The sequence below is a fragment of the Amblyraja radiata genome, chromosome 13 (genome assembly GCF_010909765.2).
Source record: "Amblyraja radiata isolate CabotCenter1 chromosome 13, sAmbRad1.1.pri, whole genome shotgun sequence".
NCBI lineage: Eukaryota > Metazoa > Chordata > Chondrichthyes > Rajiformes > Rajidae > Amblyraja > Amblyraja radiata.
In genome coordinates, this window is record NC_045968.1 from 29356163 (window position 1) to 29644520 (window position 288358).

Below are 288358 nucleotides of genomic sequence, written 5' to 3' on the forward strand. Positions count from 1 at the left end.
GACCCATCTCTTCACCTCTGCCTATCCTTAGCCCCACGTCCCCCTCCCTTTTCATCTGTGCATTAATTGCCTCATATTGTGTTTTGAATTGTATTCTGTCTTTACTTTGTGTACTAGTCATGTCTCTACTATTTATTTCATTCCCCTTACATGTTTTTCCTCTACCTGCTAAATAAAATTTATTATTATTATTAAGACGGAACAAGAAAATCTCATGAAAGTGAAAATCTTGATTGAAAGTGTGTGTGTGAATGCGAAAGGTTAATAAGTTAGAACATAATGTTTTTTCTGAGCGACGCTTTGATTATTTGTATTGTCAATGTAGGCAGTCCCCAGATAATCAACAGGTTCTTTTTTTCAATAACATCCATAAGTTATCTTTTGTCTTTAAGTTGGTAAATGCACATCATTCATTTCTTATGGTTATCACATCTCTACAATAGTGCAATAATGGCATTAAAGACATATAAAACTGATAAGAAAGGACAATAACCAAAATTGTAAGAGAGAGGAAACTAGTAATGTTTTTAGCAATGAACAAACAAGTATGTCAGACTCTTGAATTTAATAATATTATGGGAGCTCACTCATATGTACGAGTGTCCATAAGTCAGGCATTGGTAACCCGGGAATGACTGGTCTCTGCCCTGATTTACTGAACCAAAAGCTTTGCAACCAGAGAGTCATAGTGTCATACAGCGTGGAAACAGGCCCTTCCGCCCAACTTACCCATACCAACCAACATGTCCCATCTACACTAGTCCCACTGGCCTGCGTTTGGCCCATATTCCTCTAAACATGTCCAATGTATGTACCTGCCTAACTGTGTCTTAAACTTAAATGTTCCAATAGCCCATGCTTCAACTACCTCCTCTGGCAGCTCGTTCCATACACCCACCACCCTTTGTGTGAAAAAGTTATCCCTCAGATTCCTATTAAATCTTTCCCCCCTTCACCTTAAACCAATGTCCTCTGGTTCTTGATTCCCCCACTCTGGGGAAGAGATTCTGTGCATGATCTACCTGATCTATTCCCCTCATTATTTTATACATCTCTATACGATCACCCCTCATCCTCTTACACTCCAAGAAATCGATTCCAAGCCTGCTCAACTGCTCCCGATAGCTCATACCCTCGAGTCCCGGCAACATCCTCGTAAATCTTCTCTGTACCCTCTCCAACTTGACAACATTTTTCCTATAACATGGTGCCCACAACTGAACACAATACTCTAATTGCGGCCTCACCTACGTCTTATATATCTGCAATATGACCTCCCAACTTCATTACTCAATATTCTGAATATTCTGACTGATGAAGGCCAATATGCCATCTTTGATATTGGACGTTATACACGATTTAATTAACCATATTTCCTCACTGCACCAAAGAAGTCCATTTCGGTCCATCATGACTATCCTGGTTCAAAGCGCAATGATATTCCTCTTGAATTTCCCTTGCATATCCCTGTATTCTCCCTATATTCCCATCAATTTTTGCGCTCCCTTTAAATTAATTCCTGCCACCTACAATCTACATTGTAATCCTCTATTTTAAGGACTCAGTATAACGCACCACCACTCCTGTGTTAAGAATTAAATTCCACTCTTGATTTTCCACGATGTAAGTAATAAGCACAGAAGGAGGCCATTCACGAACCATGATGCCTGTATTGGCTTTGTTGTAAATTATCAATTTAGTCTCGTTCCCCCATTCTTTCTTTTTAGACCTACATTTATTCACTAAGAATGAATCCAATTCTCTTTTGAAAGTTATAGGATTTGTATCCACCACCCTGGCAGGCAACTCATTCTCGGTCATAGCCACTAATTGTATCTCTCCCACCTTCTCTTTTTTTTCTGCCAAGCATCTCAATCTGGTTCCCTCTGCTAATGGAAATTAAAACATTTCCCTCATTGACTTCATCAAAACAATACAATTTTAAAAGCTGCCATCAAAGTTTCTGTTCTAAAGAAAATAATTCCAGTTTCTCATCTCGCATTCCTGGTAACATTCTAGTATAGCTCCTCTGCACCTCTTCTGAACGGGTGATGCACAGAAAATGATACAACACTCAAGCTTAGGCAGAATATGTTTCGGAGCCTCGTTGAATTTTGCACACAATGCCTCTATTTATAAGGCCAAGGATTCAAGATGTTTTTTTCATAACTTTATTTAATCTCCTGCCATCTTAAGCCTGCACTTATCTCAGTTCCTTTATCTCCTTTGACGTTATATCATATAGTTTGCAGTTTATACTATATACTGTTTCACTTATTAACATTTTTATTAAATACTTTTGTGCTCAGAGAAAAATATTTCCCAGATGAGAATGCGGCAAGAGTTACACTCTTCTCCATCTTAAAATTATCAGAATTAAAACCATCAAACTGTGGGTGCTATGGCTATAATTGATGTAAAAGTATAATGTTGAAAATGGTTACATCTATAGATTAAATTGTCAAGTGTAATTTTGAAGTATGACATTTGCATGCACTTTAGATGTAATGGGGAGATTTAAATATGACATTTTTCAGAAGTTCACGTTATAGGAGTAGAATTAGGCCATTTGGCCTATCGAGTCCACTCCGCCATTCAATCATGGCTGATCTCTGCCTCCTCCTCCCATTTTCCTGCCTTCTCCCTATAACCCATGACACCCTTTCTAATCAAGAATGTATCCATCTCTACCTTAAAAATAACCACTGACTGGGCCTCCACACCCCTCTGTGGCAATGAGTTCCTCAGATTAACTACCCTCTGACTAAAGAAGTCCCTCCTCACCTTTTTAAAAGAGCGCCCTTTAATTCTGAGGGTATGACCTCTGGTCCTAGACTCTCCCACCAGTGGAAACATCCTTTCCACATTCACTCAATCTATGCCTTTCATTATTCTGCAAGTATCAATGAAGTCCCCCCTCAACCTTCTAATCTCCAGCGAGTAGAGGACCAGTGCAGTCATACGCTCATCATATGCTATCTCACTCATTCCTGGGATTATTCTTGTAAACCTCCAGTGGACCATCTCCAGAGCCAGCACATCCTTCCACAGATATGGGGCCCACATTTGCTCACAGTAGTCCAAATCCGGCTGACCAGCGCCTTACAGAGCCTCAGCATTACATCTCTGTTTTTGTATTCCAGTCTTCTTGATATAAATGCTAGCATTAACTGCCTTCCTTACTACCTTACTTTTAAGATTTCAGATAGAGAAATCATGGCAAGGTAGCTTGTTGTTGTAAAGAAAACAAGAAATGGACTCCATCACATGACATTTTAAAACTTAAATAAAGAATGAGTACTTTTACAATGAAAATCTCACCCGAGCCTAACAATTTATGCAAAGCTTTAAATTAAAGAATTGAATTAGAATGGGATATTGAGTGAACTGGTGGGTTTTTTTAAGATACAAAGGCCATCTGATCCAACTGAGATGTTTACAGTTGTGGAGGTGGTTAATAGGCTGGAGAGAGATTAATTCTTCACTCTTATAGGAGATCTCATAATAGGAGGAATTTTACATTTAAATAGAAATGAGTATAAAAATAAATGCAACAAAAAAACTTATTTAGACAAGGAGAAAAAAGCACACAGTCCCTGCCGGCCCTTGGATACAAAGTGAATCATTGTATTAAAACTAGAGACAGAAGCTCAACTGGAACAAAGGTTCATAACAAGGTTTGAAAAAAAGATAGGCTGACAAACTGGATTGTTCCGTGTCAATTTTTGGTACTATGGAAGCCAATTTGGCTGGAGTTTCAACCATGAATCGCAATTGCACAATTGTGGTAAGCCTCACAATATTTGTTAAATCCACACTGGTTAGAGCTATGCAAAGCAGACAGTTGCAATTGTTTATGCTCCTATAATGCTAATCTGATGCTTGTTCTGCCAACTTGAGTCCCAACATATTGTGTTAGCTGCATTCTAGGAAGCTGGTCCAAACAGCATAAAGAACCTCCACCATACGTTCAATTTAAAGATTTCTGTATTACTTAAATTGTAGTGACAAAAATAGAACATAGAGCAAACAGTACAACACAGGCCTTTCGGCCCACAATGTGCCGAACATGAGGCGAAGATAAACTAATCGCATCTGCATGTACATGACCCTTGCCCATCCATTCCCTGCATATCCATGATCCTATCTAAAAGCCTCTTAAAGCCACCATAGTATCCGCCTCCTCCCTAGCAGCTTGTTCCAGCATCCACCTCACTCTGTGAAAAAAGCTTGCCCTGTGAATCTCCTTTAAACTTTGTCGCCCCACAAGCATTCCAACAACTTTATTTACCACTCTATCTAATTGTGTTGCCACTTTCAGGGAGTTGTGGACCTGGACCCCAAACTCCATCTGTACATCTATGCAGTTAAGGATTTTGCCATTAACTGTACACTTTCCCCTTGCATTCAACCTCCCAAGGAGCAATGTGTCGGAACTTGATCTCACAGTCTCCATCACAGGAAATAGACTATTGACTGACGTCTATTACAAACCCACTGACTCCCACAACTATTTTGACTACACATCTTCCCACCCTGCTTCCTGCAAAGACTCTAACCCCTACTCCCAATTCCTCCATCTACGCACATCTGCGCCCAAGATGAAGTGTTCCACACTAGAACATCCGAGATGTCCTAATTCTGTAGTGAACGGGAGTTCCCCTCTCCCATCATAGATGAGGTCCTCACTCGTGTCTCCTCGGTACCCCGCAGCTCTGCCCTGGCCCCCCCCCCCTCCCTCTAGTCGCACCAGAGACAGAGTCCCCCTAGTCCTTACCTTCCATCTCATCAGCCGTCGCATACAACACGTACTGTAATCCTCCGAAATTTCCGCCACCTCCAACGGGATCCCACCACCAGCCACATTTTCCCATCTCCACCCCTTTCCGCCTTCCGCAGAGACCGTTCCATCCACAACTCCCTGGTTAACTCATCCCTTCCCACCCCCTCCCAGGTACCTTCCCCTGCAACTGCTGAAGATGCAACACCTGTCGCTATACCTCCTCCCTTGACTCTGTCCAGGGACCCAAACAGTCTTTTCAGGTTAGGCAGAGGTCACCCATTCCTTCTCTCCAGAGTTGCTGCCTGTCCGGCTGAGTTACTCCAGCTTTTTGTGTCTATCTCCCAAGGAGCAACACTTGCTTCGATTAAACTGCCATTCATCCAACCATTTCTGTAGCTGATCAATAGCCCACTGTGTAATTTGATAGCCTTCCTCACTGTCCACAACTCCAACAATGATGGAAACATTGAATGGAATAGGTGACAGTGATGAATGATCCATCATCAGGATCTACAATAAATCCTTCAATTACTTAGAGAGTTGCGGGGTGATGGGTAGGCAGTGCAATCTTTTTAGAGAATTTACTTTGTTTTTGGAAATCAGAGATGACACATTTTGTCCAAAAAATAGGTACGTTGATCAATATTCCACTGTGAGTCTAGCATGATCACAAGCAAAGCGAAACAGTCTGAAGGCAAGTCCTCCCTAGAAGAGGATATTAAAGAAATTGGTAGAAAAGGGATCTAGAAGTAGACCTATTCCCACCACGTATTTGGGGTTCAATAAGCGAGTTCGGTATTCCGAAAAATGCAAGGAATCATGGGATTTGTCAAAGGTCGAACGCTATTAATAAAAATCGAACGAAGCGCTGTAGATTCAGTGAGTTAGTTTGGGTCTGATTTTTTGTCTTTTTTTAGTGGGAGACTGGGGGGGGGTTGGGAGACCGGGGGGGTTGGGAGACCGGGAGGGGGAGAGACCGGGCAGGGAGGGGAAGCCGGGCAGGGAGGGGAAGCTGGGCGGGCGGGGGGGGGGGGTGGGGGAGACCGGGCGGGGAGGTTGGGGAGACCGGGCGGGGAGGTTGGGGAGACCAGGCGGGGGGGAAGACCGGGCGGGAGGGAGACCGAACAGGGGGGTGGGGGAAAGACCCGGGTGGGGGGAGGGAAGACCGGGGTGGGGGATGGAAGACCAGGGTGGGGGTGGGGGGGGTGGAAGACCGGGGTGGGGAGACCCAGAGGGGTGGGGGGGGGGGGGGGGGTGGGTGAGACTGAACCGGCTCTCATCTGCAGAACCGCACCTCGTCTGCAGCCAGGATTGAAGCCGCGTCCCCGGCGCTGCAAACGCTGCTGAACCGCCACTGGACCGTCCCCCCTCTCAAGTGTCCCATCCCCACCCAGGGGGCAGCCGGAGAATTGAATTCTCCAATTTTTCGTAACTTATCCTCCTTCCACCTTACCCCCTTCCCACCTTACCCCTCTCTTCCCCCTCCACATCTGACTTCACAATTCGCAACTCTTCAATCCTTTTGACCCACACTTCTGTTTTTTTCGTTGAATAATGAGTAATTGAGTAATGAGGAAGGATTAGTTAGTAATCTTGTTGTGCGTGGCCCCTTGGGAAAGAGTGACCATAATAAGGTTGAGTTCTTCATTAGGATGGAGAGTGACATTGTTAATTCAGAAACAAGGGTCCTGAACTTAAAGAAAGGTGACTTTGAGGGTATGAGACGTGAATTGGCCAAGATAGACTGGCAAATTATTCTTAAAGGGTTGACGGTGGATATGCAATGGAAGGCATTTACAAACTGCGTGGATGAACTACAATAAGTGTTCATCCCAGTTTGGCAAAAGAATAAATCAGGGAAGGTAGTGCATCCGTGGATAACAAGGGAAATCAGGGATAGTATCAAAACAAAAGATGAAGCGTACAAATTAGCCAGAACAAGCAGCCTACCAGAGGACTGGGAGAAATTCAGAGTCCAGCAGAGGAGGACAAAAGGCTTAATTAGGAAAGGGAAAATAGATTATGAAAGAAAACTGGCAGGGAACATAAAAACTGACTGCAAAAGTTTTTATAGATATGTGAAGAGGAAAAGATTAGTTAAAACAAATGTAGGTCCCTTGCAGTCAGAAACAGGTGAATTGATCATGGGGAACAAGGACATGGCAGACCAATTGAATGACTACTTTGGTTCTGTCTTCACTAAGGAAGACATAAACAATCTGCCGGAAATAGCAAGGGACGATGGAGGAACTGAGATGGAGGAACTGAGTGAAATCCAGGTTAGCCGGGAAGTGGTGTTAGGTAAATTGAATGGATTAAAGGCCGATAAATCCCCAGGGCCAGATAAGTTGCATCCCAGAGTACTTAAGGAAGTAGCCGCAGAAATAGTGGAAGCGGGGTGGCTCAGTCTGGAAGCTTCGGCTGGGTTGGAGGAGGTGTGGCAAGGGACATGGAAGTAGAGGACAAAGAGTTCTGCCCTGCAGTATTGTGGCCATCTGTCCCAATATGGTTACTGAACATCCCAAAAGTTGATCTGGAGATATGGGAGGCAAAAAGGAGGGAAATAAATTCGGACCTAAAAACAGAATACCATAACCATATATATAATAGATACAGGGAACACCTCTTAATCTTCACAGATGGATCAAAGGACCCAGTAGCTGAAACAACAGGGGCAGCTGTGGTAGTGCAAGGGATGAATGTTGAGATTTGCAAAAGAACAAATAACTATTTGGCAGTGTATACAGTGGAACTGTACGCTATTTTGATGGCAGTTCGGTGGATAGAACAGGTGCAACCATGCAAAGTATTAATATGTAGCGACTCATTGTCTGCAATCCAGAGTATTAGGTCTGGTGCATCCCATAGGCGGCCTGACCTAGTGTATGAAATTCTACTACTATTAAGCCAAGTAACAAGGAAGGGCAGTGACGTGACTTTGTTGTGGGTCCCAGCACACATTGGTGTGCTAGGAAATGAAAAAGTGGATAAATTAGCAAAAGAGGCCGTTCAAAAAGAGAACATAGAGGTAAACTTACAATTATCCAAATCTGAAGGAAAACACATTGTGTGGAAGAAAATAAATCAGGAATGGCAACAATACTGGGAACAGGAGACAAAGGGGAGACACCTCTATTCGCTACAAAATAGAGTGGGCATTACAGCAAGAAGAGGGGGGAACAGGAGAGAACAGGTAGTATTAGCAAGATTGAGGATAGGACACACTCACCTGAACAGCACATTAAAAATGTTGGGAAAACACCCTACTGGGCTGTGTGAGGAATGCCATCAGCCGGAAACAGTTCAGCATGCTCTAGTTGCATGTAGAAGATATGAAACAGAAAGAAGAGTTTTGATCAGTGAAATGAAGAAAATTGGAATGACAGATATATCAGAAAAGAACATTCTAGAGTATGGAGGGGAAGGAAAAGGAGTAAAGGTGTTGTTTAATTTCTTGAGGGCCTCTGGCCTTATAAAAAGGATATAATGTAAAGACATGAGGACTGTGGAGTGAAGCCAGAAGGTGGCAGCAATGCAACATTGTGGATGCCGGCTGCCGTAAAACTCCAAAGAAGAAGAAGAAGAAGAAGAATAGTGGAAGCATTAGTGACAATTTTTCAAAACTCTTTAGATTCTGGAGTAGTTCCTGAGGACTGGAGGGTAGCTAATGTAACCCCACTTTTTACAGACCAGTTAGTCTAACATCGGTGGTGGGGAAAATTCTGGAGTCAGTTATTAAAGATGGGATAGCAGCACATTTGGAATGGTGAATTCATTGCACAAAGTCAGCATGGATTTATGAAAGATAAATCATGTCTGATGAATCTTATAGAATTTTTCGAGGATGTAACTAGTAGAGTGGATAAGGGAGAACCAGTGGATGTGTTATATCTGGACTTTCAGAAGACTTTCGACAAGGTCCCACATAAGAGATTAGTATACAAACTTAAAGCACATGGTATTGGGGGTTCAGTATTGATGTGGATAGAGAACTGGCTGGCAGACAGGAAGCAAAGAGTGGGAGTAAACGGGTCCTTTTCAGAATGGCAGGCAGTGACTAGTGGGGTACCGCAAGGCTCAGTGCTGGGACCCCAGCTATTTACAATATATATTAATGATCTGGATGAGGGAATTGAATGCAACATCTCCAAGTTTGCGGATGACACGAAGCTGGGGGGCAGTGTTAGCTGTGAGGAGGATGCTAGGAGGCTGCAAGGTGACTTGGATAGGTTGGGTGAGTGGGCAAATGCATGGCAGATGCAGTATAATGTGGATAAATGTGAGGTTATCCACTTTGGTGGCAAAAACAGGAAAGTAGACTATTATCTGAATGGTGGCCGATTAGGAAAAGGGGAGATGCAACGAGACCTGGGTGTCATGGTACACCAGTCATTGAAAGTAGGAATGCAGGTGCAGCAGGCAGTGAAGAAAGCAAATGGTATGTTAGCATTCATAGCAAAAGGATTTGAGTGTAAGAGCAGGGAGGTTCTACTGCAGTTGTACAGGGTCTTGGTGAGACCACACCTGGAGTATTGCGTACAGTTTTGGTCTCCTAATCTGAGGAAAGACATTCTTGCCATAGAGGGAGTACAGAGAAGGTTCTTCATATGAAGAAAGACTGGATAGACTCGGCTTGTACACGCTGGAATTCAGAAGATTGAGGGGGAATCTTATAGAAACTTACAAAATTCTTAAGGGGTTGGACAGGCTAGATGCAGGAAGATTATTCCCGATGTTGGGGAAGTCCAGAACTAGGGGTCACAGTTCAAGGATAAGAGGGAAGTCTTTTTGGACCGAGATGAGAAAATCATTTTTTACAGAGAGTGGTGAATCTGTGGAATTCTCTGCCACAGAAGGTAGTTGAGGCCAGTTCATTGGCTATATTTAAGAGGGAGTTAGATGTGGCCCTTGTGCCTAAAGGGATCAGGGGGTATGGAGAGAAGGCAGGGATGGGATACTGAGTTGGATGATCAGCCATGATCATATCGAATGGCGGTGCAGGCTCGAAGGGCCGAATGGCCTACTCCTGCACCTATTTTCTATGTTTCTATGTTTCTTCTCTGTCCAACCATCAGTCTGAAGAAGAGACCCAACCCTAATTATCAACCATCCATGTCCTCCAGGGATGCTGCCTGACTCGCTGAATTACTCCAACACTTTGTGTCTTTTTTTGTAAACCATCATCAACATTTCATGGCATGTTACCTTAATGACTCCCAATCTGCATATCTTGCAGAAAAGTGAACAATTAAAATAAGAATTTCTTTCCATCAAGTTGTGAATTATTTTAGCTCATAAAAGTAAATTTGAACTTTTCTCAGGTTTCTCCATTATTGTTTCTGCTTTGTCTCTTTCTTAAACAAATCTTTTTCCCTTTACTTCATTCTCTGGAGAAAACTTGAGATTGTATTTAATTATTTCAAATCACCCTCCTTCTCAATATTTCCTATTTATTCTCAAATTGTTAAAATATCATTGGTAAAGAAACAAAGTTAGTTTTTTCTTTACCAAAATGCCATGTGTCTTAATTATACCATTGTCTCACACTTCCAAAGACTTTATACAGGTACATAAAACTGAATAATGCATGTGCAAGTACCAGTTCAGCAATATCATTGTACGCAGTTCTGGTCACCCCATTAGAGGAAGAATGTGGAGGTTTTGGAGTGGGTGCGGAAAAGTTTACGAGAATGCTGCCTGGATTAGAAAGTATTACCTATAAGGAGAGGTTGGTCAAACTTGGATTGTTTTATTTGGAACGCTGGAGGTTGAGAAACTTAGTAGAAATACAGAAAGGTACGATAGGCATAGATAGGATAGACAATCAGAACTTTTTTCCAGGGTGTAAATGTCAAGGACGAGAGACCTGTAAGGTGAGAGAGGAAACATTTACAGAGATTTGCAGGACAGGTTTTTTTTACAGAGAGTGGTGGGTGCCTGGTACAATCAGCCGGGGTGATAGTGGAGGCATGTATGATTGTGGCATTTAAGATGTTTTTAGATATGCATATGGATAGACAGGAAATGGAAGGATATACAGTGGCTTGCAAAAGTTTTCATACCCCTTGAACTTTTCCACATTTTGTCATGTTACAACCACAAACGTAAATGTGTTTTATTGGGATTTTATGTGATAGACCAACACAAAGTGGTGCATAATTGTGAAGTGGAAGGAAAATGATACATGGTTTTCAAATTTTTTTACAATAAAAAACTGAAAAGTGTGGCGTGCAAAAGTATTCAGCCCCCCTGAGTCAATACTTTGTAGAACCACCTTTTGCAGCAATTACAGCTGCAAGTCTTTTGGGGTATGTCTCTACCAGCTTTGCACATCTAGAGACTGAAATGTTTGCCCATTCTTCTTTGCAAAATAGCTCAAACTCAGTCAGATTGGATGGAGAGCGTCTGTGAACAGCAATTTTCAAGTCTTGCCAGAGATTCTCAATTGGATTTAGGTCTGGACTTTGACTGGGCCATTCTAACACATGAATATGCTTTGATCTAAACCATTCCATTGTAGCTCTGGCTGTATGTTTAGGGTCGTTGTCCTGCTGGAAGGTGAACCTCCGCCCCAGTCTCAAGTCTTTTGCAGACTCTAACAGGTTTTCTTCCAAGATTGCCCTGTATTTGGCTCCATCCATCTTCCCATCAACTCTGACCAGCTTCCCTGTCCCTGCTGAAGAAAAGCATCCCCACAGCATGATGCTGCCACCACCATGTTTCACAGTGGGGATGGTGTGATCAGGGTGATGTGCAGTGTTAGTTTTCCGCCACACATAGCGTTTTGCATTTAGGCCAAAAACTTCAATTTTGGTCTCATCTGACCAGAGCACCTTCCTCCACATGTTTGCTGTGTCCCCCACATGGCTTGTGGCAAACTGCAAACGGGACTTCTTATGGATTTTTTTCAACAATGGCTTTCTTCTTGCCGCTCTGCCATAAAGGCCCGATTTGTGGAGTGCACGACTAATAGTTGTCCTGTGGACAGATTCTCCCACCTGAGCTGTGGATCTCTGCAGCTCCTCCAGTTACCATGGGCCTCTTGGCTGCTTCTCTGATCAATGCTCTCCTTGCCCGGCCTGTCAGTTTAGGTGGACAGCCATGTCTTGGTAGGTTTGCAGTTGACCCATACTTTTTCCATTTTCGGATGATGGATTGAACAGTGCTCCGTGAGATGTTCAAAGCTTGGGATATTTTTTAATAACCTAACCCTGCTTTAAACTTCTCCACAACTTTATCCCTGACCTGTGTGGTGTGTTCCTTGGGCTTCATGATGCTGTTTGTTCACTAATGTTCTCTAACAAACCTCTGAGGCCTTCACAGAACAGCTGTATTTATACTGAGATTAGATTACACACAAGTGGACTCTATTTACTAATTAGGTGAGGTGACTTCTGAAGGCAATTGGTTGCACTGGATTTTATTTAGGGGTATCAGAGTAAAGGGGGCTGAATACCTTTGCACGCCACACTTTTCAGTTTTTTATTTGTAAAAAAATGTGAAAACCATGTATCATTTTCCTTCCACTTCACAATTATGCGCCACTTTGTGTTGGTCTATCACATAAAATCCCAATAAAATACATTTACGTTTGTGGTTGTAACGTGACAAAATGTGGAAAAGTTCAAGGGGTATGAATACTTTTGCAAGCCACTGTAGATTATGTGTAGGTAGAAGGACATTGTCGGCCAAAGCACATGTCCTATGCTGTTTTACGTTCTGACGGTTTGACAGTCACAGTCACAGAGGCCTACGTCAGAAGATCCTTCAGGGGGGTGAACCCTCAGAAAGCGCCTGGACCTAATGGTATACCCGGTCGAGTTCAGACCAACTGGAGGAAGTTTTTGCAGACATTTTCAACCTCTCACTCCTGAGGTCTGAGGTTCCATCTGCTTTAAGAGGGCATCAATAACACCGGTGCCCAACAAGAGTAAGGTGACGTGCCTCAATGACTATCGACCAGTGGCACTATTGCCTGTGGTGATGAAGTGCTTTAAGAGGTTGGTTATTGTGCACATCAACTCCTACCTCGACAAGAACCTCGACCCACTACAGTTCGCATACCGCCACAACAGGTCAACGGAGGATGAAATGTCACTGGCTCTCCACTCCGCATTGGACCACTTGGACAATAAAAACACTTACGTCAGGCTGTTGTTTATAGACTACAGCTCGGCGTTTAATACCATCATCTCTTCCAAGCTGGTTACCAAGCTCACGGAACTGGGTCTCTGCGCATCCCTCTGCAATTGGATCCTCGACTTCCTCATCACAGACCAGTCTGTTCGAATTGGGGGAAACACTTCATCCTCAGTAACAAATAGTACGGGAGCACATCAAAGCTGCGTGCTCAGCCCCCTGCTTTACTCACTCTATACCCATGATTGTGTAGCCGAACATAGTGCGAACACCATCATCAAGTTCGCCGACAACACCACTGTTGTTGGGCGAATCACAGATGGGGATGGGGATGAGTCAGAAGTGAGATCGACCGACACCACAAATGGTGCCAGCACAACAACCTGGCTCTCAACATCAGTAAGACCAAGGAACTGATTATGGACTTTGGTAGGGGGAGGATGAGGACCCACAATCCTGTTCACATCAATGGGACGAAGGTGGAGAGGATCAAAACCTTCAAATTCCTGGGCGTGCATATTTCCGAAGATCTTTCCTGGACCCAGTGTTAATCCTGGTCAAATTGGAGAGACTAGGACCGTAAAATTGAGTAAAAGCTTCTGGGCTGTTAGGCCATTTGGTCAGTTTAAAAGTGCTTTCTGTAGAAATGGGACAAGTTGCAGAATGGTGCCAGTTTGTCTAGAGCCTAGATCAGAGCTGCAGGAAGAGAATGGGAACATCTGCAGACCCTGACAATTAGGTGCAAAATGCATAGAATGGATAGGATGAATGCAAACCAGCCATACACATTGTAAATAATGTTGCAAAGCTTTACTTTGCTGAATGTTGATTGGATTAGGTATTGAGCCTTGTCTGGTTTTCTTGCATATCAGGGTAAATGTTGCGATGTTCATTTTCTCTGAGAAATTCTGTTTGAATACAATGTATTAGCCACTGTATTATTGGGTTAGGGAAATGTCTGTCATTTATGGGGTTAATCAATATCTGTCATTGGATTGTAAAGAGACCACCCCCATGTGGTTCGACCCCTCAAGGTCCAGGGACCTATAAAAGTCCACTGTCACGAGGTCCTGTTGCGATCTTCTAGGAGAACTCTTGGGACTGTGTGACCTTCTGGAGTGTCTCTGTTTGCCTCTGTTGAGGCCAAGAGGGCTTGATCAGGCAAATACAAGGATCGCAGTGGTTAGGTACAGTAGTTGAATGTAATTGTGTTTTGTCAAAATAAAGTTTAGATGCGCAAGTGCTTGACTCAGTCATTTTTGACTGAAACTAGACTGGGGGGAAGCTAAGAACGAGCGATTTACATTGGGGGCTTGTCCGTGATCTCAACAGACCCCCAAACACAAGTTTGCGATCAAGGGTGATTTATTGGATGCTTGTAGTTTATATTGGGGTTTGTTTTGGGTTACTTGTAATCGGGGGAATATTTTATTTTCTGATTATAGTTTTATTAGCCTGGTTCGGATTTGTCTGTCTGTGCGAACTTAAAGTGGATTGAGTGGGAGAGATTACTGCTTGGAAGAGACTGTGATTGAGAGTTGGAGTATTGGATTGAGAAACCGGAGATCCTTTGTTTGAAAGTTTAGAGTTGAATGAAGTGATTGTGATCTAACTGATAAGAAAGTTGGGAGAGCGATTGAATACGAGCGAGTGGTTTGAATAATTGAAAACGAGCGATTGAGTGAGTGATTGAGTAACAGTTGGAAGGGACCAATTGTGCGAGTAGGTGTGAGTCTAAGAGACGATTAGCCATTGTGTGGGAGAGACTCCATTGACCTTGGTGTCCGAAAGGAAGGAGTGAGTTTGAATAGGTGTTAGTGTCTGGAATTTTATTTTATTATTGCGCAAAAAAATGGGGAATGTCTCAGAGAAGGACCGATCAAATAGACCAGGAAGCCCGATAAGGATAATTTGCGAAAAGCTTCCACACGAAGCAGACAGATTAAGAGGATTATCTGGAGAATTAAATGCAGTTTTGAGAAGCGAACTTTGGCCGCTGGGTGGACTAAAATCTGTAATAAGAATAAACTACAGTTTGTCAAACGATATGAAAACAGTGAAGAAGGGAATGAGCTAATTGGAATATGGAGAATGTCCTTCACTAGGAGGAAAATAAATAAAGAGAAAAAATAAAGATTATAAAACCCCGGATGCCTGGATGTGAGTCAGTCACTCTGGAAGATCGCGAGGGAGAGGCCACGACTGTGGGTCTACTGTGAGTCTACTGAACTGTGAGTCTACTGAACTGTGAGCCTACCCTTTATGTGCTTATGTGGTTTATGTGGTTTATGTGGTTATGTGATTATGTGCTCTATGTGGTTATGTGCTTTATGTGGTTAACCCTTTATCTGCTTGCAATAAATGATTTGTTAGCCAGCAATGTGCTCGCAATGAATGATGATTTGTTAACCCTTACTGTGCTTAAAATAAATAAAGAGACCTATAAAGGTCCACTGTCACGAGGTCTTGTGCCGATCTTCTAGGAGAACGCTTGGGACTGCGTGACCTTCTGGAGTGTCTTTGTTTGAGCGAGGCCAAGAGGGCTTGATCAGGCAGATACAAGGATCGAACCCGCGGTGGTTAGGAACAGTAGTGGGAACTGTAATTGTATTTTGTCAAAATAAAGTTTAGATGTGCAAGTGCTTGGCTCAGTGATTTTTGACTGAAATAGACTGGGGGGGGGGGGAGCTTAGAATTAGCAATTTACACCAGCACACCAATGCAATTATAAAGAAGGCACATCAGCGACTCTACTTCCTGAGAAGATTACGGAGATTCGGCATGTCGAAGAGGATTCTCCTAAACTTCTACATGTGCACGGTCGAGAGCATTCTGATTGGTTGCATCGTGGCCTGGTTCAGCAACTTGAACGTCCAGGAGCGAAAAAGACTACAAAAAGTTGTGACCACTGCCCAGTCCATCACCGGCTTTGACCTCCCCACAGTCGAAGGGATCTATCATAGTCGCTACCTCAAAAAGGCAGCCAAAATCATCAAAGACCCACACCATTCTTGCCACACACTCATTGTCATCAGGAAGAAGGTACAGGAGCCTGAAAACTGTAACATCCAGGTTCAGGAACAGCTTCTTTCCTACAGCCATCAGGCTATTAAACACAACAACAAATAAGCTCTAAGCTCTGAACTGCAAAAGACTATATTATTATTGCACTAAATTTTTTTTTTCTCTTGCCCCGTTATGTACTTCACTGTTTTCATATCGTTTGACAAACATTTATTTCTATGTAGAATATTCACATATTCTATTGTGCTGCAGCAAGTAAAAATGTCATTGTCCCATCTGGGACATATGACAATAAAATACTCTTGTCTTGTCTCTTGCTTAGCCAAAAGCAAACTGTCTAATATACTTTCATTTTAATTTACCTTTTCTCTAATGTAGCCAGTTCTGTTGGATTCCAACAGTTCCCGATTGCTAGATTCTTATAGGGTGCTGTATATTACTGGAATTTCAGAATCTTTTGCATTCTGGATTCTTTCTTGGAGCCTGACTGTTCCACATAAGAACTGCTGGATTCTCAATTGGTCTGGCCTCTTGACCTTGTCCCTATTTGGTTCTCATATATCCATGCTCCATTGGGTTCATTTGTTAACTTAATTATCCCTGAATGATTGTCATACACAGATTTTCCTGCGTCCCATACCACACACGTTTTGGATTCCTGCTGGTTAGTCATGCATATTCTTAATTCTATATTTTTAATCCCTAAAGAGTCGTCATGTATCCATTTTTTTTATGGTGCCCTCACTTTCCCTTTCTTATGGAACCCTTAATACTGCTGCTGGTTCACTGATCCCAAAGCACCGATCTGATGCTTTCTCTCTGTGCCTCCTCCTGACTGCCTTCTCATAGGTACACAAAATTGCTGGGGAAACTCAGCGGGTGCAGCAGCACCTTCTCATACACTGTTCTCACGTGGATTTGCTTCTCTTGCTTTTTTAAATTTCTCTAAGCAAGGATCCTATCTGAAGTGAGTTTCGTTTTTTTTTGGTGACTGCCTTATCCCAGCTGGGCGTCAACCTTGCCAAGTAGTTATCCCAGTCATATCCTGTGGTTGATTACATCTTCTCTTCTGGGGTCCAAATCTGCTCCTTTTTCCAGCCTGGTTACTAGACAGGGTTTCCTAATTGGTTCTAAAACACCATATACGTTTTTTCCTCTTCAAAATTCAACAGGTTACGTTATCCTTGCTGTGTTTTTTCTCTCCATGGAGTTTGGACATCCCGTGGTATTCCTTGGTTCTGGAATCCTTCTTGGTTGATCATCACTGTCGGTGTTGTAATTCCTACAGGGTTGGGATACGCTGCTGGTGTTCCTGAGCAGACTTGGGTTAAAGGTGTCAAATTTCCTTCAGAGAAACTATTTACGACGTTTAAATAACGTCGTGTCGTTCGCAGCTGTGAAGATGACGCTACATCATTGCCGGTTGACGGAGGGGGCTCCAAGGACTGGGGAGAGGGGGGGGCGGTGTGACGCCAGCCGAGGCGGCCTACTCAGGCCGGAATCTCCGCGCCCTTGCGGTGCACGCTGGGAGACGTAGTCCTATTTCACCATCGCCGGTCAGCGCGGAGCGGCGGCAAACGGGCCGGGGAACTCCGACTCCCGGCGTGCTCTGCGACACGCGGGCGCCTGCGCAGTCGGCGGGCAGTAGGAGGGCTGGAGACCCAAACAGTAAAGAGCTGACGGTTTTTTTCGCGGAGGCTCGAGGCGGCCTTCGGAGGGGGTGATGGTCCCTCGGGCCTGTCGGTAGAGGTTGTACTGCAGTCCCCGACTTCAGACACCAGCCGGGCTGCGCTTCATGGAAATGGCTCACATTCGGGACTTCAGTTTACAGGTAGGAACAGGCAGTTGCTGGCGTTTTATTGGCTGTGTTCGGTCCACACGGGGCGGGGGAGGATATCCCCCTCCCTTCTCTCTCCCTCCCTTCTCTCTCTCTCCCCTCTCCCCCTCCCCTCTCTCTCTCCTCCTCTCTCTCATCGTCTCTCCCCCCCCCCTCTCTCTCTCTCCCTCACCCTCTCTCTCTCTCTCCCACCCCCTCTCTCTCTCTCCCCCCTCCCCTCTCTCTCGCCACCCCCCCCTTCCCCTCCCCTTCCCCTCCCTTTTGTTCCCTGTCTCACAAATAGACTAAGTCTTCTATTTTGGTCAAGTTCAAGTCAAGCCTTCGACCTGTCCACCTCTCCGAGCTGGCTGCCCACGTGTGAGCCGACCTGATTGACTCTCACCAAGGTCTGGGACCCTGGTGAGTGCGAGTTGGCAGTGCCCAAGTGGCCCTCTTCAAGCCTCAGTGTAAACGTCCCAGCAGCTTGTTGAATAACTTTTTTAATGTACTGATTTAAACGTTATACGTGTGCTATTGTGTATTCGCATTGAAAAATAACAGAGTTTTCTTATTATTAGTACCCTGACTTGATAAACCAATTCCAGTACTTTATAATTGAAATATCCACCCTAACGATTCATTTTATGATGCGATTTACATACATTGTCACTGTCCCAATTTACCTGCACCCCTATCTCACCTGACCTGCCCCTGACTTCTGTTTCATGATTGCAACTAACCCTCTATTAAATCATTCCAATGCAAATGTTCATTGGGTAGGTGTGCAGGCAATTGATTTATAGAAAATGGTCAGTATCTGGTGCTAATTTTCTCATGCCTGTGAACAGGATATGATGGTAGCTTCTCCCACATTGTTTTGAATATGATATTTTCTTGCATATCTAAATTTATTCAATATTTGATAAGGAGTAATTATGTGATACAGCTTATTACAATCAGTTAGCTTCAAACACTGTTTCTGTTGATCCCATAAATCAGCTGGTAAGAAGTAGTGATTACAGAAATCCTGTTCAGGGCCTACAGCATAAAATGGAAATCAAGTAGAAGTGACATTTAATCAGATTGGTTGAAGATGTATCCTAAGGATATATTTCACTGGTATTTGAAAGCATATTCAAAATACACCAGAAATGCCAAATATACCACTATGAAAGGCAGCAGCATTTAACAAAATAATTATTTAAATTATCATTGCATGTGATCTCCAGAAGGGACTTCCAGAAGGAAGTGTCTATGTGCCTGGAAGTCAGTAAGAGTGTAAGTGAATTACCATGATCAATCTTTAATCAGACTGTTGAGTGTGGAAATATAAGACCTCTCAGATCCCATAAGTGTTGGTTTTCTATCATAACCAACATTATTGAATATTTTAGTCCTCATTGATGATGGTGAGGATGGTTGTGATTAAATAAGACATTCCAATAAATGAAGCCTTTAATGTAACTAAAATCCTGAAGTTTAAAACTAGGTTTTGTTGAAGGATTCCTGGCCCGAAACTTCACCTGTTGGTCACAAGCTGGTTACCAAACTTGCAGAACTGGGTCTCTGCACATCGATCTGCAATTGGATTCTCGACTTCCTCATTCACACACCACAGATTGTTCGTATTGGTGGAAATGTGTCAGCCTCGATAACAATCAGCACGGGAGCACCTCAAGGCTGCGTGTTCAGCCCCCTGCTATACTCACTCTTTTCTCATGACTGCGTAGCCGGTCATAGTGCAAACTCCATCATCAAGTTCGCTGGCGACACCACTGTTGTGAGACGTATCACTGATGGGGACGAGTCAGAGTATAGAAGTGAGATCGACTGACTGACCAAATGGTGCCAGCACAATAACCTGGCCCTCAACACCAGCAAAACCAAGGAACAGATTGTGGACTTTGGAAGGGGTAGGGTGGGGACCCACAGTCCCGTTTATATCAACGGGTCGATGGTGGAAAGGGTCAAGAGCTTCAAATTCCTGGGCGTGCATATCTCTGAAGATCTTTCCTGGTCCGAGAACACTGATGCAATTATAAAAAAAGCACATCAGCGCCTCTACTTCCTGAGAAGATTACGGAGAGTCGGTATGTCAAGGAGGACTCTCTCTAACTTCTACAGGTGCACAGTAGAGAGCATGCTGTAGAGTTGCATCGTGGCTTGGTTCGGCAACTTGAGTGCCCTGGAGCGGGAAAGACTACAAAAAGTAGTAAACCCTGCCCAGTCCATCATTGGCTCTGACCTACCTTCCATCGAGGGGATCTATCGCAGTCACTGCCTCAAAAAGGCTGGCAGCATCATCAAGGACCCACACCATCCTGGCCACACACTTATCTCCCCGCTACCTTCAGACAGAAGGTACAGGAGCCTGAAGACTTCAACCACCAGGTTTAGGAATAGCTACTTCCTCACAGCCATCAGGCTATTAAACTCGGCTCGGACAAAACTCTGAACATTAATAACCCATTATCTGTTTATTTGCACTTTATCAGTTTATTATCAGAAAGCGAATGGTATGTTAAAGAAAGCGAATGGTATGTTAGCATTCATAGCAACATGATTTGAGTATAGGAGCAGGGAGGTTCTACTGCAGTTGTAAAGGGTCTTGGTGAGACCACACCTGGAGTATTGCGTACAGTTTTGGTCTCCTAATCTGAGGAAAGACATTGTTGCCATAGAGGGAGTACAGAGAAGGTTCACCAGACTGATTCCTGGGATGTCAGGACTTTCATATGAAGAAAGACTGGATAGACTTGGCTTGTACTCGCTAGAATTCAGAAGATTGAGGGGGGATCTTATAGAAACTTACAAAATTCTTAAGGGGTTGGACAGGCTAGATACAGGAAGATTGTTCCCGATGTTGGGGAAGTCCAGAACAAGGGGTCACAGTTTAAGGATAAGGGTGAAATCTTTTAGGACCGAGATGAGAAAAACATTTTTCACTCAGAGAGTGGTGAATCTCTGGAATTCTCTGCCACAGAGGGTAGTTGAGGCCAGTTCATTGGCTATATTTAAGAGGTAGTTAGATGTGGCCCTTGTGGCTAAAGGTATCAGGGGGTATGGAGAGAAGGCAGGTACAGGATACTGAGTTGGATGATCAGCCATGATCATATTGAATGGCGGTGCAGGCTCGAAGGGCCGAATGGCCTAGTCCTGCACCTATTTTCTATTTGTCTATGTTTCTATTTATTCATGTGTGTATATATTTATAATGGTATATGGACACACTGATCTGATTCATGCCTACTATGTTCTGATGTGCTGAAGCAAAGCAAGAATTTCATTGTCCTATCTGGGACACATGACAATAAACTCTCTTGAACTTGAACTCTTAAAACTTCATTTCCTCCACAAATACTGCCTGACCCATTGAGCTCCTCCAACACTTTGTATTGTACACTAGGTTTTGATAAACAACACACACTAGTAATGTGTGCAGTGTGGCTTTTTTAGATCCTATAAACCAACATGGCATAGAAAATGGGCACCTTGGCTTGTGCACAGTAACCATCAATATACCATTCAGAAACAAGACTTTAGGTGCTGGAATCTTAAGCAAAAAACTAATGCTGGACGAACTCAGCTGTTGGGCAGCATCTGTGGAGGGAAATTGACAGGTGGCATTTCAGATCAGGACCCTTCTTCAGACCTGAAGAAAAAAACATTCACACTCATTCTCCCCATACATTTGTTAACTGACAAAAATGGTTATAGTCTGAAGAAGGGTCTCGACCCGAAACATCACCTATTCCTTCGCTCCATAGATACTGCCTCACCCACTGAGTTTCTCCAGCATTTTTATCTACCTTTGATTTTTCCAGCATCTGCAGTTCCTTCCTAAACAAAAATGATTATAGTAGTTACTGAATAAATATATCAGGCACATCTGTGTTAACCATATCTGATTTGGCCCATGCATCTGTCACTGGATTCACAGCTTTCTCTGGAACAGGCAACAGAGGGTGAGGATCAACAATAACACATCCTCCCCTCTGTTCCTCAGTACAGGCACACCCCAAGGTTGTGTTCTCTCACCCTGGCTATTCTCCCTTTACACAAACCAGCTCACATCCCACCACAGCTCTGTCAACCTGTACAAGTACGCGGACGACTCCACCATCATAGGATTCATCACCAACAACCAAGAAACTGAATACCGTGCACAGGTCAACCAAGCAGTGACCTGGTGCACAGACCATGATCTCTTACTCAACTCATCAAAAACAAAAGAACTCGTCATCGACCCAAGACGCCAGCCATCCCCCAAAACTCCTGTGCTCATTAAAGGTGAATCCATCTCCATCACTGACACATTCAAACTCATTGGAACCCACATCAGCAACAACCTCAAATGGAGGACAAACACAGACCACATCTATGGAAAAGCCCAGCAAAGACTTTTCCATCTCCGACAGCTCAGGAAGTTCAGAGTAAGGTCTCATCTCATGCTCCGCTTCTATACAGCCATCATCGAAAGCATCCTCACTTCATCCATCACAGTCTGGTTCGGCAGTCTCGACTCACTCTCCCGGAAGAAATTACAGCGCATCATCAACAGAGCATCCAAAATTATTGGCTTACCCCTACCATCCCTTGAATCACTTTACCACAAACGGACACTACACAGAGCCCGCAAGATCATCTCTGATCCCACTCACCCTGCACACTATGCCTTTCAGCTACTGCCCTCTGGGAGGCGTTACAGGACAATTGCCTCCAAAACAAACCGCTTCAAAAACAGTTTAATTCCCACTGCAATTAACATTTTAAACTCTGTACGATGAGGAATAAGAATAAGCATGGCCCTTATGTATTATGTAATGTGTCTGTCTGTATGTATATCTATGTTATATGTTTAATGTTTGATGAAATGTTGGAACCTGTACCGAGCTGTACTGATAACAAATTCCACCAGCCTGGCTGTGTGGTCATTAAAAATACAATACAATACAATACAATTTGGGTGGAGCCTGCAGCTGCCCAAGTGGGTGAATGTGGAAGGAAAAAGTAGAAGTTGAGTCAACAGACATGGTGAAAAAATTGCAGGTGTTGGAAATCTGAAAGTAAATCTAAAGGTTGGAAATAACAGATCAAGTACAGGTGCACAACCTTTTATCCGAAAGCCCTGGGACCAGACACTTCTCGGATTTCGGAATTTTTCGGATTTCCGAATGGAAGATTTTTAGCGTAGATTAGGTAGGTAGCGCGGGCGGCTTGAAAAGTCTGGAGCGGCTGCCTCCTCCCCGGAGACCGGGGAATCATTGTAAATCATTGCTTAAATGTTAGTCAGTTAGTTTGGAGGGATTTTGTGTGGTGGGGGGGTGAAGGGGGAAACGTTAATTCTTAGTCCCCTACCTGGTCGGAGAGGCGGGGAGCGGGCAATGCCTTACCGGGTCGCCGTGCAGTAAGCTCCGGAGTGCTGTGGCCGCCGACTCCCAACATCGCGGAGCTGGGGGCTGCGGGCGTCCGGCCGCGGGCGGCGCCGGTTGGAGCTCCGACCCCGGCAACTCTACCCCTGGCTGCGCGGCGCTCCAAATCCAGCGCCGCCCGCGGCCGGACGCCCGCAGCCCCAGCTCCGCGATGTTGGGAGTCGGCGGCATCGCAGCGCTGGGATACCAGTGGGGATTGGGCAATGCCTTACCGGGTCTCCGTGCGGTAAGCTCCGGAGCGCTGTGGCCGCCGACACACAACATCGCGGAGCTGGGGCTGCGGGCGTCCGGCCGCGGGCTGCGCTGGATTTGGAGCGCCGCGCAGCCAGGGGTAGAGTTGCCGGGGTCGGAGCTACAACCGGCGCCGCCCGCGGCCGGACGCCCGCAGCCTCAGCTCCGCGATGTTGGGAGTCGGCGGCCACAGCGCTCCGGAGCTTACTGCACGGCGACCCGGTAAGGCATTGCCCGCTCCCCGCCTCTCCGACCAGGTAGGGGACTAAGAATTAAAGTTTCCCCCTTCACCCCCCCCCCCCCCCCTTCACATAAAAGCCCTCCAAACTAACTGACTAACATTTAAGCAATGATTTACAGATGTTTAAGTGTCTCCCCGGTCTCCGGGGAGGAGGCAGCCGCTACAGTAGTACAGACCTGGGTTGACCGTGGGTCGTTTCGGGTCAAGTTTGGCGCCAAACGCGAGCTTTGGTGTGCAGATGACATCCTGGAAAAAATGTCCGGTTTTCGGAGCTTTTCGGTTTCCGGAACTCCGGATAAAAGGTTGTGCACCTGTAGTGTACATGGAGAGAAAAACATGACACTGTTAACATTTTAAGGTGTAAACTTTGTTTCTCTCTCCATGGATACAAGTCAGTTTCCAGAATTTTCTGTTTTTATTTTGGCAAACACTGCCTGATTGTACGGATGCATGGACAATGACTGCCTTTTACAGATGATTAATCTTAGATAATGTTTATTCAAGGTATGATGGATGTTTAATTAGGAACAATCTATCAGAGAAAAAATCTCTATTAAAATTGTTGCTTTCTTTGGAACAATGTTTTCCAGTTGAAGTTGTTGATTAACCATAGGTGTGGCCAAGACAACATCAATTTGTGGGATGAGGTCCCACAATCCTGTTTATATCAATGGGACGATGGTGGAGAGGGTCAAAAATTTCAAATTCCTAGGCGTGCATATTTCCAAAGATCTTTCCTGGACCCAGCACCACGATGCAATTATAAAGAAGGCAGATCAGCGCCTCTACTTCCTGAGAAGATTACGGAGATTCGGTATGTCAAAGAGAATTCTCTTGAACTTCTACAGGTGCACAGTAGAGAGCATACTGACTGGTTGCATTGTGGCCTGGTTCGGCAACTTGAACGTCCAGGAGCGGAAAAGACTGCAAAAAGTTGTGACCACTGCCCAACCCATCACCAGCTCTGACCTCACCACCATCGAAGGGATCTATTGAAGTTGCTGCCTCAAAGGCAGCCAAAATAGTAAGATTAAACGAGAACTTACCAGTTTGAAGTTTGATCTTGATTTTATGAGGAGTTACGATGAGCGATTACGTGAAGAAGGGCCGTCCGTCTGCGTGCGCGTCAATCTTCAAAGCAGCGGTGTTAAATCACAGATAAAAAGAAGACCTGAGAATAGTAAGATTGAAGAAACTAGAACTTCCATGTGACCTTGATAGTATGAGGGTGGGAGCGGTGGGCACGTAATCGCTCATCGTAACTCCTCATAAAATCAAGATCAAACTTCAAACTGGTAAGTTCTCGTTTAATCTTACTATTTTACTTCGGAGTCACGTGAGCGACTACGTGAAGATTTCAAAGCTCTGTGATTTTACGCCGGTTAAGAATCCAGGCGTCACACACTGAATGGATTGACCATGGATGCGTGTAATCATTAAAGCATTCAGACATTACGTAGTTAAGTAAGGACACTGATGCTTTAAATGAAAGAAAGGTTTTTAAAAACTAGTTTCCCCTCCCAATCTTGGGGGTAAACTATGGGACAGAACTTAAAATGGTACTTGCAAACACCCCCAATAGGTTTGTTATAAAACCGGTGGACCGTTATTTCATTCGTCCATCCTGCAGCCACTAGGATGTTGTCAAGAGGCACGTCCATTGCTCTTGCTGCCGACGTAGATGCAGCCCTGGTGGAGTGAGAATTAACCATATGAACGTTCACTCTGTTACCGTCATTATCCCCTTTGACCATCTGGAGATGGTTTGTGTTGACACCTTCTGGTCTGTTCTGAACCTCTGTGGTTCTCCGTAACTCTCAGATAGTGGTGTTAGTATGTTACCACACACACAACCGTAGGTCCTCTGGATATGCCAAGAACTGGATCTCCATCCCTGGCATTCCTGGCCTGCTATGTTTATATCAGGTTCCTGATTACGAATGTTATGTTGTTCATATTGGTGGTCATGTGGTCCAACCGTAGCTTTTGCAGTGTCTGGACTCTTTGTCAGCATACCACCTTCAGGGTTAGTTATAGGCGGTCCCCACTGTCAAAGTAGGGTTAGTACCACGCTCACATCCCATGTCCGTGTACCTTGGTCTTAGAGGTATTAGATTGTAAATTCTCTTCAAGAATTTTGTTGTAAAGGGGTGCGTTCCTATCGACCTGTGCCCTGCTTGCAGCATCAGATAGGAGGAAAGTGCGCCTCTGGCACTATTGATTGCACTATAACTTTGTTTATAGTTATAGTACAGAGTTGATAGGAAACTCCAAGACATCTGTTATCCGAACTGTGTTGTATTTGTTCGGACAGTCCTATGCCTTGAAATGGCCTCCTCAGAATCTGCAGACCAACAAGTTAATACGTTCGTGTAGTGGATGATTACTCCCTGTAACTGGGTTCACTAGGAGGTCCCTGCTCTTGGGTACAGCCATAACTGTCTGGACTATAGTTCCCAACATTTTTGGGGACCAGGCTTGAGTAGGCCAATCTGGCACTACCAATATGCCTGTGGCTTAGTCTTGCTTGATTTTGGTCAAGCATTGGTTTGTGACACAATTTTGCATAAACAATCCTCCCCAATTGAGGGAGAAAGCATCCACTGCCTTTGTTCCTGGATCCTGCTTGCAGGACACATATCTGGGTAACTGATGGTTTAGTCTAGATGCAAATAGATCAAATCTGGTATGCCAAATCGTGTAGTTATTTTGTTAAATACTGCCTGATTCAACATCCATTCTGTGTTGTTATTAAACATCCGTGATCCAGCATCTGTCAACGTGTTATATCTACCTCGTAGATTTCCCAAATATTCCTCTTGATACACCAGTGCCAAATGAGGTTCGACAATCTATCGTAAGGTACAGATTTTACACCACCCTTGTTAGTGGATATGTGCCACCGCAGTGGTGTTATCAATCTGAATTTGAACAAGCACCGGTTGCATATTGCTACAGAACCCCTTGAGTCCAAATTGTGCCCCCAACAATTCTGGGTAATTGATTCCATGTGTTGGGGAATTACAGACTTCTGCTCATTCCATCTGCCCCCACAGCTCTAGACTGTGTTAGTGGCTCCCCATCCTTAGCCGCTAGCATAGGTCTGAAGAACCCTTGATGGCTTTCAAGCAAATTTACTTTGAGCTTTCTCTCGTTCGTTATCCACCGTAGTTATTCAACAAAGGCCTCTGCTGGCAATCCATAGTTTTGGCAATTTTGCCTGCATGGAATCTGAGTGTTCGTTCCTTTGCTCGCTGTAATTCTGGTAATGCAAAGGCCCGTACGTACTGCTGGAAATGCGGCTACTATTTGCCAATTACACTAGCTGTTTACTTGATAGATGGCTAGTATTTGACTATCAGGTCATAGCAGGCTTGATTAATATAGTCGTTTGCCCCTAGGCAAAGTCACCAACATATTTACTGTTTTTGATAGTAAATTCTAGGTAATCAATTACCCCTGTAGGTGTCAATTTTGATTTAACTGGATGGATGAGGTAACCAATTCTATCAAACAGGGTTTTGGTTTGCTTTGACTGATGCTTCTGCCAATTCTTGGTGCCTCCAAAATGAAATTGTCCAAATATGCCATTACTATGTGGTTCTGAGACCTTTGTAGACCCAGAATTGGTTTCCGTAGTTTTGTCAATAGTCTAGGAGCTGATGTCAACCCATTTGGCAGATCCATACCATCCAGTTAAACTTCAAATATCTCCTGTTCTTAGTGAATAGACACCGAATAGTATGCATCTTTGAGGTCGATGCATGCCATGTGACCATTTTATAGGAAGCTCCTATAAAACAGTAGTTAGACCGTAACAAAATTACTGTTTCTAAAAGTCTATACTGCACAAATGAGTTAAACCTGGATGAAGTGACATCCTCCATCTGTCACATGTCCTGAATGGCAATCCTGCCCAAAATTACTGGGCCTGCCTCGAAGACAATTCCAGTCCGAGTTCCAAGTCTGATTGGAACCTGTGTATGTTGTGCAGTAAAATTATCACGTTATTATCTGGGTTTTATTTTGTTTGTTTTTTTAAACCAGTTCTGAAATTTCATGTTATTGTTATTTTGAACAAGAACACAAGAGTAAATTACCAACATGTAACTGCTCCACAATCCCTTGTTTCAGTAAACCCAGACCCACCTACCTCCATGGCTACCGGTGGTCTTGTGGTAAGCCCAAAGGCCCCTGATGCGGATTCCTTTTCTCTCCTTGATTGGGAGTAGGACTGGTAAGGAGTGTGGATTCCATGTTTCTCCCGACCTCTGCTTGGGTCTGGTCTGAAAACCTCATCATACTGAGCCTGCCTTGTAGGACAATTCTGGCCATTATTTTGAGTCTGCCTTGAAAGACGACTCTGATCGTATTTCCGTGCCCAGCTTTCAAGCTACCACCAGATTCAGTGAACCGCTTACCCCCTATGGAGGTGTGGGGTGTGTTGTCGCCTATGCGGATATTCTGCCAACTGCTGGCTCTTGAGGCCATATGCATGCTTCAGTATGTGTTCATACTTTAAATTCGAGATCAGTTACCTACTGATCATTCACACTCCCCTCCACTGAGAGTGAGGTTCGTAGGCAGCCCTGAAAACAGGTGCTGCCGCAGGCCCCTGAGGATACCTGTGCTGACATGGCCCTTGCAGTGGACCTAAATGAGATTCTAGCTTTGGTCAGACTGAAATGGACCATGAATGCTCCTCTCCTCAGAGCAGGAGACATTTGTGCAGCCCTGAAAACAGGTGCTGCTGCCTGCGGGTTCTCCATAATACCCGGGCTGTCAAGAGCTAGATTCCATCCAGGGAAGCACCCAGTGGAACCTGGATGATTGCAGAAGCACTTATTTTCTGTTTGTTTGTATGGAAGCTTATTATTCCTTTTATGTAAAGCATTTTGGTGTTGACTTAGTGCAATATAAGTAAAACTTACTTACTTACTTCCTTTCTTCTGCTTGTCCCTGGGAAGGTTCCCCCCCCCCCCCCCTCTTCTTTGTACTCTGATTCAGAGTGGTTTCTTCCACATGTAGTTCCCCCTCCAATGGGGAAGACATTGGGCTGCCCCATGTGCGAGGCTCCCGGCACTGGCACTGCTGAAGGCCGTGCTGATACTGCTCCCTCCTTTGGAGCAGATCATTGTTGGAGCAACTTCTCCATATGTTGCTCCATGTGGGAGAAGTCGTCCTCAGACGCTCTCCGTTGAGGGAGGGTATCCCTCTTCCCCGGACTCATCTGAGTCAACGGGTTCGTTTAGACTTGCGGGTGGTATTACGTCCCGCAGGTCAACCACGGAGCTCCTGCTCCCGCGCAAAGTCTCCTGCCGATTTTGCTGTCGGCGCTAATGTCGGGAAGCGAGGCTCCCGGCACCGGCACTGCTGTAGGCCGTGCTGATACTGCTCCCTCCCTTGGAGCAGATCATTGTTGGAGCAACTTCTCCATAAGTTGCTCCATATGGGAGAAGTCGTCCTCAGACGCTCTCCGTTGAGGGAGGGTATCGCTCTTCCCCGGACTCATCTGAGTCAACGGGTTCGTTTAGACTTGCGGGTGGCATTACGCCCCGCAGGACAACCATGGAGCTCCTGCTCCCGCGCAAAGTCTCCTACCGATTCTGCTGTCGGCGCTAATGTCGGGAACAAGACCGTCGCCCGCTATTTGGAAAGCTGCGGTCTTCGGCAGCCGACATCCCCGCGGGCCGTCTCCTCGACATCTGGGCTCTGAAAAAAACTTCAAACCCGAAAGAACGCAGGTAAGTGATTCAACTTTCCTTACCTGCTCATCCCGACGGCCTGGGAGGACTCAGTGCCTGCCAGTCCGTCGTGCGTGTTGCGTTCAGACGTAATGACGCGCACGCAGACGGACGGCCCTTCTTCACGTAGTCACTCACGTGACTCCGAAGTAAAATCATCAAAGACCCACACCATCCTGGCCACACACTCATTTCACCATTGCCTTCGGGAAGAAGGTACAGGAGCCTGAAAACTAACGTCCAGCTTCAGGAACAGCTTCTTCCCGACAGCCATCAGGCTGTTAAACATGACAGCAAATAAGCTCTGATGTACAACAGACAATTATTATTATTGCACTATATTTGTTTATTTATTGAGTATGTACATGTGCATATATACACACTGAGCTTTTCTTTTCTCCCGTTATGTACTTGTTTACATATTCTGTTGTGCTGCAGCAAGCAAGAATTTCATTGTCCTATCTAGGACGTATGACAATAAAACGCTCTTGACTCTTCAATGTTGGGGTGGTCAGTACCTGTGATGGACTGGGACGATTTTTTACAATCACCTTCATTACTGGGTATTCAAGTTGCCGAACCAAGCCGTGATGCAATTAGACAATATGCTTTCTATCGTACACCTGTAGAATTGTATTTGTTGACATCTCTACTCTCAATCTACTAAGGAAGTAGAGGCATTGAAAGGCTTTCTTTATGACTACATCAATGTGCTGGGTCGTCAGATCAGTTGATGAAGACAGGTTTGCGGCTCTTTGGCCTTCTTCTTCTGATGCCAATAATCAGCTCCTTGGTTTTACTAACGTTGAGAGCAAGGTTGTTGTTCAGGCACCATTCAATAAGGTGATCGATCTCCTCCCTGTACACTGACTCATTATTGCCCATTTTTTAATTAAACAATGGTGGTGTCATCAGCGAATTTAAAGATGGGGTTCAAACTGTGTGCGGCTACACAGACATGGGTGCAGTTGAGTAGAGCAGTGTTATGAGCACTCAGCCTTGAGGTTATGTTTGCCAATTGTTGCCAATTCGAACCGATTGTGGTCTGTCGATGAGGATGTTAATGATCCATTTGCAAATGGATGACTATAGACAATAGGTGCAGGAGTAGACCATTCGGCCCTTCGAGCCAGCACCGCCATTCAATGTGATCATGGCTGATCATCCACAATCCCGTTCCTGCCTTCTCTCCATATCCCTTAACTCCGCTATTCGTAAGAGCTCTATCTAACTCCCTCTTAAAAGCATCCAGAGATCCAGCCTCCACCGCCCTCGAGGCACACTAGAGGCAGAGAATTCCACACACTCACAACTCTCTGTGTGAAAAGGTTTTTCCTCATCTCCGTTGTAAATGGCTTACCACTTATTCTTAAACTATGGCCCCTGGTTCTGGACTACCCCCAACATTGGGAACATGTTTCCCGCCTCTAGTGTGTCCAAACCTCTAGTGTGTCCATCTTATATGTTTCAATAAGATCCTAAATTCTAGAGTATACAAGCCCACTCCAATCCATCAACATATAATAGTCCCGCCATCCTGGGAATTAAACTCGTGAACCTACGCTGCACTCCCTCAATAGCAAGAATGTCCTTCCTCAATACTGCACACAATACTCCAGGTATGGTCTCACTGGGGCCCTGTACAACCTTGGGAGGACCTCTTTGCTCCTGTACTCAACTCCTCTTGTTATGAAAGCCAACATGCCATTTGCTTTCTTCACTGCATGCTTACTTTCCCAGAACCGAGCCTTGCGGTACCACACTAGTCACTGCCTGCCATTCTGAAAGGACCTGTTAATTCTTACCATTTGTTTCCTGTCTTCCAACCAATTTTCTATCCATGTCAGCACCCTACCCCCAATACCATGTAATCTAATTTTGCCCACTAATCTCGGTGCACCATGCACGGTGACCCCATTCCCTGAGTTGGTGACAAGTTTGGAGGCGATGACGGTGTTAATGTCAAACTGTAGTTGATGAAAAATGACCTGATATATGTGTGGCCATATCTTAATATACAGTGCCCTCCACAATGTTTGGAACAAAGACCCATCATTTATTTATTTGCCTCTGTAATCCACAATTTGAGATTTGTAATAGAAAAAAATCACATGTGGTTAAAGTGCACATTGTCAGATTTTAATAAAGGCCATTTCTATACATTTTGGTTTCACCATGTAGAAATTACAGCTGTGTTTATACATGGTCCCCCCATTTCAGGCCACCATAATGTTTGGGCCACATGGCTTCACGGGTGTTTGTAATTGTTCAGGTGTGTTTAGTTGCCTCCTTAATGCAAGTATAAGAGAGCTCTCAGCACCTAGTCTTTCCTCCAGTCTTTCCATCGCCTTTGGAAACTGTTATTGTTGTTTATCAAAGTTGTGCCAATGAAAGTCAAAGAAGCCATTATGAGACAGAAACAAGCCCAAAGCTTAGGCTTACCAAAATCAACTGTTTGGAACATCATTAAGAAGAAAGAGAGCACTGGTCAGCTTACTAATCGCAAAGGGACTGGCAGGCCAAAGAAGACCTCCACAGCTGATGACAGAAGTATTCTCTCTATAATAAAGAAAAATCCCCAAACACCTGTCCGACAGATCAGAAACACTCTTCAGGAGTCATGTGTGGATTTGTCAATCACCACTGTCAGCAGAAGACTTCATGAACAGAAATACAGAGGTTACACTGCAAGATCCAAACCACTGGTTAGCCACAAAAATAGGATGGCCCGGTTGCAATTTGCCAAGAAGTACTTAAAAGAGCAACAGTTTTCCACAGTTCTGGAAAAAAGGTCTTGTGGACAGATGAGACAATGATTAACTTATATCAGAGTAATGGCAAGAGCAAAGTATGGAGAAGAGAAGGAACTGCCCAAGATCCAAAGCATACCACCTCATGTGTGAAACACGGTGGTGGGGGTGTTATGGTCTGGGCAAGTATGGCTACTGAAGGAACTGGCTCACTTATCTTCATTGATGATACAACTGCTGATGGTAGCAGCATAATGAATTCTGAAGTGTATAGACACATCCTATCTGCTCAAGTTCAAACAAATGCCTCAAAACTCATTGGCCGGTAGTTCATTCAACATGATCCCAAACACACTGCGAAAGCAACAAAGGAGCTTTTCAAAGCTTACAAAATGGTCAATTCTTGAGTGGCCAAGTCAATCACCCAATCTGAACCCAATTGAGCATGCCTTTTATATATTGAAGAGGAAACTGAAGGGGACTAGCCCCCAAAAAGCATGCTATAAAGATGGCTGCAATACAGGCCTTGCAGAGCATCATCAGAGAAAACACCCATCAACTGGTGATGTCCATGAACCACAGACTTCAAGCAGTCATTGCATGCAAAGGATATGCAACAAAATACTAAACATGACTACTTTCATTTACATTACGTTGTTGTGTCCCAAACATTTTGGTGCCCTGAAATGGTGCGACTCTGTATTAACACAGTTGTAATTTCTACATGGTGAAACCAAAATGTGTAAAAATGGCCTTTATTAAAATCTGACAATGTGCACCTTAACCACATGTGATTTATTTTTTCTATTACAAAACTCAAATTGTGGAGTACCGAGGCAAATAAATAAATGATAGGTCTTTGTCCCAAATATTATGGAGGGCACTCCAGTCCAAGTACCCAGAGGCGTTCATTGTTGTGTCTGGAGATTACAACCATGTCTGTCTCTCTAAGACTTTGCCCACTTTTAAACAGTTTATTGACTGTACAACCAGAGGCGATAAAACGCTGGATCTTTTGTATGCAAATGTGAAAAATGCATACAAATGTACTGCACTGCCCCCTCTTGGTCGATCAGACCACGACATGCTACATCTCTCTCCCTCCTACACCCCAGCTGCCAAGAGGCTGCCTGTCACCACCAGAACATCAAGAGAATGGTATCCTGAGGCAGATGAAGCCCTGAGGTACTGTTTTGAGACAACAGATTGGGATGTGTTCTGTGAGGAGTATGGGGAAGACATTGACGGACTAACAGAATGCATTACCCATTACATCAATTTCTGTTATGATGACATCATGCCATCCAGGGTAATTCGTTGCTACCCTAATAACAAACCTTGGATTACCAGCAGCCTGAAGGCCTTACTAAATGAGAAGAAAAAGGCTTTCAGGGAGGGCGACAGGAATAAAATCAAAGAACTTCAAAAGGAACTGAAGGTGAGGATTAAGGAGGGGAAAGAAGCCTATAGGTTCAAATTAGAACGACAGCTGCAGCAAGATGGTGTGAAGCAGGTATGGGCTGGAATGCGAAAGATCACGGGCATGAAGCAGAAAGGTGGTACACTGCCTGATGGTGAACAGAGTCTGGCTGATGATCTGAACAGATTTGACTGCCCCACACCACCCCAGCCTCCCCCACCTGGTCTGCTGACCATTGCTGCTTCCTCTCCACCTCCCCTCCCTCTCTCCATCATCTCCATCACTCCTGAGATGTCACCTGTACGGAGTCCCCTCTTTCCACCTCCCACTCCACCGGCAGCCCCACCTATGACTCTTCATACTGCTCAGGTCAAGATGATGCTGGACAGACTGAAGCCAGGGAAAGCAGTGGGGCCTGATGACACCAGCCCAAGGCTACTGAAGACCTGCTCTTCAGAGCTGTGTGGTATTCTAACACACCTGTTCAACCTGAGCTTGCGTCTACAGAAGGTTCCAAGGCTGTGGAAAACATCTTGCCTGGTACCTGTCCCAAAGAAGACCCATCCCACTCTCCACAATGACTACAGACCAGTAGCGCTCACTTCACATATTATGAAGACATTTGAGAGACTTGTCCTTTCCTACATCAGGACTAGTGTGTCAAATCAAATGGATCCTTTACAGTTTGCATATCAGCCTAACATCAGTGTCGATGATGCCCTCATTTACATGCTGCAGAGGGTGTACACACATTTGGACACTACTGATGCATCTGTAAGGATTACATTTTTTGACTTCTCAAGCGCCTTCAACACAATTCAGCCCCGACTGCTAGGGGAGAAGATGGAGAAGATGAAAGTGGATCCATCACTGGTACTGTGGTGTTTGGATTATCTTTCCCTCAGACCACAGTACGTGCGCCTACAGAACAGTGTCTCGGGCACCATCTTGAGCAGCACAGGGGCTCCACAAGGAACTGTGCTGGCTCCGTTCCTGTTTACCATCTACACAGCGGATCTCCAATATAACACCAACAGCTGCTTTTTGCAGAAGTTTTCGGATGATACAGCTGTTGTCGGCCTCATTAAAGGGGGCAATGAGGAGGAGTATAGAGACATAATAAGTAACTTTGTGGAGTGGAGTGCACACAATAACCTCCATCTTAACACCACAAAAACCAAGGAGATAGTTGTGGACTTCAGGAGGGGGAGGAGGAGGACTCAAGCAACACCAATCACCATTAAGGGCACTGAGGTGGAGGTGGTCGCTAACCACAGGTACCTTGGGGTGCAGCTTGACAGTGAGCTGGACTGGAAGTGTCATATGGAGGCGGTGTACAGGAAGGGACAAAGCCGACTGTATTTTTTAAGGAGGCTGAGGTCATTTAACATCTGCCAACCCCTACTGTGCAGTGTCTACCATTCAATGGTGGCCAGTGCTCTGTTTTTTGCTGTGGCCTGTTGGGGAGATGGCGCCCGCATAGCGGACAAAAACAGACTGGACAAGCTGATCAGGAAGGCCGGCTCAGTGGTCGGGGCTGAGCAACGAACGGTCCAGCAGGTGGCAGAGGCCAGAACTCTGAACAAACTGGGTTCAATAATGACCAACCCCACTCACCCACTCCATGCCCTGAAGGTGATCAAGAGCAGCATCTTCAGTCAGAGACTGATTGCACCAATGTGCAAAACTGAGAGACATAGGAAGTCCTGTTTACCAGCTGCTATAAGGTTATATAATGCGCATAAATAACTGCACTATTTTTCATTAATTGTATTTTAACTTGTATTTTAACTTGTATTTTAACTTGTTAAGTATGGAAGCTATTTGAGGAAATGTGTGGTGTTATGTCTGTCTTGAAGCTGTCGTGGCACTGTAATTTCCTGTAAAGGATTATTAAAGGTATAATCAATAATCAATCAATATATGATCTTTGGCCTGAAGTAGATTTGGACTCCATGGGAAATATGCCTATTGGAATATGTAAAAATGTTACCATAACCGTGCCATTTTTTTTTGCGAAGATGTGATTATACACAAACACACAAAAATAAATCAACATACAAGATCAGACTTAATAGTTACTAGACCACGTGGGACCCGTTGGGTCCCATCCCCCCAACGCACGGTTGCGGGGGGCGGCCTGCGGCACCACACACACACACTAACCACTTGATATTATATTACTATATTATTCATTCGTTCCTTTTACCCCATCCCCTGCCCGATCCACTCACGCATAGCCCACAACTCTCAGGCGCGGCTAGAGAGGGAGGGGGTTAGAGGGGGCAGAGAGCAGAGACAGGACAGAGGCAGCGGGTAGAGGCAGAGAGCGGCAGCAACCTCCCCACCATGCGCCGACATGAGGACCCCGAGCGAGTGGGTGAGCATCGACCAAAGGACCGCGAGTTGGGCTGCCGCAGTCTTCAGCTATGATCATTGGTGTTCAGTCCAGGGCCCGACTTCATCTCCAGCTGCGTCTTTTGAATAACGGGGGGGCGAGGTTTGGGGGGGATGACGTCACTCGCAGTGCGAGGAAGAAGGCACACAGACCCATTGTGATGTCATCAGCGAAAGACAAGTCATTTTTAAATTCAAAGTTTTGTCAAATATTTGAACATTTTCATTAATAACTCGAGAAATAAAGCATGACATTTTCAGATAAGGCGATTTTGGACTCCACTGGAAAAATGTCGACCGGAATATGTAAAAATGTTACCGTTACCGCATCGTTTTTTCGAGAAGATGTGATTATACACACACACACACACACACACGTATAGAGATATGATGATTGATAGATAGATAGATAGATAGATAGATAGATAGATAGATAGATAGATCCATCCATCCATCCATCCATCCATCCATCCATCCATCCATCCAAGCCTGACCTACATCCATTTCTACTCATTTCTCAAACTGCGATCAAATTATCACTGAATTCCAGGGGATGTCACTGATTTGTTATATCCTCGGAGTTTCCATGCAATGTATCCTTCTGAAAGTCTGGGTCAGAAAGACTGAAGAAGGGTCTCGATCTGAAATGTCACCTATTCCTTTTCTCTAGAGATGCTGTCAGACCCACTGTGTTACGCCAGCTTTTTGTGTTGTTTTTTTGTCCAGTTCTTTGATTTTAAACCAGCATTTGCAGTTCCTTCCTGCACACTTCCATCGACATCCCTTTTAATCCCGCTGACCCTTCTGCAATCAACAAAATAATACAGGACTAGAAAGCCATAGATTCAAATTGTTCGTATATTTTGTGCATAACTGTAGCCCTACACAGGTTTTTCAAGGATTCAAGGTCAGTTTATTGTCACAGGTACCAAATAAGGTACAGTGAAATTCGAATTCCACTATACACATCCAGCCTAACAGAGTATCTGCCTGTTATTCCTACTCTGTCTTCTACCAATCGTCCGTTTCTTTTATGCGGTCAATAAGTTGTCCTCGATTGCGTAAGCTTCAACTTTAGTTAATGGTTTCTTTATTAATAGATTGAATAATTTTTGGACTGTTAACTGGCACTGGCAACCATTGTGCCAGTGCCCAAACAATCAGCTTCAGGGAGTCTCAACGACTTCCGCCCAGTGGCACTCACCCCTGTCATCGCAAAGTGCTTTGAGTGGCTGATCTTGGCTCACCTCAAAGCCAGCCTCCCCCCCACACTGGACCCCCATCAGTTTGCCTACCGGACCAACAGGTCTACAGAGGACACCATATCGGCGGCCCTACACTCAGCCCTGACCCACCTGGACAGCAATAACACCTACATCAGGTTGCTGTTCATTGATTTCAGCTCCGCCTTTAACACTGTCATCCCCGCTAGCTTGATCACCAAACTCAGCGGACTTGGCATCTCCACCTCCCTCTGCAACTGGACACTGGATTTCCTCACCAACAGACCACAGTCTGTTAGGGTCAACAACCTCACCTCCTCCACTATAACACTCTCCTCTACTCCCTCTTCACCCATGACTGCATCCCTAAGTATGGCTCCAACGCCATCATTAAATTTGTCGACGACACCACGGTGGTAGGGCTGATCAGTGACAACGACGAGTCAGCCTACAGGGAGAAGGTCCAGCACCTGGCAGCCTGGTGTGCCAACAATAACCTCGTCCTCAACTCCAAGAAGACGAAGGAAATTATTGTTGACTTCAGGAAGAACAGAGGGGGCAGACATACCCCCATCCATATAAACGGGACTGAGGTGGAGCGCGTCTCCAACTACAAATTCCTCGGGGTACACATCTCGGAGGATCTGTCCTGGTCCCTCAATACCACCAAACTGATCAAAAAGGCGCAGCAGCGCCTTTACTTCCTGAGGAGGCTCAAGAAAGCTCATCTGTCCCCCCAGATCCTGACCAACTTTTACCGCTGTACCATCGAAAGCATCCTGACCACCTGCTTCACGGTATGGTACAGCAGTTGCACCGCAGCAGATAAGAAGGCACTACAACGGGTGGTGAAAACCGCTCAGCACATCATCGGTGCCCTGCTCCCTGCCATGGATGCCCTCCACCGAAAACGGTGTCTGAGACGGGTCAGGAAGATCATCAAGGACCCCTCTCACCCTAACCATGGACTGTTTGCCCTCCTCCCATCAGGGAGGCGGTACAGGAGCCTCAGGTCTCGAACTAGCAGGATGAGGAACAGCTTTTTCAACAACACACTTACATTGCTGAACTCGGAGTCCCGTCGCTAGATATCTTTGGTCTCTCCATCCACATTGTTAACCAGTACTCTTCTTACTCTAATGTATGCTTGTTCTGTATTTTTTTTTAATTCCTATCTTGCACTATGACTGTGACCAAGCGCTAAACTGCATTTCATTGTACCTATACTTGTATCTGTGCAATGGCAATAAAGTTGAATTGAATTGAATTATATAAGATTTCCCTGCCATTAAGTTAATAACCGAGCTATAAAGAGCTCTGTGCAAATCCATGTTGTCTCTTTGATGAGCTGAAAAATTTCAAGCTATTCAGTCACTTTATCCTTAATTATAGACTAGTAATTTTATTACAACTGAAGTTGGGATAATTAATCTATAATTCCCTGGTTTCTCCCTCACTGTTCTTAAATAGTCAATTGACAAATAGAACTAGAAAAACCTTGTAAGTGCAAATTCAATTGGATGGTCTGACATGATTGTGCCATTGTCACAGGGAAACCTGGTTGGTTTTATAATCTAACGAGATGCTTTTTGAATTGAGAGCATATTGCAAATGGTGTAACTATAAATATTCCCACATTTTTTAAATGCCTTTGGAATGGAACCCGTTTAGGTCTTGGCATTTGACATTCTTCGATTTAATTGTTAGCTAATTAGTTTAGGTTAATTTTGAAATATTAGGCATGTTATTCCTCCAAAGTATTTATTCAACATGCCTGTTGTTTCTTTTCTTTTTTTGGCCACAAAAATATATTTAAAAAATGCATGTAGATGGGGTAGGTGCTCCATTTCAGTCCACAAGGATGAACCCCGTGCTTTCAGGTGGCTGTCATTTTAATTCTGCACGCCATTCCACTCTAATCTCTCTTTTTGATTTCTCAAGCCCCTGTCCCACTTACGTGTCCTTGGCACGTTAATTACGCAACCTCGTCGTCGCGTTGAGGTGCACATGTAGGTCGCGCGGGATGGTGGCATGGAGAAGCGTGGAGTTGTGCGCGGTATCGCGCGGCGCTCCGGGATTTTGTAGGGAAACAATATCTTCGCGCGCCTCCGGCGTGACGTAGCGCGTACAAGCGCAGGCATATTGCAGTCCCACGATACCCGTGCGCCTCAACACGATGACGAGGTCGCGTAATTAGCGTGCCAAGGACACTTTAAGTGGGACGGGCTTTACACTATTGCAATGAAGCAAAATCTCAAGGAATAGCACCACCTCTTGGCATGTTATATATTTTGGGGCTTAATATTGACTTTGGCAATTTCAGATAATCAGCACTCAACTCTTGGCTGTATTTCAATCATATGGTGTTTATCAACTCCCTCACCACTTGCATCGATTACTTACACCTCTTCCAGTCATTCTGCTGGCATCTCCACCATTTTGTAATTCAGTCTCTCTGTATGTAACAATAGCAAGGTCATGGGTGATGTCTTTAGACGTCTCGGCCCGAAACGTCACCCATTCCTTCTCTCCAGAGATGCTGCCTATCCCACTGAGTTACTCCGACTTTTTGTGTCTTATTTTTGGTTTAAACTAGCATCTGCAGTTCCTTCCTACACAATAACAAGGCCGTTCATAGTTCTGGTCATCAGGCTATGGGAAATAAACCATTGCACGGGAAAAGGTATGGAACATATTTGCAAGTTGTTAGCTAAAATATTAGATAAGATTAATTTGAGTTTTTTTGGAACAGAGAAGGCTGAGAGGAAATTTGTGTACATAAAGTAAGGGGGACCCAGATAACTAAGTAGAAGTTGCATGGTTCCACTTCAAATAGCAAAGGGGTGGAAAAATAGGAGGGTGTAAATTTAACTTAATTGGAAGATAGATTAGAGAGAATCTGAGGGGGGGGGGGTCACCAGGAAAGTGGTAGTGGGACTGGAAGGGCAGAAATCCTTACTAATCCATACTAAAATGGTAATGGAAAAAACATGATCTGCGTAACTGCAGACTTGTGCTGTGAAGTGGGATTATGTTGGCTAGCTTTTATGATTGACACAGCCACAATGAATGAGTACCCTCGCTGTAAATTTTCTACAATTCTCTTGTATTCCGCAGATCTAGCTTTTTGTTCTCTCTACCTCTCCCTGACATTTCTTAGCCTTGAAAATAATTTTACTTCTAAATTTTCCTAATTCTGATGAAATATTAATACTATTTCTCTCTCCTTGGATGCTGCCTGACCTGCAGAGTATTTCCCTCTTTCTATGTTTACTTCCAGTAAATGATTTTGACGGAGATTTCTCTCCCTGCTCTTATACCTCTTGCTGTCTGCTTAGTCACTAATTATAGCCAAGATGCAGAGATATGTGTAGGTTTTTGCATTTTCTTATGCTTTTTGTTTAAATTTTATGTTACCCCTTTCTGCTCTTTAGTTATGCATGAATATTATTTTGGTTGTTAGTGTTTTGTTTTCCTTTGGAAAGTAAAAACTGAGGACATCAATTTCCTTCCATTGATCTTCTGTTGTTTTATGCATTAGCTCCTTTGTTCCATTACATTGAATCCCCCCTAAATCTGTCTTCATATTGGCTGCCTTGATTTCAGACAGCATGTTGAATTTGATCATGTTGTAGTCATTATTAGATAAGCACTAATGTAGTGTTGTTAATTACATATGGAGTCATAACTAAATCCGTTGTGGACTTCCACTCCCCCAGTTTGTTGATAGAATATATTGTTGCAGAAACATTTTTACATATTCAAGAAATTGCCTGCATTTCAGGCATCAATTAGTCTGCTGATTTTAATCTGTGAAAATATAAAACAATTCATTAAAACAATTCTGCCTGTACCATGTCCTTGTCTAATATGTATATTCTGCCACCTCATTGTCATGTTATTTTCTACCCATAAGATTGCATTACATGCTTATCTCCTGTCATTCAAGTTACTTCATTCTCCATTGCTGAGGTTCCTTTGCTTTCTATCACTTTCTCAATCTTCTCTACAGAAGTTATTTATTTAGTTTCCTATGTAGATCAAGTTTCCCTGTTTCAGCAGAAGAATTGAGTCATCACAACCAAGTTAAATTTACACTTGGATATTACAGATGTTTCTCTTACTCCATATATTTACTTTTGCTAATTATGCACATAAAAAGTTTGTGCTGTTGGTTTAAATTGCATATTTAATATCTCAAACCTTATCCGATGAACTGTATATTTTCACCTGCTAAAGAAAAAGTGATTTGAATATTTATAATGGATTCCAGTAAGCCAACATATTTTGTTAAATGTTTTTGTTCAGTGGTACAATCTTGTGAAATGTCATTATTATGCAACAGCAACATATAGTTTTGGTCATAGACCCTGTGAGTCTACTGCAAAACGCTATGCTGCAAATCTTAAATTGCAGGAATCATCAAGGCAAAGATGATGGAAAGAGATTTGGGTTTTTAAGGAGATGGTTGGTGTTTATTGCTGCCAAGGAATTACATCAGCAAAAATAATGCCCTGTGTCTTTGGAATAATCTGTTTTTATCAGTCAAACAAAATAAACTCAAGGCCTAAAAATGTTTTGCTTAAAAAGAACACTCAATCTTGGGTATGTTCTTTTATATGATGCATTTTACACCTAGAAAGTGTGTGGCATTAGAATTACCTACCTCAGCTGTTTTACAAATTAACTACTTTTCTAAGTAGATTATGTTCTTCAAAGGAAGTCTGATGTGATTCAGAAGGTTCATGAGAAATTATTCACAAAGTAGGTTCAGATGCAGTAAATTGCTTCTGGCTTCCAATGTCATGGAAACCTTCAGCTTTATCAACATTCCTTTAACCCAGTATAAGAACGAACGATGTTACAGGGATTGGTCCAAGTCAGCATGGATTTACAATGGGGTAATCATGCTTGACTAATCTTCTGGAATTTTTTGAGGATGTAACTAGGAAAATGGACAAGGGATGTAGTGTACCTGGACTTTCAGAAAGCATTTGATAAGGTCCCACATAGGAGATTAGTGGGCAAAAGTAGGGCACATGGTATTGGGGGTAGAGTGCTGACATGGATAGAAAATTAGTTGGCAGACAGGAAACAAAGAGTAGGGATTAACGTGTCTCTTTCAGAATGGCAGGCAGTGACTAGTGGGGTAGCGCAAGGATCGGTGCAGGGACTGCAGCTATTTACAATATACATCAATGATTTAGATGATGGGATTCAAAGTAACATTAGAAAATTTGCAGATGACACAAAGCTGGGTGGTAGTGTGAACTGTGAGTAGGATGCTATGAGAATGCAGGGTGACTTGGACAGGTTGGGTGAGTGGGCAGATGCATGGCAGATGCAGTTTAATGTGGATAAATGTGAGGTTATCCACTTTGGTAGCAAAAACAGGAAGGCAGATTATTATCTAAACGGTGTCAAGTTGGGGAAAAGGGGAAGTACAACGGGATCTGGGGGTGCTTGTTCATCAGTCAATGAAAGTAAGCAAGCAGGTACAGCAGGCAGTGAAGAAAGCAAATGGCATGTTGGCCTTCATAACAAGAGGAGTTGAGTATAGGAGCAAAGAGGTCCTACTGTCCTTCTAGGGCCCTAGTAAGACCACACCTGGAGTATTGTGTGCAGTTTTGGTCCCCAGGTTTGAGGAAGGACATTCTTGCTGTTGAGGTGCAGCATAGGTTCACAAGGTCAATTCCCGGGATGGCGGGACTATCATAGGCTGAGAGAATGGAGCAGCTGGGCTTGTATACTCTGGAATTTAGAACATATAAGATTATTAAGGGTTTGGACATGCTAGGGGCAGGAAACATGTTCCCGGTGGTGGGGGAGTCCAGAACCAGGGGCCACAGTTTAAGAATAAGGGGCAAGCCATTTAGAACAGAGATGAGGAAACACTTTTTCACACAGAGAGCTGTTAGTGTGTGGTATTCTCTGCCTTGGAGGGCGGTGGAGGCCGGTTCTCTGGATACTTTCAAGAGAGAGCTAGATAGGGCTCTTAAAGATAGCAGAATCGGGATATAGGGAGAAGGCAGGAACAGGGTACTGGTTGTGGATGATCAGCCATGATCACATTGAATGGCGGTGTTGGCTCGAAGGGCTGAATGACCTACTCCTGCACCTATTGTCTATGTTTTTATTGTAGTCAACGGAATAATGATGACTTCTAAAGTAACCAACTGACCAGGTTTGCCAATGTAGGTAATGTCAAAGAAAACGTTACAATGATTCGTCATCTCAAACGGGATGATCAAAGTAAATTTAGAAAATTCTTGTAGTAGTTATAAGATATACTAGACCAAGTGCAGACCCATTGGGTCTGCTCCCCCAACGCAAGATTCCACCACTCACCTGTTCCCCCAACGCAATATTGCACCACTCGCGCATAGCCCCCAACTGCGCAGGTGCGGCTCATTTCCCCTCATCCTCAGCACTCCCTCTTCAATCCCTAGAGAGGGAGGGGGGGTAGAGAGGGAGGGGGGGGTAGAGAGGGAGTGGGAGGGGAGTTGAGAGGGAGGGGGTTGAGAGGGAGGGGGTTGAGAGGGAGGGGGAGGGGGTTGAGAGGGAGGGGGGGGGATAGAGAGGGAGAGGGGCAGAGAGGAAAGGGGTAGAGAGAGAGGGGGGCATCGCCCTCCTCCACCCCCATCTCCCTTCCTCACCCCCTCCCCACCCATCTCCCTCTACCACCCCACCCCCCTCTCCATTTCCCTCATTCTCCCCTCACTCCCATTCCCTGCCCCAGGACCTACCCAGGTCGTAGAGCAGCACCAGGGCCTGGAACTCAGCCTGGTTCTCATACTCGGCCCGGTCCTGGCTGTAGACTCCAGCCGTCAGCTCTGCCGCCGCCTGGGCTCCAGTGCAGTCCCCTACTTCATCTCCAGGCTCGTCCCTGACCTCGCACCCAGGCTCGTCCTTGGTTCCAGTGGCGAATTCTTTCTCGGCCCCGGTCACGGCCCCATCCCAAGCCCCGGACTCGGCCCTCACTCCAGTTCCAACACCAGCACCACCCTCCCCACCAGGTGTCGGGCGCCGGCAGCCACCGCCATGCCTCGTTCACTGCGAGCGCTGGTGTACCCCTCCCTCCTGGAGTGTTCCGTCCTGCCTTGCGAGTGCATTGTGACGTCACTCGGTTTTTTTTTCCCGAAATGGGAGAGTTTTCGGGCTGTTTTTAAAACTTTAAACAATTAATAACTTTGGAAATATAGGTGGGAATGTGACGGGAAAATGTTTATTGCCTCGACGGGGAAAATGTGAGTAGGATGTGTGAAAATGGGAAGGCTGTGGCCTAACGTTTGCAAGAAGATAGGAATTAACACACACACAAGCACACGCACACAGAAGACTTTTAGTTATATAGAGATTATCCTGTTTGCGTATGAATAAAATTTCTACTGGTTCTAAGTACACTTTGGATGCAGTACACTGTTCATTTGATTAGATAATTGCCTTCATAGACTATACAAATTAGAGTCCTCTGAATTTCAAAGTTATTGCTTGTTTTTGTTGATAATGTTGCTCTGGTTCCTTCATTCATTGTTCCTTTGCTAATTCCTGTGAGATTGGTGTGATTCTTTTGCAAGCCTTGGAGTCTTAATATTATTATGGAGTAAAACTGTTAGCTGAGGATTGGTTTATTTTCTTTAATACATTAATGGATTCAGAGGGGCAGTAACCACAGCCACAGAGCAAATTAAATATAGATTTAACAAAATCTTGTAATTTTGCTGCAGCTCAGAATTGTCCCTGGTGCATTAAGTACACTATTTCCCACATGGAATGGGCAATATTGTGCATTGTTTATTTTGTTGGTGATGCCATTGCCTGTATGAAGTCAGTAACTCCCCACTTACTGCACAATAATTGCTGTTCCAACCCTGGTCTCTGGCGCTGTAAGGCAGCAACTCTACTGCTGTGCCACTGTGCTGCCCTAACCATGTAATTTGTTTTTCCCTCCAGCTCTGCCTTCTAGGTCATGGCAAATTGCCCAGTTTTTTTCTAATATTGCCTCTGGTTCTGTTTGTAAACACCTAAATATGTCCTGTGGTCAATACCTCCTAAGGAAACCAAGTGCTTATTTCAAAGGATTATATGGATTACAGGAGGGGAAAGTCTGGTAAACAAAGAACTTGAAAATTGAGACTATGCATTGCATCAGGCATTGCAATTGGTGGATGAGCAGGAGATGCAGAAGATGCAAGTTGGGACATGGGCACCAGAGTTTAAGATAACCTCAAAGTTACTGAGGCAGCTGGCAAAGTGTGTAAGAAATGTCAAACAACAAAGATATGATGAGAGTTTGAGCAAAAACAAGAGATAAGACGGTGGCAGTGTTGGGTGAAGGAGGTAGAAATGCCAGAGAGGCCATCCGTAATGTGATCCGAAACTGGTCTGACAGTAGGACTGGTAACTTTAATGAAGAGACAAGACTGCGCATGTTGGGGGGGGGGGGGGAAACCATACTGGAGTTTCCGGTCAAGACCCTGCATCAACACCCATACAGGGCTCGACCCAAAACATCGACCATGCCTCTGCATCCACGTTTGCTGCCTGACCCACTGAGTTTGTCCGATGGTCTTTTTTTTGCTGCTAATTTTCCATTTTCATATTTGATCAGCTGCCAAGTAAGAGAATAAAGTTTGCGATTAGGGCATGCTTTTGAGGCTGTAAGCAAAGAATGATTTTGGTCTTCCCAAGATTTGATTTCTCAGTCCATCAAAGGGGAGCTTCTGAGTTGGATACCTAATAAAACTGGATGAAATAACTGATTTGCCAAGCTGGAGCATTTTGGTAGACACAAGATGTAATGGTGTGGGAGAGGGGTCATTACAATAATCATCAAATGGACTGAAAGGAAATGGGTGCAGTCTCACTCAGCTGAGCAGTGATGGAAGAGATAATGTGGTCAATCGTGTCAAAGACCACAGATAATTCAGCTCTGACAATGAGGCGAGAGTAACTTTGGATGCCATTAATAACTTTGAGAGTTATTTTCGTAGTGAGTGGAGAGGCTTCTTCAAGTCCCATCAAGGCCTGCCACTTCCATGCCTACCAGTATGGTAAACAACTATTTTGCCGATTCCTTGTCATAAAGCACAAATACACCCAGCTCTTGTCAGCCTTAACAACACATTTTTCTGAATTGTCTTGTAATGCAACGTTAATCTCCCAATACCTTCTCCACTACAAACTATCGCCCTGGACCAATTGTCCCTCTTTTACCAGCGGTTGAAATTGGGAGTAATTACCGTTTGTATGGCTTACTACCACACTAAGTACTTTATATTCGCATTTCAAAATCAACAAAACATTGTTTTTATTCAATATTGAATATTTCTTAACATTTAATATTTTAGGTATTTCAACATTGGAAAATATATAGCTTTGGACAGTTGAGCATCTCAAAAAATTTGGGTTCAAATATTGCATTCCAATAAAATTCAAAAGAATGGAGCAATCCACAATCTTATACAAAATCATCTTAAAATTGACTGGATATAGGGTAGTATTTCACTCACCACAAGAAGAATCCACAGAGTTATGTAGATATCTTTGAACACTGGTTCAGTTAGTCCTTAAAATTCTTTTAAATGTAATTATGTTGTTCCTTAATGTCATAGATATGAGATCTATGACATTACAATCATTGCTAACATTGCTGTCATTGTTCGTTGTTACAGTTTGTAAAACAAATAGAATTTTAAGCCTCGACTTAAATTGCTGAATTAACTTCAAAAAATAGCTGAATTGTGAACAAGGCAGATAAAATTATGGAAGGATTACAATTAAAAGCAAAAATTTACAAAAGCTGTGGGGGCTCTGGTGAGAAGAGTTCAAATTGCAAAAACACTTTCACTAAAGAAACATTTTATACCTACCAATACTGATATTGACTTATGGCTGTTGTTGACAACCGGTTACTGTCAGCCATTATTCTGCATCAAGAATCGGAGAAAAGGCCAGGCAGCACTCAGGACCGATAAACTGAAGGATCACTGCCTATCACATGCATGATGGGGGGGGGTGCAGCCCCAATGTCCAATCCCAAGCCCCTCGGCTCACCAAGTCCACGATGACCATCAATCACCTCTATAGTTCCTTGGTTATAATAGATTAATTATTAATCTCAAAAATATCTTGCCTGCTATACAGTGGTTCTTCATATGGTTTACAATGCAAATGCAATATTATCCTGTGGATCATTTACTTTTCGAAGTTAGTAAACTTGCTTTGTTATTTTTAATGAATTGCTTTATTTCACTCTGGATCACTACTCTACCCCATTTATACAATTATTGTCCAAGAAATAAATGCTGCTCTTTCCCTTACCAAAACACATTATCTTATGTCTGGTCAAATTAATTTAACACTTACAAACTAATTCAGCAAGTTTATTGCGGACATTTAACGTTGTCTATGGAACTGTTCCACTATGATGCTGAGAACTATATTTTGCACTCTGTATCTTTCCCTTGTATTGTACTTATGTATAGTATTATCTGATTGGGTAGCATGCAAAACAAAGCTTTTCACTGTACATCGGTACACTTGACAATAATGAACCTAAACCTAGGAATGAACGGAGTAGGACACGTCTATGATTATGTTGGCTGCTTTTCTGAGGCAGTGTGAACAGTAGATGAAGTCAGTCTGTGTGATGGACTGGGCTAGAGCTGAATTTGGCCGCATAGCCGTGAGTGCATAGTGGGGGACTGAGAACATCAGCAGGGAGACACAAAATGCTAGAGTAGAACAGGCAGCATCTCTGGAGAGAAGGAATAGGTGACGTTTCGGGTCGAGACCCTTCTTCAGGGTCTCTAGGTGAGGACCTCAGAATGGATTAGTGAGAGGTTTAAAATGTCTGCAGCTGGTCTGCACAAGTCATGAATACACGGTCATGTGGACTAGTTTATTTCTGCAGATTCACTTTCACGAAGGCTAATCCTGCATCTGTCACCGTAACCATCGGCACAGATGCACCCTAGACTGATGGAGCATTGAGCTCATCAGGAAAGTACTCGTTGTTGCCATCGATACTACCAGACTAGCTTGTTAATGCATGCAAGCTTTTCCACAATCTAGGAATGTGTGTCATTGCTTTGGGACTCTAATTCGGTTCAGAATTCCTTCTTGGCATCCTTAATGGCTCTGCAATGGTCATAGATAGATTTATTGTAGCATTCGGGATCATTTGAATGGACTGATAAAGCAGGAGCAGGTACAGGAATCTAAATGTACAGGTTTTTTTTATGGGATGGGGAAGTGTCAGGTTAATATTAAGGGTCATATGTTCCACATGCATCATTACCATAAATATTGTGTTTTGGTTCAGGTAATAAGGTTTTGGGGATGCTAGGTAATGTCACTACTGGCCCCAATTTGTGCATGCCCTCCATTGTTACACTATCTATCATATACTTATTTAAAGTCTGATCTTATACGTGTGTATATGTGGCTGTCTTTACATCTTCGCAAAAACACGACGCAGTAATGATTACATTTTTACATATTCCGAAGGACATATTTTCCCTCGAGGCCGGGATCACCTTATCTGAACATTTTATGCTTTATTTCTCGACATTCTTAGCTCAATACTGATTAAAAGTCCAAAAAAGTCAAAAAACTTTGAAATTAAAACGACCAGCTTCAACTGATGACATCACAATGGCTCGACTAGCAGTGATCAGCCTCACTGAAGATTTCATCCTATATTTGACACGTCATTTGCGATTAAAGCTTTAAAATGCCAACTTTCACAAGATGTTTACATATTCTGATTCACATTTTCCCCCCTAGAGGCCGAGCTCACCCTCACTGAACATTTTATGCTTTATTTCTCGACTTATTACTGATTAAAAGTAAGTAAGAAGTTTAAAATCATCAAATGATTTTGAAAACGACCAGCTTTCACTGATTACATCACAATGGCTCAGCTAGCAGTGATCATCTTCACTGAAGATTTCATCCTATATTTGACATGTTATTTGCAATTAAAGCTTTAAAAATATAAGTGTTAAGGGCCTGTCCCACGAGCATGCGACCTGCATGCGGCAAGCGCGACCTAAAGGGCCAGTCCCACCAGCATGCGCCTGCATGCGGCAAGCATGACCTAACGTGGTCGCTTGAGCCGTACGGCCTTGCAGGGCCGGTCCCACTTCGATCGCCGGAGCCGTATGGAGTTGTGCGGAGCTGGTCCCGATCGGGCTCCGAAAAACTGACTGTTTAAAAATTCCGCGTGGCAACGGCCTGCCAGCCCGCAGCCACCTCGACGCCGTGTCACTCACTCGACCTCTGCGCGGCTCCCGCTTCTGGTTAGGTCGCGCTTGCCGCATGCAGGAGCATGCTGGTGGGACTGGCCCTTTAGGTCGCGCTTGCCGCATGCAAGTCGCATGCTCATGGGACAGGCCCTTTAGTCAGGACTTGTGCAGACCAGCTGCAGACATCTTTAACCTCTCACCAATCCATTCTGAGGTCCTCACCTAAATAACACTTATACCAAAAATGGATAAGAACCTTGAGGATCCAGGTTCATATAGAGCAATTGCTCTTTAAACACTGATCAGAAGATATTAACGAAAACTTTAGCCCATAGATTAAGTTTAGTGATTCATAAATTAATACATCCCGATCAAACAGGTTTTATCCCAAAACGTTATTCATTTTATAATCTGAGACCATTTATTATTATTTAATATTATATATTCAAATAGAATAGCTAATGTAGATTTAGCAGTTATTTCGTTAGATGCTGAAAAAGCAATTGATCAGGTGGAATGTCCCATCTATTTTCGGTGATGGAAAAATTTCAATTGGGTGAGAAGTTTTGTACATGGGTTAAACTCCTATATACTAACCCAACAGCTAGAATATTGACAAATCAAATGTTATCACCCAAATTTAATTTATCTAGAGGTTGTAGACAAGGATGCCCATTATCTCCGTTGTTATTCGCCCTGGCTATTGAACCACTTGCAGAAAGTGTTAGAGCCCATCCAGAAATCTATGGGTATAATACTAAAGATACAGTTAATACAATTTATTTATACACAGATGATGTATTATTATACATTACAAACCCAGAAACTAGCATTCCAAACATGCTAAATCTTATAACTTAATTTGGCTCATTTTCGGGATATAGAATTAATTGGAACAAAAGTGAAATTATGCCAATAACGGTACTTAACCTACATACATTGCAACAATCTCCTTTTAAAATAGTCTACGAAAAATTTAAATATCTAGGAATTTATGTGACTAAGAAATATACTTCTTTATTTAAATATATTTCCCCCCTTTAGAATATTCAGTGTTGGAAAACACTTCCCGTCTCAATGCTCAGTAGAATGCCATAAAAATGATTTTCCTACCACAATTACTGTACCTTTTTCAATCAATTCCGATATATCTCCCAGTTTTTTTTTTTTAAGTTGATTCTATTGTTACAAGGTTTATTTGGGATTATAAGAACCATAGAATAAGTAAAAAACATTTATGTAAATCCAAGATGAATGGAGGATTAGTTTTACCAAATTTTTATTTTTTATTTTTGGGCAGTTAATATTAAAAATATAAACTTCTGGTTGGAAGATATGGATCAATAACCAGATTGGTTAAAGATGGAAAAGGAAGATTGGTTACCTTTTGAAATGGCTCGATTTTGTTAGTTCCCACAAAACTGAATTAAAAAAACCTATAGTGAAAATCCGATAATATATAGTGGTTTACGAACTTGGAAACAATTAAAAATGACTTTAAAATTGGATAATTTATCACTCCTTCTCCCCATTGTAAATAATCCTTCATTTAAATCTTCTGTGTTGGATAAAGGTTTTGCACAATGGAAAAATTATGGAATTAAAAAGGTGGGACACCTTTACAGAAAAGGTATTTTTCTTTCATTTCAGGAGTTACAACAGAATTATGGACTACATTCAAATATTTTTTTTAGATATTTACAACTTAGAGGTTATGTTAAATCACATACACAAGATTATAGAACTAGAGAGCCAGAGATCCTTGATGAATGTTTGAATAAACATCCTAACACAGGTAAATTAATATCTCACATTTATAATATTCTTTTAGATAGTGAGGTCCCGTCAACAGAACTATATAGACAAGCATGGGAAAATGAACTAGCTCAACCTATAATGAAAGATATATGGGATGAAAGTTTACAACGTATACATTAATGCTCGTTAAATGCCAGACACTCTTTAATACAATTTAAAGTACTGTAATACAATTTAATAGACTGCACTATTCTAAAACAAAATTAAAAATAATTTTTCCAAATATTTCTCCTATCTGTGACAAATGTCAATATTTAGAAGCTAATTTAACTCATACTTTTGTAAACTGTATAAAAATTAAAAAATTCTGGACGGATATTTTTCAAATTATTTCTGAAGTTGTTAATATCCAATTGGATCCTGATCCAAAACTAATAATATTAGGAATATCAGAATAAAGCCTAAAACTTACAACAAAGTTTCTTTGGTTCTATTTCCTTGATTATAGTATAATAATTGGGGAAAAAATAATATTAAAATTTTGGGAAACCCCAACAACCCCCACAATTAAAATGTGGATTATGGAGATGTCTGAGACCTTACACTTGGAAAAAAATTAGACTTGCCTTAATTGACAAACCAGAATTGTTTGCTAAAATATGGTCTCCATTTATTGGTTTTCTGAAAGGGTAAATTGGTCCAGCATGGAAGCTTGACTGGAAAAAAAAGAAACTTGAATCCAGGATTGGATGAATAATTACACTTTATAATCTACGGACCCATCTCCAAAATTGTGTTATTGGTAATTTCTTTTATTTAATTTTTTTCTCCCTCCTTTCTTTCTATAGCTCTATCTTTCAAAAAATCTATAAAAAAACAAGTAAATAGAAGCTGTGTTAATATGTAATTGATAAACAAATTGTGTTTTGGTTATGATATGTATATGCTTCTAATAAAAAAAATATGTTTTTTAAAAATGCCAACTTTCACAAGGTTTTTGCATATTCTGATTCACATTTCCCCCCTCTAGGCAGAGATCACTTTCATTGAACATTTTATGCTTTATTTCTCGACTTATTACTGATTAAAGTTTTTTAAAATTCAAAATACATTGAATTTCAAAATCACCAGCTTCAAGTGATGACATCACAATGGCTCAGCTAGCAGGGGAAGGGCGGATTGCTATTGCAACACGTAGGGCAAATGAAACTGGAATTACCGTACAGTAAAGGTCCAAATGAAACTGGAATCTTCATCGTTTTACCACCAATCTTAACACCAAAATGTGATATTAAAAATGCTGCACATTTAGTCATGAATATTTAATCCATAAATAAACTTCATATGGACCCTCATACATATACGTTTTGATAATGATCTAGGGAAATATCTTCATAAATACCAGAAGAAAAATGCAGTAACATAAAGATAATACCGTACAGTAAAGATTCCGTAACGGTCGTTGTGCTTGGTGTCCAATGTCACAACGACCGTTATCGGGGTAAGTTAAATCACGGAGGCTCCAAACCTCTAATGCTTTTCAAAAACCCAACGAGGTATCCTATGGTTGTAGCAATTTTTGGGCGGGTTAATTCTTTTTTCTTATTTTCCAATTTAATATATCAAAAACATCATGGTGTCAAAAACGCAACGACCGTTTACGATATTTTCCGACTTTTTAAAAGCAATTTAAAAAAAATTTGGACATAAATTGGTCATCAAAGTTTTCCTTTCGTACGGGCCAAGTTGCTAACTTCATTCCTTCGTGTCAACTTCGCGAAGCTCCACAACAACCGTTATGGAGACATTTTACTTAGTAAAAAAATCTGCCCAAATCAAACGTTCTTTACGAATCATCGGCCATCGATATAGCTCAAATCCATAAGGTAATGTACCGTTTAGATCATATTGGTGAAAATGTTTGGTTTTCACTAATAATGTAATGTTCGTTTTCTGGGACACCAAACCTTTTGTCCACTGCAATGTACGTTTGTGTGTATGATGTGTAACGCGCGTTGCGGTGTCCACTCAGATGGATGCAGTATTCTACTACATGATCAGGTGATTGAAGTGGAAATGGTGTTTGCAATTTTATTGTTCCATGTGGTATAAACATAGAAAGGAATATGAAATACGTGTAGATGTGGAAGTTCAACCATGTTCACATTGAGTAGCAGAGTAGATTTACTATGCCTCCTGCAGTAATTTTTTTTCAAGTTATACCTCATAAGCAATGGTTACCAAAATTGAAAATTAGTGAAATTGGATAGTTTTATGATTTGGGTAAGAAAGTAAGGGAAAGATTATCGATAAACAACATATTTTCTTCCAGGGAGTTACAAATCGCTTCTCCAAGAATTCGTGCTTTTGCTAAGAATAAATATCATGGTATCTGGGGTTGATTATGTTACGGTTTAACTACTTTCTTGAACTCTGGAACAGGCTCAAGTGATTGAATGTCCTCAGTTTTTCTGCTTCATAGGACTTAAAAGATTATATTGCACATGTAAGAGTCATGTCCAGCATATTTGTTTTCAGTGAAATACTAAAGCTTTATCTTTTAAAATCTACCTTGCATCTTGCATAATATTGTAAATGGTTTGGTATTTAGGGCACAAACAATTATGGAAATGGAAGCCAATGTTGTGTCATACCATTACAATACTTTACGTCTTTAGATTAAAAACAGAATAACATTGTGATTTTCTCATAGAATGCACGCATGGACCCAGAGGAGCTCTTTACAAAGCAGGAACGGATTGGGAAAGGCTCTTTTGGTGAAGTATACAAAGGAATAGAGAACCACAGTAAAGAAGTTGTGGCAATCAAAATCATTGATCTGGAGGAGGCAGAGGACGAGATAGAAGACATCCAACAGGAGATTACAGTGCTCAGCCAATGTGATAGTCCATATGTCACCAAGTACTATGGCTCTTACCTAAAGGCAAGTAAAGGAATTGTTAAATCAGACATCGGCACCATGCCATTTAAACCAGCATATCTGTATTCATAGTTTTCAAAGTAGAGTTTGCTTGTTAATTTCCATTATTTAATATATTAAAAAGTAAATTTCAAATTCTCCACTCTTCTTCTTGACAAATATAGCGATGGGGTTCATTAACATTGAGAATCGTCTGGTGAGAAGGCTTGAACTTGCTGAGCTCTGGACATGTAGTTGAGGGTTAGTTGCTTAGTAAAGAGTAGTGGAAGAATTATCTTCAAAGCATAGTAGACTATTACTTCCGCCCTTGGAAGGGGCCCTGTTTTGACTTCCCCCAGAAAATGGCACCTCTGACAGTGCAGTCCTCCGCCAGTACTGAAACATCACCCTGCACTTCCTACTCCAATTTTTGATGCAGATTTCTAACATTTATCTGTGAATGTTCTAAATATTCATAGATATCCAATTTGTATGATTAACAACATGAAACTTTTCTCCTCAATTTATTTTATTGTGTGGAATATCCAGCCAAATAAAAAAATTAAATGCCTTGGATGGACTGAAAATTCAAGGCAAAATCCAGGCACAAGAGAAGGGGTATCAGTTACGATGCAAAAACACAAGTTTAGTTGATATTAATTCTTTACCCTCTTCATTATATCTGATGTCTTGCCATTAACCCATACTTATCAGACTGACGCACAAAAATACAGATGCACGGTGTTTCAGTTACATCTTTGGAAACATTTATTTCCTCAAAAATTGTGTGTATGACTGAATTGAATAATAATAACTTAACCACACAAGTTAATCAAGTGAAGGAAATCTTTCTCTAATTTCTTCTCTAATTTCAGGTAGTCCTTACTATCTCCTCCCCTTCTCAGCTCTCCCTCAGCCCACTGGCTCCACCTCTTCCTCTCTTCCTTACCCCCTATTCTTAAACTGTGGCCCCTGGTTCTGGACTCCCCCAACATCGGGAACATGTTTCCTACCTCTAGTGTGTCCGAACCCTTAATAATCTTATATGTTTCAATAAGATCCCCTATCATCCTTATAAATTCCAGAGTATACAAGCCCAGCCGCTCCATTCTCTCAGCATATGACAGTCCCGCCATCCCAGGAATTAACCTTGTGAACCTACACTGCACTCCTTCAATAGCAAGGATGTCCTTCCTCAAATTTGGAGACCAAAACTGCACGCACTACTCCAGGTGTGGTCTCACTATGCCCTGTACAATTGCAGAAGGACCTCTTAGCTCCTATACTCAACTCCTCTTATTAAGAAGGCCAACATGCCATTCTTCACTGCCTGCTGTACCTACATGCTTACTTTCATTGACGGATGAACAAGGACCCCCAGTACCAACCTGATTTACCCAGTCTACCTGCAGGTTGAAATCCCCCATAACAACTGTAATATTACCTTTGGAAAGGTACTGGTGAAATACTACTGCTTATAAAAGGGTACAAGAGGATAGACCACATAAATGAAGATACAACAGTAGCATCAGTGGTGGGAAAGTCATCAGGGAAAAAAAGATAAAAGCTGTACAGATTAATCAAGGGTTGTTGGCATGAATGGTATATACAGTGGTTCTGCCAGATTTAGCGTAGCCAGCTCTTTGGATATATCATAGATTTAGACAACTGTATGGGGTCTAATTTAATTCCTTTGGAGATAATACATTTATGCAATTTGTGTAGAGGGTCGAAATCAATTAACTCATCAGATTAGCATAAAAGTAACAAATGGAATTCAGTCCCGAGAGATGTAAGCATTTAACATGTCCAACATTAGAAGAAATTATAAAATAAACAGTAGAATATTGAATAACACAAGTTTTGGAAGGAGTGTATGCATTGCATACGAAAGTGGTGTCGGAAAGAAATGGGATGAAAAAGAACAAGAGGTGACAAAATGAGTGAGATGGAGTAATGTGAAAAAATATTCATAAATCATCCAGAGAAGGATGGGGATGATATATTTTTTAAAAGGCATGAAGAAATTGAAAGGAAAAGTGGTATTGGTCTGTTCAGTAGAAAATAGTAAGGCAGAAAACAAATAATGACAAGGTTCATAAGTGAGATTCTGCATAGAAACATGATTTTTGCTGCGATTTCAAAGGACAACGTTGCTGAATATTTTGTTGCTAGTGTAAGAGAATCTTTCCTGGAGAAACTGGCTGCTTTATTTATAAAACCTTCATAATTTTACTGTTCTTTGCTGAATTTGCTATTTGCTGTTTGAACAGGAATGGGTTAAGAGTTAAAGTTAGGCAATTGATTATTAAAACAGTTGTTAATGTTAGATGTTTTTCGTTTGATCTCCAGGGCACAAAATTATGGATAATCATGGAATATCTTGGTGGAGGCTCTGCATTAGACTTGGTAAGTACATCTTTTAAATATGTTTCCATTGTACTTTGTCTTAGTATGTCTTAACTTGGTAGCTATTTTGAAATTATGCTACAGGACTACTAAAGCTTCACTGTAGACATGCGTTTGTTCAAAGACGGCTTGTTAACCACTTTAATAAGTTACCTTCTCTACCTGAATGATGTATATTTTAATATTTTCTGTTTTTGTTGCAATATTATATACACTATCCAGGCTCAGTGTTCCCAATGATGCTAAATATTAATTTCACATTTTGCTCGGGCCTGGTTAGATAAATAGTGTGCTCTGTTGCTATGGATTTGAACTTTTGGATGGAATTTGCTGGACGGATTAAAACAGATTTAAGGAAGAAAATAAGACTGCAGATGCTGGAACCAGAAGCAAAATACAAATAGCTAGATGAACTCAGTAACTTGAGCAGCATTGGAGAAGGTGACGGGATGATCAATGCTTCGTGTCTTGCATCAGGACGAAGAGTATAGAAGGAAGGTTGCCAGTATATGGAAGTATGAGGGAGGGGTGAGACCGAAGCTGGTAGGTGATGGGTGGAATTAGATAAGGGAGGGATGAAGGGCAGATGGAGCTTGGTGGTGGAGGGGATAGGTACATTGCAGTAATGTAGAATAAATCCAGTAAATAAGTATGAGGGTGATGAGGGAAACATGTGGGGAGAGTAATGGATCTTGGTAATGACGAAGAGACAGAAGGGAAAAAGGTGTGAATGAACATGGGCAGTGAGTTACCTGAAATTGTAAAATTAATTGTTCATACCCTTTGGGATATAAGCTACCCACGCAGAATTTGAAATGGTTGTTCCAGTTTGCATCTGGCTTCACTATGACAGTGGAGAATGCTGAGTATATCACACTGTTGTTGGAATGGAAAAGGGAATTGAAGTAACGAGCAGGTTGGAGATTAAGGTTGTGATTGCACAAAGGTGTTCTGTGAAATGGACACCTAGTCAACGCTTGGTGTCTCCATTTGTAGCGGAGCTCACTACCATAGCCATTGACATACAGCACAGAAACGGGCCCTTTGGTCCAACCCATCTATGCCAAACAAGATGTCCCATTGGCGCTAATCCCTTTTGCCTGCATTGGGTATGTAGACTTCTATACCTTTCCTATCCATATACATGTCCGTGCCTTTTAAATGTTGTTATTGTACCTCCCTCAGCTACCTCCTCTGGCAGTCCATTCCATATACCCATCACCCTCTAAGTGGAAAAAAGTTACCTCTCTGGTTCCTATTAAAAGCATTCCTCACTCACCTTAAACTTATAGAAACATAGAAATTAGGTGCAGGAGTAGGCCATTCGGCCCTTCGAGCCTGCACCGCCATTCAATATGATCATGCTGATCATCCAACTCAGTATCCCGTACCTGCCTTCTCTCCATACCCTCTGATCCCCTTAGCCACAAGGGCCACATCTAACTCCCTCTTAAATATAGCCAATGGACTGGCCTCGACTACCCTCTGTGGCAGAGAGTTCCAGAGATTCACCACTCTCTGTGTGAAAAAAGTTCTTCTCATCTCGGTTTTAAAGGATTTCCCCCTTATCCTTAAGCTGTGACCCCTTGTCCTGGACTTCCCCAACATCGGGAGCAATCTTCCTGCATCTAGCCTGTCCAACCCCTTAAGAATTTTGTAAGTTTCTATAAGATCCCCTCTCAATCTCCTAAATTCTAGAGAGTATAAACCAAGTCTATCCAGTCTTTCTTCATAAGACAGTCCTGACATCCCAGGAATCAGTCTGGTGAACCTTCTCTGCACTCCCTCTATGGCAATAATGTCCTTCCTCAGATTTGGAGACCAAAACTGTACGCAATACTCCAGGTGTGGTCTCACCAAGACCCTGTACAACTGCAGTAGAACCTCCCTGCTCCTATACTCAAATCCTTTTGCTATGAAAGCTAACATACCATTCGCTTTCTTCACTGCCTGCTGCACCTGCATGCCTACTTTCAATGACTGGTGTACCATGACACCCAGGTCTCGCTGCATCTCCCCTTTTCCTAGTCGGCCACTATTTAGATAATAGTCTGCTTTCCTGTTTTTGCCACCAAAATGGATAACCTCACATTTATATGTCTGGTTCTTGATTCCCTGGCCCTGGGTAAAAAAAATGTGCATTCACCCAATCAATTCCCCTCATGATTTTATACACCTCTATTAGATCACCCTTCAGCCTCCTGTGTTCCAAGGAATATAGCCCTTGCTTACCCAATCTCCCCCTACAGCTCAGGCCCTCAGGCACTGTCAACATCCTTGTAAATCTTCTCTGCACCTCTTCCAGCTTAATGCCATCCTTCCTATAGCAGGGTGAGCAAAACTGACCATACTACTCCAAATACGGCCTAACCACCATCTTGTACAACTATAACATAACATCCCACCTTGTACCCTGACTGTTGAAGACTAATGTACCAAAGGCTATACCACTATCTGCATGTGATGCCATTTTCAGCCTTCCACTACCATCCTCTGTTTCCTTCCATGAAATCAATTCTGTATCCAATCACCTAGCTCTCCCTGGATGCCATACGATCTATCCTTTCGGATCAACCTACCTTGTGGGTCATTATCAAATGCCTTACTGAACTCCATATAGACAACGTCTACGACATTGCCCTTGTCAAACTTCTTGATTATATCTTTTTTTTTAAACTCATCAAATTCGCGAGACACAATCTCCCACGTACAAAACTATGTTGACTATCTCTAATCAGCCTGTTTATCCAAATACATATATATCTTATCCCTCAGAATCCTCTCCAGTAACTTAACTACCTTACTTACATGTTAGACTCGCTTGTCTATCGTTCCCAGGCTTTCCTTGTGACTCTTAAATAGAGGCACAACATTAGCCACCGTCCAGTCATCCGGTACCTCGCCCATGTCTAACGATGATTTGTATAGACATCTCTAGCTTCCCGCAATGTCTTCTGATACATCTGATCTGACCCGGGAGATTTATCTACCTTCGTACTCCTTAGGACATCTAACCTCGAAATGTGGGGAATGGAGGAGATGCGTGTGAGAGCTCTCAACCGTGGAAGAGGAGAAGCCATGTTACTTGAAGAAGAATGTTTCTAATGTGCAGAGTCTCATCTTAAGATCCGATGTAACAGGGATGGAGAAACGAAGGAAAAGGGAGATGGAGTACGTGGAGGTAGCTGTGGCAGCTGATAGTATAAAGTAGATAGTTTTTCTCCCAAGGAGCCTGAGATACAGAAAAGTTTCAGTGGTAATTCAGGTGAATTTGAGGGTTCGAGTGAAACTTGGTGGCAAAGATGATAAAATTGACAAGTTCCGCATGAGTGCAGGAGGTTTTACCTATGTAGTTATTGATGTAGGGTTGAAAGAGTTAGAAATGGGTGTCAGTGCAGATCTAGGATTGGTACACATGGCCAACAAAAATGCGTTTGTAGCTGATTTGTAGAAAGTGGGAAAAATCAAATGAGTTGTTGAGGGTCAGTATAATTCCTGCCATGTGGATGAGAGTATTGATGAAGAACTGTTGGATCTATGTTCCAGTTATCTATAGAGATAGAGGTGTATATAGACTGGACATCCATAATTACATTGCGGTGGTTGATATCAGAGAATTGGAAGTTGTCAAAATGGTGGAGAGCATTAAAGGTGTCCCAGGTATAGGTGGGAAGTGCAGGAAAAGTAGATGGTAAAGATATGAGATGCAGGCAGAACAATGAATTTAACAGGGCAGTCCTATTTGTGGATCTGTGGTAAGAGGTAGAAGCAAGCAGAGTAAGTTTGGGGCTCCTCGGAGGGGAAATCTGATGTGACGAGAATTAAGGTATATCATAAACTATCCAGAGAAAAGATAGTGATGATATATAAAATTAAAGAAAACATGGCCTGCTACAGTACTAAACAAAATCTCATCACTTTTGCTGCCAGTTTCCACCCTGCTTTCATGGTGTATCTCTGACTCTCTCAATGCCACCTACTCAATCTTGCGGGATTGGTTAGCAGCTAATGTCCAATAAAAGCCCTTCAGTTCTGAGAGAGGCTTTTTGACCTGAAATATTATCTCTGTTTCTCTTTCCACAGATGCTGCTTGACCAGTTGAATATTTGGATCTTTTTCTGTTTTAATCTATTACAACCCTGCAGACTCCCATACAGTGCATTCAGAAAGTATTCAGACCACTTCACTTTTTCCACATTTTGTTACGTTACAGCCTTATTCTAAAATGGATGAAATTTTTTTTTTTTATCATCAATCTACACACAATGCCCCATAATAAAAATAATAAAAAACAGGTGTTTAGAAATTTTTGCAAAGTAATTAAAAAGAAATAACTCCCCATTCAGCATTCCAACTGGACAGTTCTCCCTGATTTGCTGGTTTATTCTTTAACGCATTGAACATCCACGTCAATTCACACAACACTTTTTCATGCAATCGTAAGTAATGCAACACCTGCTCTTTAACTTCCCAACATCCAGGGCCCAAAACACTGCTTCCAGGTGAGCGGAATTCACTTGCAGATCCTAAATTAGTGTATTGCTCACAGTATGCGCTTTATCTACATTGGTAAAAACAAAACATAGATTAGGAGATGTTTTGCAGTTCACTTACAATCAATTCACAGGGGTGATCATGGATTTCAGATTATCATTCACTTTAATTTTCATTCCATTCTACCTCTCACCTCTCTTTGGACTTTTAAACCCTCCTTGTAAAGCCCAGCATAAGCTCAAGGAACTAGATCTGGAATATTGGGCTTCTTTGTGGTATTTGACCAGTGGGTGCTTCCACTGGCAATACTACCTACATGTTCTTGCAGGGCGGTTACTGGCTGTAACCAGGATAACTGAGCTAATTCTTAACCCCTGTAACTATTGCCAGTTGAGATTTATGATTACAGGTTGTCAATTGAACCAGTGGTCTTTCCACAGTGTAGTTCAATTATTCATCACGTGTGCTTCATCACCCATCAGTATGATTAATGCATTGTGTGATCTTTGCAGCTAAAGGCAGGCCCTCTGGAGGAGACGTACATTGCCACAATTCTGCGGGAAATCCTGAAAGGTTTAGACTATCTGCACTCGGAACGGAAAATTCATAGAGATATTAAAGGTAAGAAGACATTCTAGAGGGTTTGTCCAATGAGGCGATATGGGTGAAACTCAAAAATAAGAAAGTTGCAATCGTTCTAATGAGATTGTACTATAGGCCTTCCAATAACCAAGGTGAGGCAGAGTAACAGATGTATAGATAGATTACAGAATTATGCAAAAGCAAGAAAGTTGCCATAGTGGATGTCTTTAACTTCCCTGATAATTACTTAGACTTGCTCAGTGCAAAAGACATAGATGGGGCAAAATTTGTTAGGTGTATCTAAGAGCGTTTTATAAAATAGCATATGGATGATCTAACTTGAGGAAGGACCATACTATAGTACTGGTAAACAAGACTGGTCAGGTTCTTGGAGTTTCAGTGGCAGAGCATTTTGGGGACAGTGATCACAACTCCATAAGTTTTAAGATTGTTTTGAATAGGGTTGTGATGGAAGGGTATTATTCTGCTGCAGTTCCACGGGGTTTTGTGTTGGGACCTTAGTGGTTTGTAATAATATATATAAGCAACTTATAAAGAAAGAAAGATGGTGGCTTAGTAAGTTTGCAGACAACACTAAAATTGATGGAGTTGTGAGCAATGGGGAAGGTTGTCTAAGTATTCAACAGGATATAGATCAGCAACAGAAATGGTGGAGAAATGGCAGTTTAATCCAAGCTAGTGTGCAGTGTTGTACATTGGGAGGTGGAAAAAAAGGGGAAAGTATACAGTTAATGGCAAGAACGTTAATAGCTTTGATGTAGAGAGGGATCGCGGTACAAAACCAAAGTTCCTGAAAGTGGCAACACATATAGAGAAGTAAAGAAGGTATATGTTATGCTTGCCTTTATCAGTCGGGGCATTGAGTATAAAAGTCAGGAAGTCATATTGCAGTTTATAGGACTTTTCAAATAATTATGTGCTTTGTTTTGATTTCCATTTTCTGACTTAAAAGCTGGTGAGGAGGAAAAACAAGAAGCAGTACCAGGATCCTTCTAAAAGCAGGAAATTTGCACTACCAGGAACAGAATCTGATGAAGAGGTTGCATGTTCAAATTTGTGCCTGAACACACACATCTCAAAAGCCTGTTGGTGATGGGATCTTGGTGTATTGCACCCGAGTACTCTATGAGTGCTGCACATTAATGTTAGGCCACACCAGCCACTTAACTGCAATGAGAGCAGGGTAAAGGATAGTGCATTTGCAAAATGAAGTTGGGAATAATTGGAGAACTATACTGTTGGGGAATGCCACAAAGAAAAAGGCGTCTATTTGCTGGGATTGGCCACTTCACTCTACTCCTCCTTTTCTACTTCCAAATCGTCTCTCGTAGAGGGCTAACAGTTCTACACTTGTGTCAGCTCAGATTTTGGTGCTCGAGTACCTAAAGATGAATTAATCCCCACGGCTGCCTTATTCTGGAAATGTAATGAACCATGACTGATCACAGAAGCAGGATTACAGTGGTTTCAGTAGAATTGTTAGCTTTACTGTCTTGTTTTGTCACCTTTCCACAGCTGCTAACGTGTTACTGTCCGAACAAGGTGACGTTAAGCTCGCAGACTTTGGTGTTGCAGGTCAACTAACCGATACACAAATAAAGAGGAACACTTTTGTGGGCACGCCCTTCTGGATGGCACCAGAAGTCATCAAGCAGTCTGCATATGACTTCAAAGTGAGTGAGCAAATGCTTGAGTTTTATCTTTGGATTTAGGTTCTATCACTCCTCTGGATTTGTTCCTATTGCTGTCAACCAAACACCTTTGGCATGTGTGGATCAGGAAAAAAAATGTTGGTTAAGACCAACTACCATTCCAAGAACAACATTCAAATAGTAGTGTGCATCTTTTCATTGCTCAAATGGTCTGGGTGATTGACTTCTCATAATTAAAATGTGATGGGAAGGAAAGGGTAAAGGATTACAGTAGGCACATCCCATTCCAAGATTTAAATTGTGACTAATTGCTTAGGACCCAACTTCCTGGAGTGATTTTACTTGATTAGTTCTGTCATGTAGAAATGAGAAATGTGCATTTAAGGCAGTACCTTGTTAAAGTAACTTCATCATTTCATTTCCTGTTTATATATATTTTTTAAATTTATATCCATAAGTATATTTTCTCAATATACATTGCATTAGAAATCCTTTGCCAGCTATTGCTGCTCCTGCCCTGAGAACAGTTTGTTACATACTTACACAGAATACAATGAATTCAAATCTAAACTGTTTTCTTTTGAGCTGTGATGTCCCTTTACAGTATTTATCTAGTGTCATTACAACAGTGACCAGGTACCAAACCAGAAATATTAATTGCCTTACTATCATTTGTGACTCATTGACCGGAATTGTACAGTATTGCAATAAAGATATCCACAAACAAGATAATTACTTGAGTTTTTTTCATTACACCAGAGCGTAAGAATAAAGAGCGGGAGTAAACCATAGGACCAGTAGGATTAGATTAAGGTACAGTGTCCTCCATAATGTTTGGGACAAAGACCCATCATTTATTTATTTGCCTCTGTACTCCACAATTTGAAATTTGTAATAGAAAAAATTACATGTGGTCAAAGTGCACATTGTCAGATTTTAATAAAGGCCATTTTCACCATGTAGACATTACAGCAGTGTTTATACATAGTCCTCCCATTTCAGGGCACCGTAATGTTTGGGACACAGCAATGTCATGTAAATGAAAGTAGTCATGTTTAGTATTTTGTTGCATATCCTTTGCATTCAATGACTGCTTGAAGTCTGTGATTCGTGGACATCGCCAGTTGCTGGGTGTCTTCACTGATGATGCTCTGCCAGGCCTGTATTACAGCCATCTTTAGCTTATGCTTGTTTTGGGGGCTAGTCCCCTTCAGGTTCTCTTCAGCATATAAAAGGTATGCTCAATTGGGTTCAGATCGGGTGATTGACTTGGTCACTCAAGAATTTACAATTTTTTAGCTTTGAAGAACTCCTTTGTTGTTTTAGCAGTATGTTTGGAATCATTGTCTTGCAGTAGAATGAACCGCCGGCCAATGAGTTTTGAGGCATTTGTTTGAACTTGAACAGATAGGATGTACACTTCAGAATTAATTATACTACTACCATCAGCAGTTGTATCATCAATGAAAATAAGCTCATCAGTACCTTCAGCAGCTTCAGTCAGTACCTTCAGCAGGTCTTCCTTGGCCTGCCAGTCCCATTTGCGATTACTAAGCTCATCAGTCTTTCTTCTTAATGGTGTTCCAAACAGTTGATTTTGGTAAGACCTAAGGTTTGGCTGATGTCTCAAACAGTTTTATACTTGTTTCTCAGTCTCATAATGGCTTCTTTGACTTTCATTGGCACAACTTTGGTCCTCATGTTGATAAACAGCAATAAAGGTTTCCAAAGGTAATGGAAAGACTGGAGGAAAGACTAGGTGGTGAGAGCTCTCTTATAGCTGCATTAAGGAGGCAATTAAACACACCTGAGCAATTACAAACACCTGGGAAGCCATGCGTCCCATACATTATAGTGCCCTGAAATGGGGAGACTGTGTATAAACACAGCTGTAATTTCTACATGGTGAAACCAAAATGTTTAAAAATACCCTTTAATAAAATCTGACAATGTGCACTTTAACCACGTGTGTTTTTAAAAAAAAATTTAAATTACAAATCTCAAATTGTGGAGTACAGAGGCAAATAAATAAATGATGGGTCTTTGTCCCAAACAGTATGGAGGGCACTGTATATATGATCTTTGGCCTGAACTGCCATTAGCAACACTTCGATAACACTTTTCATTTAGTATAAAGTTCAAAGGCATTTAAAAAAATTATTTATCCTCCAAATATATACTATCCTTTGTATAGCTCAAAAATTATATTTCAGTTTCCTTCTAGCTGATTATAATTTTGGTTTACTCTTCCAATGCTCCCATTTTTTGAAGTTGTGCCATGCTCAGTGGCACTGATTCATATTTACATTTCTGCTATTTAAGTTACTTTCCCAATCACATCTTTTTACTTAAAGTAAACTTTCCCTTTGAGTATTGCTTTGTGCCCAGCTAAACATAAAATAAGGCAGAAAATGTTAGAAATGCAGGTCAGTCAGCATACGGAGAGAGAAATAGTTGTGATCTTGTTTTCTGCTGTATTCCATAGGTCTATCATGATGTACAGTGGTCTTGGGTGCGGATTGGACTTTGGATAATGGATCAGAGATGCTTAAAAATGATTCAAAAGTATTTAATTTTAAGTTATTTATTATCCTAAATTAACTTAAACCTGGGAAAGAGATTAATAAAACATTACAATTTACTAGGTTATCTGCACCAATCTTTTCAGTCAAAATCCATGAGTCCCGCAACACTTGAGAAATGCTTTCATCTCTGATGAAAAACAGAGGGGTCAGATGTGCATCTAACTCCTTGGCTCAGGATATTTGTGCTCCACTGTAGAATGGGAGATCAGATGTGCTGCTATCTGATTTCCAGCTCATTCCTAACTTGTGCTTTGCAATGTGCAGGCACAAAAGTTAGAAAATGCAGCTGCCCAGCAAATCTCATCAGGAAAAGCAGTAGTAGCTATTTAGCCCCTCCACCCCCCGTGTTGTTCAGCCATTCAGTAAAATCATGGCTTAATCTTTTCTGCACTAACCTGATAAATCTTGATTCCCTTAATAACTAAGCAATTTATTATAGACACAAAAAGCTGGAGTAAGTCAGCGGGACAGGCAGCATCTCTGGAGAGAAGGAATGAGTGACGTTTTGGGTCGAGACCCTTCTTCAGAAGTTATATATGCATTTAATCTCTCTAGAAAATCTCAACTGCTTTCACAGTCCTTGTAGTGTTGTGAATTCCAACGATTCATCGTTCTATGTGAAGATGTTTTTCCTTTCTGTCCTGAATATATCGCCATTTACTTTAAGGCAATGACTTCTCTTTTTTGACACTCCTGCAGAGAAAATGTCACATCTGAAAGCTCGAGAGGATTTTTGCTTATTTCATTGTGAAACTACAAGCTAGCAAACACGTAATTTACCCAATGTTGCAGAATTGCTCTGATGAAAGTCATTGTCCTAAAACATTAACCCTGTCTCTGCCTCCAGATATGCTGCCTGACTTGCTGAGTATTTTCAGCATCTTTTGTTTTTATTCCATCCTCGCTGCGTTTAATGTTTGTGATTTATTATTTATTGCTCCCGATTTTGCTGGTTCAGCAGTTAATCCCTGGAAAAATATATTGAAAGGTTATTTAAGCATCAATAAATGATCATCATAGTGAGCTGCAATGAAATATTATGGCGTAAATAATAGGGGGCAAAACTCAAGTAAATCTCATCTTTCAGCCATTGTTCATGGTTTTTAAACCAGCGATATAACATCTTTGTGGACTGAAGCAAAATCTGTTCATTTTATTCTTAAATTTCATTTATTTATAGTTCATGCCTACCAAGTTTAAAAAATGCATGTACTATTTACATTTATTTTTCATTCTCCTTGTTCTGCTTTTCTCCCATTTGTGCATGTGGCTCAATTTTGAATGGATAATTTTCTCTCTTCTTCAACCACTGTGTATCTGGCTTCCATTCTTGTACATTTTCTTGTTTCTGTTTATTCAGAGTTTGATAAATGAGTCATTGCACAAGTTACTCCATTTCGTCTTTCTTCCTATTTGGTTGAAGGCCTAATTAACAAATTATTAAGCAACAAGCACCAAGATAGTTTGAGCCACAAAGATTGTGGGAGCTTGCAAAATTGATGAAAAATATATAACAAACCTTTGCAGCTCAAATATACAGATTAAACATGAACATTCTTGTAAATGATTGAAAACACAAGGTAAGACTGGAACAAAATGAGCTCCCAATTTGTGAACTTTCTGGCAGAGTTTAGGGTAATTAAATGGCAATATAGGAAAGGAAAGAAGTGTTCTTTATAATGAACAGATTCAGCAATTAACTAAATCCCGTCATGGTGCTGCACAGACAGGACAGCAGATGAATTAAGAATGCTTGTGCGGTTTGGCACCTGGCAAACCTACACCCATTCTGGAGTGTAGTGGCCAGAGGTGTGTGCAAGGCAGTTAATATTGAAATTTGTGGTTTGGGAATCTCTGTTTGAATGGCTTCCAAAGTTCTGTGTCAGTCTGATGTATCCCTGTCTTTGTAGGTATAAACGTTTCCAAATGAAGTCTGATGTAGGAAACTAGTCTTTTTCAAATAGTTTCTCAGTCTCTGACATAAATTTTCAGGCAGACATCTGGTCCCTTGGAATTACTGCGATTGAACTAGCGAAGGGGGAGCCGCCTAATTCGGAGCTGCATCCTATGCGAGTTCTATTCCTCATTCCGAAGAACAACCCCCCAACTCTGGAAGGAAATTACAGCAAGCCCTTCAAAGAATTTGTCGAGGCGTGCCTCAATAAGGATCCCAAATTTGTAAGTAGGACTCGTTGGTTTTGGAGGGAAAATTGTGAATGGTTTAGAAATTATGTAACTTGCAGTGATGTGTATCCAGTGACCATGTTTGTGAAAAAATAAAGAATTTGTACTTATAAAGCATTTATGATGTTTTCAAAGTATCTCAAGTTCTTTATATTCCACAAATTACTTTGAAATGTCATCCATATTGTAAAGAAATGTAGCAACCAGCTTGTACAATGCAAAATCCAGTCTGGAGAAGTGTGATCAATGCCAATAACATGTTTTGGCAGAATGCTTTGAAGGGTGAATGTTGCTGGGATATAGGATAAATCAGTTTCAAATTCTGCTGCAAAATCTTTTGCATATCTGAACAGAAAGAAGAGAAAAAGGCAAACTTGGGTTTACACCTCACCTGAGGATAGCTCATAAATGTGTGGCCCAAATACTATATTAAATAAGGGCTGAAATCATATGTGGCTGAATGAGGCTTTAACTCACCACCTTTTTACTTTGAGACGTCTCCAATATAGCCAAGACGTCTTGAAAATGTCTTTAAAATTTAAAAATGTCTTAATGTTTTTTTAATACTTTAAAATATGTCACGCTATTGTTACTGAGAGGAATGATGAAAGAAAAGTCTAAATGTTTAAGAAGGAACTGCAGATGCTGGAAAATCTACCTAAAGAAAAGTCTAAGATAGGCAGTAGTGTGGAGGTTGTAAGCGTGCAGTCCAGTGCATGAATGTTGAGAAACTCGTTTGTTAAACGAATAAATAATTTTAAAGTTGATGTGGATTGCAATAGAAAATACCAGGGCAGGGCAATAGTTTGAAGATAATTATATATTTGAAAGGAGAATTTACTTGGTCTTAAGTTATTTTTCTCTTTTTAGTTTGAGTCATAAAGTACTGGCTATTTTCCAGTTCCTTGCCAAGAAATGATCGTGGCTCAACTATGACCATTCTGGTTTCTTCATGTGCCAATGCAACGTGTTGCTGGATGGCAATAAGGAACTGAAATTTATTTCTGTACCCCACCCTCCCCCTACCCATCATCATGTGAATGCTGTAATGCATCAGCTGTTTTGGCTGGATCTGGTGGTCTGCATATCTTTGTAGTGCATCAAGTATTATCTTCATATGTTTGACATCTGAGGTTCACTTGGAAATTGTGAAAGCTGTGATACAGGGAGAGAATATTGGAACTTCTTCAGCTTTCTATTTGGGTCCCTTATTTATTTATTTATTTATTTATTTATTCCGAACAAGTAAAGACATTAAAGACATTAATAGTAACAAAATCGAAATTATCAAACACTTGGACATTACAATCAATATTTACAAAGCAATGAAAAGAACAAAAGCAAAGTTCCAATGTCCAACTCTGTGTCTGTACAAGCTCGAAAAGGAGTGAGAAGAAGAATAACTTATTAAATCTCACCCCTTTTCCCCAACACTTCTACCATATTTAAAAATCAATTAATTCATAATAATAATACTACCCTAGGCAATTTCCCATAATACCTACAGACATATATATACATACAACTATTATGCACATACAAACTTCATATCTGAAGTACCCAAACATAAGTAAACAATAGTAAAGCAATAGATAAACATTAACCACCACTTGTCAACCATCCCCTCCATCCCTGTACCCCTTGAAAATTATTTTTTTATATATCATTTTAAAATGATTCATGTTTGTGCATTGCTTTAATTCCCCGTTCAATTTATTCCACACTCCTACTCCACAAACCGAAATACAAAAGGTTTTTCTAGTCGTACGGACTCTTTGTTTCTTAAAGTTAAATATTCCTCTTAAATTGTAACCCCCCACACGCTCGTTAAATAATTTTTGAATGTTTCCAGGTAAATTTTTATTTTTGGCCCTAAACATTATCTGAGCTGTTTTGAATGTAACCAAATCTTCTAATTTTAATAATTTTGCCTCTAAAAATAATGGATTCGTATGACCCAGATACTTAGCATTATGGATAATACGAATTGCTCTTTTTTGCATCATGGTTAATGAGTGTTTCGAATTTTTATAGTTATTACCCCAGACTTCTGCACAATAATTTAAGTAGGGTAAAATTAATGAACAATAAAGAATACGGAGTGATTTGTAATCCAGAGCTTGCTTGGCTTTGTATAATACAGAGATACTTTTTGACAATTTTAATTTTACATGTTTAATATGTGATTTCCAGCTTATTTTATCGTCAATTATAACCCCAATAAATTTATTTTCATGCACTCTTTCAACTTCCACCCCATTTATCTTTATACTTACTAGTGTATTTATTCTACAATTACCAAATAACATTATTTTAGTTTTACTCAGATTTAATGAAATTTTATTCCTATCAAACCATATTTTCAATTTACCCATTTCTTTTATTATTTTATCCAATAGCTGTTTTAAATTTTCCCCAGAACAAAAAATATTTGTATCATCTGCAAACAAAACCAGCCTCAAAACCCTACCCTTAGACTATATTATCTAGTTTCTTATTGTGAACCACCTACTTCCACTGATGAATGTTACAAGTTAGTCTGCTCGAATATTTTTGCGTGTTCTAATTTGTGTAGTTGGACAATAGTGATCCATAAAATGAAACAATAAAGTAATAAATCTAGGGGGGAAATTTTAGAGAAATAAAAGAAAATGTTGACATAAGGAAAACTGTAAAATGCATCAACGGCAAAGGAAAAATGTACAAGAAGCTGCATGAAGAGAATGTTGCAAAAGCCTTTAAGCTTTCAGAATGTAATTCGAGGAACTGTGTGATAAAGAGAAATGAGAGCCCATAAAACTGAATGCAGGCAAGACTATAACAGATAATAAGGAGATGGGAACAGTTAAATATGTTACATGTATTTTTAAATAGAGGAAGAGACTGCAATAACACACTAGCAGAACAAACCTTAAAATGTCAAGTTGAGGAATTAAATAGTGGCTGTAAATTTTAATGTAATGGAAATGCAAAACCAAAAGGATAAACAGTCCTTGAGGATGTGATGGATTATTGGGTATTTACATGAATTTGTCACCAGTCAGGAGGCTGACAACTTGACAATGTATTGATAATCAGATATAAATAGATTAATTGATTTGTCTGGACCTATTTTGAGAAAGAGTCAATGGATTTTGAACATTTTCCAAAATGCATTTCAAAAAATGCCATCAAATGATAGTTAGTAAAGATGAGAATTTATGGCATGGGTGGTGAGATTGGAAGGTTGGTTAGAAATACGTGTCTAATCTCAAGAGTCGTGAGTGTTTTATTGTTGTATGTCATAAAACAGAACAATGAAATTCTTACTTGCAGACACCATAATAAACAGTTAAAAAAAAAATATATATATAAACAAACAATATATTGCAATTACAAATTCAAGCCCTCAAGTCCCTAGTACAATCAAGGTAGTTCATAGTTTAGTTGGCGTTTGTAGTGTTCAATAATAGCCTGATGGTTGTTCAAGAAGGAACTGCAGATGCTGGAAAATCGAAGGTATACAAAAATGCTGGAGAAACTCAGCGGGTGCAGCAGCATCTATGGAGCGAAGGAGATGGGTAACGTTTCGGGCCAAAACCCTTCTTCAGTCTGATGGTTGTTGGGAAGAAGCTGCTCCTGAATATGGACAAACAATTTTCAGACTTCTGTACCTTCTTCCTGATGGCAGGAGTGAAATGAGAGAATGGCCAGGGTGGCATGGGTCCCTGATGATGCTGGCTGCCTTTTTAAGACCGTGCCTCCTATAGATCCCTTCGATGGTGGGAAGGTTAGTACTGGTGATGGACTGGGCAGTGTTCACCACTTTTTACAATCTTCTTCATTCCTGGGTGTTCGAGTTGCTGAACCAGGCCATGATGCAACTGGTCAATATGCTTTCTACTGTACACCTGTAGAAGTTCAAGAATATTCGTCAACATACCAAATCACCTCAATCTTATCAGGAAGTACAGGCATGATGCATTAATGATTCTTTATGATTGCATTAATGTTCTGGGTCCAGGACAGATCTTCAGAGATTTGCATGCCAGGAATTTGGCACAAAAGACATGCCTTGTAATTCTTTACCAGGGCTTCAGTGTTTTACCATATATAGAGTTGATATTGTTGGTTTATTATCAACCAAAGAGCTCTATGATCCTTGTTATCAACACATGTATAAAGATACAGTGAAAAGCTTTTGTAACTACTGCGTAGCAATTTGTGAGGATACATAATATATGCCACTGGTAGAAGGAATATCAAAATGTCAACACAATGTATTGTGTATCAATTTACAGATGATTATAAATTTGGAGTTGCAATAAAATAAGTTGTGTATATCCCTGTGCAAATTAATTAAATCAGGCAAACATTTGGATATAATAAGTCAATATACACATCACAGGGCTACCTTTTATTCATTATCATCTCACATTATGTCCTTGGTACATTATACGACCAAAAATGCTCTTTGTGAATGTCTTTGACGTGATTTGGCATGGATTTAACTAAACTCTGACAGTTTCCAAGGGTTTTTTTCATCCCAATACCCTAGCTGAATTATGGCCTCAATGAGCTTGTCTCGTGGTACAGTCCTTTCCTTTCAGCCTCTCCTTGATAATTGACCACAAATTTAAGGAACTGTTGGCCACCTAGATGTGATATTCATTTTGTGAATGTAGACAAAAATGCTGGAGAAACTCAGCAGGTGAGGCAGCATCTATGGAGAGAAGGAATAGGCGACGTTTCGGGTCGAGACCCTTCTTCAGACTGATGGTGAAATGCTTGATATCCATTTTGTGAACTGCTTGATGAGTTCTTCTCAAATGATAAAACAGTGGTTGATTGATGCAACACTGACACTGCTGGTGTATGGTTGTTATTTTGTCTATAATTTATTTTGAATGTTATCAATTATGCTTCATGTGTTGCTTGTATTCCTAGTTGCATGTTAAGTTATAGCCATCTTTATTTACCACTTCATTCCATACATCTTCATTTGCATAATTTCCTGTCCATCCTCATCCAGGTATATTCATGCATTCCATCTTCACATTTGATTATTTTGCTCTTGCTCACTATTATTCTCGTTTATACATTCTCTTCACCTTGAATTCTTGTTGGTTCTATTTGTGAATTGGGTTAGTCTATTTCTGCTGAATTCCTCCATTTCCTGTGTTCTGATTTGTTATTGTACCACACTTTTTTTAAAATATTGTTTCATTCATCCAATTGAAGGGAAATTTCACAGAAATTACTGGGAATGAATACCTCAAGGCTGAAAATTTGCAACTAGAACTTTTTGGAGAGATTTATAGGTTTCCAGAAAAATGTAAGATCCAGTATAGGACATAGAAAAGTCATCATGTGAAAAAAAGACTGAATCAGTCTGTCATTCAATTAATCTTCACAAGGATGTACATTAGAATAGGAAATTATAAAGCTAGAAAGACAAAGACTCTGAAATGCTCAGTATTATGATGTATCAATATGTCAAATTGGGCTGAATCAAATGAGAATATTTTCAGAGAGACACAAGTCTGCAGATGTTGGAATCTTACTGGAGGACCTCAGTAGGTCAAGCATCAATGGGGGTGGGGGGGGGGGGGGGTGGACAAATGACATTTCAGGTTATGACCCTTCTTCAGAAGCAATCCAAATCAGCACCTGTCCATTTCTCTCCACAGATGCCCCTTGACCCGTTGAGTTCCTCCAGTTTGTTTTTTTGCTGTGAATATTTTCAGATGCAAAAGGGGAAAAGGTATTTGATCTGCACACAGATGTTGCATAGAAACCTTGTGTCTTTTTCAAAAGTGCTGAAACTAGCGTGTTGGCTGCCATGTTTAGCCATAGGTGTCATATAGATTATCCCTCTTATCTTCACCAATTTGCTTCAATGCAATCTTCACCAATTTGCTTCAATGATAACAAACAATGAGTAAACAGAATACTTCAAAGGGTATGGAGTCCAACAGCATTTTCACAGTAATGCTTTAGATTTGTGATTTAGAATGATTGTGCCTCTAACCAAACTATTTAAATACACTTGTTAAATTAGCATCTAACCAATAAAGAGAAAATTTGTTAAGTTATGTGTGGGAGAAGAAAAACGAATAAGACTTGCTCAGTTACCAGTGCATTAACCTGCTGTCAACTAACAGTAAAGTGATGGAAGGCATTGGTGATATTTACTCACCATTAATCTTGTGAATGCTGATTTTGGATTCTGCAAGGATTAGATAACTGCATTCCACTTTTCCCTAAGCCAGGCACGTGCCATCAGGGTAGGCAAGGTAGGCACTGCCTACCCTGACTAAAATTATTAAATATAAATAGTAAAGGCATGGGAGAATTATGCCTATCTAAGAGATCGATCTCTTGGGTAGGCATAATTCTCCGTGCCTTTCATGTGCAGTACTTGCAACACATGAAAGTCTGTGCAGCCCACGTGCCGTCGGCGCTGCTTCAAACCGTCAATTTCAAGGGGAGCTGAAGGCAGCTGAAATTCTGCCTTTGCAGTACTGCGCATGCGCAGCGCAAGTTTCTTGGCGGGTTTTTCAAATGTGGATTGTCATTATCTTAAGTGTATCTTAGGAAACAAAGAGAGAAGATTGGAGTTTGTGTATCAATAATGTGGTAGGTAAATATCTTGGTGCTATATGTTTTTAAATACCGTACTTCCCGGGGTGGGGAGAGCTCCTTTCACAGCGTTTGGGGAGTCTGGCCCGGGGTAAAGTTGCGGGGAGGGCAGGAGCGTTGTGAAGGAGGGGATCGGGGATCATGCCAGTAACCCACTTGCCGCGACGCTCAGGGCGCAGAGCCACCGCATTGTGGCCGTGGAGTGACTTAGCTCGGGTGGCTGCGAGCGGCCACCAGGACCGGACAGCACCTTCTGCCAGCCCCGCTCACCTCTGGCAGTGCGATCCATCTGAAAACCTCTCTCCTGCCGCTCGCCGGCCTCGCTCATGTCAGCCGCTTCCCGCAAATCCTTAAATTCTGACAGTGCGATCAAGGGACCAATTGAGGTTACTCGGCTGTTGGAATTTAAGGATTTGCGGGAAGCGGCTGACATGAGCAAAGCAGACGAGCGGCAGGTGAGAGATGTTCAGACGGAGAGCACTGCCAGAGGTAAGCGGGCCGGCAGAAAGCGCTGCGGTCCCGGCGGCCGCTCGCAGTCACCCGAGCTGCTTCCTTCCCTGGCCACAAAGCGGTGGCTCCATGCCCGGAGCGCCGTGGCAGCGATGAGTGAGCGAGTTCCTGGCATGATTCCCGACCCTCTCCTTCTCAACACTCCTGCCCTCCCTGCAACTTTACCCCTGGCCAGACATCCCACATGCTGTGAAAGGAACTCTCCCCCCAATTGGTCCCTTGAACAAGTATTGTCATTCAATAAGATGACAACTGATTCAACTTGTTCCGTGTACTCCTCTTTTTCCCACCATCTCTCCACCTGCCGTCACCCTCCATCCCCCACCCATTCAGTAATTCAAAATGAAGGAGATTTGGAAGTTTTGGGCAAATTGAATTTTTACTTATTTTTATTTTTTATTTTTACGTAGAGAACAATCTGCGCATGCGTGGTTTAAGATTTTTTTTTGAAAGCCGACTAACTGCCTACCTTGAGTTATTACTCACGGCACGTGCCTGCCCTAAGCATATAGAAAAGGGTGGAACTCTGAGATGACATGAAACTGGTGGCTTTTGACATCAAGGCAGACTTTAAATGTGTGACAGCAAAGAACCCACGTAAAACAGACAGGAACCAGGGAAACTTTCCAAGTTGTGGAGCACAATCGAAGTTAGAGGCAAATTGCCTTCAACACTGCTACATGTGTCTTTTGGAAAGGTGTCTGATCAATTCAGCTTCGTCACCAATGACCCTCTGTACACTTGTAGATAAGAATTGAAAATGTTAGGTGATGAATACATAATTTTTGTTCGTATGTCAGGTAAATTAGTTAATGCTTACAATTTAAAATGGTGTGATTGGAAAGTGAGGAGCAAGTAGAGAATATTAAAAGTGATGCTGTGGAGGTTTGTTGCTTAAATAACATGCACCTATAGTTTTTTTGTTTTCAAATCCCAGCGACCAACAGCGAAAGAGCTTCTGAAACACAAGTACATCCAGCGTTACACAAAGAAAACCTCCTACCTAACAGAACTGATAGACCGCTACAAACGCTGGAAGTCTGAAGGTCATGGTGAGGAGTCTAGTTCTGAAGACTCTGACCTGTAAGTATTCCCAGATTTTGGCATGAAAGGAAAGGGAAGGGGTAGTCCATTATGAATGAATGGTGTGTTCCTGTGTTCAGTGTAGGGTGTGCTAGTTTTAAAAGAGCTCTGTGTTACTGCCAGGTGCCCTTTACTATTCACTAGTTTGTCAGGAATGTTCTGCCCAATCAGATAATCCATTGAATCTGAGAGTTTGCTGATGTTTGTGGTTGATCAGATAGTGTTGTACTTTGAGTCCCTGTTGGTGTTGTCATGAATATGAATGTCTTTGATGTGTGAACGGCTGGGGAAAAATGGATGCTATTTAATAAAGATGAATTGAAAATCCCTGTATGGGTTTGATGTCGAGCATTTTCACAGGAACTTGCTGTCTGTCTACAGTGAAACTGATGGAGATGAAAGGGATCAGTGTCCAGTATGGACTTTCCCCACTGTACGTCCCAGCACCTTAAGCAAGCTTCAAAATGGAATGCCTGTACAGAGTTCTCAGAAGGTAAGTCTACATACACCTAGCATCCTCACTAGAATGATAGCAATATGCGGTTTAGTCAGTGACCACAATGATACTCTGAGGACTTGTGTGGTAGAATCTCATGGATGTGGTTTTTTTTTTCAGTCCTGTTGCTGTGAAGATGTATGTTTTTTTTCCCCCTTGTCACTCGGCGATGCAGAAAGGGGATAGTTGGGCAGTCTCTGTAAATGCTTTCCTACTACTTTTCCATGCCTTTTCAAGCAATGCTTTGTACCCTGTCATGATTAACAGAAATCTCTCCCTATATGTGCAGCAAAAATGTGTAATTGAACTAAAAACAAAAAATACTGGAAACATTTGCCAGATCAGGCAGTAAAAAAAAAAAGGGAAGGTTACTGGACCATGACCCTTTGTCAGAACTAAGAAAGAGAAAACACCTCCGTTTTCAGTAGCGGAGAAGATGGTTATTTGCCACTGAACTTTTTTCGCTGTTGAAAATTTAAGATTTGTGAGAAAAAGAAATAAACACTGAACAGGTGAGGCAGCAACTGTGGAAAATGGACAATTGACATTTCAGGACTGGGATATTCATCGCATTCAGAGTTCTGACAAAGGACCTAAATCATTAACAGTTTTTGTTAACACATTTTGTATGTACAGCATTTTATTTTATTTCAGGTTTCCAGCATCTGCAGTTTGTGTTTATTTTCATTCACTGTAAAATTGAATGGTCTATTTTATAGTAACGTAAAGATTTTCACGTTTCATTTTACTGCATTTTTTAATTGAAGCTGACAGAACAAATGCTTGTGTTTATCTTAAACATTACAGAAGTGTTTTGTAGTACATCCAAACAAAACTAGGCATTTGCCAAATAAGATGCAAGTGGAACTGGCAAGATGTTCCAAAAAAAAAATTCAGGAGAAAAGAGAGGTTGCAAATCAGAGATGTTTCGGAACAAAGGAATTCCATAGATTAGGACTTCATTAGCAGAAAGCAGGGACACCAGCGGTGGGCAATTAGAGCCTGGCCAGGTTGGAGCAACAAACATATCACCATGGGGCCAAAAATGGTTACACACGTGGGAGAAGAGAAAGGTCATGAAGGGATTTGGGAATGTGATTTTTAAGTAGGTGAAAAACAGATCAGTGAACACATTCATGAATGAGAGTTGGTGCATGTTAGAACATGGATAGTAGTACTTTGAATGGTAGGTTTGCAGAAGGTGGATGTTTGCCAGCGGTTTCTGGGGGAAATCAATATTGTGAGAGAAAAGGGTTGCAAAAACCGATTAGCCAAGGTAGGGCAGAGTATAGTGACATTACCTAGATGAAACATTTTTACAGATGTCAAGAATATGAGGTATGAAAGTCATAATGATATGTAGCATCAAACTGAGGTTTTAAAAGTCAGTATATTGTACAAAGTAAAAAAAACGAGGACATTTTATGGGTTCTATTATAAGGGAAGGAAGATTAGTGCTCTGAGGAAAGTTCAAAAGCACTGATCATGGCACAAAGTGGAGATGAGTGTGATTGAAAGCGGTTATGAGCAATATTGTCCATCGATTTGCTCACTATTCTTTTGTATCTTTTCTTTAATTTAGTCCTCAGAACCTATGAAGCGACTGCCAAAGTCAAAGTGCTTGACAACCCTGGTCAATCCCATGTTCAGAGAGGTAATGTAGCTACTGTATTTGGCTGAATGTGTTGTTATGGTTCTAATAAATATCCCAGTTCTAATAAGACTGAAAACTTTTATGTTTACTTTAGCTTTCAGCTAAATCTTAACTACATTACACTTTTAACTTTTGCACTTTTTATAATGCATTTTTAATTTTGCTTTATTTTTTTTAAATTCTTCTATTTTATTTCATTTTATTATTTCATTTTATTGTATGACATGTTTTTATGTGAAGCACTTTGAGTCTGCCTCGTGTATGAAATGTGCTATATAAATAAAGTTGCCTTGCCTTGCCTAAATATACCACTCGTTTGACAAATCTGGTATGGTTATCTGTTGTCATTAACAAAAAAAAATTGTTGTAATTGAAGTCATCAACTAATTGGCATCTTACAATATTAATGGCACCTCAAAAAAATTACTAGTCGTGTTAGTTTAGTCATCTTAGTAGTATAATGATTTTTTATATTAAAGTAATATGTTCCAGAGAAATATCAGTTATTCCACGCCCTGTTTCATTTCTGATCTCAGTGGAAGTCCCATGCTTTTTTACATGAGTTAGTTGCTTTTGTCTGACATTGGCAAATTTTTGAACATATTTTGTTTTGGTGAAGCTACAAGAGAAGCACAAAGTCACTGGTGGAAATCTGGGTGCCATTGAAGAGCTGGAGAATGCTTTTAATCTGGCTGAGGAATCCTGTCCAGGCATTTCGGATAAACTGGTAGCACACATGGTGGAGCGGGTACGAAGGTGAGTGAACATTCACAGGATTAAGGGGTCTGCTTACCAAGTCTGAAGAAGGGTCTCAACCCAAAATGTCACCTATCTATGTTCTCCAGAGATACTGCCTGACCCGCTTTTTGGTAAACCGGCATCTGTATTTCCTTGTGTCTACACTTGTCTCATTTGCTCCTTGCTGCTGTCATGATTTCACAACAGTGACCACTTCACAGAAACAATGAATTGGCTGCTAACTGTTTGGGCTAATGTGAGGGTACAACAAACACTATAAATGAGGGGTTGTTTACGTGATAGAGTAGAAGACCCAAGAGATAAAAGGAGAACATAGTGCTCTTTTATGAAGAAGGGTCTCGACCCGAAATGTCTCCTATTCCTTCTCTCCATAGATGCTGCCTCACCCGATGAGTTTCTCCAGCATTTTTGTCTACCTTCGATTTTTCCAACATCTGCAGTTCTTTCTTAAACATAGTGCCCCTTATCAGTTTGTGATTGGCATCCAACACTCCCAAAATTAGAATACTTCCCTTCCTTTAGTAGGTGAAGTGGGATATAGTAAATATGGGATAGTACCTGTGCAATAAGTGGATGGTATTTGTAATAACTCGTGTGATACTTTATCCATTTCTAAAAAATATTTCAACTAGCCACCCGCTTTGAAGAAAAATTCTACTCCTAGGTTTTCCCTTTGAATCATTTGCTCAGACATTGCTCCCCAAGAATATGAACTGAATCTTCACTATATGTGAGTTATAACTCTGTCAACAACAATATAAGGTTTGTAAATCTTGTTAAATATCTTTGGATATTTCAGCAGTTCATACACGTGCATCTTGAGTTTCTATTTTATCCTCCTTTCTATTCCTTATGGTTGTATGATATCAGACCGCGTGTCCACTCCACGCTGATCCTCATTCATGCTTGTGGAGTTCACTGTCCTCCTGTGCAATACATTCTTCTTTTTGTCCCCCACAAGTATCTCTAGTTTTCTTTCTTGCTTAGCAATTCGAATCAGAGCGATATGGCACAGAAACAGGCCCTTCAGCTTACCTCATCTACACCGATCATCAACCATCTCTTTGCATTAATCCTACAATTTTCCCATTGTTTATTCTTTCCATATTCCCATTAACTCTCCCCAGATTTTATCATTCATGTACAAACCAGGAACAATTTCTCCACATGCATGGATTTATGAAAGGTAAATCATAAGGTAGTCAGCATGGATTTATGAAAGGTAAATCATGTCTGACGAATCTTATAGAATTTTTCGAGGATGTAACTAGTAGAGTGGATAAGGGAGAACCAGTGGATGTGTTGTATCTGGACTTTCAGAAGGCTATCGACAAGGTCCCACATAAGAGATTAGTATGCAAACTTAAAGCACACGGTATTGGGGGTTCAGTATTGATGTGGATAGAGAACTGGCTGGCAGACAGGAAGCAAACAGTAGGAGTAAACGGGTCCTTTTCACAATGGCAGGCAGTGACTAGTGGGGTACCGCAAGGCTAAGTGCTGGGACCCCAGCTATTTACAATATATATTAATGATTTGGACGAGGGAATTGAATGCAACATCTCCAAGTTTGCGGATGACACAAAGCTGGGGGGCAGTGTTAGCTGTGAGGAGGATGCTAGGAGGCTGCAAGGTGACTTGGATAGGCTGGGTGAGTGGGCAAATGCATGGCAGATGCAGTATAATGTGGATAAATGTGAGGTTATCCACTTTGGTGGCAAAAACAGGAAAGTAGACTGTTATCTGAATGGTGGCCGATTAAGAAAAGGGGAGATGCAACGAGACCTGGGTGTCATGGTACACCAGTCATTGAAAGTAGGCATGCAGGTGCAGCAGGCAGTGAAGAAAGCGAATGGTATGTTAGCATTCATAGCAAACGGATTTGAGTATAGGAGCAGGGAGGTTCTACTGCAGTTGTACAGGGTCTTGGTGAGACCACACCTGGAGTATTGCATACAGTATTGTTCTCCTAATCTGAGGAAGGACATTCTTGCCATAGTACAGAGAAGGTTCACCAGACTGATTCCTGGGATGTCAGGACTTTCATATGAAGAAAGACTGGATAGACTCGGCTTGTACTCGCTAGAATTTGGAAGATTGAGGGGGGATCTTATAGAAACGTACAAAATTCTTAAGGGTTAGATGCAAGAAGATTGTTCCCGATGTTGGGGAAGTCCAGAACAAGGGGTCACAGTTTAAGGATAAGGGGGAAATCTTTTAGAACCGAGATGAGAAAAACATTTTTCACACAGAGAGTGGTGAATCTCTGGAATTCTCTGCCACAGAATGTAGTTGAGGCCAGTTCATTGGCTATATTTAAGAGGGAGTTAGATGTGGCACTTGTGGCTAAAGGGATCAGGGGGTATGGAGAGAAGGCAGGTACAGGATACTGAGTTGGATGATCAGCCATGATCATATTGAATGGCGGTGCAGGCTCGAAGGGCCGAATGGCCTACTCCTGCACCTATTTTCGATGTTTCTATAATAATTTATTGTTACAATGTTGGATAGTCACATTTGGGATCTAAATTTTATTTTCCAATATTAAAACTGCTGGTTGTCTCCTGTTGAAAGTATTGTATTATTTATCTTCTTTGAATATGATAATATGAGAATGTTTTAAAAGGACTGCATTTGGCTCATTCACCCCAAACCTAAGCACAAATTTGAAGTGGAAAAAGAGGCCATTTATGTTTCAAAAAAGGACCACCCACACCTTGGAAAATGAGTAACCGGGCAAAAAAACGACGTCCATAAATCAACTTTTAGAACCCCTAGACGTCCCGAGATGCTGCTATATAACTTTGTAACTGTAAGAACCGCTGCAACCGATTGGTGTCTACCACTGTAAAAACCTGTCTGCCAGACAGTGTGGTAACAATCTATCTCAGTCAGGCCTAATGTACTTTCTCCAGATTGCAGAATACCCTTGCTGTGGTTCACCAGCCATTAGGTTTGCAAATGTATCAGTGTACCAACTCGATTATCACCTGGGATTTCAGTTCATTCTCACAAACAACTCGTAGAATTCATAGAAATGGATAATGCTGGCCCTTTGAAAATGAGAATTATATATCAAGCAGTCATATTTTTACATTAAGATTGCATTGTGTAAATTATAAGATTCTGCATCTTCGATCCTTTTGTTTCACCCCCTTTGCCGTGGTGGTTAAGAATTATATTGACAGAGGCTTAGAGTAATTTAAATGCCCCACTTTCTTGACAATAAATAATTATTTAAATATAGAGTTAGTGGTTGCAGAATATAATGGGTTTAGTTTAGAATTATAGCACATAAACAGTCCCTTTGGCCTACCAAGTCGATGGCAATCATTAATTACTTGTTTACACTACTTCTATGTTATCCCACTTTCTCATCTACTCCTGACACACCAGGGCAATTTTTACAGAGGCTAGTTAACCTGCAAACCAGCAAGTCTTGACGAAACAAGCCCATTGGGATAAAACCTCTACGCTAGTACAGCCTGTTTGTCTGAGGTTGGCCCCTTACAATCATTTACCTGCAATTTTTACTAATTTCTTGAAACGATACTGCCAATTCTTCCCTCTATCATAGTTCACTGAATGAAAAACTATCATTCTGACATCCTGTTTCCAGTGGTAGCTATCAATGTGTTTTTTGTTTTTTTTAAAACCCCATAGTTTGTAACTAGGATGAATCATTGAACCAGAGTTCTCACTTAATAACTCTCCATCCAAACTAGCTATCTTTACAAACACATCTTTGGGTCTCGCCTTTCAGTGCAAATACTCGTTCCTCATAGATCCCAGTTATATTGTCCGCCCTAAAACCCTGTTAATTTGTGCTAATCTTCCAGAGAATAATTGAGACCTTTCTTCTTCAGTCAATTTCCAAATCAGTTCCCAAGTTCACTGCACTTGAGGCAGTTGATATTCAGCCAGACTCTGGGTGGGTGGGTAGATGGCAGGATAGGACTTAATTGAGTGGGTGCAGTAGAAACTGTATACCAATGACTGCTGGAGTCAAGCTCCCCCTTTTGACGTTTCTTTTCTCTACCCCTCCTTCAGGTTTTCAATAAGCAGTTCTGGCAAGAATTCAGCACGGTGAGGATCTTGGCACCTTCAGGGGCTGCCTATGGGGCCCCGTGACCCAGCACCCAACACCCTTCCTGCCGCAGTTAGGAAAGTCCGTGACTGCTGATGCCACTGCTTCATGGCCAAGGCGCTGAGACTCGATCACACTGTTGGATCAGAACTGAAGATGTTTTACTTTTAAAACTGCTGCCATGAGGGGTGGCACCAAATATGAAGGGTTGATTTTTTTTGTTGTTTTAATTAGAAGTTATACTATTTTTACAGTTTCTTTATATGCAGAGAAGGTTAATTGATGGTGTATATCAAACTGTATTAGTAGAAATGTACTGTGCGAGAGACAGCATCTCTTGCTTGCCTGTCTAAGATTCAGTTTCCGATTTCAAAGGTCAATTTTTTTAAATGGTTTTAAAATTCAATAATACCATTTATAAGGGTGCGAGGGCATGGATTATATTCATTCAGGGTAGAGATTCTGAGATTATGTACAACTTTCACTGAACTCTTTTAAGATGGGGCCATGTTCTAAAGCCTGTTTAGCCGGTAGTTGGATGTAGGAGTTGCTGATGCTTCTCCAGACTTTAGGTCAGCCAGATCATCCTTGAAGAATTCCTCTGTCTTGGAATAGTCTGGTGGCATGAACAAAATATCTCTCAACTGCAAAGGCTATGCTTTTTCAGTCACTCCAATCTACTGGCCTGTCAGTCTGCTTGAGTAACAGCTTCCTAATGGACCCCTGCATGTTGCCGGTGGAGAAATGGATAGGCTATTGAAATGACTCCGAACAACTGGAAGGGTGAATTTGTGAAGGATGAAATTGAGAAAGGAATGAAAACAGTTTTATTTAAAAAAAACACTTAAATGTGAAGTTCTAGAAACACTAATGTTACACCTGAGTATATATTAATCCCTCGTTCAAACCAGCACCAAAGCTTTCTATTCTTCCACCTCTCCAAACACTGCAAATTACAATGGCATGATCCCCCATTTTTATTTGTACTGAGACCTGCAAAAGTAATTGTCTCTATAGGACAGTTCCACAGTGCTGAATCATGGGGTTGGTTGAAAGGGTGCAAATCATGCCTGTTGGGGATTACACATTTTTGTTTCCCTGAAAAAAAATTGAATGGAGGAGAGAGAAAAATGTAGAGCCTCCTATGGCAAAATCTCAATTTCTGTAAACTCTCCAGCCTGGGTTGCTCAGGAGAGCATAAAACAAATGAATCCGGATGTTACTTGGATCAGATGGTAGGGAAATTTAAGACTGCGTGTCTTAAGTCAGTCTGGTCAAATCTAGATCAGACTCGCTATGTGTTAACACTCCAAACCTTTCATTTCTAAACGGGTGCCAATGGGCAGCTGGAAAAAAACATCCTGTTTAATTTAAGGACCAATTAAAAAGGCAGATGACTCAAATATTTTCAACATCTCAAGTGCCCCCTTGCCTCCACACTGATTTTGCACTGTTAGTACTCCAGAGAACAAGAACTCGTAGGCACATTGAAGAAATACTACTGTTACAATTGTACAGCAATAGAGCTGCTGTTGCCAAAGGATCACTGGGTCATTGGAGATCTGTGGGACTGTGCTCAGTCTTTTAACTGAAACGCTGCTGGCCAACGTCTTTAATGGCATGGACATGGGCTTTCCTACTGAACAAACAGGAGAAACCCTGGTGTTAGCAGGGCATGTGCAAAGTGAGTTTTGCGATGCAGTTGTTACTTCATCTACTTTCAAAGGAAGTTTCTTTATCCGATTTGATGTAGCATTCAAAGAAAGTTCCCATAATATCGTGCCCCAATTAAGTTTGTGGTTTCTTCTGAAGGCACCTAAATGTTCCAATTTGCAAGTAAGAGCACATTCCTTCTCGGTTCCATAGTGTAATTTAGAATCTATAATAATTTTAAATAGATCCTCTGTATAGCCTTAAAGGGCATGATAACTTGAATGGATTATTTTGCTGTTACACTATGCATTAGGAATATGAACAAAATGAATGACAATAATGCTACAAAATATGCCCAGCCACATTGTCTTGTGCATAACACAAAAACATTTGACCCAAGTCTGGTAGAAATGTCAATGATGTGGGTGGGGGAGGGGAACTAAAATGAAAAAAATAAGATTTTTGTGGGTGTGGAGGAAATGTATTTAGTATCTCAATGTTCCTGATCTAAATGATATTTTTCAGAAAGATGGTATTACATAAGGGAAAAATAGTATTAATTAAGAGTGGACTTGGTATTAAGGGTTGCAAGTAAAACAGAAACTGCAGTGTGATATATGGGGAAATGAGACATATAAGAGATTTTTTAAGTGCACTTGGCAATATCCAGGCAAAAGAACTAATCAGTCACCAAACATGAAAGGATAGCAATCTGCCAGTTCCAGCTATGACTTTAGCATAATCCCCAGGAGGGACAGGTTGATTAATTTTGCTGGGTTATACCTCAGTGTTATGGCTGGAAATCTGGAGTAACCCATTCTCCAATTAGTCTCTGGATTTTAGTTTGCCAGCACCTAAACAAAATTAGATTTTTCCTTTTAAAATTATACTGGCTCTGCTTATCATCGAGGGCTTCCTCCCATGGTGATTCCAGGTCTGACGCAGCTGTATGCAGTTCCAAGTTACAGATGCCTGTATCCCATTGAGATGAGCAGTAACTTCACAACTTTGTCAGTGAAACTGGGGATTGTCTTCCTGTCTGTCTTGTATCTGTATACTGTGTGCATTAACAGTGTACATGTGCACACCTTGGTTTGCAAATCCATTTATTACTTATCTTAAAATCCAATTTAGATTTGGTTGTAGTTATTTATGGTGAAGGAGCGTATCCATGCTCTTGGAGCAGTGGATCGTGTTTTATATACAATGTAATGGACAAGAATAAAATACAAGAATGGGCCATCTGATTGTCTCTGGATTTATTCACAGCAACAGTATCAAAGTGGGTCTATTTTCTCCCATGCACATTTTAAAGAAGGAAATTTGACAGTAAATGATTGATCTGCTAATTTATTTTCAGTGAGGAGGAATCCTGATTAAGGTACCTCTGTGAGCTTGCTATGACTCTAAGCAATGCTGTGTCAGCCGAGATTCAGCAGGCACGGCCTTAATTAACATTGTATTCAAAGCGAGGCATTGGAACAAAGAGAGGCCCTTACTACCTCATTGTGTTTTAAACATTTTAACACAGCAAGCTAAGACAGGAGGTACACAAAATTGCTGGGGAAACTCAGCGGGTGCAGCAGCATCTATGGAGCGAAGGAAATAGGCGACGTTTCGGGCCGAAACCCTTCTTCAGACTTCTTTAGAAGCTAAGACAGGATATAGTTTTTAATCCATCAGAGGCTCGGATTTATTTTAGCTGTTTATAGGCTGGTAGATTTTCATTCCATTGATGTTTGATAGCTATAAAGTCATAGAGCAATACAGCATGGAAACATTATGTGGAAAAAGGTAGGTTCATTGACAGCTGTAAATTGTGCCTAATGTGTAGATGAGTGGTAAAATCTGGAGTGAGTTGGTAATGGTATATTATTGCCAAGTGTATCAAGATACAGTGAAAAACTTTGCTTTGCGTACTGTCTAGGAAGATCATAAGTAACATACAGTACATGATTACATCAGGTAGTGCAAAATAGAAAATAAACAGATTTACAGAATATAACATTTTACAGCTACTGAGAAAATGTAGATAAAGTTGAAAGTCTGCAACAAGATAGACTGGAAGTTTGGGAATTCATCCTTGGCATGTGAGAAGTCTGTTCAAAAGTCTGACAACAGTAGGAAAAAAGTTGTACTTGCATCTGGCAGCAGGTGCTTTCAAGCCTTTGTTTCTTCTGCACGACGGGAGAAGGGAGAAGAAGATGTGAGTGGTCCTCGATTATGTTGGCTGCTTTCCTGAGACAGCTTGAAGTATAGCTGGAATCAACGGGGAGCAGGGAGTGGAGAAGGCTGGGCTGTGTTTACAACTCTGCAATTTCTTGTCCTGGGTAGAGCAGTTGTAATGCCAAGCTGTAATGTAGCTGGATAAGATGCTTTCGATAGTGCATCTGTAGAAATGGATAAAAGTCATTGGAGACGTTCCAAATTTCTTTAGTCTTCTGAGGGATTGGAGGCAGTGGTGCGTTTTCCTGCACATGGTGGCAATGTGGTTGGGCCAGAACCAATTATTGGTAACTAGACCAAGTGGGACCCGTTACACAGGAGGCTTGGTCCCCCAACGTAATATTCCACCACTCGCCCATAGCCCCCAACTGCACAGGCACAACTCATCCATAGCACTCTCTCCCCCTCCTCTTCACCCTCCCTCTTCTTTCCCCTCTCCTCCCCCAATCCCTTCCTCACCTCTCCCTCCCACTCCTTCAGGGAGGGAGTAACCCTCACACTCCCTCTCTCCATAACTCCTCTCCCCTCCCTGCCCCCTCTTATCCTTCTATCCTCCCTCCCCCTATCCCTCTACACCTCCCCCATTGCTCTCCTCTCCCTATATTCCCCACTCCCCCTCCTCTACTCCTCCCCCACTCTTCCTCCTCCATCTTTTCCCTCCAACCCTCCCAAATCCCTCCCTCACCTCCTTTTCCCCTGCCCTCAGTCACTCAATCCATCCCTCCATAACTCCTCTCCCCTCCCTGCTCCCCTCCTCTCCCTCTATTCCCTCTCCTCCCCCACTCTCCCTCCCCAGGATCACGAGGTTGCAGCTCCTCTCCCTTCTTGTGTGCCCCGGAGGAGCATCAGCCGTCAGAACCAGGCCTCGAATCGGCCCCGAAGCACCAGCAGTTACGGCCGCACCGGCGTGTGGGCGGGAGGGGAGTGTCGGGTGGTGGAGGGGGGGAAAGCCATGGGAGAGAAGGGGGTATCACAGGAGAGGGGAGCAGGAGTCAACGAGGGGGACCAGAGGGGCTGGAGTTGCATTTGGGACTCACTACGGGCGCTGGAAGCTCCTCCGCCAGATCGGACTCTGCTTTCCGCTTGGCAACATCTCCGAATCCGGGCCGCTCCCGGTCCCTCCGAAAATTGTGTCCGGTTGGAGACCTCCGCTGGTCACCAACAGCGTCGCTCAGCTCCAGTAAAGACGCGATGGAGCAGGAAGGGGCGGACCGTCCTGGGGAGTGACAGGAGAAGAGACGTCCCGGGGGATGGCAGGAGAGGAGATCGATCTGTGCACGTGCGGTTTTTAAGATTTTTATACCTCGTTAACTTTTACACTATACCACCAATCTGAATGAAACTTGTTGCACTCGCAGCACAGGAGAACGGTGAGTAACCTGGCGAAAAATCGTAGCACTACCGCATACCGTTTTTGCATAAATAGAAAAACCCCGCAAACCGGAAGAGCACAAGATCAGTGTTTTATTTATGTACCCACCCACCTACCCCAGACCAGCTCCACCTCTGCACTATTGGTGTGTACATCACCCCGCTTCCTGAAATTGATAACCAAATCCTTTGTTTTGCAGCAGAGTATCGTTTTGACGCAATACTACAAAGTGTTTTATCTCCTTCACGTCATCATATTGAACTACAAAATTATCTATTGAAGGCAATAAACTAAACCAAAAAGCAAAAAAGTGCTGCAGAAATGAATAAAACAAAATCTGATAAATCTCTAGGGCTTGATAATTTGTATCCCAGAATATCAGGTAGCTGTGGGAATGATGGGTGAATTGGGTCCCATTAGAGGTCAGCAGTATCCTGTTAGACCTCAGCCTTCAGAAGCCATTAGATATAAAATCTGACGCCTTCTTCAACAAGAATGCCTTGTGTTTATGTTTTAGTAGTTCTTCGATCTCCTCGTTGTTTCTATTAATGTAGCAACATTTGCTGGCAGGGAAGCCTATGTCGCCAATGCTGGTGGCCTCCAAGCCAGGTTAAACATTTTGTGGCTCCTCGGTATTACGAATCATTAGGTTGGCCAAGGTATTGCAGTGGATTAGGTGGTGGTCCACCCTGTAGGTACAACATGGAACAGTGCAGCACAGGAATAGATGCAAGATGTGTGCACATAATGCCAAATTAAACTAATCCCTTCTGCCCGCAGGTGATCCTTACCTTCCATTTCACTGCATATTCATGTGTCTATCGGAAAGCCTCTTAAATGCAATAATCATGTTTTCAGTACCGCCCCTGGCAGCACGCTGCAGATACCTACCTCTCTATGTAAGAAAAACATTCCACATGGCATCCTCTTCAGTCTATCCTTTCCAAACCCTCTACATCCTTCCATTAATGGGGCAAACAGAACTACTCACAATACTTCAAATGCGACTGAACTAAATTTCTTTTAAAGCTGCAACATAACTTCCTGACCGTTATATGGGGGGTCCATAAGGAAGAGGAATGCTCAAGACAAGAGAAGGGGTCATCACTGAGAGGCGCGGACTCTTTGCCAGCGAAAAAGGCCTGGAGGTGGAGGCAAAGGGGGTGAAGACCAGAAGAGGCTGTGTGGCACAAGTGGCAGTTATGCTGGCTGCAAGATTTGTGAATGATGTATCTGAAGAAGTTGTAAATAGGAGATGAATGAGGGAGGGAGGGAGGGAGGGAGAAAAGAAACAAAATATTGGAACCATGAGGCACTGAACATTGCAGATGTTAAACAGTAATAGAGAACACTGGAAATACACAGCAGGGCAGTAAAAATCTCTGGAGCAAGAAATAGAGTTAACTAGGCTAAGTGGGACCCGTTGGGTCCCAGCATCACATGGGAGGGCTGGTCACCCAACGCAATATTCCGCTTCTCCACCAATTCCAATATTGCTGGCGGGGGGAGGGAGGTGGGGCTTTCTGTTGCGCAAGTTCGTACTATTTGTTATTTGTTGATCACACACACCCTCCACCTCACACAGACACACACACAGACTCTCACTCACACACACACACACACAGACTCATTCACACACATACACACACACACAGACTCATTCGCATACACACACACACTTTGCAAACAACAAACACATTTGCTGCAAACCACATCCCGGGGATTCACCATGGAGTAGACGTGCGTTCAGTGTTATTTGCAGCTCAGAGAGCCATGACCCTCTCGCTTCCTCCGTCTGGCAGAGACTGAGTGACCCACGACACTTTCGTGTTTTATAGTCCCTGCCACCAGCGGGGGCAGCAGAGAGAATGACGAAATATTTAAAAACATTAATATCTCTCTGATTTTTCATCGATGGGAAAAATCCTCCAATCCAGTCCGGCGGAGGGGGGTTCTGAGCGAGGTGCCCAAAAATGATGGTTGTAAGTGGCGGCGTTCTCTCGAAAATCACATTGTAGTGAGTCAAAAGCGGTCAAGATCTTACTTTTAGTAATATAGATGTCATGGTGATGATGTTTCACCAGATTTAGCCAGTTCAAGTACAAGGTGACAGTCCTCCATTGAATGGGAGCAACTGAAAGAAGGTTGATGCTGAAAAAACTGAGCCTGAAGAAGGGTTTCGACCCGAAACGTTGCCTATTTCCTTCGCTCCATAGATGCTGCCTCACCCGCTGAGTTTCTCCAGCATTTTTGTCTACCTTATGCGAAGAAATTAATGGGTTTTAGAGCTGATAAATCTCCAGGATTGTTGATTTGCATCCCAGAGAATGAAGGAGGTAGCTGTGAAAATTATTAATGCATTGGCTACCATTTTAAATTATCTGGATTATATAATAGTTCTTGCAGATTAAAGTGTAATAAACACAAACTCACTATTTTTAAATGAAATGAATGAGAAACATGAAAGAGTTGGTGTATTGAAAATAGGTCAGCAGACAGGACAAATAGCATGAACAAATGGTATTTTTCTGGAAGGCAGACAGTATGGCAAGATAGTCACAAAATGCTATGAGTCAGGCAGCATCTCTGGAGAAAATGGATAGGTGATATTTCACAGCAGGACCTTTCTTCAGACTAGGGGAAAACTGGAAGCGAAGAAATAACAATACAAATCGGGTGGGCAACAGATGACCTCAGGGAAGGAGGTTCCCTGATAGGTTGGTCATTGGCTCGAGACAGGTGTAAGCCCAAGTGGGATACATAGTTGGGAACTGTGGAACTAGTTTACTGATTTTTAGTGGGAGAGGGGGTGGGGGGAAAGATGGGGAACAGGGTGGGAAAAGGGCGGAGGTAGGTGGTTGTAAAAGTTACCCAAAATTGGAGAATTCAACGTTCATACTGTTGGCTTGTAAACTATCCAAGCAAAAAATGGAGGTGCTTTTCCTCCAATTGCGTGCGGCCTCACACTGGAATGGAGGAGGTCCAGGACAGAAAGGTCAGTATGGGAATGAGAAGGGTTGTAAAAGTGATTAGCAATCTGAAGGTCCAGTATGACTTGGTGGACCAAGTGCAAGTATTCAGCTAAATGGTGTCCAAGTGTGTGCTTGGTCAAGCTGATGTACAGGAGCCCACATGGGGAAAATGCACTAAATGAGGTTGGAGGAGGTGCATGTGCACCTCTACCTCACTTGGAAGGATTGCTGGGGTCCCAGGATGCAGGCAAAGGAGGAGGTATAAGGGCAGGTGTTACATCTTCTGCAGTTGCAGGGGAAGGTACCTAGGGAGGGGTCGGTATGAGTGGGAAGGGAGTGAATCCAGGAGTTGCGGAAAGTGTGGCTTCATCAGAAAGCAGAATGGGGTGGAGATGGGAAGATGTGATAACTGGTGAGCTTACATTGGAGGTGATGAAAATGTCCGAGGATGATGTGTTGGATACAGAGGCTGGTTGGGTGAAAGGTGAGGACCAGGAGAACTCTGTCCTTGTTGCGTCTGGGGGGGGGGGGGGAGAGAGGAAGCGAGAACAGGACTACGGGACACATGTGTGAGGGCCCCATCTATGACAGAAAGGGGAAAACTACGTTCATTAAAGAATGAGGACATCTTGGATGCCCTTGTATGGAAAACTTCATTTTGGGAGCAGATGTGACAGGGGTGGAGGAACTGAGCTAGGGCTGGATCTGTTCCTTGGTCTGATCTATTCATAATATACATCAATGATCTGGATAAGGGAATCAAAAAATATTTCCAAGTTTGCCAAAAGCATTCTTCTTATCGAGTCCACATCATAAGATTAGAAATTGTTCAGACAGAGCTGAACACACTTCTCTGACACAATGGCATCTTGCGCTTCTGGTGCGTAGTGGTGGAAAGATTGGTGGAAACAGGGCCACAACGTGACCGCTCTTTCCTTGACCCCACCAAAAGCATTAAACTGGGTGGATGCAAAGATGCTTCCAGCCAACCTGGACAGGCTGATTGAATGGGGAAATGTACATGAGGTGTAGTTTAATGTGGATAAATGTACACCGCAGTGTGAAAAGTATAGGTGGTGCTTATGGTGTTATCAAGGGAAGTGTTGACCTACAAAGAGACCTATACATCAGTCACTGAAAGTAAACACACAGGCGCGGCAAACAGTTAAGGCAGCTAATGAAACGTTGGCCTTGAATACAGATGATAGAATAATCTTGTTATATTTACACAGAGCCTTGATGAGACTAAACAGTGAGCACTGTGTGCAATTATGTTCTTCTTGCACAGAAAATACATATTTGCCATTAAGGGAGCGTAGCCAAGTTGCTCTTGTGATGGTGGGGCAGCCAGGAGAGCTTGTTGATTTGGTTCACATTCACTAGACAATATAGAACAGTACAGCACAGGAACAGGCCATCCAGCCCACAATGTCTGTGCCTAATATTATGACAAACCCACTCTTTTTTGTCTGCAAATAATCCATATCTCTCCATTCCCTGCATACCCATATAACTTTAGAAAGTGTCTTAAATGTCACTGTTATAACTCTTCCATCACCACCTCCACCTTCTGTGAGAAAAACTTGCCCCACATTTCTCTTTTAAAATTTGCCCCTCTCACCTCAAAGCTATGCCCTCTGGTATTTGCTATTTCTATCCTGGGAAAAAGATTCTGATTGTCCATCCTACCAATACCTTTCAAAATTGTAGAGACCTCTATCAGATCTCCCCTTAATCTCCAGTATTCCAGATAAAACAATACAAACTCCTTGTAGCCTAATACCCCCGTAATTCAAGCATCAGTCTGGTAAACCTCCTCTGCACCGTTTCCAAAGCCTGTGCATCCTCCCTGCAATGGGGCAAGCAGAACTGCACACAATACTCCAAATGCAGCCTAACCAAAATCCTATAAGCTGCATCAAGATTTCCTGACTCTTATAAAATGCTGCAACCTATGACAGCAAGCACATCATATGAGTTGTTTAGTACTCTATCTAGTTGTGTTGCCACTTTCAGGAAACCCAACCCTCTGCAAGTCAGTGCTGTTAAGGGTTCTGCCATTAAGTCATTAAAATGAGGGACATCAAATTAAAACGAGACAAAATGTTGAGAACATGTCTCCCAGGCGGGGCTGTCTAGAACCAGGGATCATTGGTTCTTCATGTGCTTCGAGATGACCAGTTTCTTCCAGCTTGCCTGTAAAACCATAGACATTAACTTCAGGCTGGTAGGCTTAGCTGTGCATGCCAGGACCACAGAAAAATAGTATGAAATATCCTTAAGAGTTGTCTTTGAAGCCACAAGATTTGCTTAGCAATGTGAAGTGATTCAGGTCAGGAAATGGTATTGGGTAGACTGATGGTAGACTTAATCCCCAGGGCCTGATGTTCTGCATCCCAGGGTACTCAATGAGGTGGCTCTAGAAATCGTGGACACATTGGTGACCATTTTCCAATTTTCTATAGATTCAGGATCAGTTCCTGTGGATTGGAGGGTAGCTAATGTTATCCCACTTTTCAAGAAAGGAGGGAGAGAGAAAGCAGGGAATTATAGACCAGTTAGCCTGACATCAATGGTGGGGATGATGCTGGAGTAGATTATCAAAGATGTAATAGAGGCACATTTGGATAGCAGTAACAGGATCGGTCCGTCAGCATAGATTTACGAAGGGGAAATCATGCTTGACTAATCTTCTGGAATTTTTTTAGGATATAACAAGTAAAATGGACAAGGGAGAGCCAGTGGATGTAGTGAACATGGACTTTCAGAAAGCCTTTGATAAGGTCTCCCCACAAGAGATTAGTGGGTAAAATTATAGCACATGGTATTGGGGGTAGAGTGCTGACATGGATAGAAAATTGGTTGGCAAACAGGAAACAAAGAGTAGGGAATAACGGGTCCCTTTCAGAATGGCAGGCAGTAACTAGTGGGGTGCCGCAAGGTTCGGTGCAGGGACCGCAGCTATTTACAATACATATTAATGATTTAGATGAAGGAATTCAAAGTAACATTAGCAAATTTGCAGATGACACAAAGCTGGGTGTTTCCATTGGGTGGTACCGTGAGCCCGCAGCCTCGCCGGCAGCTGTTCGTCCTTTCGACTTTTTTTGTTTAATGTGGGAGGGGTGGGGGCGGGGAATAGGGGGGAAACAGCAGACTAAGTTTTTTAGTCACTTACCTCGGTGGAATGCGACTTTTCTCCTAGTCGCACTTTTGCCCTCCCTCGCAGCCTAACAGCTTGGATTGGTGCGGCCTCTCCCGGAATCAGGCCCAGAGCTTCGGCAGGGGGTGCAGCGCTGACTTTCCATCGCGGAGCCGGGCGATCCCTTGCCAGGAATCGCCAGAAGTGCTCCGATCGCTGGCTCGCGGACAACATCCTGAAGCCGCGGTCTGCAGAGCTTCTAGCCGCAGGCGCGGCGCGGCGTGGATTTTCCATCGCGGAATCTGGGATCGCTGGAGAAGAGCTCCAACCACCAGCCTGCAGCCTATAACATTGTGAAGCCGTGGTCTCCGGTAGGAAGTGGCCGATTCGCGACCTTCAAGCCGCTGAGTGTCCGTCCGACCCGACATCGGTGTTTTGAGCATCCCGATGAGAGGGCCTGTACATCGGTCTGTCCGTAGCGGCGACTGCGGAGGGTTCATGGCCCGACCACGGATGAACAAAGGAGGAGGACTGACTGAACGTTATTGCCTCCCACCGTAGCGAAGAATGTTGGTTCCACTGTGGTGGATGTTCATGTTGTATTCTATTGTGTATTGTGCTCTTTTTGATTGTGTGGCTGCATGGTAAATCAAATGCCACTGTCCCTTAATTGGTGCATGCGGCAATAAAGGTGAACTTGAACTTAAACTTGAAGTGTGAATTGTTACGAGGATGCTATGAGGATGCAGGGTGATTTGGACAGGTTGCGTGAGTGCGCAAATGCATGGCAGATGCAGTATAATGTGGATAAATGTGAGGTTATCCACTTTGGTGGCAAGAACAGGAAGGCAGATTATTAACTGAATGGTGTCAGGTTAGGAAAAGGGGAAGTACAGCGAGACCTGGGTGTCCTTGACACCAGTCACTGAAAGTAAGCATGCAGGTACAGCAGGCAGTGAAGAAAGCAAATGGCACGTTGGCCTTCATAACAAGAGAAGTTGAGTATGGGAGCAACAAGGTACTTCTGCAGTTGTATAGGGCCCTGGCAAGACCACATCTGGAGTATTGTGTGGAGTTTTGGTCTAATTTGAGGAAGGATATTTTTGCTATTGAGGCAGCGTATGATCACATGGTTTATTCCCGGGATGGCGGGACTGGAAGGTTTGGAAATTCACATCCTGCCAGCTGTGGAAGTAACCGGTTGCTATGCAATTTGACTATCAAAATCCCAAATCACTAACACCCTCAGATTCTGACTGAACCATTCAGGGAAATTTATAAATCTTTCTTTTATTTTCCACTTTAGATACCCGATTGCAGTTCTTCTAAAGAAGGCCAAATCTCCTCATGTATGGAATGCCAGATTGGAAGCAACAGGTGCTCTACCAAGGACATTAGAGGAACGTGCATGAGAGATAAGGATTTTGGGACAATTAAAATACCACGTTACGAAATTACTGCGATAAGAGATATGTTATGATTCATTGAGCAAGGCACGAAAGCTGAACTTCCCGTCTAAGAAAGCTTCTCTCCACAGGCTTATCCCAAATAAATTTGCATTTCAAGAATCGAAGGCAGATGCTGGAAATCAACGCAAAACCCGGTAAGTTAGACTGCATCAGTGGAGAGGAACAATCAAATCCCGGAAAAAAGAGAAAACAAGATGCCTTTACGTTACATAGAGGGTGGGGAAGAGCCAGAGGAGGAAAAGGGAAATACCTCTGAAAGGACTAAACCAGGATTGCTGGAGATATGTTGGTCTATGTAGGTGGTTAGAGAGGAAAAGTACAGGCAAATAAATGTAAAAGTTGAGGGCGGACAATTTATCAGACGGCCTTATGATTGCTGCAATACAACGGGAATGTTAAAGATTGGCCGCGGGATGTAATCACAGGGGTTCCTCTATTACCAGAAGGACTGCTACCCCAGGGGTGAGGGCATGGTCCCCAATCACAAATCCAGTTGCAGTCCTGTCCTCTCTCCCTCCTGCACTGCCCCCCGCTTCAGGGAGCATCAGTGTTAGGCTCTTGCTCTTCCAAATACAGGTTGAATGTGAAGATTATTTCACTTGCCCACCTCTCTCTCTCTCTCTCTCACTCACACACACACACGCAACAAAGGTGCTAGGTTTGCTATATAGTCTTTATTTGTCAGGTTACAGTTTGTGTACATTAAATCGCCAGCACTGACCAAGGGCCACGGCCACACCGGGCTCAGGTAACGCAGCAACATGCGGTGCGGGCGGCGGTGCTGAGGTCCTGGCTGCCGCCGGGTGAGTGCGGGACGTTGCGCATCAGTTCCCGCACCGTCAACAGGCTGAAGGCGATGGTTTCGTGCGGCGTGGCCGCGCCACATTCGTAGAGGCAGGCGAAGACGGCGGGAGAGGGGTGAGGTTCCTGCCCGACGGCGCCCGGCTCGACGTAGGCCAGGTCCGAGTAGGCGCTGGGGCCTCGGTGGATGACCCAGGGCTCGGACCAGGCGTGCGGGTCCGGCGGGGAGGCGCTGAGGTAGAGGCCGAGGTGCAGGCGGGCCGTTGGGCTGGTGGGGTGGCAGAACAGCGCCCATGTGGTGGCGGGGAGACCGGGGGGCAGCTCCGGGGAAGAGGAGCGGTCACTGGTCCCGGACTCTTTAGCCCGGCCGGACACAAGGCCCGGGAAACCCACCATGCTGCCGTGGCATCCGCCCCGTGTCTCCGGCAGCCGGGGGACGGGCAGGCCCTCCTGGAAGGCAGCGCCACGGTGCAAGCTCAGCGCCTGGACCCGGTAGGTGCCCGGTGTCCTGGCGTTGCAGTAGACGGCGGCCTCGCCCGGCCCCTCGTCCAGCGACACCAGCTGGCACTCCACCGTCTGGGGGCCGCTCAGCAGCTCCCCGGCCCGCCAGCGCTGCCCGTGATCGTCGCTGTAGAAGGCGAAGGAGTGCGGGCTGGTCTTGCACCTCCTGCCGAAGCAATCCTTGGCGTCGATGCGGTAGGCGTAGGCCGGCAACAGGAGCCGCCCGCACCGCAGCTGGATGCCGTGGCCGGGGCCCAAGCCGAAGGTGGCCCAGTCCCACAGGCAGCGGCCCAGCGTGGCCTCCGTCAGGTCGCCGGGGCTGCTCCAGTTACGGCCCAGGTCCGAACTGCTCACACAGCAGAAGCGGGTCACGTTGTCCCCGGTCTGGAGCTGATGCGCCTCCGACACCTTGCTCGGGATGGCGATGAAGAAGAGGAAGATGGTGCCAGTGGAGCCGTCGTAGACTGGGCACGGGTTCATGGAGCGGTGTCCCGACAGCAGGGCGGACCTCACCACCTCCATCGCCCCCCACTGCAACACAAAGACAGGCAGAGCACGGCATCACATGGCTGGATTGGTGTCACCAACAAATGTTGCAAACTACCGTTTACAAATTCCCACCAGGATTCCCACCCTCCGGAACGACCTCCGCCCCCGTCGCATCTTGGGGAAACGGTGCAAGGGGCAGCGCGAATTGAACATTGGAATGCAGGAGTCATCCCCTCTTCGGAGCCAGTTCCCCACGACCTTCAATTCCTCCACGTTTCTATAAACAAAGTATCTTGTGCCATAACCCTACAGGCCAGAAATTCGTCCTCTGAGTGCTCTCTACACACCTCAGGTTTAAAGGAAATGCACTCTCCGCCTCCCCCCAACCATATATCTAGGTCCTGACACGGGTGGTTGTGCCGCCAGCAGAGATAATCAATATCTATCCTCAACATCTCCATAGACGATGTCTGACCCGCTAAGTCTCTCCAGCAGTTTGTGTTTTGCTGAAGCATCCCGCATCGGCAGCCTCTGGTGCCTCGGGAACTGCCCTGTTATGCCCGAGATTTTAAGTGAAAATAAAACCGCTCCTCATTCTTCTAAACTCTAAACTTCTTCAGGGACGGTGCAAGGTCGCTCTCATCCCAGGGTTCGGCCTGGTGAATCTCTGCTCACTGCATCCAACGCTGGTGCTGCCAACACATGTAACACCATCCCGGGATGGGGTACACTCCCGGCCGTCAGTGACGCCAAATGGACAGAATTTCCAGGCTATTGAATGTTGTTGTTAAATAATACCGATAGCCAAACATTTCATTTTATTTGGTGTCGCGTAATATTATAAACATGACCTGTTGAATCAGATATCAACCATTGGAACATTAATGATTGGAGTTTCATTGTCCTTTCTTAACAATGGTGACAAAGTGCAGTCCTCCCGTCGGGGCCTCGCCCAAACTCTGTACAACTCCAACAAAACCACCCTAAAATAACCCCTTTGCACAGTTTGCCTGCTGCACCCGCGTGTTAGCACCGAGTGCCAACTACCCCACACCTGTCCCGTGTTACGGTCACAATTTTAACATTCGCTTTACACTGGGGGGGGGGGGGGGGGGAGGAGGAGGGAAGAGAGGATGAGAAAGAGGGGGTGGGGGGTGGAGGAGAGGGGTAGAAAGAGGAGGAGAGGGAGCGGGCGGGGAAGAGGAGAAAGAGGGTGGGGTGTGGAGGAGAGGGGGGAGGAGGTGGGAAGCAAAGATCCTATAGGTTCTTTGGTGGGAAGAGAAGAGAGGGGAAGCCAGCAGCCGCCAGGGAGGGAAGAGGGGGAAGGAGGTGGGAAGAGAGGGGAAGCCTGCTGCGGCCAGGAAGACCTCCCCGCAGATCCCACCACGACCCCCGCAGTTCCCACCGATCTGCGCTCACCTCCACCCGGTTCCGGGACAGCTCGCCCCTGCGCACCACCAACACGTTGGCGTCCACGTCGGCGGGGCTGCGCCTTTCCTCGGCGAAAGCGAGGAGGGTCCCCGAGGCGGGCAGGTGGAGCAGCGCGGGGATCCGGTAGGTGGTCCCATTCTTCCTCTGCTCGAACAGGATGGTCTTGGCCGGGAGATCACGGGAGATCATTCTCGGCGAGTCGGGAGCGGGTCGGCCGGCGGAGGGGGTGAGTCCGCTGTCTGGCGCCGGAATCCGAGCCCACAGGAGTCAAGCGGAGTTCAGCCGAATGCGCACGGATGTGCCGAGCTCCTTTGTCCAAAGATCTTATAGTAACCTGAGCCTATCTGACCCGACCCGACTCGCAGTGTAATCAATGTTGTGGGGCAACAGTTTGTGTGGGTTAGATTCATAAATCTGTCAGTTCATACTTCTTGTCAACAATAAAATTTGACTCTGGTAATTGTCTTTTTTAATGTTTTTTAAATCATTTATTTTTAAATGGCTCACAAGCAGTGTTTGAGTTGATTTTGTAGTAACCGGAACCGACCCGACTCGCAGGGTGATTGACATTGCGGAACTTTTTGTGTGTGATATAGGGTTAGATTCATAATTCTGTTAGTTCATAATTCTGTTAATTCTTGTTAAAGAATAAAATGTTTATAAACACACATACATGAAAATTATATAAATGTATATAATCATATAACACACACAATTATATTTCTTCTGATCCAATAATGAACTTTATTTCAGACTAGACAAGGAACATTAAATAAGAAACATTGTAAACCTTCCCGCAACTTCACACACACTAGGCCTTATCCCCCACCCCACCCCCCGGCACTCCCTTGCCTGCCCCCTCACTACAATGTCTCCCCCCCTCCTATGCCCCTCTCCCGCTGCCCCGGGCCGCGCACTCCCTCTCCCCTGGCCCCACACTCCCTCTCCCGCTGCCCCGGACCCCACACTCCCTCTCCCGCTGCCCCGGACCCCACACTCCCTCTCCCGCTGCCCCGGACCCCACACTCCCTCTCCCGCTGCGGATCCAATCTTTGGCCGGCAGCAAGATGGCGGGGGCAGGTTGCTAAAATGAGTCATATAATCGCCCATGAATCCGCCCATGAGCGTACTACACGGTGGCGTGAGAGTAACCCATCTTGCTCTGCTATAAGATCTTTGCCTTTGTCCACCTCCAGCCTGACCTGCTGCCCTCACTGGGTTAACCCCTTCATGGTCGAGACTCGCACGGAAGGATTAGCACGGCCACTGGAGATCGGCTCAAGGCCTGAAGAAGTGTCCCGACCCATAACATCAACTGTCCATGTTCTCCCTTTTAACGTTTCAAGAGCAGCGCCTCGCTTGCATTACCGAGCTACTCTCGGCAGAAGCAGACGAAGTCTAGTCCCCTTCAGAAGGATCCCCGTCCGAAAAGTCATCTCTTCATTTTCTTACACAAATGTCGCTGTTCCTCCAAAACGTTGTTTTTTTTTAATCAAGATCCCAGCATTGACAATGTCTCTGAACCGCTCTCAAGTCTGCTCGCCGTCCGGAGTAAGCGTGACATAAATTGGGGGGAACTGGGGGAGTTTTGAGGGACTGGGAGTGAGCGAGGGCAGTAGGAAAGAGGGAAGGAGGAAGGTGAGTGGGAGGAGGAGGGGAATTGTGGGAAGGCAGTAGAAAGGGAGGGAAAGCGGCAAGGATGGGAAAGTAAGGGGAGAGATAAATGAAAGTGTGAAGAGTAGGATGAGAGGGCAAAGGGACGGATAATGAGGGCAGGGAGAAGGGATTGAGGCGGAGGGCAAGGGAAGGACAGGGGGTGAGAGGGAGGGGAGATTAAGTGGCTCCCGTGTGTTTGGAAGTGCTGGTGTTCTTTCTGAGCCACATAAGGCTAACCTATACCTATTGTGGGATATGGGAGAGCTGCCGCCTGCCACACACATTCTCCGCGTGACCACGAGGGTTTCTCCGGGTGCTCTGGTTTCATTCCTTCACACATGAAGGGCGGTCGGTTAACTGGCCATTGAAAATTGCCCCTGGCCGTAGGTCAGTGGGGAAGATGAGGGTGGTATGTGAAGGAGACGAGTTGCAAGGAGACTGGGGAAATGAGATGAGACTAATGTGACTGCTTCTTGTGGAGCTAGCATATACCCAATAGGCCGATAGCCATAAGATCCTGTGTTTGAACAATAATTCCGGAAACAATTTAATATCCAATAGCCAGAAGCCAAGTTTACTTAACTGGAGATAGACTTAAAACGCTGGAGTAACTCAGTGGGCCAGGCAGCATCTTTGGAGCAAAGGACCGAACTGGGTATGTTGTGGTGGGGAGTCGTTTTGTGTCCTGGGCATTTGGCCAGAGCAGCAGTTAGTCCCACTGTGCGTGAAGATCAGACTTCTGGCACATCATCGAACTGAGCTCCGAATTACTGCACTGGTCCATCTGTGACTGCACTGGGAAGTGAGTGACCACACAGGCCCACTGGGCCATCTGCAACTGGGAGATGCAACGAGACCTGGGTGTCATGGTACACCAGTCATTGAAAGTAGGCATGCAGGTGCAGCAGGCAGTGAAGAAAGCGAATAGTATGTTGGCATTCATAGCAAAAGGATTTGAGTATAAGAGCAGGGAGGTTCTACTGCAGTTGTACAGGGTCTTGGTGAGACCACACCTGGAGTATTGCGTACAGTTTTGGTCTCTGAGGAAGGACATTCTTGCCATAGAGGGAGTGCAGAGAAGGTTCACCAGACTGATTCCTGGCATGGCAGGACACTATGAAGAAAGACTGGATAGACTCGGCTTGTACTCGCTAGAATTTAGAAGATTGAGGGGGGATCTTATACAAATTTACAAAATTCTTAAAGGGTTGGACAGGCTAGACGTAGGAAGATTATTCCCGATGTTGGAGAAGTCCAGAACAAGGGGTCATAGTTTAAGGATAAGAGGTACACAGAGAGTGGTGAATCTGTGGAATTCTCTGCCACAGAAGGTAGTTGAGGCCAGTTCATTGGCTATATTTAAGAGGGAGTTAGATGTGGCCCTTGTGGCTAAAGGGATCAGGGGGTATGGAGAGAAGGTGAAGGTACAGGATACTGAGTTGGATGATCAGCCATGATCATATTGAATGGCGATGCAGGCTCGAAGGGCCGAATGGCCTACTCCTGCACCTATTTTCTATGTTTCTATCTGTGAGCCCTGTCTCAAACTACTCAACTATTCAATCCACTGGGATCATGAACGCTGCAACCAGTTTATCCTTTAGAACCATCCTGACATCGGACAATTGGTCATCAGCTGGACCAGATGCTGGTGTAACGCGATTCCAGGGTCAATTATTTGGTAGCGAATCCACAATAAAAAGACTCCAGCCTTCATAATGAGGTCAATTTTATTATTAATCGCAGAATTAACAATGCAATAAATGTGCAACAAGCAAAAGTCAAATAAAATTAACAGTTTAACATTTAGAATAAGCCATGAGCAAATATTGGAACAGGTAGCAATGCCTGAGATAGGTTTCTAGAGATAGTCGGGTCTGGCCTATTGATGAAGTGAGTTTCAATAGTCAGAAACGTGGAGGTCAAAAGCTGGATTTTTCAAGTAGGGAGAGGAGAAGTGATGGAACACTGGTGGATGAAGATCCAAAACTATTGGGCACAAATGGTTCCACAACACATCCACCTATTTCTTACACCCTTCCGCTCCCCAATCGCATTTCCCATTGCATTGTGATATGGAAAAAGGTAATTAGCCCTCTGTGGTTTGCCATTTCCCAGAGCAATCCCACCAGCCCCATTCTCCCTCAACACTTTATCTAACATTTGTTTATTAAGTTCTACCCCTCTATGATTCTCCTTCCACCCACCCGGGTGAGTGAGTATAGCCTGGAAGTAGGTGAGTCAGAGGGAAATAAGATTTAAAAAGAACACCAAATGCCCAGGTTTGAGTAATTTTCAAATTAGCCCTAAAGTAGTTAATTAGGTAATAGATGAAGAAGTGCAGCTGTAGCGGAGAGGCCTTGTTGGGAGCGGCCTTGTTGAGGTGAAATGCCTTGGTGAGTAAAGTGTGAGTCTTTGGCTAGAGTCGTCGGTGAGGAGGCTGAGGCAAGGAGGCTACACTGATGGAAATTTGAGATTTGTGATTTTTGGCCACTGAAGAAATGGCAGGCAAGTTGGTACAGTGTGTTTCCTGCAGGAGGTGGGAAGTCAGGGACACTGCTGGTGCTTCTGGAAACTACACCTGCAGAAATTGTGTCTAGGTGCAGCTCCTGAATGAAGGTGTTGGGGAACTGGAGAAGCAGCTGGATGACCTCAGGGCCAGCCAGGAAAACAAGAGTTGGCAGAGGAAAGAAAGAGTAGGGATTAATGGGTCCCTTTCAGAATGGCAGGCAGTGACTAGTGGGGTACTGCAAGGCTCGGTGCTTGGACCGCAGATATTTACAATATACATTCATGATTTAGATGAAGGGATTACAAGTAACATTAGCAAATTTGCAGATGACACAAAGCTGGGTGGCAGTGTGAACTGTGAATAGGATGCTATGAGGCTGCAGGTTGACTTGGACAGGTTGGGTGAGTGGGCAGATGCATGGCAGATGCCATTTAATGTAGATAAATGTGAGGTTATCCACTTTGGTGGCAAGAACAGGAAAGCAGATTATTTGTCAAGTTAGGAAAAGGGGACGTACAACGAGATCTGGGTGTCCTTGTACATCAGTCACTGAGAGTAAGCATGCAGGTACAGCAGGCAGTGAAGAAAGCTAATGGCATTTTATCCTTCATAACAAGAGGAGTTGAGAAGAGGAGCAAAGATGTCCTTCTGCAGTTGGACAGGGCCCTGGTGAGACCACATCTGGAGTATTGTGTGTGGTTTTGGTCTCCAAATTTGGGGGAAGGGCATGCTTGCTATTGAGGTAGTGCAGCGCAGTTTCACTAGGTTAATTCCCGGCATGGTGGGACTGTCATATGATGATAGAATGGAGCGACTGGGTTTTTATACACTGGAATTTAGAAGGATGAGAGGGCATCTTATTGAAACACATAAGATTATTAAGGGATTGGACACGCTAGGAAACATGTTCCCGATGTTGGGAGAGTGCAGAACTAGGGGCCACAGTTTAAGAATAAGGGGTAGACCATTTAGAACGGAGATGAGGGAAAATGTTTTCACCCAGGGAGTTGTAAATCTGGAATTCGCTGCCTCAGAAGGTAGTGGAGGCTGATTCCCTGGATGCTTTCAAGAGAGTTACATTAGACTTCTTTTTCTTCTTCTTTCATATGGCGTGCACAGCCTAAAGATGTAGGACAACTTGTTCTATTTGATCTTATTTGATTGTGCAGGCCAGGTTGATTGCTTTCATCACAACTTGGCGGACCACGTGAAAGTTGCAATCTCCCGCTCCATTAGACCTCTTAAAGTTAGCAGAGTCAATGGATATGGGGAGAAAGCAGGAACGGGGTACTGATTGTGGATGATCAGCCATGATCACAGTGAATGGCGATGCTGACTCGAAGGGCCAAATGGCCCACTCCTGCACCTATTGTCTATTGTCACCCACACTAAGGAGTAATTTACAATAGTTGATTAATCCACCAACCCACGTCTTTGGGAGGGTACCAGGGCACCTGTAGCAAAATCCATGTGGCCACTAAGATAACATGCAAACTCCATAGAGCACCCAAAGTCAGGATTGAACCCGTGTCTCTGGAGCTGCGAGAATTAATATTTTTAAAGATGTAAAATCATTTGGTGGCAAGATTGAGAAATGGTTTTAAACAATCAAACATTAGACCATCAATCTGGCAGTTTTGAACAAGGTGCATGGGTGGTGACCTGTCCTTGAAGAAATGCTGCAAGAGATTTTGTTGTTAAAGTGTGGTCTAACAGAGACATCTGAAGGGACGCTGGTTGTTGAGATAAATTAGGTGAAGCACAGTTTAACATTGCAACCTCAGGTTTGATCAGCATGCAGTATTGCTGACAACAGTGAACCAGTTTCTGAGTTGCATTGTACTCTGTGTGATGACAGAGCACATACGTTCAATGAAAGAGAAAATTACAGAAGTAATGGGTCATAAGTTCACAAGTGATAGGAGCAGAATTGGGCCATTTGGCCCATCAATTCTACTCCGCCATTTAATCATGACTGATCTATCTTTCCCTCTTAACCCCATTCTCCTGCCTTCTCCCCACAACCCCTGAACTTATCAAGAATCTATCTCTGCCATAAAAATATTCATTAACTTGATCATCAACTGGTCAACTAGAGGGTTACTTTTTAAATATTTGTTAGTATTAGCATTCATACTTTTGAGTTCCAGTTAAGTGCATTATTAATTGCATGGTCAGGTCTGGATTGACACATTAGAATAACATTAACATTTTTGGAAAATGCGGAATATGTTTCTGAACGTTGGGCAAGTGGAAAGTCAGATACGCTGCATTATGCTGCTGGGTGTTGGTACAAACTTGTCCCAATCAGTTTCAATTGCATGTCAATTCCATCCAATGAAGCAACCCCTTGATATCTATCACGAAAAAGCTGCTACCTACCAAAAATACAACCCCAGCATCCATTTAAGATCTGAACACAGCATAGAAGAGCCTCCAAGCTACTGACTGCAATAAGGGTAGAGAAGAAGACTATGTTCCAGAGCACAATGTTCTTGGGTTCCTCACAAGTTTTCCAACGTGAAGTGTCGTGTAGGTAATTTTCAGCACTGCAGACAAAAGAGACAAAGCACACCACACTGTTAGATCTCATTTCACACACATGAGACCAATACAGTACTAATCCATTGGGACATTTGGGATAACCAGAGCGGAGAGGTTACAACACTTTTGGAATTAATTTGCATGAAAAGGTTTCATTGAATTATACGTTACGAAGAAGTCTCATTAGTCGGAAGCGGAGGTGTTTAGTGATATAGCACGGAATTACCTGATGCTTTTTGTATAGAATGGGTAATCCCACAGCTGAATCTGGCTCTTGTTGGATAAGGTGGTATTAAATAAACAGAGTGGTCCATCTACAAGTCTGAGAGCAGAATAAACAAAGCAGACAAGCGATCCACCAACAGCGAGTAAGGAGTAGAAGATGGAGACCAACATCTGCAGACAGAAAGGAAACAGTTACTAAACCCATACCGTCCACTCCTGCCGGACTGTGGACATTTCCAACAGGCCTGACTCGCTGCCAGGCCTGTAACGGGAACCAGCCCGGAGAGGTTGCCACCGAGCCCAGCCCAGCCTCTGCTCGCCCCATGGACTGGAGAGGAGGGAGTCGGACAGAGGGCCGGTAAGCGGACCGGCGGTGGGAGACAGTGCAGGGCCTCGACGCGGGAGAGGGCCGCTGCAGGCCCTGCAGCAACCTGGCGACTGCAGGCCTGGCTTGCTCGGAGAGGAAAGGCCACCAAGCCCAGCACCTGCTCGGCCCATGGATCGAGAATAGGAAAGGGGGTGGAAGGAGATGGTGACAGCGGCGGACGCTGGACGAAGGTCCCCAAAAGAAGCACCAGGGGGGAGGGAGGGGCCCTTGAGGTCGGTTGCAGGAGGTGCCCCTGGACAAGGGCTCAAGAGGGCCAGGCGTGGAGAGGGACATCGGTTCGCAGGACGGCCAAAATGGAGGACACAGGCTGCAATGGGCCTTTGTGACCAGCTAGGACTGTAAAATGGCGCTTCTTGCATGTGGGCTATGGGCTGTCCTGTACATTCTGTACTGACTGGGGGCAATTGTGCTTGTGCAGGAGGATAGTCTTGCTGGGCGGTTATGCGAAAAATGTATCATTCTGTACCTGCTACACATGACAATAAAGAAACCATTGAACCATAAATATTCTTCTGAAGCCCAATTTAGTAACTCTGTTACCTTCTGATCTTCTGGGTGCCTTAACATAACTGTATTGCTTTGCTTGCAGACTCAGTCATTTTAAACCCCAAGTGCGCAACTCGGATCCAGCCAGCACTGAGGCGACTGTCCAGGCTGTGACAATATATGCAGTGTTAAAATTGGCCTAAGACCCCTTAGAATGGTCAGAGGAAAATGTGGTATCTTTATCTCCCACCCATGGTCATAATCTTGTGAAGCTATTTGATCTCTAATCAGAATCTCCAATCTCCAACCTTGGATTGAACTCAAAGGGAGAAAAGACAAAAATAGGGTGATAGCAGCGTGCGTTCCATGTTCACAGCTAGTGTGGTCACTTCATTGAGTTCCACCAATGAAACCAAGCCCAATGTAGACTCATCTGTGAGATGTACCATCTCCACATCTTGGGAGTTAGAAACTGAGAGGGAATGCAGCATTTTTGGTTTCCATGAGTTAAATTATGAGATTAAATTATGGATTAAATTAAATTATGAGATTAAAATATGAATATAAATTTGATTACACAATCTAGGAGACTTAAATTGTGGCTGCAAATATGAAATAAAAACACAATAATTTGGGGACACTCAATAGACTAGGCAGCATCTAAGGAGATTAACATTAACTCACCCGGCTTCCTTCAGTTTAACAAGCTTATTTTGTCTACCCTCACACCCCAGTTCTGACCACAGGTTAGCTCTCTTCCCACAGTTGCAACCCGACCTGCTGAGTATTTCCAGCATTTTCTGTTTACATTTTCATCCTCTGCACTTTATTTGTCTTTTGTGAATAAAGTTTGGAACGTTCTTGGCAGTAGGTGTATTGAACTTTCCACAAAATTGCGGTCTTTGACATGCCGACTCTACGTAGTCTTCTCAGGAAGTAGAGGCGCTGATGTGCTTTCTTTATGACTGTATCAGTGTGCTGGGACCAGGAAAGATCTTTGGAAATGTGCACGCCCAGGAATTTGAAGTTCTCGACCCTTTCCACCACGTTGATGTAAACGGGATTGTGGGTCCCTATCCTACCCCTTCCAAAGTCCACAATCAGTTCCTTGGTTTTGCTGGTGTTGAGAGCCAGGTTATTGTGCTGGCACCATTTGGTCAATCGGTCGATCTCACTTCTATACTCTGAATCGTCCCCATCAGTGATTCGTCCCACAACATTGGTGTCATCGACGAACTTGGTGATGGAGTTCGCACTATGTCCGGCAACGCAGTCATGAGTATAGAGTGAGTAAAGCAGAGGGCTGAGCACGCAGCCTTGAGGTGCACCCGTGCGATACAGACAGTTCTGTGGATGAGGAAGTCGAGGATCCAATTGCAGAGGGATGCGCAGAGACCCAGATCTGAGAGCTTGGTAACCTGCTTGGAGGGGATGAGTCCAGTACCAACTTGATTTTCCCAGTCTACCTGAATGTTGAAATCTCCTATACCACAGTAGCATTACCTTTGCTACATGCCAATTTAACTCTTGATTCAACTTGCACCCTATATCCAAGCTACTGTTTGGAGGTCTGCAGATAAAAGGGTCTTTTTATCCTTCCAATTCCTCAGTTCTATCCATACTGACTACATCTGATTCTATATCATCCCTCGCATTCCTTACCAACAGAGCTCCCCCCCCCCACCTTTCAGAAAGCCTTTGATAAGGTCTCCCCACAAGAGATTAGTGGGTAAAATTATAGCACATGGTATTGGGGGTAGAGTGCTGACATGGATAGAAAATTGGTTGGCAAACAGGAAACAAAGAGTAGGGAATAACGGGTCCCTTTCAGAATGGCAGGCAGTGACAGGCAGTGGGGTGCCGCAAGGTTCGGTGCAGGGACCGCAGCTATTTACAATACATATTAATGATTTAGATGAAGGAATTCAAAGTAACATTAGCAAATTTGCAGATGACACAAAGCTGGGTGTTTCCATTGGGTGGTACCGTGAGCCCGCAGCCTTGCCGGCAGCTGTTCGTCCTTTCGACTTTTTTTGTTTAATGTGGGAGGGGTGGGGGCGGGGAATAGGGGGGAAACTGTTTTTTTAGTCACTTACCTCGGTGGAATGCGACTTTTCTCCTAGTCGCACTTTTGCCCTCCCTCGCGGCCTAACAGCTTGGATTGGTGCGGCCTCTCCCGGAATCAGGCCGAGAGCTTCGGCAGGGGGTGCAGCGCTGACTTTCCTATCGCGGAGCCGGGCGATCCCTTGCCAGGAATCGCCAGAAGTGCTCCGATCGCTGGCTCGCGGACAACATCCTGAAGCCGCGGTCTGCAGAGCTTCTAGCCGCAGGCGCGGCGCAGCGTGGATTTTCCATCGCGGAATTTGGGATCGCTGGAGAAGAGCTCCAACCACCAGCCTGCAGCCTATAACATTGTGAAGCCGTGGTCTCCGGTAGGAAGTGGCCGATTCGCGACCTTCAAGCCGCTGAGTGTCCATCCGTCCCGACATCGGGGTTTTGAGCATCCCGATGAGAGGGCCTGTACATCGGTCTGTCCGTAGCGGCGACTGCGGAGGGTTCATGGCCCCGACCACGGATGAACAAAGGAGGAGGACTGACTGAACGTTACTGCCTCCCACCATAGCGAAGAATGTTGGTTCCACTGTGGTGGATGTTCATGTTGTATTCTATTGTGTATTGTGCTCTTTTTGATTGTGTGGCTGCATGGTAAATCAAATGCCACTGTCCCTTAATTGGTGCATGCGGCAATAAAGGTGAACTTGAACTTAAACTTGAAGTGTGAATTGTGACGAGGATGCTATGAGGATGCAGGGTGATTTGGACAGGTTGCGTGAGTGCGCAAATGCATGGCAGATGCAGTATAATGTGGATAAATGTGAGGTTATCCACTTTGGTGGCAAGAACAGGAAGGCAGATTATTAACTGAATTATTAACTGAATAACCATTCAGGGGAATTTATAAATCTTTCTTTTATTTTCCACTTTAGATACCCGATTGCAGTTCTTCTAAAGAAGGCCAAATCTCCTCATGTATGGAATGCCAGATTGGAAGCAACAGGTGCTCGTACCAAGGACATTAGAGGAACGTGCATGAGAGATAAGGATTTTGGGACAATTAAAATACCACGTTACGAAATTACTGCGATAAGAGATATGTTATGATTCATTGAGCAAGGCACGAAAGCTGAACTTCCCGTCTAAGAAAGCTTCTCTCCACAGGCTTATCCCAAATAAATGTGCATTTCAAGAATCGAAGGCAGATGCTGGAAATCAACGCAAAACCCGGTAGGTTAGACTGCATCAGTGGAGAGGAACAATCAAAGACCGGAAAAAAGAGAAAACAAGATGCCTTTACGTTACATAGAGGGTGGGGAAGAGCCAGAGGAGGAAAAGGGAAATACCTCTGAAAGGACTAAACCAGGATTGCTGGAGATATGTTGGTCTATGTAGGTGGTTAGAGAGAAAAAGTACAGGCAAATAAATGTAAAAGTTGAGGGCGGACAATTTATCAGACGGCCTTATGATTGCTAAAACTACAATTTATCTGCAGTACAAAGGGAATGTTAAAGATTGGCCGCGGGCTGTAATCACAGGGGTTCCTCTATTACCAGAAGGACTGCTACCCCAGGGGTGAGGGCATGGTCCACAATCACAAATCCAGTTGCAGTCCTGTCCTCTCTCCCTCCTGCACCTGCACTGCCCCCGCTTCAGGGAGCATCAGTGTTAGGCTCTTGCTCTTCCAAATACAGGTTGAATGTGAAGATTATTTCACTTGCCCACCTCTCTCACTCACACACTCGCTCTCTCTCACACACACACACACACACACACACACACAACAAAGGTGCTAGGTTTGCTATATAGTCTTTATTTGTCAGGTTACAGTTTGTGTACATTAAATCGCCAGCACTGACCAAGGGCCACGGCCGATTGCAGATATAGGTCCGGTAAACGGTGCTCTGGCAATATTCCCTGCTGTTACAAAATGACAGGCGAGAGTGGGTTGAGTGGTATGGAGGCCAGTGGAGGAGAGGATAATGAAGGAAATGTTGAGAAGGAGTGGGAAACCGTGGGAACACGGGGTAGTCCCAGGAAGAGCAGCCGTAAAAGAAGGAAAAGCAATATTGGTGGATCGGAGAGTGAAGACAAGGAACCAGAAAAGGAAATTTCGTTAAATGTAGTGGTGAGGTTTGAAGGAGAAGGAGGAGTAAAGAAGATAGAGCCAATGAAGCTGACAAAAATAATCAGAGCCCAGGTTGGGGAAGTAAAGTATGCAAGAGTGCTGGAAGATGGAAACATGCTAATAGGGTGCAACAGTGAGGCTCAAGTTGAAAAGGCAATGAAAATGAACAAGATTGACAAAATCAAAATAATCAAAGTAGTGAGAGTGGGAGAACGGAGGAGGGCAGGGTGTAAAGGGGTTATCTATGGAATCCCTCTCAAAGTCAATATGAGTGAACTGGTTCAGGAACTCAGAGATGTGAATTAATTATGAATGCCAAAAGAATGACCAAAGGAGCAAAGAAAGAGGAAACTGAGTCAGTCCTGCTTGAATTCAAGACAGAATCCCTTCCAAAAGTGGTCCATTTTGGATTCATGCGATATAGTGTAAGAGAGTACATACCCAAACCAATGAGGTGCTTCAAATGTCAGAAATTTGGGCATATAGCTAAAATGTGCAAGGGGGCGAGGAAATGCGCACGGTGTAGTGGGGACCATGAATATGGTCAGTGTGGAGAGGGGGTCAAACCAAAGTGCTGTAATTGTGGAGGAGAGCATAGTGTGGCTTACTGGGGCTGTGAGGTGATGAGACGTGAAGCTGAAGTACAAAACATAAGAGTGAAGGAAAAGGTCTCCTATGCAGAGGCAGCAAAAAAGGCTGACCCTACAAAACAGATGAATGAAAGAAGGATCAGGAGGGAACAAGATGTGGGCATAATGGAAACAATAAAAGAAAAAGAAAAGAGTATATGGAAAGAAAAGAAAAACCTGGTTATATTTATAGCAGGAGTAATAAATGCGACAGCAGAAGTAAAATCCAAAACAGAAAGGATCCAAATCATTGTAAAGGCTGCAGTCCACCACTTGGGCATGGCAGGATTGAAGTGGGAGGAAATACATGATGGTCTCAGTATCCAGGCGAGCCAAGAGTCAACATGTGTGGGTTAATAATATTAATGTTAATCCTACAATGGAATGCAAGAAGCTTGTTAGCCAATGGGCAAGACTTTAAGCAATTCATAGACAGTAGGAAGGAAAAAACAGATGTCGTATGTATCCAGGAAACCTGGTTGAAACCAAGTTTAGATTTTGTTCTATATGATTATGTTGCAGTGAGATGTGATAGGGGAAATGGGGGAGGAGGGGGTTGTGCCACTTTCATTAAAAAAGGGATACCATACAAGGTATTAGGAATTGGGCAGGAACAGGAATATGTGGTAATAGAAGTGTGGTCTGAGAGGAGGAAAATAGTGGTAATAAATTACTATAATCCATGTAAGCGATTAGAGGTCAATAAGTTACAGGAAGTAGAAGGCCAGAGCAAATCTAATGTTATTTGGTGTGGGGACTTTAACGCACATAATACATTATGGGGCAGTGGAAAGTCAGATAATAATGGACAGGTAATTGAGGAATTATTAAATGATGGTAATCTAGTATGTCTAAATGATGGAAAGAAGACCAGGGTAGATGTTAGGACAGGGAAGGAGTCTGTGTTGGACCTTACACTTGTTTCTAATAGGATTGCTGCTAAATGTAACTGGGACGTATATGAAAAGGGTACCATAGGAAGTGATCATCATCCTGTGCTATGCAAAATAAATATACTTTAACTATGAGTAAAGAAAACAGAAGTGGACGATGGGTGTTTGGAAAGGCTAGTTGGGAGAAATTTAAGGAGGAAAGTGATAGATATGTAAAACCGATACAAGAAGAGACAGATATAGAAAACTTTGAGAATAAATTGTCAGAAGGTATCAAAAGAGCAGCATTAGTTTCCATACCTAAAAGTAAAGGAAGCTCAAAAAGGAAAGCTGTGCCATGGTGGGACAATAAATGTAAAGAGGCAGTGGTGAATAGAAACAGAGCATTCAGATTATTAAAAAGAACTCATACCTACCAACACATGATTAATTACAAACAGGCTCAGGCAATTGTAAGGAGGACTATAAGACAAACAAAAAGAGCATATTGGAGGAAGTATTGTGATTCAATTGGAAACACAACACAGGTAGGGGAGATATGGGGGATGATTAAAAAAATGGAAGGTGATAAAAGGGAGTGGAGTTATCCTATCCTAACAAATGGAGATCAAACTGTAGTCTCAAATAAAGACAAAGCAGAACTAATGGTTAACACTTTTAGTAGGGTTCACAGCTCCCACAACTTATCAGATGAAGGAAGAAGAGGTAGGGAAAGAACAAGAGAGGAAAATGTTGAGGCCTTACAAAGGAAAGGTATCACAGAGGACAAGTACAATATTCCATTTAATTTGGGGGAGCTAAAGAGAGCTCTGGCCAAGTGTAAGAACTCAGCCCCAGGGAAGGATGATATTTGCTACATAATGATAAAGCATCTAAGTGAGGAGGGACTCCAAAAGACACTTGCACTATATAACAAGGTGTGGGAAGAAGGGCGAATACCGGAGAGGTGGAAGGAGGCAATCATTGTGCCTATTAGGAAACCAGGGAAAGATGCAAGTAATCCAGTAAATTATAGACCTATAGCTTTAACAGCACACATGTGTAAACTGATGGAAAGAATGGTAAATGAAAGATTAATGCATCTAATGGAAGAAAACGGTATAGTGGCTAATTATCAGAGTGGCTTTAGAAAAGGGAGAGGTACTAATGATCCAGTTCTGTGCTTGGAAGATGATATAAGGAAAGCACAAGTTAAAAAATAATCTGTAGTTACTGTATTTTTTGATGTAGAGAAGGCTTATGATATGTTGTGGAGAGAAGGTCTTCTAATAAAGCTGCATTTAATGGGAGTAGGAGGAAATATTTTTAACTGGATAATGGATTTTCTTAACGGTAGAAGTATCCAAGTTAAAATAGGGTCAGACATCTCTAGTAAATGTGTAGTCGAGAATGGAACTCCCCAAGGAAGTGCGATAAGCCCAATCCTATTCTCAATCATGATTAATGATATATTTGCAAACATTCAACCAGAGATGGGGCGATCGCTCTTTGCAGATGATGGCAGCCTATGGAGAAAGGGGAAGAATATAGATTTTATCGTGGGTAAAATGCAGCAAGGGATAGCCCATGTGGAAGAGTGGGGAGTGAAATGGGGTTTTAAATTCTCTATAGAGAAGACAAAGACAATGGTTTTCACAAGGAACAAAATTAAAGAGGATGTCCAGTTAAAACTATACGGCAACAATTTGGAAAGAGTAAAAGATTTCCGTTTCCTGGGAGTCCATTTTGACTCCAGATTAACATGGAGGGTCCACATTACAAAAATAATTGGAAAATGCAAAAAACCCATCAATGTAATGAGATGCTTAGCAGGTTTAGAGTGGGGAGCAGATATATTATCTCTTAAACATATCTATGTATCACTGATCAGATCCAGACTAGAGTATGGCAGTATAGCTTATGGATCAGCATCTAAGTCAGTGTTGTCCGAGTTGGACAAAGTCCAAGCGGAAGCTCTAAGAATCTGTATAGGAGGTGTGCGGACGTCACCTGTATGTGCACTACAGGTGGAAACTGGGGAGATGCCGTTGAGACTGCGCCGCAGACAACTAATGGCTAATTACTGGCTAAGCCTTAAGGGTCATGGAGAGAACCACCCAACAAAACAGGTAGTACAGGAGTGCTGGGAGAGAGGAGTGGCTCAGTCTGGAAGCTTCGGCTGGGTTGGAGGAGGTGTGGCAAGGGACATGGAAGTAGAGGACAAAGAGTTCTGCCCTGCAGTATTGTGGCCACCTGTCCCAATATGGTTACTGAACATCCCAAAAGTTGATCTGGAGATATGAGAGGCAAAAAGGAGGGAAAAAAATTTGGACCTAAAAACAGAATACCATAACCATATATATAATAGATACAGGGAACACCTCTTAATCTTCACAGATGGATCAAAGGACCCAGTAGTTGAAACAACAGGGGCAGCTGTGGTAGTGCAAGGGATGAATGTTGAGATTTGCAAAAGAACAAATAACTATTTGGCAGTGTATACAGTGGAACTGTACGCTATTTTGATGGCAGTTCGGTGGATAGAACAGGTGCAACCATGCAAAGTATTAATATGTAGCGACTCATTGTCTGCAATCCAGAGTAGTGGGTCTGGTGCATCCCATAGGCGGCCTGACCTAGTGTATGAAATTCTACTACTATTAAGCCAAGTAACAAGGAAGGGCAGTGACGTGACTTTGTTGTGGGTCCCAGCACACATTGGTGTGCTAGGAAATGAAAAAGTGGATAAGTTAGCAAAAGAGGCCGTTAAAAAAGAGAACATAGAGGTAAACTTACAATTATCCAAATCTGAAGGAAAACACATTGTGTGGAAGAAAATAAATCAGGAATGGCAACAATACTGGGAACAGGAGACAAAGGGGAAACACCTCTATTCGCTACAAAATAGAGTGGGCATTACAGCAAGAAGAGGGGGGAACAGGAGAGAACAGGTAGTATTAGCAAGATTGAGGATAGGACACACTCACCTGAACAGCACATTAAAAATGTTGGGAAAACATCCTACTGGGCTGTGTGAGGAATGCCATCAGCCGGAAACAGTTCAGCATGCTCTAGTTGCATGTAGAAGATATGAAACAGAAAGAAGAGATTTGATCAGTGAAATGAAGAAAATTGGAATGACAGATATATCAGAAAAGAACATTCTAGAGTATGGAGGGGAAGGAAAAGGAGTAAAGGTGTTGTTTAATTTCTTGAGGGCCTCTGGCCTTATAAAAAGGACATAATGTAAAGACATGAGGACTGTGGAGTGAAGCCAGAAGGTGGCAGCAATGCAACATTGTGGATGCCGGCTGCCGTAAAACTCCAAAGAAGAAGAAGTAGAAGGGCCACGGCCACACCGGGCTCAGGTAACGCAGCAACATGCGGTGCGGGCGGCGGTGCTGAGGTCCTGGCTGCCGCCGGGTGAGTGCGGGATGTTGTCCATCACTTCCTGCACCGTCAACAGGCTGAAGGCGATGGTTTCGTGCGGCGTGACCGCGCCACATTCGTAGAGGCAGGCGAAGACGGCGGGAGAGGGGTGAGATTCCTGCCCGACGGCGCCCGGCTCGACGTAGGCCAGGTCCGAGTAGGCGCTGGGGCCTCGGTGGATGACCCAGGGCTCGGACCAGGCGTGCGGGTCCGGCGGGGAGGCGCTGAGGTAGAGGCCGAGGTGCAGGCGGGCCGTTGGGTTGGTGGGGTGGCAGAACAGCGCCCATGTGGCGGCGGGGAGACCGGGGGGCAGCTCCGGGGAAGAGGAGCGGTCACTGGTCCCGGACTCTTTAGCCCGGCCGGACACAAGGCCCGGGAAACCCACCATGCTGCCGTGGCATCCGCCCTGTGTCTCCAGCAGCTTGGGGACGGGCAGGCCCTCCTGGAAGGCAGCGCCGCGGTGCAAGCTCAGCGCCTGGACCCGGCAGGTGCCCGGTGTCCTGGCGTTGCAGTAGACGGCGGCCTCGCCCGGCCCCTCGTCCAGCGACACCAGCTGGCACTCCACCGTCTGCGGGCCGCTCAGCAGCTCCCCGGCCTGCCAGCGCTGCCCGTGATCGTCGCTGTAGAAGGCGAAGGAGTGCGGGCTGGTCTTGCACCTCCTGCCGAAGCAATCCTTGGCGTCGATGCGGTAGGCGTAGGCCGGCAACAGGAGCCGCCCGCACCGCAGCTGGATGCCGTGGCCGGGGCCCAAGCCGAAGGTGGCCCAGTCCCGCAGGCAGCTGCCCAGCGTGGCCTCCGTCAGGTCGCGGGGGCCGTTCCAGTGATGGCCTTGGTCCGAACTGCTCACACAGCAGAAGCGGGTCACGTTGTCCCCGGTCTGGAGCTGATGCGCCTCCGACACCTTGCTCGGGATGGCGATGAAGAAGAGGAAGATGGTGCCAGTGGAGCCGTCGTAGACTGGGCACGGGTTCATGGAGCGGTGTCCCGACAGCAGGGCGGACCTCACCACCTCCATCGCCCCCCACTGCAACACAAAGACAGGCAGAGCACGGCATCACGCCCGGGTGGCTGGATTGGTGTCACCAACAAATGTTGCAAACTACCGTTTACAAATTCCCACCAGGATTCCCACCCTCCGGAACGACCTCCGCCCCCGTCGCATCTTGGGGAAACGGTGCAAGGGGCAGCGCGAATTGAACATTGGAATGCAGGAGTCATCCCCTCTTCGGAGCCAGTTCCCCACGACCTTCAATTCCTCCACGTTTCTATAAACAAAGTATCTTGTGCCATAACCCTACAGGCCAGAAATTCGTCCTCTGAGTGCTCTCTACACACCTCAGGTTTAAAGGAAACTAGACCAAGTGCAGACCCGTTGGGTCTGTTTCCCCAACGGCGTTTGTGTGGTGGGGGTGGGGGTGGAGGTGGTGGGGGGGTGCTGAGGCATCACACTCACATTAACCACCCCCCAAACACACAGGTGGGGGGAGGGGGAGTGAGAAGAGGGGAGGGAGGGGAGAGGAGGAGGAGGAGGAAACGGGGCAGATTTCGGAGGGAAAGGAGAGCGGGGTAGGGGGTGAGAGAGGGGGATGGGGAGAGAGGTGTGGGGAAGGGGGGGGGGGGGTGGGTGGAGAGAGGGGAAAGAGTGGGGAGGGAGAGTGGAGGGGGAAGGGGGGAGAGAAGTGAAGTGGAAGAGAGGGATGGGGAGGGGAGAGATGTGGGGGGGAGGGATGGGGACGGAGAGGAGGAGGGAGGGGTAAGAGTGTGGAGGGATGGGGAAGAGTGTGGAGGGAGGGGGAGAGAGGTGGGGGGAGAGGGGGGAAAGAGTGGGGAGGGGTAGTGGGAGGGGGGAGAGGTGGAAGAGTGGGGAGGGTCAGAGGGGTAGGGGGAAGGGATGGGGGTGGAGAGGGGAGGGAGGGGGAGAGAGGGGTGGGGGAGGGAAAGGGGTGGGGTGAGGGAGAGAAGTGGAAGAGTGGGGAGGGAGGGGTAGGGGGAGTGGTGGAAGGGGGGCGGGGGGAGAGAGGGAAGGGGATAGGGTAGAGAGTGAAGGGGGGTGGGGGAGAGAGTGATGGGTGGGAGAGGGAGAGGGGTGAGAAGAGGGAAACTTAGAAACAGAAATCAGGTGCAGGAGTAGGCCATTCGGCCCTTCGAGCCTGCACCTCCAGTCAATATGATCATGGCTGATCATCCAACTCAGTATCCTGTACCTGCCTTCTCTCCACACCCCCTGATCCCTTTAGCCACAACGGCCACATCTAACTCCCTCTTAAATATAGCCAATGAACAGGCCTCAACTACCTTCTGTGGCAGTGAATTCCAGAGATCCACCACTCTCTGTGTGTAAAAGTCCTGACATCTCAGGAATCAGTCTGGTGAACCTTGTCTGTACTCCCTCTATGGCAAGAATGTCTTTGAGCATTGTGACATCACACAATGGAACGTTCACCATGGGCTGGGGCTCGAAGGGGAGGGAGGGGAGAGGAGGAGGAGGAGGAAACGGGACAGATTTGGGAGGGAAAGGAGAGCGAGGTAGGGTTGAGAGAGGGGGATGGGGAGAGAGATGTGGGTGAGGGGGGAGGTGGGTGGGGAGGGAGGGGAGGGAAGGGGAGAGGGGTGGGTGGAGAGGGGAAAGAGTGGGGAGGGAGAGTGGAGGGAGAAGGGGGGAGAGAAATGAAGTGGAAGAGAGGGATGGGGAGGGGAGAGAGATGTGGGGGGGAGGGATGGGGACGGAGAGGAGGAGGGAGGGGTAAGAGTGTGGAGGGAGGGGGAAGAGTGTGGAGGGAGGGGGAAGAGTGTGGAGGGAGGGGGAGAGAGGTGGGGGAAAGAGTGGGGAGGGATAGTGGGAGGTGGAAGAGTGGGGAGGGGAAGGGGTGGGGGTGGAGAGGGGAGGGAGGGGGAGAGAGAGGGGTGGGGGAGGGAAAGGGGTGGGGTGAGGGAGAGAAGTGGAAGAGTGGGGAGGGAGGGGTAGGGGGAGTGGTGGAAGAGGGACAGAGGGGTAGGGGGCGGGGGGAGAGGGAAGGGGATAGGGTAGAGAGTGAAGGGGGGTGGGGGAGAGAGGGATGGGTGGGAGAGGGAGAGGGGTGAGAAGAGGGAGACTTAGAAACATAGAAATCAGGTGCAGGAGTAGGCCATTCGGCCCTTCGAGCCTGCACCTCCAGTCAATATGATCATGGCTGATCATCCAACTCAGTATCCTGTACCTGCCTTCTCTCCACACCCCCTGATCCCTTTAGCCACAAGGGCCACATCTAACTCCCTCTTAAATATAGCCAATGAACACGCCTCAACTACCTTCTGTGGCAGTGAATTCCAGAGATTCACCACTCTCTGTGTGTAAAATGTTTTTCTCATCTCGGTCCTAGAAGATTTCCCCCTTATCCTTAAACTGTGACCCCTTGTTCTGGACTTCCCCAACATCGGTTTCTATAAGATCCCCCTCAATCTTCTAAAATCTAGCGAGTACAAGCCGAGTCTATCCAGTCTTTCTTCATATGAAAGTCCTGTCATCTCAGGAATCAGTCTGGTGAACCTTCTCCGTAATCCCTTTATGGCAAGAATGTCTTTGAGCATTGGGCATTGTGACATCACACAATGGAACGTTCACCATGGGCTGGGGCTCCTGCAAAGGCGTATGTAAATGGATCCATTCCGATTGGACATATGTGAACATCGGGCATTGTGACATCACACGATGGAACGAATCAAAACGAAGAAAGGCAGCCGGCGGCCGGACGGCAGGCGACAGGCACACAGTTTTATATATTAACTAGACCAAGTGCAGACCCGTCGTTTCCCCAACGCGCGTTTGGTGGGGGGGGGGGGGGGGGGGGGGGGGGGTGGGGTGAGGCATCACACTAACCACCTGGGTCTATTGGGTTGTTCCTCCAAAGCACGGTTGCGGGGTGGCAATCTGGCTGGGGCTGGTGCAAAGGCATATGTAAATGGATCCATTCCGATTGGACATCTGTTAGCATTGTGCATTGTGATATAACTAGACCAAGTGCAGACCCGTTGGGTCTGTTTCCCCAACGGCGTTTGCGGGGGGGGGGGGGGGGAGTTGAGGCATCACACTCACATTTACACAGGTGGGGGGACGGAGGGGTGAGAAGAGGTGAGGGAGGGGAGAGGAGGAGGAGGAAACGGGACAGATTTGGGAGGGAAAGGAGAGCGGGGTAGGGGGTGAGAGGGGGATGGGGAGAGAGATGTGGGTGAGGGGAGGGGGATGGGGAGGAGGGAGGGAAGGGGAGAGGGGTGGGTGGAGAGAGGGGAAAGAGTGGGGAGGGAGAGTGGAGGGGGAAGGGGGGAGAGAAGTGAAGTGGAAGAGAGGGAGGAGAGAGGGATGGGGAGGGGAGAGAGATGTGGGGGGAGGGATGGGGACGGAGAGGAGGAGGGAGGGGTTAGAGTGTGGAGGGAGGGGGAAGAGTGTGGAGGGAGGGGGAGAGAGGTGGGGGAGAGGGGGGAAAGAGTGGGGAGGGATAGTGGGAGGGGGGAGAGGTGGAAGAGTGGGGTGGGTCAGAGGGGTAGGGGGTGGGGGTGGAGAGGGGAGGGAGGGGGAAGGGAGGGGGAGAGAGAGGGGTGGGGGAGGGAAAGGGGTGGGGTGAGGGAGAGAAGTGGAAGAGTGGGGAGGGAGGGGTAGGGGGAGTGGTGGAAGAGGGACAGAAGGGTAGGGGGAAGGGGACGGGGGGAGTGAGGGAAGGGGATAGGGTAGAGAGTGAAGGGGGGTGGGGGAGAGGGATGGGTGGGAGAGGGAGAGGGCTGACAAGAGGGAAACTTAGAAACATAGAAATCAGGTGCAGGAGTAGGCCAACGGGTCTGCACTTGGGTCTGTTTCCCTAACGGCGTTTGCGGGGGGGGGGGGGGGCTGCGGCATCACACTCACATTAACCACCCCCCAAACACACAGGTGGGGGGAGGGGAGGTGAGAAGAGGGGAGGGAGGGGAGAGGAGGAGGCGGAAACGGGACAGATTTGGGAGGGAAAGGAGAGCGGGGTAGGAGGTGAGAGAGGGGGATGGGGAGAGAGACGTGGGGGAGGGGGGGATGGGGAGGGAGGGGAGGATGGAGGGAGAGTGGTGGGGGGGGGAGAGGGGAAGGAGTGGGGAGAGAGGAGGGGGGAGAGAAGAGGAAGAGTGGGGAGGGAGGAGGAGAGGGGTAGGGGGAGTGATGGAAGAGGGACAGAGGGGAAGGGGGCAGGGGGAGAGAGGGAAGGGGGTGGGGGAGAGAGGGAAGGGGGGTGGGGAGAGAGGGAAGGGGGTGGGGGAGGGATGGAGAGGAGTGGGGAGGGAGGGGTAGAGGGGTAGCGGGAGTGGAGGAAAAGGGACGGGGGAGTGGTGGAAGAGGAACAGAGAGGTAGGGGAAGGGGTGGGGGAGAGGGGAAGGGAAGAAAGAGGGGTGGAGGAGGAAGAGGGGTGGGGTAAGGGGAGAGAAGTGGAAGAGTGGGGAGGGAGGGGTAGGGGGAGTGGTGGAAGAGGGACAGAGGGGTATGGGGGAAGGGGGCAGGGGAGAGAGGGAAGGGGGTGGGGTAGAGAGGGAAGGGGGGTGGGGGAGAGAGTGAGGGGTGGGAGAGGGAGAGGGGTGAGAAGAGGGAAACTTAGAAATTAAGTGCAGGAGTAGGCCATTTGGCCCTACGAGCCTGCACCACCATTCAATATGATCATGGCTGATCATCCATCTCAGTATCCTGTACCTGCCTTCTCTCCATACCCCCTGATCCCTTTAGCCACAAGGGCCAGATCTAACTCCCGCTTAAATATAGCCAATGAACTGGCCTCAACTACCTTCTGTGCCAGTGAATTCCAGAGATTCACCACTCTCTGTGTGAAAAATGTTTTTCTCATCTCGGTCCTAAAAGATTTACCCCTTATCCTTAAACTGTGAGGAAGGGTTAGTTAGCAGTCTTGTTGTACGTGCCCCCTTGGGCAAGAGTGACCATAATATGGTTGAGTTCTTCATTAGGATGGAGAGTGACATTGTTAATTCAGAAACAATGGTTCTGAACTTAAAGAAAGGTAACTTTGAGGGTATGAGACGTGAATTGGCCAAGATTGACTGGCAATTAATTCTAAAAGGGTTGACGGTGGATATGCAATGGAAGACATTTAAAGACTGCATGGATGAACTACAAAAATTGTTCATCCCAGTTTGGCAAAAGAATAAATCAGGGAAGGTAGTGCATCCGTGGATAACAAGGGAAATCAGGGATAGTATCAAAGCGAAGGATGATGCGTACAAATTAGCCAGAAAAAGCAGCATACCGGAGGACTGGGAGAAATTCAGAGACCAGCAGAGGAGGACAAAGGGCTTAATTAGGAAAGGAAAAATAGATTATGAAAGAAAACTGGCAGGGAACATAAAAACTGACTGCAAAAGTTTTTATAGATATGTGAAAAGAAAGAGATTAGTTAAAACAAATGTAGGTCCCTTACAGTCAGAAACAGGTGAGTTGATCATGGGGAACAAGGATATGGCGGACCAATTAAATAACTACTTTGGTTCCGTCTTCACTAAGGAAGACATAAATAATCTGCCGGAAATAGCAGGGGACCGCGGGTCAAAGGAGTTGGAGGAATTGAGTGAAATCCAGGTTAGCCGGGAAGTGGTGTTGGGTAAATTAAATGGATTAAAGGCCGATAAATCCCCAGGGCCAGATAGGCTGCATCCCAGAGTACTTAAGGAAGTAGCTCCAGAAATAGTGGATGCATTAGTAATAATCTTTCAAAACTCTTTAGATTCTGGAGTAGTTCCTGAGGATTGGCGGGTAGCAAACGTAACCCCACTTTTTAAGAAGGGAGGGAGAGAGAAAACGGGGAATTACAGACCAGTTAGTCTAACATCGGTAGTGGGGAAACTGCTAGAGTCAGTTATTAAAAATGGGATAGCAGCACATTTGGAAAGTGGTGAAATCATTGGACAAAGTCAGCATGGATTTACAAAAGGTAAATCATGTCTGACGAATCTTATAGAATTTTTCGAGGATGTAACTAGTAGCGTGGATAGGGGAGAACCAGTGGATGTGGTGTATCTGGACTTCCAGAAGGCTTTCGACAAGGTCCCACATAAGAGATTAGTTTACAAACTTAAAGCACACGGCATTGGGGGTTCAGTATTGATGTGGATAGAGAACTGGCTGGCAAACAGGAAGCAAAGAGTAGGAGTAAACGGGTCCTTTTCACAATGGCAGGCAGTGACTAGTGGGGTACCGCAAGGCTCAGTGCTGGGACCCCAGCTATTTACAATATATATTAATGATCTGGATGAGGGAATTGAAGGCAATATCTCCAAGTTTGCGGATGACACTAAGCTGGGGGGCAGTGTTAGCTGTGAGGAGGATGCTAGGAGACTGCAAGGTGACTTGGATAGGCTGGGTGAGTGGGCAAATGTTTGGCAGATGCAGTATAATGTGGATAAATGTGAGGTTATCCATTTTGGTGGCAAAAACAGGAAAGCAGACTATTATCTAAATGGTGGCCGACTAGGAAAAGGGGAGGTGCAGCGAGACCTGGGTGTCATGGTACACCAGTCATTGAAAGTGGGCATGCAGGTGCAGCAGGCAGTGAAGAAAGCGAATGGTATGTTAGCTTTCATAGCAAAAGGATTTGAGTATAGGAGCAGGGAGGTTCTACTGCAGTTGTACAGGGTCTTGGTGAGACCACACCTGGAGTATTGCGTACAGTTTTGGTCTCCAAATCTGAGGAAGGACATTATTGCCATAGAGGGAGTGCAGAGAAGGTTCACCAGACTGATTCCTGGGATGTCAGGACTGTCTTATGAAGAAAGACTGGATAGACTTGGTTTATACTCTCTAGAATTTAGGAGATTGAGAGGGGATCTTATAGAAACTTACAAAATTCTTAAGGGGTTGGACAGGCTAGATGCAGGAAGATTGCTCCCGATGTTGGGGAAGTCCAGGACAAGGGGTCACAGCTTAAGGATAAGGGGGAAATCCTTTAAAACCGAGATGAGAAGAACTTTTTTCACACAGAGAGTGGTGAATCTCTGGAACTCCCTGCCACAGAGGGTAGTCGACGCCAGTTCATTGGCTATATTTAAGAGGGAGTTAGATGTGGCCCTTGTGGCTAAGGGGATCAGAGGGTATGGAGAGAAGGCAGGTACGGGATACCGAGTTGGATGATCAGCCATGATCATATTGAATGGCGGTGCAGGCTCGAAGGGCCGAATGGCCTACTCCTGCACCTAATTTCTATGTTTCTATGTTTCTATGACCCCTTGTTCTGGACTTCCCCAACATCTGGAACAATCTTCCTGCATCTAGCCTGTCCAACCTAAGTTTCTATAAGATACACCCTCAATCTTCTAAAATCTAGCGAGTACAAGCCGAGTCTATCCAGTCTTTCTTCATATGAAAGTCCTGACATCCCAGGAATCAGTCTGGTGAACCTTCTCTGTAATTTTTTGAAATATTGGGGGGGGGGGGGGGGGGGCGGCGGCATCACACTCACATTAACCACCCCCCAAACACACAGGTGGGGGGAGGGGGGTGAGAAGAGGGGAGGGAGGGGAGAGGAGGAGGAGGAAACGGGACAGATTTGGGAGAGAAAGGAGAGCGGGGTAGGCGGTGAGAGAGGGGGATGGGGAGAGAGATGTGGGGGAGGGGGGGATGGGGAGGGAGGGGAAGAGGGAGGGAGGGAGGGAGGGAGGGGGAGAGAGGGGGGAGGGAGAGTGGAGGGGGTGGGGGGAGAGAAGTGGAAGAGCGGGGAGGGAGGAGGAGAGGGGTAGGGGGAGTGATGAAAGACGGACAGAGGGATAAGGGGAAGGGGGCAGGGAGAGAGAGGGAAGGGGGTGGGCGAGAGAGGGATGGGAGAGGGAGAGGGGTGAGGAGAGGGAGGGGGAGGAGAGAAGGGGGAGAGAAGTGGAAGAGTGGGGAGGGAGGGAGGGGTAGCGGGAGTGGTGGAAGAGGGACGGGGGAGTGATGGAAGAGGAACAGAGGGGTAAGAAGAAGGGGTGGGGGAGAGAGGGAAAGGGAGGGGAAGAGAGAGGGTGGGGGAGGGAGAGGGGTGGGGTAAGGGGAGAGAAGTGGAAGAGTGGGGAGGGAGGGGTAGGGGGAGTGGTGGAAGAGGGACAGAGGGGTAGGGGAAGGGGGTGGGGGGAGAGAGGGAAGGGGGTGGGGTAGAGAGGGAAGGGGGGTGGGGGAGAGAGGGATGGGTGGGAGAGGGAGAGGGGTGAGGAGAGGGAAACATAGAAACATAGAAATTAAGTGCAGGAGTAGGCCATTCGGCCCTTTGAGCCTGCACCACCATTCAATATGATCATGGCTGATCATCCAACTCAGTATCCTGTACCTGCCTTCTCTCCATACCCCGTGATCCCTTTAGCCACAAGGGCCACATCTAACTCCCTCTTAAGTTCCGATTGGACATATGTGAACATTGGGCATTGTGACATCACACGATGGAACGTTCACCATTGGCTGGGGCTCCTGCAAAGGCATATGTAAATGAATCCATTCCGATTGGACATCTGTGAGCATTGGGCATTGTGACACCACACGATGGAACGTTCACCAGGGGCTGGTGCTGCTTCTATGGGTGAGAAGCCAGTTTATTTTTGAAATGGGGGGGGGGGGGGGGGGGGGGGAAGGATTTGATTAAAAACGTGTACTTAAACACGACGAAATGTAATGAGGAGCGGATACTTAGAAAGAAAAGTGAAATTTCTACCGAAATGCAAAAGATGTCGGCGATTCTGCGTCTGGTTTCGTAGTTGCAGTGAATCAAAGGAAGAAATGCAGCCGGCAGCCGTCCATGTAAATGGATCCATTCCGATTGGACTTCTGCGAGCATTGGGCATTGTGATTGGACATCTGCGAGCATTGGGCATTGTGACATCACACGATGGAAACGAATCAAAAGGCAGAAAGGCAGCCGGATGGACCGCAGGCGACAGGCACAGACTTTTATATAATAGATAGAAGATAGATAGATAGATAGATAGATAGATAGATGCACGCTTCTTCTTCTTATAGGATTCCGGCAGTGTAGACGCTGCTAAGCGTATTACTGCCCTCCACAGGTCAAAGTTTGAACTAAATTCTTACATACAGTCCTGTAACTTGCAGGAATTGAAGAACAGCCCTGGATATCAGTTGATGTTTCTCACTGTGTCCAAACAAAGATGAAACAGAAAAAGCCTCCTCCAAGTCCTGTCAGTCTAACAAACAATACTTTTCTTTCTACCCTGTACTTTTTACATTCTAGGAAAACATGCTTAACTGTCTCATTACTCCCACATTCACACAAGCCAGAAACATGTTTCCCTACAATGCACAAATAGTAATTTAACCCACAGTGTCCCAACCTCAATCTACACAGTTTAACTGAGTCCCTATGGGACAGGGATGTACAGAAACATATTTTCCTAACTTCAGATTGTATAGAAAAGTAGTGTCTACCCCTGACTTCCATTTCCCATCCTCTCTGCCATTCTTTTGTTAAGCCCTCTTTAATTATTTCTCTCAGTTCCACTCTCCCCAATGATACATGGATATCTATTTCTCTTCTTAAACTCTCCTTTGCTATGAGGTCCACCTGCTCATTCCCCCTCACCCCAGCATGCCCGGGAACCCAGCAAAAAGTGATGTTACACGCAAACCCAATTCTAGAAAACACACTCAAGATTTAATTTAGAATGTCAGGACGAGCTTTAGATTTCCCTACTCTTAAAGTTTCAAGAGCAGCTGCAGAATCAGAACAGATAATGACTTCTCTAAAACTGGCTTCCTCAATCCACCATAGAGTCCATTGAATTGCCATTAATTCAGTCGTGAGAACAGAGCTTCCATCAGAAATGCGCCGGCCAATCTTCAACCCAAGCTGCTCCACATACACTCCAAACCCAGCTCTCCCACTAACTGGATCTTTAGATCCATCTGTAAACACAATCAAAGTGCTCTCACTGATTGAATTAAGATATTCCACTATTCTTGGAGTCACCTCGCGCTTATCTTTTTCCTGAAGAAAAGTAAGCTCAATAAACAGTTCAGGAAGAACCCAATAGGGCACAGGTAGCCTTATTGTATGCTCTATAATACCCCCTTGTTCCAAACCCAGCTTCCTAGCCCACTGATTTATAATGACAAAAAATGTGTTATATTTGTTACCATCATCAACCTCTTGCAACAAACACCTTGCTGGGAAGGTATCATTACACCCACAAAGTTTAGCCCAGTAATGTAACCCTAGCTTAATGCGCCTTAACCATAAGGGCATTTCTCCCATTTCAACAATCAGGGCAGGGACTGGGCAAGTCCTGAAGGCTCCACAGCAAAGCCTCAAAGCCTGCAACACATCTAGCCTAGCCAGAACAGTTTTAGACGCAGACCCATACACAAAACACCCAGTCAAGAGAAGATCTGATCATGGCCTGATAAATTAGCAGCATTGTCTCCCTGTTGGCCCCCCACTCACACCCAACCAGACTTCTCATAACATTCAGAACTTTTTCACACTTCAACACAATTTTACCTACATGCACAGCCCAAGTCATACGCTCTTCAAACCAAACACACAAAAACTTAAAAACCTTTACCTTCTCCAATAGAGACCCATACATATACAGCCCTAACTTAGGTAACTTTCTTTTAAAACCAAATACCATATATTTAATCTTACTGTACTGCTAGACTCAACAACAACTTCATCAACAAGTTCGCTGATGACACAACAGTGGTGGGTCTCATCAGTGACAATGATGAGTCGGCGTACAGGATGGAGGTGGAGCTGCTCACAGGATGGTGCAAATCCCACAACCTCATTCTCAACGTGGGAAAAACTAAGGAGATGGTGGTTGACTTCAGGAGGGCGGGAAAACAACACCATACACCTCTGCACATCGATGGAGCTGATGTGGAAAGGGTCAGCAGCGTGAAGTTCCTAGGACTCCACCTGTCAGATGACCTGATGTCCACAACCAACACCACAGCACTGGTCAAGAGAGCCCAGCAGCGACTACACCCTCTCCGAAGACTACGTAAAGCAGGTCTCCCCACTACACATCTACGAACTTTTTATAGGGGGACAATTGAGAGCACATTAACCAACGGCATCACTTCCTGGTTCGGGTGCTGCAAAGTGTACGAACGGCACCAACTTGACAGGATTGTGAAGACCGCCAGCAGGATTATTGGTGCTCCACTCCCTTTCTTGCTGGACATATACAGGAAGAGATGTATCAACAGAGCCATCTCCATCATCAAAGACCCCTACCACCCATCGCATCACATATTCTCCATCCTGCCATCTGGGAAGAGGTACAGGAGCATTAGCTGCAAAACCAGCAGGATGCTCCTCAGCTTCTTCCCGCAGGCTATAAGACTGTTAAACGGACTTTGCCCCCTGCCAAAGTATCGCACACCAACCACCAACCTGGACAGAGCCACTGTCGTGCCGCTGCCGATCAGAACGCCTGTTGATGTTTAGTTGAGAGTAGTGTTAAACTTGTTCATGATATATGTATTTTTATTTCTATTTATTTATTTTTTACTGCACACTGAATGGACACTGGTTTGAGTAACGTTTTTTTGTTTCCACTGGGTATGCGAGTACTCAGGAAAATAACAATAAAAATATACAATACAATACAATACAATAGAGGCAGAGATTTTAAAGCCCCATGTGTTACCCCATTCCTCTACAGACACTAACACTCTTTGAATCTGTTTTAAAACAAACTCTACATTACGACCTCTTTTCCAGATGGCCCCGTCATCTGCAAACAAAGACAGACCAAATCCTCTCTCTAATTTACAAATTATGTTGTTTATCATGATATTAAATAAAACTGGACTGATAACACTTCCCTGCGGGGTTCCATTCTCTATTTCTACAATCTCTGAGCTGACACTACCAACCATTACTTGTATTGTTCTATTCAATAAAAAATCCTTAATCCAGTTGAACATTCGTCTCCTGACTCCCAAGTCAAAAATTTTAATCATTAATCCCTCCTTCCACAAAGAATCATATGCCTTCTCAATATCAAGGAATGCACTCACTACTGTTTCCTTTGCTTCTAAATGCCCTTTTAATATCCTGATCCAAAACTGATACAGACTCCATTGTAGACCTTCCATTCCTAAAGCCATTCTGTACATCAACAAATAGTCCTCTGGTTTCTAAAAAATTAACTAGTCTGTTGGTTACCATCCTCTGCATAATTTTACAGAGCACTGCTGTGAGCGCTATAGGGCGATATGAACTAGGGTCAGATGCATCTTTGCCCGGTTTTAAAATAGGGACCACGACTGCATGTTTTCATTCCTTTGGTAAATAACCCTCTGCCCACACAGTATTAAACAAAGCTAAGATTTCATCAAGTACAGTATCAACCAGATGTTTAAATAACTCATATGACAACCTATCTCTCCCCGGGGTGGTATTTGCCCCAGACATAATTGCATCCTTCAACTCTTTTATGGTAAAAAACAGATTAAAGGTATTATCATTTACTAAACTCCTCTCCAGCTTCCACTGATTAACTGCCATCAGCTCAGCTCTCTTTCTACACCTCTCCACTCCCATGCTCTCTGATCTATGCACTGCTTGAAAACTGTCAACACACATGTCTGCTTTTTCCTTATTGGAGACTGCTACCACCTCACCCTTCTGCAACACTGGTAACAAACTTATTTTATATACTCCTGACATTCTACGTACAGCTGACCACAAATGCCTTACTGGAGTTTCCGGAAGCGTACCATAAAACTTCCTCCAACTATTCCTCTTTGCATCCTTTACGGTGGGCGGCGCGACTCTCGTCAGCAGCGGCCTCTGCAGTCCGTCTGCGTTTTTATTATTTTATGTCTATGTTTTTATGTAGTATTTGTTATTTTTTGTTGGGGTATGTGTGTGGGGGGGTGGGGGTGGGAGGGGGTAACTTTTAAATCTCTCCCTGCACGGGAGACCCGACCTTTTCTTTGTCGGGTCTCCGTTGTCGTTGGGGCTGCAACGAGGAGCGGCCTCCAACAGGAAGATCGGGGGCTCTGGTGCCGACTACTCACCTCACCGTCGCCGAGTCCAGAGTGGGTGGAGCGGTGGTGGACGCTGCTGCGGCCCGACCTCCGGAGCTTCAACTGCGGGTCTGGCGGACGGCGGCACCGGGAGCCCGCGGGTCCCTGGAGGGGGACCGCTTTTCAGGGCTCCCGCAACGGCGACTTCTCCCGCCCGAGTTGCGGGGTTGAAGAGCTCCTGGAGCGGGGCCTTACAGCACCGCCCCGCGCGGCTTGGAATGGCCGCGGGACTCTGCGAGCGCACGCCGGGGGCTCTAACATCAAGAACCCGGGGCGCGACCTTGCATCACCCGGCGTGGCTTTAATGGCCGCGGGACAATTCGCCATCGCCCGCCGGGGGCTTTGACTTTGACTTTGACTTTGACTCTGACATCGGGGGGGAGAGTGCAGTGGAGAGATAAGTTTTTTTTGGCCTTCCATCACAACAATGTGATGGATGTTTATGTAAATTATGTTGTGTCTTGGGTCTATTTGTTTGTAATGTATGGCTGCAGAAACGTCATTTCGTTTGGACCTCAAGGGGTCCAAATGACAAATAAATTGTATCGTATCGTGTACAACTCGTCTTGCTACTGCCCTTAGCCGCTTGTACTCCATTGCATTGACCAAAATTGGATACTTTCTTAATTTTCGATAGGCTATATTCCTATTCCTTACAGCTTCATCACATTCTTTATTCCACCAAGGAACAGACATACGGGACCTAGGTTCCTGCTTCACAGGAATAGTACAACAAGCTGCTTCATGAATCATGAGACTAATGGAAGTATTCCAACTATCTACAGAACCCTCACTATTAACCTCTCTGTAGATGGGTTATGCATGCAACCTATCATGTAGTTACCTCATCACCACTAACCACGCCCCATCATATTAGTATAACTGTAGTATCCTCCCTTTGTTCCTCCCACTAGGTTCCAGTACGCCTGAAGGCTGGATGCAGTCAGTGCTGGGACGTGTGTGCCATGTGCTATAATAAACTACCAGTAAAGGTTACAGTGTGTCAGGAATCACTCCTTTACATGGCGTCAGAAGTTTAAAACTCGCGTTTCCCGTTTACCGGTTTTCATTTATTTTGTCCCCGTTAGTGCCCAGTGTTGGGTTTCCCTTGACATGGCATCCTCATGCCGAAAGCCATCTCCCCTTGTCTTCGACGCTGACATTGCGGAACGATGGTCGACTTTTGTGATGGACTACACTCACTACGTCAATATTGCGCACCGGAACGACCCAGCTGCGGTCAAAGCATCACTCTTGCTCAACCTGGCCGGTCCCGACGCAATGAAGAGAGCTCAAGCCTTTGTCTACGAACCAGCGGTCCTGGATGACAACGACCAACCGGTCGAGCCAGCTGAATCGGCCGACGACCCGGTATGTCTTTTGCGCAAATTCGCGGAGATATGTGACCTGCCCTCCAACCGTATATTGGAGCGGGCCAGGTTCTTCTCACGCAAGCAACAGCCGGATGAACCTGTTGAATGCTTCATTGCCGACCTGCTGCACCTTGCCCAGCGGTGCCGATTTGAAACCATGCGCGACCAGCTCACCAGAGACATTCTCGTCACCGGTATGATCGATCAGAAGCTGCGTGCCGACCTGCTGCAACGGCCTGACCTAACCCTGACTCAGGCAATGCATGCGTGCCGCATTGCCGAAGTGGTCACCCCTCCTCATGGACAGAGGGGGTCTGACAACCGAGCCATAAATTTAACTGGTGTTGCTGGACAACGACGGATGAAGGACAACTTTCGCCCTCCACCGCGGCCCGTTCGTACACCCCGGGACCCGAGATCTCAAAAGTGTCCTAACTGCAACTACGTGCACTCCTCAGAATCACAGTGCCCAGCCCTTGGGAAGACCTGCAATTTCTGCGGGAGAAGAAACCATTTTACAGCTGCCTGCCGATCCCGTGGGAAAGTGCCCTCAGCTCCCAGACAACTCCTAAACAACCTTCTGCAAGTTGATAGCGAGATGGATTCTCAGCCCTCTGTTGACGCTGCCCCCGACTCTGAGCTCAGCTTTTCCACGGGAGATGTAAGTATTTACACTCTCCTCCACAGCCGATCTCGCCTCCCCGATCCTTCTGTGAACATAACTGTAAACAATAAGTCTTTCTCTGCTAAACTTGACACGGGGGCGAAAGTGAACGTAATGTCAACAAAGCTGTTCCACAAGATAAGGAATAATGAGCTGCTGATTGCAGACCGATCTGTTTTGCGTGCCTATGGGGAAGAGGAACTAACACCTGTGGGGAGGGCGACTTTCCACTGCGTGCTGCAGAAATCTTCCCAGGACCTGTCTTTCTTCATTCTGGACAGTGACTGTGTGACGTTGCTGAGCAACCAGGCATGCCAGGATCTTGGTCTGGTGTCGTTTGACCGTACGGTCCACGAGGTGCAACCTGTGATGGATCCACTATCTGAATACCCAGACCTGTTTGACGACAAGCTGGGGAAGCTGCCGGTGGTGTACAAGATCGCGACTGACCCATCTGTGGTGCCTGTGATCCGTCCACCCCACAGAGTGTCTTTTGCCATGAAGGGCAAGGTAGAGAATATGCTGAAGGACATGGTCAACATGGGAGTGCTGGAGGCTGTCAGCGATCCAACCGAATGGGTCTCCACCATGGTCGCCACGTTGAAGAAAGGAAAAAATGAGATACGGGTATGCATCAACCCTAAGGACTTGAATATGGCGATTAAACGGCCCCACTACCCCATGAGGACTGTCGAAGATGTTGCCGCCCAGGTGGGACAAGCTACTGTGTTCTCCGTCCTCGATGCCAGAAGTTCGTTTTGGCAGATACCACTGGACAAACGCTCCACGGACCTGACCACGTTCAGCACGCCCTTCGGCAGGTTTAAGTTTTTACGGATGCCGTTCGGCATCAACTCTGCCAGCGAGGTATTTCAGCGTTCAATGGAACAATTATTTGCAGGTCTGCCCTGCGCGATTATTGTGGATGACATTCTGGTCTATGGGAGGGATGTGGCCGAACATGACCACAACCTCCGGCGGATTTTGGACCGTGCTCGGCAGATTAATTTGAAGCTCAATCGGTCAAAGTGCAAGTTCCGGGTGCCTGAGGTCACATATGTCGGCCACATTTTCACGGCCCAAGGGTTGAAGCCAGACCCGCAAAAGACCAGCGCCATCTCAGAGCTGCCCGCCCCAACAGACGCTGTCAGTCTGCAGCGTTTCCTGGGTATGGTGAATTACCTGGGGAAGTTTATCCCCGACCTCAGCGAGTTGAGCGCACCCCTGAGACAACTAACAAAGAAGGACATTGCCTGGGCATGGTTTCCACACCACCAGCAGGCGTTTGACCTGCTAAAGTCGAGGCTGGTCAGCACACCTACCCTGAAGTTTTTTGATCTGCTGCGTCCGATCGTGGTCACTTGTGACGCCTCTCGATTTGGTCTGGGTGCTGCCTGCCTGCAACCCCACGCTGGTGACTCGCTGCTGCCCATCTCCTATGCCTCCAGGACCATGACGGACACAGAGCAGCGCTATGCCCAGATAGAGAAGGAGCTGCTGGCGGTGGTTTTCGCGTGTTCGAAGTTTAAGGACTTCTTATTTGGCACCAGGTTCACCGTTGAGACGGATCACCAGCCACTGGTAACGATACTTAACAAACCAATACACTGCGCTCCTGCCAGGCTCCAGCGGATGATGCTGCAGCTACAGCGATTTGACTTTAAAATCATATATAAGAGGGGCACCGAGATGCATGTGGCTGATGCACTGTCCCGGGCCCCCCGGGCCTCCTGCGACCAGCACCCCTTCGAGCAGTCGGACTTACAGGTACTGAACGTCAACTTCGTCCCTTCTCACCAGCTGCAGTGCCTGGTTGAACATACCGCAAACGACCCCGACCTGCAGAAGCTTGCTGCTGTCATCAAGCGCGGGTGGCCCACCAAACGGAATTCGTTGCCTGCCAGCGTCCACCCCTATTTTTTGGTCCGCGATGAGTTAGTTCTCTGTGACGGTATTATTATCAAAGGACACAAAGTTGTCATCCCGGCCTCGCTGCGTGGCTTGTATTTTGATGCCGCCCACATGGGTCATCCCGGGTCAGATGCCACTATCTCACATGCCCAGGAACAGTACTACTGGCCGGCCATGGCTAAATACATCCAGGCCAGGGTGGATTCCTGTCCGGACTGTCACTCGCTTGCCCCGCATCAGCAAAGACAGCCACTTTTGCAGCAGCCTGCCCCTGACATGCCCTGGTCTTCTCTGGCGGCCGATATCTTCGACTGGCGTGGGAGGCAATACCTTGTGCTAGTAGACTCTTACTCGAATTGGTTCGAGGTGGACCTCCTCCCTGCCATCACCTCCGAGATGGTGATCAGCAAGCTTCGCCGCCACTTTGCCACGTTTGGTTCCCCTGTCCGGCTGCAGACAGACAACGGTCGCCAGTTCACCAGCGCCGAGTTTCGAGCATTTGCCACAAAGTGGAACTTTAATCATTTCACTAGCAGCCCGGAGTACCCGCAAAGCAATGGTCTGGCTGAACGGGCGGTCCGCAGCGCTAAGCACCTGCTTGAACAAACCCGCCTCTCGAACGGGGATTTCTACCAGGGTCTCCTGAACCTTCGGAACATTTCCAGAGACAGTACCATGGGATCCCTTGCCCAGCGACTCATGTCCCGAGTTGTCCGCCCTCCGATGCCTATTGCCCAGCAGTCCCTGATGCCTAAAGTCCTGCAGCCTGCTGATGTCCAGAAACGTATTGCCCAGAAGCACGAGATCCAGCGACGATCGCATGATAAATCCTGCCGCCCTCTTTCTCCACTGATGCCTGGACAGGTCGTCCGTTTGCAGACGCCCACCGGCTACTCCCGACTTGCCACCGTCGTCGGGTTTGACAGCGCGCCACGGTCCTACCTCGTGGATTTCGAAGGGACTGTATACCGACGCAGCCGCCAGCACCTGTTGGCGGTTAACAAGCCCAAACCACCTCCTGCGATTCCGTATACCCCTCCATCGCGTGTCGAGCCTTCCCCCACTAACGTACCATCTGCTCCCTGCACGCCACGGTCGGTCCTTTTGCCTCGGGTAGCCCCCCCTGCTCCTCCCGGGTTTGCTCCCTAGGCTCTTTTGTCCCCTGCAAGGTCTTCTCTCTCTCCAACTTCAGCTCGTTCTACCCCTTCATTCTCACCTGTCTCTCCTGTGCCTCTCCGTTCCCCCTTCAAGCTGGGTTCCCCACCCATCTTCTCTCCCCTCCTGTTTCTGTTCCTGTCCCTCCTCCTATTCTTTCGGGCGGGGAGGGTGAAGGTGCTGTGCGCACTCGCTCGGGTCGGATTGTAAAACCTCCGGCTCGCTACGGAGAATATGCTTAGCTTTGCAGGTACTGTATAATAAACCTGCTACTGTAGTAACTTGTTTGAATTGTAAGGGAAAGGATGTAGATGGGTTATGCATGCAACCTATCATGTAGTTACCTCATCACCACTAACCACGCCCCATCATATTAGTATAACTGTAGTATCCTCCCTTTGTTCCTCCCACTAGGTTCCAGTACGCCTGAAGGCTGGATGCAGTCAGTGCTGGGACGTGTGTGCCATGTGCTATAATAAACTACCAGTAAAGGTTACAGTGTGTCAGGAATCACTCCTTTACACTCTCCAACTAAACTTTGAGCCTTCTCTTGAAATTTATCCCATTTGGCCTGAGAAAGGTTATATCTAGGGACTTTCTTTTCCACTTCTCTCCTCAAATCCCTACCAAACCTACATAAAATTGGATAATGATCACTACCCAATGTATATCTATCCATTACATCCCATTCACCAATTTTTGCTAAATTTGATGAAGCAATTGATAAATCTATGTGGCTGCAGGTGTTTCTCACAATATTATACCTAGACGGCCTTCCATCATTTAACAATACCAACTCATACTTGTCTAGAAATTCTTCAACAATAACACAATTTTTATCCCTGTGATCACTACCCCATAAAGGATTATGCGCATTAAAGTCTCCAATCCATATAACAGGACACCTTACCTTCTCCATTATCTCATCAAAATCTGACAATATCAAGGGTTGACAGGGGTTATAATAATTTATCACAGTGATAGAATTCAGGCTGCTCCAAACCTCCACAGCCAAAACCTCAAGATTAGAATTAATGTCAACTTTCCTATACTGCAACCCAGACCTATCTAATCGCACACATTCATAACCTGGGATTACAAAATCTAGACAGGGCTTTAACCATGTCTCTTGGATACTTATTAATTCTGGTGCTTCTTTAAATTCATCAACAAATCTCTTTAACTCTTGACCATTTCCAATCAGACTCCGGGCGTTCCATTGAAGTATATAAAACATTATGGTGTTAATGAGGATCACCATCATCCACCTCACTGACATACTCCATACTGCTAGCTCTCGACAACTGTAACCTCTCCATACACCGACTCTCCGTCATGTATTGATGCAACTTTTCTGGCAACTGCTTTACACTGAGGAATCTTTCAGCTGCCACCACTAACCTGATGATATCTGATCGGTTAGCTGCTTTCTTAGCTCCTACCAGCACATCAGAGACAAAAGACAGAAAAGACTCCTTATTAAAAATCAACATGTCAGATGGAAAAGCCGACGGCAAGTTTGGCACAGTGATCTGGCTTCCTAGCACCACTCTAGTCCCAGCGCTCACATCTCCGCGTTCTCTAGCCACCCTTTGAGCTGCCTCTGCATACGACACGTTGTTCTGATCCTTCACTTCCTGCACTCGCTTCGCCTGAACAAAGCGCTCACAACCATGAAACCCTGCTGCATGATCCCCATCACAGTTAGGGCACTTAGGAGCCCCTGCCTTGCAATTTTGTATTGCATGATCTCCACCGCACTTTGCGCACTTTCCTTTACCCCGACAAGACCCAGCAACATGTCCAAACCTCTGACAGTTATAGCAGCGCAACGGTGGTTTAATGTACTCCCTCACTTGATACGCCATACTCCCAAGAAACACTCTCTGTGGCAGTACTCCATCTTTGAACGTAAGCAGGACCGGCGGGTCCCTGACTCCATTCCTACTCTTAAATCTCACATCAATTACCTGGGCCCCCTTAACGTTTTCTAAGATCTCCTTCTCAGACAAGCCATCATACATCCCATACACCACTCCCTTTATTCCCTGCTGTCTTCCTCTAGGGACCAAACTCTCCACCTTGACCACCAATTTCCCCACACCCCTAGCATCATTAAACTGTTTTCTGTCTTTGCAACAAACTCTTAACATCCCATTATAGGGTGATTTCACAAAAGGTCACTGGAGCGTAGTTCCGCACCCACGTGACCGAAAATTTTAACTGGGGGACAAGCGTCACTTCCGGTACATGTTAGTGAATGGGAAAACACGCACTTTCGCCCGTTAAAAACATCGAAAACGGCCCGTTTTTGAGCTGCAATTAACTGTACTAGTCGGGGTGACCGTGAGGAACAGCTACCTAAATTTACAGTCCAAAAAAAAGATAGAAACTAAGGTAAATTCAAGAGGGAGCTGAAGGTGTAAATACAGCGGAAGTGCTAGCGGACATTTGCCGTGGAGATTTAAAGATCGAAAATATCGGGAATTATCGCGTTTGCTCGCTGCATTTCATCAAAAGTAAGGCATTATTGACTTTTTATCTTTATTCATTTGTTATATGAAAAGTATTAAAAGTTAAAAATCCGTCAGTAAAATTGCAAAATCGCCCATGGTTCTCAGGTGGGTTTTAACATGCAAAATGAAAACGCTTCTGAAGCTCCATTTACCATTTAAATAATCGTAAACTATCAATGCGTTTTGAAATAAATTTTACTGAGATGCAAGCTGTCAGCTGTTAGTTGGACAAAAGCAGGACATTTTATTATCTGCCAAAATATATTTCTCAATGTTTCTTGTTTAAAGCCTGCACAATCACCCAAACTACTTATTTATTTATTTATTTATCATCTAATAACAGACAAGCCTGCAGCATGGAATGATGTCAACAATCCTGATTGGGTACCCACTGTGAGCAGGATAGACAATGTGCACAAGAACGCCATGCACGTGCAACAAGAAGAGAGTATTAAAGCAGATTTGGTTGCAGCTCAAGCATCTATAGCTCTGCAAGTTGATGGCGTTCTTGTGCACATTGTCTATCCTGCTCACAGTGGGTGCCCAATCAGGATTGTTGACATCATTCCATGCTGCAGGCTTGTCTGTTATTAGATGATAAACAAATAAATAAATAAGTAGTTTGGGTGATTGTGCAGGCTTTAAACAAGAAACATTGAGAAATATATTTTGGCAAATAATAAAATGTCCTGCTTTTGTCCAACTAACAGCTGACAATTATCCCATTCCTTACCTTGCATCTCAGTAAAATTTATTTCAAAACGCATTGATAGTTTACGATTATTTAAATAGTAAATGGAGCTTCAGAAGAGTGTTCATTTTGCATGTTAAAACCCACCCGAGAACCATGGGCGATTTTGCAATTTTACTGACGGGTTTCTAACTTTTAATACTTTTCATCTAACAAATGAATAAAGATAAAAAGTCAATAATGCCACTTTTGATGAAATGCAGCGAGCAAACGCGATAATTCCCGATATTTTGGATCTTTAAATCTCCACGAAAAATGTCGGCAATCAACTTCCGCCGTTTTTACACCTTCAGCTCCCTCTTGTATTTACCTTAGTTTCCATCATTTTTTTGGACTGTAAATTTAGGTAGCTGTTCCTCACGGTCACCCCGACTGGCTCACTTAATTGCAGCTCAAAACCTGGCCGTTTTCGATGTTTTTAACGGGTGTGAAAGTGCGTGTTTTCCCATCCACTAACATGTACCGGAAGTGACGCTTGTCCCCCAGTTAAAATTTTCGGTCACGTGAGTGGGGATTTACGCTCCAGTGACCTTTCGTGAAATCACCCTATACATAATCTTGGCCTGAAAATCCCTGCCTATCTGGCTCTCCAAAGCGGTGGTAATTTTTAATGGATTCACTGCTCTAAATCCTGCATCTCCTTGATTTGTTCCTTTAACTTTAAACAGCACGACGAATTCTTCAATAATTCTAGTTCTCCTAACTTTACTTCCTTCGTCTCCTGACATTTCGGGTCTTTCGCTCGATGCCTCTCTCTTAGAGCCCCCCTTTACCTTACCTACAGTCTGCCACCCACCACCCTCAGCCCCACCACTCCCTGAAGCCATGGGCCTCTAGAATCCGTTCCCTGAAGTCGCTCTCGCTCTCTCTCTCTCTCATTTCCTCTTTTTGTTTTTTGTTGTTTTTAGACACCCGCCGCTTCAGCAAGAAGCCGCCGCCATCTTACTGCCCCGGCCACCAGGAAATGCACTCTCCGCCTCCCCCCAACAATATATCTACGTCCTGACACGGGTGGTTGTGCCGCCAGCAGAGATAATCAATATCTATCCTCAACATCTCCATAGACGATGTCTGACAAAAAACAGTTTGTGTTTTGCTGAAGATTCCCGCATCGGCAGCCTCTGGTGCCTCGGGAACTGCCCTGTTATGCCCGAGATTTTAAGTGAAAATAAAACCGCTCCTCATTCTTCTAAACTCTAAACTTCTTCAGGGACGGTGCAAGGTCGCTCTCATCCCAGGGTTCGGCCTGGTGAATCTCTGCTCACTGCATCCAACGCTGGTGCTGCCAACACATGTAACACCATCCCGGGATGGGGTACACTCCCGGCCGTCAGTGACGCCAAATGGACAGAATTTCCAGGCTATTGAATGTTGTTGTTAAATAATACCGATAGCCAAACATTTCATTTTATTTGGTGTCGCGTAATATTATAAACATGACCTGTTGAATCAGATATCAACCATTGGAACATTAATGATTGGAGTTTCATTGTCCTTTCTTAACAAGGGTGACAAAGTGCAGTCCTCCCGTCGGGGCCTCGCCCAAACTCTGTACAACTCCAACAAAACCACCCTAAAATAACCCCTTTGCACAGTTTGCCTGCTGCACCCGCGTGTTAGCACCGAGTGCCAACTACCCCACACCTGTCCCGTGTTACGGTCGCAATTTTAACATTCGCTTTACACTAGGGGGGGGGGGGGGGGGGGGGAGAGGATGAGAAAGAGGGGGTAGGGGGTGGAAGAGAGGGGTAGAAAGAGGAGGAGAGGGAGCGGGCGGGGAAGAGGAGAAAGAGGGTGGGATGTGGAGGAGAGGGGGGGGGGGGAAGCAATGATCAGGAGCTTTGGTGGGAAGAGAAGAGAGGGGAAGCCAGCGGCCGCCAGGGAGGGAAGAGGGGGAAGGAGGTGGGAAGAGAGGGGAAGCTTGCTGCCGCCAGGAAGACCTCCCCGCAGATCCCACCACGACCCCCGCAGTTCCCTCCGGTCTGCGCTCACCTCCACCCGGTTCCGGGACAGCTCGCCCCTGCGCATCACCAACACGTTGGCGTCCAAGTCGGCGGGGCTGCGCCTTTCCTCGGCGAAAGCGAGGAGGGTCCCCGAGGCGGGCAGGTGGAGCAGCGCGGGGATCCGGTAGGTGGTCCCATCCTTCTTCTGCTCGAACAGGATGGTCTCGGCCGGGGGCTCAAGGGAGATCATTCTCGGCGAGTCGGGAGCGGGTCGGCCGGCGGAGGGGGTGAGTCCGCTGTCTGGCGCCGGAATCCGAGCCCACAGGAGTCAAGCGGAGTTCAGCCGAATGCGCACGGATGTGCCGAGCTCCTTTGTCTACTTCCAGCCTGACCTGCTGCCCTCACTGGGTTAACCCCTTCATGGTCGAGACTCGCACGGAAGGATTCGCACGGCCACTGGAGATCGGCTCAAGGTCTGAAGAAGTGGCCCGACCCATAACATAAACTGTCCATGTTCTCCCTTTTAACGTTTCAAGAGCAGCGCCTCGCTTGCATTACCGAGCTACTCTCGGCAGAAGCAGACGAAGTCTAGTCCCCTTCAGAAGGATCCCCGTCCGAAAAGTCGTCTCTTCATTTTCTTACACAAATGTCGCTGTTCCTCCAAAACGTTGGCTTTTTTGATCAAGATCCCAGCATTGACAATGTCTCTGAACCGCTCTCAAGTCTGCTCGCCGTCCGGAGTAAGCGTGACATAAATTGGGGGGAAATGGGGGAGTTTTGAGGGACTGGGAGTGAGCGAGGGCAGTAGGAAAGAGGGAAGGAGGAAGGTGAGTGGGAGGAGGAGGGGAATTGTGGGAAGGCACTAGAAAGGGAGGGAAAGCGGCAAGGATGGGAAAGTAAGGGGAGAGATAAATGAAAGTGTGAAGAGTAGGATGAGAGGGCAAAGGGACGGATAATGAGGGCAGGGAGAAGGGATTGAGGCGGAGGGCAAGGGAAGGACAGGGGGTGAGAGGGAGGGGAGGTTAAGTGGCTCCCGTGTGTTTGGAAGTGCTGGTGTTCTTTCTGAGCCACATAAGGCTAACCTATAGGGTGATTTCACGAAAGGTCACTGGAGCGTAGATCCGCACCCACGTGACCGCAAAATTCAACTGGGGTACAAGCGTCACTTCCGGTACATGTTAGTGAATGGGAAAACACGCACTTTCACACCCGTTAAAAACATCGAAAACGGCCAGTTTTGAGCGGAAATTTACTGTGCCAGTCGGGGTGACCGTGAGGCACAGCTACCTAAATTTACAGTCCAAAAGAAAGATAGCAACTAAGGTAAATTCAAGAGGGAGCTGAAGGTGCAAAAACAGCGGAAGTGGTTAGCGGACATTTGTCGTGGAGATTTAAAGATCCAAAATATCGGGAATTATCGCGTTTGCTCGCTGCATTTCATCAAAAGTAAGGAATTATTGACTTTTTATCTTTATTCATTTGTTATATGAAAAGTTTTAAAAGTGAAAAATCCTTCAGTAAAATTGCAAAATCGCCCATGGTTCTCAGGTGGGTTTTAACATTTCAGAACGCATTGATAGTTTACGATTATTTAAATGGTAAATGTAGCTTCAGAAGCGTTTTCATTTTGCATGTTAAAACCCACCTGAGAACTGATGATTTTAACGGGTGTGAAAGCGTGTTTTCCCATTCACTAACATGTACCGGAAGTGACGCTTGTACCCCAGTTGAATTTTGCGGTCATGTGGGTGCGGATCTACGCTCCAGTGACCTTTCGTGAAATCACCCTATACCTATTGTGGGATATGGGAGAGCTGCCGCCCACCACACACATTCTCCGCGTGACCGCGAGGGTTTCTCCGGGTGCTCTGGTTTCATTCCTTCACACATGAAGGTCGGTCGGTTAACTGGCCATTGAAAATTGCCCCTGGCCGTAGGTCAGTGGGGAAGATGAGGGTGGTATGTGAAGGAGACGAGTTGCAAGGAGACTGGGAAAATGAGATGAGACTAATGTGACTGCTTCTTGTGGAGCTAGCATATACCCAATAGGCTGATAGCCAAAAGATCCTGTGTTTGAACAATAATTCCGGAAACAATTTAATATCCAATAGCCAGAAGCCAAGTTTACTTAACTGGAGATAGACTTAAAACGCTGGAGTAACTCAGTGGGCCAGGCAGCATCTTTGGAGCAAAGGACCGAACTGGGTGTGTTGTGGTGGGGAGTCGTTTTGTGTCCTGGGCATTTGGCCAGAGCAGCAGTTAGTCCCACTGTGCGTGAAGATCAGACTTCTGGCACATCATCGAACTGAGCTCCGAATTACTGCACTGGTCCGTCTGTGACTGCACTGGGAAGCGAGTGACCACACAGGCCCACTGGGCCATCTGCAACTGGGAGATGCAACGAGACCTGGGTGTCATGGTACACCAGTCATTGAAAGTAGGCATGCAGGTGCAGCAGGCAGTGAAGAAAGCGAATGGTATGTTGGCATTCATAGCAAAAGGATTTGAGTATAAGAGCAGGGAGGTTCTACTGCAGTTGTACAGGGTCTTGGTGAGACCACACCTGGAGTATTGCGTACAGTTTTGGTCTCTGAGGAAGGACATTGTTGCCATAGAGGGAGTGCAGAGAAGGTTCACCAGACTGATTCCTGGCATGGCAGAACTTTCATATGAAGAAAGACTGGATAGACTCGGCTTGTACTCGCTAGAATTTAGAAGATTGAGGGGGGATCTTATACAAACTTACAAAATTCTTAAAGGGTTGGACAGGCTAGATGTAGGAAGATTATTCCCGATGTTGGAGAAGTCCAGAACAAGGGGTCACAGTTTAAGGATAAGAGGGAAGTCTTTTAGGACCAAGATGAGAAAATCATTTTTTACACAGAGAGTGGTGAATCTGTGGAATTCTCTGCCACAGAATGCAGTTGAGGCCAGTTCATTGGCTATATTTAAGAGGGAGTTAGATGTGGCCCTTGTGGCCAAAGGGATCAAGGGGTATGGAGAGAAGGCAGGTACAGGATACTGAGTTGGATGATCAGCCATGATCATATTGAATGGCGATGCAGGCTCGAAGGGCCGAATGGCCTACTCCTGCACCTATTTTCTATGTTTCTATCTGTGAGCCCTGTCTCAAACTACTCAACTATTCAATCCACTGGGATCATGAACGCTGCAACCAGTTTATCCTTTAGAACCATTCTGACATCGGACAATTGGTTGTCAGCTGGACCAGGTGCTGGTGTAACGCGATTCCAGGGTCAATTATTTGGTAGCGAATCCACAATAAAAAAACTCCAGCCTTCATAATGAGGTCAATTTTATTGTTAACCGCAGATTTAACAATGCAATAAATGTGCAACAAGCAAAAGTCAAATAAAATGAACAGTTTAACATTTAGAATAAGCCATGAGCAAATATTGGAACAGATAGCAATGCCTGAGATAGGTTTCTAGAGATAGTCGGGTCTGGCCTATTGATGAAGTGAGTTTAAATAGTCAGAAACGTGGAGGTCAAAACCTGGATTTTTCAAGTGGGGAGAGGAGAAGTGATGGAACACTGGTGGATGAAGATCCAAAACTATTGGGCACAAATGGTTCCACAACACATCCACCTATTTCTCACACCTTTCCGCTCCCCAATCGCATTTCCCAATGCGTTATGATATGAAAAAAGGTAATTTAGCCCTCTGTGGTTTGCCATCTCCCAGAGCAATCCCACCAGCCCCATTCTCCCTCAACACTTTATCTAACATTTGTTTATTAAGTTCTACCCCTCTATGATTCTCCTTCCACCCACCCGGGTGAGTACTGGAAGTACGTGAGTACGTGAGTCAGAGGGAAATGAGACTTAAAAAGAACACCAAATGCCCAGGTTTGAGTAATTTTTAAATTAGCCCTAAAGTAGTTAATTAGGTAACAGATGAAGAAGTGCAGCTGTAGCGGAGAGGCCTTGTTGGGAGCGGCCTTGTTGAGGTGAAATGCCTTGGTGAGTAAAGTGTGAGTCTTTGGCTCTAGAGTCGTCGGTGAGGAGGCTGAGGCAAGGAGGCTACACTGATCGAAATTTGTGATTTGTGATTTTTGGCCACTGAAGAAATGGCAGGCAAGTTGGTACAGTGTGTTTCCTGCAGGAGGTGGGAAGTCAGGGACACTGCTGGTGCTTCTGGAAACTACACCTGCAGAAATTGTGTCTAGGTGCAGCTCCTGAATGAAGGTGTTGGGGAACTGGAGAAGCAGCTGGATGACCTCAGGGCCAGCCAGGAAAACAAGAGTTGGCAGAGGAAAGAAAGAGTAGGGATTAATGGGTCCCTTTCAGAATGGCAGGCAGTGACTATTGGGGTACTGCAAGGCTCGGTGCTTGGACCGCAGATATTTACAATATACATTCATGATTTAGATGAAGGGATTACAAGTAACATTAGCAAATTTGCAGATGACACAAAGCTGGGTGGCAGTGTGAACTGTGAATAGGATGCTATGAGGCTGCAGGTTGACTTGGACAGGTTGGGTGAGTGGGCAGATGCATGGCAGATGCCATTTAATGTAGATAAATGTGAGGTTATCCACTTTGGTGGCAAGAACAGGAAAGCAGATTATTTGTCAAGTTAGGAAAAGGGGACGTACAACGAGATCTGGGTGTCCTTGTACATCAGTCACTGAGAGTAAGCATGCAGGTACAGCAGGCAGTGAAGAAAGCTAATGGCATTTTATCCTTCATAACAAGAGGAGTTGAGAAGAGGAGCAAAGATGTCCTTCTGCAGTTGGACAGGGCCCTGGTGAGACCACATCTGGAGTATTGTGTGTGGTTTTGGTCTCCAAATTTGGGGAAGGGCATGCTTGCTATTGAGGTAGTGCAGCGCAGTTTCACGAGGTTAATTCCCGGCATGGTGGGACTGTCATATGATGATAGAATGGAGCGACTGGGTTTTTATACACTGGAATTTAGAAGGATGAGAGGGCATCTTATTGAAACACATAAGATTATTAAGGGATTGGACACGCTAGGAAACATGTTCCCGATGTTGGGAGAGTGCAGAACTAGGGGCCACAGTTTAAGAATAAGGGGTAGACCATTTAGAACGGAGATGAGGGAAAATGTTTTCACCCAGGGAGTTGTAAATCTGTGGAATTCGCTGCCTCAGAAGGTAGTGGAGGCTGATTCCCTGGATGCTTTCAAGAGAGTTACATTAGACTTCTTTTTCTTCTTCTTGCATATGGCGTGCACAGCCTAAAGATGTAGGACAACTTGTTCTATTTGATCTTATTTGATTGTGCAGGCCAGGTTGATTGCATTCATCACAACTTGGCGGACCACGTGAAAGTTGCAATCTCCCGCTCCATTAGACCTCTTAAAGTTAGCAGAGTCAATGGATATGGGGAGAAAGCAGGAACGGGGTACTGATTGTGGATGATCAGCCATGATCACAGTGAATGGCGATGCTGACTCGAAGGGCCAAATGGCCCACTCCTGCACCTATTGTCTATTGTCACCCACACTAAGGAGTAATTTACAATAGTTGATTAATCCACCAACCCACGTCTTTGGGAGGGTACCAGGGCACCTGTAGCAAAATCCATGTGGCCACTAAGATAACATGCAAACTCCATAGAGCACCCAAAGTCAGGATTGAACCCGTGTCTCTGGAGCTGCGAGAATTAATATTTTTAAAGATGTAAAATCATTTGGTGGCAAGATTGAGAAATGGTTTTAAACAATCGAACATTAGACCATCAATCTGGCAGTTTTGAACAAGGTGCATGGGTGGTGACCTGTCCTTGAAGAAATGCTGCAAGAGATTTTGTTGTTAAAGTGTGGTCTAACAGAGACATCTGAAGGGACGCTGGTTGTTGAGATAGATTAGGTGAAGCACAGTTTAACATTGCAACCTCAGGTTTGATCAGCATGCAGTATTGCTGACAACAGTGAACCAGTTTCTGAGTTGCATTGTACTCTGTGTGATGACAGAGCACATACGTTCAATGAAAGAGAAAATTACAGAAGTAATGGGTCATAAGTTCACAAGTGATAGGAGCAGAATTGGGCCATTTGGCCCATCAATTCTACTCCGCCATTTAATCATGACTGATCTATCTTTCCCTCTTAACCCCATTCTCCTGCCTTCTCCCCACAACCCCTGAACTTATCAAGAATCTATCTCTGCCATAAAAATATTCATTAACTTGATCATCAACTGGTCAACTAGAGGGTTACTTTTTAAATATTTGTTAGTATTAGCATTCATACTTTTGAGTTCCAGTTAAGTGCATTATTAATTGCATGGTCAGGTCTGGATTGACACATTAGAATAACATTAACATTTTTGGAAAATGCGGAATATGTCTCTGAACGTTGGGCAAGTGGAAAGTCAGATACGCTGCATTATGCTGCTGGGTGTTGGTACAAACTTGTCCCAATCAGTTTCAATTGCATGTCAATTCCATCCAATGAAGCAACCCCTTGATATCTATCACGAAAAAGCTGCTACCTACCAAAAATACAACCCCAGCATCCATTTAAGATCTGAACACAGCATAGAAGAGCCTCCAAGCTACTGACTGCAATAAGGGTAGAGAAGAAGACTATGTTCCAGAGCACAATGTTCTTGGGTTCCTCACAAGTTTTCCAACGTGAAGTGTCGTGTAGGTAATTTTCAGCACTGCAGACAAAAGAGACAAAGCACACCACACTGTTAGATCTCATTTCACACACATGAGACCAATACAGTACTAATCCATTGGGACATTTGGGATAACCAGAGCGGAGAGGTTACAACACTTTTGGAATTAATTTGCATGAAAAGGTTTCATTGAATTATACGTTACGAAGAAGTCTCATTAGTCGGAAGCGGAGGTGTTTAGTGATATAGCACGGAATTACCTGATGCTTTTTGTATAGAATGGGTAATCCCACAGCTGAATCTGGCTCTTGTTGGATAAGGTGGTATTAAATAAACAGAGTGGTCCATCTACAAGTCCGAGAGCAGAATAAACAAAGCAGACAAGCGATCCACCAACAGCGAGTAAGGAGTAGAAGATGGAGACCAACATCTGCAGACAGAAAGGAAACAGTTACTAAACCCATACCGTCCACTCCTGCCGGACTGTGGACGTATCCAACAGGCCTGACTCGCTGCCAGGCCTGTAACGGGAACCAGCCCGGAGAGGTTGCCACCGAGCCCAGCCCAGCCCCATGGACTGGAGAGGAGGGAGTCGGACAGAGGGCCGGTAAGCGGACCGGCGGTGGGAGACAGTGCAGGGCCTCGACGCGGGAGAGGGCCGCTGCAGGCCCTGCAGCAACCTGGCGACCGCAGGCCTGGCTTGCTCGGAGAGGAAAGGCCACCAAGCCCAGCACCTGCTCGGCCCATGGATCGAGAATAGGAAAGGGGGTGGAAGGAGATGGTGACAGCGGCGGACGCTGGACGAAGGTCCCCAAAAGAAGAACCAGGGGGGAGGGAGGGGCCCTTGAGGTCGGTTGCAGGAGGTGCCCCTGGACAAGGGCTCAAGAGGGCCAGGCGTGGAGAGGGACATCGGTTCGCAGGACGGCCAAAATGGAGGACACAGGCTGCAATGGGCCTTTGTGACCAGCTAGGACTGTAAAATGGCGCTTCTTGCATGTGGGCTATGGGCTGTCCTGTACATTCTGTACTGACTGGGGGCAATTGTACTTGTGCAGGAGGATAGTCTTGCTGGGCGGTTATGCGAAAAATGTATCATTCTGTACCTGCTACACATGACAATAAAGAAACCATTGAACCATAAATATTCTTCTGAAGCCCAATTTAGTAACTCTGTTACCTTCTGATCTTCTGGGTGCCTTAACATAACTATATTGCTTTGCTTGCAGACTCAGTCATTTTAAACCCCAAGTGCGCAACTCGGATCCAGCCAGCACTGAGGCGACTGTCCAGGCTGTGACAATATATGCAGTGTTAAAATTGGCCTAAGACCCCTTGGAATGGTCAGAGGAAAATGTGGTATCTTTATCTCCCACCCATGGTCATAATCTTGTGAAGCTATTTGATCTCTAATCAGAATCTCCAATCTCCAACCTTGGATTGAACTCAAAGGGAGAAAAGACAAAAATAGGGTGATAGCAGCGTGCGTTCCATGTTCACAGCTAGTGTGGTCACTTCATTGAGTTCCACCAATGAAACCAAGCCCAATGTAGACTCATCTGTGAGCTGTACCATCTCCACATCTTGGGAGTTAGAAACTGAGAGGGAATGCAGCATTTTTGGTTTCCATGAGTTAAATTACGAGATTAAATTATTAATTAAATTAAATTATGAGATTAAAATATGAATATAAATTTGATTACACAATCTAGGAGACTTAAATTGTGGCTGCAAATATGAAATAAAAACACAATAATTTGGGGACACTCAATAGACTAGGCAGCATCTAAGGAGATTAACATTAACTCACCCGGCTTCCTTCAGTTTAACAAGCTTATTTTGTCTACCCTCACACCCCAGTTCTGACCACAGGTTAGCTCTCTTCCCACAGTTGCAACCCGACCTGCTGAGTATTTCCAGCATTTTCTGTTTACATTTTCATCCTCTGCACTTTATTTGTCTTTTGTGAATAAAGTTTGGAACGTTCTTGGCAGTAGGTGTATTGAACTTTCCACAAAATTGCGGTCTTTGACATGCCGACTCTCCGTAGTCTTCTCAGGAAGTAGAGGCGCTGATGTGCTTTCTTTATGACTGCATCAGTGTGCTGGGACCAGGAAAGATCTTTGGAAATGTGCACGCCCAGGAATTTGAAGTTCTTGACCCTTTCCACCACATTGATGTAAACGGGATTGTGGGTCCCTATCCTACCCCTTCCAAAGTCCACAATCAGTTCCTTGGTTTTGCTGGTGTTGAGAGCCAGGTTATTGTGCTGGCACCATTTGGTCAATCGGTCGATCTCACTTCTATACTCTGAATCGTCCCCATCAGTGATTCGTCCCACAACATTGGTGTCATCAACGAACTTGATGATGGAGTTCGCACTATGTCCGGCAACGCAGTCATGAGTATAGAGTGAGTAAAGCAGAGGGCTGAGCACGCAGCCTTGAGGTGCACCCGTGCTGATTTTTATCAAGGATGACACATTTCCACCAATACAGACAGTTCTGTGGATGAGGAAGTCGAGGATCCAATTGCAGAGGGATGCGCAGAGACCCAGATCTGAGAGCTTGGTAACCTGCTTGGAGGGGATGAGTCCGGTACCAACTTGATTTTCCCAGTCTACCTGAATGTTGAAATCTCCTATACCACAGTAGCATTACCTTTGCTACATGCCAATTTAACTCTTGATTCAACTTGCACCCTATATCCAAGCTACTGTTTGGAGGTCTGCAGATAAAAGGGTCTTTTTATCCTTCTAATTCCTCAGTTCTATCCATACTGACTACATCTGATTCTATATCATCCCTCGCATTCCTTACCAACAGAGCTCCCCCCCCGCCCACCTGGCTGTCATTTCAATAGGAGGTATACCCCTGAATATTCAGTTCCCAGCCCTGGCCCTCTTGCAGCCATGTCTCTGTAATTTATTATAGTTGCCAATCTCCAACTGAGCCTCAAGCTCATCCACTTTATTTCTTAAACTTCGCGCATTCATATACAACACTAACTTTGGTATTCACCTCCCCTCTCACACTGGTCACTATTGCCCCTGACCTTACTCTCTTATCCCTTTTCGAACTTTCGTTCCCATTAATTCGGGAGTCTATTGTAACTTTTCCTGTACACACTTCCCCTTTAACTCCATCTTTGTACTCCCATTTGTCAACTCCTCCTCCCCCCCCCCCCCCCCCCCCCCCCCCCCACCTCCCACTGTTTAGTTTAAACCACCCGTGTAGCACTAGCAAACCTGCCTCCCAGAAAGTTGGTCCCCCTCCAGTTAAGGTGTAACCCAGCCCTTTTGTATTGGTCACCCCTACCCCAGAAGAGATCCCAGTGGTCTATAAATTTAAATCCCTGCTCCTTGCCCCAGCCCCCCAGCATTCAGATGCCCTATCTCCCTGTTCCTGCCCTCACCAGCACGAGGTACAGGAAGCAATCCAGAGATAACCACCCTAGAAGTCCTTCAGTCTTCTTCCTAACGCCCTAAACTCACATTGCAGAATCTCCTTTCTCTTCTTCCCAACGTCGTTTGTGCCCACGTGCACAACTACTTCCGGCTGCTCACCTTCCCTCTCAAGGAAGTTCTGAAGTCGGTCCGAAACATCTTGAACCCTGGCATCAGGGAGGCAACAGACAATCTTCGAGTCTCACCTGCCGCTACAGCATGATGGACTCTCTCAAACTTCTACAGGTGCACAGTAGAGAGCATGCTGACTGGTTGCATCGTGGCTTGGTTTGACAACCTGAGGGTCCAGGAGCGGAAAAGGATGCAGAAAGTTTCAAGTGATTTCGAAGTTATCTCGCCACTTTTCAGTCCACGGATCTCCGGTTTGTCAGACTGCTACCTGACAACGACAGTCAATTCACCAGCCAACAATTCAAGGAGTTCACTAGACACTGGAATTTTCACCACGTCACCAGTACCCCTGAATATCCCCAGTCTAGCGGGCTGGCTGAACGGGCTGTCAAAGGTGCTAAACAGTTCATGGAACGTTCTTACAGAGCAAAATCTGACATATTCCTGGATCTGCTCAATTTACGCAACATCTCCCATGACCCCATCTTGGGTACACCCGCTCAACGTTTATTGTCATGGCAGACCCGTGCCGCAGTGCCTGTAGCAGATCAGGCATTGATCCCACAAGTTTCCCACAAGCAGATCAGGCATTGATCCCACAAGTTTTTCCACCTGAGGAGGTTCAATCCAGGTTGCAACAGAAGCATGACATTCAAAAACAATTGTTTGACAAGACAAGTAGGCCGCTGCCACCATTGACCAAAGGGCAGGTGGTCCGCTTACAGACTGACAAAGGCCACGACCGTGTTGGAGTAATTTCTGGAATTGCTTCGGAGCCACGCTCATATATCATTAGTGCCGATGGCGGCACCTACAGACGTAACAGGCAACATATCCTGCCTGTGAATGAGCCAGTTCCTCCTCCGTATTATCCAGATTGTACATGTTCACTCCATCTGCGTCTAGTGGCACTCGCACTCGCATCCACGACTGCAACGGCTCCTCTGCCTGTCCCGTCTTCGCCTGCACCACAGTCTCCTGCTTCGTCTCCAGGGACATGGGTCCAGTCTCCCCCGCCTGTGAAACCACCTGCTCTCTCCCCGGGGAAAACAAATGGAGATGGTCTCTATCGTACACTTGCTGGTCGTGTTTGTAGGCCGGTTTTGAAGTATCCGGACTATGACGTTCCGCCAGTTTGTCATCGATTGTTATACATGCCTTACTTAGTTTATGGGTCTGTATTGTTGATTCTTTAAGAGTGAGGATGTAGAACAGTGTCACTCATATTATGAGTCATGCTTTTGTAGTTACACCCACTAGCCTTTCAGTAATCGCTGTTGCTTAGAGTTAGTGAAACGTACAAGTGTGAAGTCGTGCTTGCTATGTAGTTAATAAAGTCTTTTGATCTTTATCATGGTGTAAGGTTCCAGTTATTATACGGACAACACACAACACGTCATAACAAGAGGAGTTGAGTATAGGGTGATTTCACTAAAGGTCACTGGAGCGTAGGTCCGCACCCACATGACCGAAAATTTTAACTGGAGTACATGCGTTACTTCTGGTACATGTTAGTGAATGGGAAAACACGCACTTTCACACCCGTTAAAAACATCGAAAACGGCCCGTTTTTGAGCTGCAATTAACTGTACCAGTCGGGGTGACCGTGAGGAACAGCTACCTAAATTTACAGTCCAAAAAAAAGATAGAAACTAAGGTAAATTCAAGAGGGAGCTGAAGGTGTCAAAACAGCGGAAGTTGTTAGCGGACATTTGCCGTGGAGATTTAAAGATCGAAAATATCGGGAATTAACGCGTTTGCTCGCTGCATTTCATCAAAAGTAAGGCATTATTGACTTTTTATCTTTATTCATTTGTTATATGAAAAGTATTAAAAGTTAAAAATCCGTCAGTAAAATTGCAAATTCGCCATTGGTTCTCAGGTGGGTTTTAACATGCAAAATGAAAACGCTTCTGAAGCTCCATTTACCATTTAAATAATCGTAAACTATCAATGCGTTTTGAAATAAATTTTACTGAGATGCAAGCTAAGGAATGGGATAATTGTCAGCTGTTGGACAAAATCAGGACATTTTATTATTTGCCAAAATATATTTCTCAATGTTTCTTGTTTAAAGCCTGCACAATCACCCAAACTACTTATTTATTTATTTATCATCTAATAACAGACAAGCCTGCAGCATGGAATGATGTCAACAATCCTGATTGGGCACCCACTGTGAGCAGGATAGACAATGTGCACAAGAACGCCATCAACTTGTAGAGCTATAGATGCTTGAGCTGCAACCAAATCTGCTTTAATACTCTCTTCTTGTTGCACGTGCATGGCGTTCTTGTGCACATTGTCTATCCTGCTCACAGTGGGTACCCAATCAGGATTGTTGACATCATTCCATGCTGCAGGCTTGTCTGTTATTAGATGATAAATAAATAAATAAATAAGTCGTTTGGGTGATTGTGCAGGCTTTAAACAAGAAACATTGAGAAATATATTTTGGCAAATAATAAAATGTCCTGCTTTTGTCCAACTAACAGCTGACAATTATCCCATTCCTTAGCTTGTATCTCAGTAAAATTTATTTCAAAACGCATTGATAGTTTACGATTATTTAAATGGTAAATGGAGCTTCAGAAGCGTTTTCATTTTGCATGTTAAAACCCACCTGAGAACCATGGGCGATTTTGCAATTTTACTGACGGATTTTTAACTTTTAATACTTTTCATATAACAAATGAATAAAGATAAAAAGTCAATAATGCCTTACTTTTGATGAAATGCAGCGAGCAAACGCGATAATTCCCGATATTTTCGATCTTTAAATCTCCACGGCAAATGTCCGCTATCAACTTCTGCTGTTTTGACACCTTCAGCTCCCTCTTGAATCTACCTTAGTTTCTATCTTTTTTTTGGACTGTAAATTTAGGTGGCTGGTCCTCACGGTCACCCCGACTGGCACAGTTAATTGCAGCTCAAAAACGGGCCGTTTTCGATGTTTTTAACGGGTGTGAAAGTGCGTGTTTTCCCATTCACTAACATGTACCAGAAGTGACGCATGTACTCCAGTTAAAATTTTCGGTCACGTGGGTGCGGATCTACGCTCCAGTGACCTTTCGTGAAATCACCCTATTGGAGCAAAGAGGTCCTTCTGCAGTTGTACAGGGCCCAAGTGAGACCACACCTGGAGTATTGTGTGCAGTTTTGGTCTCCAAATTTGAGGAAGGACATTCTTGCTATTGGGGGAGTGCAGAGCAGGTTTACAGGTTAATTCCCGGGATGGCGGGACTGACATATGTTGAAAGAATGGAGCGATTGGGCTTGTATAGGGTGATTTCACGAAAGGTCACTGGAGCGTAGATCCGCACTGTAGAGGGTTGTGCATGTGCCTTTAACATAATGACTTCATCACTACTAAACCACTCCCCATATCTAAGTATGTTGCAAAGCCTACCTGAAGCGTCGCTGAAAATCTGTCGCTGCGGGTGTGCGCGATTTTGGCGCCGTTTAGAGGGGGCGGGTTTAAAACGCGATTTTCTCTAGGCTGTTCCAATCGAAGATGTTCAGCCTTGTAAAATATTAACGAAAAATCGCTGAAAGACCCCGTCGCAAAAGCTATTATTAGTTTTAAAGGCCTTGAATAATAGTTATAGTACAGGTGCACAACCTTTTATCCGAAAGCCTTGGGACCAGACACTTTTCGTAATTCGGAATTTGTCGGTCTTCGGAATGGAATTTTTTTAGCGTTGATTTTAATGGCTGGATCAGTGGTAGAGTGCTCGGCTCATATCCGCAAGGTCGCGAGTTTGCGCCTTGATCCCGGCAGTTCCTCGGTCGCGAGTTTGAGTCTTCAATGTATTTTTTTCTTGCAGAATAAATGTCTGTATGAAATGCAGTGTGTTGAATGAATTCCTGAATTTGTAAATGTGCCCGCAGCATTGAATCACCTCTCGCACTCATGTCACCCTAGCGGGGCTTCATGCCCTTAGGCGGCCTAAGGCGACATTTTCACACTCTTATATCCGTGTGCAGCAGAGGCGACGTGCGTTTGGCGCCAAACGTGAGCTTTGGTGTGCAGACGACATCCTGGAAAAAATGTCCGGTTTCTTCCAGGTAGGCGATATACCCTCCCGGGCAATAGACCCTCCACTTCTCTTTTATGAATGGGGATTTAGTTCCCCTTTCTTCGAGGACCGACCGGAGGTTCCGCTGTCACCTCTGCGGGCCGCCCTCGGTGAACGTCCTGTCTCCCTGTCCCTGGGATAGCAGGGGGCGATCAAACAGCACAATACCCCCCTCCCCCTCCAACTCCAGAGGAATCCGCTCCCCGATGGGCCGCTACGGCGACAAGTGGCAGTTCGCCCACAGCCCGAGCTGCGCGACCCCAAGAACAAGACGTACCTTGCACACCATCAGCTTCTCCCCATACGGGGAGCGTGTTCCTCTGGAGTTGGAGCGGGGCTGGGCTGGAGTTGCTGATCTGGGATCTCCGTGCTTGCAATGGGCCTGGGGGTCGGTGTCCCGATGAGGGGGCTGTGGGCGAACTGCCACTTGTCGCCGTAGCGGCCCATCGGGGAGCGGCTTCTGGTGGTCCTGATGTCTCCGGCCAGTTTGCAGTTTTCCTCTGGAGTTGGAACGGGGCTGGGCTGCTGCTGGCTGTGGGTCTCTGGGATCTCTGTGCTTGCAGTGGGCCTGGGGGTCGGTGTCCTGTTGGTCCTGACGTCTCCGGTGATTGGCACTGACCTGCTAGCATCGCCGACATGAAGACAGTGCATAGCCCCCGCGGCGGTGCAATGGGCGGGGAGCTGGAGAGGGGAGGGAAGGGGTCACACACATGGCCGGGAAGCAGAGGGGTGTAGGTGGGGTGAAACTGAAGGCAGCAACAATCTGCTGCTGCCTGCCCGCTGAGTTAAAAAGTTCCCACGCAAGACTCACGATACACTGTGTATCGTGAGTCTACCGTGGGAACTTTTTAACTCAGCGGTCAGGCAGCAGCATATTGTCAATTATTAACCCTCCCGCGCAATATACCCTCACCTTTTCTTTTATGAATGGGGATTTAGTTCCCCTTTCTTCGAGGACCGACCGGAGGTTCCGCTGTCACCTCTGCGGGCCGCCCTCGGTGAACGTTTTCAAGGACCTTTCTTCAAGGACCGAAAAAATGTCCGCTATTCGGAGGTTTTCGTTATTTGGATCTTCGGATAAAAGGTTGTGCACCTGTAGTTTAAAAATCAATCTCTAAACCCGCGACCACCAGCAACCGCAGGGTCTCATAAAGCAGACAACTGAAGGTAAGCTGTATATTTGTACATTAAAAAGGGCTTCTAAAGATCCCTTTATACAAAGTTTAATATTGCGAGTAGCTCATTTTGGGCCCATTATATCCCGCAGTATTTTTCTCGGCATTTGGGGGCACAAATCTCCCGCAATGTGAACGTTCTAAACCAGCGCGTTCCACAGGGACCCACTGGAAAGCTGATTTAAATGGGCATTTATTTACAGCAATTGAACACTAAATTCCTTCCATTTGGTCTATAAATTAATGTAAATGAGATTTAAAAATCATGTTTTATTGTGAATTATTTGTGAATATTATTTGGACATTTAGGCTATTTAAAAATGTTAATCATTTATTAAGAAATGGCTAGATGTTTAGATCTAGTAATTGAAGTCTGAAATTAGCTACAATTAGGTAACTAACTAATTATATGCTTTAATTTCAGGTCATCCAAGTAAGATTATTTTATATTTGTTTCAGAATGCTTCAATCTATGATAACTGAAAATTTCATTCAGTTCTCTTAATTTTTAAGAAAGTTATGGGCTTTTGACTGTTCACGATCACAGCTTTTTTGTTATGTCCATAGAAAATCAATAGGGAACAAGATGCTCATTTCCGAGTATGAAAATGGCCATAACTTTTTAAATACTTGAGATATGAAAGTGAATTAAGTGTCAAATTAAACTTATTTTTATGCTTTATCTGATGGGTTAAATTGCAGACTTGATTTTTAAAATCTCAAAATGTTGTAACATTGCTACCATATCACTAGTATAATTGTAACCTCCCCACCTCTCTCTCTCTCTCTAGCTTCGGTGACAGACCACGAACAGCTATGAGAAGCAGTCTGTGTGTGTAGTATGAATAAAGAAGTAGTAAAGATGCGACGCTTCCAAGTTCGGTCTTGGTGCCGCTTGCCTGCAGCTCCACGATGACCAGCAGCTGCCCGTTTCTTACGCGTCCCGCACCATGACCCCCGCTGAGCAGTGTTACGCTCAAATTGAAAAGGAGTTGCTCGCCGTGGTGTTTGCCTGTTCCAAGTTTAAAGACTACATTCTCGGCAACACCTTCACGGTCGAGACCGACCACCAACCTCTGGTCACTATCTTAAACAAACCCATCCACGGTGCCTCGTCCCGTTTGCAGCGAATGATGCTGCAGCTTCAGCGCTTCACATTCCGTATTGTGTACCGCAAGGGCAAAGAAATGTTTGTGGCCGACACACTGTCCCGCGCGCCGCTGACTTCCACCACCCGCCACCTGTATGAGTCGTCGGACCTGATGGTGCTTAATGTCAATATTGTACCCTCACAGCAGATGCAGTCCCTGGTCAAGCACACTGCCATGGATCCTGCCCTACAACAACTTGCCAACGTCATCCGGGGTGGCTGGCCTGACCGTCGCTCGTCCCTGCCGGCCGGCGCCGTGCCCTACTTCCTGGTCCGCGACGAACTGGTGCTGCACGACGGGGTGGTGGTGAAGGGCCACAAGGTTGTGGTGCCTGCTGCGCTGCGGGACCACTACTTCAACGCAGCCCACAGCGGTCACCCCGGGGCCGAAGCAACTCTGTCCCAGTCCCAGAGCCAATTCTACTGGCCAGGCATGGCCAACGACATCAGGGAGAGGGTCTCTGCCTGCTCTACCTGCAATAGTCGGTCCCCACATCAACAACGCCAGCCGCTCCTGCAGCAACCGGCCCCCGCACTGCCCTGGACGGCGGTGGCCACCGATATTTTTGAGTGGCGTGGCAAACATTTCCTGGTTCTGGTGGACTCGTACTCCAGCTGGTTCGAAGTGGACCAGCTGCATTCACTGACATCCGCTGCGGTCATCAGCAGGCTGCGCCATCACTTTGCCACCTTTGGCTCCCCGGCGAGTCTGCAATCTGACAATGGCAGCCAATTCTCCAGCGCTGAGTTTCGGGATTTTGCTGCCACCTGGAACTTCAGACATTTCACGAGCAGCCCCGAATACCCGCAGAGCAACGGCCTAGCCGATCGCGCTGTCCGCAGCGCCAAAGACTTGCTGGAGCACTGCCGGCTATCCGGCTCCGATTTCTGCCTGGCCCTCCTCAATCTCCGCAATATCTCCCATGACCCTGCCCTGGGCTCGCCTGCACAGCGGCTAATGTCCCGCACTACACGGCCTCCCATCCCGGTTTCCCAGCGGTCGCTCTTGCCCACTGTCCAGCAGCCTAAGGCTGTCCAGGAGCGCATTGCCCACAAGCACGAGGTCCAGAAGCGCTCCCACGACAAGTCCTGCCGCCCCCTCCCACGCCTGTTCCCTGGCCAGGTGGTACGTATGCAATCCCCCTCCGGCCACTCTCGTCTGGCCGTGGTCGTCGAGTCTGCTAGCTCGCCACGTTCCTACCTGGTTGACCATGATGGCACCATCTATCGCCGGTCCCGTCAGCACCTTCGTCTGGTCAATGAGCCTCCTCCTCCTCCTTCTGCCCCTTTTGCACCTCCCGTGGCTTCGGCTCCTCCGGCCCCTCCTCGGATGCCTCGCACCCTGCGTTCTCAGCTGTATCACCCTCCACCTCCTGCCTCTAGCCCGATTCAGCAGCCTCGTCCACCTGCCGCTGCTCCCGTTTCGCCCCCTCGGTCTCCTCCTCTTCCCCCCCCCCCCCCCCCGGCTCTCCGGTTCGTACTCCCCCCCCAGTCCCGTCTCCTGTCATTCTTGCGGAGAAGGAAAGTGGCGAGTTGCGTACCCGCTCCGGGCGCGTGGTCAGGCCCCCTGACCGTTATGGGGACTATGCTTAAACACTGTTGTTAAATTGCCACTAGCGCATGAATCGTGGTCGCCCTGTCATCGCTGTTTTGTTTCGTTTCCAAGGGGAAGGATGTAGAGGGTTGTGCATGTGCCTTTAACATAATGACTTCATCACTACTAAACCACTCCCCATATCACTAGTATAATTGTAACCTCCCCACCTCTCTCTCTCTCTCTCTCTCTCTAGCTTCGGTGACAGACCACGAACAGCTATGAGAAGCAGTCTATGTGTGTAGTTTGAATAAAGAAGTAGTAAAGATACGGTGTGTGACTAGAACTCTTTACACGCACCCACGTGACCGAAATTTTTAACTGGGGGACAAGCGTCACTTCCGGTACATGTAGAGGAACCAACGAGAGAGCAGGCTATTTTAGACTGGGTATTGAGTAATGAGGAAGGGTTAGTTAGCAGCCTTGTTGTACGTGCCCCCTTGGGAAAGAGTGACCATAATATGGTTGAGTTCTTCATTAGGATGGAGAGTGACATTGTTAATTCAGAAACAATGGTTCTGAACTTAAAGAAAGGTAACTTTGAGGGTATGAGACGTGAATTGGCCAAGATTGACTGGCAATTAATTCTAAAAGGGTTGACGGTGGATATGCAATGGAAGACATTTAAAGACTGCATGGATGAACTACAAAAATTGTTCATCCCAGTTTGGCAAAAGAATAAATCAGGGAAGGTAGTGCACCCGTGGATAACAAGGGAAATCAGGGATAGTATCAAAGCGAAGGATGATGCGTACAAATTAGCCAGAAAAAGCAGCATATCGGAGGACTGGGAGAAATTCAGAGACCAGCAGAGGAGGACAAAGGGCTTAATTAGGAAAGGAAAAATAGATTATGAAAGAAAACTGGCAGGGAACATAAAAACTGACTGCAAAAGATTTTATAGATATGTGAAAAGAAAGAGATTAATTAAAACAAATGTAGGTCCCTTGCAGTCAGAAACAGGTGAGTTGATCATGGGGAACAAGGATATGGCGGACCAATTGAATAACTACTTTGGTTCCGTCTTCACTAAGGAAGACATAAATAATCTGCGGGAAATAGCAGGGGACCGCGGGTCAAAGGAGTTGGAGGAATTGAGTGAAATCCAGGTTAGCCGGGAAGTGGTGTTGGGTAAATTGAATGGATTAAAGGCCGATAAATCCCCAGGGCCAGATAGGCTGCATCCCAGAGTACTTAAGGAAGTAGCTCCAGAAATAGTGGATGCATTAGTAATAATCTTTCAAAACTCTTTAGATTCTGGAGTAGTTCCTGAGGATTGGCGGGTAGCAAACGTAACCCCACTTTTTAAGAAGGGAGGGAGAGAGAAAACGGGGAATTACAGACCAGTTAGTCTAACATTGGTAGTGGGGAAACTGCTAGAGTCAGTTATTAAAGATGGGATAGCAGCACATTTGGAAAGTGGTGAAATCATTGGATTTACAAAAGGTAAATCATGTCTGACGAATCTTATAGAATTTTTCGAGGATGTAACTAGTAGCGTGGATAGGGGAGAACCAGTGGATGTGGTGTATCTGGACTTCCAGAAGGCTTTCGACAAGGTCCCACATAAGAGATTAGTATACAAACTTAAAGCACACGGCATTGGGGGTTCAGTATTGATGTGGATAGAGAACTGGCTGGCAAACAGGAAGCAAAGAATAGGAGTAAACGGGTCCTTTTCACAATGGCAGGCAGTGACTAGTGGGGTACCGCAAGGCTCAGTGCTGGGACCCCAGCTATTTACAATATATATTAATGATCTGGATGAGGGAATTGAAGGCAATATCTCCAAGTTTGCGGATGACACTAAGCTGGGGGGCAGGGTTAGCTGTGAGGAGGATGCTAGGAGACTGTAAGGTGACTTGGATAGGCTGGGTGAGTGGGCAAATGTTTGGCAGATGCAGTATAATGTGGATAAATGTGAGGTTATCCATTTTGGTGGCAAAAACAGGAAAGCAGACTATTATCTAAATGGTGGCCGACTAGGAAAAGGGGAGATGCAGCGAGACCTGGGTGTCATGGTACACCAGTCATTGAAAGTGGGCATGCAGGTGCAGCAGGCAGTGAAGAAAGCGAATGGTATGTTAGCTTTCATAGCAAAAGGATTTGAGTATAGGAGCAGGGAGGTTCTACTGCAGTTGTACAGGGTCTTGGTGAGACCACACCTGGAGTATTGCATACAGTTTTGGTCTCCAAATCTGAGGAAGGACATTATTGCCATAGAGGGAGTGCAGAGAAGGTTCACCAGACTGATTCCTGGGATGTCAGGACTGTCTTATGAAGAAAGACTGGATAGACTTGGTTTATACTCTCTAGAATTTAGGAGATTGAGAGGGGATCTCAAGTTCAAGTTCAAGTTCAAGTGAGTTTATTGTCATGTGTCCCTGTATAGGACAATGAAATTCTTCCTTTGTAAAATTCTTAAGGGGTTGGACAGGCTAGATGCAGGAAGATTGCTCCCGATGTTGGGGAAGTCCAGGACAAGGGGTCACAGCTTAAGGATAAGGGGGAAATCCTTTAAAACCGAGATGAGAAGAACATTTATCACACAGAGAGTGGTGAATCTCTGGAACTCTCTGCCACAGAGGGTAGTCGAGGCCAGTTCATTGGCTATATTTAAGAGGGAGTTAGATGTGGCCCTTGTGGCTAAGGGGATCAGAGGGTATGGAGAGAAGGCAGGTACGGGATACTGAGTTGGATGATCAGCCATGATCATATTGAATGGCGGTGCAGGCTCGAAGGGCCGAATGGCCTACTCCTGCACCTAATTTCTATGTTTCTATGTTAGTGAATGGGAAAACACGCACTTTCACACCCGTTAAAAACATCGAAAACGGCCAGGTTTTGAGCTGCAATTTACTGAGCCAGTGGGGGTGACCGTGAGGCACAGCTACCTAAATTACAGTTAAAAAAAAAGATAGAAACTAAGGTAAATACAAGAGGGAGCTGAAGGGGCAAAATAAGCGGAAGTTGATAGCGGACATTTTTCGTGGAGATTTAAAGATCCAAAATATCGGGAATTATCACGTTTGCTCGCTGCATTTCATCAAAAGTAAGGCATTATTGGCTTTGTTATCTTTATTCATTTGTTAGATGAAAAGTATTAAAAGTTAGAAATCCTTCAGTAAAATTGCAAAATCGCCCATGGTTCTCGGGTGGGTTTTAACATGCAAAATGAAAATGCTTCTGAAGCTCCATTTACCATTTAAATATCCGTGAATCATAAATGCGTCTTGAAATAAATTTTACTCAGATGCAAGCTAAGGAATGGCATAATTCTCAGCTGTTAATTTGACAAAATCAGGACATTTTATTATTAGCCAAAAAATGTCCTGATTTTGTCAAATTTCAAGACGCATTTATGATTCACGGATATTTAAATGGTGAATGTAGCTTCAGAAGCGTGTTCATTTTGCATGTTAAAACCCACCCGAGAACCATGGGCGATTTTGCAATTTTACTGCAGGATTTCTAACTTTTAATACTTTTCATCTAACAAATGAATAAAGATAGCAAAGTCAATAATGCCTTACTTTTGATGAAATGCAGCGAGCAAACGCGATAATTCCCGATATTTTGGATCTTTAAATCTCCACGAAAAATGTCCGCTATCAACTTACGCTTATTTTGCCCCTTCAGCTCCCTCTTGTATTTACCATAGTTTCTATCTTTTTTTTTTACTGTAAATTTAGGTAGCTGTGCCTCACGATCACCCCGACTGGCTCAGTAAATTGCAGCTCAAAAACTGGCCGTTTTCGATGTTTTTAACGGGTGTGAAAGTGCGTGTTTTCCCATTCACTAGCATGTACCGGAAGTGACGCTTGTCCCCCAGTTAAAAATTTCGGTCACAAGGGTGCGGAGCTACGCTCCAGTGACCTTTCGTGAAATCACCCTATAGGCGTAGATCCCCACTCACGTAACCGCAAAATTTAACTGGAGGACATATGACACTTCCGGTACATGTTAGTGAATGGGAAAACACGCACTTTCACACCCGTTAAAAACATGGAAAACGGCCGATTATTGAGCTGACATTTTCTGTGCCAGTCAGGGTGACCGTGAAGCACAGCGACCTAAATTTTCAGTCCAAAAAAAAGATAGAAAGTAAGATAAATTCAAGAGGGAGTTGAAGGTGCAAAAAGAGCGGAAGTTCTTAGCAGACATTTGCCGTGGAGATTTAAAGATCCAAAATATCGGGAATTATCGCGTTTGCTCGCTGCATTTCATCAAAAGTAAGGCATTATTGACTTTTTATCTTTATTCATTTGTTATATGAAAAGTTTTAAAAGTGAAAAATCTGTCATTAAAATTGCTAAATCGAGGAGAATTCCCTGCTATTGATTTGCACTAATTATGCTGATATCTCGGTTGGGTGGCGTGTCTGATTGAAAGTCCAGGAACCTGAGGGATGGTGAAGAATGTCAGTTGTCGCTCTGTATGTGAGGCTGCCGGGCGGGTGATACCAGAGCACCGGACAAAAACGCCCAGAGTGAGTTGGTTGTTGCAGCGAGGGCGGTGGAAGCGAGCCAAAGGACTGGCGAGATCTTTCAGCGTGAGTTGAGTGAGAGCCGCGGCGGTGGCCGGACTCAGACTACAGGGCTGTATGTACTCTGCAGTGGGACTGTCTGTCTGGCATCTTCCCCCCCGTCCCCAATGCCAATGTAAACAACCCCTCACTGACACAGTCTAGGGTTTATTCCACACACGCAGAATTCCCAGCAGGGGAGTCGGGCGAGCAAGGCTGGTCACACACACATTAGAGGTGTAGAGATGAGAGGGAGATGACACCGCCCCAGGGCTCGGTAACAGGCGGCCAGGCAACTCCAAACTCAGGTTCCTGGACTTTCAATCAGACACGCCACCAAACCGAGATATCAGCATAATTAGCGCAAATCAATAGCAGGAAATTCTCCTCGATTTTGCAATTTTAATGACAGATTTTTCACTTTTAAAACTTTTCATATAACAAATGAATAAAGATAAAAAGTCAATAATGCCTTACTTTTGATGAAATGCAGCGAGCAAACGCGATAATTCCCGATATTTTGGATCTTTAAATCTCCACGGCAAATGTCTGCTAAGCACTTCCGCTCTTTTTGCACCTTCAACTCCCTCTTGAATTTATCTTACTTTCTATCTTTTTTTTTGGAGTGAAAATTTAGGTCGCTGTGCTTCACGGTCACCCCGACTAGCACAGAAAATGTCAGCTCAATAATCGGCCGTTTTCCATGTTTTTAACGGGTGTGTAAGTGCGTGTTTTCCCATTCACTAACATGTACCGGAAGTGACATATGTCCTCCAGTTAAATTTTGCGGTCACGTGAGTGGGGATCTACGCTCATTTGACCTTTGGTGAAATCACCCTATACACTGTAATTTAGAAGGATGAGAGGCAATCTGATTGAAACATCTCAGATTAGTAAGGGATTGGACACGCTAGTTGCAGGAAACATGCTCCCGATGTTGGGGGAGTGCAGAATTAGGGGCACAGTTTAAGAATAAGGGATAGGCCATTTAGAACGGAGATGAGGAACAAGTTTTCACCCAGAGAGTTGTGAATCTGTAGAATATTCTGCCTCAGAAGGCAGTGGACTCCGATTCTCTGGACGCTTTCAAGAGTTAGATGGAGCTCTTAAAGATAGCGGAGTCGAGGGATATGGAGAGAAGGCAGGGACGGGGTGGTGATTGAGGATGATCAGCCATGATCACAGTGAATGGCAGTGCTTGCTCGAAGGACCAAATGGCCTAGTCCTGCACCTATTGTCTATTGTAAGATCGGAGGGTCAAGCACCGCTTACCTTAAGCCTGGGGCTTCTGCAAAAGCAGCAGCAGCCGTCGCCAGCAGCGGCAGCGTTCATGTGTAGAGCAGCCACGAAGACCTGAGAATATTAAAGGAAATGAGCACAAACCAAATTTTGTTCGCCCTGCGCGAAATCCTCCCCTGCTTTCACCCTATCCCGCTGAAAGGCCGCACCGTCCACCTCGGCGGCGAGTCCACTGGGGAGAGTGTCTCGCTTCCCGTCAAGGCCGGGATGAAAGGCGCATTCTTTATATGAAGACACGCCCGTCAGTAGAGGCTGGAATCTGGAGGAACTAGCGGGACGGGCAGTACCTGTGCCGGCAGAGGGGTGGTCGACGAATCATCTATTGTATTCGGTATTATAACGATATTAATATAACATTTTCCAATTTTAGATAACGAATTTCCACCCCCCCCCCTCTTTCCCGCATACTGCCCGATGCCTCACCTGGATGCTCCCATTTCTCTCTTTCCTCTTCCACTCTCTTTCCCTTCTGTCCCCTTCAACCTTCCTCTGGCCTCTTTGTGGCGTTGGAAAGCCGGTGCAGTTATCTGTGTAGCACAGAGGCAGCGAGAGATACAACTGTGTTCCAATTCTGGGACACGCCGTTATAAAAGTAACTATCCTCAGCAAGATTTGATGCGGGCTTCAACTAATCAACTCACATTGGCTTACTCCTGCACATTTGAGACCAGCATCATGCCCTCCCATTCCTTGAACCGGATCCCACTTTCTCACCCACCCATGAAAGTTGGGTGGTCTTACCAGGAGTCCACTGCCCCACAGTCCGGCCTGAATCAAAGTTCTCTGGCCAATGTGCTGGTTGATTAAGTAGCCAATTTCTCCATTTGGGAAGAGTAACATGAGACTGGCCGTCATGGAGATGAGAGCCAGAGGAATGAGGGTTACTCCAATAATTCGAGCGCAACGGCCAGCGCCCATCCCGCGTTGCCCCCACAACTTTCTCTTTCCCGATGGATGTCGCCTGAATGTTCTCCTGTTCAAAGCACTCTCTGTCTCTCACTGTGCGGCGGCGGGGGCTCAGATTAGGCGAGAGCTCTGGAGGTCGTTGAAGCGCTGGTGACACCTCCTCTACCAACCCGTCTATGACTTGCAGATGAGCAGCGGGTCAACGCAGTCTTTAACACCCGTGGGATCGTCATCGGTGACATTTAACAAGATCAGGGGACCATATAACCTCCCCCTACATCCGCTCCGTGCGCGGTCACTTATGCAAGATCAAACTGTCCAGAGAGGGTTTCTTAACCAGCCGCTGTAATATTAGCGGCGACCATGATACAAAGGCTTGGTAATTAGTCTTCCTAATATGGGAAGGGGTTGACTACGACACCGAAAAGAAACATTTAAACTAATAAAATTGAAGACATTTCGATTCGGTGATTTTTTTAAAGTTAAGGATTAGCACATTTCAAGAACATGGTAGTGATGAGATTTCAGAGACTGGATTAAACTTCAAAATACATCGAATTCAGAAACTGACCTCCAGCATGGAAGATATACAAGTTCTCCCACGTCAGACAGAATAGGTGTAAAAGCCCAGGGGATTGAGAGTCACCAGAACAGGTTGATCCACAGGAAGACTGACTTTAAGATTAGTTTAAGAAAGAACTGCAGATGCTGGAAAAATCGAAGGTAGACAAAAATGCTGGAGAAACTCAGCGGGTGAGGCAGCACCTTTGGAGCGAAGGGTCTCGACCCGAAACGCCACCTATTCCTTCGCTTTACAGATGCTGCCTCACCCGCTGAGTTTCTCCAGCATTTTTGTCTCTACCTTAAGACTAGTTTAAATATTTTTGAGAGGTCACCAACGTGATAGAAGTTCTACGAATTTGACGCTTCATTACGTTCACCCTGAAAGTAGTTAAAATGGCAAATAGGAGGCAGGATATGTGCATGGTGTGCCATGGATACAGATTCCAGACCATTCACAAATTAAGATATTTAGCATTCATCTATGCAGAACTATCTTTTATCCAGCGGCAGGAGGCGTCCAGAAAAAGAAGGCAGGGTCTGAAGAAGTCTCCACGCGAAACCCATTCCATGCTGCCTGTCCCGCTGAGGTACTCCACCACGGTGTGTCTATTTCTGAATAAGGCGACAGCGATATGGCGCTCTCTTTCAGATTATCTGTGCTCCCATAATTCGTGTTAAAATCTTGTACCAAATAACCGGACACCACAAGGTTCTTAAAATATTTCTCTAGTTTTCTTGATTTTCAGATTTTCTTGCCCTGCCGCGGGGAATATTTATATGTTAAATGTACACTAAACCAGTCGCTGGTCAAGTGCGAGTTTATTGATGCAAAACACATCCATTGCATTCACTACCGCCATGTTTTCCTATTATCTTCCCTCGATGGAATCTATCGTTCTGGGTACTTCACGTTTGTGTTCCTCCAGCAAGGTTTCAAACTCTTCACAACACTGGTTATAGCTTTGAAAATCTGAAGGGTCTCGACCCAAAACGTCACCCCTTCCTTCTCTCCAGCGATGCTATCCGTCCCACTGAGTTACTCCAGCATTTTGTGTCTACCTTGGATTTAAACCAGCACCTGGAGTTCTTTCCTACACTGATATAGCTGTTGCTGAATCATAATGATTTGACTGAAGTAATTTATCTCCTCGCCCTTCCTCCATCTCAAGCTGCCTGCAACCTTTGACACGAATCGCAGTTTCTCCATTCTTGTTAGACTGGCTGCGCACGCACTTGCTCAATTTCAATCTCCCCCCTTGAAAGACACAAGAGATGCTGGGATCTCGAGCAAAAGAAAAACTGCTGGAGGAACTCCGCGGGTCAGCCAGCATCTGTGGAGAAAATAGACAGACGACATTTCGGGCCGGGACCTTTCTTCAGACTTTGTTTTGCTCCAATTCCCATAGAATCAACTACAACGGCTCCCATGCCCACATCCCCTCACCATTCCCCACCCCGGAGGAATCTAGTATGGATTCTGCATCTTTGTCTTCTACACGTCACCCCTCAGCAAAACCACTTAAAAGGGGGAAAAAAAACAGCCTCACGCCCAAGTCTAACAGCCCACGCTCACCATCTCCCCACTGGTCCGAGATTGCTGAATTAATTTCGGGAAGATCAAGCAGGAACTCCATTTATACCTCCGCTGCCTCGGCAAAATCAGCAGCAGTCAAGGACGAGTCGCACCCAGGCTACTCTGTCTTCTCCCCTCTCCCATGAGGCAAAACATATAGAAGTGTGAAAACGCACACCTATAGATTCAGGGACTTGTTATCGGGCCACTGAATCATCCTAAAACCAGAGATCGGTGCTGAACTACTATCTACCTCTTTGGTGACCCACGAACTTTTCTTGATCAGACTTTGCGAGGTTTACCTTGCACTAAACGTTGTTCGCTTGTACTGCACTGTAAATATACTGTATGCTGTATGGCTCGATTGTAATCATGTTTTGTCTTTCTGCTGATAGCACACAACAAAAGTTTTTCACTGTACCTCGGTACACATGACAATCAACTAAACTGAACTAAATTTCCCATCACAGAAACCATTGACCCTCGACCTAAACTTCATTCCATGGTCACTAACCAGGTGCAGTTGAAACGGAGCATTTCAAAATTGTTTCGTGCATGGCCAGATTAGCTTCTCAATACACATTCATATCACAACCAACACCATTCATTTCTAGTTAATATTAGTTAAGAGTGAAAGAGGAAGGGATATACAGTGCCCTCCATAATGTTTGGGACAAAGACCCATCGTTTATTTATTTGCCTCTGTATTCCACAATTTGAGATTTGTAATAGGAAAAAAAAAATCACATGTGGTTAAGGTACACATTGTCAGATTTTAATAAAGGCAATTTTTATACATTTTGGTTTCACCATGTAGGAATTACAGCAGTGTTTATAAATAGTTCCCTATTTCAGGGCACCATAATGTTTGGGACACAGCAATGTCATGTCAATGAAAGTAGTCATATTTAGTATGTTGTTGCATATCCTTTGCATGCAATGACTGCTCGAAGTCCGTGAGTCATGGACATCACCAGTTGTTGGGTGTCTTCTCTGTTGATGCTCTGCCAGGCCTGCATTGCAGCCATAGAAACATAGAAAATAGGTGCAGGAGTAGGCCATTTGACCCTTCGAGCCTGCACCGCCATTCAATATGATCATGGCTGATCATCCAACTCAGTATCTCATTCAAGATGGCGGCGCTGCCTTAGCAGCTGCGGCTCGCCTGCAGTCCGTCTGTTTTTTTTTTCCTTTTTGTGTTGTTCTTTTGTTCTGTTTTAGTTCATTTTTGGTTTATTGTGTATGTGTGTGGGTGGGGGGAGAAAACATGTTTTTCGTCTCTTATTTCGGGGGGATGCGACTTCTCTTGTCGTATCCCCCGTCTCCGTCTGCGCCGAAGCCTAATAGCGGAGCTGGCGGCCTCGGAGCTGGGGCAGCGGCGACCCGACCTCAGAGCGGGCAGCGGCAGCAGCAGCAGCCACCAGACCTCGGAGCGGGCAGAGGCAGCGGCAGCAGCGATCCGACCTCGGAGGATTGGACGTGGGCCCGGTGGACGACATCGTCGGGAGCGCGCAGGTCCCAGGTTGGTGACCTCTTCTCCGGAGCTCCCGCGACAACTGCTGCGTCCTCTGGACTGGAGGGACGCAGCTTCGGCGGCTTCGACCACCCCGGGCCGCGAGGTTGAACCGGCCCGTTCGCGGAGCTTGGATTCAGCCGCGGGACTGACATTACTTACCATCACCCGGTGGGGTCACAACATCCGAAGCCTGGATCGCCTCGGCGCAGAGGGAGACTTAAGACTTTTGCCTTCCATCACAGTGAGGAGTATTCAACTCACTGTGGTGGATGTTAATTTGTGTTTTTTGTGTGTTTGTCATTTTTTACTATATGTAGGACTGCAAGGCAACGATATTTCGTTCAGACCTCAAGGTCTGAATGACAATAAAGACTACTTTGACTTTGACTGCCTTTTCTCCATACCCCCTGATCCCTTTAGCCACAAGGGCCACATCTAACTCCCTCTTAAATATAGCCAATGAACTGGCCTCAACTACCTTCTGTGGCAGAGAATTCCACAGATTCATCACTCTCTGTGTAAAAAATGATTTTCTCATCTCGGTCCTAAAAGACTTCCCTCTTATCCTTAAACTGTGACCCCTAGTTCTGGACTTCCCCAACATCGGGAATAATCTTCCTGCATCTAGCCTGTCCAACCCCTTAAGAATTTTGTAAGTTTCTATAAGATCCCCCCTCAATCTTCTAAATTCTAGCGTGTACAAGCCGAGTCTATCCAGTCTTTCTTCATATGAAAGTCCTGCCATCCCAGGAGTCCCAGAAAGTCCTGCCATCTTTAGCTTATGCTTGTTTTGGGGGCTAGTCCCCTTCAGTTTTCTCTTCAGCATATAAAAGGCATGCTCAATTGGGTTCAGATCGGGTGATTGACTTGGCCACTCAAGAATTTCGTTTCTTAGCTTTGAAAAACTCTTTTGTTGCTTCAGCGGTATATTTGGGATCATTAGCTTGCTGTAGAATGAACTGCCAGCCAATGAGTTTTGAGGCATTTGTTTGAACTTGAGCAGATAGGATGTGTCTACACTTCAGAATTCATTATGCTACTACCATCAGCAACTATATCATCAATGAAGATAAGTGAGCCAGTTCCTTCAGCAGTCATACATGCCCAGGCCATAACACTCCCACCACCGTGTTTCACACATGAGGTGGTATGCTTTGGATCTTGGGCAGTTCCTTCTCTCCTCCATACTTTGCTTCTGCCATCACGGATAATTTAATCTTTGTCTCATCTGTCCACAAGACCCTTTTCCAGGACTGTGGTTGCTCTTTTAAGTACTCCGTGGCAAACTGTAACCTGGCCATTCTATTTTTGCAACTAACCAGTGGTTTGCATCTTGCAGTGTAGCCACTGTATTTTTGTTCATGAAGTCTTCTGCAGACAGTGGTCATTGACAAATCCACACCCGACTCCTGAAGAGTGTTTCCGATCTGTTGGACAGGTGTTTGGGGATTTTTCTTTATTTATAGAGAGAATTCTTCTGTCATCAGCTGTGGAGGTCTTCCTTGGCCTGCCAGTCCCATTTGCGATTAGTAAGCTCACCAGTGCTCTCTTTCTTCTTAATGATGTTCCAAACAATTGATTTTGGGAAGCTTAAGGTTTGTCTGATGTCTCTAATAATTTTATTCTTGTTTCTCAGTCTCATAATACCTTCTTTGACTTTCATTGGCACAACTTTGGTCCTTATGATGATAAACAGCAATAAAATTTCCAAAGGTGATGGAAAGACTGGAGTAAAGATTAGGTGCTGAGAGCTCTCTTTTACCTGCATGAAGGAGGCAATTAAACACAATTGAGCAATTACAAACACCTGCAAAGCCATGTGTCCCAAACATTATGGTGCCCTGAAATGGGGGGGGGGGGGGGGGGGGGGGGGAGGGAGACTATGTATAAACACAGCTGTAATTTCTACATGGTGAAACCAAAATGTATAAAAATACCCTTTAATAAAATCTGACATTGTGCACTTTAACCACATAATTTTTTTCTATTACAAATCTCAAATTGTTGAGTACAGAGGCAAATAAATAAATGATGGGTCTTTGTCCCAAACATTATGGAGGGCATAGTAGGTGGAAGCGGACAGGGTAAGGGCAATGAAAGGGGAAAGGGGCTTGAGGATGGGAGATGAGCGTTCAATGGAAGGGAAACAAACAAGGTGACTTGGAGGGGGAAGAGAATGGGTGAAATGGGTGTGTGCAGTGGAGCAGGGTGGGTCCAGAGGATACAGAAAAGAGAGAGGGGATTGCAATTGTTTACCTAAAATCAGAGAATTCTATGTTCATACCATTGGGTTATAGGCTGCCCAAGGTGCCATTCCCCCAGTTTGCGTGTGGCCTCACTCTGACAATTGAGGAGGCCCAGGACAGAAATGTCAGCATAGGAATGGGAGTTAAAAAGTTAGCAACTGGGAGATTCAGTTTGCCCTGTTGGATCAAGTGCAAGAGTTCGGCAAAATGGTCGCTGAGTCTATGCTTGGTCTCGCCAATGTACAGGTCACATCGGGAACACCAAATGGAGTAGATGAGGTTAGTGGAGGTGCTTGTGAATCTCTTGCTCACCTGGAAGGACCCTGGATGGATGTGTGGGGACAGAGGGCAATTGTTCGGTGAAACAGTCCTCTATCTGCATTCAGTCTAGCCAATGTAAAGAAGGCCACATCGGAGGCACAAAATGAAGAGAATGGCCAGGCACAAAGTTCAATACCCCCCGCAACCCCTCTCCTTCCTGTGGCCACCCATCCTGGTGCACACCCATTTCTCCCACTATCCCAACTCCTTTCCCTTCCTTGGTAAACTCATCTCCCATCCCGAGTCTCTGACTGCCCTTTCATCCACCTTTTCACCTATATCCTTTCCTCTGGCTTTATATTTCTCTCTTCTCTCCTATCCAACACCTTTTGTTCTCCTGTCACTTATTCTGCTAATCAAACCCCCCTCATCTGTATTCATCCTCCTATCACTTGCCTGGTTTTGTCTTGCCCTCCCCCCACATTTCTCCCCCTACCCTAATAAGTCTGAAGAACGGATCCAACCTGAAGTGCCACCTGCCCATTCCCTCTCAGATATTACCCGACCCGCTGAGTTCCTCTAGCACGCAGTGTATTCCTGACCAGCTTGCCATGTCCTATTCTAGTCGCCGAATTATTCTGCCTGTGTCATGACTTGTAGTATCCTGGTCACCCATGCATGCCCAAGATAAAATAAGGTTTTGATTTTATGTTCTCAATTCTTTATTTCAAAAACCTTCCAGGACCTATTCCTGTATATATGAGAGTTATTTCTGCAATCTCATCCAGTCCTACAACTTTCAGATCTGATCCCGGGGATTCCCGCTTGTAATTGCTACGTTAATTGCAATCATGATAAATTGATAGTAATATTTCCTTATTAATCCCCTCACCCTACCACTCTCCCCACTAAGGCATTCCATAAACAAGTTTTTGGTTGCCTGCCCCATTATCACCTTACCTGAAATGCAAAATTTGCAGATACTGAAGGTCTGATTATTTTTTGATTTTTAAAAAGAAATGCTGCATATGAGATCATGTAGTGTCTGTGGGGAGAGAAACAGTTAATATTAAAAGCCATTGACCCTTAGATAGAAATAATAGGAGAGAATGTTAGTTTTCAGTTGCAGAGCGGGGGGGGGGGGAGGGGTTGTGATGCATGAGACAAAGTTGTGCTACAAATAATTTATTATTGATATTCTTTGATGATCCAATCCTACTGTTAAAACACCCTCTTCTCTCTCTCTCTCTCCCCCCCCCCTTCCAACTGTTCCAAACAACAACCCAACACCAACTACCCACAAAAGGACAGAGTGTTGGACTAACTCGGCGGGTCAGGCAGCGAGTGCATGGAGAGGTGATATTTTGGGGTGCGATCCTTCTTCAGACCAACCATCCAATCTTTGTTTGTACTCTCACCCACAAATTGTCCTAGTTTTTGTTGTTGTTTCGTCTTGCTCCAACTGCCCCCGTTAACCCAAGGGCAGGATGACATCCACAACCTTTTGAAAATGGAGATTCAACAAAGTTCACCTAAGCAATTGTTAAAAAGCAAACTATAAATTTTATTGATTGAGGTTTACAAAATGTGACACTGGTTGATGCAATCCTGCAATATTCAAATTATTCAGTTTACTGTTTCACTTGGTCAGATATGTATGAACTGCCTAATCTTCAATGATCTTATTCAGGCAATCTACAAAATCAATTTGGATGTATAAATTCACATTTCAAAAACCGAATAACTGAAGTTGTATTAAAAACAAGTAGTAATCTGACATGATTTAACAGTTTATGGAGAATTGGTTGAAGAATTGATTGCAGAACCAGGGTGCAGCAATGTTTCATAGCATTGATCTGCATTGCTTAGCCACTGACCATATTTCTTTAACACCGGAGGATGCCACCTTGATCCACTTAGTCCATGCTAGCTCACAGAGCAGCCCCAGTTCTCATCAATTTCCCCATTGTAACTTTTTCTCCACACATTCCCATAGGATTAAGATGGAGATTATGGATCAGATCACATATTTGATGATTAAATTAAATGCAGAAAGTTAGTGGACTTTAAAAAAACGACCAGAATCCAAACAATTGCAATTATATGAATTTATGATCTCTCTTTTCCAGTCACAATATCACCAGTGTGTTTATATGTAGACTCAACAATTTCTCTATCCAGTCGGTGGACTTGAAAGTGGCTATTTTTGGACATTATTTCATCAATGAATACCTTCTTTAATTGCCAAGTTACTCCTTTCACAGAGCTTGGAATGTTAATAGCCTCTGCTGACAAGATTCTTGGTCCATAACTATAGGGATCAAAAACCTTAATTGGCAGAAAAACATGGATAAGGGAATTGTACTGCTATGAAACAATGCTCACCATAGCCAATTAGACATAGTAACAGTCCATTTCCAACATGGCTCTTTTCCAAAGAGACTGAGCTTTTCCCAGTTATTTTTTCTAGGTCAGTTACACTCTTTTACTTTACAGTTATCTGACACTCTTCCGTTCTCATTGGTCAACCTTCCCTTAAATGGCCCAATTCTAATGTTAACCCACCCACCCCCACCATCCGAAGCCCCTGCTGGGCTCAGCCTCCCCTCCCACCCAATGGGTACCAACTGTTCCAAACAATAATCCAACGTCAACCATCCAAAACCCCCCCACACACACACACACACAGTTTTCAATGTGATTCATGCTCTTACTGTGTACATACCAGCACCCACAGAACCGTACAGTGTACTAACTGTTGGTATCAGTTTTCCAAATGCTGTATTATCAATTTACTGTGCCAAATTCCCCCCTCCTCTGAATATCGAGCACCAGTCTGAATACGGCGACAAAATACTGATGATTCCAAGCAGGACACACTATTGTAGTTCACTCTTATCGTGGTAATACCCTGTGGTAGAGATATACATAGTTCTTTGAACTCCAAAAACTGTGCATCAGCCATGCATCATTACCAAACCCTTAACACAACCCCTGGGGCTCGACGGCATTTCGAACCTTTCATAATGTGCAGGCCTCTCATCTCCAACGTTCACCATTAAGGATCCTGGATCTGCCAGTCAAACTTCTCATCGGATCTTCATGCCAGAAACTTATTGTGGGCTGCTTTGTATAATCCCACAAGTTTTTAACGTCACAGAAGCAGGATTGCAAATAAATTCTTGTCTGGGACTCGGTCCAATCCCTGAAGTTTGACGATGAGCACAATCACTCAATTCTCAACTCTACATGGAATAATGAACTGTGTAGAATCCCTCAGAATGAACCTTAGAAATCACACTCTTATAGCGTAAGGTCAGGGAACGACCATGTATTCACATGACTCGCTGCTTTAGCCAGATGGGCTAGATTGTCTTGGATCCCTGTAGAGCTTGTTCAGGAACTATGTTGACCTTCTTTCATGGCAACGTGCGCTCCAAAAGTGCAGACTGAAGTAAAGTTGGTAGCTCTAGACCTGGCACATTAGACCCATCAGATTATTACCACACTGTGCTGCAAACCTCTCTGCCCATAATGCAAGGTCATGCATTTTAACATAGGCTTGAGCTGGGCTGTTTGAAGACATTAGGGCAACTGAGAATGCATCATAGTGATCAATACCAAATTCCTACCACGTACTTACAGCCTAAATGAGTAACACTACCAAGAGACAAAGTCAAGTCTTTTCAGATGACAATCGATCACTTCCCAGACCATTTTCTATTTCTCCAGCATTTTGTGTAGTCAACTGGACTTGATGAGGGAAAAGCTTCCTCCTAGTAGTCAAAAAGCGAGGCCCTTGTAGATTTTGGTTATGGCAATTTGAAACATTGCCAAAGCCATCAGTTGTAGGGGGGAAATACAAACAATGCTGATGCCTGGCACAGCCAAATGTAACGTGTCAAGCAAAGAATGATGGATACTTAATGAAAAACAAAAAAAATCAAGTGTTCTCTGGTCCAGTAAAAAGGGTTCTTCTTTTGGGAATCAAAAAGTATTAAGAATTGAGTGTGGATCTCAAAATTTCTTCATGTTGTTGGTCTCAGTAGGTCCAGTAAAAAGATGAAAATACATGGTTCTCTTTGTTCAGGTTGAAGCCAGGTTATCACCAACAAACCAGATCTTGCAACATTTGTATAAAATATTATGCACTCCCAAGTTAATTCCTCTCCTGAACAAAGACAGTTTCCTGAGGGCACAGTCCAGCGTCCTGCAGTGTAATTTCATAGTCCAGGTGGGAAAGCTTCCTGCGTGGAAAGTTGGTGACCAGCTCAAACCGCTCATTTGGGTATCCCTTCGACTGGATGTGTTTCACCAGTGCCTGAGAGAGATAGAAGGCAAAAGGGATTACACAGGGGAATAGGAGAGTTTGCTCAGCACCATATCCATCTCCATTATGCTGGCTGAATGTGGTAATCAACATGGCAACTTTGCAATCTTCAATTTTAAAATAAAAAATAATGGGGCAACCTTTGTCCAATCAAGGCAGCATTCATATTTATCGCTGAGGGAAACATTGACATCTCTACCTCTCATTTCAACTCAAGCTCAGGTTTTCAGCAGTAGCAGCCGTCGTCATGCCTACTCCGTCCATGGTTTAATTGTGTGGAAACAGGCCCTTTGGCCCAACGAGTCCACACCAACCAGTGATCTCCCGTACACTAGTTCTATTCAACATACTAGGGATGATTTTTATAGAAACCAATTAACCCACAAACTTGCACATCTTTGGTTTGGTCCCGTGTCATCAATCACATTTTCTATGTTAACTCCTTTCCTGCGCTTCCTTCAAGCTCCTGCAATCGCTTAGTTTCCAAAGATCAATTCATTTCCAAATTGAATTTATACAACTAAGTTTTACAGGAGAGATTGGGTGATGTTTTGGGTCAAGACCCTTCTTCAGACTACTCTGAAGAACGGTCTCGACCCAAAATGTCACCCATTCCTTCTCTCCAGAGATGCTGCCTGTCCCGCTGATTTACTCCAGCATTTTGTGTATACCTTCGATTTAAACCAACATCTGCAGTTCTTTCCAGCAGAGTATTTATTGCCTTTAGGTCAGAATTCAAAAAAACTCTCAGCCTTGAGTGAAAACATTTCTTTCAATCACTCCCCTGAATGCCCCAATAGCACGATTGTGTTCCTGGAGGAGAGCAGATTTCTCTAGCAGAGGAACAAATATTCTCAAGATAAAACCCAACAAATTCCTTAGGATTCTTATATCTGCATAAATGATTATGTAAAATCAGATCACCTAGAATTTTCTGGGAAAGAGTGGTAATAGTTTTCCATTGCTATTACAATTGTTATAATACTAAAGAAGCAAGAAATAACCAAATTGGCAACAGTTACATTCCTTTAGAAATGGAAGCTCTATGGGGAAAAGTGAACTGCTATGCACTTGCCCCATTCACTGAACTTGTCTAAATCACCAGGGAATGTATCCTCCTCACAACCACTTTCATGCCATCAAAACATTTTAATTATTACAGTTTATTTTCTCAAAGAAATCATTCATGTATATTGTGAATTGCTGGTGTCCAAGCACTGATAACTATGACACCCCTTATCACAGCCCGACACTGCAAGAAAGTCCCATTTATTCCTATTCTTTATTTCTATGCAAGTATATTACCCCCAATTCTAACTGGTTTAATTTTGTGTACCAACTCCAAACTTGGATTGTTTTCTACAGGGGTATCAGAGGCTGAGGAAAAACCTGATAGAAGTATATAAAATTATGGGAGATGTCGATAGGGAAAACAAACAGAATGTTTTTCCCAGGATGGAAATTTCAAAGACTAGATATCAGAAACTAAAGACTATAGTTTAGTTTAGAGATAGTGTGGAAACAGGCTCTTGGGCCCGCCGAGTCCGCGCCGACCAACGATTGCCCCATACACTAGTTCTATCCTACACTCTGTGGACAATTTACAGCAGCCAATTAACCTATAAACTCACGCGTTTTTGGAATGTAAGAGGAAACTAGAACACTCGGAGGAAACCCACATGGTAACAGGGAGAACATACAAATTCCATGCACAGTATCCGTAGTCTGGATCAAACTCAGGTCTCTGGTGCTGCAAGGCAGCAACTCTTCAGCTGTGCCACTGCACCACCCAAAATAGCTTCAAGGGCAGTTTAAAGGAGATGTGCAGGACAAGTTTTTTATTTGCACATACTGGTATAATGCCTGGAATATGCTGCCGGGGTGGTGGAGGGGGAGGATAGTGGCATTTTGGAAGGTTTGGATAGGTAAATTGATATGCAGGGAATGAAGGGATACAGATCAGATGCAGGCAGAGGAGATTGGTTTAACTTGGCGTCACGTTCAGCACTGTCATTGCGGCTGAAGGCCTGTCCCTGTGCGGTGCTGTTCTAGATTCAATGTTATGTTCTTATATGGGCCTTCAAATGTGTTCTCCAAATACACCACACCCACTGCATCTCCCTTATTACTTCAACCAAATACAAGCTGCCCCGTTTCTAAATCCATATTGGTTTTGTTCAACCCTGTTGATATTTTCCATGTATCATGTGATCACAGATTTTATTACAAACTGTAGTGTTTTTTCCCCACTGGTGACATTAAAGTAACTGGTCATTAGGTCCCCTGTATTTTTTGCTCCCATTCTTAAACAGTGAGGTTATCTTTGCCATTTTCCAATCTACAGCATCAGACCAACAAGCTATAGAATTTGGTATCTGGTTTGGTCCTAGGCACAGATCATCGTTCTCTAGACAATTAAGTCCCATTAATTTATTCAGCATATTTTTTAAACTAATGCTGATTTCTAATTTTGCCATTTCATTAGAATTTCAGTTCCCTAACATTTCAAGAAAACGTTGCACCCTCATCCTTAAAATAGAACAAAATTATGTTTAAATGCTCTGTCATTTCTTTGTTCCCCTTTGCCACTTCTGACTATAAGTGATCTATATTTACCTTCATTAATCTGGTTCTTTTTACATATTTCTGGAAGCTTTTATTGTCCACTTTTATGTTTCTTGCAAGTTTATTCTCAAAATTTATCGTTCCTCTCAATCAAACTGTTGGCTTTAAATTAGGATGTAATTTGGCCATTGTAACCTCTAAAAAGGAAACAGGTCCAAACAGATGAGGTTAAAACTCAAAGCTTTGTATATTCCATTGTCTGAAAGAGATGACAGGATGCCCTTGCGATTAGAGCAAGTCACTTCCAAACCCAGACACCATCACAAATCATCACAGCAAGGACCAAATCAATTAAAAATGTCTTAAGAGTTCAACTGGTATAAATATTTTTACATTGCACTGCTACTCATCTCCAATATAGGTACATGATAAAGTAAATTACAAACCAGTAGTTTTGCTTGAGCTGGAAGTGCAATCTGTTCCCTTTGCCCATTCGGATATCGCAGCATCAGACTTGCTTTTGGTCCTGTTTGAATATAACATCACACCAATATATTTTATTCATTACTCCATGCTATAATAATAGTGTCATTCAGTTTACGTAGTGATTTACTTGGCCAGTATCAAGTCATATTTGCTACTTTCACCCTGAACGTGTCAAATGAACTTCAGGAACATGCACAACATCATATGCAACCTTGTCATCAATAAAGACCTGCGGACCGTTTACTTCTAAATGTGGTGAGCCTTCTGTGTTCCTCTTCATCTACAATAGAAACAATGACTGAACAAAATCAAATGGCAGCAGTGGGAGCGGCAGCAGTAATGGCATTGATGACTGCGACAGTGATTGCAGTGATGTAGGCAGTGGTGTTTGAGGGAGCAGTGGTGGCGTTTGTGGTGGCGGCGACAGTGGTGATGGATGCAGTGGTGGTTGCGTCAGCAGTGGTGACTGTGGTGGTGCAGTGGCAGCAGGCACAGCGGCAGTGACTGCATTGGTGTGGTGAATGCAGCAGTTCAATGGTGGAGGCGGCGGCTGTGACTGAGGCAGCAGTGGTGGTGGCGATGGTGACTGTGGTAGTCACAGCAGCGGTGGTGGTAGTAATGGCGGCTGCAGTAGTGGTGACTGCGGCGGTGTGATGGCGGCAGGCATGACCCCGGAGCAGTCGGGGTGGTGGTGAGAGCAGCAGGGGTGGTGTCGGCAGCCGAGCCAGGCAGTGAAGACTGGTAGGTCAGTCTGCTATAATCGAAATCCATTATAAAGAGATCCGTAAAAACAAGGGTTTACTGTATATTCTAAATGGGGTAAAGCTGGATGTAGGGGAGAGCGAGAAAGGGTGTGAGTCTGTGTACACGGACCACTAGCAACAAAGAGTCCTGAAGCATTATCAATTATATAAATCCTCAACTTAAGTCGAGCAATATTTCATTCTTTCCTTTTAAGGTTAGTAAGTAGATATTGAGTGAATTATTGTTAAAAACTGCATGATTCATTATCATTTGAAGAAATCATTAATGCTTGGCTTCAGTGCAATTCCAAAAACTTTCAAGCTTGTCACCATCCAGGAAAAAGTATTCCATTCACCATCCCAAACATTCATCCCTCAGTCACCGGTGCACCAGCTGAAGTGGGTACAACCTATAAAATGGCCTTTAAAACTTGGCTGGGCTACTCCACTCATCAAGCTCCAAGCCTACAACTTTTGCAAGAAAATATGATCACAATGAGCGTAGAAAAAATACCACCTAAAAATTTACCGTCAATTTTCACACTATATTTATTTGGAAAGATAGTGTCACCACTTCATGGTCATAGAGTCCAAACACTGGAACTCACTAGCCAAGAACACTGACAATATCATCTTCAGAAAAACTTCAGTTCAAGGTGACAACTTACCACTCCCTTAACAAAAAGGATGGGAAATAAAATGTTGGCCTTCCCAGTGATACCCACATCCTTTTTAAGAATTTGTTTAAATTGTACAATAATATTTAAGTTCCAAAAAAATTAAAAACCTGTTCTCCAGAGTTTAGGCATATATTTATGAGAAATCAGGAAAATATCCTTACCACTGTTATCAAAATAGACTGTTGCATCTTCTATCTCTTGCTGCTTTGTTGATGTTTCTGCATCTGCCCCTGACCGAATTTTCTCAGACCTGTCCTTGCAGGAAAACTCCAAACTAGTTCCTTTTCCTGTCTCAGTTCTTTCAGTTAATTCTACACGTGTTTGTTTACTGCTCAGCTCCTTGCGGGGCATTTGCTTTTTTTTTGTGGTACTTTCCTCTTCTCTTTCATCGTCGGATCCATTGATGGAGATGAATCCTTCGCTGTCTGAAAAAGCTTCGGCCTCTGATTCCTCATCCGACTGATCCTCATTCTCAGGGCTTGACGACTCGTAGTGTGTTTCTTGTAAAGAAGCCTTAATTGCTGCTTCTAGCTGGCTATCTTCGCTTGCATCAATTAAGCTCTCCTAAAGGAAGAGAAACAAGAAATAAATGACTATCATATAATGGTTCCAAAAATGTTTAAGAATATTATTTCCTACAAAATTCTGATGGACAGAAAGTGCTTCTTTTCCAAATCCCACAAAAAATAGCACTCTCTTTGTCTGAAATATTTCACTTTTGAACCTTTTCTGAACCACGAGTCCAACAACAAGATGCTGATTGACTGCAGTGCCTTTGGCACACAGATACCCAGGTTACACTTGTACTTTTGCACACTTACTGAGCGTAGACGTTTCTTTGGTGGGCTACAGGAGAGTCCATCTAACAGCCCGTGCTCTGTTAAAAATCCCGTCACCTGCTCCAGGAACGAATTCACGTCCAAGTTACGCCATTCAACTAATTTTTGACCTAAAGAGGGTTTGGGGTGGGGAGGGAAGAGAAATTGGTGAAATGCAAATTCAGACTAATTTTATTTTCCAAACTTTACAAAGAGGAGTAGATCCACTGTCACACAACACCAGAGATATGGGTTCAATCCTGATCTCTGGTACTGTATGTGAGGAGTTTGCACATTGTCCTTATAACCAACCAGAGTTTCCCCAGGCACTCGGGCTTCCCCCATATCCCAAAGACCTATGGATTACTAGGTTAAATCAGTCTGAGGGTAGAATGTGTGTGTGTGTGTGTGTGTGTGTGTGTGTGTGTGTGTGTGTGTGTGTGTGTGTGTGTGTGTGTGTGTGTGTGTGTGTGTGGTGGGGGGGGGAGGGTAATTGATGGGAATATGGGCAGATTAAAAAAAAAAAAAGGATGTGTAGGATATGGAGAAATGGGCTGATGATGGTCGGCATCAACTCGCTGGGCCGAAAGGCTTGTTTCTGCATGTTTCTCTCTTGGACTAACAACATTTACCCATAGGCTGGGGAGAAGGTATGGTGCTGGGCAAAAGAAACCTGGGTTTTAAAAATGTCTCCTGCCAATGATTGAGAACACTCAATTTTCACATTATGTATAGTTGGATTACTTCTCGCTCTTCACAAACCATTTAGACAATAATGGATGTCCAAAATTTAACATACTATCCTTTCAAATTTTAGACATCTACTTAAATTTCACTTAAAGAAACATATTTTATTTAATAAATATCAACCAGCATTTAAGAACATAAATAAAATAGAAGCAGCAGTAGGTCATTCAGTCCCCTGCATCTGCTGGATCAGTGCTGATCTAACTCAGCTCAATATTCTTGAGTCTGCTAGGTCCCTTGATTCCCTTTACACTGAAGAATCAATTGAATTCCTTTTTTGAATATACTCAGTGACTGAACTTATACAACTTTTGTGTTTCTTCAGTGTAAACCAGCATCTGCAGTCCCTTCCTACACTTTATATTTATTCAAATCTATTGTGCTTGTTCAACCAATTGTGCTTGTTCAACCAATTGTTGACACTATATGACTTTCATCTTTCCTATGATGATTCAGCAATCGTTAGAATTACTCAAAAACAAATTAAAGCCAAACACCCAAACTCAATACCTCTCAAATTTAATTCAATTATCGCCAAGTTCAGTGAACCTTACTTGACCAATTTTTATTTGTAATCTTCATCAGGGCTGCACATGACCCAACAGTAAGGAGTTGAAGGAGTTTGTCTAATTTCCTTGAAATATTTTTTGTCGGGAAAGTTAAACATGTACTGTTCAGGGTTGCATATGAATAATGGCCATCTAATATCGGCAATGTGACACTTGGTAATCCTGATGCTAATCTTAATGAATTCCTCTTAAATAATTTAATTAAAAATCACATTCACCACATAATGGGAGAACTGTGGGATTAAGTTCAAATTAATGAACCTGCAATCCAGGGACATGAGATCAAATCTCACCAAGTCAGCGTGGATTCTAAAATTCAATTACCTAAATAACCTGGAAATAAGTAAAAGAACAAGGCTGTCTAATGATAACTATGATGCCACCTGATCGACAGGTGACCGATCTGGTTCAGCAATGTGTATCGAGGGAGGAACTCTGCTAACTTGCCCCTAATGTGACAGCCTGTGGTTGACGTTACCATTAATCTCTGAAAACAACTGACCAAACAGAACAGTAACTGCACAATGCCCTCACGCTTGGTTGGGGGAAGGAGCAGCTTCAATTTTACCTGCTAAGTGGCTTAGCAACACACAAAGTTGGTGGTGTCCAAAAGAACAGCCAAACACTGAGTCTACAAATGCTGAGCAAACCTAAGGACCTACATGAACTTGCCCTCAATTTACCCATTGCAGATAAATTCATCGTGATAGGAACAGTTGGGGCGATTGCATAGTTCTTTTGGAAACTTGCTCAAACCGAAGATACCTTCCATGGTGTTATGTGGCATTACTACTGCCCTAATTAGGCTAGATCAGATCAGGCAGCTCATAACTAGACAATCATGAACAGGATATGAGACACAGAAATATATTCCACCACAATCAGTAATTCTCTGATTGTTCCACCACAATCTGTGTTGATCCTCTGTCTTGATTTTAACTGTGAAGTGAGGATTACGCTAACCCAGAGATTACTGATTGAGCTGGAATATATTTCCATGCCTCATATCCTGTTCATGTGTCTTATATCCTTCTGTGCAGAAGTTGCATAAACTGTATCTAAAAAAAGTGCTAATCAGGCAAAGTTTGACAAAGTATTAAACAGCATCAAAAACCAATGGTAAGTGTTCCCACAATAAACAGATCATACATGCAGTCCTGGCACTTCTACAAATAAAGGAAAGAAACAGCTAATGGGAGAATATAATGAGAACATTCCCTTTCACAAAGAGGAGGCCCAGCGTACAAATTTCAAAAAATAAAGCATTTGTCACACATCTCCATTAGTACAGATACCCACTGCCAGCCGATGTGATACACCATGTGATATCAAGTCATGGCTGATAACACTAGATAGAGCAAAGGCCAGTGGACCAAACACCTCAACAACACTGAAGACTTACATGCCAGAAAAAGGTATGTCTCTTGCCAAACTGTTACAGAGTACTGGTACCCCATGTAGATACCTCTGTACCCAGGGAGAAAGAACGGAGATGGTCTCTATTGTACACGTGATGGTCATATTTGTAAGCCGGTTGTGAAGTTGCCTGACTATGTTTGACTTTCCTCCAGTTTATTGTCAATTGCTATGCATTCCTTACTTAGTTAATGGGTTTGTACTGTTGTTGATTCTTTAAGAGGGAGGATGTAGATCAGTGTCACTCATGTTATGTCATGCTTTTGTAGTTACGCCCACTAGCTTTACAGTAACCCTCCCTGCCTGGCTCCCACATTATTAGAAAAACGTGCTAGCATGAAGTTACCTATGCTATGTCGTTAATAAAGTATTTGGACCTTTATCATGGTGTAAGGCTTCAGTTATTTGGACAGCTGCAACACAACACCCCATTATGCACTACCCCACTGAAGACTGCCTGCAATCGATCCCAACACAAACCTTGCCGTACACTGGTGCTCCCACGCAACAAAACAATCTCACTGCCCTAATGATCTTTTGGGCCACATGTAGGAGTCGCTTGTGAGGTTGGTGTTAGGTAAACTGGGATGAAGGGTGCGCCCTTTCACTGCTGAGATGCGGGATTCGGAGCAGCATGCTGCATGATGAGTGTGGGCCATTACTGAGAACCAGGAGTGACTACATCACCTGTGCCTATCAAAGACCTTATTACTAGAGAACTTGATTCCATTTTTTGAGGTGGTGACGAAGTTAATCAATGATGAGGTGGATGTTGTCTATATGGATTTTATAACGCATTTAATAAATTTCCTCATTGCAGACTGATCCAAAAGATTAAGTTGCATGGGATCCAGTGATTTGGTCGTTTGGATTCTTAACTGCCGTACACCAGGAAGACAGAGTGTTCCGGTGGAAGGATATTATTTTGACTCGAGGTCTATGACCAGTGTAGTTCCAGGGATCTGTTCTGAGACCTCTGTGTTTTCTATAAATGATTTGGACATATGGCTATGTTAGCAAGTTTGAAGACGACATCAAAACTGGTAGTTGCCGACAGTGAGGAAGGCTGTCAATGTATACAGGATTATGGATCAGCGGCAGAAATGGGTGGAGAAATGGCAGATGGAATTTAATCCACACAACAGTGAGGTGTTGCACTTTGGGAGGTTGAATGCCATGGATATGTACATAGTTAATGACAAGACCCTTAACAGCAAAAATGAATAGAAGGATCTTGGGTTCAAATCCATAACTCCCCAAAAGTGGCAATACAGGTAGATAGAGTGGTAAATAAGGCATATGGTATGCTTACCTTCATCAGTCGGGGCACTGGGTTTAAGAGTCGGGAAGTCATGTTGCAGCTTTATAGGACTTTGCTTAGGCCGCATTTGGTGTATTATGTGCAGTTCTGGTCATCCCATTACAGGAGAGATGTGAAGGCTTTAGAGAGGGTGCGGAGGTGGTTTACCACAATGCTGCCTGGATTAGAAGATATTAGCTATAAGTAGAGGTTGGACAAACCTGGGTTATTTTCTCTGGTGCTTCAGAAGCAGAGGGACAACCTGATAGTATATAAATTATGAGAGGCATGGATAAGGTAGACAAACAGGATCCTTTTCTCAGGGTGCAAATATCAAAAACTATGGAGCACAGATTTAAGCTGAGAGGGGCAAGGTTGAAAGGAGATGAGCAGGGCATTTATGAGGCTTTTGGATAGGCATATGGATATGCAGGGAACAGAGAGAGGGTTATGCATCATGTGCAGACAGAGATCAATTTAATATGGCATCATGTTCGATGTGGACATTGCTGGCTGAAGGGCCTGATCCTGTGCTGCACTGTTACCTGTTCATTAGAGAAATATCCACAATGGAGAGGGTTGTGCAGCCAAAGATGGGGAGCTTACAGCTTTAATCACTTCCAGCAGAAAGAGATGGAACCAATCAATCTGGACAATCAATCACACGGAGCAGATGCAGCCGTTCAACGCTCCTCAAACTGAGATGCACAACATATTACTGCAATAGCTCACTCGACACTAAGTCAAGACGTTGCTTTAACTTCTGTGTGTGTGTGTGTGTGTGTGTGTGTGTGTGTGTAAAAATAAATACAATGCTCGCACAAACACACACATAGCGTGACCCATTTTAGCACTGATCCCACTTGTGATTGTCATTCCTAAACTCAAACCGAGGTGTTTAATGAGATAACTGGCATCTATTCAACGAGGAAATGTGCTCAACTAAGTCCTATCCACACAAACACACCAACAAAAGCAGGGAAAACCCTATTCAGCTGCTTAACATCAAACATGAATGTGAGGGAGGTATACAAAATTGCTGGGGAAACTCAGCGGGTGCAGCAGCATCTATGGAGCGAAGGAAATAGGCGACGTTTCGGGCCGAAAACCTTCTTCAGACTGATGGGGGGGTGGGGGGGGGGGGGAGAAAGAAGGAAAAGGGGAGGAGGAGGAGGAGCCCGAGGGCGGGCGGATGGGAGGGTGGGAGGAGACAGCTAGAGGGTTAAGGAAGGGGAGGAGATACAGGTGAACCTTTGTCGCACCTGGAACGACTGCTTGGGTCCTTGAATGGAGTCGAGGGGGGAGGTGAAGGGACAGGTGTTGCATTTCTTGCGGTTGCAACGGAAAGTGCCCCTTCACCTCCCCCCTCGACTCCATTCAAGGACCCAAGCAGTCGTTCCAGGTGCGACAAAGGTTCACCTGTATCTCCTCCAACCTCATCTACTGCATCCGCTGCTCTAGATGTCAGCTGATTTACATCGGGGAGACCAAGCGTAGGTTGGGCGATCGTTTCGCCGAACACCTCCGCTCAGTCCGCAATAACCTACCTGAACTCCCGGTGGCTCAGCACTTCAACTCCCCCTCCCATACCCAATCCGACCTCTCTGTCCTGGATCTCCTCCATTGCCAGAGTGAGCAACAGCGGAAATTGGAGGAACAGCACCTCATATTCCGTCTGGGGACCTTGCGTCCGTATGGCATTAACATTGAATTCTCCCAATTTTGCTAGCCCTTGCTGTCTCCTCCCCTTCCTTAACCCTCTAGCTGTCTCCTCCCACCCTCCCATCCGCCCGCCCTCGGGCTCCTCCTCCTCCTCCTCCCCTTTTCCTTCTTTCTCCCCCCCCCACCCCCCATCAGTCTGAAGAAGGGTTTCGGCCCGAAACGTCGCCTATTTCCTTCACTCCATAGATTTTGATTTTTGATTATACCTTTAATAATCCTTTACAGGAAATTACAGTGCCACGACAGCTTCAAGACAAACATAACACCACACATTTCCTCAAATGGCTTCCATACTTAACAAGTTAAAATGCAAGTTAAAATACAAGTTAAAATACAATTAATTAAAAAAAAGTGCAGTTATTTATGCGCATTATATAACCTTATAGCAGCTGGTAAACAGGACTTCCTATGTCTCTCAGTTTTGCACATTGGTGCAATCAGCCTCTGACTGAAGATGCTGCTCTTGATCACCTTCAGGGCATAGAGTGGGTGAGTGCGGTTGGTCATTATTGAACCCAGTTTGTTCAGAGTTCTGGCCTCTGCCACCTGCTGGACCGTTCGTTGCTCAGCCCCGACCACTGAGCCGGCCTTCCTGATTAGCTTGTCCAGTCTGTTTTTGTCCGCTATGCGGGCGCCATCTCCCCAACAGGCCACAGCAAAAAACAGAGCACTGGCCACCACTGAATGGTAGACACTGCACAGTAGGGGTTGGCAGATGTTAAATGACCTCAGCCTCCTTAAAAAATACAGTCGGCTTTGTCCCTTCCTGTACACCGCCTCCATATGACACTTCCAGTTCAGCTCACTGTCAAGCTGCACCCCAAGGTACCTGTGGTTAGCGACCACCTCCACCTCAGTGCCCTTAATGGTGATTGGTGTTGCTTGAGTCCTCCTCCTCCCCCTCCTGAAGTCCACAACTATCTCCTTGGTTTTTTTAGTGTTAAGATGGAGGTTATTGTGTGCACTCCACTCCACAAAGTTACTTATTATGTCTCTATACTCCTCCTCATTGCCCCCTTTAATGAGGCCGACAACAGCTGTGTCATCCGAAAACTTCTGCAAAAAGCAGCTGTTGGTGTTATATTGGAGATCCGCTGTGTAGATGGTAAACAGGAACGGAGCCAGCACAGTTCCTTGTGGAGCCCCTGTGCTGCTCAAGATGGTGCCCGAGACACTGTTCTGTAGGCGCACGTACTGTGGTCTGATGGAAAGGTAATCCAAACACCACAGTACCAGTGATGGATCCACTTTCATCTTCTCCATCTTCTCCCCTAGCAGTCGGGGCTGAATTGTGTTGAAGGCGCTTGAGAAGTCAAAATGTAATCCTTATAGATGCATCAGTAGTGTCCAAATGTGTGTACACCCTCTGCAGCATGTAAATGAGGGCATCGTCGACACTGATGTTAGGCTGATATGCAAACTGTAAAGGATCCATTTGATTTGACACACTAGTCCTGATGTAGGAAAGGACAAGTCTCTCAAATGTCTTCATTATATGTGAAGTGAGCGCTACTGGTCTGTAGTCATTGTGGAGAGTGGGATGGGTCTTCTTTGGGACAGGTACCAGGCAAGATGTTTTCCACAGCCTTGGAACCCTCTGTAGACGCAAGCTCAGATTGAACAGGTGTGTTAGAATACCACACAGCTCTGAAGAGCAAGTCTTCAGTAGCCTTGGGCTGGTGTCATCAGGCCCCACTGCTTTCCCTGGCTTCAGTCTGTCCAGCATCACCTTGACCTGAGCAGTATGAAGAGTCATGGGTGGGGCTGCCGGTGGAGTGGGAGGTGGAAAGAGGGGACTCCGTACAGGTGACATCTCAGGAGTGATGGAGAGAGGGATGGGAGGTGGAGAGGAAGCAGCAATGGTCAGCAGACCAGGTGGGGGAGGCTGGGGTGGTGTGGGGCAGTCAAATCTGTTGAAAAATCTGTTCAGATCATCAGCCAGACTCTGTTCACCATCAGGCAGTGTACCACCATTCTGCTTCATGCCCGTGATCTTTCGCATTCCAGCCCATACCTGCTTCACACCATCTTGCTGCAGCTGTCGTTCTAATTTGAACCTATAGGCTTCTTTCCCCTCCTTAATCCTCACCTTCAGTTCCTTTTGAAGTTCTTTGATTTTATTCCTGTCGCCCTCCCTGAAAGCCTTTTTCTTCTCATTTAGTAAGGCCTTCAGGCTGCTGGTAATCCAAGGTTTGTTATTAGGGTAGCAACGAATTACCCTGGGTGGCATGATGTCATCATAACAGAAATTGATGTAATGGGTAATGCATTCTGTTAGTCCATCAATGTCTTCCCCATACTCCTCACAGAACACATCCCAATCTGTTGTCTCAAAACAATACCTCAGGGCTTCATCTGCCTCAGGATACCAGTCTCTTGATGTTCTGATGGTGACAGGCAGCCTCTTGGCAGCTGGTGTGTAGGAGGGAGAGAGATGTAGCATGTCGTGGTCTGATCGACCAAGAGGGGGGCAGTGCAGTACATTTGTATGCATTTTTGACATTTGCATACAAAAGATCCAGCGTTTTATCACCTCTGGTTGTACAGTCAATAAACTGTTTAAAAGTGGACAAAGTCTTAGAGAGACAGACATGGTTATAATCTCCAGACACAACAATGAACGCCTCTGGGTACTTGGACTGGAGTCCCGCTATAGTGGTGTGCAGCACGTCACACGCGACTTCCGCCTTGGCAGATGGAGGAATATAAACAACAATGGCTACCACCACAGTGAACTCCCTGGGTAGGTAATATGGTCTTAAACTAACCGCTAAAAGTTCAATGTCCTTGTTGCATATCCGTTCTTTGATAGTAGCGTGATTAAGGTTACACCACTTGTTGTTGACGAGCAGTAAAAGCCCCCCACCTTTCTGCTTACCGCTCGCTCCGGTGTCCCTGTCCGCTCGTATCGACCTGAAGCCGGTGAAACTGATCAAAGAATCGGGCGTGTGTTCCGTCAGCCACGTCTCTGTCAGGCTAACAATGCTGCTCTCCCGGTACACTTTCTGGTACCTGACCAGGGTTTCTAATTCGTCTAATTTGTTCGTTAGACAGCGAACATTTCCCATGGTGATAGATGGAAGGGCTGGTTTAAAAGTCTCTCTCCATGTTCTCGTCAACCTCCTCTTGTTTCTCTTCACCCCCGCACGCGTTCCCCGATGTCTCCTCCGTAAGAGTTCCTTCGATATGTCATGTCGAGTCCCGAATATTGAGCCATGTACCAGGCTTAGCAGTTCCTGACGGGTATATATCACGGCAGTTTGCTCCGCCCGTCTGGCCGATATCAGGCACATATTTCCACTCCACCCCCGTTCCCCAGATAGTATGGTTAAGTCTTGATTAAGAACTCAACAACACGCAATAGTTGTAGCTATAACACTTATATGTAGTCTACTAAAATACTAACTAAGCATACACACTAATAATCCTATATAATACTAAAATAAATATACACTACACACAGCTGCACGCGACAGGCTGCCGTCTCACCGGCGCCATTTTCCTCGATAAGCATAGATGCTGCTGCACCCGCTGAGTTTCCCCAGCAATTTTGTGTACCTTCGATATTCCAGCATCTGCAGTTCCCTTTTGAACACATGAATGTGAGGGAAGCTGTTGATGACTGTGCTATCAAGCAACACTTAACTGCCATAACCTGTTTTTCCATGCCCATTCTGGGATTTGCCAAGGCAACAAGCTCTGGTCCTCATCACCTCAGTCTTGGTCCAAATAACTGAATTGCAGAGATGAGGTGAGAGCGACCGCTATTGACATCTAAACAGTCAAGGAGCCCTGATAAGACTAAACCTAAGGGCATCAAGGGGAAGACATTGTGACACTCGGACCCAGGACACTGCTGCAGGAGTTCCTCAAGTTTAGGTCCCCGGCGCACCCATCTGCATTTGCTTTGTCAATGATCTTCCCAAAGTCAGAGTTAGGGTTGTTTACTAATGACTGCATAATGTTCAATTCATTTGCAGCATTTGAGAAAATGACCAGTCTCACTTGCACAGAGGCATACCTAGTATTCAGCATTTAGCAGAAACTGTAAAATAGCAAGACACACCACACAAGGGTCATACAATGACCGTCTTCAATAAGTGATTCAATGGTATTAGCATCTCTGACCCTTATATCAGTATCTGGTTTGAGGATAAGGAGGCCTGTTGAACACCAAATTATAAGTGGAACATCCACAAAAATATTGTGTATATATATACTGAAGCCGGAGAGACTTTGTTAATGATATGACTCTCAGTTATCAATCAGAATTTGGTGGCAAGATGCCAGAATATCTTTAATTATCCTATACTTGATTTGAATGCAGCTACACACTAAGCTGGGCTGTGTGATAGGAGGCAGCTGTTGGTTTATAATGTATAATGTGTTGTCCTTTATCTGAAACAGAAAATGCCTTATATACCACCTTTCACAATCTTGGATGTCTTGGGTCTAACACCTGTGTAGTAGTTCCTAGAACCATGGTCACTTTAATGTTTGTCAAATTTGTAAAGGGCAAGCTGCCATTGGAAAGCGACAAGATAAGGGATGCTGACAAAGAGTAGGGATGGCCAGGCACTAGGGATAACCCATCTTCTTTAGTTTGCAACCTTGTTGTGCAAAGTCATTGGGCAACAGTAACCATAATATGGTGGAATTCTGCATTAAAATGGAGAGTGACACGGTTAATTCAGAGACGAGGGTCTTGAACTTAAAGAAAGGTGACTTTGATGGTACGAGGCGGGAATTGGCTAGGACAGACTGACTAATAATACTTAAAAGGGTTGACGATGGAGTTTCAATAGCAAAGATTTAAAGATCGCATGGATGAACTACAGCAATCAGGGGCGGAAAGCCCGGGGGGGTGGGACAGGGGACACACGTCCCCCCTCAGTTTTGAGAGGTGGGGGACATCCCCAAGTTTTTGTAATCCGGATATTAAAACCCGGTGAAATCTCCGCTTTCCGCGAGACAGTGGGGGTGGGACTGCTGATCGAGGGCGCCGATTGGACGAGAGAGACATCGGTCAGCAGGCAGTGGGGGAGGGACATGATGATTCAGCGCGATCATTGGAGGAATGAGACGTGCCAAAACACACTCGGCACAGACCTGCACCTCATCCGCAGCCAGGATCGATCCAGGCTCTCCGTCCCGTCCACACCCGAGTCCCCCCCCCGCCCCCACGGGTGGCCAGAGAGGTCGGGAGTCAGGCGGGCGCGGTGCCCCCAGCCAGCGCAGAGAAGTATCGCTAAACCCAGCTCAACTCTGCCTGTCCCGCCAGATTAACCTGCCTGGGTTTGCTGGAAATATGGCCAGCATGGAGAAGCTGCGCTGGTATCCCGTCAGTCCAGGCAGGGCTTTAGTTAACCCACCGAGACAGGCAGAGTTGAGCTGCATTTAGCTCTGGATTGAGCCTCCGAAGCCTCGCAAGTGTGTGTGCACGCATGCGCGCGCGGCCGCCAAAAATGTGTGTGTCCCCTGTCCCCTCCATATTTCGACAGCGAGTTCCGTGCCTGACAGCAATTGTTCATTCCTGTCTGCATAAAAATAAAATGGGGAAGGTGGCTCAACCGTGGCTAACGAGGGAAATTAGGGATAGTGTTAAATCCAAGGAAGAGGCATATAAATTGGCGATAGGAAGCAGCTATCAGCACACCGGAGGACAGGGAGAAATTTAGAATTCAACAGAGGAGGACAAAGGGGTTAATTAAGAGGGAGAAATTAGAGCATGAAAGAAAGCTTGTGGGGAATATAAAAACTGACTGTGATATGTGAAGAGGAAAATGTAGTGAAAACAAATGTAGGTCCCTTACAGTCAGAAACAGGTGAATTTATAATAGGAAACAAGGAAATGGCAGACCAGTTAAACAAGTACTTGGTTCTGTCTTCACTAAAGAAGACATAAACAATCTCCCAGAAATTCTAGGGGGCCGAGGATCTAATGGGAGGGAGGAACTAAAGGGAATCCACATTAATCCGGAAATGGTATTAGGTGAAATTTTGGGACTGAAGGCAGAAAAATCCCCAGGGCCTGATGGTCCTCATCCAAGAGTACTCAAGGAGGTGGCCCTGGAAATTGTGGATGTATTTTCCAATGATCCATAGACTATAGATCAGTTCCTGTGGACTGGAGGGAGAGGGAAAATGGGGAATTATAGACCAGTTAGCCTTACATCAGTAGTGGAGAAGATGCTTGAGTCAATTATTAAAGATGTAATAGCCGCGTATTTTGAAAACAGTGACACAGAAACATAGAAAATAGGTGCAGGAGGAGGCCATTCGGCCCATCGAGCCTGCACCGCCATTCAATATGATCATGGCTGATCATCCAACTCAGTATCCTGTACCTGCCTTCTCTCCATACCCCCTGATCCCTTTAGCCACAAGGTCCACATCTAACTCCCTCTTAAATATAGCCAATGAACTGGCCTCAACTACCTTCTGTGGCAGAGAATTCCAGAGATTCACCACTCTGTGTGAAAAATGTTTTCCTCATCTCGGTCCTAAAATATTTCCCCCTTATCCTTAAACTGTGACCCCTTGTTCTGGGCTTCCCCAACATCGGGAACAATCTTCCTGCATCTAGCCTGTCCAACCTCTTAAGAATTTTGTACGTTTCTATAAGATACCCCCTCAATCTTCTAAATTCTAGCGAGTACAAGCCGAGTCTATCCAGTCTTCCTTCATATGAAAGTCCTGACATCCCAGGAATCAGTCTGGTGAACCTTATCTGTACTCCCTCTATGGCAAGAATGTCTTTCCTCAGATTAGGAGACCAAAACTGTACGTAATACTCCAGGTGTGGTCTCACCAAGACCCTGTACAACTGCAGTAGAACCTCCCTGCTCCTATACTCAAATCCTTTTGCTATGAATGCTAACATACCTATCGCTTTCTTCACTGTCTGCTGCACCTGCATGCCTACTTTCAATGACTGGTGTACCATGATACCCAGGTCTCGATGAATACGTGACTTGAAAAATGGTGCAAGGGGGAGGGATTCAAATTTTTAGGGCATTGGAACCATTTCTGGGGGAGGTGGGACCAGTACAAACAGGACGGTCTGCACCTGGGCTGGAATGGAACCAATGTCCTTGGGGGAGTGTTTGCTAGTGCTGTCGGGGAGGATTTAAATTAATGTGGCAGGGGGATGGGTACAAGAGCAGAGAGGCAGGGGGGTGTAAAATGAGGGTAGAAGCAATAGGTAGCAAGGTGAAAAGTAAAAGTGGCAGGCAGACAAAACCAGGGCAAAAATCAAAAAGTGCCACTTTTCAACATAATTGTATAAGGGGTAAGAGCGTTGTAAAAACAAGCCTGAAGGCTTTGTGTCTCAATGCAAGGAGTATTCGTAATAAGGTGGATGAGTTGAACGTGCAGATAGCCATTAATGATTATGATATAGTTGGGATCACGGCGACATGGCTCCAGGGTGACCAAGGCTAGGAGCTGAACATCCAGGGATATTCAATATTCAGGAGGGATAGAGAGAAAGGAAAAGGAGGTGGGGTAGCGTTGCTGGTTAGAGAGGAGATTAACGCAATGGAAAGGAAGGACATTAGTTTGGAGGATGTGGAATCGGTATGGGTAGAGCTGCGAAACACTAAGGGGCAGAAAACGCTGGTGGGTGTTGTGTACAGGCCACCTAACAGTAGTAGTGAAGTTGGAGATGGTATCAAACAGGAAATTAGAAATGCGTGCGACAAAGGCAAAACAGTTATAATGGGTGACTTCAATCTACATATAGATTGGGTGAATCAAATTGGCAGGAGTGCTGAGGAAGAGGATTTCTTGGAATGTATGCGGGATAGTTATCTAAATCAACATGTAGAGGAACCAACGAGAGAGCAGGCTGGGTATCGAGTAATGAGGAAGGGTTAGTTAGCAGTCTTGTTGTACGTGCCCCCTTGGGCAAGAGTGACCATAATATGGTTGAGTTCTTCATTAGGATGGAGAGTGACATTGTTAATTCAGAAACAATGGTTCTGAACTTAAAGAAAGGTAACTTTGAGGGTATGAGACGTGAATTGGCCAAGATTGACTGGCAATTAATTCTAAAAGGGTTGACGGTGGATATGCAATGGAAGACATTTAAAGACTGCATGGATGAACTACATAAATTGTTCATCCCAGTTTGGCAAAAGAATAAATCAGGGAAGGTTTAATTCAGGCAAATGTGAAGTGTTGAACTTTGGGAGGACAAATTTAAGAGGCAAAAAGTTAACAGTGAGACTCATATCAGTACATCTAACCTCAACACCATGGCTCACAAACATAAAACAGACTCGACAATGATTTTGATTAACAGGCTCACAGATTCAAAGACTGACAGATGGTGTTGCATCTGTTTTGCCATTCTTCTGTTTTTGTGGTGGAAAATAGTCAGACGTATGTTAAACAATTTTGAAGCAGTGCCACATCTGTGGACGAGATTCCTTCATCAGCTTCCAAAGAATGAGCTGAATTCAGACATGCAGTCAGGAAAATATGAAGGTAAATGCCCATATTGAGATTTTGATCCACGGGATCCTCTCTTATTTTAAGTAGTTTGTAATTATACTTAATTGCCTATTTAATTCTATCCATCAGCGGTGATCCATTTTAATACAACAAATGTATAATACGATATTATGGCGTCACAAAGGACTGCAGATGCTGAAATCTTGAGTGAAACACAAAGTGATGGCAGAACTCAGCGAGTCAGGCAACATCTGTGGAGGGAACAAACAGGAGACGTTTCAGGTCCTTCTTCAGATTGATAGGTTCTGAAGAAGGATCCTGCCCCGAAACATTCCCTTCACAGATGCAGCCTGCCCTACTGAGTTTCTCCAGGATTATTTTTTGTATGAATTATAATCCCTTGATCAAGAGGGTCAGATGGAAATGACACCTGATAAAATAAAGAGTCTATAATCTCATCTTTTAAGGAGTTCTGTTGTGGAGATTCCTTTCTAAACAATTCAGACTGTCTCAAGCATTCAAGCAGAGCCACACAGACACCACCGAAATCTTGCAGTAAGTATACAACTATCTTTTTCTTCACAAACATCAAGGTGATTCCAGTCAAAAAGCCAGCAAACCAGCAAGTAGGCTTGGTTACCAAAAAGAAAACAAACTTTTGTTGCCCGCATAAAATTTGGAATATATTAAATCCTGAAAGATGCCTACCAGTGCGGGGGTCTAGTATAGACACGTAAGGGAAGTCTGAGAGTTGGTAAAATTGGACATATCGCTGTCCTTCTTCACTGTCATGGTAAACCTGAGAGGAGAAGAAAAACGTGGGTTATTTATTGATTGTACACTTGAAATATATGCAAGGTACTGTTAATTAAATCAAATGGTAAATAAGCCTGTAGTTAAATGAAAGCCAGATATATTGTGCCAATCAAGCATGAAAAGCTCAAGCATCTGTTGGCTTCCATTTCTCATCCATGTGCTCACACCTGCCTGTGTTAACGACACCTCTCCCAAGGAAGTTCAGTGTGTGAAACACAACCTCATCTAAAGAATAAGAGGAAGTGCATGAATATCAGGATTGCTGATCAAATTCCTTCACTTTGATTCATTTGCCAAGAATGTAATGTGGAATTAAAATGGATCTACATGGAATTATTTTATTGATGAGCAAGAATGGTCATCTTTCTGGATTGCTTCAAGTGGAAACATGAACATTAATGTTTCACCTGTCCTTTCAAACTACATTTTAAAACTTTGAGACTCCTCACAAAAATGTTTTTTTCATTTTAATACTTGACCTTAAAAAACTTAGCTTGATACTTATTTTCACAAGTAGAAATACCCGGAAAGGGTTAAGTCATCATAAACACTTTAAGAGATTTGTTTTCAACAGGCATTTGCTCAAACTATGGATAATCCTTTTCAAAGATTTGAGGACCATAGCAATTATGATAAATTATGGTAATTGAGATGTAAAATATTTAACAATAAAGTGCTAGTGGGAATGATCAATCAAACAAATCAAAACTATGTAAGAGAGGTGAATTCACTCAATTAACAAAAGGGAACACATATCAAGTTTGCAGTACCCCTCGTGCACTTAGAAAACGTTGGGTTCAAATTTCACTCCATGATCCAAACTCAAAAATGTAGGCTGACATTCCAATGTAGAGGAAGTGCTACATTATTAGAGATGGCATTTGATCTCAAGTAGGCTTCATGGATCTTCTGAATTTATTCTGGTGCAAGTGGTTATCCATGGTGTCCTGACTGTTATTTATCCCCTAATTACAAAAATAGTGAATCTGGTAATTAACATCAATTTTTTGGGAAAGATTGGCTGTCCGTTTACATCAGTGACAACACCACAAAGTATGTTATGGCCTGTAAAGAGATTTGAGGAATTCTGAAGTTATAAAAGGCACAATGTGCTTGCTTGCTTTTTGTGGCAGAGAAGGAAGCCATTCAACCCATTATGTCCATGCTAACACAAAGCGGAAAAATACACACAATAAATCAAAATATGCTCCTGCCTGGGCAACCCATTAATTGGCAAAGATGGAAAAGCCATGAAGATTCATGTAGATTACTATCGACTGCGCTTAAAATAACTTCAAGTTCAAAAACATGGCTAGTTACATGCTAGGATACATCTCATAAGAATTTTAACATTCATTATTAAGGAAACATTTGGAATATCAAAATGATTTTGGCGATGGCTGCCCTGCCGGCAGTCTGTTTGTTTTTCATTCTTTTTGTTATTTTTTAGTGTGTTAAAAGTTTGTTTTAATGTTCTTCGTTTTTTTATGTGGGGGAAGGGGAGAGGGGATCGGGGGAAACTTTTTTTCAAGTTCTTACCTTGCCGGAGATGTGATTAATTTTCGGATCACATTCTCCGGGCACTCTGCGGCCTTCCATTGATGGAGCTGGAAGCCTCCTCGGACTGACTTTGAGCCCTATTGCGGGGTGCGGACTTAACATCTGAGCTAATCCCTTACCTGGGATTGCTCCCACCGCGGACTTTACCATCAAGAGCTCGCAGTTGGGAGAGCCTAGTCGGGAAGCTCCTACGTCGCGGAAGGTTCGACCAGCCCCAACGCAAGGTTCGATCGTCCAGCGCGGGGGAGCTGACATCCCCCCCGATGCGGGAGCTGATCGCCTCGACGCGGAGGGCCCAAATGCCGCCGGCTACGGGAGTCAAGATCGTCCCGTCAACGGGGGCTCGAGTCCCACGACCGAGGAAGAACTAAGGGAAGGACTTGAACTTTATTTCGCCTTCCATCACAGTGAGGAATTTGTAGGAGTCACTGTGGTGGATGTGCATGTTAAAATGTGTTTTTGAGCGATCTGTTGCTTTTAATTGTATGACTGACCTGGCCAATGAAATTCCTCGTATGTTGCAAAACATACTTGGCGAATAAAGTGTGATTCTGATTCTGATTTTGTTTAGTTTCAGTTCAGAGATAGAGCATGAAATCAGGCCTATCAGTCCACGCCACTCATCAATACCCATTTACACTAGTTCCATCTTAACCCACTTTCTCACCCACTCCTACACATTAGGAGTGACTTTACAGAGGTCAATTAACTAACACATCAACACGTCTTTGGGATGTTGGATGAAACTGGAACAATGAGACTTGAACCCACAAGGTCACAGGGATTACGTACAAACTCCGCACAGACAGCACCCAAGGTCAACATAAAATCTGGGTCTCTGTCACTACGAGGCAGCGGTTCTACCAGTTGCGCCACTGTGCCACAAGTTAAACCTCAAGTTTAAAAAGATTCAACAAAATTGATTTCCAGATTCAATTGCGGAAGGGATCTTATCTGGAACTGACAATCTATTCTTAAACAGATGCTTCAACACTTTTCTTCAAATAATTTAATTTGATAGAAACATATTTACTTTTAGGCTTAGGACTCATAACTGATTTTGCATGTGAAGATCCACCTGGGTAGCTGAATTTAGAAGAACTGGGCAAAGAAGAGCACAAGTGAAAAGATAGAGCATGCCTAATTTTCCAACTGTAACAAATCAAATGCAGGCTTTTATATATCTGCGCATCTATTCTAGTTTTGCATGCAAGCAAGTCTAGTAAAAGCAATATCTGATGTGGCAATATTATATATAGAAACAAAAATTAAACGTGCCTTCATTTCACTGGAACAAATTTGCAAGAAAGTGAAGTATCATAACATGGTATCATGGGGTAGAGCATCTAATTTCAATAGAAAGAACATAGTGCATGTATTCACTGAAGCTTGCAATACCTTCACACCCCCACTTCCCTGTACCTGCCAGAAGATGAAGTGTTCTCGAATGATGGTTTTCACCGCCTCATTGCTCCAAACATCTCGATTCAAGCACTGACAGGCAAAGTCTTGCACGTTCTGAATATTTACCATCAACCACTTGTTCTGCAGCTGCCCTGACTCTTTTGCCTGTCCAAAGAGAAAAGAACAAAATGTATTGGAATATTCTAATTTCCGAATATAATAAAGCATCAAGTCATCGATTGCATTGGAGCTTGCATATTTTAAACAAACAAATGCATTATATAGAATTATTACAGAAAATGTAAAACAATAATAACACCCACAGAATCTCTGGTACATCTACCTCTGGTACCTTTAAATTACCATCGAATCATGCCTCCTAGGAGAACGACCCAAGGCAGAATTGACATGATATCCTAATAGAAGCTGCATTGTCCACAATCTGTTTTGAGACTGAAGGACAATGAGCAAAAGGGAGCATGACCACATGCACCAGAGAGCAAGACTCATGCACCAGAGCATGCATCAAGATTTTGTGCAAATCGTGCAAAGAATGCCTTGACTATTCTATCTGCTAATTGTACTTCTTTCTTTGTGGTTGTGAATGTTCAGCATTGTTAATGAAATTGGAATCCAATTACTATTGGGTCAATTATCCTCTAATTGCCGCTTACTTCCTGAAATCACTATCAAATGTTTACACATGGTCAATGTAGCTTCCAACAAATATTATAAATAAATTATCTGCTGAAGCAATGCGGGCGGCCTTTTGATAATTTTATGCAGAAACCAGAAAATATCAATTAATTAATTTGGAAATCAAGTATTAACCAGTTCATTTTAAATGCAAAGAAGCATATATAAGGCAATCTGGATGTCCTAAGTATTAGTAAAGCTTCAATTGGAACAAATCTCGGTCAACAAAAGAACCAAAGAAACAAGAACCAGCTTTGGCTACATCAAAACTATTGCTACTCAGATCTTACTGACACCCTTTATTGCTCCCAATGGGGAACTCCTTTTGGCAATCAACTACTCAGCCCAGTAAAGATGCCAGAGCACAAAATCTCATACGTGTTACCTGGAACCTGCTCCACAGCGGATTTCACAGTAAACAGCACTGGCAATATTTTCAAAAAGAATGCAACACACAAACTCTCTTTGAATTCCATACCACCTCACTGATATTTCTTAATGTAATGCTGTAGAGTGAGTGACAGTTGGAGCACATGGGCAGTTTGCCCCAAAGTCCATTTCCCTGGCTTTTTAGTGGTTTAGTTTAGAGATACAGTGCAGAGACAGGCCCTTTGGCCCACAGAATCCACGTCGACCAGTGATCCCCACATATTAACACTATCCTACGCCCACTAGGGACAATTTTTACATTTACCAAGCCAATTAACCTACATACCTGTACGTCTTTGGAGTGTGGGAGGAAATCGAAGATCTCGGAGAAAATCCACGCAGGTCAAGGGGAGAACGTACAAACTCCGTACAGGCAGCACCCGTAGTCGGGAACGAACCCGGGTCTCCGGCGCTGCATTCGCTGTTAGGCAGCAACTTTACCGCTGCGCCACCATGCCTTTCCTCATGTACCAGTTTACAAAGTAATGCCTTCCTTAGACCAAATTATGTTACTTAGTTACGTTAATTTGACATCTTAGCTGACATTACAAATCCAGGACCATCGCTGTAACTTTATTTGATGGTTTGTGTTGTATCATTTCCATGCAAAGTAGTCTTCATCTTGTCAATCATTCTTTTACAGAAATAAATCTGCAGTTTCTAGTTGCATGATCCAAGTCTGCTTTGGAAAATATCAACAGGGAATTACCACCCTCACAACAGCTATTTGCTGTTTACAATTAATTGTGCACTAAATGACTGCATTTTTTTTCATTGGATAACTCATTTATCCATTTTGGTACTCAAGTATGTCCTGCAAATTACACCTTGCATATCAATAATTTTAATCAATGTAGCAAGAATTGCATTTTCTAAACTACATTGATCCTAACCTTGGATATTTTTTCAAACAGATGGGAAATCTGTAAGACAGACACGCAAGATGTAAAGCCAGTATGTGCCTGGAACTAGAGGTTAGCATTAGACAATTGGAGATAGACAATAACAAATCCAAGTTACAGAAAACTGGATGGAAAGAAAATAAAGTAATGCAGGGAGCTACAAAAGGTCTGTGTGCGTAACATAATAATGAGCTAAAATAGGAAACAATGGGAGAGGATGCAGCAAGGAGAAAACACTAGAAAATGGGTAACATGATGAGAGGATGACCAACATAATAAATTCAATCACTCTTAATTGTCAAGACACCCAAAAGTACTTCACAAACAAAGGAGGTAAGTTTTGGTCATGTTCGTAGGTTACACAGGCAGTGCCCATATCTGCAATGAACAATTTTGGAACTAATCTTGATTAACAAATTAGATTACTTAGCAACCTCAGATCAAGGGAATCTCTGGAGAAAAGTGACTACAATATGATGGAATTTCACATTTCATCCAAGAACCACATCAGTTCAGAAACTAGATGAACTTGAATAAAGCCAACTAACTAGACTTGATCGTTAAAGGGGGCAAGGTAGATCTAGAAATACGATGAGGTTTGCAAATACAATGTTTAGTCCTACCTCTCAGACAGCCAATTTGTTAGAGCACTCTAAGTCGTCTAGTACAAACATTCACGGATACTTTCACTGGTGTGTGACTTCTGCTTACTGGGCTGTGTACGTGGCACAAACCCGTTCTTCAAGCTGCTGCATTCTACCATGCTGGGAACCTGATGCAAATGCCCGCCTTCTGCTGATACTCTCCCATGGCTTGGCATAGAAAGACTGTCTGTTGCGGGCTGTTTGGGGCAAGTGTTGTGGCCACTCAGTTGAAATGTGGGTCTCAGGACTGCATCATGGCATATAAAGATAATGCTAGCTGTAGCTTGAGGTTTAGCAGCACATGTTCTGTGGTGATAAAGACAGGCGACTGAGCATGTTATCGTAACAGAGGGGGAGACGGCTGCTTCTGTCACGTCCAAAGGGTAATGAGAGAAGCCGTAGGATCTCTCAACACATGCATTAGCCACTACGTCCCCAGCTGAGGCTTCCACTAACAATGCCAGCTTGGGGGTAGGACGAGCCCCACATCTAAGCGCAGGACAGCCACACTTTTGGCATCAGCTCATCCAACATGGGCCCCACAGGTAGGCTCTCCACAAATCACAGAGGCTTTCATTTTTAGATTTGTCCCAAGTTCCCAGCTTATCAGCACTGTCAATAATGCAGTTCTATATATGTAATGCTATATATGACACTGAATGGTCCCATTTTAGTACTGACCCCGACAGCATTCTCCCTCCTGGTAATACATTCTGAGCACTACTGAGGTGGTGATGCATTTAAACAATAGCATACATATTTCACAATGGAATATACAGCCATTCAGTAAAAATAATCAATGGCTAATTCAAAGTTATAGATAGATCTGATTAGAAGATACTATAAGAGATTGCAGATGCTAGAATCTGGAGCATAAAAAAACCCAAACTGCTAGTGGAATTCAGTGCGTCAAGCAGCACAAGAAACTATAACATGCAGAAGATACCATTATATTACCGAGAATAACAAACCTGAAATTCGGAGACTTATCGGTCTCAAATGATGACAAAAACAGAAGCAACATTTTTAAGTGATGGAAGAGCTTCTACAACCATGTAAAAAGGGAGTAAAAAATGTGGTCCAAACAATAAAGACTGTTTGAATTGAGGAATAAAGAAATTGCTCAGGCATAAAATATTTTGCTAGCATTTTATTGAACGCAAAATCCAATAAAGCACCGAACTCATCATTGCCAATGAGATAGTACAGGAGAAATTGAGAGGACTAAAAGGTTAAATCTTTCGGATAGTTTGCACCCCAGGATTCTCACGCTGGCCCTACATAATGCATACATTAGTAATTACCTGCTAGCTTTTCCCAGATGTGGAATAGTGCCAAAGTAGCAATTGTAATATCGCTGTTCAGGACAGGAAATTTTATAAATAGGGAACTGTAAATGTTAGTAAATTTGCAAATACGAGAAACAGTCATTTAGCTTGTCTGTGATGATTAAATAAAAGCTACCCAGTTACCACACTTGGTGTGTATCCTTGCAGGCAGTAAGCTCTGGCCCAGTGTAATTATGCAGAGTCAATGTTTACATGGTAAAACAGCATTCAGAAAACAATAGGCAATAGCAAATAGGTGCAGGAGTAGACCATTCGGCCCTTCGAGCCAGCACCGCCATTCAATGTGATCATCCTCAATCACTACCCTGTTCCTGCCTTCTCCCCATATCCCCTGACTCCGCTATCTTTAAGACCCCCTATCTAGCTCGCTCTTGAAAGTATCCAGAAAACTGGCCTCCACCGCCCTCCGATGTAGAGAATTCCACAGACTCACAACTCTGTGTGAAAAAGTGTTTCCTCATCTCCGTTCTAAATGGCTTACCCCTTATTCTTCAACTGTGGCCCCTGGTTCTGGACTCCCCCAACATCGGGAACATGTTTCCTGCCTCTAGCGTGTCCAAACCCTTAATAATCTTATATGTTTCAATAAGCTCCCCTCTCATCCTTCTAAACTCCAGAGTATACAAGCCCAGCCGCTCCATTCTCTCAGCATATGACAGTCCCGCTATCCGGGAATTAACCTTGTAAACCTATGCTGCACTCCCTCAATAGCAATAATGTCCTTCCTCAAATTAGGGGACCAAAACTGCACACAATACTCCAGGTGTGGTCTCACAACTGCAGAAGGACCTCTTTGCTCCTATATTCCATTCCTCTTGTTATAAAGGCCAAAATGCCATTTGCTTTCTTCACTGCCTGGTGTACCTGCATGCTTACTTTCATTGACTGATGAACAAGGACCCCCAGATCACGTTGTACTTCCCCTTTTCCCAACTTGACATCATTTAGATAATAATCTGCCTTCCTGTTTTTGCTACCAAAGTGGATAACCTCACATTTATCCACATTAAACTGCATATGCCATGCATCTGCCCACTCATCCAACCTGTCCCAGTCACCCTGCATCCTCACAGCATCCTCCTCACAGTTCACACTGCCACCCAGCTTTGTGTCATCTGCAAATTTACTAATGTTACTTTGAATCCCTTTATCTAAATCATTGATGTATGTTGTAAATAGCTGCGGTCCCAGCACCGAGCCTTGCGGTACCCCACTAGTCACTGCCTGCCATTCTGAAAGGGACCCGTTAATCCCTACTCTTTGTTTCCTGTCTGCCAACCAATTTTCTACCCCCAATACCATGTGCCCTAATTTTGCCCACTGATCTCCTATGTGGGACCTTATCAAGTGCTTTCTGAAAGTCCAGGTACACTTGATCCACTGGCTCTCCCTTGTCCATTTTCCAAGTTACATCCTCAAAAAATTCCAGAAGATTAGTCAACCATGATTTCCCCTTCGTAAATCCATGCTGACTCGGACCAATCCTGTTACTGCTATCCAAATGTGCCGCTATTTCATCTTTTATGATTGACTCCAGCATCTTCCCCACCACCGATGTCAGGCTAACTGGTCTATAATTCCCTGTTTTTTCTCTCTCGCCTTTCTTAAAACAATTGCATGTATGTTATGCAAAGAAAATAAGGAAGAGCCAGAGTTTCAAAAGGCATTGGAAAAGATATATCACATAAAAATTAAGTATTTAAAAGGTTGAACAATAGTCTGGAGTAGATAGAACCCATATTAATATCTTTGACAAAATGAATCTAATGTGCAGCATGTAACATTGATTTAAATAAAGCTAGATATTAATGTGTCCTGTGAAGAGAATGCAGACCTTGCAAAAGTTATAATAGATTCAGTCAACAGTAAAGATGGGTCAGGTGCAATATTTACTAGTGAATGTCAGTGAACAGGTAGATTTTCTGTGTTCTTGAATTGCAGTTACGGCAAATAGTTTGCTTGCCTTTATTGCAAAGGATCACCACACAAAACCAAGGATCCCTTGGTGTATTTGTACATGCCCCTGGTGACATCTCTGGTTGCACAGAGTTTATCCTTCAAACTTAAATAAGGATATACCTGCCGATGCAATGGGAATTTACCAGATTGGTTCTTGGAATAAGGTGATGGCTTTTTAAAGAGCAAATGTTTAAAAGGGAATCAAGGGAGGTAGGGAAAATCTGGCAAAATAACTTCAGATAAATTGGATGAATACAATATGATAGAACTTTATTTATCCCAGAAGGGAAATTGATTTGCCAATAGTCATAAAAACATAAAATGCATGAAACATGAAATTAAAGTGACAAGTGGAAAGGCTTGGGGGATGTGCAAAGTTTGGGGAGGGGAGTCAGTCTCAGTCCACCCCGTGACAGAAGGGGGAGGAGTTGTAAAGTTATCCAATAGTAAATGCTAGTGTGAGCTTGAGGGGAAGTATGTTAAACTTTTTTTTTTAATTATTGCTAATTGTGTTCCACATCCAGACATTTTGTTCAAGTTTAGTGTGCACAGGGTTGAATTCCAATAGAATGTAGATGTGCTGGGGAAGTTAAGGCTGTTTAAAGCACCTGCATATTAAATTATGAAAGTATGGCAGATATAGCTCAGGGTGATTTCCTCAGAATATTGACAGAAGGATTACAACCAGGATAATCCTCTTGCTAGTCATGGCAATTTCACTAATGGGCTTCGATGATTGGATCTCATTTCCTTTCTTGTCCCATTAATTGTGAGGGAAAATCACTGTATGTAATAAGCATCCCTTTTCTAATTTCCCAATTTTAGTATGCTTTAGTATCCAATAATTGGTAACTGGATGTAAAAGAATGACAATAAATGAAAACGGCAAGCTTGTTTGCTTTGATCACGAGAAGGAATAGGCTCAGTCAGAAGCAAGAATATTGCAGACGTGTTTGCCTAAGAATGCACTTTGCAGAGTTCAGTGCATATTTCAACTGGGAAGTTAGAAAATGTGGACAGACAAAACAATTGAGAGAGACAAGACATGGTGGCAGGTAGTATTTTTCAAACTCTATGACCTAAATCTATATATTGGCATTATAAAGAGCAACTGCTTTTAATTACGTTCCTGCAGGAAAATCTAGACATTTCATATAGTAACTATAGTTACTGAACAATAGTAACTGAAACACTCCACTTTGCAGTATTCCATCACTCAAATATTATATACCATCTCATCACTATTAAAAGCAAAAAAGCTTCACATTTTAGACTTTTGCTCAGGTCACATAACACACCCCTAGCCAGAACTGGATGTTTCCTTGCAAGTAATGAGCAATTTACTAACATACCATTTTTCACTAGAAATGGTGCATGATGTGGGTCTTCCCAGAAAGGCAAAAATTAAAGACCATATTCAATTTACGTCGACGTTCAGCATGTGGACGATTAGTTCAGCGAGTACATTGGAAAAAGCTATAGAAATAAAAATATTTCTCCAGAATTTAACAGTTGTAAGTGCAGCAGCAGCGCTTGCTGCTAGTTCTGAAGAAATAGGCCCATAAATTTACTGATCCTCATGGCATGGATTTGACCTTTCTCAGTGTCAGATTCAGCCAGGCATCAAATTTAATGGGACTTTAAGCATCCAGCTCCAGTGATATGATCACTCCCAATCGGATAAAATGTTTCTTAAAGACAAACGAAAAAGGTATGCTTTTAAACTGTTTTAAATATCTACAGTGCACAAAAAGGATTGGAATATCTGATATAAAGACAGATGCTTAAATAAACTAGAAAATAAAATTAAATGTGAAGTTTTTAAATATTTAAGGAAGTTTCAAGCAACAGATAAATCCTTTTACAGCCAAATTTAGAATAAATAGCAGTTTTGATTCATCTCCACCCCTTGCAACAAGACGTTTTCAGGAAATATTTTAATATATGGTAAAAACAGTTCATAAACACTTGAAGATCTCATTGGACCACTAGCATCTGCAGCTTATAATAGGGATAATTCGAAAACCACATTCTGGGAAGAGGCAGGAATCAATTGATAGTAACTTTCCGATTTTTGCCTGTTGTGTACTCGAGAAATTGCTGTTAGAATTTCTCTTTTATTACAACGAGTATTGATAGTCACGTCATAATTTCCACTACAAAGTCTGGGTCAACATCACCTCCAGAATCCCTAATAAAGTTTTTCTATTCTTGTAATAGTTGCTCAAGATTATAATTCCATGCTATCCCTCACCGTTTCAAAGCTGCCTTTGTGCATTAGGTCTATGGGTGGTCTGAAGAGATCTGCCAGAGTGGTCAACTTCTTGTCCACTGGACCACCATTCCGCAGCTCCTGCTCCTGTCTGACTGTAAACATATCACCACACAGAGTTAGTACACACATTAATTAACTGCTCTTTTCACATCTGGACTACTCATACAGAATGGTTATCTTGATGTCATAAAGCTGCAAGGAAAAGCGATTCTTTTGCCACACAGAAATGTTTACAAAGTTCAAAATCTTTGTAGCATATTTGAACGGATTACTTAAAAACAAACACTTTTCTCATGTATAGTTTTCCAGATTTTTAATAAGCTTGAGTTCAGACTAAGAGAGAATCACTTTCTTCATGCCATTTTGTCATAATCAACATTTTATAATTTTTAAATAATTCCAGATGTGCAAAAAGGTCAATGACTATTTTTTTTAAAAACAGTACTTTGGGGTTAGAATATAGAATACACATGCACATTAGCATTAGGCATGAGCTAATTTCTCCTGTTAAACCAAGCCACCATTTTCTGCAGGCTTAACAGGAAATGCCGCCCTTTCTGCATCAAAATATGTTAATTCAACTTTTCTTGCTGTCTGATCATAAAGCAGATGGCTTTCCTTGCTACTGATGAACTAAATAGAAAAATAGATATTTAAGATAAACTCCAGACTATACACAGCAGAGTTATAGACTAAAGGATAAATAGCAGTTGCAAAATGGGAAAGGAGTAAGAAGGTCAATGCTTATAACAGCAAGAAATAAAAGGGAAAGAAGATTGTACGGTTGATCCCACAGCAGTTCGAACACAAGGCAATTTATTAACAATGCTGATTTCTGTACAGTTAACTCTGGCCTGTATTTTAATCTCAGAAATCGTTAAATACTGCCTTTAGATATGTCTACCAAGTTCAAAAGGTACACTGTAATTTTAAAAATATGGAAAGCAGCATGGCACCTGTGGAAACAAACAAAAAAGGCAAACTCTACAACCAGACTGAAGAATTGCATTGGGTAGAAATTCATTAATGGTCATGTGAATGAATTGCTATATAGAAACGCCTGCATGTTAAATTGATGAAATTACGATCATTTAACTCAATGGAAGCAAATTCTGACAGTAACATACATTGTCATGCTGTGAAAACAGAGAGGATGAGACGGAGTTTCTTCCCACAGGCCATCAGGACTGTAAACTCTTATCTCACCAGGGACTAATTTACTGTACTAATTTAGTGTTGTGTTGTGTCTTTTTTAAATTGCTGGGATTTTTTTGTAATATGTAAATACTGATTCTGTTCTATTCTGTTATGTAGTTTTTGCACAATCTGCAGGCGTTGCCACTTTCATTTCACTGCACATCTTGTGTGTGTATGTGACAAATAAACTTAACTTGACTTGACTACACCTAGAACATATAACCAAGGTTAATTTTCAACCCCAGTGGGACTAAATTTGGAATATTTAGACAATTAAATTGCATTAAGGAAAATAGAATTTAGATAAAATGTTATAATCTTTATATTTGTAATAAAAAATTTAAATTGAACCCCACGAATGTGAAATAAAATTTTCTGCAGCAGAAAGATTGTTTGGCAATAATTAATAGGCTACAAAATTTTACTTGAGCTTGAATGGTCCAACATTTTCTGGTATATTTAGTGAGCACCTATTGAGTAAACCCTCAACCACACCAATCATGTACTTGAAAGTTAAATGCTTTGGCATTGGACTGGTATAAAGAAAACAAGCAACTCAAACAACTTGTTCAATCGCACACATACAAATGCTTCCCAATTTTATTTTTAACAGCAGCAAGGGATGAAAATTGCACCACATTCCTTTGACTGAATTCAGGCCATTCAGTAACATGAAGTCATATAAAAAAAACAATTTGCAGATCGCTTCTGCTAAAAATTTGGAAGAATGTGAATCCAGCAGCATGGCTCAGTGTAAAGAGAAATGATTAGGGAACTTTTGAATAGCACACTGGATTTAAAAGCAGCAAGAATGGGCAAATGCAGAGGTACCAAAGTTCGGTAGCTGTAAAGGTCTATACCATGTGCTGTTCGGCCTGGTACATTTTGAGCCCTGAAAGATGCAAAAGTTAATCTTAAAGGGCTATTTACAGCCAGCGAAATCAAGCGTCCCTTCTGTTCTGGTCACTGAATTTAAGGGTCAAAATGGCAGTGAAGTAGGACAAATTTGCAGCACTCCAATGCTGAAATGAGATTGGAAGACTAGACTTTTGCCTGTGAGCCGGAGGGAGGAAAGGCTGGTGAGGATGTTAGAAAGTCGAAGAGTGTGGTGGTAGGAAGAGAGAATGTTGTATGGCAGCTTATTGGGTGAAACAGCTGATTTGGATTTTGCAGTTAAGTAGAAAGGCATCTAGCTCCCTTTTGCAATTTGGTTCACGAAGCCTCAAAACTCAGCTGCCCAAATTTGAATGTGCAATTGCAAATGAATACAAGGATGATACATCATTATATTAAATTGTTTTAAATATTTCCTTCAACTAGAATCAAATTGGGTGGGCAGGCAAGCACAATCCACCAGATTTAGGACTATTAAAAGAGTTTATCAGCTAACCAAGTCCCTCTTCTGTTGATCACTAGCATTGAATTGCATCTCATTTTATCATCACTGTGCACGAACAAAAGGGTAGAGGCCAGAGTAGGAAGAATCTGTATTTTGTTCACGGTTATATTACTTCAATTCAGGTGCCATCCATGACAATCAGGTCATAGGTCCCAGTAACGCTGCCCCATATGAGATTGGTTTACATTGCAACTTTCTTGCACAAGCAATCCCTGCTAGTGCTGATACCCACCTATCTCTTCGTTGGTCGATAAATGTCAAGCTAACAGAACGATTCAATCACGGAAAATTAAATAGGAACATGGATTGAAAACTAGACAGCTACTCAACTCTACAGATTATGATCAAACCTCTAGTGATAAAAATGCTTGGGAACTCACAATGATTACATGAATTTTTTAATTCGTTTTGGTGCACTGCATTATAGATTTTGATCCTAGAAACTTATTTTGTTCAGTTCTGGGCACCATGTTATAGGAAAGATGTTATCAAGCTGGAAAGGGTACAGAGAAGATTTACAAGGATGTTGCCAGGGCTAGAGAGTCTGAGCTATAGGGATGGGACTATTTCTTGGAGCACAGGAGGATGAGGGATGATCTTATTGAGGTGTACAAAATCATGAGAGGAATAGATCGGGTAGATGCACACCGAGTCTCTTGCCGAGAGTAGGTGAATCGGGGAACAGAGCACATAGGTTTAAGGTGAAGGGGAAAAGATCTAATAGGAATCAGAGGAGTAGCTTTTTCCACACAAAGGGTGACGGGTGTATGGAACACGCTGCCAGAGGAGGTAGTTGAGGCAGGAACTATCCCAACATTTAAGAAACAGTTAGACAGGTACATGGATAGGACAGGTTTGGAAGGATATGGACCAAACGCAGGCAGGTGGGACTAGTGTAGCTGGGACATGTTGGCCGGTGTGGGCAAGTTGGGTCGAAGGGCCTGCTTCCACACTCTCTTACTCTATGACTCTAAACTACCCTTAGACAGATATATTTGGAGCAATAGCAATCCAGAGTAAGAACCTGTGGTGGCCTTTACAATACATAGAGCGGCTCCAAATTGAAGACAGTGCACAAAATGCACAGCAACACTGTGTCAGCTTGTCTAACCAACCCAAAAAACAAATAGTAAGAATGTTTAACTGAGAGTATCACCTATTTCTCCTTTGCCATCTCACAGATCATTAAAATTGCACGGTCAAGCTAATTCCCACTGTTACAGTTCAAAGATAAAGTAAAGTACACTGAACTCACTCGTTTCAGTCTGGAAGTCTCTGAACCCATCAAATATGGAGCGTGCAGGTCTCCTTCGTTTGGGAGCTGTGGAATGCATAAATATGCATAACATGGTTCAAAAACCAGTTTGCCTCAAGAAGCAATTTAATTTAAATAAAATTTATACTAGGTGCTGGAGTAACTTGGTGAGTCAAGCAGCATCTCTGGAGGACATGGGGGTGGAGTAGTGGGAGTGCTACAAAGCCAGGCATGTGATGGGTGAACTTGCAATTAAAAAGGGAGATAGAGGGCATCGGATAAGGAGAGGATTGAAATGTAAAGCCAGGGGGAGGGATATAATTGGAAGGGGAGGGATATAATTGGAAGGGGCGGGGAGTAATTGTGAGAAATAGGTGAGCACCAGGGTTGGAAACAGGGAAGACGAGAGAAAAGGAGGAGGAGGGAGGGAGGGAGGGGAGGAAAGGAAGGAGGGAGGGGAGGGAGGAGGGAGGGGGGAGGAGGGAGAGGGGAGAGGGGGAGAGGGAGAGGGGGAGGAGGGAGAGGGGGAGGAGGGAGAGGGGGAAGCAGGACATTACTTAACAATGGAGATTTCAATTGTACCCGAGCAAATAATATGGTGCTGTTCCTCCAGAGAATCTGTGTGTGGCCACAATCTGGCAACGGAGGAAGCCAGGAGAAAAAGGTTGATATGGGGATGGGAGGGGAAGTTAAAATGGTTAGCAACCGGGAGGTCCAGCAGGTGTAGGAGGACCAAGTGCGAGTGCCCAGCAAAACAGTCACCTAGTTTCCGCTTGATCGCGCAAATGTAAAGGAAGCCACATCGGGAGCATCCAATGCAGAAGATGAAGTTAGAGGTTTTACAACCCAATGGTATGAACATCGAATTTTCCAATGTAGGTAACAGGCCACTCCCCCTTATGCCGCACCCCTCTCTTTCCTGTACCCATGTTGGTGCAGATTCATTTCTTCCATTATTTTGCCCCCATTTCCTCTCTGTCCCATTCCATCTAAATCCCTTCATCAGGCTTTACATTCCACTCCTCTTCTCTCCTGATCTGACACCCTTTCGTCTCCTTTTTAACTCTAGCCTTTGTCGATCCATCAATCCATCTGTCCTTTGACAAGCATTGTCCCGCCCCCTCTTCCTTTCCAGCTTTCTCCCTTTATTACAATCAGTCTGAAGAAGGTTCTTGGCCCAAAACGTCACCTATCCAGAGATGCTGCCTTATTCCAGCATTTGTATCTATTGTATACAAGCATTTGCAGTTCCTTGTGCCTTAATAAAATTGACATTACTTTATCGAGTTTAAGGCAATTGCAGTAAAATGGGCAAACGTTTCCTTTGCAGTGCACACAATGTTCAAAGAACAGCACCTTTGAATTAACATGAAAGTTTCTCCTGACAGCGGGGGAGTGGGTGCAGAGGGGGAGGGGTAAGGAGCAGGAGGTTACTTATGGGCCTGTCCCACTTAGGCGATTTTTCAGCGGTTGCCTGAAAAACCAGCAAAAAAAAACACACACACACACACACCTTGCTTCACCAGCCCGTTATGCAGGCGGGGAACAGGGCAAGCGGGGGGAGCGCTGTCTAAAAAATTCCCACGGTGCAAAGCCAAGGTGATACAGACATACACCGCGATGAACAGGAAGGTTGGCGCTGTAATTAAGACAGCTAAAGCACAGTGTATGGTAAGTCCTTTAAGAGGGGGAGAGGGGGGGGGGTTGTTGAGGGGGGAGAAGGTGGGAGAAGGAATGGAGACAACTTTTAAGAAGCCAGAAGTGCATGGCTGTGAAGTTCGGCGGACATTTAACATTACCGGTCGGTTCCTTGGTTCTGAAAACTACTGCTTACCCTTTTTATCCACCCCAATGAAATTCACCGGTCAGCACCGGCTCCAACCTACGAGAACCTTGGACCTCGTGGCAACCCATTAGGACCTCCTGGCGACCCACCTACAGCATGAGAATTCTCGCTACTCTTCTTGGCGGCTTCATTCTAGTCACCGCTCATTTTTCAACACGTTGAAAAATGTGCGGCGACCATATTGAGGCCGCGACTAGTTCCCAGAATGCGGGAACTCCTCGCGACCATAAAGGTGACTCCCTGGCAACTACCCGCGAACATGTGGCGATGCATAGTCTTCTGAAGTCACTAAAAAGTCACCTAAGTGGGACAGGTCCATAAGGATGGGGATGGGAGCTGGGGCTGAGGAAACAGGAGTGGCAGGTTCAGCATTCAACAAGTGAAGGCTAGGAGGGAACTTGGTGTGATTCTCTTGGTTGCTTGAGATGGGGAAGGGCGCATTGGGCATTCAGGAGTTAATAAACGGGTAGATAAATGCAAGTTCTTTCACTTACAAGGGAAAGTAAATTATTCAAAAGTATTACTTGCATGTTATCAAAATGCCAGAATTCAGCAGGATGCAAGGCAGATACGCATACCCTAGCCTGCATTACTGTACCTTCCACAAACATTCAGAAAAATCCGTAATACATGACTGTAAACCTGCAACACACGACTAAGAACTATTAAACACAGAAACAAACTTAACAAATGTTTTGTTGAACCAACTTACCACCAAACAAGGGTTCAGGTTCTACTAAGATTTCTTGCTTTTGTGGAATAGGAGCTCGTACTTCATCCCTGAAACGATACAGTGCAAATGAGCATTAGACCAACAATGAAATGCATTGTCATCTCTCAAGGCACAAACTTTTACCATGTGTTTGAGGGACACCTAATGGTTGTAATAATGGACAACCATTAGATGCCCTTCTAATGGTTTAAAGGGAAATAACAATATGTTTTACTTAGCTGGCAGAATCTGGAAGACTTTACCCCAGGGATTAGGGTTAATCAGCATGGATTTGTGGGTGGGAGATCGCGATTCATGGATCTGATGGAGCTTTTTGAAGAAATAACCAAAAAGGCCAAATCCGAAGATGTGGGCTTCAGCAAGGCATTTGATAAAGTTGCGCATAGTAGACTGCTCTGGTTATGGGATCCAGAGAGAGCTAGCCGAATGGAAAGAGAATTGGCTTTCTGGAAAGAAGCAGAAGTGATGTGGAAGGTTGTTTTTCGGACTGGAGACATGTAAGTACTGGTGTGCTTCAACAAACAGTGCTGGGCCCCATTGCTGTTTGTAGTTTATATCAACAATTTGGATACAAATGTTGATGGCATGATTAGTAATTATGCAGTTGACACTAAAGTGTAGCATCTTAGATAGCGAAGATGGTTATCAAAAATTACAGCAAGATCAGCTGGGCAAGTGGGCCGAGGAATGATTAATGATGTTTAATGCAGATAAATGTAAGGTGTTGCATTTTGGGAAGTCAAACCAGGGCAGGGCTTTACAGTGAATGCAGGGCCCTAGAGAGTATTGTAGAGCAATGCGATCTAGGAGTGCAGACACATAGTTCCCAGAAAGTGTAATCACCGTTTGAAGGGTGGTCATTAGCCTTCCACAGTCAGGGCATTGCATATAGAAATTGGGATGTTATGCTACAGTTGTACAAGACGTTGGTGAGGCCACTTCTGGAGTATTGTGTTCAGTTTTTGTCACCCTGATAGAGGAAGGATGTTGTTAAGCTGGAAAGAGTGCAGAGAAGATTTATGATGATGTTGCCAGGACTTGAGTGCCTGAACTAAAGGGACTAAAGGGAGAGGTTGGGCAGGCTAGAACTTTATTCCTTGGAGTGCAGGTGGATGTGGGGTGACCTTAGAGGAGTATAAGATCATGAGGGGAATAGATAGGGTGAATGCACAGAGACTTGTACCTAAAATAAGCGAATCAAGAATTAGAGGACATAAGGTTTAAGGTGAGAGGAGAAAGATTTAATAGGAACCGGAGTGGCAATGTTTTCACACAGAGAGTGGTGGGTATTTTGAACTACTTGTCAGAGGAGATATTGTAGAAGGGGCATCTTGATCTCTGGTAAGACTCTATGACCTAAAAATGTGATGGAAGCCAATACTGCAAATAACTAAGAAGGGAGCTGGTTTACAGTACTTAAGGTTGAAGAGTGGGGGCATGGGATAATGCATGACCACTGTTGGAAAGAGCTAGTACGGGTACTTCTATGATTTCTGATTTGTCAGTTCCATTAATCCACCATCTTCATGACATCTTCAAGCAGCCTGCCACAACACTTGCCCACCAACTCCTGTGCATTTAGCAGATACACTATTCATACTCAAGCCTAAACATACAAAAATAGTGTGTTATCAACATTGATCATGGAAGATGATTATTACTTCAGCCAAGAAACGTACAATTCGCTTAATTGTTTCAAAAAATTTCACGGCTTCTGATTTTCCTGCTTTGTTTTAAATAGTTTATATCTTGGTCATTACTATGGAAACTCTAGTGCTACAGACCAATTCAATCCCTCTCCTATTCCATTAGTATAACATGCTAAACCTTGGTAATCAGTTGCTTCAAAATACGATAATGTGGCTTAAGACCATCCAATACAATTAAATGAACAGATTCAGATACAATGGGAAACATTAATAATGCAAATAGATGGCAAAAAAAAAGTCTGTGCTCACAGTTGTTTGCCCTGAGTTGTTTGGCATTGCAGTGAGAATAATTAAGCAATTGATTCTCTAGCATGGTAAAATTCTGCTCTGATTTTGTGACTGCATAAAAAATGGACTTCCTTAAAATACATCAAGAATCTGTAATTAAACATATTTACTCTATATTCATATTAAAAGGGTTCACTGCATTACAACATCCTTCTATCAACCTAACAGAACACAGATAGCATAGGCCGGGGGGGGGGGGGATTCCAATACATCGTATAGGAATGGTTAAATCCCTCGGCCTCCCAGCATTTCACATTCATTTAAGGTGCTAAATAAAATTACCATCTCTTGAAGAAAAATATTGCCCAGGAGACAATTAAATGTCTTTTATAATTATACAGTTACATATTACAGCTACAGACAGCTCCGCAATGTTGGAGCAGCTAAGCATGAAATAACTTCAAATATATACCGGCCAGATAGTAAAATATATAAATAAATATTTTAATACACACTAGCAGCAGATTAACTGTCACACTCTTCTGGCATGCTTCATTCTGTCGTTGGATGTGCAGTCTTTCAAATCTTACATTAAGGCCCTAGTTTCTCAAGGTATAAAGACTCCAACAGCCTGCCACAAGTCTTTGAGTTCCAATATCCTAGGCAGCAATTCCCACAACCAAAATTTTAAAAAAAACTGTTGAGCAGGTGGATTGTCTCTTATGGGGCTCTGTCCACAACCTGGCTGCCACATTTACCCCACAGAAGAGCAAAAATGAAAGTAATCTGTCACAAATCCCAAGGATATGAAAAAAGTATTATATAAAGAGAATTGTTATTTTTTCTTTCGTAAGGCCTCAGTTGTGTATATGGCACACGAGGAGGTTAATTAAAGCAATACCAGGTACAGATATTTGAATCTAAATAATTGAAGCAAACACGAGAGAATACTAGAACATACTGTGGAGGCGGTCGACTTGACGTTCCCGCTGTACTGGTACTGGGTTCTTCAGCTATCCCACCGCCATCCAAGTACATTGTGACAGCCATCTCCAGATTGTTGCCGCATGCTTCTAATATGTGTTTTCCCACACTTTCACTGGCACCTAAATCACAAAAACTTTGAGTATGAAGATGACCAGGAATATATGCTGCTGAATTTAAAAGTAAGCAAATCATCTTATACTATATACAAATATGTCACGATTGTATTTAGTACAAGTATAGTTATCACTATACAACAGAAAGGTAAAAAATAAATTCTGGTATTAACAGTTTCACATCTGGATTACTACAAGCAGAATATAAGGTGTTGATCCATTAGTTTGCATGTGACCTCACTGGCAATGGAGGCAGCCTTGGACATTAATTAACATGATGCAAGATGGCGGCCAGGAGATGTGCCAATACTGTGAGATGTGGGAATTTGTCGACACCATTGATGTAGATGATCCCTACAGCTGCAGTAAGTGTTTGAGGCTAGCGGAACTCGAGCTCCGCATTGATGAGCTGGAGACCCAACTTCATACGCTGCGGAACATCAGGGAGGGGGAGTATTACCTGGATGTTTTGTGCCAGGGGATGGTCACACCGACCAGTTTAACTAATTCAGTAGTTAGTGAGCAAGGAATGGAAGGTGTGGCCATAAGCGAGGCAGGTAGGGGGAACCAGGAGGAGATGCGGCAGGAGCCACAGCCCTTGTCCCTGACGAGCATGACCGAGGCTCTTACTCAATGTGAGGACGGGATCAGGGGCTGTGGGAGGGATGAGCAACCTGGCTGCAGCACCGTGGATCAGGGGGCCATTCAAGAGGGGGGAGTTAGAAGAAATGCCGTTGTGATAGGGGATAGTATTATTCGGGGGGTAGATAAGGTTCTCTGCGGCCAGCAGAACATGTCCCGAAGGCTGTGTTGCCTACCCGGTGCTAGGGTTAAGGATATCTCTGCGGTGCTGGAGAGAAATTTGCAGAGGGAGGGGGAGGATCCAGTGGTCGTGGTCCATGTGGGGACCAATGACATAGGAAGGACGAGGAAGGAGGATCTGCTGAAGGAGTTTGAGCAGTTAGGGAATAAATTAAAAAGCAGAACCTCGAGGGTACTAATTTCCGGATTGCTACCTGAGCCACGGGCCAAATCGGCGAGGGTACGTAAAATTAAAAAGCTGAATGCGTGGCTCAAAGACTGGTGTGGGAAAAATGGGTTTGGTTTCTTGGGCCACTGGCACCAGTACTGGGACAGGGGGGATCTGTTCTGTAAGGACGGACTTCACCTGAACGGTGCTGGGACTGGGGTCCTGGCAAATCATATAACTAGGGCAGTAGAGAGGTCTTTAAACTAAGTAGCGGGGGGGAGGTATCAAGGGGGATAATAACGGCAGGGGTAGAGGAAATAGAGCAGGTTATCAGTGGGGAAGCGGAAAATCAAAATGTGACAGGAGGATCCAGAATGTGTGAAGATAAAGCTCTAGATGTAAAAGGGGCAAAAACGGAAAGGAAGGGTAGTAAAAATCACCTGAAAGTCCTTTATCTAAATGCACAGAGTATTCGAAATAAGATAAATGAATTAACGGTGCAATTAAGTATATATAGTTATGATATCGTGGCCATTACGGAGACATGGCTGCAAGGGGATCAGGACTGGGAGTTAAATATAGAGGGGTACTCGACAATTAGAAAAGATAGACAGGAAAGAAAGGGAGGAGGGGTGGCCCTTTTAATAAGGGAGGGAATAACGGCAATAGAGAGGAAGGATATTGCGTTGAAGGATCAGGATAGTGAAACAGCTTGGGTACAGATAGAGAATAACAAGGGGAAAAAAACACTAGTGGGTGTAATTTATAGACCTCCAAATAGCTGTGACGCTGTTAGTCAGAACATAAATCTGCAAATAGTTGACGCATGTAAAAAGGGAACTGCTGTAATCATGGGGGACTTCAATGTCATATTAATTGGGCAAACCAAACTGGGCAGGGTAGACTAGAGGAAGAGTTTATAGAATGTATTAGAGACGGGTTCCTAGAACAGTATGTCGCAGAACCGACAAGGGGGGAGGCAATCTTGGATCTGGTCCTGTGTAATGAAGCAGGATTAATTAAAAATGTCATAGTTAGGGACTCGTTGGGAACAAGTGACCACAATATGGTCGAATTCCATATTCAAATAGAAGGGGAGCAGGTTGAAACTCAGGCTAGGGTGCTTAGTCTAAATAAGGGGGATTATGAAGGTATGAGGACTGAGCTGATCAAAGTTGACTGGGATAGCAGACTCAAGAATAAGACGGTACATGAGCAGTGGTGTACGTTTAAGGATCTACTGTATAACCTTCAAGAAAAATTTATTCCTATGGAAAAAAAAAGGGGTAAGGGTAAGAACAGTCAGCCATGGCTCAGTAAAACTATAAAGGATAGTATTCGGCTGAAGGCAAGGGCATATAAGGTAGCTAGAGATAGTGGGAGGGCAGAGGATTGGGAAGCATTTAAAGGTCAGCAAAAAATAACTAAGAGATTAATTAAGACGGGGAAAATAGACTATGAAAGGAATTTAGCGAACAACATAAAAACTAATAGTAAGAGTTTTTATAGCTATATAAAAAGAAAAAGGGTGGCTAAGGTGAACGTTGGTCCATTGGAGGGTGAGACTGGAGAGTTGTTGGTGGGGAACATGGAAATGGCAAAGGCATTAAACGAGTATTTTGTATCAGTCTTCACCATAGAAGACACAAAAAATATTCCAACGCTGGATAAACAGGGGGCGGTAGGAATGGAGGAGCTAAATACTATTAAGATCACCAAGGAGGTAGTATTAGGGAAATTAATGAGACTGAAGGAGGATAAATCCCCTGGGCCTGATGGATTACATCCAAGGGTCTTGAGGGAGATAGCGGTGGGGATTGTGGATGCATTGGTGATAATTTTCCAAAACTCCCTGGAGGCAGGAACGGTCCCAGTGGATTGGAAAATGGCCAATGTAACACCTATATTTAAAAAAGGAAGTAAACAGAAGGCGGGTAACTATAGACCGGTTAGTCTAACATCGGTGGTGGGTAAAATGTTAGAGACAATTATTAAAGAAACACTAACGGGGCACTTGGATAAACATGACTTCATCGGACAGAACCAGCATGGTTTTGTGAAGGGGAAGTCCTGTTTAACGAATCTGCTCGAATTCTTTGAGGAAGTAACAACCCGGGTGGATAAAGGGGAACCGGTGGATGTGGTATACTTGGACTTCCAAAAGGCTTTTGACAAGGTGCCACATAAGAGACTATTGCTAAAAATAAAAAATTATGGGATTGGGGGTAATATATTAGCATGGGTAGAGGATTGGCTAACAAATAGGAAGCAGAGAGTGGGGATAAATGGTTCATACTCGGGATGGCAACCGGTAACTAGCGGGGTTCCGCAAGGGTCGGTGCTGGGACCCCAGTTGTTCACAATTTATATAAATGATTTGGAGGAGGGAACCAAGTGTAATATATCAAAATTTGCGGACGATACAAAAATGGGAGGAAAAGTAGGGGATGAGGAGGATAGGAAGAGTCTGCAAAAGGATATAGATAAGCTAGGTGAGTGGGCAACAACTTGGCAGATGAAATTTAATACTAATAAATGTGAAGTCATTCACTTTGGGAAAAAAAATGATAGGGCAAGTTATTTTCTAAATGAGGAGGAGCTGCGTTGTAATGCAACGCAAAGGGATCTAGGGGTATTAGTACATGAATCACTAAAAGTTAGTATGCAGGTGCAGCAAGCAATCAGGAAGGCCAATGGAGTTTTGGCCTTTATTGCTAGGGGGATTGAGTATAAAAACACGGAGGTCTTGCTGCAGCTGTACACAGTATTAGTGAGACCACATTTGGAATACTGTGTACAGTTCTGGGGTCCATACTTAAGAAAGGATGTACTAGCCCTGGAGGCAGTGCAGCGAAGGTTTACAAGATTAATTCCTGCAATGAGGGGATTGACATATGAGGAAAGGTTAAGTAGGCTGGAACTCTACTCTTTGGAGTTTAGAAGAATGAGAGGCGATCTCATTGAAACATATAAGATCGTGAGGGGCCTTGATCGGGTGGATGCACCGAGGATGTTCCCAATGATCGGGGAAACTAGAACTAGGGGACATAGTCGCAGAATAGGGGGGGGCTCTTTTAAAACTGAGATGAGGAAGAACTTCTTCACCCAGAGGGTGGTTAATTTATGGAATTCACTGCCCCAGGGAGCAGTGGAAGCAGAAACGTTAAATATATTTAAGTCTAAAATAGATGGTTTTTTAGTTGCCAAGGGGATAAGGGGCTACGGGGAGAGGGCAGGGATATGGACCTAGGTATGGTTAGTATAGTAAGACCTGAGTGATCTCCTGGACAAGTGTCGATCGCCTGGATTGGGGTCGGAGAGGAATTTCCCGGATTTTTTCCCCGAATTGGACCTGGGTTTTTATCCGTTTTTTTGCCTCCCCCAGGAGATCACGCGGTTCTTGGGGTGGAGAGGGGTGATAGCGGTATAAAGGGGAGGGTAGTGTCTTGTGTTCTGTGTCTTGTGTCTACTGTTTGTGGGTAAGTGTGTCTGTTTAGTGTTCAGCCATGAGCGAATGGCGGTGCGGGCTCGACGGACCTGGTGGTCTACTCTCGCACCTACTTTCTATGTTTCTATGTTTCTATGTTACAAGTAACACTAATCCTCACCTCAGTGATACCTAAACTACATGGAATATACAATTCGTGCATGTACTCTACACAAGTGTCCTCCCATTCCACCTTGTTTCAACATTGTTGTATCCTCTTTCTCAATTATTTGGCCAGCTTCAGTTTGAAAGGATTTAAGCCATTTGGCTCAGTCTTATCCTGTGGTACAGGTCCTATTTATCTACCCAAGGCATTTCTATTAGTTTTCTGGATTTATTACACTCCCACATAGATATGTTTTCTTCACGCTTAGCCTGCCCAAACTATTTATAACTTAAATGCCTCAAGTGACCACCAGCTATTCCATTCTATACAGCTCAACCTGTTCAATCAAATACCTACTCTCTCAACTAAGATAACATTCTTGTAATTTTTTGTACCATTTATAGTGCCCTCTCCTTTTTCAACTCCGGAAGTTGAAACATGCAATTCTATCTATGCTAACTGACCAGAATCTTACACAAATTTAACACAACCGTGATTAGGGTACTTTACTCCTGGAAATGAAACCCTTCCCTTTGTAGCCATTTTTTAATTGCTTTGCTGACCTGTGTTGCTACTTTTAAGGATATTCACCACTATTCCTAGATCTGTCCTTTTTTAAAAAAAAAATCAAAGTGCAGGCAATTTTTCTTCTTACCCAAGTACATCTCACAATGCACAGATGCATTCCACTTAAAACAGGAAATGATCAAAAAATAAGATTCAAGGTTTACAGTCCTAAAACATTTTGTTGCAAACTGGGGCAGACGATTAAGCAATTGAAAGGAAGCAGCGACTCCAAGACATCTTGATATCCAATGATGTTGGGGTCTAACCTGCATGCAGAAAGTCAAGGCTGGAGTATTTGCAACCATATTCAGCAGAAGCATAAAATTGATGATTATCAAGCAATCCCCATCATAAAATATAATTTGAGAAGTCACTGCAAATTATGTTAAAAAGTTGAGCATATCAAATATGGCAAAGGCATATGGCAACATCCTAATGCGCTTCTTAATTGCAACTATAAAGGCAGTACCGACAGCACTGTAAATGCTGACGCTGAGGAGCATAACCGTTTCTTCGCCCGGTTTGAGGCTAACAGGCCCGCTACAGACTCACTGCCTCCACCCACCTCTAACACCCACACACTCACACTACAGGACCAGGATGTGAGGCGTGTGTTGAGGTCAGTAAATCCAAGTAAGGCTGCTGGACCTGATGGAGTACCGAGTAAAGTACTCCAGGCATGTGCTGACCAACTCGCTGTGGTCTTCACAAAGATTTTTAACATCTCCCTGTCACAAGCTATCAAACCACCCTGCTTAAAGTCAGCCACAATCATTCCTATTAAAAAAAAGTCAGTCCCTGAGGACTTGAATGACTATAGACCGATTGCACTCACACCAGTGATTATGAAGTGCTTCGAGAAACTAGTCCTGCATCACATCAGGACCAGCCTACCTCCCTCCTTCGACCCACATCAGTTTGCCTACAGAGATATCAGATCCACTGAGGACGCCATCGCCATAGCAACTCACACCGCACTGAGCCATTTGGAACATCGCGAAAGCTATGTGAGAATGTTATTCATTGATTATCGCTCAGCGTTCAATACAATCATTCCAGACATTTTAATCAGCAAACTGCTTGACCTAGGCCTCTCCTCCCCCATCTGCACATGGATCAAAGACTTTCTCACAAACCGTCCACAGAGAGTTAAAACCGGCCCCCACATCTTCTCCTCCATTACATTAAGCACTGGCGCACCTCAAGGCTGTGTGCCGAGTCCATTCCTCTACTCCTTATACACCTATGACTGTACCCCTGCCCACCCTTCCAACACGATTATTAAATTTGCTGACAACACAACTGTCGTCGGGCTCATTTCAGGGGGGAACGAGTCAGCATACAGGGACGAGATACAGCGACTGTCAGAGTGGTGTTCAGTAAATAACCTGACACTGAACACAACCAAGGCAAAGGAGCTAATACTGGACTTCAGGAGGAAACGGGACGCGGACCTGGCCCCGCTCTGCATAAATGGGACATGTATGGAAAGGGTGCAGCTATATTTAAGAGGTAGTTAGATGTGGCCCTTGTGGCTAAAGGGATCAGGGGGTATGGAGAGAAGGCAGGGATGGGATACTGAGTTGGATGATCAGCCATGATCATATCGAATGGCGGTGCAGGCTCGAAGGGCCGAATGGCCTACTCCTGCACCTATTTTCTATGTTTCTATGTTTCAAATTCCTAGGAGCCCTCATATCCGAGGACCTCTCCTGGTCGGCCAACACCACTGCAACTGTCAAGAGAGCACAACAGAGACTCCACTTCCCGAGAGTGCTCAGGAGGCACAACACCAAGAAGAAGCTGCTGGTGGCCTTCTACCGGGCGACCATTGAGAGTCTACTGACATATTGCATGTCAGTGTGGTATGCAGGCTGCTCTGCTGCAGATAAGAAAGCGCTCCAGAGAGTGGTAAAAACAGCAGAGAATCACCGGTTGCCCACTACCCTCTCTGGAGGATATTGCCACCTCACGCTACCTCAGCAGAGCCACTAAAATCATCAAAGACTCCACACACCCCGGTCACCACCTTTCTGAACTGTTGCCCTCTGGCAGGCGTTACAGGTCAGCCAAAACACGCACCTCCAGACAGAGGCAGTTTCTTCCCCAAAGCAATCTTCACACTCAACATGAAAAAACACTGAGTATTATTCATGCTGCACTCTTCCATGCTGCTACCCACCTTGCACTTTTACTATCATCATGTACAGTACTGATTACTTACTTATTTTAATACCTAGTTTTTTACATTATTTTTAAATTGTGTTCTGTGTTCTTATGTTTGTATATTATGCACCAATGGAGTGGCAACAACAATTTCGTTGAATGCAGTGCTTACAATGACAAATAAAGGCATTTCATTTTATATGTGGAAAATTAAGTGGAACTAAGTGGAAAATTGGAATTAACTAAGTGGAAAATTGTTCAAGTATGGCCCTTCCACAAAATGCAGGACATATCTGAACCAACAAATTATTGCAGTCTACACTAAATCACCAGTAAGGTGTCATCAACTAATACTATCAAGCAGCACCTATTCTCCAATAACCTGCTCACAGACAGCGCCAAGCTCTGCCAGGCCCAATCAGGTTTTGAGACAACTTTTGTCCAAACATGAGCCAAAGAATAAATTTCAGAGTAACAATCTCTGAATTTAGGCAGTGTGCTGAAACAAAGCAGGCGGCACGGTGGCACAGCGGTAGAGTTGCTGCCTTACAGCGCCGAAGTCCCGGGTTCAATCCCGACAACGGGTGCTTGTCTGTATGGAGTTTTACGTTCTCCCCGTGACCTGCGTGGGTTTTCTCCAAGATCTTTGTTTTCCTCCCACACGCCAAAGACGTACAGGTATGTAGGTACATTGGCTTGGTAAATGTTTTTAAAAAATTGTTCCTAGTGTACGTAGGATAGTGTTAATATGCGGGGATCGCTGGTTGGCATGGACCCGGTGGGCCGAAGGGCATGTTTCCGCGCTGTATCTTTAAACTAAAAAACTAAACTAAAGCATGATAGGGAAAACATTCCAATGGTCAAAACATCTTAAACAAAAAAATTACTCTGGTTACTAGAGCACAATCTCGCCCGCTGCAGTAATTCTGAAGGGCTTCTATAGCCCTTCTATATGAACTGTACTCATTTTGAGGTGCTTCATCAGTGACTTCCCTTTCACAACGTCAGAGGCGAGATGTTCACACAATTTTTAAATCCATGTTAAATTCCATAAGGTTACATTCACACCAGAAAAGTGGCAAGAAATTACAATCTCTAGAGTTTAACCACCTAGTCTGCTATTCAACAATATTATCAAGGCAGTGCAGGGCTCGAAATTAACGGTTGCCTGGGCAGCCTAAAAGCTGTGCCATTTTGCCCGGCTTGGCAAGCACTCGGGACACCTGCCGTTCAACGTGCCCCCCTCCCTATCTCTCTCTCTCCGTCTCCGCCCGCCATCCGTGTCCGGGCCGCCGGGCTCCGCTCTCCAGCCACTTCTCATCCGCCTTGCACATGCGCACAACCACGGCCAGCACATCATCGGCCGCCCTGCACATGGGCACTGCCACGGCAACTGGTCGGCACCGAGCACTTTCTCCCTCCCTTTGCATTGTGGGAGATCTGGCCGCCATTGCTGTCCGGCCGCCGCCTCACCGCGACCGCTGAAAACCAACGCAGAATCACTCCCTGGAGCTGGAGTAATACCTGGAGTAACTCTTGCTTCAGGGAGCAAGTTACTCCAAAAATATTCCAAATGGAATTTAAACTGGAGGTGATGAAGGGTCCACCACCAAACTCCAAACTCTGAACAATAACAGCCTATTGCACGTTATCTGTTTATTTATTGTGTATATATATATATGGTCTATGGTATATAGACACACTGAACTTTTATCTCCTGTTCTGTATTATGTTTACATATTCTGTTGTGCTGCAGCAAGCAAGAATTTCATTGTCCTATCTGGGACACATGACAATCAAATTCTCTTGACTCTTGACTTGGACTTAAGCAAAAAAAGGGTTCCTGGGAAAAAAGAGCCACCTTAAATTTAGTTGCGTCTGGTTGCGTAACTATGGTAGGGTGAAGACTATTCCATGCTTTAATTGTGCGGGGGACTCCATGGAGCAGCCAGCATCTCTGGATAGAAGAAATTGGGTGATGTTTTGGGTAGATGTCCTTCTTTAGACTCCCTCTGGTTTTAGTGTTTTTAGTTTAATTTAAAGATACAACGTGGAAACAGGCTCTTCGACCCACCGAGTCCACGCCGACCACCGATCACCCGTACACTAGTTCTATCCCACACATTAGCGACGTACGTCAAGAGTCAAGAGTGTTTTATTCTCTCACGTCCCAGTTAGAACAATGAAATCCTTACTTGTAGCAGTAAACAGAATATGTAAACACAATACTCTGTAAACAATGTTATAAAGGAGAAAACAAAACTGTGTTCTATCGTATAGTATCGTGCGTGTAGGAAGGAACTGCAGTTGCTGGTTTAAACTGAAGGTAGACACAAAAAGCTGGAGTAACTCAACAGGTCAGACAGAATCTCTGGACAAAAGGAAAATATTACATTTTGGGTTGGGTCTGAAAAAGGTTCCTGCACACTTTAGGAATGTGGAAGGAAACAAGAGCACCCGGAGAAAACCAATGTGATCAAAGGGAAAAGGAGTAAAATCCATACAGACAGCACCCCATATTCAGGATCAATTCCTGATCTCTAGCACTTTTAGGCAGCAACTTTATGGCCAATGTACTTGTCTTGAAATGCCATAGTCTTGAAATTAATTAAAACATACAGTAGCTGTAAAGGGAGACATAGCGTCACTTAGAGATTTAAGACTGAAAATGGATAATTTTTTCTTAGTAACCAAAGTTATCAACGTATAATTTTTTATGTGTTGGAAAACTAAGTATAGTGGCACAACTGGTAGACTTGCAGCCTCACACCAGAGATCTGTGTTCGATCCTGTCCTCGGGCACTGTCTGTGTTGAATTTGCACATTCTCCCTGCAAGCGTGTGGGTTTACTCCGACATCCCAAAGACGCATTTGCTTTGTAGGTTAACTTGTATCTGTAAAATTGCCTCTAATGTGTAGGGAGTGGGTGAGGAAAGTGGGATAACAGAACGTGTGAATGGGTAGACAAAAATGCTGGTGAAACTCAGAGGGTGGGGCAGCATCTATGGAGCGAAGGAAATAGGCGACGTTTCGGGGTCGAGACCCTTCTTCAGACTGATGTGACGGTGGGGGGGGTGGCGGGAAGAAGAAAGGAAGAGGCAGAGACAGTGGGCTGAGGGAGAGCTGGGAAGGGGAGGAGAAAGCAGGGGCGTCCTGAAATTGGAGAAGTCAATGTTCATACCACTGGGGTGTAAACTGCCCAAGCGAAATATGAGGTGCTGCTCCTCCAATTTATGGTGGGCCTCACTCTGGCCATGGAGGGGGCCCAGGACAGAAAGGTCGGATTCGGAATGGGAGGGGGAGTTGAAGTGCTGAGCCACCGGGAGATCAGGTTGGTCATTGCAAACCGAGCGGAGGTGTTGGGCGAAGCGATCTCCAAGCGTACGCTTGGTCTACCCGATGTAGAGCAGCTGACACCTAGAGCAGCGGATGCAATAGATGAGGTTGGAGGAGGTGCAGGTGAACCTCTGCCGCACCTGTAAAGACTGCTTGGGGCCTTGAATTGGGTCAAGGGGAGAGGTAAAGTGACAAGTGTAGCATTTCCTGCGGTTGCAAGGGAAAGTGTCAGGAGAGGGGATGGTATGGGTGGGAAGGGACGAATTGACCAGGGAGTTACGGAGGGAACGGTCTCTGCGGAAAATCAGCGGTTGAGGCAGCATCTATGGAGCGAAGGAATAGGCGACGTTACAGGGTCGAGACCCCCCTTCAGACTGATGTCAGGTGGAGGGGGGGGGGGGGGGGGGAAAGGAAGAGATGGAGACAGTAGGCTGTGGGAGAGCTGGGAATTGGAAGGGAAGGAGGGAGAAAGCAAGGACTACCTGAAATTGGAGAAGCCAATGTTCATATCGCTCGGGTATATACTCCCCAAGCAAAATATGAGGTGCTGTTCCTCCAATTTGCAGTGGGCCTCACTCTGGCCATGGAGGAGGCCCAGGAAAAAAAGGTTGGATTTGGAATGGGAGGGGGAGTTGAAGTGCTGAGCCACCTGGAGATCAGGTTGGTTATTGTGAACTGAGTGGAGGTGTTGTGCAAAGCGATCGCCAAGCCTGTGCTTGGTCTCACCGAGGTTGAGCATACGCTGAATAATCCAACCACATTTTTGTTTGGAAGTGGAAAGAAATAATAGAAATTGCATTCATTGCAACGTGTAAAAAGAGTTGAGATACTGTATTATAATTTTACTGCATGTCATTGAGGTATATATCATGTCTTGATTGGTGAATGTTTAGTTTGTGACTTTATTTGAAGCAGAAATAATATGTGAATGTTCCATTGAGCATACTTCCGACTGGTAACCACGCACTTCGTCCGAGCACATTTCCGCACGCGTCATGCAAGCCGTCTTAGATGACCACCTAAACTGTCATTTGGCAACCTAAAAGGCTGCCTAGGTTGCCCAGCTAGCAACAGATAAAAAAAGTTAAGTGAGAGCCATGCAGTGTCTACCTCCGCCAACCACCTGGCATCACATTTGACCAAAAACTTAATACGAGCTGTCACATAAGTATTACGGCCAGAAGAGTATTGGTATTCCATTGCAAGAGTCTCACTTCCTGATTATCCCAAACTTTCACCATCCACCTAGCATATATCTCAGGAGGAGGAGCCATCTTGGGGAACGGCTGCTAACCAGCAGCCATCCATTTAATTCATTTTTTCCCTTCAGTTTTTAGTTAGTTTTGTTCGTTGTTTTTTCGGAGAAATGGACTTCTTATTGTGGGGGAAAGGAGGTAACCTTACTTCTAGGTCCCTACCTGGTCGGTGAGGCAGCTTTTTCTCTGGGCTGCCCGTCGATCCGTCCTCGTGGCCTACCAGCGGGCTTGGAGCGCCGTTTCCTGGTGGGGACCGCCCAGCACCTCGGCTTCAGTGGCGGCACAGCGCTGGAGCGCCATCGCGGAGCGGACGATGCCTTGCCTGGGTCGCCGCGTTGGATCGACGCGCTGGAGCTCCGGTGAGCTGGACCGCCGAGAACAACACCTCCGGGCTGTGGAACGGAGCGGGCGGCGCCGACATTAACATCGGGAGCCTGGGAGCTCCAACTCGGTGCGTCCTTGTCGGCTGCGGAAGCCGACAATCCCCTGCTAGGAAGCGACCGTTCCAGGTGGCCCAGCCGCTGTGAGGACTCTCCCGACGCCGGGGCAAGACCACTCGGCTAGAACGGCCAGGAACATCGGGCCTCCGTTGAGGCAACAGCGGTGGCCTTAATAGGCCTGACTTTTGGGAGAACTGGGGTTGGGGACTGGACTTTTGTGCCTTCCCCCACAGTGGTAACCACTGTGGGGGGATGATTTTTCTGTGTGTAAGGTACTTTGTTAGTATGTGTCCAAGATGGCTGTCGGAAGAGAGAGTGGACGCAGGCGCGCTTTAGCTGCCGCTGCTCTCTCTTCACATTGTGTTTTTTTTTGATTTTTTGATTTTGTGTCTTTGGAGCGATTTCCATCTTTAATTTGTGTATTGATGATGTCCTTATTATTTATTTTTCTCCGACTATGTTTTTTTTCTCTTCTGCTTAATCTTTGTAAGGTGACCTTGAGATTTGAAAGGCGCCCGAAAATAAAATGTATTATTATTATTATTATTATCTGGTGCCTGATGGAATACTGGAACAGCTCGAACAACACAAGGCCCAACATTATCCTGAATACATAATCTTTCTTGATTGGCATCCCATTCACCATCCAAACATTTCTGCTGTTATCACCATATTGTAGGTAGCTTACACTAAAAAGTAGCTTACACTGCTATGACGGCTTCTCTTATACCTACAAATGTCCAACACCAACAAAAGGAAGCAGGTGCAATAAATCTAGTCGAAATCTTGAAAGTCGAGGCTGGAGTATTTGCAACCATATTCAGCAGTATTAAGGCGTTGAGCAGTTGAAAGTGGAAGCTCAGTATGACACTCTGCAGGGAAATTACAAATGGGTAATGAATTCTGACCTAGTCAGTGATAACTATCTTCCAATACAAATAAATCTTAGATTTCCAGCAAATATACACCTACGCTACCTTTTCCCCCACAGGTTGTCTTTCTAAACAAATATTAACCTAGAAGACCTTATTGCACGTCCTCCACGATAGGTATTACCTTCCTGAGATAAGATGTCTAAAACTGCACTGCATACCCCACTAAATCTCACCAGAGCCCTATAATGTTGCCATAGATTTCCTTGTTTATTTTGTTACTTTCCAATCCGCTAAGACCTGTCTAGAATCGTGGAACTCATGGAAGCTCAAACCAGCGCTTTTAATTTCCAGCACCACTCTAAGAAACCCAAAAGTCCTTGGCATTTGATAGCTTTTTACCCCATTCATCTGTCAGGTACTTTGCTCTTATTAATAATTACTTTAAATCCCTCAATTTTATCGGGTCCTTGCTACCCTGCCATATCTGGAATGATTGTTGTGCCCTCTTCTAGGAAGACAAGCATGTAAAGCTGTTTAAAATCTCAAATTATTTTCTTCTTCCCCTTGAAAATAGATAAAAAATTCTGGAGTAACTCAGCGGACAGGCAGCATCTCTGGAGAGAAGGAATGGGTGACGCTTCGGGTCGAGACCCTTCTTCAGACTGATGTCAGGGAAGTGGGAGGTACAGAGATAAGGTAGTGTATAGATAAGGAAGTGTACGGTGTGAAAGGACAAAGGGAATGGAGTTCAAGGAAAATGTAGAATAGTTCATTGTTAGTTGGGAGAAGATAACAACAATGCAGAGATAAAATGTAGTTGGAGACAGTAGGACTGGTCAGAGAACTGGGAAGGGGGAGGGGATGGTGAGAGAGGGAAAGCAAGGGTGACTTGAAGTTAGAGAAGTCAATGTTCATACCGCTGGGGTGTAAGCTGCCCAAGCGAAATGAGGTGTTGTTCCTCCAATTTGCGCTGGGCCTCACTCTGACAATGGAGGAGGCCCAGGACAGAAAGGACAGTGTGGGAATGGGAGGGGTAGTTAACCCCATGTTTAGCAACCGGGAGATCAGGTTGGTTTAGGCAGACTGAGCAGAGGTGTTCAGCAAATGTCCTCTTCATAGCTTGTCTTCCACATACCTCCTTAATATCCACTCTTACCTTCTCTCAAACCTCAGGTTTGCCTCTCTTCTTCATAACCATTCTCCCTTTTGATAAAATACCACATAATTTTAGTTAGCCACTGCCCTAACCTTTAATTTTTTCACTCCGATCTAGCCAACATTTACACAACTGGCTTTATGTTAATGGATCCAGCTTTACACTAATCACAGGATTGAACTTAAATTGGAAATTTTATAGTTTTACCTTGAGATTACTAATTGACCTACTGCAAAATACAATTTAAGATGCAAAATAGACTTCATATTTAGCTTGGTCTTGTTAATATAGCAAGGTCACATCGACAGCACTGAATGCAATAGACAAGATTGGAGGAAGTGCAAGTGAATCCTGCTTTTCCTGGATTGGCAATTTAGGTCTCTGGATGGTGGTGAGGAAGGTAGTGCCCAAAAAAACTTTTCACTATACCTAGGTAAACGTGACAATAAACTGAACTGAAACTGAAGTGTTACACTTCTTGCAGTTGCAGGGGAAAGTGCCTGGGAAGAGAGAAAAAGATGAATGGGGATGGTGAGCAAACCAGGGAGTCACAGAGTGGTCCCTGTGGAAAGAAAGGTAAGGGGAGGGGAAGGTGTGACTGGTGGTGGCAGAGAATGTGGGAAATTGAGATGTAGGCTGTGGGCCGAGGAGCTTTTTCGTTCAAGTTCATGACCCAACTCACGGAACTACCTGAATTTTTAACATATTGTGTAAAAATATTACATAAATCATACCTGAAACTCGTCAAGAACAAAACTTGCACATTTTTAAAAAATGACAAAAACGTCAAATTTTCCGAGTAGTAATTGTCCAATCAATGCACGTTTGACATAGATGTCGGATGCAAATTGACCAATCCCGCGCTTTGTTTTATGGTCGCTAGGCAGCGAGGACCCTGGGATCATGGCTGCCTCATTACATCAAAACAATGGCATGGTTTCCAAGGAATAAAGGTAATGCTCACCTTGCTGATCATTTTGTTTTTCAACTGATTTATCTTTATAAAGTTATGATGTGAACTGTTAAATAAAAATGATATATAACAAATGTAGAGATAGGGTTAGGGTTAGGGCTTGGGTTAGGGTCAGTCGGTCGGTCAGTCTGCCGGTCGGGTTTGTCGGTAGGCCAATGGATGCTGTGGAGGATCGGTCGGGCTGTCAGTGGGTGGTGAGAGTGGCCGGGCCGCTGGTGGGTGGTGAGAGTGGCCGGGCCGCCGGTGGATGGTGAGAGGGGTCGGTCGGGCTGTAGGTAGGCCGGTGTTGCAGCGAGTGAGTGGGCGGTCTGACAAAGCCGGCGCTATGGTGGTGCTGAAGACAGCCCGGGCGGCGTGCAGGGCAGTGCTGCTCCCCACCATCATCACCACAATGATCGAGAAGGGCATGCTGGCCGAGGTGGATGCGCTGCGGGGCCACATGTACGGAGCCCGCAGCTGGTCCCAAAGCAGCTCCAGCTCCAGCTGTGGGCAGCTCTGGAGGGGGCAAGTTACGGTTAGGCATTTTCCTGTCAGTGGAAGATGCCTTAGCCTTCCTCCAGCCTGGCACTGCCCCAGTCCCACTATGGCCGTGACCCCCACTCTGCACACTGGCAGTCAGTGGGGTTCAGTAAACAGGGGAACCCACAGGAACTGCCCTCAGCCATTAATTAGGCTGGTTCAGGAGTCGGACCACGGCGGCAGTCTCATTCAAAAAACACACTTACAATTATATTAATTATTATTTTTATATAATATAATTATATATGATTACAGTCATATTCACAAGTCATATATATATATATATATGGTATAATAATATATGGTTTAAATAGACTGCAACACAGAATTAGGCTCCACATGGTGTAATATGGGCATTGGACACCAGATGGCGCTTACTTTTTTAATCTCATTTTCTAATTAGTTTAATTAATTAATGTGCAACTTTTGGCACTGACGAGTTATGACTTCTTTCTCAATTATATTTTACCTAAATCTGCAGGGCTCGAAATTAACGGTTGCCCGGGTGCCATTGACCACTCAAAGCGCCGCCGAGCAACTAGACACCGAGTCATTTTGCCCGGCTTGGCAACCAGATACTGGTTTGTACCGAAGATAGACACAAAAAACTGGAGTAACTACGCGGGTCAGGCAGCATCTATGGAGAAAAGGAACGCGACGTTTTGTGTCGGCGGTGACGGCTGTATTGCGTGAGAAAGATACTAGGTGCGTGGTGACGAAGAGTCGGAGCGAATGACGGGCCCCGAACAGCGGCTGCAGCGGCCGCGATAGCGGCTTCATCTCCTCCTCCCCCCGCACCCCGCCCGCCCTGATAAGGGCCTCTGCTTGCAGATCCACTACCCGGCACTTTAAAAAAAAAACTCCTGCACACCGAGGCCGGGAGGAGGGAGGGAGGGGGAGGCCTCGGCGTGCGGGAGGGTTTGTTTTGAAAGCGGTTTTCCCGTTGTCGGATTTGCAAGCAGTGGCCGCTATCAGGGAGGAGGAGCTGGTGCTGTGCGGGACCCGTCATTCGCTCCGACACTTCTGAAGCAGCTGCACCATAGATCCTATAGCTATAGGATCTTTGAGCAGCACCGCTGGCCCCGCACCTTGCTGTTGGCTGACGGAGGAGGGCGGCGGTGGCGAGGAATTCCCGACGGCCAAGGCAGCGGGCGATGTTGTCCAAGGAGGGCTGACCTTCCTTCCTCCCCACCTCGCCCCCCCCTCTCTCTCTCTCTCTCTCTTGTACGCCATCTCCATCCCCCCCCCTTTATCCTGGGACCCCTCCTCTACATCCCGCACTGATATCCATTCCCACCTCCATTCAGTCCTCACTGACATCCACTGTGCTCCCCTCCCCATCCCCCCCCCCAATCTATTCATCCTGTGCAGATCACCCTATCCACCTCGCATTAATTCTCCTGCCGCCATACCCCCCCCCCCCCCCCATCCATCCTACACTGGTTCCCCAGTTCATCCTGTACTTACCCCTTTCCCATCCATCCTGCACCTCCTCCATCCATCCTGTACTGATTCCCCATCCATCCTGTACTAATCCACGCATTCATCCCGTACTGACCCACCCTCCATTTACCCTGCACCTTCCCCCATTCATCCTGTAGTGATTTCCCATTCATCCTGCACAGAACCCCCCCCCCCCCCGCCATTCATCCTGCGCTGATCTCCCCCCCCCCCCATCCATCCTGTACTGATCCTCCCATTCAAGAAGAATGGGGGAACAGTCTGAAGAAGGGTCTCGACCCGAAACGTTGCCTATTTCCTTCGCTCCATAGATGCTGCCTCACCCGCTGAGTTTCTCCAGCACTTTTGTCTACCCCCATCCATCCCGTACTGAACCTCCCCCCCCATTCAACACCACTGACATCCCCCCTGCTCTCCCCTCACAATTTTACCTACTCCAACCAACACGTACTAATTCACCTGCCTCAATCCATCCATTCTGCACCGACTGCCTTCTAACCCCCCCCCCCCCCCCCCCCCCCCCACCCACACACCCCCTTCCCTGACCCTTTTGTCCTGAAAATGTCTTCAGAGCTAATATTGACTATGTTTGATAACGGAATGCAATCAAATGTGTTTTAATTCCCAATGTTATTATTTGTTTTAATCCATAAAGATGGATTCATTAAATTGTGAACACGTGAAACATTAAAACCGCAGTGTTCGATTGTCACTGCTTCCGTTGACACGTTATTACAGAATTCATTTTAACGGCTCTTAATATGGAGTATCAGCACTGTAGTTATTTAATGAGCAACATTCACAACTATACGTACGCATATATGGTACCATGGTCCAGGAATTATTGACACAGGTTGATCATACGCTGAATAATCCAACCACATTTTTGTTTGGAAGTGGAAAGAACTAATAGAAATTGCATTAATTGCAATGTGTAAAAAGAGTTGAGATACTGTCATATAATTTTGCTGCATGTCATTGTGGGATATATCATGTCTTGATTGGCGAATGTTTAATTTGTGACTTTATTTGAAGCAGAAATAATATGTGAATGCTTCATTGAGTATAATTCCGACTGGTAACTACGCGCTTCGTCCGAGCACATTATCGCACGCGTCATGCAAGCCATCTTAAATTACCACCTAAACTGTCATTTGGCAACCTAAAAAGCTGCCAAGGTTACCCGGCTGGCAACAGGGAAAAAAAGTTATGCGAGAGCCCTGATCTGTGCAAAATTTCATGTAGTTCCGAGACATGGGTCACGAAAGTTGATTTATAGACACATTTTTGATGCTCGGCCCACAGCCTAATGAGGGGAACAGGGGATAATTCATTTCCACAAAAAGGAGAACACTTGGCTGTGTCTTGTTCTTTCTTGCCTCTGCCCAAAATAATTTTACTCCCTGAAACTCAGCCTAAAACATTCCTAACAACTCTACTTATGTTGTTGCCTTTACAGATCCATATTCCTATTATTTCTCTATTTTTCCTGGGTTTTCAAAACAGCCCATACATTGAAATATTTTGCTCACAATCTTGGCCCCTTTACAAAAACGTCTCTAATAGCAAACAACAAAAAATGGAAGATAATGGATGGGAGAATTGAAAATATAAAGATGAAAATGCCCAGTAAACTATACCAACATCTGTGGACAGGGAAAGAGAACTAATGCTACAGGTGGATGGTCTTTTCATCCGAATCAGGAAGAAATTGAAATCACACAAGGTAGAGTAGGAGAGGGAAGCAGAAAAGGGAAATGTCTAATAGTCATTAATATGAACCCATTTCTTCTCAGTAATTTACACATGTCTAAAATGCTTATTGCATCAATATAATGATCCTTTTTTTCTTAAACCACTTCTCTTCTTTTGGAGGTACACAAAAATGCTGGAGAAACTCAGCGGGTGCAGCAGCATCTACGGTGCGAAGGAGATAGGCAACGTTTCGGGCCGAAACCGTTCTTCAGACTCTTCAGACAAGTTCTTTTGGAACTTGTTGCAGATGCCATGTTATTCAGCTAGAACCTTGTTTTAGAACTGCTTTTCTAAACAGAAAAAAAGCTAGATTCTGGAGTCTATTGTAACTGACACGGGGGACACAGTTGCATAGAAGTAAAGCTGCTGCCTCACAGCACCAGAGACCTGGGTTTGATCCTGACTACGAGTGCTATTTGTGCGGAATTTGTACTTTGGGTAGGTTGGGTCGGGTGCCTCACACACTCCAAAGACGTACAGGTTTGCATGTTCTGTGGCTTCGGTAAAATTGTAAATTGTCGCTAGTGCGTAGTATAGTGCAAGTGTACGGGGTGATCGCTGGTCGGCGCGGCGAAGGGCCCGTTTCCGCACTATATCTCCAAAGTCTAATCTCTATTTTGAAATGCACCAGTTTAGAAATCTGACGTTTGAGCTGCCAACTCAATTTCTGAATCATGCGACACATATAAACTAGGAGCAGGAGGTGGCCACGGACATCTCACTGACTATAATCTCAGCGACACATTCCCACAGTAGTCTTTCAGGCCATGATTCTATCTATCTCTACCTTATTAATATTCCAAGAGTCAACTCACGCATTCCAGTAACCAGTCTAGAAAATCTTTTCCGTACTGTATCCAACAGATTAACTTCCTTTGTTAAATTAGAAATACTGCACAGTACTCCAGATGTGGTTTCACGAATGCCTTGCACAACTGAATAGCCTCTGCTTTTCTTACCCACAACAAATGAGAACACTATTAGCTTTCCCAAATACTTGTACCTGAACACTAGCCTGTTTCAGACACTCAAAGCTTTTGGTATCTCTCAACTCAGCAAATGTTCATTATGTAGATTTTTTTTTCCTCCTACCAGAACAGACAGTTCAATGTTTACACACGTTATACAAGAAGGCTCTCTATTTTCTGGTGAAGGTAGAATATTAAAGTATGCATTCAAAAATCTGGCCCAAAACTGCAATTACTTCCTACCCTCCTGACTCTACACCAACTTTTAGATTTTTTTTTTAAACACATGAATGGAATGCAGCATCCCTCCTATGATGCATTTTGCAATGCATCCAAGTACATAACTGTCAGTAGTCTTTTTTATAGTTGGAATGTCTAATTCAAAAAGTAATTCTGCAGCATTGCAAAATAAACCACTACTATTCTTGGAAGGTAGACAAAAATGCTGGAGGATCTCAGGGGGTGAGTTCAGAAGAAGGGTCTCGACCCGAAACGTCGCCTATTTCTTCTCTCCATAGATGCTGCCTCACCCGCTGAGTTCCTCCAGCATTTTAGTCTACCTATTTTTCCAGCATCTGCAGTTCTTTCTTAAACTACTACTCTTGGTTTAATTAACAAGGGCTATGATTAAAAAAAAGACTCACTCTGAATTCCAGAAGAAAACTACCGCATTAAAATGAACACATTTCCTAGTTTAGGAAAACATGCACATTATTGTAAAAATGACAAAAAGACTTCTGGATGCAAGAGATTTTTCAACATTGTTATAGATAAACTAGACACTAAATGCACCACTATACTGACTGATAAATACAACACAAGAGAAAGAAAGACTCAACTTAACATGAAGCAAATGAGGTGGGGGAAACATTAATCACACTCTGGGCTCCAGGGGGTCAGAGCAAGCAAAATCAGATTACGTAGGTAATATTGTAAATTGGGGCAATGCCAACCTCGATGGTATTTGTCAAGAACTTGCAAAAGTTGATTGGAATAGGCTGTTTGCGGGTAAAGGGACGTCTGGAAAGCGAGAAGTTTTTAAAACGGTCATAGTGAGAGTTCAGGGTGTGTATATTCCTGTGAAAGTCAAGGGCAAGGCAGGTAGGAGTAAGGAGCTCTTGATGACAAAAGAAATTGAGACTCTCCTCAGGAAAAAGGAGGTCAAGTCCCCTAACCAGTCTGAAGAAGGGTCTTGACCCGAAACGTCACCCATTCCTTCTGTCCAGAGATGCTGCCTGTCCCGCTGAGTTACTCCAACTTATTGGATCTATCTTAGGAAAAAGGCAGCATGGGTCAGGCATAGGCAGCTGGTATCAAGTGCATCACTGGTGGAAAAATAGAGGATTGTGGAACATACTCAATTAGGAAATCAGAAAGACAAAATGTGGACGAAATAATTCCGGCAGGTAAGAGTAAGGAGAATCCAAAGAGATAGTAAGTACAAGAGCAAAAGGATAACTAAAGAGAGAAAAGGGCAACTCAAAAACAAAGTAGTCATTTCTGTGTGAAGCTGCAAGAGATGGGTAAAGTCCTCAATGAATATTTCTCTTTTGTTTCTACTGCGGAGAAAGGCATGAAGACTAGGGAACTTGGGACGGTTAATAGAGCTATCTTGAGAATGTGCTGTATGTCCTAAGATGTATGAAAGTAAATAAATCTCCTGGCCTGATAGGATATATCCAAGGATATTGTAGAGAAGAAATTGCAAGAAACCTAGTTACAATATACCAATCATCGTAAGACACAGGTGAGGTGCCAATAGACTGGAGGGTTACTAATGCTGTCTCTCTATTTAAGGGCTGCAAAGAAAAACTACATAAAAGCCAGTAAGCCTAACATCTGTGATGGGAAAGTTACTGGAGAGGATTGGGAGGGACAAGATGTACATTTATTTGGAAAGATGAGTTGATTAGGGATAGTCAGCATTGTTTTGTGAGAGGTAGTGTCTCAAGAATTAGATTGATTTTTTTTTTAAAGTAACAAAAAAGGTTGGCGAAGGCAGGGCCATGGGTGCAAAAATGGCTTCATGGTAGGAAGCAGAGGGTGATGGTGGAAGGTTGTTATTTTGGACAGGAGGCTTGTGATGAATGGAGTCTTAGGCGGTGCTGGGCATTTTTGTAACGATTTGGTTAAGAGTGTACAGTGCATCATTAGTAAATTTGCGAAAGACCGTAAAATAGGTGGTATTGTAGATAGTGAAGAGGGCCATCATGTATTATAGCGGTATCTTGATCAGCTGGGAAAGTGGGTCTTGGAATGGGAAATGGAGTTTAATTCAAATAAGTGTGAGGCGTGGCATTTTATGAAGTTAGACCATCAAAGCGAACATAAAGACCATGTGGGGGTGTTGTAGAGTAGAAGGATCCACGAGTGCAAATGCAGAGTTCCCTGAAAATGGCATCGCAGGAAGAAAGAGTGGTGAAGGAGGCTTTTGGCATGCTGACCATCAATAGGTGCATTGAATACAGAAGTTGGGATGTTAAGTTACAGATTTGCAAGATGCTGGTGATGCCCCACTTAAGAATGATTCAGCTCAGAAACGAGCTTTCTCATCCATGCCGACCAAGATGCACCACCTAAGCTCGTCCCATATCCCTCTAAATCTTTCCTATTCATATAAACCTTTCCTATCCATGCAGGTACTTGGGAGTATTGTTTTTAGTTCTGGTCACCCTACTATAGTAAAAAGATGCTATTAAGCTGAAAAAAGTGCAGAGAAGATTTACGGGGACTATGCCAGGACGCAAGGGCCTGAGCTAGAGAGAGAGGTTGTGCGGGCCATTACTTTATTCCTTGGAGTGCAGGAGGCTGAACGGTGATCTTTGAGGTGTATAAAATCATGAGGAGCATAGAAAGGATGAATCGTTTACGTAGTGTATAGTTTAAGTGAGAGAGGAAAGATTTAATAGGAACCCAAGGGACAACATTTGAACACAATGTTAGGTATACGGAACAAGATGTCTGAGGAAGTAATGGGGCCAGATATCATAATAACATTGAAAAAATATTGGGACAGGTACATGGATAGGAAAGGTGCATAGGGAAATGAGCCAAAAGCAAGTAAATGGAATTAGGTTAAATGGGGCATCTTAGCCAGCATGGGCAAATTGGGCCAAAGGGCCTGTTCCTGTGCTGTGTGGCTATGTCACCAGTGGATTTTCCCTACCAAGAAGTGAGGATACAACAACATAGTGATTGAGACACAGCTGATACAGCATAAGGGCCCTTAGTGTGCTGAATGTGGATGATCAGCCATGATCACAGTGAATGGTGGTACTGGCTCGAAGGGCCAAATGGCCTACTCCTGCACCTATTGTTTATTAGTGGGTAGATAGAATGGGAAAAGACAAAAGTGATGAAAAAGTGAAATGAAGGTTAACACAAAATGGCACAATGAACTTTCAGGGGAATTGAGCCAACAGGTGAGACATCCACCCCAGTAGGATGATGGAAGATGCAGGACCCCAAACCTACACAAAGCTCAGAGAAGACAAGGTGCATCATACTAATTAGGAATATCAGAGGATTATTGGGACACAGCTACCAGCCTTGGAGGGCATCAACCGCACACGGTGCCTCAGGAAGGCCGTCAGCATCCATAAAGACTCCTCACACCCTTGTAACGGACTGTTCGAACTACTTCCCTCCGGCAGACGTTACAAGGCCTTCTACGCCCGAACCTCCAGACTCAGACTCAGCTTTATTCCCAGAGCTATAGCGGCTCTGACCCGGCCCTGCTGAGTGCCCCCCATCCCCCCTGGACTGTCTCCCTTGGATGGTCACGTCACACAGCTTATTTATTTATTTTACTTTTCTTTTACATCGGTTGGAAGCTGCATACTAAATCTCGTTGCACTGATGTGCAATGACAATAAAAGATGTTATTATTATTATTAATAGGTCCAGAGGCAGGTGGTGGTTGGCATCAGTCCAGCATTAGCCCCAGAGGGGAGGAGTTTGAGAAAAAGAACATGGCCAAGCTTCCCAAACCTATTAATAATAAAGACAGGAAAGATATTATCAAGCTTGAAATGGTTCAGAAAAGATTTACGAGGATGTTGCCAGGACTAGAGGGTGCGAGCTAATGGGAGAGGTTGAGTAGGTATCTATTCCTTGGAGCGCAGGATGAGGGTGATCTTATAGAGGTGTACAAAATCATGAGATGAATAGATTAGGTAGAGTCTCTTGCCCAGAGTAGGGGAATTGAGGACCAGAGGACATAGGTTCAAGGTGAAGGGGAAAAGATTTAATAGGAATCCGAGGGGTAACTTTTTAACACAAAGGGCGGTGGGTGTATGGAACAAGCTGCCATGGGAGTTGAGGCTGGACTATCCCATCGCTTAAGAAACGGTTAGACAGGTACTTGGATAGGACTGAAGAAGGGTTTCGGCCCGAAACGTTGCCTATTTCCTTCGCTCCATAGATGCTGCTGCACCCGCTGACTTTCTCCAGCATGTTTGTGTACCTTTGATTGTCCAGCATCTGCAGTTCCTTCTTAAACACTTGGATAGGACAAATTTGGAGGGTTATGAACCAAGCGCAGGCAGGTGGGACTAGTGTAGCTGGGATATTGTTGGCCGGTGTGGGCAAGTTGGGCCAAAGATTCTGTTTTCACACTGTATCACTCTATGGCTCTATGATGACATCAATTCTGCAATACTAAGGGATAAGAGAGGCAGACAGGTAGACACACATACACAACTTTGCATAGACACAAAATGCTGGAGTAACTCAGCAGGATAGGCAGCATCTCTGGAGAGAAGGAATGGGTGTCGTTTCTGGTTGAGACCCTTCTTCAGAGTCTGAAGAAGGGTCTCAACCCGAAACGTCACCCATTCCTTCTCTCCAGAGATGTTGCCTGCCCCACTGATTTACTCCAGCATTTTGTGTCTATCTTCTGTTTAAACCAGCATCTGCAGTTCCATCCTATGCACAACTTTGCATGTGGCAAGAAAGGAATGGGGGCATCAGTACATCAGTACTACATTAGTCTGTAATAAAAACAAAGTTGTTGGAGATACAATGCAGAACATCACAACCTGCACATAAAATGGGAACAGGGCAGAGAAAGAAGTAACCCATTGAGTCCAGGAAAACAAAATAGGGCTATCTGCTCTGCACTGGACTCAGGAGTGTATTAGGGGCCCAGCTCACACTCCGGCTTTGGACCATGTGGGCGTGGTTTCGCCACACAGACACACAGTGCCCGGAGATGGGAGGGTTTAGACACCAAATCATGAAGGGACTACGTGCCAATCGGCAAAGGGGAGTACGCCTGGGGAATTATTCGTCCCACAGAAGGCTCTCCCGCCCTGCTACCATGCTGCTACCCATGTTACTGCCACACCAGAGCTGAGGCTCCAACATCCTGGCCTGTTCTATGGCCCAGGCGCCAAACCTTCCTCCCCCAGCCCCTTGCAAGCTCCACTCTCCCTCCAGCGGCCCTTCAAGTGTCCCGCTCTCCCATCCCACCTTAGCAGCTGCGTATGTGCGATCGGACGGCTCTTTACCTGTAATGGCTGTGAACTGCCGAATTAACCCCTGCAGCGCCGACCCAGTTGACCCTGTTCCATCACCAACCGCCGCCATCTTACAGCGAGCGCCCACGCAGGCGCAGTGCCCGCAGCAAACACAACCTCTCACCTCCGCCTTGACATCAGTCGCTCGCATCCGATTGGACAACGGCGAGCGGCAACCGCCCCCCTGGGCGATGGAGCTCAGCGCGATGCACCTCGGGAAGCATTGGCCGGCGCGACTGCGCACACGCCACAGTGCGGGCTTTGAGCTTTCCCGCCGACATATTTATTGAAGGAATCGGCCGATAGAGGGCGTGCGACGGGGTCCAGGCCAAGATCTTTGGTCCAGGCTCTACGTGATGACATCACACGTATCGCCCTTTTACGTAATATGTTTAGTGTCGTTACGTGAACCGCCAATCCGAGCGCTCTATGCAAATACCGTGTCTGCCATGGGCAAAGGGCGGGAACCCACGTTGGCACCTTTGGCTCCCAACCAGTATCTGCACAATTCATTCCTACCCATCTGGTATTCTACAAACCTACCATATTCCCAGTTTGTTCAAGAAGGAACTGCAGATGCTGGAAAATCGAAGGTACACAAAAATGCTGGAGAAACTCAGCGGGTGCAGCAGCATAGAAACATAGAAATTAGGTGCAGGAGTAGGCCATTCGGCCCTTCGAGCCTGCACCGCCATTCAATATGATCATGGCTGATCATCCAACTCAGTATCCCGTACCTGCCTTCTCTCCATACCCTCTGATCCCCTTAGCCACAAGGGCCACATCTAACTCCCTCTTAAATATAGCCAATGAACTGGCCTCGACTACCCTCTGTGGCAGAGAGTTCCAGAGATTCACCACTCTCTGTGTGAAAAAAGTTCTTCTCATCTCGGTTTTAAAGGATTTCCCCCTTATTCTTAAGCTGTGACCCCTTGTCCTGGACTTCCCCAACATCGGGAGCAATTTTCCTGCATCTAGCCTGTCCAACCCCTTAAGAATTTTATAAGTTTCTATAAGATCCCCTCTCAATCTCCTAAATTCTAGAGAGTATAAACCAAGTCTATCCAGTCTTTCTTCATAAGACAGTCCTGACATCCCAGGAATCAGTCTGGTGAACCTTCTCTGCACTCCCTCTATGGCAATAATGTCCTTCCTCAGATTTGGAGACCAAAACTGTATGCAATACTCCAGGTGTGGTCTCACCAAGACCCTGTACAACTGCAGTAGAACCTCCCTGCTCCTATACTCAAATCCTTTTGCTAACATACCATTCGCTTTCTTCACTGCCTGCTGCACCTGCATGCCCACTTTCAATGACTGGTGTACCATGACACCCAGGTCTCGCTGCATCTCCCCTTTTCCTAGTCGGCCACCATTTAGATAATAGTCTGCTTTCCTGTTTTTGCCACCAAAATGGATAACCTCACATTTATCCACATTATACTGCATCTGCCAAACATTTGCCCACTCACCCAGCCTATCCAAGTCACCTTGCAGTCTCCTAGCATCCTCCTCACAGCTAACACTGCCCCCCAGCTTAGTGTCATCCACAAACTTGGAGATATTGCCTTCAATTCCCTCATCCAGATCATTAGTATATATTGTAAATAGCTGGGGTCCCAGCACTGAGCCTTGCGGTACCCCACTAGTCACTGCCTGCCATTGTGAAAAGGACCCGTTTACTCCTACTCTTTGCTTCCTGTTTGCCAGCCAGTTCTCTATCCACATCAATACTGAACCCCCAATGCCATGTGCTTTAAGGTACGAAACGTTACCCATTTCCTTCGCTCCATAGATGCTACTGCACCCGCTGAGTTTCTCCAGCATTTTTGTGTACCTTCGATATTCCCACAGTTGACTGGATTAGACTTCCTCCCACCCTGCCTCTTGCAAAGACACCATCCCCTACTCTCAATACTGTCTCCACCATATCTGCTCCCATGAGGCTTTCCATTCCAAGACATCCAACGTGTCATTTCTTTGGTAAAGTTTACCCCAGGCAGCGTTAATTTCTTTATTAAAGTTCTGCTATAACACATTTGCAAAATGCTACCTCGATATAATGCGAATGATGAATTAGGAATAATAATTGTAGTACACACACAGAATTGGTTATGACATGCAGTAATTTGAAACAGGAACCCGAGAATCATTAAAAAAAAAACCCTCAAAATTGGGAAGCAGAATAAAAGGCTTTCTCAATGAAAATAAACAAAGAAAAACTTTTTGTGGACATAAAAAAACATAGCTGTTAGTTTTATTATGGGCGACCATTAAAATTCTAATGATAAAAAACCCAAAATGCTGGAGTAACTCAGCGGGTCAGCAAGGGCAAGGATAGGTAACGTTTTAGATTAGGATCCTTTGTCAGAGTTGGAAGAAGGGTCCCAACCTGAAAGGTCACCTATCCATGTTTTCAAGAGATGTGCTTGACCTGCTGATTTACTCCAGGACTGTTTTTGATCATCTGCAGTTCCTTGGGTGTAGGCTTCCTTTGACCCTTGTGCAATGATACTCTGTTAAACAATGTGACATACAGTTTTTAGTATTTTTTAACTTGCATAAGAAAATCAAACCTAAAGCAGTTGAAGAACTTTTATTACTAAAAATTCTGTGGAAAAATAACTTTGTAACTGCGAGTCTGAAATTCTTCAGCACCCAAGCCTCTTTTCCCCATTGACAATTGTTTTTATAATGCAATTTTCAGTAACATTAAGTTTCCTAAGTTTAATTTATTGTCGCATGTACAGATGTATAGTGAAAAGCTTTTGTTGTGTGTTCACCAGTCAACGGAAAGACAATATATCATTACAATTGAGCCATCCTAGGAAAGCAACTGGCATGTTATAGCCATGTTATAGAAATAACAGCAGTCTCCATTCAGCCTAGTCAATTATCATTGATGCTCTTACATGTATGTAGTTTGTACATTCTACCTGCCTGTGTGGGTTTCCTATACTTACAAGATACATTTGTCACATGTGCCAGATGGACAGTGAAATGTGATTCCCATACAGCCATACAATAAAAATAAAGAAAACACACAATAGAGTCCAACATAAAACATCCCCACACAGCAGAATCAGTTTCCCCACTGTGAGGGAAGGCACCAAAGTCAGTCATCTTCCTTTAATGTTCCCCAATGTTCACCCGTGGTCGGGGCCTCCCCGAGGCCTCCGCAGTCGCCGCTACGGGCGGCCCGATGTTCAGGCCCGCTCGCCGGGGTGATGTAAGTCCGACATCGGGGCTGGGGGACATCCTCAGCGGCCTGGACATCAGAGTCGGCCACCTCCTACCGGAGTCCGCGGCTCCCAAAGTCCGCAGGCCGTGCTGGGCGGAGATGCAACGCCTGCGGCCCTCGACAAAGGGCCCCAGGACTCCGTGATGACGGTCAGCGCCGCCCGCGTTGGAAGCTCTCCCAAACCGCAGCTCCACGATGTTGGAGCAGCGGCCAAAAGCTCCGGAGCTCCAAACGGCAATCCAGGTAGGTATCGCCCGCTCCGTGGTGAATCCAGCGCTGCGCCACCGCTGTTGTAGCTCTGGTCCGGTTCCCGGCAGGAAAGGCCGCTCCGATCCAGATGGTAGGAGGAGGGGGGGGGGGGGGGGGGCGAGGACGCGACTCGGAGAAATAGTCGCGTCCCCGCCAGGAAGCGACTGGGAAACAGTTTCCCCCTTACCCTGCCTCCCTCCCCACATAGAAAAGTTAAAGTTTCCCCCAAAAACAGACTTTAAACTAACTAAAAATTAAAAAAAAAACACATATCTCCTGTACAGACAAAACACTGACTTCTCCAGGATAAGAAACCACAGTTCTGTATTAATTAGCTTTAGAAAAATCACTGTCTATTACTTAATCTTTTAATAATAGATTTATACTCTTAACCCACATTTCATGTTAATAGCCCAACTAACTGGAACATTTTAAGCCATATACCTGCTATGCACACATAACGGCAGCGGCTCGACTACAGTCGTCTGTCTTTTAATTTTTGTTTTGTCCTGGAGAAGTCAGTGTTTTGTCTGTACAGGAGATATGTGTTTTCTTATCTTGAGACTCAAGGTGGCGTCCTGGAATAAAGAAGCTTGTTAGGTTACTCCCGTGTCCGAGTCTTATTTAAAGTCTGTTCCAAGCATCCAAATACACAACAGCATTAATGTAGACTATAATTAGGTAAGTGGTTGTTTTATTATTGTCACACATACTGAGAAACATTGAAAAAAAATCTAGCTTTGCCTGTAATGCAGTCTGATCACACTGCGAGTACACAAGGTAACACAAAAGACAAAATAAACTGCAGATTATGGTGATATAGTTAGAGAATGTTCAAATAAAAAAGTGCATGGGCTGCAACACGGTAGATTGGAAGATCAGAAATACGTCCTTTGCATATTAGAGGTCCATTCAGTAAACAGGCAACATCGGGAAAGAAGCTGTTATTAAATCTAGTGGTATGCGTTTCAAGCTTTCGTATCTGACGGGAGAAGGGAGATGAGATAATCCCCAATTGTGATGGCTGCTTTACTGAGGCATTGTGAAGTATAGATGGAGTAAATTGGTGCGTGAGGGGGGGGGTGGGCATGGAATAAGGGAGACTGGTTTGTGATGGACTGGGCTGCATTCAAAACACTCATTTCTTGTAGTCTACAGCGCAACAGTCACCACACCAAGCTGCGATGCATTTGGTCAGGATCATTTCAATGGTGCATCTTTAGAAATTGTTAAGAATCATTGCAGGCGTTGAATTTCCTTAGTCTTCCAAGTAGAGATCGTGGTGTGGTTTTTCAACTGCAGCGTCAATGTGATCGTAGCAGGAGAAAGTGAAATTTGCTCAAAGAAACTCAAAATCACTTCCTGAAGTCAATGGCCAGCTCCTTTGATTTACTCCATGGATTGAAAAGGAATATAGCATGGGGCCCGAGAATGCAGCTTCACCAGAGAGTAGTGTTGAGAATTATTGTGGACATTTTGTCACCCATCCTTATTGACTAGATAGTCTCTGGGTCAGGATCCAGTTGTAGAGTGGGGTGCCGAACCCTAGGTCCAGTCATTTGGTTGTAATTATGGCATTGAAGGCAGAGACAGAGTCAATAAATAAGTCTAAAGTATATGCCCTCGTAATCCAGGTGTTCCTGGTATGAGTGTAGGCCAATAGCATCTGCCATGAACCAGTTGACTTGGATCAAGGTTGTCTGGGGGATTGGGGTTAACGTGCGCCATGACCAGCTTCTCAAACCAGTTCACGACTGGGAATTTCAAACTACCTCGTTTTTCTTTGGTACTGGGATGATAGTGGTCTTTTTAAAGCAGATGGGAACTTCATATTGGAGTAGGGCGGTTAAAAATATCCAGGGATATTCCTACCAGTTGGTCGATACAGGCTCTGAGAACACAGCTCGAGAGACTCCATCTGGGTTAGTTGGTTTCCATGGCGATAATGTCAGGAGGGCCGATCCAATGTCTGATTGAGTATGGGCGCTTCAGAAGCCGAGGGGCAGGTAACGTCATTCCAGACCTTCCGTTCAAAACAAGCATAGAATACATTGGGGATACTAACAATTCTGCACAATGCCATTTTGTAGCCCATTATAGCATGAAGCCTTGCCACAATTAACAGGTGTCTGTCTTGTCTCATCTCGCTTGGTCTAGAATGAACCATTGTTGTGCCTGATGCCTTTGTGAAGGTCATTCCTAGATTTCTTGCACAGGTCAGTGTCACCTGGCTTGAGCATCTCAGACTTTAATGAATTGTCAGATCCATTTGCTAGTGAAGACTGTTTCACGTTGGGGAACACTCGGATTAACTTCTTTGGCATGTAGTTCTTCCCACTTACTGATGTCTGTGATGGCAGTAGTGTTCTAATTTATGTTCGCTACCAAGTCCTTAAAGTATGGACTGACTCAATAGGTACTCTGCTTCCTCACATCAGCACCATACAACATTCTACACCACATCTGCTTCAGCTTGTAAACAGCAAGGAGAACAATCACTTGGGGAGTTGGTGGGAATGTATGGAGAAATTAAAAAGCAGGTTAGTCAATGACAACTAGGTGGGCTTGAAGGCCCATTTCTAGAAAATATAGGTTTGTCAGTGGCACAGCAAGCAGAGCCATTGCCTTTCAGCATAAGTGACCATGATTTAATCCTGACTGCTGCTACTATGCATGCAAAGTTTGTGGGTTCTGCCCAGGTGCATGACCACTGGAAATGACTCCCAGTATGTAGGTATGTTACAAAATTTACCTTCAGCGGCACTACAGTTCTGTCACTGCCCGTGTGCGCGACTTTGGCGTCTTTGAGTAGCAATGTTACAAAATTTTGAGATTTAAAAAATCAAGTCTTTAATTTATCTCATCGGATAAAGCATAAAAATAAGTTTAATTTGACACCTAATTCACTTTCATATCTTCAGTATTAAAAAAGTTATGATCATTTTCATACTCGGAAATTGGCATCTTGTTCCCTATTGCTTTTTCATTGACTTAACACAAAAGCTGTGATCGAGAACATTTAAAGGCCGATAACTTTCTTAAAATTTGAGAGAACTGAAATAAATTTTCAGTTATTATAGATTGAAGCATTCTGAAACAAATATGTAACAATCTTACTTAGATGACTTGAAATTAAAGCATATAATTAGTTAGTTACCTAATTGTAGCTAATTACAAAATTCAATTACTAGATCTAAACATCTATCCATTTCTTAAGAATAGATTAACATTTTTAAATAGCCTAAGTGTCCAAATAACATTCACACAATAATTCAGAACATAACATAATTTTTAAATCTCATTGTCATGGGTTTATAGGCCAAATGGAAGGAATTTAATGTTTAATACCTGTAAATTAATGGCCATTTAAATCAGCTTGCGAGTGGGTTTTACTGGAACGGTACCATTGAGATGCGGTGAATTTATACCCCCATATCTGCAGCAAATACACTGCCGGTTCTTCAGGGGGAAAAAATCACCGTTTCGCAACGTAAAATGTGAATTAAATACATCTTAAGCAACACTTTTATACATAAAAATAAACTACTTTCTTTTACCTGGTCCTGCATAAAATCCTTCCCAGTTGTCGGCATTGACGGCTTCAGAAGCTGCTTTTAAAATCATTGCAGTGATTAACTTGTCGGGTGAATTTCTTTTTAAAACACACAGAACAAATATAATTCAGGACCAGGTCGGGAAAAAAACCCGTTTTAACCCCGCCCCCCCCCCCCCCCCCCCCCCTCAAACACGCCAAAATCTCGCACACGGCCAGTGGCAGAATTACAGCGCCGCTGAAGGTAAGTTTTGTAACATACCTACTTTGAGAGGGGGGCGGGTTTAAAATGCCGTTTTTCTCCAGCCTGTTCAAATCGATCTTTGTCAGGCTATTTAGTTGCTGAAGAAAAATCGCTCCGACTGCCGTTTTATTAAGTTTATTAAAATTAGCGCTGGATAATTTAATAGCAGGGGTAAAATTAAAATAGTCTTCTGAAGCCGCGAACGCCGACAACGGGACGGATCTCACGTAGGGGACAAAGAAAGGTACACCGTTCATTTTTACATATAAACGTGCTTCTTAGGATGCCTTTAATCAAAATTTCACGTTGCGAAAATGTGATTATGTAAATATACGAACCGGCAGTATTTTTCCTGCCGATATGGGGTTCAAATTCACCGCAAACCGCAACGTTCCAAACGATCGCGTTCCACAAAATCTCACTCGCAAGATGATTTAAATGGCCATTCATTTACGGGAATCAAACACTAAATTCCTTCCATTTGGCCTATAAATTCATGACAATGAGATTTTAAAATCATGTTATATTGTAAATTCTTGTGTGAATGTTATTTGGACACTTAAGCTATTTAAAAATGTTAACCTTTTCTTAAGAAATGGATAGATGTTTAAATCTAGTAATTTAATTTTGTAATTAGCTACAATTAGGTAACTAACTCATTATATGCTTTAATTTCAGGTCATCCAAGTAAGATCGTTTCATATTTGTTTCAGAATGCTTCAATCTATAATAACTGAAAAATTCTTTCAGCTCTTAATTTTTAAGAAAGTTATGGGCTTTTGACTGTCCTTGATCACAGCTTGTTAAATCAATGGAAAAGCAATAGGGAACAAGATGCTAATTTCAGAGTATGAAAATGGCTATACCTTTTTTAATACTGAAGATATGAAAGTGAATTAGGTGTCAAATTAAACTTATTTTTATGCTTTATCTGATGGGGTAAATTGCAGACTTGATTTTTAAAATCTCAAAATGTTGTAACATTGCTACAGAGTGCAGGTGAGTGGTAGAATTTGGGGTGGGGAAGCTCATGAGAATGCACAGAGAACAAAATTTGTGATAAGGTTATTGTAAATGGGCGTTTCAGGGTTGGCAGACTCATTGGACTGCAGGAGCCATTTTGGTAGATCTCTGTGACTATGACTACTACTCAACACCCGACATTAGAGCAATTGACAGAGCTTTTCTTCCATCGCCTCCGCGCCTTTTTCTATGGGAAGGAGTTCTCAGCACCCAGTGATGACCCCTTCTCCCATCTCCACCGGTCCCTTCCTCTTGGACTGCCCAGACTGCCAGCATGACATCAACAGTCTCAACGTTTCCACTCCCCTTACCAACTCCAACCTCACCCCCTTTGAACGTACAGCCCTCCGCTCACTCTGCAGCAAACCTGACATTATAATCAAACCCGCCGACAAGAAAGGTGCCCTGGTAGTCTGGTGCGCCAACCTCTGATGCTGAGGCAATACGACAACTCTCAGACACCTCCTCCTACTTATCTTTGGACCATGATCCCACAGATGAGCACCAGGCCTTAATCTCAAACACCGTTACTGATTTCATCACTTCTGGCTGCCTGCCTTCCACAGCCTCCAACCTTATTGTTTCCCAGCCCCGCAGTCAGTTTTTACCTTCTCCCCAAAATCCACAAACACAACTGCCCTGGCAGACCTATTGTTTCTGTCTGCTCCTGTCCCACAGAAATGATTTCCACGTACCTCGACTCCATCCTATCCCCCCTGGTCCAATCTCTCCCGACCTATGTCCAAGATACCTCACATGCCCTTTGTCTCTTTATTGGCTTCCGCATTCGGAGCCCCCACTCCCTCATCTTTACTATGGACAATCAGTCACTCTGTACCTTTATCCCACGCCAGGAAGGCCTTAAAGCCGTTTCTTCCTCGACCATAGAACCATCCAATTTCCCTCTACTAACACACTTCTCCGCCTAGCGGAGCTGGTCCTTACCCTCAACTATTTCTCCTTTGACTCCTCCCACTTCATCCAAGTCCACGGTGCAGCTGTCGGCAGCCACATGGGCCCCAGCTATGCCTGCCCCTTTGTAGGGTACGTTATACAATCCCTGTTCCAGGCGTACCCTGGCCCTATCCCCGAACTCTACCTCCGTTACATTGACGACTGCATCGGTGGTACCTCCTGCACCCATGCAGAACTCATGGACTTCATCAACTTCACCACCAATTTTCATCCTGCACTCAAATTTACTTGGACCATCCGACACCTCCCTCCCCTTTCTTGATCTCAGTCTCCATCACAGGAAACAGACTATTGACTGATGCCTATTATAAACCCACTGACTCCCACAACTATCTCGACTACACTTCTTCCCACCCTGCTTCCTGCGAAGACTGTCCTCTACTCCCAATTCCTCCATCTAAGCCTCATCTGCGCCCAAGATGAGGTGTTCCATACTAGAACATCCAAGATGTCCTCATTCTTTAGGGCACGCGGGTTCCCCGCCCCCATCATAGAAGAGGCCCTCACTCGTGTCTCCTTAGTACCCCGCAGCAAGCCCTGCTCCCCTTCCCCCTAGTCACACTATTCCCCCTAGTCCTCACCTTCCATCCCATCAGCCGTCGTATACCACACATAATCCTTCAAAATTTCCGCCACCTCCAACGGGATCCCACCACCAGCCACATTTTCCCATCTCCACCCCTTTCCGCCTCCCGCAGACCGTTCCCTCCGCAACTCCCTGGTTAACTCATCACTTCCCACCCAAACCTCCCCTTCCACAGGTACCCTCGCCTGCAACCGCATAAGATGCAACACCTGTCGCTAAACCCCCTCCCTCGACTCTGTCCAGGGACCCTGACAGTCCGTTCAGGTTCACTTGCAGAGTCCTTTCCGGCAGAGGTACACTTGCACCTCCTCCAACCTCATTAACTGTATCCGTTGTTCAAGATGTGGACTCTTGTGCATCGGCGAGACCAAACTCAGACTAGGCGATCGGTTTGCGGAACACCTGCGCTCAGCCCGCCTGACCCAACCTGATCCCCCGGTTGCTGCACACTTTAATTTTCCTTCCCATTCCTACACAGACCTTTTTGTCCTCTGTCTCCTCCATTGTCAGTGAGGCTAAACGCAAATTCGAGTCTCATATTTTGCTTGGGCAGCTTGCAGCCCAGTGGTATATTGATTCCTCTCACTCAGGTAGCCCCGGCATTCCCTCTCTCTCCATCCTTCCCCCACCCAAGTCGCACGCTTCTCATTTTCACCCTACAAACTCTTACGATGGCCCGTTTCCTTTATCAGTTACTTTTTTGCATATCTTTCATTCATTGTTCTTTATCTCTGCACATCACGTCTATAACTCCCGTTTATCTTATTCCTAACCAGTCTGAAGAAGGGCCTCGACCCAAAACATCACCTATTCCTTCTCTCCAGAGATGCTGCCTGTCCCGCCGAGTTACTCCATATTTTTGTGTCTATCTATAGCAATACTTTCCCCCAGTTCCCTTACTGACCAATATTCATTCTCAAAAAACACTAACTGCCTGCTTCTGCAATCTCTGCAGCCCTTTAAAAAGTAATATGGGATAATGGCAAAAGATTATCCATGCAAAATACTCCTTCAAACTTGTAAAATGTTTTTGCTTTATTAATGCAGAGACCCATCACCGTTCAGAAAACATTCCCAAACAGAAGGTTGAAAATTTGATGCAGCTTCCACCGTTTCCCCCCTCAATCCAATGAATAATAGTTGACAGAGAGGATGACAGACAGAATAAAACATTACCAGGATTCCACAAAGGGCTTCCTAATCATAACAAATTTGCTGTTTAACATTTCTAGTTTCAACAATAATTTGTCCAAAAGCATGATTCAAGTTCTGTTATACAAACTTCAAAACATAGGCTCCTAATATTGGTAACCAATTTACAAATTCTTTCAATTATGTGAACTATTTGCTTGCTTACAAAATGTAATCTGATGCTCTTAATGGCCTACCCCAAGTACCAAGCCATCACATTCATCACCATTTTCATTCTACCATTTTGATTCCAAGCACCCACCTCATCATCTTGCCCTTTCATTCACTTTCTGCTGACCATCTCCTATCACCCAAACCCCATCATCAACGTGACCATTACCTACCTCAGATCTTGGACACTGGAACAGAGCAGAGCCTTGCCATCTGTAAAACATAACCTTAAGAACTCAGCACTACTGAAATAATAGCATAGTGTGCTTCAAGGCTGTGGAATGGTAGTAGAATCTACAATTTTCTGACTTCAGGGTAAAAGTTCAAACATTTATCAGACTTCAGTTTTCTCAAATATGTTACGCAAACAGGCTTGATATATAAATACAACTTATTTTCACCATCGCCCCTACCCTATTTTTAGCTTCAGTATCATCCATTCAAATTCTGGAAATGATCTGTTCTTTTTGCTAAAGCTATGCTACATAACCTGTTAAAGCTGCTATTCATGACCTCCACCATACCATTTTTCTCTCAAACTCCAAATGTTCAGTTTTTAATTATATTAATTCAATTTCTACAAATTTCAAGTTCAAGTTCAAGTGAGTTTATTGTCATGTGTCCCTGTATAGGACAATGAAATTCTTGCTTTGCTTAAGCACACAGAAAATAGTAGGCATTTACTACAAAACAGATAAATGTGTCAAATGAGTTCTCAAATGTAGATATCCATTCTATTAAATGTCAGCCTTTCAGAAACAATACTGCGAAACACTGAGGCAAGGTGTTGGGATGCAGTAATGAAACAAAGATTGATTCTCATTATGCTTTATTTATTATAAGAACTAAACAACTTAAACTGCACTGAATCTTTGACAGTTAAACAGAACTATTATGGCTTTTTTTTTGCTAATGCATGAAAATGCAGCACTGTTAAGGAACTGGACAATTACTTCAGTGTTGAGAAACCACAGAAAGTAAGCAAAATTGGTAAAAACCACCCCCAATAAATTTAAACAGGGCGTTTGAAGTGCAGACTGTCAGGAAAATGAATTCTGCAGTTCTACAGACTGGCAGGAAAATGAATTCAGACAATCTGCGAAGCAAAGAATAAACTCTTAAATTCTAATCTGGACGTGGCAAAATTGTCAAATTCTTTGCACAAGCCTATTTAGAGTTACATTTCTGGAACATATCAATAATAGTCTGTTGTTTTCTACTGTTTCTTAGTTCACCGACAGTAGTCAATGCAGGAGAATTAGCATCCATGGAAGCTAGCGGTCTCTGACATTGGGCCTTTTGATTGTTAAAGAGCCCTGTTGGAACCTGAAAGATTCTACTTCTCCGTTTGCATGTCTTAGACGAGTTATTCTTGAGCATGGCTTGCTTATTACTGGTGCTGGACTGTGATCTTGATGGGGTTTTAGAGGTTCGATGGCTCTCTGGTGTTGTCAGTGGAGTTATATTTTTTGCAAGCATCTTTTGTTCACAATTTGTTGGCAATTTCTTGGTCCGAAGCGAATATTCATCAGGTGTCCCCCTTGTCCTATGAACAGTCTGCATCTCTTTATCAAGTTCTTTCTGTATTTTTATGGCCAACAATCGATCCTTCTCTTCCATTTTGCACTTATCTAAAAGTTGACTCTCCCAGCCTGCAAGATGCTCATGATTAAACATATTGTGGCAAAATTGAGGGTTCTCACTGGGCTCATTATGGTTTTCGGGACAAATTTTTCTCTTTTTAATCGAGACACCAGTAGATGTAGAAACTTCTGAGGAATTACATGCTTTTCTTTTCACAACTGTTGTCATTTTAAAGGGGCTTTGGCTCAAAATTTCATGCTCTGCAGTTTCATCTTGTATCAAATTTTGGACTGTTGCATGGTCCACATTAGTTGAACTACAACCTGCACTAGAACATGCTGTCTCAAGTTCATTATTTAAAATTGGCACAACTGCAAAATCCACCAGATTGTCATTACAATTAATTGAATTCATCTTCAATTCTATAAGTGTTAAATTTTTCTTGGACTTGCCAACATTCTGTGCACTGCTGCAAGCTTCTAGCATCTCACTTTCATTGTGCTCTGAACTGCACTGACTGGTATACTCCATTTGACCATCTGTGATGGCTTCATCAGGAGTTCCTTCAATAAACTGTACCAATTCTGAATGGTCCGAACTGGAGACCGTCTCTTCTTTATCACAATTGAATAGATGAATACTTGTAGTAGAGCTACCGCTTGAAATTAGTTCAACTGCCTCAGATGTAATCTCCTGAAAAAAAACAAAACATCTAATTAGCTTTATTCAAGTTCAAGGGAATATTTGCTTAAAAAACTGCTCATATTAGAGTTTGCCATCTCTTGTCTAACTTGAATTTTAGCACAATCCAGAAAAGCTGTGATATTCAGCAGCGGTTGGTATCGGAGATGGGGACAAAATACTATTAATTTTGTACGGTGGTCAATTCACATCAGCTTTAAGAAATTTTGGCCAATTTTACTGGGCTTCATTGTGCAATATGGAGAGCTGTTAGAGTTCAAAATCTAAAAGGCCAACATTCTGTAAATCCTGGCCAAAAAGGAACAGGAATAGAACCAAAATTTAGTAAAGGATTCATGCATTGCTAGGCCATCTTTGGTCAAGTCTGTGTTTCTGTAGGTAACACGACAAGCTGCTGAATGGTGCCAGTAAGTCTAGGTCCCAGATCAGTTTTGCAGATAAGAAATGTATCTCTTCAATTGTCAGTATGAATTAGATTTTTGCAAAGGACCTCCAAAGAAGTGTAAAATGCATGAAGTTGATTGGATTACTGCAAAAGCATTGTAAATAATGTAGCTAGACAGTTACCCTGCTGTTTGTTGATTGGTTAAAGTGTTAAGCCCCGACAGGATTTGTTTGAATTCCAGGGTAAATGTTGCATTATTAAGTTAAGTTAGCTTCCTTCCAGAAGCTTCTCCTAGAAACAATGTATGGGAGACTGTAATTGGTTTTGGGAACTGTCAATAATGTATTGATGTGATTAACATGTTTGATTGGATTGTAAAGAGACCACCCCTATGTAGTTCAGCCCCACAAGGTTCGAAGACCTATAAAAGGTGTCTCCATCTTAGATCGGTGTCGATCTTCTGGAAGAATGCTTGGGACTGTGTGACCTTTTGGAGTGCGTCTGCTTGTACGAGGCTGAAGGGGTTGGCCAGGCAGAGACAAGGATCGAACCCGTGGTGGTTTAGGTATCGTATAGGGGAATTTGCTGTTCAATCCAAAAATAAAGTTTAGTTGTTCCAGTGCTTGACTCAGTGGTTTTTGATTGAACTAGACTGGGGGGTAAGCTTTCCAGGGTTACTTTACATAAACTGGTCACAAGGACCTTACACAAAAGCCTTACACAACTGGTCACAAGGAGAAAGAGGGTAAACTCAGATGTTGGTTTTGCCCTACTCAATCTTGTTGGACTGAACTTGGATGTGAAATTTTCCCTGCATTAAAGCAATCCCAATAGACATCCAATCTATCCAATCTTCAATAACTCCATCTCACAGGTGGTCCCACATGCTCCTTCTGCCACAACCTAGCCAAAATTATTCTTATATCGAGTAGAGTTCAGAGGAATTGTTTGATTTCTGCAAGCCATTATACCATCTCACTCCCAGTCTATATATAAAGTTAAAATCCCCAACTAGGATAATCCTATTATTCTAGCCACTCTCCACAAATACCCTGCATATTTGTTCCTCCAATTGCTGTTGGTCTATTGTACAACATTAAGGTGATCATCCCCTTCTTATTTCTTAGCTCCACTCAAAGTCTCACTGGAAGATCCCCTATCATCATCTATTGCCATGATGTTCTCCGTAATCCAAAATACAACTGCCCCTCCTCTTTCTTCCACTGTCGCACCTGTACCCTGGAACACTAAGTTGCCAATCCTGTCCCTCCCCTACTCGTCATGGGGTACACAGAATTGTCCTTGCGTCGGTTGCACTTGGGGGCCTCCCTCCCTCACCACTCAGACCACTGATCCCTGCATTGTTACTACTTCAGCCATCCCTATAGAATTCAAACATTTCACCACTTGACAACAATTTCTACAATCTTGCATTCTTGACAAGCGATAGGTTACAGCACCTAATATCCACAGACACGTTATTCTGGCTACCTCTCCCACCCAAATTTGTTGAAAGACTCAATCGGTTTTACTAGCTCTGGTGTATCTGTTCAGTTAGTGAAACTTTCCAAACCTGTGCCCTGAAGCTGTCTTCTTTGCTTCTTAATTACTTTATTTCATTTCATTTGACTGGAAAGAGCTCAATTAAAGACAAGGGAACTAGAAATTCAGAGTCCAGCAGAGGAGGACAAAGGGCTTAATTAGGAAAGGGAAAATAGATTATGAAAGAATACTGGCAGGGAACATAAAAACTGACTGCAAAAGTTTTTATAGATATGTGAAGAGAAATTCAATTCAATTCAATTCAATTCAATTTTAATGTCATTGCACAAATACTGAGTATGGGTACAACGAAATGCAGTTTTGCGTCAGTCCGTAGTAGTGCAATATAGAAATTTTAAAAAAAGAGGATACAGAATAATAAAAAATACAGAATAATTAAACAATGGGGACGGAGGGACCGGAGGAATCTATCGGCGGGACTCCAAGTTCAGCAATGCGACGGTATGATTGTAGAAGCTGTTCCTCATCCTACTGGTACGAGACCTGAGGCTCCTGTACCGCCTCCCTGATGGGAGGAGGGCAAACAGTCCATGGTTGGGGTGGGAGGGGTCTTTAATGATCTTCCCAGCCCGTTTCAGACACCGTTTTCGGTGGAGGGCATCCATGGCAGGGAGCGGGGCACCGATGTGCTGCGCGGTTTTCACCACCCGTTGTAGTGCCTTCCTGTCCGCAACAGTGCAGCTGCTGTACCATACCGTGAAGCAGGCGGTCAGGATGCTCTCGATGGTACACCGGTAGAAGTTGGTCAGGATCTGGGGGGACAGGTGGGCTTTCTTGAGCCTCCTCAGGAACTAAAGGCGCTGCTGTGCCTTTTTGATCAGCTTGGAGGTGTTGAGGGACCAGGACAAATCCTCCGAGATGTGTACCCCGAGGAATTTGTAGCTGGAGACGCGCTCCACCTCAGTCCCGTTTATATGGATGGGGGTATGTCTGCCCCCTCTGACCTTCCTGAAGTCGACAATAAGTTCCTTCGTCTTCTTGGAGTTGAGGACGAGGTTATTATTGGCACGCCAGGTTGTCAGGTGCTGGACCTCCTCTCTGTAGGCTGACTCATCGTTGTCACTGATCAGTCCTACCACCGTGGTGTCGTCAGCAAACTTAATGATGGCGTTGGATCCGTACTTAGGGATGCAGTATGGGTGAAGAGAGAGTAGAGGAGAGGGCTGAGCACACAGCCCTGTGGCACGCCGATGTTCAGTGTTATAGTGGTGGAGGTGAGGTTGTTGACCCTAACAGACTGTGGTCTGTTGGTGAGGAAATCCAGTGTCCAGTTGCAGAGGGAGGTGGAGATGCCAAGCCTGCTGAGTTTGGTGATCAAGCTGGCGGGGATGACAGTTTTAAAAGCGGAGCTGAAATCAATGAACAGCAACCTGATGTAGGAGTTGTTGTTGTCCAGGTGGGTCAGGGCAGAGTGTAGGGCCGCCGATATGGCGTCCTCTGTAGACCTGTTGGCCCGGTAGGCAAACTGATGGGGGTCCAGTGTGGGGGGGGAGGCTGGCTTTGAGGTGAGCCAAGATCAGCCGCTCAAAGCACTTAGCAATGACAGGGGTGAGTGCCACTGGGCGGAAATCGTTGAGGCTCCCTGTGGCTGACTGTTTGGGCACTGGCACGATGGTTGATGTCTTGAGGCAAGTGGGGACAACACCCTGGGCCAGTGAGAGATTGAAAATGTCGGTAAAGACTGGGGATAGTTGTCCAGCACATGCCCTAAGCACCCGGCCAGGGATGCCATCGGGGCCGGCAGCTTTGCGCTCATTCACCTTGCTCAGTGCATCTTGTACAGCAGAGGTGGAGAGACTGAGGGGTTGTTCATTTGGGGGTGGAGCAACTTTGATGGCTGGGGTTTTGTTATCTCGGTCAAAGCGAGCATAGAAATGGTTTAGCTCGTCAGGAAGGGTGGCGTTGTCTGGGGGAGGGGTGTTAACTTTCTGGTAATCGGCAAGGGATTTGATTCCTTGCCACATGCGCCTGGGGTCAGAGTTGTTTTGGAAGTGCTCCTCAATCCGCCGTTTGTGATTGAGTTTGGCATTCCTAATTCCCATTTTCAGATTGGCCCTGGATGAGCTGTATCCCTCAGCGTCGCCAGATCTGAAAGCGGCATCGCGAGCCTTCAGTAGGAGTCTGACCTCCCTGCTCATCCACGGCTTCTGGTTAGGGAAGGTCTTTATTTCTTTGTGGGTAGTGACATTATCGGTGCAGAATTTTATATAGTCCATAACTGTTGAGGTGTGCATGCAACAAGATGGCGTCGCGTGCACAACGCGAGGCTCTGCGTCTCCGTAGTTTTTGTAATTTAGTTATTTTTCTGTTAATCATTACCTTAGTTTTCGCCCGGAGCACCCGAGCGAAGACTCTATACGGCCGTCAGGAGCTATTAGAGCTCGGCCGTCTCTGCGTAATGAGCCCCAGAAGCGACTTTCAACTGCCGCCGGAGATCGCCAAGACACCGTGGTCTAGCGGGCCAGCTTCCCCGACAGGAAGTGCCCGGAGGCGGCGCAGGGACCGCAAACAAAGACGTGGGAAGCGGGGAGGACATCTAGCTAGGCTGAAATTAAATCCTCAAAAAGATTAGTTAAAACAAATGTAGGTCCCTTGCAGTCAGAAACAGGTGAATTGATCATGGGGAACAAGGTCATGGCAGACCAATTGAATAGCTACTTTGGTTCTGTCACATAAATAATCTGCCGGAAATAGTAGGGGACCGGGGGTCAAATGAGATGGAGGAACTGAGTGAAATCCAGGTTAGTCGGGAAGTGGTGTCAGGTAAATTGAATGGATTAAAGGCCGATAAATCCCCAGGGCCAGATAGGCTGCATCCCAGATACTTAAGGAAGTAGCTCCAGAAATAGTGGATGGATTAGTGATAATTTTTCAAAACTCTTTAGATTCTGGAGTAGTTCCTGAGGATTGGAGGGTAGCTAATGTAACCCCACTTTTTAAAAAGGGAGGGAGAGAGAAAACGGGGAATTACAGACCAGTTAGTCTAACATCAGTAGTGGGGAAAATGCTAGAGTCAGTTATTAAAGATGGGACAGCAGCACATTTGGAAAGTGGTGAAATCATTGGACAAAGTCAGCATGGATTTATGAAAGGTAAATCATGTCTGTCGAATCTTATCCACTCTACTAGTTACATCCTCGAAAAATTCTACAAGATTCGTCAGACAAACCTCAGGAACTGCTCCAGAATCTAAAGGTCCCCTGCTATTTCCGGCAGATTATTTATGTCTTCCTTAGTGAAGACAGAACCAAAGTAGTTATTCAATTACTCTGCCATGTCCTTGTTCCACATGATCAATTCGCCTGTTTCTGACTGCAAGGGACCTACATTTGTTTTAACTAATATTTTTCTCTTCACATATCTATAAAAACTTTTGCTGTCAGTTTTTATGGTCCCTGCCAGTTTTCTTTCATAATCTATTTTCCCTTTCCTAATTAAGCCCTTTTTTCCCTCCTCTGCTGGACTGAATTTCTCCCAGTCCTCTGGTAGGCTGCTTTTTCTGGCTAATTTGTATGCTTCATCTTTTGTTTTGATACTATCCCTGATTTCCCTTGTTATCCATGGATACACTACCTTCCCTGATTTATTCCTTTGCCAAACTGGGATGAACAATTGTTGTAGTTCATCCATGCAGTCTTTAAATGCCTTCCATTGCATATCCACCGTCAAACCTTTAAGAATCAATTGCCAGTCTATCTTGGCCAATTCACGTCTCATACCCTCAAAGTTACCTTTCTTTAAGTTCAGAACCCTTGCTTCTGAATTAACAATGTCACTCTCCATCCTAATGAAGAACTCAACCATATTATGGCCACTCTTGCCCAAGGGGCCATGCACAACAAAACTGCTAACTAACCCTTCCTCATTACTCAATACCCAGTCTAGAATAGCCTGCTCTCTCGTTGGTTCCTCTACATGTTGGTTTAGAAAACTATCCCGCATACATTCCAAGAAATCCTCTTCCTCAGCATCCCTGCCAATTTGATTCACCCAATCTATAGCACACGGCATTGGGGGTTCAGTATTGATGTGGATAGAGAACTGGCTGGCAAACAGGAAGCAAAGAGTAGGAGTAAACGGGTCCTTTTCACAATGGCAGGCAGTGACTAGTGGGGTACCGCAAGGCTCAGTGCAGGGACCCCAGCTATTTACAATATATATTAATGATCTGGATGAGGGAATTGAAGGCAATATCTCCAAGTTTGCGGATGACACTAAGCTGGGGGGCAGGGTTAGCTGTGAGGAGGATGCTAGGAGACTGCAAGGTGACTTGGATAGGCTGGGTGAGTGGGCAAATGTTTGGCTGATGCAGTATAATGTGGATAAATGTGAGGTTATCCATTTTGGTGGCAAAAACAGGAAAGCAGACTATTATCTAAATGGTGGCCGACTAGGAAAAGGGGAGATGCAGCGAGACCTGGGTGTCATGGTACACCAGTCATTGAAAGTAGGCATGCAGGTGCAGCAGGCAGTGAAGAAAGCGAATGGTATGTTAGCTTTCATAGCAAAAGGATTTGAGTATAGGAGCAGGGAGGTTCTACTGCAGTTGTACAGGGTCTTGGTGAGACCACACCTGGAGTATTGCGTACAGTTTTGGTCTCCAAATCTGAGGAAGGACATTATTGCCATAGAGGGAGTGCAGAGAAGGTTCACCAGACAGATTCCTAGGATGTCAGGACTGTCTTATGAAGAAAGACTGGATAGACTTGGTTTATACTCTCTAGAATTTAGGAGATTGAGAGGGGATCTTATAGAAACTTACAAAATTCTTAAGGGGTTGGACAGGCTAGATGCAGGAAGATTGCTCCCGATGTTGGGGAAGTCCAGGACAAGGGGTCACAGCTTAAGGATAAGGGGGAAATCCTTTAAAACCGAGATGAGAAGAACTTTTTTCACACAGAGAGTGGTGAATCTCTGGAACTCTCTGCCACAGAGGGTAGTCGAGGCCAGTTCATTGGCTATATTTAAGAGGGAGTTATATGTGGCCCTTGTGGCTAAGGGGATCAGAGGGTATGGAGAGAAGGCAGGTACGGGATACTGAGTTGGATGATCAGCCATGATCATATTGAATGGCGGTGCAGGCTCGAATGCCCTACTCCTGCACCTAATTTCTATGTTTCTATATGTAGATTGAAGTCACCCATTATAACTGTTTTACCTTTGTTGCACACATTTCTAATTTCCTGTTTGATGCCATCCCCAACTCCACTACTACTGTTAGGTGGCCTGTACACAACTCCCACTAGCGTTTGCTGCCCCTTAGTGTTTCGCATACTTGCATTAAGGAGGCATTTAAACACACCTGAGCAATTACAAACACCTGTGAAGTCACGTGCCCCAAACATTATGGTGCCCTGCAATGAGGGATGATGGGGGGGGGGGGGGGGGGGGGGGGGGACTATGTATAAACACAGCAGTAATTTCTATATTGTGAAACCAAAATGTATAAAAATACCCTTTAATAAAATCTGACAAAGTGCACTTTAACCTAATGTGATTTTTTTTTTTCTATTACAAATCTCAAATTGTGGAGTACAGAGGCAAATAAATAAATGATGGGTCTTTTTCTCAAACATTATGGAGGGCACTGTATGCAATATAAAATTGAAATAATTAATTTCACACACACTTACTGGACCAGAGACATTGTTTCTCAGTCTATTAATTGCAGCTGTTGGATGCTTTGGCAAAGTTGGGGATAAATACCTGAAATAAAAAGGGAAACATTAAAAATAACTGTACCTTGGGCTGGTGTTAGTCTTGGCCTAATGGTAGCAAATGAACTTGCATTAGAACCAACACCAGTGTAATGTGGCTACAGATATCAGGGCAAAATATTAAATAAGAGTTACCATTCCAGAATTCCACAACTCTAAGAATTCTTACTTTTGTTTTAAATGACCAGATCCAATTTCTTCAGTTGTTTGTGTTAGGACAACCCTCATACCAGAAAGCAGCTTACAGAACCTTAGTTTTAGATTATAGACCGTCTTGAGATTCCTCTTACTGAAGTGCATGGCCTCACTTTCCGATATTAAAATCCACTTGCTCCATTTTCTGCCATTTACCCAACCCATTTCTGTTGTGCTGCAGACTACAAATATCTTTATTGCAGCATGCTCTGTCACCAATTTATGTTATTGAACACTTTAATTTATGCATGCTGAACCTTCCAAATCATTAATATAGAGTAAATAATTGGTAGACAAGGATGAATCCTTGGGGCTCATCACTCCACATCAATACAACTCACTTATTCCTCTTTGTGATAACTAGTTTCATTCCACTTTCCCCAATATTTTGATTTCTGTGTGGCAGTGTTTTAATCTTTTAGCACTGGGTCCTCCCAACACAAGAGTGCACATGATCGGCTCAACAAATTGGAAATGTAGGGATGACGTTAATCACCAACAATGGAGTGATTAATACAGGCAGTGATCAAGGATCGAAGTATGCAGAAACCAGAGGATTGTCTGTGCAGATGTATAAAGCAGTGATGGACAGATTAAACCATGAATCTCTTGTAATTATGCACATAATGATACCGGCACTCTGACTTGCATAAGAGGTGCATGTAACCTTGCACTTGCGCAATCAATTTAAATACCTAACCCACGTCATCTTCTATTCACACTATTTGAACACCATGTCGGACTTTAAACGTCCATTAGCAAGAAAGATGAGCAGCACTGCATCCACCTTTTCTGTTTTGTATACAGATTTAAATACCCTACAAGTACAACTTGCCCATAATATCATGGAGAATATGGGAGAGATCTTTAAACAAAATGCATCCAAAACTCAGACAACAGCTCGCAAATGCCCAATTTACAGTCTGAAGTTCCTCTTGATTTAAGCACGGTACGGAAATGATTGGGTTAAGAATCCCATTGCACCTCTACTTGCCTTTGTATATCTTCCATATTATTCGGGCTTGGTGCTATCAATTTAGTTCTTTTGGAGATGGACGAGTTGAATTTTGAGGAAATTGATTTTGTGCACCCACCCAGTTTTTCTGGAGTCGGCCTGTGTATTGAATTCTGCAGAGAGAGAATTTAAAAGATAAAATGTTGCAATCATGTTTATTGCTATACTCTGCATTTTCAAGGACATCAATTGGGAGCAATTATTTACCTACTTTGTGCACAATACTTCCATTCTCAGAATTGTCCTATCGCAGCAGACTGAACAACGGAGCTAGTGACATGGCATAAAGATTTTAAAAACTGTTGTCATGAAAATGTCATCAATACATGAATTTCTGCTTGAGTTTTCAAATTCAGTATGCTCGTGCTAATACTATACTGGGTACAGTAAAATGCCATTAAGCTGACAGACTAGGAGCTTTACTGGTGCCAGACAAGCGGACTCCCAGACTAAATCAACTGTTATTCCATTAATACTTCAAATTAATTTTTAAGCAGCAAACTGAGGAAATCAAACTCATGGAAGACATTCTGATTGTTGGCTTAAGCAAATATTTGTACGTCCAAATGAATAAATGTGACTGAGGCATTGCGATGGGTACTTTCACATAAAATACACTTAGACATTTAGGAAATTAAGGCTACATGGTTAGTGTACTGGACTTGTAACCTAAAGGGTGCAAATTTATATAAATTGCAGCAAATAGCATTACACCTCAAATTCATCCTGTAATCACTGCCAATTGCGATTTCCATCTGCAGATTATAGTGCTGATATAGCAAGAATTCTTTATTCTAGTTTAACAAACCTTAAATCAAACAGTCAGCCTTAGAGGCAGGCCATGGTGGTCAGGTAGCCAAATATCAAATGTTTTGTATTGGGTGACAGAGCACTTTATTTGTATTAAAGGTTTGTGCGAAGGAGTTTATGAACATATTTGAAATAACTGATGTTGGGACATTTCCTCAACTATCCCCATGATTTAACAAATGGCCCACATCCAAGCATGTACGAAAGAAGCAACAGGCCCATAAAACCTATTCCAGTCAATCATGGAACAGCGCATTATGACCAGTATACCCCAGTGAAAAACATAATTTCCTAATCCCAAAGACAAACTCTGTTTAAACTCCCTATTCAAATACAGCAGGGAGCACTCATCAAGAGGGTACATTTAGGGACTCAACTGATCTTAAAGACTGCCAAAATCTTTTATACACTATAATATTTGCTATAACCACAAACATATTATAAACTGCAATTTATTCTAATGTTCACAAAAATGCTGGAGAAACTCAGCGGGTGCAGCAGCATCATAATTTTTTGCAGAATTTATTCTAATGTTAATGGCTGCAGAACAAAATTCAGTTCACCATTCGGGTTTTATATTTGGGTTTTATATCAACTGCTGTGCGTAACCAGGATTGTATTTTCTTAAAGACAATAAAAACTTATTCTAATCTGCTCAAAACATGAAAACAAACGTATCCATTGATTTTTACTTACCACCTCCTCACTCAATATCTTTGCTAGCTTTTCATCTCTTTTTAGTTGTTCATCCATTTCTTTCCTCTTCTGTTCTGCATGCATTTGCTGTTCCCGTTCCTCTGCCAAAAGCTTCTGAATTAAGTCTTCACTTGCTCTGTGTTCTTCTTCTTCAAAAGCACGACGCTCTGCCTGCAACTGTTAAACATGAGTATTAAGCATCTCATTATCTACCAATGAAATATCCGACAGATTATAAACCAGCCATAATCAATTATCTATATCTCTATATACTATTAAAAGTCTCGACTTGTTTGTCTCTGTCTGTCTGTGATCTCAAGGAGCGATGCCAAAACGGTACACAATAGCGCAAATTTTTTTGCAGAATCGTAAACAGCTTTTTCAAGTCGTCGTTCGTATCAAGTTTCCTTCAGATTTGATGTTATATTTCACAAGTTATTGATATTTCAAGGTTTATAAAAGCCAACGTTAACAAGATGTTTACTGTTAAAATCCTTGCTGCACCAGCTTCCAACAGACTTTGATACAAATGTACAATACAGGAACACTGTGCTTCCACCAAGTTTTCGCCTGAGTGGGATATCACAGTACTCCACCCAACATTTGCAACAATGTTGCCATCATACAACACTTACTCCAGCTCCTGGCAGGAATAGGAGCGGGAGGGTGAATTGGCTTTACTATTGGGGAAGTGCAATTGGAATTTTTTTTAAAGTCCAGTGCTGGGGGAAGCAGGAGAGTCACAATGGGACCCCAAATCTCTCTTTTTTTTGTTGCATGTACTTGCCTGGCCTCACAACAGGGACCCAAAAGCTCCACGGGTATTTAAAACTTAAAATAACTTAAAACATCTCCCCCATCCATGCATGTGGGTGAGGGTTCCCCTGCGCTTCATAACGGTGATCTCCGGCGTCACAACAGGAACCCCTCAGCCGTGCCTGCACAGTTGGGCCCTTTCCAGATCGCCATCTGTTTTCCCTTTCACCTATACTTACCTGTCCTCACAACGCGGCCACAACAGCTCCACGGATAAGTTCCCTTCTATTTTACAAACGCCTCCATGGGTTTATTAACTTTAACTTAATTTCAGCCGACAATAGCATAAATTTGAACACGGCAGCCTCGCATGCGCAGTTTGGTGGAATATTAGAAACATAGAAAATAGGTGCTGGACGATGCCATTCGGCCCTACGAGCCAGCACCGCCATTCATTGTAATCATGCCTGATCATCCCAAATCAATAACCCGTGCCTGCCTTCTCCCCATATCCCTTGATTCTACTAGCTCCTAGAGCTCGATCTAACTCTCTCTTAAATCCATCCAGTGATTTGGCCCCCACTGCCCTCTGTGGCAGGGAATTCCACAAATTCACAACTCTCTGGGGGAAAACGTTTTCTCTCACCTGTCTTAAACGGCCTCCCCTTTATTCTAAGACGGTGGCCCCTGGTTCTAGACTTGCCCAACATTGGGACCATTTTTCCTGCATCTAGCTTGGCCAGTCCTTTTATAATTTTATATGTTCCTATAAGATCCCCCTCATCCTTCTAAACTCCAGTGAATACAAGCCTAGTCGTTTCAATCTTTCCTCATATGACAGTCCCGCCATCCCAGGGATCAATCTCATGAACCTACGCTGCACTGCCTCAATCACAAGGATGTCCTTCCTCAAATTACGAGTTGTGGGAGCTGGCCCAACAGGTCCGCACTGGGTCTAGTGAACATTAGAATTCATTTCTAATTACCACAAGTTGCCAAAAGGGGAAATACTCTTTTGCAGCACACCTGCATTATATAATATGTCGGATGAAGTTACACTGATTAAAAGGCACATGTACCGTATTCATGGGGCTCAAGAATTCCCAAAAGATATGAAATGGGCACGAAGTTACTGGCAGAGATTTTCCACTACGGCTCAATGTTATTGGCATTGAATGTACAATGTAGTCGGGGAGCAGATTCTACCCAGGTTAAAAGAAATGAAACAATATTGGAAACTGCAAAAGAATAGAAGCAGTTTTGGAACCAAGATTACAGGTGGCTACATTCTACATTCAATCCCCACAAACTTTTGCCACTCTGATTGTGCTTCGTATTAAGGAATGTTAATCTGAAATGTATTACCGATTAAATGAAGCAACTTAAAATAACTTCCCTTATACAACAATGTGCCAGAAAATGTAAATGTGATGAATCACTTGTTCCATAGTTGCAGCTTCTGTAATTAAGGAAAGTATGCAGAAGACTGAAGATTCAAAAGAAACACAAAATTCCAAATATATTCCTGCCTGGTGAACATGTAATCAAACCTACCCAGTCGTGAGCCAAATACCTTAAATATTTATGTCATAGAACAAAATTATTTCCATACAATGCCACTAGAAAATTTGAATTGAAATGCCAACAGTGCTTTTCTATCTTAATTTCACTGGACAGTGATGTAGGTGTACATTCCAGTCTTGCTTCCAAACCAGATGCCTATTAACGAAACAGCTAGCTGGTTGGTAGAATATTCCTCCCACAACCAATTTCAGTATTCACTTTATCATTACCTAGCCTAGACTGGTCATAATGAATATTAAAGACTTTCATATTCCTTTTACAGCATCCTTTAAAAAGCAGACTGATTACACAAATGTACTTTTGACTCCAATCATTGCCCCTCACAGAACATATTTGGGGATGTGGTCCCTTTCATTGTATGCATAAACCCAAGCCAGCATTGTCGTCTGTTTGATATTTTTGTTTCCTTCCACAAAATGCTACTGCTTAGATACTTTAAAGCATAGTATTGGATGGAAAAGGGCAAACAAAACTGCTATAATATGCAAGTAGAAATCTTTGAAGTGTTAAATTTCTTCACCATGCTTAGATTGGATTATGCCCACACCAAGAAAGGACAAATTTGGGGGGGGGAAAGGTGGAAATGTCAGAGACCCGAAGGCCTAGCTTTAGGGTGAAAAGGGCAATGTTTGAAGATGTACAAGACAGGTTATTTTTGCCTGGAACGTGCTGCCAGCGATGGTGGAGAAGACAGATACAATAATGACATTCAAGAGTCTTTTAGATATGCACACAGATATGCCGGGAATGGAGGGGTGCGGATCATGTGCAGGGAGATTACATTAATTTAGCTTAGCGTTGTGTGCAGCACAGACATCATGGGCAAAGGGCCTGTTCTTTTCTATGTTGTATGATACCATTAATAATTTCCCTTAATTAACATTACACAAATTAAATATGATCTGTTTTTCATTAATAAAACTAAACTCGAGTTCAACCAAAAGAAAGGCAAACATGCACCAATTTAAAGCTACTCTTCAGTTCCTAAAAGCAAAGTTTGAGGTTTTGTAAGTTCACTGGTGGACAATAAAAGAGCATGCATGCTCAGGTTATGGAGAAACGTTCTAGTCTTAAAATTGCACAGAAATGCATAGAATCACACAAATAGATTATTGTTGCATGGAATAGAGATCTACTTCTCACCTTACTGATCTGCTCTTCATATTCTTGTCGCAACTCACCAGGTTTACATAGTTGAGGTGATGGACACAATCTGCCAACTTATAAAATAGGAGGATCAATTATTGACTGCTTACATGTAAACAATTTCACTTGACCCTGCAGATTATTATTCCTTACTAGAGATGAATAGGAATACATTTAAGAACGACTCGGTATTTGAGTTTGAAAGTGGAACAAGGAGTAAAGAACCTGTTAACAAATTAGTAACCATTTTATTAATCTAATATCCAAGCACCTTGTAAAGATCAACAGCTTTGCATAGAAACACACCTTGTAATGGGCCTCCATGCAATTTGCCCACTCTGCATAACATCCAGCTTTACTTTCACTGTATGAACAGATGAGTGCACTATTATTCTACCCCATTTTATTTGGAGGGGTACAATAACAGTGCACTCATCTGCTTATAAAATTACAAAGTAATACTGGATATTATGCAGAGTAGGATTTTTTTTAAATTTTTTTTTTATAAAGTATTCTCTTCCTATTTTACTTTCTTATCTTCCTACTCAAGTATCATCTTCTTACATTACGAGAGGTTAGACACACTTGGATTGTTTTCTCAGGAGCAGAGGCTAAATGCCGACCTGATATATAAATATAAAATTATGACAGTCATGAATAGGGTAGCCAGCCAGAGGACAGCTTTAAGGTGAGTGGGGCAAAATGTTAAAGGAGATGTGTGGAGCAAGTTTTTTTGAAAACAGGGAAATGGGTGCCTAGAACACACTGCCAGGTGGAAGCAGACACGATAGTGGCTCTAGATGGGTACATCGATCTGCAGGGAATGTAGAGATATTGTTCTTATGCAGGAAGAGATTAGTTTAACTTGGCATCATGATGGGCACAGACATTGTGGGCCAAAGGAGCTGTCATGTGCTGTACTGTTCTATGTTCTTTAGCCAGGATATATAGATCTCCTCCCCTTAAATCCACTTTATCAGCAGTTTTTAATTGTTCTTTCTAACCCCTTCAGCTTACTTTGACGGTTTATTTATTTTTTATTAGGTGCACATACAAAAAATGGTTTTCCCACAATTGCCTTTAAAATGAGAGAATGAAGAAAATATCCTTACCCCACTGCACATCACACAGAGTTGTGAGTCTGTGGCATTCTCTGCCTCAGAAAGCGGTGGAGTCCGGTTCTCTAGATACTTTCAAGAGAGAGCTAGATAGGGCTCTTAAAGATAGGATATATAGGGAGAAGGCAGGAATGGGGTACTGATTGGGGATGATCAGCCATGCTCACATTGAATGGCGGTGCTGGCTCGAAGGGCCGAATGGCCTACTCCTGCACCTATTGTCTATAACGAACTTAAGAACTATCTTAACATATCACAATTTTGTTAATATTTAAAAATCCCAAAAGCAACACTGCAATATGTCTTTTTTGGAAGGAGATGCTTGGGGTTTGGAGGGAAAAAATACTGCACCAAAATGTTAGATAAGTTCTAGAAGTAATTGTTCATAAGCCACTAAAGGTTCTTTCCCTGTTGGAAAAAAACAAAAGCACATTGGGCTACCTTTCAAAATGTTCAATACAAAATTCAAAGACACAGGATACAAGAGACTGTAGATTCTAGGGTCTCAAGCAACAAACAATTTACTGAAGGAACTCAGCGAGTTGAGCAGCATCTGGGCAGGGAATTGTTGATGTTTTGGGTCAAAACTGCATCAGGATTAAGACAAGAGGTGGGGGACAGGGGGGAGGGGGGAGGGGCAATGAGACAGGAGCCAGTGGGTGATAGCGGTGCTGTAATCAAATAAAGAAGGTGATAATGGAACCATTTGGGAGAGGGAAGAGTGGGGGTGTGGGGGGTCCAGTGAAAAGCTTTATTTTGCATGCTATCCAATTAAATCAGAAAATACTATACATGAATACAATCAAGCCAAAATGAAGTACACAAGATAGAGCAATGTAAAATATACCAAAGTGCAAAAGTCCAATGTCTAATTAGGTAGGTTAGAGAATCAGGATTGTAGCTTAGCTTGTGGAAGTACAGTCAGAACTCTAATAACAGAGGGGAAGATACCGTTCCTGAATCTGGTAGTACATGCTTCCAAGCTTTTGTGTCTTCTGCCTGATAGTAGCAGGAAGAAGGAAAGGTCCTGATTACATTGGCTGCTTTCCCAAGACATCGAGAAGTCAATGGCTAGGAGCCTGTGTAAGGGTTAATAGGGTGATTTCACGAAAAGGTCACTGGAGCGTAAATCCCCACTCACGTGACCGAAAATTTTAACTGGGGGACAAGCGTCACTTCCGGTACATGTTAGTGGATGGGAAAACACGCACTTTCACACCCGTTAAAAACATCGAAAACGGCCAGTTTTTGAGCTGCAATTAAGTGAGCCAGTCGGGGTGACCGTGAGGAACAGCTACCTAAATTTACAGTCCAAAAAAAAGATAGAAACTAAGGTAAATACAAGAGGGAGCTGAAGGGGCCAAAAAGGCGGAAGTGCTAGCGGACATTTTTCGTGGAGATTTAAAGATCCAAAATATCGGGAATTATCGCGTTTGCTCGCTGCATTTCATCAAAAGTAAGGCATTATTGACTTTGTTGTCTTTATTCATTTGTTAGATGAAAAGTATTAAAAGTTAGAAATCCATCAGTAAAATTGCAAAATCGCCCATGGTTCTCGGGTGGGTTTTAACATGCAAAATGAACACTCTTCTGAAGCTCCATTTACCATATAAATAATCGTAAACTCTCAATACGTTTGGAAATCAATTTTACTCAGATGCAAGCTAAGGAATGGGATAATTATCAGCTGTTGGACAAAATCAGGAGATTTTATTATTTGCCAGAATATATTTCTCAATGTTTCTTGTTTAAAGCCTGCACAATCACCCAAACTACTTATTTATTTTTCATCTAATAACAGACAAGCCTCTCTCTTCTTGTTGCACGTGCATGGCGTTCTTGTGCACATTGTCTATCCTGCTCACAGTGGGTGCCCAATCAGGATTGTTGACATCATTCCATGCTGCAGGCTTGTCTGTTATTAGATGAAAATAAATAAGTAGTTTGGGTGATTGTTTGCATCTGAGTAAAATTGATTTCCAAACGCATTGAGAGTTTACGATTATTTAAATGGTAAATGGAGCTTCAGAAGCGTGTTCATTTTGCATGTTAAAACCCACCTGAGAACCATGGGCGATTTTGCAATTTTACTGAAGGATTTCTAACTTTTAATACTTTTCATCTAACAAATGAATAAAGATAACAAAGTCAACAATGCCTTACTTTTGATGAAATGCAGCGAGCAAACGCGATAATTCCCGATATTTTGGATCTTTAAATCTCCACGAAAAATGTCAGCTAGCACTTCCGCCTTTTTGGCCCCTTCAGCTCCCTCTTGTATTTACCTTAGTTTCTATCTTTTTTTTGGACTGTAAATTTAGGTAGCTGTTCCTCACGGTCACCCCGACTGGCTCACTTAATTGCAGCTCAAAAACTGGCCGTTTTCGATGTTTTTAACGGGTGTGAAAGTGCGTGTTTTCCCATCCACTAACATGTACCGGAAGTGACGCTTGTCCCCCAGTTAAAATTTTCGGTCACGTAAGTGGGGATTTACGCTCCAGTGACCTTTCGTGAAATCACCCTATTGAAACATAGAAAATAGGTGCAGGAGTAGGTCATTCGGCCCTTTGAGCCTGCACTGCCATTCAATATGATCATGGCTGATCATCCAACTCAGTATCCTGTACCTGCCTTCTCTCCATACCCCCTGATCCCTTTAGCCACAAGGGCCACATCTAACTCCCTCTTAAATATAGCTAATGAACTGGCCTCAACTACCTTCTGTGGCAGAGAATTCCAGAGATTCACCACTCTCTGTGTGAATTTTTTTTCCTCATCTCGGTCCTAAAAGATTTCCCCCTTATCCTTAAACTGTGACCCATTGCTCTGGACTTCACCAACATCGGGAACAATCTTCCTGCATCTAGCCTGTCCAACCCCTTAAGAATTTTGTAAGTTTCTATAAGATCACCCCTCAATCTTCTAAATTCTAGCGAGTACAAGCCGAGTCTGACCAGTCTTTCTTCATATGAAAGTCCTGACATCTCAGGAATCAGTCTGGTGAACCTTCTCTGTACTCCCTCTATGGCAAGAATGTCTTTCCTCAGATTAGGAGACCAAAATTGTACGCAATACTCCAGGTGTGGTCTCACCAAGACCAATGTCGTAGTTAACATTTTATTTTAGCTATAGCAGACACATTAAAGCTGAATGTGCTAAAAACAAGCTTTGCAGATTGGCCTTCACAGTCGCAGAAACATAGATAAGTTGTTTTTCTCAAATAGACATTCCAATGTCTGGAGCTAACATCCTGTGATGCCTTCTTATCACACAATGGGGCCTTATTATCATAGCAGCTGTTTAACCTCAAACATAAGTAAAAAACCCTATTATGTCTCTGTACAGGCTGGCTTTTTCATGTTACAGTGGAAAATTACTGAATGTGCTTTGAGCTGCTTTAAGGTGTATAAACTTCTGTGTATTCCTTGCATGTACTTCTGTGTATTCCTTGAGAGGGTAGTAGCGGATACCTGAGTGAGCCAAGTGTGCACGCAGGTCTATGTACCCTCTCCCACCATGGTGTTTAAGTAAAAAGCATCTACCTGAAACTTGTGTTCTGTGAATTGTTTTACAGTTTAAGTTTAAGCGACTATCACATTTGGCGAAGTCTGCAGGATTGGAAATGTGATAGTTACCTAAACTTAAACTGTAAAATAATTGATAATACATGCCTTACAGTGGTCAGTGTGGTCAGGAGAGCATGCACAACTCTTGTCATTTCTTGCAGTATTGGGAATAACTGTTTCCAAACAAAGTTGTGACAGGATGCTTTCTATGATACAGTGCCAAAAGGCCCATCATTTATTTATTTGCCCATATACTCCACAATTTAGGATTTGTAATAGAAAAAAAATAAAAATAAAGATCACATATGGTTGAAATGCACATTGTCATACTTTATTAAAGGGTATTTTTATACATTTTGGTTTCACCATGTAGAAATTACAGCTGTGTTTATACATAGTCTCCCCCATTTTAGGGCATAATATCCACCCAAACCTGTCCTATCCATGTATCTGTTTAATTGTTTCTTAAACATCAGGATAGTCCCTGCCTCAGCTACCTCCTCTGGCAGCTTGTTCCATACACCCATCGTGTGAAAAAGTTATCCCTCAGATCCCATATTATCTTTTCCCTTCAACTTAATGTCCCATGGTCCTCAATTCACCTACTCTGGGCAAGAGACTGTGCATTTACCCAATTTATTCCTCTTATGATTTTATATACCTCGATAAGCTCACCCTTCACCCTCCTGCACACAAAGGAAGAGCCCTAACCTACTCAACCTCCTCCTATATAGCTCAGACCCACTAGCCCTGACAACATCATCTTTATTAGAAGTCTTCAGATTCCTGGGCATTAAACATATTAGTCCAGGATCAAGCACATGCATGTAATCACAAAGAAGGCACACTAACATCTCTATTTTCTTAAAAGGTTAAAGAGATTTAACATATCATCAAATGCTAACAAACGTGTACAGATATACTGCAGGAAGTATCCCGACTGGCTACAGCAAATTCCAACACACACTAATCCAAGAGGCTAGAGTGCCGGTCTCAAACAGTCAGTCCATCACAAGCACAGCCTCAAGACAGCATCTATAATCAAGTATACCACCATCCAGGGCATCTACCTCATTGCAGACCCTTGGACTACCTTTAATCATACTTTACATTGTACTAAATGTTATTCCCTTTACACTGTGGACGGTTTGATTGTAATCATGTATTGTCTTTCAAGTTCAAGTTCGCGTTTATTGTCACTTAACCAACTACGGCACGGTGACATTTGAGTTGACTGGATAGCAAACAACAAAAAGCTTTTCGCCGTACCTCTGTACATACAATAATAAACGAAAACTGAAAAGGCTTTCGACACTCACTCACCTTCGATCGACCCCACTACCCCGTTCCGAAGGAGCTGCTGGCGGATGCGCTGCTCCAGCTCGGTGTTGACTAGGCCGCCGCGCCGGACCTGCGTCCGCACCCAGTTGGAAAGGCGGCGGCGGCAGAGCGGGCAGTTCATGTTGCTGATTGCCACCGTCTGCTGAAAGCAGCCCCGACACAGCGAGTGGCCGCACGGCGGCGTCACCGGCTCGGCCAGCACCTCCTGGCAGACCGGACAGGTGCACTCGGCCAGGCTGAGGGCCGGCGGCGGACTCGAGGCCTCGGCTTTCGCAGGGCCGCTCCGTTTATTTTGCTTCATGGCGGCAGCTGGGAGAAGACTTTGATCTTCACCATGCAGCGGCTTCACCAAAAATACTAGAGGAACTCCTCCAGTATCTTTGGGCTTCACCCCCAAACCGCCACTCGCTTTGAAATACCCCGCTCCTTAGCCCCCCCGCACTGCGGCTGCGCACTGACGTGCACACGCATTCCGGCTACTCGCGGCTGCGCAGTACCAGCGCCCCCTCGCCCTGCATGCGCGCGCTCTTCAAGCGGCCCTCGCACTGCGGCTGCGCACCCGAAGCTCACGGCTCACCGACCTTCGACCTTCGCCCTTCGCCCCTCGCACCGTGCCTGCGTGTTGTCAAGATTTCCAGAAGCATTTCTACGTCCAAATCTTCTGGAAAATGTTAACGGGCAAAATATTACAGATGCTGGACCTGTTGATGCATAACCATGGGCAGCAGTGGGACAGAAGCTGTAGGTCTCAGCTACTTTGGATACAAAGTTAGACACAAAATGCTGGACTAACTCAGCGGGACAGGCGGCATCTCTGGATGGAAGGAATGAGTGACGTTTCGGTTCGAGACCCTTCTTAGAAACATAGAAATTAGGTGCAGGAGTAGGCAATTCGGCCCTTCGAGCCTGCACCGCCATTCAATATGATCATGGCTGATCATCCAACTCAGTATCCCGTACCTGCCTTCTCTCCATACCCTCTGATCCCATTAGCCACAAGGGCCACATCTAACTCCCTCTTAAATATAGCCAATGAACTGGCCTCGACTACCCTCTGTGGCAGAGAGTTCCAGAGATTCACCACTCTCTGTGTGAAAAAAGTTCTTCTCATCTCGGTTTTAAAGGATTTCCCCCTTATCCTTCCCCAACATCGGGAGCAATCTTCCTGCATCTAGCCTGTCCAACCCCTTAAGAATTTTGTAAGTTTCTATAAGATCCCCTATCAATCTCCTAAATTCTAGAGAGTATAAACCAAGTCTATCCAGTCTTTCTTCATAAGACAGTCCTGACATCCCAGGAATCAGTCTGGTGAACCTTCTCTGCACTCCCTCTATGGCAATAATGTCCTTCCTCAGATTTGGAGACCAAAACTGTACGCAATACTCCAGGTGTGGTCTCACCAAGACCCTGTACAACTGCAGTAGAACCTCCCTGCTCCTATACTCAAATCCTTTTGCTATGAAAGCTAACATACCATTCGCTTTCTTCACTGCCTACTGCACCTGCATGCCCATTCCCCTCCACCACCATAGATGAGGCTCACACCAGGGTCTCATCCATACCCCGTAACACTGCTCTCTCTCCCCATCCCCGCACTCGCAACAAGGGCAGAGTCCCTCTGGTCCTCACCTTTCACCCCACTAGCTGCCAAATACAACACATAATCCTCCGCCATTTCCGCCACCTCCAACGTGACCCCACCACTCGCCACATCTTCCCATCTCCCCCCATGTCTGCCTTCCGCAAAGACCGCTCCCTCCGCAACTTCCTCGTCAATTCTTCCCTTCCCTCCCGCACCACCCCCTCCCCGGGCACTTTCCGTTGCAACCGCAAGAAATGCAACACCTGTCCCTTCACCTCCCCCCTCGACTCCATTCAAGGACCCAAGCAGTCGTTCCAGGTGCGACAAAGGTTCACCTGTATCTCCTCCAACCTCATCTACTGCATCCGCTGCTCGAGATGTCAGCTGATTTACATCGGGGAGACCAAGCGTAGGTTGGGCGATCGTTTCGCCGAACACCTCCGCTCAGTCCGCAATAACCTACCTGAACTCCCGGTGGCTCAGCACTTCAACTCCCCCTCCCATTCCCAATCCGACCTCTCTGTCCTGGGTCTCCTCCATTGCCAGAGTGAGCAACAGCGGAAATTGGAGGAACAGCACCTCATATTCCGTCTGGGGTCCTTGCGTCCGTATGGCATTAACATTGAATTCTGCCAATTTTGCTAGCCCTTGCTGTCTCCTCCCCTTCCTTAACCCTCTAGCTGTCTCCTCCCACCCTCCCATCCGCCCGCCCTCGGGCTCCTCCCCCTTTTCCTTCTTTCTCCCACCCCCCATCAGTCTGAAGAAGGGTTTCGGCTCGAAACGTCGCCTATTTCCTTCGCTCCATAGATACAATACAATACAATACAATTCAATTTATTGTCATTTGGACCCCTTGAGGTCCAAACGAAATGTCGTTTCTGCAGCCATACATTACAAACAAATAGACCCAAGACACAACATAATTTACATAAACATCTATCACATTGCTGTGATGGAAGGCCAAAAAAACTTCTCTCTCCACTGCACTCCCCCCCCCCCCGATGTCAAAGTCAAAGCCAAAGCCCCCGGCGGGCGATAGCGATTGTCCCGCAGCCATTAAAGCCACGCCGGGTGATGCAAGGTCGCACACTGGGTCTTGGTGTTAGAGCCCCCGGCGCGCGCTCGCAGTCCCGCAGCCATTCCAAGCCGCGCGGGGCGGTGCTGTAAGGCCCCGCTCCAGGAGCTCTTCAACCCCGCAACTCGGGCGGGAGAAGTCGCCTTTGCGGAAGCCCCGAAAAGCGGTCTCCCTCCAGGGACCCGCGGGCTCCCGGTGTTACCGTCCGCCAAACCCGCAGTTGCAGCCACCGAATCTCCGGGGTTCGGGTCGCTGCAGTGTCCACCACAGCTCCACCCGCTCCAGACTCGGCCAGCTCCGCGACGGTGAGGTGAGTAGTCGGCACCACAGCTCCCGGTCTTCCTGTTGGAGGCCGCTCCTCGTTGCAGCCCCAACGACAACGGAGACCCGACAAAGAAAAGGTCGGGTCTCCCGTGCAGGGAGAGATTTAAAAGTTACCCCCTCCCCCCCACACCACCCCCACCCCCCCCCACACATACCCCAACAAAAAATAACAAAAACTACATAAAAACATAGACATAAAATAATAAAAACGCAGACGGACTGCAGAGGCCGCTGCTGACGAGAGTCGCGCCGCCCACCGGATGCTGCTGCACCCGCTGAGTTTCCCCAGCAATTTTGTGTACCTTGCCTACTTTCAATGACTGGTGTACCATGACACCCAGGTCTCGCTGCATCTCCCCTTTTCCTAGTCGGCCACCATTTAGATAATAGTCTGCTTTCCTGTTTTTGCCACCAAAAAAGATAACCTCACATTTATCCACATTATACTGCATCTGCCAAACATTTGCCCACTCACCCAGCCTATCCAAGTCACCTTGCAGTCTCCTAGCATCCTCCTCACAGCTAACACTGCCCCCCAGCTTAGTGTCATCCGCAAACTTGGAGATATTGCCTTCAATTCCCTCATCCAGATCATTAATATATATTGTAAATAGCTGGGGTCCCAGCACTGAGCCTTGCGGTACCCCACTAGTCACTGCCTACCATTGTGAAAAGGACCCGTTTACTCCTACTCTTTGCTTCCTGTTTGCCAGCCAGTTCTTTATCCACATCAATACTGAACCCCCAATGCCGTGTGCTTTAAGTTTGTATACTAATCTCTTATGTGGGACCTTGTCGAAAGCCTTCTGGAAGTCCAGATACACCACATCCACTGGTTCTCCCCTATCCACGCTACTAGTTACATCCTCGAAAAATTCTATAAGATTTGTCAGACATGATTTACCTTTTGTAAATCCATGCTGACTTTGTCCAATGATTTCACCATTTTCCAAATGTGCTGCTATCCCATCTTTAATAACTGACTCTAACAGTTTCCCCACTACCGATGTTAGACTAACTGGTCTGTAATTTCCCGTTTTCTCTCTCCCTCCCTTCTTAAAAAGTGGGGTTACGTTTGCTACCCGCCAATCCTCAGGAACTACTCCAGAATCTAAAGAGTTTTGAAAGATTATTACTAATGCATCCACTATTTCTGGAGCTACTTCCTTAAGTACTCTGGGATGCAGCCTATCTGGCCCTGGGGATTTATCGGCCTTTAATCCATTCAATTTACCCAAAACCACTTCCCGGCTAACCTGGATTTCACTCAATTCCTCCAACTCCTTTGACCCGCGGTCCCCTGCTATTTCCGGCAGATTATTTATGTCTTCCTTAATGAAGACGGAACCAAAGTAGTTATTCAATTGGTCCGCCATATCCTTGTTCCCCATGATCAACTCACCTGTTTCTGACTGCAAGGGACCTACATTTGTTTTAACTAATCTCTTTCTTTTCACATATCTATAAAAACTTTTGCAGTCAGTTTTTATGTTCCCTGCCAGTTATCTTTCATAATCTATTTTTCCTTTCCTAATTAAGCCCTTTGTCCTCCTCTGCTGGTCTCTGAATTTCTCCCAGTCCTCCGGTATGCTGCTTTTTCTGGCTAATTTGTATGCATCATCCTTCGCTTTGATACTATCCCTGATTTCCCTTGTTATCCACGGATGCACTACCTTCCCTGATTTATTATTTTGCCAAACTGGGATGAACAATTTTTGTAGTTCATCCATGCAGTCTTTAAATCTCTTCCATTGCATATCCACCGTCAACCCTTTTAGAATTAATTGCCAGTCAATCTTGGCCAATTCACGTCTCATACCCTCAAAGTTACTTTTCTTTAAGTTCAGAACCATTGTTTCTGAATTAACAATGTCACTCTCCATGCTAATGAAGAACTCAACCATATTATGGCCACTCTTGCCCAAGGGGGCACGTACAACAAGACTGCTAACTAACCCTTCCTCATTACTCAATACCCAGTCTAAAATAGCCTGCTCTCTCGTTGGTTCCTCTACATGTTGATTTAGATAACTATCCCGCATACATTCCAAGAAATCCTCTTCCTCAGCACCCCTGCCAATTTGATTCACCCAATCTATATGTAGATTGAAGTCACCCATTATAACTGTTTTGCCTTTGTCGCACGCATTTCTAATTTCCTGTTTGATACCATCTCCAACTTCACTACTACTGTTAGGTGGCCTGTACACAACACCCACCAGCGTTTTCTGCTCCTTAGTGTTTCGCAGCTCTACCCATACCGATCCACATCCTCCAAACTAATGTCCTTCCTTTCCATTGCGTTAATCTCCTCTCTAATCAGCAACGCTACCCCACCTCCTTTTCCTTTCTCTCTATCCCTCCTGAATATTGAATATCCCTGGATGTTCAGCTCCCAGCCTTGGTCACCCTGGAACCATGTCTCCGTGATCCCAACTATATCATAGTCATTAATAGCTATCTGCACATTCAACTCATCCACCTTATTACGAATGCTCCTTGCATTGAGACACAAAGCCTTCAGGCTTGTTTTTACAACACTCTTACCCCTTATACAATTATGTTGAAAAGTGGCCCTTTTTGATTTTTGCCCTGGTTTTGTCTGCCTGCCACTTTTACTTTTCACCTTGCTACCTATTGCTTCTACCCTCATTTTACACCCCTCTGTCTCTACGCTCACACATTTAAGAAACCCTTTCCCTTTAACTCCATCCTCCACTATCCCATTCGACACCCCACCCCCCTTATTCAGTTTAAAACCACCCGTGTAGCAGTGGCAAACCTGCCTGCCAGAATGCTGGTCCCACACCTGTTAAGATGCAATCCGTCCCTTTTGTACAGTTCCCCCTTACCCCAAAACAGATCCCAGTGATCTAAGAATCTAAATCCCTGCCCCGTGCACCAGTTCCTCAGCCACACGTTCAGGTCCCGTATCTCCCTGTTCCTGCTCTCGCCAGCACGAGGAACTGGAAGCAAACCGGAGATAACAACCCTGGAGATCCTGCTTTTCAGCATTTTTCCGAGCTCTCTAAAGTCAAGCTGCAGAATATTCATCCCCTTCTTTCCGACATCGTTTGTGCCGACATGCACTACCACTTCCGGATGTTCACCTTCGTCCTTGAGGATTTTCTGCACTCTGTCCGTGACATCCTGGATCCTGGCACCAGGAAGGCAGCACACCATCCTCGCATCCCGTCTGTTGCTGCAGAAACCCCTGTCTGTACCTCTCACAATGGAGTCTCCCACTACAATGGCGTTGCCTGCCTTAGGCCTTTTTGGTTCTGGCTCAACAGCCCTATTCGCATCGCAAGCCAGTCCGCCGCTCAGTGTAAACACGTCTTCTGTCCCGACAGCTTCTAAGTGGATCGGCAGTTACTTCTTACACAAAATGTAGATTGGATCAGCAATCGAAAATAGGTGCAGGAGTAGGGCATTCAGCCTTTCTAGCAAGCATCGCCATTCAATATGATCATGGCTGATCATCCAAAATCAGCACCCCGTTCCTACTTTCTCCCCATAGCCCTTGATTCTGTTAGCCCTGAGAACTATGTCTAACTCTTGAAAATATCCAGTGAATTGACCATCACTGCCTTCTGTGGCAGAGAATTCCACAGATTTATGACTGGGTGAAAAAGTTTTTCCTCATCTCAGTCCTAAATGGCCTACCTCTTATTCTTAAACTGTGACCCCTGGTTCTGGACTCTCCCAACATGGAGAACATTTTTCCTGCATCTCGCCTGTCCAATCCCTTAAGAATTTTAAATGTTTCTATAAGATTCCCTCTCATCCTTCGAAATTCCAGTGAATATAAACCCAGTCGATCCATCCCTTCATCATATGTCAGTCCCGCCATCCCGGAAATTAACGTGGTGAACCTACGCTGCACTTCCTCAATAGCAAGAATGTCCTTCCTCAAATTAGGAGACCAAAACTGCACACAATACTGCCGGTGAGGTCTCCTAGGGCCCTGTACAACGACAGTAGAACCTCCTTGCTCCTTTACGCAAATCCTCTCGCTATAGCATGCAACTAGCCATGTTTTTGAATGAAATTATTATTATTTTTTATTTATTTATTTATTTATTAGAAGTAGACATATTATACAATGTAGTTACATATTATAGTAGGAAAAAAAAACCTTTTCATATACATCAGTCATACATTATTAAAATTTTCCATTATCAATTACTTCTGCTTCTAGTATTTTTATTTTTTATAGAAAGCGAGAAAAAGAGAGGGTAGAAAGTTACAAATAAAAAAGAAAGCAAAAAAAAAACACAGAAAAACAAGGGAGGTGGAATGGGTTACCTGTGATACATCAATGGAGATAGGTTCGTAGGTTATAAAGTATAGAGTATAGTTTTTCATCTGTTCCTGAGTTCAAGTTTCAGCTGGGTCCTCGTGCTGTGCCAGTCTATCCCTTCAGATAGTTAATGAATGGAGCCCAAATTTTATGGAAAAGATCTTGTTTGTCCATTAAGACAAGTCTAATTCTTTCTAAGTATAGGGTCTCCGACATTTCCGTTATCCACATTTTGATTGTGGGGGTTGTAGGGCCTTTCCAAAATTTTAATATTAATTTTTTTCCGGTTATTATACTGTAATTGAGGAAGTTTCTTTGGTTTGTTGTGAGTGTTAAGCTTTGTTCTGATATTCCAAGTATTATTAATTTTGTGTCTGGGTCCAGTTTTGTATTGATAACTTTTGAAGTTATTTCAAAAATATCTGTTCAGAAATGTTTAAGTTTTATACAGTTTGCAAAAGTATGTGTTAAATTAGCCTCTAAATGTAGACATTTATCACAAATAGGAGAGATTTGTGGGAAGATTCTATTTAGTTTTATTTTAGAGAAGTGTAGTCTATGTAAGACCTTGAATTGTATTAAAATATGTCTGGCATTTAATGAACATTGATGTATTTGTTGTAAACTTTCGTCCCACATATCTTTCGTGATAGGATGACCTATTTCAATTTCCCATTTGTGTCTATGTAGTTCGGTCGGTGGTACCTCGTTATTTAGTAGGGTGTTATAAATATAAGCTATTAGTTTTTCAGTATTAGGATGCTTGTTCAGACACTCATCAAGAATTTCTGATTCCCTATTCCTGTAAACTTGTGTATTAGATTTAACATAATCTCTAATTTGTAGATATCTGAAAAAATTATTTGAGTGCAGTCCATAATTCAGTTGTAACTCTTGAAATGAAAGAAAAGTACCTTTCCCATAAAGATGTCCTATATTTTTGATTCCATGATTTTTACATTGTGTGAAACCTTTGTCCATAAAGGATGATTTGAACAAAGGATTATTTACAATGGGAAGGCAGAGTGGTATATTATTCAATTTTAAATCTTTTTTTATTTGTTTCCAAATTCGTATTCCACTATGTATTATGGGGTTTTCTTTATAGGTTTTTTTGTGCTGTTTTGTGGGGGCAAATATGATCGGTCCAATTTCAAAAGGTAGACAGTCTTCCTTTTCCATCATTAGCCAATCTGGTTGTTGGTCCATTTCTTCCAGCCAAAAATTCATGTTTTTAATATGGACTGCCCAAAAATAAAATAAGAAATTTGGCAAAGCCAGACCTCCATTTATCTTTGATTTACATAAATGTTTTTTACTTATTCTATGATTCTTATAATCCCAGACAAAACTTGTAACAATGGAGTCGACTTTTTTGAAAAAAGTTTTTGGGATATATATCGGAATTAATTGAAGTAGGTACAGTAGTTGCGGTAAAAAAATCATTTTTATAGCATTAATTCTCCCAAGCATTGAAATGGGGAGTGTTTTCCAGTATTGAATATTCTTATGTAGTTTATTCAGTAAGGGTGGGAAATTTAGTTTAAATAAAGAGGTATATGTCTTAGTTACCCAGATTCCTAAGTATTTAAATTTATCTTTAACTATTTTAAAAGGGGATTGTTGTATTGTATGTAAATTGAATTTTGTTATTGACATGATTTCGCTTTTATTCCAATTGATTCTATATCCCGAAAACTGACCAAATTGAGTTATTAGATTTAATAGGTTTGGAATACTAGTTTCTAATTTTGTAATATATATTAGTATATCATCTGCATATAAGGAGATTTTATTCCTTGTGTCTCTAGTATTGTATCCAAATATTCCTGGATGGTTTCTAACGCTTTCTGCTAGGGGTTCGATTGCAAGAGCAAATAATAGTGGGGATAGTGAGCATCCTTGTCTACAGCCTCTAGAGAGATTACATTTAGTTGATAACATTTTGTTTATTAATATTCTAGCTGTTGGGTTAGAATATAACAATTTAACCCATGTACAGTACTTCTCTCCTAGTTGAAAATTTTCCATCACCGAAAATAAATATGGCCATTCTACCTGGTCAAATGCTTTTTCAGCATCTAACGAGATAATTGCTAGCTCTGCGTTGGGGATTCTATTGGAGTATATAATATTAAATAATCTTCTCAGATTAAAAAATGAATACCGTTTGGGGATAAACCCTGTTTGGTCAGGATGTTTAATTTACTGATCACTAAGCTCAATCTATTAGATAGAATCTTAGTTAATATTTTCTGATCAGTATTTAAGAGGGCTATAGCTCTGTATGAACCTGGGTCTTCAAGATCCTTGTCCGTTTTTGGTATAAGTATGATTGTTGATTCATTTAGAGTTTCTGGGAGTTTCTGTTGAGTATAAGCATATTTGTACATTGTCTGTAGGCGTGGGGAAAGCAAGTCATAATTTTTTTAATAAAATTCCGAATTTAGACCATCGGGTCCTGCTGACTTTCCGTTTTTTAAGGACTTTATTGATTCTTCAATGTCTTTTATCGTAATTTCAGCCCCTAGCAATTCTCTCTCTTTCTGATCTAGACCCGCAAACTTACAATTCTGTAAAAATGTTTCCATTCCCGTTGATTGTTCTGTTATTTTCGATGAATACAATTTTTGATAGTATTGTAGAAATCTATCATTAATATCTTTAGGCAATGTTAATGTTTCTCCCTTATCTGTTCTAATTTTGTATATTGTTTTTTCCCCGTCCAATTTGCGAAGTTGACGCGCTAATAGTTTTTGTGGTTTGTCACCAAATTCAAAATTTAATTGTTTTGTATGTTGATAAAGTTTTATAACTTGGTCTGAATAAATCTTGTTTAATTTATATTTCAATACTGCAATTTTATTGTGTTTAATCGTGGATGGTGCTGCTGCATTTTCTGTGTCTAATTGCTTTATTTCCATTTCCAGTTTCTTTTGTTTGGCCCTATTCTCTTTATTAAAAAATGATTGGGAAGAAATTAATGCTCCTCGTACAAATGCTTTAAATGTTTCCCAAAGAAGCGAGGCAGAGATTTCAGGGCTATCATTAGCCTCAAAAAACATTTTAATCTGTTTTACTAGATATTCATTACATGACTTATCTTTTAAGATTTGGGGATTAAATCTCCATTGTGACTGTGTCTCTGCCATTCCGTTTACTTTGATCATAAATGTTAATGGGGCATGGTCTGAGATTATGATGTTGTGATATTGTGAGTTATAGGTGAATGGGATAAGTTTTGAATCTACCAAAAAATAGTCTATCCTTGAGTAAGTTTTATGTACTGGTGAGTAAAATGAATATTCTCGGCCCGATGGATTTTCAATTCTCCAAACGTCCTTAATATTAGTGGTATTAATGTATGAATTTAAAAATTCACTTGATCGAGATTTTAGTTTTCTTTGAGTTGATGATCTGTCCAAACAAGCATCCAATGTACAATTTAAATCTCCACCAATTATTAAGTTTTGTTGTGTACCTTCCGGGATATTGTTAAGAATTCTCTTAAAAAACAGAGGGCTATCAAAATTTGGTCCATACACATTGAGGAGAGTCACCTTTTTTAAGTATAACTCCCCTATTATTATAATATATCTGCCTTCAATGTCTTCTATCGTTGATATATGTTTAAAGGGTATACCTTTACGAATTAATATTGCAACACCTCTTGATTTATGTGAGAATGAAGAATGGTACGCTTTAGCAATCCATTTTGCTTTCAGTCTATGTTGTGCTTCCTTTTTAAGATGTGTCTCCTGGAGAAATATTATATCTGTTTTCAATGATTTTAAATGTGCTAACACTTTGCCTCTCTTGATAGGTTCATTAATTCCCTTAACATTCCAACTACAGAATTTAATTCCCTCACCCCCAATTTTTATATTCATGTCTTGCATCTTGTGATTAAGTGGTAGAGCAGATGATTCAGCACACTCAACCCTACCTTATACTTGAACTTCAGGTAGATGAATTTTAGGTCACGTCTGTTTTCCATCCGAACGTATCTCCTTAAATAAAATATGCAATTCCATTCCAAATACAAAATATAATGTGATATAAGATAAAAAAGGTGATAGCTAATAGGGTTAGTAAAGTGTGGAAAGTAAAAAAGAAAAGCAACTACAACTACAATTAGTGCAGTTAGTGATAGCCACCCTAATGTGGCTAAGCATCTATGGACTTCCGTAGCTTTTCGTTTATAAAAATACTAGCTCCGTGCTTTCCTTGAAAGGAAAGTTTCCAATTCGAAAGTTTCCAATTCGATGCATACAATTTGTGGGGGGGAAAGAAATATTGATTATATTCCATTAATGGTATAATTAGTAGTCTCAATTGAGATATTAGTTTTGTATAATCTAAACATTTATCAAAGAATAATCAAAAACGAAAACATCAGGAGTACTGCAGAAGTACTGAAAACAATTTTGAACCTGGATCAGGCGCCATTACTTGCCCGAGCGCACAGAGTGGGTCGCCCAAAGGTGGGCGACCGACCAAGAATAATGATAGAATGAAATTATTTTAAGCGCAATCAATAGCAATCTACATGAATCTTCATGGCTTTTCCATCTTTGACAATTAATGGGTTGCCCAGACAGGAGCATATTTTGATTTATTGTGTTTATTTTTCCGCTTTGTGTTAGCATGGACATGATGTGTTCAATGGCTTCCTTCTCTGCCCCAAAAAGCAAGCAAGCACATTGTGCCTTTTATAACTTCAGAATTCCTCAAATCTCTTTACAGGCCATAAAATACTTTGTGGTGTTGTCACTGATGGAAACGGACAGCCAATCTTTCCTAAAAAATTGATGTTAATGACCAGATTCACTATTTTAGTAATTGGGGGATAAATAACAGTCAGGACACCAGGGATAACCACTTGCACCAGAATAAATTCAGAAGATCCATGAAGCCTACTTGAGATCAAATTACATCTCTATATTGGAATGTCGGCCGACTTTTTTGTGCTTGGATCATGGAGTGAAATTTGAACCCAACGTTTTCAAAGTGCACCAAGGATACTGCAAACTTCATATGTGTTCCCTTTTGTTAATTGAGTGAATTCACCTCTCTAACATAGTTTTGATTTGATTGATTGAATATTCCCACTAGCACTTTAT

At 44.1% G+C, this 288358-nt stretch overlaps 5 protein-coding genes across 12 annotated transcripts; 1 reads left to right on the forward strand and 4 right to left on the reverse strand.

Annotated features, from left to right (window-relative positions):
• Window positions 1–17528: 17528 nt before the first annotated feature.
• Window positions 17529–86161, forward strand: LOC116979769 (serine/threonine-protein kinase 25-like). 4 transcript variants are annotated; one of them, XM_033031537.1, is made up of 11 exons: window positions 17542–17777; window positions 53923–54153; window positions 56482–56538; window positions 61545–61653; window positions 63151–63308; window positions 67865–68050; window positions 76125–76270; window positions 76631–76763; window positions 78349–78420; window positions 79040–79176; window positions 83230–86161. In XM_033031537.1, exons 1-11 carry the CDS (start codon window positions 17742–17744, stop codon window positions 83267–83269), a joined length of 1305 nt encoding a protein of 434 aa, XP_032887428.1. In that variant the 5' UTR covers window positions 17542–17741; the 3' UTR covers window positions 83270–86161. The 4 variants fall into 4 exon arrangements, with proteins under 4 accessions (XP_032887431.1, XP_032887428.1, XP_032887429.1 ...); XM_033031538.1 differs by having other exon boundaries at window positions 17549–17777; window positions 76652–76763; XM_033031539.1 differs by lacking the exon at window positions 17542–17777 and adding an exon at window positions 18038–18182.
• Window positions 86162–96755: 10594 nt separating this feature from the next.
• On the reverse strand, window positions 96756–99625 carry LOC116979770 (sialidase-4-like). Its single transcript, XM_033031541.1, has 2 exons — window positions 99311–99625; window positions 96756–97933 (listed from the first exon to the last, which is right to left on the reverse strand). The coding sequence occupies exons 1-2, from the start codon at window positions 99509–99511 to the stop codon at window positions 96845–96847; spliced, it is 1290 nt and encodes a 429-aa protein (XP_032887432.1). The 5' UTR covers window positions 99512–99625; the 3' UTR covers window positions 96756–96844.
• A 16546-nt stretch (window positions 99626–116171) lies between these two features.
• Window positions 116172–140827, reverse strand: LOC116980151 (sialidase-4-like). Its single transcript, XM_033032263.1, has 2 exons — window positions 140627–140827; window positions 116172–117270 (listed from the first exon to the last, which is right to left on the reverse strand). The coding sequence occupies exons 1-2, from the start codon at window positions 140825–140827 to the stop codon at window positions 116182–116184; spliced, it is 1290 nt and encodes a 429-aa protein (XP_032888154.1). The 3' UTR covers window positions 116172–116181.
• A 32368-nt stretch (window positions 140828–173195) lies between these two features.
• ubxn7 (UBX domain protein 7) lies at window positions 173196–242662 on the reverse strand. 5 transcript variants are annotated; one of them, XM_033031543.1, is made up of 11 exons: window positions 242532–242660; window positions 216848–216992; window positions 213929–213996; window positions 211371–211436; window positions 207499–207611; window positions 199284–199430; window positions 196194–196284; window positions 181278–181405; window positions 180618–181020; window positions 178994–179073; window positions 173196–175973 (listed from the first exon to the last, which is right to left on the reverse strand). In XM_033031543.1, the coding sequence occupies exons 1-11, from the start codon at window positions 242608–242610 to the stop codon at window positions 175812–175814; spliced, it is 1482 nt and encodes a 493-aa protein (XP_032887434.1). In that variant the 5' UTR covers window positions 242611–242660; the 3' UTR covers window positions 173196–175811. The 5 variants fall into 5 exon arrangements, with proteins under 5 accessions (XP_032887434.1, XP_032887433.1, XP_032887436.1 ...); XM_033031542.1 differs by having other exon boundaries at window positions 199260–199430; XM_033031546.1 differs by lacking the exon at window positions 173196–175973 and adding an exon at window positions 177853–178744 and having other exon boundaries at window positions 199260–199430; window positions 242532–242662.
• An 11923-nt stretch (window positions 242663–254585) lies between these two features.
• On the reverse strand, window positions 254586–276430 carry rnf168 (ring finger protein 168). Its single transcript, XM_033031547.1, has 6 exons — window positions 275934–276430; window positions 269924–270000; window positions 266441–266617; window positions 264914–265047; window positions 263641–263713; window positions 254586–256050 (listed from the first exon to the last, which is right to left on the reverse strand). Exons 1-6 carry the CDS (start codon window positions 276250–276252, stop codon window positions 254941–254943), a joined length of 1890 nt encoding a protein of 629 aa, XP_032887438.1. The 5' UTR covers window positions 276253–276430; the 3' UTR covers window positions 254586–254940.
• Window positions 276431–288358: the final 11928 nt, after the last annotated feature.

Excerpts from the sequence above, each read along its gene's own strand:
- LOC116979769 (XM_033031537.1), top strand. The coding sequence starts at position 17,742 with ATGGAAATGGCTCACATTCGGGACTTCAGTTTACAG. Across the intron at positions 54,154-56,481 it reads ACTATGGCTCTTACCTAAAG|GGCACAAAATTATGGATAAT; the intron begins GCAAGTAAAGGA and ends TTTGATCTCCAG. Across the intron at positions 76,764-78,348 it reads CTGTACAGAGTTCTCAGAAG|TCCTCAGAACCTATGAAGCG; the intron begins GTAAGTCTACAT and ends TCTTTAATTTAG.
- LOC116979770 (XM_033031541.1), bottom strand. The coding sequence starts at position 99,511 with ATGATCTCCCGTGATCTCCCGGCCAAGACCATCCTGTTCGAGCAGAGG. Across the intron at positions 97,934-99,310 it reads TGTCCCGGAACCGGGTGGAG|TGGGGGGCGATGGAGGTGGT; the intron begins GTGAGCGCAGAT and ends TTTGTGTTGCAG.
- LOC116980151 (XM_033032263.1), bottom strand. The coding sequence starts at position 140,827 with ATGATCTCCCTTGAGCCCCCGGCCGAGACCATCCTGTTCGAGCAGAAG. Across the intron at positions 117,271-140,626 it reads TGTCCCGGAACCGGGTGGAG|TGGGGGGCGATGGAGGTGGT; the intron begins GTGAGCGCAGAC and ends TTTGTGTTGCAG.
- ubxn7 (XM_033031542.1), bottom strand. The coding sequence starts at position 242,610 with ATGGCGGCGGTTGGTGATGGAACAGGGTCAACTGGGTCGGCGCTGCAG. Across the intron at positions 196,285-199,259 it reads AGGGAAGTGGGGGTGTGAAG|GTTTACCATGACAGTGAAGA; the intron begins GTATTGCAAGCT and ends TTCTCCTCTCAG. Across the intron at positions 181,021-181,277 it reads CAAAGAAACGTCTACGCTCA|GAGAGCTTAATTGATGCAAG; the intron begins GTAAGTGTGCAA and ends CTCTTCCTTTAG.
- rnf168 (XM_033031547.1), bottom strand. The coding sequence starts at position 276,252 with ATGAAGCAAAATAAACGGAGCGGCCCTGCGAAAGCCGAGGCCTCGAGT. Across the intron at positions 270,001-275,933 it reads GGTAGTGGGGTCGATCGAAG|TTGGCAGATTGTGTCCATCA; the intron begins GTGAGTGAGTGT and ends CTATTTTATAAG. Across the intron at positions 263,714-264,913 it reads AATATGGAAGATATACAAAG|GTATTTATCCCCAACTTTGC; the intron begins GCAAGTAGAGGT and ends TTTTTATTTCAG.